Source organism: Anomalospiza imberbis, chromosome 3 (genome assembly GCF_031753505.1).
Source record: "Anomalospiza imberbis isolate Cuckoo-Finch-1a 21T00152 chromosome 3, ASM3175350v1, whole genome shotgun sequence".
NCBI lineage: Eukaryota > Metazoa > Chordata > Aves > Passeriformes > Viduidae > Anomalospiza > Anomalospiza imberbis.
The window spans coordinates 12,876,530-13,164,887 of NC_089683.1; the positions used below are offsets into that span (position 1 = coordinate 12,876,530).

A 288,358-nucleotide genomic window follows, 5' to 3' on the forward strand; every position below is an offset into this window, starting at 1 on the left:
AGGGAGGAGTGTTAGCAGAATCCAAATATTTATGTTTATTATTCTTTGCACGTGTATTTTCCATTAACATCAATGGAATTTAAATGTGTACATAGGGAAGGGAAAACAAACAGTTAATGATCTAAGTGAGAGAAAGGTAAACATAGGCCTCCCAGAAATCCAGTTAGCTGTGGGGGGAAGGGAGGAAATTATTTTCCTGACTTAATTATGTCAAATAGAAATGGAAAAGACCTGATGGGCTTGGATCATTTCCCTCAGTCCTCTGCAGAAAAGGGATTGTATCTATGTTTGCCTATCACTCTTTGCACATTATCTACTCTTGGAGACCTTCAGTGAAAGTGAATCAAATGCCTTCAAAGCCTTTTCATTGGCAACTAATTACCATGACTGTCAAGAAATGTTTTCCTGATGTGCAAATTTAGAAAGAGAACTGCTTCCTCAGCTTGCAAAATACATAGGGAGTTATTTGTGTATTTAACTGTGACAGAGAAAGGAAAGAGGTGGCACTATGTGATCATAGAATATGTCAAATAGGAAAGGACCCATAAGCATCATCAGGATGCTCCCAGAAGGAGGAGTACCTCCTTTCAGGACAGCCACCTGCAAGAGTCAGAGTGGTCAGAGTGGCCACAATGAGGATCTCTGAAGCGTTACAGAAACACAGCTTTAGTTTAATTTATGTCCCTGTGAAAGGAGAACAAAAATAAAGAAGTTCATCTCAGCGTGAAAGAATATATGTTGCAAAGTTCATGTCTCCAAAAATCCCAAATATGCAAAGAAATTATGAGTACTGAGTCATAGCAAGTTCAGTGTTGGTGTACGCAGTGGAACAGTCAAATCTGAGGTACTTAAAGGTGTTTGGATCACTTCTATAGACAGAAAATTGGATGACTGAACAGCACAGCAGTACTTTTCCTTCCTATTCCAGCCCTTCTAACATTCCATTTGGTGACTCCGATGTCTCATTTAAACCAGTGGCAGGACACTTGAGCAGCTGGAGCACTGCAGCTGCTGGTGCCTTCCTAGCACTGGATCAGTGATGTTATCAGTGCAACCAAGCAGCTAATGGGCATCAACACGGAGCATTGGGAATCTGGACACTGATGCAGATGACAGACCCTCAAGTGACCATGGAAAAGATACTCCTTACAGAACATCTGAAAATATTTGTTTGTCTATTAATTGTGAACACCTTTCAGAACAATGAACTAATCTACCTGGAGGCAGGCATTCTCAGAAAAGCAGAGGTGAAGGAGTTGCATATGTCACTACCTCCATCTTTGGGAGGGGAATGTACCTTTTAGACAGAATTCCCTCTGCTTCAGTAGTGGTTAGTCAGGAATTTATTTTGAGCTGTGGTAGAAGCCAAGACAAGTTTTCCCCTCTGTAAATTTAGCTAAACTCATAAATTCTTGGAATTGCACTATAGTGCCCAGCCAGTCTATTTTTCCTATTTCATTAAACTATCAGTAACAATGTTAGAGGGGAACTTACAGGAAAGAGGGAACCAGCTTATTTCTGGAACAGCAGCTGACCTATATACTCAGAGGAATAAGAAAGTTTGGTGTCAGGTTAGGAACAGAGAAGTACATTTGACTGTCTAAGCTCAGAAGGACAGACAAAGTTGAAGAAGAACCTTGGTGAATTAGTACCATTAGGGATAGTCATGATGTGATAGTGACACTTTTATTAAAGGATGAAAAGTAATGCTTTACTTTGGAAATATAATTTTCCCTGATACGTTAACTGCTATATCTCTGGGATGATCATTATCCTTTATTCACTTCTTACATTCATTATTACTTTTCCACAATGGAACCTATTGAGTTTTCCATGGTATATTTCTAAATTGTTCTTGAAGGAATTAAGCAGAATATAATCATTCAGAACAAATGAGAACTGATAATTAAGAAGAAATACCTTAGCAATTACAAGGTGGTTCAATTAAAGTAATAAAGAGAACCAGTTGTGATTGATCCATTCAAAGTCATGGTTTATTTTAACAAAATGGATTTGATTTCTGGCTAGCTGGGATCAGGCAAGTGATCTCAAGGCTGCAAGAACAAGATAAAGAATCTGAAGAATTAATTACTTGCATTCAACCTTGGCTTATTTGCAAGGGAGAGTTGTTGTTAATGTAAGAACTTTGCACCAGTGATTTCATAAGATTTCAACAGCTTTTTTTAAATGGGATCTGGAGTTTTTTTAATTTTTATTTCCACTGAGTAATTTTATTGCCATCAGTCAGACTCTATGCATAAATATATGCAGTGAAGCAAACAAAAAATCTCACAAAGATGGAAGCATGGGAAGGCAAAGGAAAAGAAGTCCCTGCTAGTTCTATGCTTAGAGAACAGTTACAAGACTGATGGACATGGGCAGGCTGCTGTCAGAATTGCAGAGCCTGGAGTACTACAAAGCCTGGAGTACTGATTATCTCATTAATGATCCAACAGCTTCAGAGAGTTTTTGTTCATAGATTTCATGCATTGGTTTCTAAACCTAAAGAACAATTTGAATAAGAAAAATTCAGAATGATACAAACTAGGCATTATACCATCTCATTTGCTGAATTAAGGCCACAGGTCTAGATTTTCTCCCTTCTTTATATGATGATTGAGAAGAGTCACAGAGCTCAGAAAGTCGGTGAGAAACCTTATACACTGAGTAAGAAGCTACTTAGAATCTCCAATTTCTGAAATTGCAGCCTGCTTTGAGATCCTTAGGCCAGCTCCAAGAGACCTCTTGGTGTATCTGAATCCAAAGATAAGGATTGCCTACAGAAAAACATCAAGCACCATCTAACATAACTGATCACAGATACAGCTTGTCTTTAAACATCACCAGAACAGCTGTTGGTACCCAGTTTTTCTGTAATGCAGATAATTGCATTATAATCTGATAATTGCAGTATTCAGACCAGAGGAAGTGCAAGAGCCAGAATTCGTTCTTCTCTGTCTGATAATTTTTAAATTTATAATTTCCACCTCACCAGGCAGTTTCCTTCTGAAAAGAAACAGTTCTAAACACCATTGCTATCATAGAGGTCAGAAAAAATGAAAATATGTAGAAAAAAAATCTCAGTTCTGAGCTATCACTTTCTCTTCTGCAAAGAATTTTCATTGTATTCTATTTATCGTGGTAATAAACCTCCTTCTATATACATGCAGAAGGATGAAGCTAAACATGTTTTCCTGCTTTCTCATATTTTTTAGGTCATTACTACTAGACTTGTAAAAATAATTACTGAAAATTAATTGTCCATAATGGGATTAAGGGACTGTAAAGGTATTAGGGGAAATTTAATTTTGTGTGACTTGTGGCATTTATGTTTGTCCAGTCAATAAAAGCTGATTTTTATACATCTTTACCTATTACTCTTTCTTTTTAACATCCATCTCTTCTTTCATTAGAGAAGGAACATGAGTAAAAGTGATCAAATACCATCTTCAGAAGCAGTTTTTGCAGGATGATTTGTCAAGCACAATGAATGGAACATTTCATTCCGTTAAGTGAAAGGAAACTTAATTGATACTTGAGAGCAATTCCTTTGACAAGAGGAGGATTTTACAAAGGTATCCTACCCTATCCAGAATATTGTTCAGTTCAGTAATGCTAAATACCAGAATGTAAATTGAATGTATTTTCTGATGGGTCTGAGAGAGTAATAATTTCTGTACCTTGGTAGATGTGTTTCAAAACAGAAACATAAAGGAAACAACAGCTCATAGAATATATAGGAAATATTACACTGCTGGTCCTGTCTGCTTTCAGCCTCCCACCATGCTTCAGAGTCCATACAAGTTACTTTAAATACACTATTATTTTGTCTATGCTATATACAACATGATATTGTCCTATATTTCATAGTATATTTATTTTTCAGATTTGTTTAACTCCTGTATTTCATAGTATATTTGTTTTTCTTTTCCTGTAATGGAATTGGGGTTTAGGTCTGTATCTATAGCAGGATGAAAGAAAATTGTCTTTATTTTAAAATTAATTTTCTTGTAATAAAAAAGCTGACATTGTCAAGTTAGTTTAAATCAGAGAAATTAAAAATGCACGACTTCAGAAGATGTCAAGAGACCACATAGTCCATCCTGTTTTCTTGGAAGCATAAGAAATTAAGCATAAGAGATGAAAAAGATTGAAAAACCTTGCTGATTATCCCAAAATCTTTCTCATAGCAGAAGTCAACTTTGTGGTCATGTTGCTCCTACTAATTTCTTCGCATGAGGAGTTGAGTTAGCCATCTGTCCCTTTCTCTGGGGTCACTGCCATCCTTGGCAAGATTTCAAAACTCTTGCCAAGGTTTTTCCTATTTCTTCCCTCATTGCTTCCTCTTCAGAATTAAGGATGTAATTTGTGCAGCTCTATCCACTCAAGCCAGCTATAATTGCCTTTCAATATTTTGCTGCCTCTGCCCTCAGGAAGTTTCCTGTGGTCCCCTTTAGAATACAGCCCGTCCTGCAGCAAGCCGACCTGCTGATCACAGCTCTCCTTCTCTGTCTTGCCCTCTGATCCTTCTCTCACACACACTTTTTGAGCAGACTCTGAGCAGAACTCTCTCTCTAGCCTTCCCCTTTACTCGTCTCCCTTTTTCATCTTTGTCATCCATAAAAAGTGTTTAAGGTCTTTAGTGGAATATATCTCTTGTTTGACAGGTTTTTTTGTCTCTTTTCACTGTGTCATGAAAATGTGATGCCAGAGGCAGATGGATGGTGGCAATTGAATTGTTCAGCTTGCTAATCATTGCTTTTGTTATGTTATTAGCACTCTTATCTACATTGGTTCTTGAATGGTAAAGAAAACAGAAAAGCAAACATTTTCAGAAGTATAAATATGTACTTGTATACCTAAATCCCACTTCCTATCATATTTTTACCCCAATATCTGTAGTGTCTTCTTAATATTAGATTGAACTAGATGGTACTGCTTTTAATCATATTAATTTTTTACACAAAAGGCAATTTAAGTTGTTATTTTTAAAAATTAAAGCAAGAAAATATGTCCAAACCTAGCTATTTTATATTATTAATGCTCTACATCAGGAGACATCTTAAAGATCATTGACATTAGATCCTCAAGCCTATAATATTACTTCCACTTCTCACTCACATCTGCAGTGTAGAAATGCCTGGTAAGTCAGTGAAAAAAGCCAGTGTGGTCTACCCTTTGCTATCTGTTTTTAGTTCAAGCACTCCTCACATACAAGATTCTTGACAAAATGCAGTCTTGAAACACCAAAAGCCTCAAGTCAACAAAAGCTCTGTTTCACCTGAGAATCCTCTTCAGCAGGGAAACATCTGTCTGCCACTGGAATATTGTCACCACTGTGCTGCTGCTACTCAAATTTGCATATTATTATAGAGCAGAGGAGGAAAAAAAGGCTTTCTGCACTTAGAGGGATTTTAAGATCTAAAACATATTTACCCCATTTAAACTTTACAAGTTTATTACAAATTAAATGCTCAGGGCTAATTAATGACAAGAGCTCAGAGTTTTCATTTTGTTGGTTGTACTAACAGCTGCCAAGTAGCCTTATAAAGATTACTTTTTTTACTCAGTAAATTCAAAGAACGTAATGCAAAGAATGTATCCAATTCTGATACTCTCTGCATACCTATACAATCCTTGACACCTTCAAATGTTCAAATACTTCATCAGATATTTACCTATCCCATCTTAACTGAGAAAGAGAAGACATTCCCAGAGATGATTAAGCTACACAGAAAATCAGTCAAAACCTAAAGCTTAACTAAGGTTTCTGACCTTTTAAATCTAGTTAAAGCTTAACTAAAGTTTCTGACCAGGGTAAAACCCCTGGGTGAAAAACCTTTTCCTGATATCAAACCTAAGCCTCCCCTCACTCAGCTTGAATCATACATGGACACAGAAAAAACTCCTGCTGAATTACCTCCCATATATGATAAAATGTTATTGGTTTTCTGTTGGGTATATGAAAACAGGTGATATCTGTCACAGCTGGAGTAAGGGATGTTTGTAACTGCATTGCTGTCACAGAATACACACACACACACAAACACACACACACACACACACACACACATGCACTCTCTCACAAATTGTTCAACACCTCTAAAGGTTTTTTTCAAGTATTTCACATTGTTACAGCAGTTGCATATTACATACTCCTTTTTCCTTCTCCTTTTTCTTTTCACCTTCTGTTCTGAATTATATCACATATTGGGGCCTTTGAGGTTTCGTAGTCTACGGAAACATTTAAGACATGTTTGGATATATCTGTTATCTTTTTATGCTCCATATGACTACCCATTGCAGTTGAAACTCCTTTACTTAAAATCATTAGAGTCCTCAGCAGACCCCATGGTACTCCCTGGTGCTCTGCTACTTGGAACTACTTCGATACTCGGGATTACTTGGGGCACTTCTTTCCTTAGTTTCAAGGCGTCCTGACAGTGTACACAACACTGGCATTTTGCTGCAGAAATGAGGACAAGGCACTTTGGAGACAAAGGAGTAGTGCCAGCCCAGAAAGCTGCAAAGAACCCAAGCAATTTAAGCTTCCTACTCCCACTGCTTATTTCTCGCTGCTGCACAAACTATCCCTTGCTCAGTGACAGCAGCGAAGGAGCAGAAGGCTGTGCAGGTAGGAGGCAGAGACTGGCTACTCAAGCAATGCACTCACTGCCTGTCCTCATCTGCCATCTCAGGCAGTCTGTCACTGTAGGCTACTGTTTACTTTGCCTGTGACTAAATAAGCCCGGTTGGTTGGGCTTAAATTACTATTCTTTCCTAATGGAAAGGCTTTGTGAAAAATGTCACCTTTCTCACTGCAGGTTTTCAATGCTTAGTGTTTTCTATAAGAACTTCTAAATCACTCATAAGTATTTTAAAGATCTGTGACATCGAGGACTGCTGATTCTAAAACAGGATGAGCTTTTTAATTCAAATAATGATAAAGTCTTATAAAATGCTTATGCAACCTGTCTTTATTTGACTTTTATTGTCTTTTTTACACAGATACTCCAGTCTGGGTGGTTAGTTACCGTTATAGTTCAGGAAAACTGTCACTTCAGGATAAAAAATATATTTGCAGCTCTCCTTTCTGAACACAGAGATGTTCCACAGCATCCTAATACATGTACAAGAATTACACTGATGATATAAGCCCTGTTGCCAGGATACTTTTGCAAGACATTTTTCTTTGCTTGTCAGTTGAAAATGGTGTGAAATAGCTGTTATTTAAAGTATTTCAAACTACTGTTCACCCATAATGCTTTAAGTAGCACAATAGCTAGAAAGCATGAAGTGGAACATCAAAATCTGTATGAACAATGCTTACTATTAATATTATACCTACAGGATGATTTCAATCCCCTCAGTGAGCTGACAGAGAGGTATGACCCCCTGAAGTACAATCTCTTTCAAAATTCCTATGCACTAATTCTGTCTCCCACCATCTGCTTTATGGGAATGCACTTTCATATAAAAATGGAGTTGAGTCTTGTAGATTACAAAGAAGAGGATTCAGCTACAAGACCCATTATGTACCCCCTGTGTACATCAGGAGTAGATGCTGCAAACAAGTTTCCCACAAAAAATACATATTTTAACAGAATTTCAAAATTTCTGAAGCATTCTTTACACTGAGCTCTTCAGTGAGCTGCCTGGAGTCACAGTGTTCAGCATCTCAGAAACTGTTTTATCATCATAAGTCTCCCAAGCTCTGCTGCTGTCTGATATTTTAAGCTAAAGTATTGAGACAGAAATTATACCTGTATCCCACAGGGCAAAAAGTACTCTGTACAAGGGACATCTATAAGGGAAAGGCAAGTGTGTACCCTAGACTGAGCATCACTTTCCAACGAATTGCAAAGTGATTGCAATTCAAGGAAACTTGGCTGACAACAAAGTCTGACACTTAGACAACAACAAAACCCAAAAGGGTATAATTTCTCTGCCTAATTTACCTTCAGCGCATAAGAGAGTAATGCCTGCTGCATTGATCTCTCCTCCTTTTTTACCCTGTTACTGCAAGAACCTGAAGACATTAGATTATGATGGGACAAACTGTGGGTTAAGGTGGGTAGTTGGCATTGTGTAACAGCTCAAGCTGCTTTACACAGCTTTAAAATATAGATACAAATATTTTGTGTGAGCTATTACTGTCATTACCTGAAATCTCACGTTTGAGCACTCTAACTGAAAAGGTGTGTCTTTTTCATCCTCCTTGGTGGCCTCAAAAGTAAAGAAAATCACCTTTACCTTTTGTCTGATAACTAAATTCCCATTCTGCTGGCCTGAGCCAAGTGATCACAACTCTGTAACATGGAGTAAAAGTGATTTGGAAAACTCTCTGTAAACAAGTTATCTTGTGTATACTAGAAAATCTGGGGAGCTTGTGTACACAACTGTGTGAAAGCTAATCCACAGAATGGTGATAAAAGGAAAGAACTAAGGCAAAAAGTAAACACAGGATTAAATGGAAATATTTTCATATTAAAACAGGATACAGTGTAAGGAGATGAATTATTGAAGTAATCCTGACACGGCAGACACTGCACTGATACAGTTTTTAATGTGAATTCTCATCTCAAGAGTTTTAAAGACTGGTGGATGTTTGAGGGCTCTCAGTAATTTCTCCTTAGTTGTAAAACACACTATGAAAGACAGGTTCTGCCTACCTTTGTGCTCTGTTCCAATTTGGAGCACAAAGACTGGACTTCATTTCCCTCTGAACCCTGGTAATTTTCTGTCAGCAGAGGATGATACTTATTTGTGACAAAACATAAATAATGTCAACTGAAGAAGGCAAAATCCAGTGAGATTATGCACAGTGTGTATGCAGGACTGGAAAAAGAACCCCATCCCTCTGTTCTCACCAGGGGTGGCCCTTGACAGTGCAAGCAATTAGCAAACTTACCAAGGACACTGAATAAAATTCCATTTCATGAACTCTTTTTTTACACAGCATTTCCTCCACTTCTGCCAGAATTCTTTATAATGTAATATAAAGAGAGGAGTGCAAATTGGCTTTGGAAGACACCAGATATCAATTGCTGCACTGAGTTTCTTATATTTCCTTTCTGCTAAACCTGTCCTGTAAATGTAACCACAATGAAATTGTGAAACAAAGGCACTTCTTGGTGAGAGGGATGTGTGTGCTTACAGTTCATTTAGCAAGGACAGAATTCTGTCTGTACAACACAGTGAGAGTGAATAATCCACTGCAGGAAGCATACAGTTCCCATTTTTGTCTAAGGCAAGATCATAATATTTAATGCTAGATTATAAATAGATCTTACAGATCTTTCCTAAATCCTTGAATATGACAGGAGCAATTAGCATTGTACTATTTGCATGTGAAAAACCCACAATTGCTTTATTGACAGTCATCCTCCCTCTATCTTTTTTTTTGTTTGTTTGTTTGTTTTTTTTGTTTTTTGCCAAGGAGAAAAAAAAATCTTCCTTGAATTCCTTGTAGTTCCAGGTGTACTGCCCTTTTCTGCTGTGACCCATGGCTTTGTTCACATCCTCCTGTCACAGGCAGTCATGCGCAACTCCACCAGTTCATGTCCAGGGCAATCAAGGATGTTTCCTCTGTCCTCTCTTGATTTTTTCTCAATCCCAACTTCCCTTACAGTCCAATGCATATTTAATTTTGCTATGATTTATTCCTACTTAGTGTGGTAAGCACACCCATTAACTCCAAAGATTTCTGTGATTGCCTATAGATCATGAACACACTTTCAGGATGCTGTCAAAATATTTCAGCATCAGGCTGTCATTGCAGATAGGAAGGCTGACATTTTTAGCTCATCTTTCTCCCTTGTTTGTCTGTGCCCCTTGTACAAGGATTCTTTCTTTCAAATTTGCTTTTTGCATGGCATGATTCCAGTGTTTAAAGTTGTGACCTGTGGTGCAATGTTGAGCTGGGGGCTAGTCACCAGTGGTGTGCTGTAGGGGAAAATACTGTGGTCAATATGGTTTAATATCCTCACTAATCATCTGGAAGGTGGGACAGAGCATTCAGATGATCCAGAACTGGGACAAATGCCTGACACTATTGTAAAATGCATGCTATCCCAATGGGAAGAAATGATGATGTCCAACATCAGTTCAGAAGGCTGAATGATTTCTTTATTATAACTATGCTAGGATGCATTAATATACTATATAAAGGAAGATACTAAAACTACATACCTACTTTTCTAACTACCATATCTAACCAACTAACAACTTGTGACCCCGTTTTTGAGAGTCCAGACACAGGTGGGTCTGATTGGCCATCAGGCTCAAAAAAATCCCCACCAGAATCCAATCAAGCAATCACCCCAGGTAAACAATTCTCCAAACACATTCCACATAGGAAAAACAAGGAGTAGAAATAGAAACTGTTTTCTCTTTCTTTCTCTCTGTGCACCTCTACGAAAAATTCTGAGAGAGAGAGAAATGTGCTTACCACATGACACACCCTGTGTGTCTCTGCAGGCTGGAGAAATGGCCAAACAGGAATGTGATAAAGGTCGAGAAAAAAGGAAGTGTGAGTCCTCCACCTGGAGCAAAATAATTGTGTTCACCAAAGTGGGGGTGGCTGGATGGAAAGCAGATTTGCAGAGAAGGATCTGTGAGTCCTGGTGAACAATAAGCTGGAAATGTGCCCTTGCACTAGAACAACTTGGACTGCATGAAGTGTTGCAGCAGGTTGAGGGGGATGATCCTTCCCCTCTGCTCCACACACCTGGAGAGCTCTGACCAGTTCTGAGCTCCCCAAAACAAGAGAATCATGAACATAGAGGAGACAGTCAGTGAAAGGCCACTGAAATGCTTAAGGAGTGACAGCATCTCTCCTATGAGTAAAGTCTGGGAGAGCTGAGACTGCTCAGCCTGGAGAACAGAGGGCTCTGGGGAAATCTCACTGAGGCCTATGGATACCTGATGAGGGGAGTAAGAAGGAGACAGACTCTTCTCAGTGGTGCTCAGTAGAAGGACAAACAACCACAGACATGCATTGTTTATATCTAAACATTACTAAAGACATTTTTATGATGAGGGTGGTCAAGCAGTGGAACAGATTGGTTATGAAATCTTGGTTCTTGGAGGTATACAGAAGCCAACAGGGCATGGCCCTCAGCAAACTGCTCCAGCTGACCCTGATTTGAACAGAGAGCTTGATCTCCAGATGTCCCTTCTCATTTCAATTCTTTTTAGTCTCCTCCTACATCACCCACCATGAGGCTTATACTGCCTACCAGGGGCTCCAGCTAATTTCCAGTTTTTCTCTTCACCCTCCCAACCACAGCTACCATTGAGCATAGCACCAGTGTACTCGGTAGTACAGCACTGCAGTCACAAAGAGATGCATGACAGGGCTAGCAGCCCATCAAACACCTTATGATCAAAGGTAGATCATAAAGTGGTGTCATCTTTTAATGTCTATTTTAATAGGATTATAGAGGAAGGAGTTTATAAGTAAGAAATTTGCAGTTTTAGAAATTTATAGTTTACAGAAAGGATTTAGTAAAATAACTTATTCGTTTTAGAAGCTGATGTCCTGAAAAATTTTTAATATCTAAGTTCCTCCTTACTTTTTCCCACTTTTTCAGCCTGATATTCCTTATAAAAGGACAGTGTCCTCTAAAAAAAAAAAAAAAAAAGAAATGTGGCTGGTTATTATTCACTAGTCTCCAGAGCTTCCATACTTTTAGCAAATACATGTTTTCCAAGCAAATTATTTCCTAAATTGTAGTTCTTCACTGAAACAACTTCAGCAAGTTCAGAGCAACACAGCCTCAAGATCCTAATAGGGAATTGAGAGCTGTAGAAAACCATGGATTTAGACACACTACTACAATCCCCAGCAGTATGGAGGACCTAGATTTTTTTCAAGTTCCTGTAGCCCATAAAATTACTTTCCTGGATGGCTGAAGGATAAGATCTATGTAAGCTATTGGATGGTAACTAAATACTATTTTTCTTTGCCCTCACAGAAATGGTAATTGGCTGACCACTGGATAGGATTCTCCTCATGCAGATCCAGACACTTATCCCTATGTGTCTGCAGCTCAAATAAACCGTCTGGTTGCGCTTCAGTGGAGGTTTCTGTTCCCTAAGGTGGAGAGAAGAACAGCAGATGTTTGTGGTATTTTTCCTTGAGAAGCAAGTTGGGCCTTGCAAAGCAAGATCAACAATATTATTTTTAACTCAAGTCCACAAATATCACAGGATTCTGGGAAACCCCAGAATTTCTCAACCAGTAAGAAAATATATTTATTTTAAGAATGTCATAGATTGAATGACATGAAGCTCTGTCTTGAAAAGATAACATGATTAATGGAAATGTCTAATCCTTTCTCCTTGAAGTTATTAAAAAAGCAAATCATGTTTGACTAATCTCTAATACATACCAGGATCTAAAGAGTTAATTAACAAGTATGGTGCAAGGAAGAATGGTACAGGGATTTAATACCACTCAGGGGCACTAGCAGAGAAAATAAAACAATTCTGCCTCTGTAAGGAGACTGTATAGAACGCAGACATAGCTCATATGGATTCCTATCCAAACCCCCATCACAAATCACATTCCATACACAGGCAGGTAATTTTTCAGGAAATTACAGTGCTGTGTTTATATATTTATGTATTTTTGTTTTGCAAGGTTTCTATTTTGTTTCAACATAAATCTTTTCTGTAATTATCCAAACTGTCCAGGTGTTTATAATAAGAAGTCTGATGGAGTGTGAGGACAAATTGGTCAGGTAATCTTCATTTTACACTTTTAAAGTCCTGCCTTATCTCAGTCTCAATCTTATAAGTTTTTACTTTACCCCTCCAGCTCTCTCTTCAACTTATATGTGCTTCTCTCCTGCCCCTACCATCACCTTAATTTTCACCTCATGACTACTGTGATTATCCACTGGTCAGAGAATATCCACTTTAAGTTTCAACATATCCATAGCAGGGTTTTTTGATGTTTCAAAGTTGATGGTTCTTTTTTCCTTTCAAAATATGAATTAAACCACACTATTTTTGAAAAATTACTATTTCTAAAAATGTGTGTATTTTTAAATATTTTTTAATTTTTTAAATGAAGCAAAACATGTGATTGACTGGGGAATAAAACCAGAACCACAGGGTTTTCATTAAAAAGACGTACCTTAAATTATTTTGAAAATATTTTATAAGTGCCTTCAAAACTTGATAGATGGTCAAATTAAAAAATAAAAAGCACTCAAATATATATTTAAAAAATCTTAATACATCTCAACCAATTATAATCAGTCTTCCATATGGTGAAATGGCCAAAATTCTTCATAACTACTAGCAATATTTTAAACAAAAAATTAAAATGACATGAGGAAAATTAAATTTTCCCTGTTAGAAGACTGTTCTAGAAAACTCTTCTAGAAAGGGACACAGACAACTGAATTGACAAAAGTGCAAGACAATCACAGTGAGTGGTTAATATGCAGTAATAGAAAGGGGGGGGAAAGATATACAAATGCCCTTTTGTAATCTCTTATTTTTCACTTTCTTTCAAATATTTTATTGCAGTCATGCCACCTGGTAAATTGTGTAATTGAACACCAGTTTTTCTCCCACTATGACAGAAGTTGACATGTAGAAAATGCTTTCCTTCCTGACTTTGAAGAGGATGGAATGGAAAGAAGCCTCATTCTAAATAACCTCTGCTTTTGAAAGATTTAATTAAATATTTACTTAAATTCATACTCACTTTCAGTTATTCTATCAGTTACACTGTCCTGATAAATTGAAAATTCATTGGCTACTTCTAGAGAATAGTGGATACACAGTTTGGGTTGTTTTGGGTTAGAATGGAAATTAAAGATCATCTAATTCCACCCTCTTCTGCCCTAGGCAGGGACACCTTCCGCTTAGCCAGGTTGCTTAAAGTCCCCTCCAGCCTGGCCTTAATCCTGCAAAGATGTTCATGTTTGCATACAGCAAAACTTATTTTTGTCCCTTGACTATTCATTTCCCCATGCTTTATGTCATCTATTTCACCCTTGAATGTACTCTTTGTGAATGACCTCCCATGTCTGGTTTCAAGAATATCTACCACTCTTCCTATTCACAAAATTCTCAAATTATGGAAACGTAAAACATCTAGATAACAGTTCTAATGTTTTGAGTAGGCAGTCTAGGAAATAAAAGACAACTAAGTCAATTATATTAAGCTCAACAAAATTAGCATTTCTATAAATAGTCTTCATGGAAAGTTTAAGATTAATTTTCAATATCATAATCTTTTTATTCAAGGAAAGAGTAATGTTACTTCAGAATATTACCTGTGTTATAAACATTATCATATAAATTAACTACATCTTTCTACAGAGAACACATCTGACCCTAACATGGAATTTAAACAGATTTCAGTAGTACTGCTACCAAAATAATTCAGTCCAGCAATGGGAGGAAATGAGTCATAATCAAAGAGGAAACTGCAAGTAAAAATTCTTCAGATCCTGTAACTGGTGCTGATATTCTGTATCATCTTCGGGAAATTCACTGAACTGGTTTTATTAATGATAAAGCAGAGATTATGAGACTTTCTTCACAGGGGAGTTGTGAGGATGCTTAGGAAGTGCTCTGTATCTCTAGGAAGAAAGTCACTGCACCAGTACAAAGTATCAACAATTTCTTATCATTTCTACTATAAACAACTGATCTACTTGCTTATTTCTATAGGGTAGATGATTACTCATTCCTCCTTTACAGGATATAAAATAGATGCTCTGTTAAACAACAGTAAAATTTAAATGCTAGAGATATTTTGAAGAGTATCAATATAGAAAAGAGTGGGGGAGGGGGCGGGGAGGGGACTGCCCCTGCCATCAAAGTATATCCTTTGCACATTCCTGGCACTACATCAAGGTTAAGTTAAAAGCAGCACTGGAAGGCAGTTGCATGTGGCAGATTGTACAACAAGGCTCATTAGCCAATGGTGAGTCTTATGTAAAGGTCTTTAATGTGGTACAATGGCATTTTTCAACCTCTTTTAAAAGGGAAAAAGTTAATAATGTGAAAGTTTTATTACTTTTATTCTTTTAAAGAAGTGCCTTTTTTGTAGGGAAACATTGAGGCTAGTTAGAGCAAGAGCTCAGGGAATTTCCTTCACTCTGGGAAGGACTGCAATTATATAAGGGGAAGGGACCACAGCAGTAAACTTGCAACATACCAAGGTCTTAACCCCTGAGACAGGAGGTGGAGAAATAGGTGTTAGCAGTCTTACACAAGTCCTTAAAGCATAAACATATGGTAAATCCATTACCTAAACTACAAAGAATGGAACCTTGCTAATAAACCTATTTACTAGGTTAAATAAATACAGAAAGTGTTTAAAAAAGGCGAGCTGTGTGACATTTTAAAATCAGACATTTTTCACTTGTCAGAATTTGTTGTTGGGAATCTGTGAAACATGATGGCCCTTCCAACCCCATGAACACACACAGTCATGTTCTGCCCACTCGGCCCCAGCTCAGCGCTCCCTGCCACCACATGAAACCAAGAGCATTTATTTCTGAGTTCCTGTGCCACTGCCTGCACAAACACAATTCATCACCCAACTGGCTGCTGGCACTCATGCTGAACAATAAAATGTAGGTAAGATTCAAATGTATTTACCACCTTGTTGTGCAGCCCTGTGCTCCATGGCATGTTTGATTTTATCCAGAAAAAACACTGGTCCAGATGTAATAATATTGAGCAGGCAAAAATTCAAACCCAGTGTCTTTAGAAGTGGCATGCTGCCAGTAGCTTTAGCAACAGCTCCACAAATCATTTTTGCATCACCCTTAGTACAAATATGTTATTAGATAGGTCATAATGTGTACTAAAGCTAAGGAGAACTGTGTTTCACAGTTACTTTACCAAATAATTGCTCTTCTTCGAGATGTGGGAATGGGATATCCAAGAACACATTGTAAAAGCTTCTCATAGTGGCTTCTTGGATTTGTAGCAAAGGGGTGGCATTAATCCAAAGCCAGCTGAAGTCAGTGGGCTGATTCCCTGTCCAATCCCCTCCCTTTGAAAGTGGGTGGTGGGGTCACACAGTGGGGTGGTGGCTTTACAATCAGGTGTCTCTGAGATGGGGTGGCTGCTCAGGGGCACTTCTCTTCTGCAGAATTCATGTGAATTTGCACTCTCATTTTCCAGCCTGTGAAAGGTGCTGGTAAAAGTCCTTTTCATTTGCTGGTAAGTGCCACGCCTGTGATGAAATTTGTGTTGCATCAGGTTAAACAAAGTTTTATTCAGGGAAGAAAAAAGGGGGCAGAAAAGGTTTGAAAATTTCATGTGCCTTTGGAAATTCAGTGATATTTGGTCATTAACTTGACTGAAATCCATCTAAGTGTATAGTCAAACACAAGCCACTTGTTCTCAAGCAGTGTTTATGGAGAAGGAAGCAAGATGGGAGATCTATTACTTTTGCTCATACTCCCCATCAAATCTCCCTCTGTAAATACACAGTCAAACATTAATGATGACCCTCATCTGCTTCAGGTTCATTAATGAAGATGCCTGTGTCTGCATGGAATGCCACTGATATCTAGCATGGAGCTGTAGTGCTAACAGAGTGGAGAGTAACAGATTTATAAGTACTGAATTATTATCATTTAAAAACATTTTATTATACAGGATAGGTAACAAGCTGCAATTTAAATAAAACGTTTAAAATTATGTATTTATATTTCTTGTTAGATTTGAAAAAAAAAAAGGTCAGTCGCAGTTATAACGATTAGTTATGTGATTTTAAAGAGTGGAAACATATAAATAGTTCCCTTGTGGTAACTTTATTTTAGGAGTATTCTATTGTTTAACAAATGCTGAGGGAAATTTATTTGGTTTTTCTATAAAAATATATCAAGGAAAAAAAAATCTATGTAAATTATAAGGGTCATTCTTTAACAGTGCTGTTATTGGTGATGAACTCTTATCCAGCTGCTGTTGTGACAGTCTGTATTAAATGACAACATCAATATTGCAGTGCACTCAAAAACCTCCAGGCAAATAGAGAAATCAAGTGTTTTAACTAATGCCATTCCAGAACCATGTACATATTTTATGCATATGAGTACACCAGGAACATTACATACGCCAGCTGGTATTGGATAAGATATTCTGCAGCATTTTAAAGTTATTTCAATACTGCAAAACAGAATAACATATTTAGATAAAACTTTGGAGCCATTTGGTACCTCAGAAAATTTTTATTTGATTTTCTCTCCAATTTTCTCATTTTTTTGGCAAAATTTGCCATATTTTTAGCCATCACAGATTTTTGATGAAAAAAAAGAATCCCAAAAGCAGCTCTGAAACTGGATACAGAATAAGGCAGATCTGTGAAGGGTGATCAGTGAACATCAGGACTTCTAAAAATGCAGATGGCATAAAAGCTTTTAAAATAAAAAGTAATTATGCTCGGTTTTCTTATGACAATAGTAGCTAAAGATATCAGCAAGATGTGGATCTTGCTGATAACTGTCTGGGATAGCAGCACAGCCTTTACTGTTTTCAGATGATCCTGAGCATACTTGTAGGAACTTAGGGTGTTGATGGAGAGGAAAGGGCACACAGCCCCTTCTTTTTATCACTTCTCCCTACAAATGTGCACTGGGTGATAGAGGCCATTTGCTCATTTAAAGCTGTCACTTTAATAGGCACAAAAGGATGGGAGCCCTCTGGCCAAACACAGACATTTGCACCTGAGTGACTCAGGTGATAAAATGGGGTGTGAATGACCCAAAGGTTAGGAAGGGATGAATTGCTTGCTGGAAATGCCTGTCTCGGTGGACTATAAAAAAAGCCAGTGTGGGTAGCCCAGAAGTACCCACCTACATCATGAACATTTAAAGGTGTTATGAATCTTTCTTGAAGCACAGAAGAACAGATTGGGTTTTCCTGAAGTCTTATGGAAGCCTGAGTGTTACGAGAAATGAATCTCCTCTCTCTCAAGACTTGATCTGTCCGCAGCAAACGGATACAGCAGAATCTCCTGCTTACCTCAAATCATTGAAGCAAGCAGCAGAAGTTACACAGGTCTGGTGCTCACAGCCCAGGAAAGCCCTGCTGGGGCAAACAGCCAAGCAAAAAACTGACCTACTCGTGCATTTAGTTTGGAGGTTGTTTGTTGGTTGTTACAACCATGCCTAAAATCAGTGGTAGTACCTCTATGAGGTAAATACCCCTTACAGAAGTGCTGTGAAGATTTTATTATTCTTATGCACAGTAAGCTGGAGCCAGATGCACACTACAAGAGGTCTCTTTCAGGCTGTGAAACCTGAAATCAGTTTAGATGAGTGATATGCAAAATCTCCCCCTAACCACCTGGTCACACAGGACTTGCAGTGTACATTAGGTGTTTTAATGTTGCACAATAAGCAAGTACTGGATAAAACCAGAAATACTGAGGGAATGACTAGAACCCCAAAACTTTCTCCCCTCAGCAAAGTAACCTTATCCTTTGCTTGCAGAGCTAGCCCACTTCTATCTTCCTTTCCATATATAAGATGTAAAAGCGGATGATCTCAGAGCCTCAGCAAGTTCTGCTGTCACTAAGCTCATGTGAAAGGCATGCAGCTTTGTTTCCTCTGGCTGTGCTTAAAATATCCATGAAACATCTAAGAGACCTCTTCTTGTAAAATTTAGTTTGTTTTGTTTTTTTTTTTTTTTTAATTTCGCCTTCAGAAATATTTAAGTCAGAGCTACAGGTAGAAAACTGAGCTCAAGATGAAATAGCAAACTTCACAGGCATCCCTCTTTCTTACAGTTCTTGGTGCCTTTTCAGTAATTCCACTGCCAGTAGAACAGCTGTTTCACAGTACACTGTCCAGTTTAATGTGCTGGATGTTCAAACCTATTTGTGTCCTCCTATTCAATGTACTTTGAACTATGGTGTCTGAGTCTGGGTGGACAATTATGCTCCTGAAGCCAGCACCCAGACATCAGGAGTGACAATAGGCAATGGCATGCCTGAAGGGATATTCTTAGGCTGATCTCTCACTAGCTCTTTTCTTTCTCAAAGGCAAAAGTTCCTCACAGGACCTCTGTGAGGCAAACTGGACAACAGCAATAAGCTTAAAGCCCACTCAGACAGAGCTTTGAGGAACTTAAATGGGGTGAGCAAATTCCTTCTCTTTGCACCCACCTGGCTGCAGTGTGTTCCAAGCCACCACTCCTCCCCGGGGGCTCCCAGCAGCACAGGGGGCTGCAGGAAAAACTTTCTTGTTAGGATTTTATACACAGCATAAGGTACTGAGCTACTCAGGTGTCCAAATGTAGATATGAACCTGTCTATTCCTGAAGTCTCAACACAAGAGTGGGTGAAGGCAAAAATCACATGCATCCAAACGTGTTTGAGGTTAACCTTAAACTGTGCACTGCAGAAGGTGTTTGTTTATTTTTTCTCAGACTGTTTTCATAAGCACTTTCTAGTTGACTACCACAGTCTCTTTTTATTCCAGTTTCTAAGGAAAAACTCAAAGCTCTCATCTCTTTCAATGCTGTTTACAAATCACTGGAACCATCAGCCCTTGCTGCATGTAATTTTCTGGGAAAGAAAATACAGTTTTCCAGAAAAAACACTTTCAAAAGGATTATTTGTTTAAACAGCCCACATTTTCCAGAAGGAATTATGATATTCATAAATTCAAATGTAGTTGTTAGTTGTTAGTATGTTCTGAACAGTATACTCTCATTTTCTCAAGGCACCTTGGTTGCTATACACATTTACAGTGGTACACAGCAGGTGCTAATGAAGCAGAAATGTTAATTTATTGTGAATTTAAGCAAAACAGCACAAGCACAAGATCAATTATATTGTTAGACATGTCTGGTAGATTTTAGGGGTTTAGGATTGCTTTTGTTTTCTGTAGTTACATCAGTCTAAAGTCGGATTACAAAGACAATCTATACTCAGTTTTCCTCCTTGTCTAACTCTGTTAGGGACAGTGAAATTTATGCACAAAATGTAATCATCCATTCTTTTTTTTTTCCCCAGTGAAAAAGAATATATATAAATCATAAAGACAGCTGATGTAAAGCTGATGGATTAGAACATATTTTAGATATTAAAAAAAAAAAAGAGCAACAACTACAAAGCCTTGGTTTCTGCATTTCTTACAAATACAAACTTGCTGTTTTCACTGAGCATTTTAGATGTGTGAGAAATGTATTATGGAATCTTTAAAGCCAAGATTACAATCATGCCTGTGGTGCCAGTTTAAAACAAGGAGACACACTCTATCAGTCACAGGCTGTCAGAGGCACAGTCAGTCTAAGGACACACAAGTTTTCCAGTGGAGGTGTTGGTTTCTAATGGACAGAATTTACTGCTCAATTACATTGTTATGCAACAGTGGCAAACCAGATTTAGCTGTTACTTTTTCAAAACAAATATAGCTCTACATTTTACACCTTAGTCTGTTCTGTGCTTGATTAAAGATTTATAAATAGTTCCCCCACCCATCCTACAAAAGCTTGGGGTTCAGAGACAGTATCTGGTTCACAGCACAGGCTATTGGAATGGAACCGAGAGACAAAGTTCAAGCAGATTCTGTAACATGGAAAATACAGAGGAACTGAGGTCATGAGTTTGACTTCTAGGTTCATTGTTTCATTTTACCACTCAAACATAGCACCAGACTGCTTTGTAATTCAGGCAGAAGAGACTCTTTAGATCAATTTTGAGTTTATAGCTTGTCTGAGAATTTGCTGAAAATCAAATCCTGCTCCTAGGAGGAGCTGGACAGGGGATGTAGCAGGAACAAGTCTTTAGCTTCTAACTGGTATGAAAGAGAAAGTAATAACATGTAGTACTCATAGTTTTCTAACAAGAAGAATTAAAGTCATTGCATCTTCATTACGTTTTTACAAATGATCATCAATCAAAATAGCAACGATCAGGCTTCCGGAGAAACTGCTGACTCCAAAAAGAGAAGTTTGTGTTGCAATTTTACCTGTTTCAGCTATTCATTGATGGTCATATCCACACAGCACAAATTATTTCCAAAGGCCTAGACTGACAGATTTGGCAATTTTTTGGTGCTTCCTTAGTAAAAATTTGGAAGAATCCATTCTTAGGGGTGCTGAACAGCTGCTGTACTGATATTAGTTTATGCAATAAAGTCTTTTTTGATTCAACTGAAGATGAGGCGTTTGCTCCCTTTCCTCAGGTAAAGCTCAGGAGAATGACCACCTTCTAAGTTGGACACAAGTGAATCATCCCTGCCACACAGCTTTGATTCTCCTTGAACTTTAGCATGAATCTTTCTCTTGCTGTTCCATTCTGCTAAAACTGAGTTCAAAAACTGAATGTAGTATGATTAAGACTGTATAACAAATCATACACCAGCGTTTTATGACACAAAACACTATTACAAATATCATTTACTCCAAGACATGGAATTTGATATTGAAAATAAATGTACAGTAAGTTCTTTGTGCATATTGGGACCTATGTGTATTCCTGATAAAAAGCCAACAAATAAAATGAAAAGACAACATGTATAGCAGCTTGACAGGGCTTTTTCCTAGTAAGTTGGATTTAAAGAAGTTGAATGTATTTGGCAAAGAAAAGCTAACCAGCTTTAGGAAGCTCTGTAATCCAATTGCTAATAGATGATCTGTAATTGTTTTCTTGGCATTTCAGAAAATACATGAACAGCTTCTTGTGTAGACTAAGAGTGAAAAGGGAAATGAATGTATATTACAGCAATATGTGGAAAATGACAAATTATTTTACAAAGTGGAAAACCTTGGAATTACTCTGTTATTACTGAGGGTAAACTTCCATCCACTCCAGAATAAAGCTTTGACTCAGTAATGATCACAGGAGATGACTCTAGAAAGATCTGATATGATTAGGGTTTGCTATTGCACTGCTGTTAATTAAGGGGAAGGATTTTTGCATCAGAAAGATGTTGTGCTGTAAAATTCACATTTCCAAGTCCTTTCCTGATAAATGCTCCATAGAACTTTTTCTGCCTGTGTAACAAGCAGTGATAAATTCACAAGTAAGAAAAACCTACCACCTACTGTTACAAAAGAAAAGTGGGACAGAGAGAATATGGGGTGACTGATGAAAAGAAGACAGGTGGACATGGCTGATGTTCAGTTTATCCTATTCCCACTGTCAGAAGCAGAGTATGAGGTCAAGTTGGTCATCAGTCTGAACAGCATGAGATTTCTTATATTCCTATGGAATATTTCAGATGTGATTGGTAGATAGCAAGAAGGTTTAACATACTTAGGGACCATGTCAAGGATGAATGTGCAAAGTTTAATAAGCTATTTGTGGTACTAAGATTATTTGCTCTTTCAGGTTTTGTATGGAGCAATCTGTGCCTACAAAAGCATGCAGACTGTGCATGAACAAGAAGCCTGTATTTGAGATAGGGAAGAGTACACTACTGGATCACCAGCAGTTTAAAACAGAGATTAATTTTCAGTGTTTCAGTCATCTGAATGGATTATTTTATTACTCTTCTAATAGTTCACGATCTCAGAAAATCTGAAGTATCTGGGAAAGAGCAATGGCAAGAGCTCCTTTAGACCTACATGGAGCAACTGCAAGGGAAACCTTTCTCATCACTTTCTTCTCCTGTCCTAGTTCTGTAACTAGACCCTCAACCTCTCTTAACAAACTCATAATTAAATCATAATCTCATTGTGATATATCAGGCTTAAGTGACAGTTTCTGGAAAGAACTGGCTGTTTGAAAAACTTTCTCCTGTGGAGTTATTCAGAGCCATTAGATGATGATTTCAGTGGTTCCCTCACAGAGTTTGAACCCACTGTTTGAACAGAAGTCATGGAAGCCTCGAAACACTCTGAAACACTCTTGAAACAGTCTGAACACTCTGAATCGGGCTTTCCAGTTCCTAATGTGTCCTCTAATGCATCATCTGTCATAGGAAGACACCTACATGTGGCAGCCAATAAACATCAGCAGTTACATTCTTGTTTCCACTTTCCCTGCTTTTTGGCATGTTCAGCATTCGAGTGCCATCTCTAATAAACAACCTTCTGCTGCTCAGGGTCATGAGAAGCAGTGAAGACCTTTGCTGCAAGCTCATTACTACATTTCAAGATCTTCATGTATTTTGTCCAGATGACATCCCACTGCACTTGATTCAATGTAACCCTCAGAAATCACGGAGTCCTGGGACAGCAGTGCTATTATTGTTCACTAACAGTGCTTGAGAGAATACAAAGTACTGGGGCAGAAGTACCCTGTACCTACACACAATACTGTCTTTTTGTTGGAAGCCTGTCTTAATTTTCTCATTGAAGATATCCCAAAACTTCAAATAAATAAATCAAAATCAGCAACTTACATTTTCTTTTTTTTTTGTCTTTGTTTGACCTTTCTTTTTGGGCTTGGGGAAAATACTAGGCAAAAGGAGGGTATTTTAGGAGCAGCATTGTGTACATAGGGTGAGCTGCTTTATATTTTATAGGTGATATGCATTCCCATTATTAGATTTACATTGGGGGATGGGAGAACATAAATGTATTTAATTTACAATAATCTGTGTAGAAGTCATCTTCTTACAGCCATAACCATACTTATAAATAAAGTGCATTTCCTAATTGTACATTTGTTCTTTCCATATCTATGATTTCCAAGAACTATATAGGGAATATATTTTATATATTTTATATATATATATAGTCTATATATATATATATATATATATATTTATATATATACATAGTCTACACTTCAAAAACCTTTTCTGCTAAAGTTAGCAACTACTACTCTGCAAAGGAATTGAAGAGTGGAACATTTCTAAATAAATATAAAAATTAATCAGTGAAAGAAGTTAATGTCATTTACACTCAGATAAGTTAACAGAATGAAATGTTCCTATCCCGGTATCTATACCAACCATGATTAATAGGCTTTAACCAGTCCTCACCAATTTTGTCTAGTGTTTAAAATTTTAGCTTGTCTTCCATAGTAAGTATCAAATATTTTTTCTGTGATTACTCAGTCATTATTAATTGTTTATGTTATAGCAATTGTAAATGGAATGCTTCACTGATTCAGTAATTAGGGAGTTTGATTTTGAAATAATTTATTAGGTCTTAATTTATGTGCTGTGAAATCTGTTAGATCATTTGCTAGTCAGTATGTTGTCTAGAATAAAGGCATTTCTACAAAGGGATTTTAGGGTGAGGGTCACCAGTATAATCAGAAACATACTCAGTCTGGCCTCCAGCTAAAGATTATATGCTTTTAAGTGTATTTCTGTTTTGCAAAATGGCCTTTTGAAGACTTAGCCATTTCAACAAAAATCCTTTTTTCTATATAAAAAGAGAAAAAGCAATTATTTTGCACTGTTGTTTGACTTCCCACCACAACCACTCTGTCCCCTAGATATAGATGACCCAGCTGATCAAGTGTGAGAAGTACATAGTTCTCTGCACTGACCTGCCTGAACCTCTGGAATGAAATCTTCAAAGTCAGAAACAAAAGCTGGCATGAAGACTAAGGAGGGATTTGATTAAAGATTTGGAGTTACTCACACAATAAATTGAACCAAACTGATTTTTGTCATGTACAAAGGCACACTTATGTTTTCCACAATGTATGGAAGGAAGTGACTGATATCAGTTGGCTTTCAGTATTAATTTATTGTATTCATCCATACTCTCATTATAATAGAGTATTTGTCAGTATGTTCACTATTAAAAAACCCAAGAAACCGTCCAGGACTGGGGCTGGGGCTTTTTTGTTGTCAAGCTCAGCTGTTACAAATATTTGACTGAAGCCTCAAAGCTTGTCTGCTTGTATATGATGCTCTGAAATGGAAACCTTACACTTTGAATGTCTTTAGAAATGTACATGCAGAGGGGTTTAAGGAAAAACATGGGGCTGCTGAATATATTACTTTGGGCAGGATTTATCTGACAAAATATATGTGTCTATATATCAATACAGACATATGCAGCTGTCTATATCATAGACTTATATAGATGTCCATAGGTAGATGTCAATATTTCAATTAATCACAGACTCTACATAATCAAAGAAGAGAGGTGTGATTCATTTTAATCCAAAGACAGCAGCTATAAAGTCAGATGTTATAGGCACACCCAAGAGTACCTGTAAGAAGAGAATTAACAGTGACTGAGTTGCAGCAATATAAAGTTAAGTGAAATGAATTTCAGAGGAATGACCTGTAGTTTAATGCTCTGAAGGGGCTTCTTTTATCCAAGATATTACCTGTTCAGATTTTTTTCTCCATTGTTACTAACTTTTCATGTTCAAGGATCATATTTTGGAGTAATGTCACACATAAATGTGACAAAGATGTAAACAACCATAGTTGGATCTATGACCAGGTCAAGAAATGTGCATATTCAGCTTCATTGTCATCAACGAAAATAAATTTAAAATACAAAATGAGTAAAAGTCTGAGCCTTTCACTCCTCTTTTATTTTTCTTTCCAAACCTAACTCTTCACATAGTTACAGTCATGACCTATTCAACCTTCCTTTACTCTATAGTGTGCATTCAGCAGAAACTCCTAATGAACAACTCTCCATGAATATCAATGGTTCAATAAACAGAAGTGATAAGCAGATTTTTTTTTTCTCTTAGAAGTTTTTTCCTGGAGCCTGGAGAAAGCTAAAAATAAGTGGATTGGGTTATTAGGAAAAGGAAAAAAATGCACATTGGAAATAGAGCAGGGTAAAACACAGAGGGAGAAACACAAGTAGTAAACATATGAAAAATAATTTTAAATGGGAAACAAAGGATATGGAAACACATTTAACTGAATTTTATTTGTGCAATCATTTAAAATTTCCTTAGATGCAATTCAGTTCTTGGATATATTAATAGGATCTGCTGAAACCAGTGGGATAATAATGAAAGGCAGATTTTCTCTCTTAAACTAAATGAGATGGTTGTAGTGTCAGCACAATCTGCAATCAGTGAATTTTTCTTGTCTAGGAGCTTTAAGATTCCTAAAAAGATTTCTGAGAAGGCAGGCACAGGAACGACATTAATAAGCAAAAAGACAACCATTCTTCATTTAATCAGATTCCAAAAACAAACTTTATCAGAATAACTGAAGCAAACCAGAAAATATGTGTATTGGGAAGCAGTTGTCAGAAATGTCCTTTAGGAGCTTGTGATTTACAGCTGAATTTTATTCCATAATTTTATATGTAATTCCTTAAAGATTCATCACTTGTTCTTCTGCCAATACATTGCATTTAATGTTACCTTCTTTAAGAACATCTAAGCAAAGTTACCTGCCCAATATCAAAAACCAAAGTAACAGTATGGACTTCCTCAGGACGAACAAAATGCTTATCAGGAAACAAAAATCATGATTATTTCTCTCACATGCTTGCTTTTATTCCCTACTTGGCTTGCTGCTTCCTGCATTGCTGCTACATTACCTGGATTCCCAGGGGTTTTCCAACTCTCAGCCAATAATCCTCTCCGAGGAGGAGGAGGAGGAGAAGGAGGGAGGGAGTGTTACATTTCTGTGATAATCTTTGCAGTTTGTTGCCACTGAGTGAATTGGAACAATTTGGCTTTGAGGAAGTGACTTATACACATACATCCATCACATAGAACCTGCTCTGCTCTGTTAACTCTCTGTTTGATCTCTGGAGGGTTCAGTAGATTAGGGAGGGTCTTCACACAGAGGTTTCATTAACAACCAATCCCTTAACCTGGCATGACTCCTGTTTGTGCATTTGGATGCTTTAAAGTGGGAAGAATAGGAGGAAAAAATTGTTAATGGGGATCATTATTTACCAGTCCAGGAAACACCAATCATGCTTTTAGAGAGAATATGCTTCCCATTTCCTTGATTTTATGTTCTAGACAGTGTAGAAAACAGAATTGAGGTTTACAATTTGAGTCATTCAGAAATGGTGATCACAGCATGTGAATTCTGGCAGCACAAAGTATATCAGTAACCAAAGAGCATGAATTTAATTAAATTCATTATTTAATTACATATCCAGCCATAAGCTGGAAACTTGAACATTACAATCCACTTTAATGAGATAGTAAATGCAGGCCAAGCAGTTGCACTTTTTAAATATTCCAGATTAATGGGTCTCTGGTTACTGTCACCTGTTTGTCTGTTCAGAGTGGGGGGAGGTATTTGATCAAGTCAAAGAGTTGATACGATTATAAAACAAAGTTAAAGAACAAAGAATCATAGAACAATATGACTGTTCTTGTTATTGGTGGGGAATTTTGAGATATTAGCAGCACACAGTTTTGGAAATCATCCAGAACTGCAGCAGGGAGTTCCCATGCAAGCAGTGCACTGTGTCTCTGCACTCTCTTACAGAAAAGCGATATTCTGCTATTGAAGGATTAAATTTAGTGTAGGAATATAAAAAGGTAAAAGACTTTAGGAAGTACAAAAAGGCCCCAGAAAGTAGACATAAAGCTGAGAAAGGCTGGGAAATTTCAAAACCTTCTCATGGGAAGCTAGGAAGTTAAGAACCAAGTGAATATATTTATATTTATCATAAGGAACAAGAATGAACAAGAACTAATTAATAGTTCAAGATGTAAAAAGTCCAAGATATATGCTTTGCAAAGATAGAAAAAGTTTCCATCTTAAAAATGAATGATTGTGTATTATTTGAGGTTCATAGAAATCATTTTGTTAATGTTAAACCCACATGGGTCCTTTTCTTATTAGTTAGAGTATAATGAATTTACACCTTTTCTTTTACACCATTAGTTCAAAGAATATGTAGTAAAAGACTTTGCATGGGCTGCCATCTTGTCTCTGATCTAGATTTGCATGGATGTTGTTATTTCCCTGTGTCTCTCGCTTTTTTTGCTTGTATGATACAGACAGATAATAAATCCTAAGTCTGCAACCAGTCAGGGTCCCGTCCTGTTTATGAGACACAAACTGATCCAGCAGAATTTAGTACTTTATGATATCTTTATAAACCAAATGACTGGTTTTAAACCAGCAAAGTGACCACCATACTTTTACAGTTAACAAAATAGTGAAAGCACATGAAAGTTGCTAATTTCTTGTTGAACTCAAGAACATGGAAGAAAATAGGTAAGTATCAGCAATTTTTCAGAAATATATGGAGAAAGTTGGCAGAGCAACTGTCAGGGTTTACTAGTGGCAACTATGGCAGCAAGACAAAAATTTGACAATGATTATTAATATTTATTTCAATAATCAAATATAAAGGACAATGTTACATTCTGTCATAATATTTGAATGCTTAAATATTATCTGTTATTAATGAATAACAGTGGTCCAATATATCCTAAACTCTGCTGCTATATCCCATGCTTTCTAATCCCTCCCCCTACAGATGTTCAGAAAAACAGATGTGCTCTGTAACATGCCCTGATATTTAAATGATAACAGACTCTTGAGTACAAAGCTTTGGAAATTTACTCTCTTTCATATTAAGGTTAGAATTCAAGCCTCTGTGGCATTTGCAAATGTGGTGATAACACACGAGAGAGAAAGAGAGACTGAAGGGAAAGACTGGATTTAGTACTTCATTGATAAAAAGCAGCAACCTTAAATGTATAAAGAGTTTTATTGGTAGTCTAATGCTTTTCCTGTAGAATTGTTTCCTGTGTTTCCTTTACCTTTCATTACCTTTCCTTTTAAGCCTTCTTAAGAAACAGTCCCACGGTCAGTTTCCCAAAATGAGCAGTATCTTTCCCAGGTTGGTGAGGGTATGATCACAGCTATAGTCTTCCATGATCAAAATAAGATTCTCCTAATCCAATAGAAAACTGAAAATTTTGTATCCATCACAATGTTTTTGTTAGCACTAATAATCACCTCCTGGGATATATGTTTATTATCCATATACAGATATCCATACCCAGATATAACACTATATATTCTTATCCTCTTTATATAATTTTGACATTTCCTCTTTTTTCTATAGCGATGAATTCCACAACTCCAGCAGCAACATTTAGAGCCCCCCTTCACTTTTAACACCACCACATTCCACCACTGTTCTTCTGATTTTTATCTGTCTCACATGTTATCTATTGTCCTGTATTATAGTTAAATCAAAGCTCAGGTATCTGTGGTTGACTCTACCAGCACGCTACCTGGGACAAGAAGCTTTAGCTGTTAGTGCAACACAGAATGACAAGGTGCAAGTTCATTTCATTTTTGGTGAAAATAATTTTATTCCTGTGTTAGAAGGTTGTGATCTATTATTTCTGTATTTAATTTATATGTTTTTACATATTTGTGGGAGATGGACTAGGATGTAAGCAGTAGGGGATTAAAATCTTAAAAAATAGCTTTAACAGTTTTGTAAAAGGACTATATATATTCCCATATAGGGTTCTTCCCTGGTAATATTCTTTGAGCTCATGAAAATCACTGAACACAGTATTTGTTTAACTATTTGTTTGTTTACTGTACTGAAACCAAGCTCTCCATGATGATTAACATGAATAGAAGCCATAAGAGATTTTAATGCCTGAATAAGGAATGTCTCCTCTGATCTCTCCTGTAACAGATTTTACATCTATCCCCTCAGGAAACCAAAAGTGCATAGTAATGGAATATTGGAGATTATTTTCATTATGAAGTTACCAAAGCCAGATATTGATTTCTGCATTTTCTGGTCATGCATTTCTGGTAAAACATGAACCTTTTATTACCAGTTTTATCCTGACATTTCATAGTGGTTTATACAAGGATTACCATCAGATGTTGAGCATTCGGATGCACTGGCTTCTTAAGTTTACCTTTAACTGAATGTGCCCCCAGTCTCAACAAAAAGGGACTGGGGTGAAATACTGAAAAGAAGCTGTTAATCCAGCTGGGCAGATGTACCCAACAGAGAGAGAAATGTACTGCCACAAAGAGATAAAGGATGCACATAATCTTCTCTCTGCAGCTAGGTACACTCATCATGGACTTTTGCTTTAGAAATTAAGATACAGACAGCATCCATTTTCTGTAAAAGATGGTATAAGATTTTCCTTTTGTTGTTTGTCAAATGGACACCCACCTTTACCCACAGCCAGCTCATGCTGTGTTGAATCAGGGATTGATGTAGAGATGGAAACAATCAAGGGGAGCTGCAAACACCGCAGCCCATTTCAAAAGCATTCCTTTTCCAGGCCATCAGCTGCAGCAGCAGCACAGGAAGCCTTCCCTGATTTTACCACTACTGAGCAGCAATTTGATGGTGTTCCAGGCCATCAGCTGCAGCAGCAGCACAGGAAGCCTTCCCTGATTTTACCACTACTGAGCAGCAATTTGATGGTGTTTATGCATGGCAGGACCCCACCAGCAAGGAGACCTGCAGCTTTGGAGCACCAGAAGTGACATTCAGAGAAAGAGTACAATTGACAATGGAGCTGTTCATGGCACCAGGGCTGCAAGCCCATCTAGCATCCCCTCTATCATGTTTAATGCTCTTTATTCAGCTTTAAAGAGGCTTTTTTATCCTGCACAATTTAACTGATATATATGCTTTTCTGCTATTTTTCTTTTCAGCAAATGAACATCGGGTTTGACAGACATCAGTGGGTCTAAGGGTCCATGGGTTACATATCTTAAAACAATGCTACAAGGCTTATCCCATGCTTCAGCACAGGCTGTCAAACATGTTTGTCCTCCCCATTACACTAACTAAAGCTGTTGTGTCACTGGGCTCTTCATGTCCCCTTTTCAGCTCTGCTAAGGGTCCCTTATCTTATACTTTCATGGCATAATATCTGATGCTGAAACCATACAGAGAGAGAAGTCTGATGTGTGGCCTCCAGGTGAGCCTGTAACACCATAAATATAATGTTTACCTCAAATCTCACCCTCTTTCACTTGTGTCCTCTGACAATGCAGCTCTAGTCCTGGATTTTGCAGTGATTGCCATGGCCAATAGACATCAAACACAGGACCAGGGTTTTGCTTGATCCTGTGAGAAAGCAAGGTGGGAAATTTGAAAACCATTATTAAAAGATTAAGATCTGCAAACAAAAAAGTCTCAATAGCAGTAGTGAAAATACGGAAGAATTTCCCAAGGACTTACAAAATGCATTAATGAATGAAGTTTCCCCTGCACGTTCAGTTGATGATGATGCTGTCAAAATATTTTCCATTTTAATAGTAACTCAGGTACTAAAAAGTAGCTCCTAACATAGAGTTTGGAGTGTCCAAATAACTTTCTTTAAAGGTTTCAGGGACAGCTTGTGAAGGAATCCTTTGGACCATTAATGCTTATTTTCAATACATCGTGAAACAATAGAGAAATTGAGGATATTTTAAAAGGGCAAATAAGACAACCTGGATAATTATAGGCCTGTCACACTGACATTGATCCTAAGCAAAAGAGCTGGCTGGTGCAGGACTTGATTAATAAATTAAAGGAGGAAATGTAATTAATGTCAATCAACATAGGTTTACATCAAGCTAAACTGGTAGGTTTTATGATGAAATTACAAGTTTTGTTAAAAATAGAATCACGGGGAAATCATATATTTAGATCTCTTTACAGTATTGATTTGGCACTGTCTTATTTATCTATTAATTTATTAAATAAGAAACTATGGTGACAAAAATGTAGCATAGCTCATATCAGTAAAATTATGTGACTGACAGGTCTCCAAACACACTGCAATACACCATTGAGAAGTAGGGGGTTTTTGGATCCCCACAAGATATTTGTATCAAAAACCAGAAAAAAAAAAAAAAAAACCCAGAGTGGTACAAGCCACCTCATAACCCAATCATAAACAAGTACTTTGATCCCAATATGCCACATATACAGTATTACCTCTGAGAATAATCACTGCTTCTAGGTTATAACCTCAAACAGTCTCTGGAAGAAAAAATAAAGGGGAAGAGTGAGAGACAGAAGTATCAAGTTTCCCCTACTTTAAAGGCCAAATATCTTTACTGGGCACAGAAGGAAGGGAGGTTAGGTTGCATTAACTCTGGGCTTAGAAATTCTGCTGGAGCACTCCTGATGCTGGTACACAGAGACAAAGAACAACACTGGAGACTTAGAGTTTGAGTAGAAGTCACAGGAATGATGTGAGGATTAGAAAACTTACTTCTTTGTGAGGTAGTTGAGCACTCAGTAAAATAACTTTTGTCAAAGAAACAAAGACATGACTGTACCATATTCCTTAGGTACTCATTTAAGGACAAAATTTCATTATAGACAGTTTTCAGTCCAGATGAAGTTTCCATTTCTGTGATCTTAGGCTAGAAGAGTTAGACCAGCAATTAGATAAAACTCAAAAAATAACTTAGAATAACTTAATCTTTATGGATTCTTTCCTCTCTGCCTATCTATCCCTTAGACCAATGAACCTTTAACTCTACTCTGCATCGTTGTGCTGGGAGGTGAACATGTTCTCACCCAAAACTAGTTTAAAGCTGATTAAGTGCTGTAATCTCTAGTGGCATGGGAGAAAAGGATTTTAAAGCTCATAGGCAGAGAGAGAACGTGCTTTTCATTCCTCTGTACCCTGGGTAATGCTCTAACCACCCATCTACAGGGCAAAAGCTATCACTGGTGATGAGACCACTTTTTTGATGAGAAAGGAAAGAATGTTGCTACATTTGGTGTGGAACACAGTTATCTGAGAATATCCCCATCAACCATGCTCTAAAAGTATTTGCAGGCAATTTAGACAGAGAAAGCAGAAATATTTACCTTGTGGTCCTTGAATATGCACTGAACAGACCCCAGCTTCTCCCCTGTCTTATTGATCCACTTTTGATTACTTTCTGAAGGAAGACTTAAGGCTCCTGAAAACTGGGCAGCTCAGTAAGGAAATTATTTGCAGAACCAAGACAACTTTGGACTTAGCATTTAAAAAATAATTTTTAGGACATCAGAAATTCAATTTCAAAATCAAGATGGACTTCACTGTTGTTCTAGGTCTTGTTCAGAATCCCTTATGTTCCATCATGGGTGCAATTTTTACCTTGTAATCAATTCAAAAATGCACATGTAAGAAAACAACTTAATAGAATAAACTCATGTGTCTTTTCATATAGATATGAACGTTGTCCTCTCTGATCATCATGATTTTCAAAAAACTGAGCATAAAATAAATGTGCATTAATACAATGATCTATAATTTTGCATAATTATATAAATATACTCATACCCAGTAGGTAACTTCCCATAAATCTGGAAATGAAAATTTAAAATCTATATTTTCGCTTTTCTCTTAAAAAAATTTTAAACTTCACAAACAGAACTTACATATACTTCTTCCTATATCAGTGCAAGTTTAGACAGAGCAGACAATTCCGTGGCAGTCAGCAGGGGTCTTGAAAATCCTGAAGAATATCATATAGACCAGAATTTCCTACCTGAGCTCCACAATTCTTTGCTTTTACATTTTAGTTAGACCCTTAGCTTTATTTAAATGAGTTTTTTTGATTGCATCTCTAAAATATTGAAGTTTAATATATACAGCATCATTATCCAACATTGTGAAAAGCATAAAAGCATATGATAGTAATAGCTTTCTTGACACACAGGAGGATTAATGTGTATGAATTGAATTTTTCTGTGGTCTATGAACTCACATTTCATGGAGACACCAAATTTATAGATGGATAAAATCTCTCATCCAGTTAGAACATAGAAGTTTAACATAGAAACATGAGAGATATGTGCTCCTAGAATCACCTTTGCAAATTAAATTTCCAGATGGAGCTCATTTGAGAGTATACTTGCAGAAGTGATTATTTTTTAAATAATGCTACGATTTTATTTAGTACATGAGAGTTTGATATTTTCTGTCTTGCTTCAGAAAGCTATTTTTAAAATTGTCTAGCAACATAGAAAGCAGTGTAAGCTAAAGGATGACCATTTTTGTCATTAGCAAATCATTATCTTCTAGACTTGTATGACTCAACACTTCCACAAAAAAAAAAGTGCTGCTAAAGGCAATAGCATTTAAAATCTGTTATCATTAGCACTTTTCAGTAAATCTCCTGTATTTGTAGAAAAAGCAACAGTACATAGCACCTTTATCCCACAGCCCTTTTGGGGTACCTCCATGATCCTGATGCCACCTATCTATAAGGCACAGTGGCACACAAAGGCTTCTTAAAACATGACCATCCAGACTGCTCCTCACTTTTTGAAGCAGATTTTTGAATAGTTATTTCTGAATTTTTCTCCAGTACTTATGCAGAAAGTCAGCTGGATTCCAAGTCATGGTGTTCCACTGCTGTCATTTAGCATGTCAGCAAGAGTAGGGTTTTATTTGTTTACAGATCCTTAGCTAAGTATTCCTTAGTTGATTTTGATCAACTAAGATGGCAGCAAACTAAACTATCCAAAGCCAATTAAAAAAAAAATTCCATTTAGAAACATTTGCAAATCTATATGGGTATAATTCAAACTCACATCCAGTACAACAGCAGAAAATGATGCCTCAAGAAGAGCGGGGGCTAGGATTCTCTGTGAGGGTCCCTCTCACAGACAGGCTGTAAGGTCATCCCCAGCTAACCACAGGAGCAGTCAAGCATGTGATCTGTCTGGGAGTCTTAGTGGCAATGAAACAGGCTGCATCCTCCCACTCTTCTTTAAGGGTGTATCAATGCACACTTGGTTAAAAAAAACCAGCATTCCGCATATTCACCCCACCCATCCAGGAGATTTGCCATGAAGCATGATTGGTCCTGGTCCCATCAGACCCATCCAGGCTGACCTCTTGTTCCTGATCTGTCAGTCTGGATACACAATAAAACACCACTTGCTCACTCTGCCCTCAACTGCTACTTCTGAACCAGAGAACAAAGGAAAAGGAAAAGCTAGAAAGGGACTTTTTACAGGGACGTGTACTGATAGAACAAAGGAAACTGGCATTACACAGAAAGAGGGAAATTTAGATTGCATATCAGAAGGAAATTCTTTGTGGTTATGGCGGCGGGGCATTGGCACAGGTTGCCCAGAGAAGTTGTGGATGCCCCATCCCAGACTGTTTTCAAGGCCAGGCTGGATGTAGCTCTGAGCAACCTGGTCTAGTGGAAGGTGTCCCTGCCCAAGTCAGGGCATTAGAACTAGATGATGTTTAAGGTCCCTTCCAACCCAAATCTTTCTATGAATATGTGAAAGTATGCAAAACAGAAAATAAAAAAAACAAATAAGTAAATCAACCTTTCAACCTTTTTCTAGACCTTTACAAAGTACAAACTGTGTCAATCTTTGCTATAAGAGAAAGCCAAAATGTAGTCCCCAGCCTAGTCCTTGGCTGAGTGACAGACCACTCCTTAGCACAAGAGGGAATTGAGTGACTCTTTCAAACAGCAAAACCACACACAGAGCCAGCCAACTAACCTGCAATTTAGTTATTCCCATAAGTTCTTGTCAGTGTGCACAAGTAGTGTTATCACCTATAATTGACTAGAGGACTTCAATTTTGCTGGTAAATTTAGCAATAATTTTGCATCTTTGCCACCATTCAGGAATTACCTCTCAGGGCACGGAATCTGTTTATACTCACTTCCAACACATTCAGCCTTGACGTGTTTGCTCAGCTACATGGGTTCAACCAACCATAACGATCTCATTCCTCACATGAAGTGCTGTGCTCCAGGAAACAGCATCTTGAACCACACCATGGTTTCTCAAATAAACCAAGGTAAAAAAAACTAAAGGACAATTTTTTTGGCACAGAAAGAAAAGTACCTTTCTCCTCCTGACACAGCAGAACTTATGAAAAAAATTTCCACTGGCATAGGAAATGGGTTTTGTGGTGGATAGAGCAGATGCTCAGAGAAATCCAGGATCATCTTAAACTTGCTCTTTTCTTCATTATGCTCATTATTCCTCAACCTCAACCTTCCTGTTTGCTCCTTCAAAAGAATGTTTTTGAGCCCAAGAGTTCATATCATTCCCTTCTGGGAGAGCAGTGAGGGAACTCTTTTCAGGTATCAGAAGGCATCACTTCAGGAAAGCTCTCATCTATCACAGTGGCAAAACAAGGGCTTTAGAAAAATAAAGCAGATGGTGCCATGTGATTCACCATTTTTCCCCAGTCAAATGCAGAATGATTTACAGTACCATTCCAATTGCTGCTCTTAATTTTGCCCCTTCTTAGGTCTCATGCTAGCAAGTGTTCTAGGAGGAATGTTGTCCTGTTGTGCCCTCCTGCCTTACTTGGCAGATGTCTTTGGTCTTCCCCTGTGCACATCCCCTAAACCACAGGTAAGGGAAAGCAATACCACAGCACCTGGCACAGGCAGGCAAACCACAAATGTGATGCATCATGCAAAGGGAAGTCTGAAATAGGGTCAGTTCATACAAAAAGACAGTGCTTACTCATGACACACAGGTGGGTGTAAGCAGAACTCCAGGTAAAAACTTTTCACATCACCGTATCAAACTAAGCCTTGGATGGGCTATCCTTGCCCACTGCTATCTTCCCCCTTCAGTTTTTTTCTTGGTAAAGGAACAGATTAAATTATTAAAACTAAGGCAAATTCCTGACATTGGTCCTATAAAATCATACATATATAATACTTTTTAATAAAAAAACTTTGCAAAATAAAATCTTATAAAGTCTGTATGGCTAACAAAACAAAGTACTTGTTGCAGACATAATAAAAAAAAAAACATTTAACAATATAAATAAGATAAGCGAAGAACACATGTAATACTGGAAATTGTTTCTCATAGCAGCAGCACCTCTGGAAATTAACTCCTTTAAAACTTACTTTCTCCACATCAAACACTTGTCAGGAGTGCTGTGGCTTCTCTCTTAGGAAACAACCACCTCTGCAAGACCTAATTTCTGTCTGAAGGTTAATTAGTTTAATGCAGGAAATAGTCTAGTGGAATTGGGGATTTCTTCTTCAAATACATGAGTTAGAGGATTGAGTATAGTAAGTATTGCCTGAGAAATCGTGGCTGTTGGATGTGACGCTTTGAACAACAGAGCATCACTATACAAAAGGAGAAACAATAGCATTCCACAAGTTCTACCTGAGTTGGCAATTTGTAAAGTTTTTTATTAAACACTTAAAAACACTGGAGTGGCCTAAATTGGGGGTGGAATTGCTTCCTGGTTACTTTTGTTACACTCTATTTTGGTCAGCACAAACCTAATGTGAACCAGAACATAGCTGAGGTTGGGATTTGTGAATGAGCTGCAGAGATTGACATCTTGTTGAAACACAGATGCTGCAGTGAGAGGATTTTCCATTATGGCATATCAAACCACATCGTTTTAATTTGCCTTCCACAATACTAGTATGTAAGAGAGTAAAGAGAATTTGTATTTGCTACATGTTGATTTGCACAGTCAAGATTATCACATAGATTTAAGATTGTAAGACACTGATCTCGGAAGATCATAACCTTAAAACCAGAGCATGTTTGGGCACCACAAACCTAATTACCCCAAATCATGTAACTTATGGAAACACTTATGTAGAAGATTATTTTTAAGCTGGTAATTTAGGTCTCAATCAAGATTTGATTTGCATTCCTTCTTTAATTTATGGAGTTTGTATTTCTTCCTTATCTCACCCTAATACATTTTCTCCTCAGCCCATGGCTGGTTTTCAAGAGCTGTAAACTAAAAGCCACCATGGAAACAAATCCTGTTGATATAGGAATAAAAGTTAACTCAGTTTTCATTAGTAGGGTAACAGGAGAGGCAACTGGATGCACACACAGGGTCTAACAAGTAGAAAGGTCACTTTATTGGATGCCTTACAAAAAGAGTCAACTTTAAGGGGTATTATATAGGCTTGATGAAAATATTTTGTGTACAAACCCATATTTCTGATTGTTTCAGTAGCCTGTGCAGTGTTTACTTGGACAGTTTCCCAGGGATTTCCTACTTTTTTAAGGAGACTGCATCCTGAAGCACAGCATTTACATAAGTTACCTACATGATAAATGAGATAAGTAAAACACATGGAGGAGGCCTCTGATACCATAAGCATTATTCAGGAGAAAACCCCAAGTTTAATATGGAAAGATTAACAACAAACTTTTTCCTCCTTTTGATATAAAGACTATTTTTAACCCATCAGGAAAAGCTGTTTGAACATACTATAGAAAAGTTAAATCTTAGCAAGAAAATACAGAAAAAATACATATATTTACCATATACTAAGCACTAAATAATTTTAGGACCTTGGACTAAATGCAGTTCATAGTGAAAAGCATCACCTGGCAACAATGGCTGTTGCCAAAACTCCTAACCAAAGTTTGGGCTGCTGACAGAAAACTACACATGACTTCAGACTATTTTACAATTTTTAAACTGAATTTAAATTCAGTTCTCACTTTTTAGACCATTAGAAATACCAAAAAAGATCAGTGCTTTGAGGTGAACAGACTGTCTTTTTGTGAAACCTATTTTTAACTATTTCAGCCAAACACAGCTTAAATTCTTGTTATAAGGAAGAGCAATGTAAGTTGTTTTTTAAAAAAAAGGTTAAGACTCAATAAAAATTGGAACTGCAATAATCAAAAAACAATAATGAAAGTTTTTTAGTAGACTAGAACAGAACAGAACACATTGCTTAAAACCTAAATAACAGAGTGGCTACTTGTCATACTGATATACTGCAAAGATTCAGAAATGCCACTGAAAGCAATTTGGATGTAATTTCTATTACTACTTTCTTATCCTACATGATATTCTTCGTTACTTATACAAGAACTTGAACTAATTCTAACACAACTACAGCTCTGGTTAAAAGGATGCTAGTTCCCAACAAGGCATCTGTAGAAGGATGGTTTTAATTGATACCATCCAAATCTTCTATGAATTTTGTGTATTGCAACAATCAACAAACAGTAGGAAGTTACCACTGGACAATCCACAACAGTTTAGTGCTCTCCAAAGACAGCAAAAAGAAGAGGCAACACAATTTAGGAAATGTAAGTACTATGATGTTTCCATATGTGTTAAGATTTTTTAAATTCAGCTCTATTTTACACAGAGGATGGTTAAGTTGTCTAAACACAAGCTCTTCATGCTGTTTAGACAGGGTACCTGAATTTTCTGTCCAGCACTGGCAGGTCCAACATAACACCTACAGAAAGGAGTCCTGTAATTTCTGGAGAAGCAAGATTATCCTGTCACCCACAGCAGTGTAAGCTCAATGTTAGCTAGAATCTGAATTCTAGCAATCTGTTCTCCATGTATTAAGTTAGCTGTTTATATTTTTAATTTTTCTGCTAAATATTAAATCAAGAACATCCCTTCAGGACAAGAGAAATTTTCTGCTACACACCCTAAGCACTCCAGTAAGCAGCAGTACTCAGCAGTCATGGGATACACTTCATGAATGTACTTTTATGTTCTCCCATAATAACAACCATTATGAAAAAGACTAATTCATTCACAAGCTGACTATCTTGAAACAGCATTTAACATATTACTGCTGCCTTTAAAGATATTATGACAATTCTTGCCAGTCTTGGCTGACATTCAGCAGATTGCTACATCTCTTTACCTCAGTTTTTCCATCTGTGGATCTGGACACATTTTTTAGAAACCAAGAGATATAGACAAAAATCACTGCAAGAAGCACAGTGAGTTTTAGACAAATTTTAATAAGAAATGATGAAGACCCTGCTCATCCTTGACTAAATGCATTAGCTACTGCAACAAGTAGCAACTTTTTGCTTTAAAACAAAATGTAGAACAAGTATTATTAGAGAGCTCCTTACACAAGACAGGGCTCGATCTCTCTCACCTCTTGCAATAACTTCATTTTGCCAACAGGCAAGGGGTGACAAATTACAGTGACAAAGGGTTTATTAAAGTGTCCCTAGCTGCTACACTTTTCCCTAGCTACAGAGGGACAAGGCAGCAGGCTACACACTTCTTGGTAAAGTTCATCCTTTGAATCTCTGCCCATTTTTTTCTTATATATACCTAATCTACTTGAGATGCAGCTATTTTGCTAACTGGCTTAAGCAGGAGCCCAGCTTAATACATTATATGGATATTCACATATGGTAGTGACCACAGGCCAATTACCTCTTCAAATAGACCAGGCACGTTTATTTGTATGTGTGATTCCATAAACATGAGAAGACTTTAAGTACAAGTCTGTGTTGCCAGCAGCAATTTTGTCTGCTCTCACAGTAGCAAAACAGAACCATACTTAAAATGTAAGAGACCAGCAAACTCCTTGTGCCTTTGGAGCTTGCTAAAAGGGGGCCCCAGCTCAGCAGTTTGGACACTGAGTGGCAAACACCATCTGTATCCTTTTCCCTTCCATAAAAGGAACCTTTATAGGAGTGTAAAGGAAAACAAAGCAAGATTACTACTAGTAGTTATAAATGAATAGTTAATCATCCAATAAGAATGTGAGTTGTCTCAAAGACATTGTGCTAAAGCAAATTAGACAAAAATATAAAGCTATTGAACAAGGGGGTTCCAGTAAGCAAGTGATAAACTCAAGAAACCAAACAAAAATATCTCCCTACACCAACTTTATAGTTGTTACTAAAATATAACTAGTAAAAAAAAAAATAAACTAGAATTCCTATTTTTTTCATTTTACTCAGGCTAATCATGAATTTCCCACTCCTTCCTTTTGGTCTGAAAGCTGAAGCACACCAAGAATGCCTACCTGGGATTTGCTTACACAATTTTAAAGCCAGTAAATTGCAACAAATATTGCCATGGGCACTGATGAAAGCCTGTTTTTTGTTTCTGTTTTCAGTTCGCAAGCCCTAGAAATCAGCACTGAGGAGAAAAATAAACACAGTTTTGACATGTACAGTAGCAAGAATTAGCTTTGTACCCAGACGAGGAACAAGCCCTTTAAAGCAGAAGTTAGTGGATTAACAATCCGAACGGCTCACTCTGCATGTTTATTCAAGCTGCGACAAGAAGTCAGGCAGTGAAGCAAGGGCCATTCATTGTGAGTTTGTCTTCCACACAAACAGCTCTAACAGCTTTAAGTTCTTTTTAGTTTAGGAGTTTGTTTGTTTCTAGAGAGGAAAAAAAAAGATAGGGAGAATGTAACTGACCCAGTTGGAAGCAGCAGGCTGGTGCAGGCTGGTGCATACGCGGGACATGAGCACCACCACGAGGCGGGCACGAGCGACTGGAGCGGAGCGCTCGGAACCGGCACCCCCGGGCCAGGCACGGCGCACCCGCGGGCCCCGCAGCCTACCCGGGCACGACGTTTAGCGATGCTGACAAAAATCAGGTTACTTGATTTCTACAAGACAAGTTTTTTCCCCCAATCACTTGCAGTATTCCCATGAGATGTACAACATCACCTGATGCTTAATTTTTTTTTTTCTTGGGTAGCTGTTGACTTTTAACATCCAGTACAAAAACATCTTCATAGCTTTGACTGGTGTGAAAGCACATCAGTGCTTGGTTCTAGAGAGGCAGTTAAAACTTTTAACTGGAATCATGTCAGTCTATCGAGATATGGCTTATCACCTCCTGTAACCAGCTGTAAAGGCATGTTCATTCCCAAATAAAAATAACAAGAGGCAGGCAATATCATATCAGGAAAAAATGTCTGAACTGAACTTGGTGTAATTTCATTCAACTTTTTATTTTGGTTTTTAAGATTTTTTTTAATAGCCATACTTGCTTTCTGAAAAAAATGTCAAGTTTTCCAGTAAGTCCATCTTAATGGTTTAAGACAGCAGTAACTGGAAGTAATATAAAAAACCCAGGCCAGATCCCTCAAACCAATTGCTAGCTTATATGTCATCTGATCTAAATAGTTTTCCTTAAGATTATTGATTACAGAGTGGGGATTTTCTGCCATTTAGTACAAGATACAGTTAAGTTCTTGACATCTCACACAACCTTTGAAGTCTCTCAACCAGAAACTTCCCTCTACCTCTTCCATGCTACTGCATTTGAAGGCATAGCAGCAACTGAAAGTAAGTATACACCAGGCCACTAAGTATTGGCATACCTAGGTTATATGACTAAATTTTCATTTTTAGCATAATTTTTTCATCCCTAATTAGTCATGATTTGTAATTATTCACTGAAGTTTGGATACCCAACAGCAAATCTTGAAAGACATCAGCACTTGGGGAACATGTAGCAAATTTGGAATGTCACATTTCAACAAAAAGATCAACATTCCTAAGACACTGATTCCATCTATCCACAATTACCCTGTGATTTAAAAATATTTCCCAAGATATATGTCTGAACTAGATGAAACTGATTTTAATCTCAGCTTCAGCTGGCAAACATGAATCATCTGATTCCTTCTGCATCTAAATGATTCTAGGCATTGCAATTAATTAATTCTGATTGATTTAGGATTGACAGATTTCATTACTTTTGTCTGACAAAACCAACTCAACACAATAGAAGTTTTCTTCCCAAGTTCTAATGATAAGCATGCCATGTAACCTCCCATCTCCTTGGGATCAAGTAATATCACAAACTGCTGTAAATGCAATACTTTGTTTAAATTAATGAGATATCTATGTTTTTTATTACAATCCCCGGGTCTCTCAGTCTGCCCTCTCCAGGTAACACTACAAATAATTATTTGCTCAACCTGAATTTAAATTGATTGTCACTGCTTTTTCAAGGGCATGGAATGCTCTGTGAAAAGACGACTTCACAAAGAAGGGAAAAGCTTACTTGGATTTGTGGTTGTCTGGCATTCCCAATGACCTGAGATATTTGGATGACAATTTGCAGGCAAAGTCACTGAAATTTCTAATTATCACTAGAAGAGTCACTAGAGAAAAAAAGCTAAAAAGAAATTCCAAACCAGACTGCAGTAACTTCAACTGAACAAACTCAACCTGTCTGAAAGCAGCACAAGAGGCATTAGATACTTCAGCCTATACTGTTGCGTGAAAAAGTTTTATGAAATGCTTTGATACTCGCATAGTATTCCCCTACGAATTCAAGATTATTGTACAAATCTTTGTAAAAAATATTGCTACAATATTGTACAATCCATTTCTGATATTTAAGAACCATTAACTGTGAGAAGTCTAGAACTAGAGAATCAAAATGCAGTTATCAGCCTAGATGTAGAGGTTCAGGGTAACAAAGAGCTTCAAATACATACTTGAGATCTGGGGTTATTTCTTATTTAGCATCTTAAATATAAACAGCTGTCTGAATGAATATGAATCTATCTTTAGTCAGCCCAGCATTAAAAATTTGCAGTACACAAATAATTAAATAATTTTAAACAAAAATAAATAGAAATACAAAACTCTCCTCCCGTATTTGCCTAACTACCCTTGTGCTTTCAATATATTAACAAACCATGCAAAGAATTATTCTGCAAATTAATCCTTTAAGGCAAAAAAAATCAAACAAAACCATTTTATCTTTCACTTGTTTTATTTTATTAGAACAGCTAACTCAGAGTTAACAATGCTGAACACTCTGTTCCTCATGCAAGAAGTATATTTAGTTTTAATCACTTTCTAACTACCTCTACTCAGAGACAGTGTGGGATTTTTGTATTTGCAGGGCAGAGCATTTATTAACTCAATCCTTCTCTCCAGTGTGGCACAATCAGAATGTTCTGAACAGCTGGTTAGGAAGATAGCCAAGATGCAAGAAAGATGTCTGAGCTTCCTTTTCAAGGGCAGCCAACTCTTGTACTGTAGGTGCCAGAATATCCACATGGCCTTTATACAGTCCACCTGCCAAAAGAGACACAATCTAAATTATGTGTTCAAAGCCATTTTTCAGCAGAACTAACAATGCCCAACCACAGTCATTCAGAAAGTTAATTACTTTGTTAAAAAAAAGCACAAACAAACCAAAACAGGTATACACATACTCTTGTGACTTACAACCCGTAGGCTGCAAGTAACAAATGCAGAAGATGGCAAAGAGCTTGCAGCTTTTTTAATCCATTTATTTATAATCTGTTATTTTTGTATTTATAGTCCATTATTGTAGTTACACAGGAGACAACCAGGAAACTGAGCACTGCATAGCGAGGGAACTTGAGAGTATTTCATTCTTACCACCCAGAGCTCTCTTCTGCCCATATGTAACTTTTCCATCAAAATCATCCACTGGTACTTTTATATCTGGTTCAACTTGGGCAATAGTGCAGTTTAAGTGCTCTTCAATCTCCCCCAGCAACTACGAGAAATAAAACCAAGAAATCTTTAAGTACTCTTATGGTCCAAGACCAGTCAAACTAGTGTTCTGAAGTGTCACATTTGAGTAGTTTGAACAGGAATGGTACACAAAACAATTTGGTCACAGATACAGAAGACTAACACATTTGCATTAGCTCAGACTATACAAGTTCATCTCCAATTTCAGCATCATTTTACCCTACCTAAAAGTCTTTATTTCATACACTACCCTACTTGTATGAATGAGGCTACTTTATAATAGAGCTCACAGTTCAAGCTTATTTTACCACAGATGAGGTGTATTTGCCCTTTTTTATTAGAGAAAGGAGGGAAGTATTGCTTTTTAACATGCATTCATAGCTGGTATACAAATCCCAATGAAAACCTACTTAAGTGACAAACTATTTCCAGGTTAGAGAAACAATAGTTTTAAGTGACAGTTTTGCAACAAACCATCTAAACACGAGTGTATAACTAACATGCTCTAAATCTTAACAGACTTTGATTAGGAAGACTCCAACAACATTGGCTGGGAATATTAAAATAAGGTTTTATAACTGAACAACTTACAGAACATATAACTTGAAAAGTTTTCTAATTTCTTCTTTAAATGGAATCAAAGGTTATAAACACCTTTGTTTATACACAAATCTAAGACTAGATTTGTACTACACAGGTGAAACATGAACTTCATTCCTGAGTCTTTTAGAGGAATTGGGGAACATTTAAGCAAAATGCTTACCTGCATCTCATTGTACCATATGGTACAACCTCCTTCTTCCTTCAGTCTAGTGTTATAACACCCTTTTCCACGACTACTGCATACATGATACCAAACCTAGAAATAACGCAAAACAACCTCTAAACTTTGTGAAATAGAGTTCAGTACATTAATTTTGACTAATTATAGCATGAAAAAGAATTCAGGAATCTGTTTAAGATCGCCTTCAATTAAGCAGGGTCAAAAAAAGCAGTTTTTCAATTCAGGATAAGAAGGTCAGATAGGAGCTGGGGACAGAACCTCAGTAAATAATGTCTGTTCATCTTTGCTTTGGAGTATAATTACCTTTTCTTTTTCTTTTGCCACAAGGGAGATTGCCAAACCCATCCTGAAATATTAGAAGACAAGGGAAGGAGAAATGTATTTCAGTAACTCTTTCCAACTTGTGAAACAACAACAATAAAAAATATCAAGAACACCTGGTGGCTGCTGTGAACACATACATACCGCTCAGCTCTGCCGACTCTCCCAATTCGATGAACATAGTTCTGTTTTTCATCAGGCAGCGTCACGTTGATAACTGAGAACATGAGATTTTTTTTTTAATGTATGAGCTAAGACACCTAAAATATTATTTTGATTGCTGCAATTCCTCTCCTTAATCTATGTACATACTTTATTACAACAGTTACAGGTGTAACCTGCAATACCCACAATAAAAGCTCTCACTCTCAAACTGCTTTCTCCCTGATTACTTTTTGGCAAGAATGGAAAACCAAATTAACAATTTTCAAAAATGCAGATCATCATCAAGTATTTGAGAACTTATGGTAAACAACCAAATTAAATATTGCCTAGCTTAAGCCTTTAACATCTACATCTCTTAAAATTATGCTATAGGTCATATATTTATTTTAACTACTGGACAGGACCGCCAATATATTGAAGCTCCAGTGCAATTCAACAGGTTAAGTTAAAAAAATATGTCTTACCATATGGAACACCATGAATATCGATCCCTCTAGCAGCAACATCTGTGCAGATCAAGAAACGGACATCTCCTCTCTGCAAAAACAGAGCTTTAATGAAGTGACGTGCTAAATTCAGCAAGCAAAATCCCAAGCAATGAAATCATAGTCCTTTGCACTTACTTCACCTTGAAGTGTCTCTGTACATTTAGGAACACTTCAAATAAAACACGAATATCCAAATAACTTGGTGAATTACATCCTTGTTTCTTTCCCCAGCACCATAAGGCAAGCAAAAGATCAACAAATGGCTTAATCAAAACTAAACTGTAATATTTTACCTTTTTTTTTAAGTAACCAGGTACTAAAGACTTGAAAAAACAGTGTAATTACTATAGAGTTTAAAGTTAGGTTTTTATTTCAAAGTAAGCCTACTATCTTCTGGATTCAAACTCACAAAGGTCATACTGATTACCAGTACAGACTTCCACCTACAGAAAATGTGCCTCACAATTTCACGAAGTACGACATAGAACATTTGAGTGCAATTTAATTTAAATGGAGAACTAGGAACATAAATTAATATATTAATTCAGATATTGGGAAGTGAGGAAAAAGCCTTCAAAAATCTGCTGCATCACCTTAAATCTTTCCAGGTTCTGCTTTCTTTCTTGAGGTTTTCTATCACCATGCAGACAGACACATGAGAATTGATGTCCCTTCCTATCAGGGCCTGAAAGAATTTATATGAATTAATAACATCACATACAAGCTATGACACAGAACCATACAGAACTGGAAAAAAATTTCAGGCATTGGGGTGGAAAAAATACACAAGACAAGTAGTTAAACACTTTTTCTCCCTCCTCCCAAGAGCACATCTGTGCAGGCATTTTTCCTTCCTTCTTTTTCCTTCCTGCTCTAAATTTCCACATTTCTACACATGTTCATCTTCACCTTTCTCCTCACACATCCCTTTCACTGTTCCTGTGTTTTCCTTCACATTTCTTCTATGTCTTCGTAGGTGCGAACATCTTTTCCTATGTCTCTTGCCCTTATCAACTATCAGTTTTACTAGTATGTTTCAGCAGATGCACCACGTATTTTCTCACTGATTCAAATTTTGATTCATGATGGTCCATCCATTCCAGAACTATCTGGAACAGGTACAAGACTATCCTGCACTGCACGGGTGCAGCTGCCTGCCACAAAACTCTGAATTTTATGCCCAGTCAGTACATAAACTGAAGCACAATTTTATATGTGCTGTGTCCCAGTACTGGTGACCTCTACCATACAAATTTGGTGTTGAAAAAAGACAGAAGTGAGAAGAGTGAACTGAGTAAGGCTGACATGAAAATATTACCTCCGCCCTGTTGAATGAAGTATTGCTCCATATTATCACAGTCTATTTTAGTCCTGCAGAAGATAATGGCTTGATCCATCTTGTGCTCTTTGATTGCCCGAACAGTGTATTCTCCTTTTAGAATTTTAATAGCCTCCGACCACATTTCTAAAGGAAAATAAAGAAGTTATTTCACTCAAATTGTTTAAAAACATGAAGAACCTTTGAACTGCATAATTTTGAAGTTCTCTAGCCTTCAAGTAGACAGTTAAATTTTTATTCTGCTCCCCTCCACACTCCTGTGCTCCAAGGTGATAAAATACAGGAAGAATAAAAGCACTCAGAAGTTTCAGGTTTCTTACACACACCAACAAACACTTGTCTACAAGTCTCCAAAATACATATTCAAGTCTCTTTTCCACTTCCCAATTACAGAAACACATTTCTCTTCAAGACTATGAAAATGCAGAAATAAGATTTTGGAGGAACATGACTCAAGGCCAGTATCTATTACAATTTACCTTTAATTCAAAACATGTACAAAAATTTCACTATCTCTTAGTGCTGCTCATTACCTGGAGTGTTAGCGCCAGGTCGTGTATTGTCTTTTGCATGTACTTCATCAGTCTAGGAAAAACAAAAAAGCCCCCCAAGTCAGTAGCCCACTCTCTACAGAGAAATACTTAGCTCTATTAACTTGTAACTAGCAATAAACAGAAGTTTAGAAGCAATCTTCGCATTCTGTTCTCCCATCAGCCATGTTCACCTATCTTTAGCTAAAGGAAAGTCTTGTATTTAAGCATACAAAACTCCTCCATAAAAAAGGGCAATTAAACTATTTATGTGGAAACTGGAAGAAAACACCTTTGAACAGTGAATAATTAAAACCACCCAAACAAACCTGAATTAAAAGATACTGTAAAATATGGTTAAATCACACAAATAGTAATTCCTTATATTTTCTCCAATGCTAGACTGAATCAGATATAAACTTAAAATCAAAAAGAAGTAAATTCACACTAAGACTTAATGAAAAGGTACTAACATGTGACAAACAGAGGTTCCAAAGACAGAGATTAAGAAAACCTATAGTTTTGTAACTACATCAGAGTTACCAAGAACAAAATATGGTTCCAGGTTATTCAGAACTTGAATACTAAAGGCCTGAACAACCAACACTTTTTCACATGAATAGGTGTCAGGTGAATGTAGAATCTGGAATCTCAAATGCAGTCTGATATGAAATCCATCCCTGTAAAAACTGCTCATGTTACATGAGCTGGAGACAGAACTACCTTATAGAATGATCTATCTTGGCAGGTTTATTCCCTCCTGCCAAGTCAGAAAAGAGATACTAAGTACAGTTAGACCACAGACCATTAGCTGTGAAGTGAGTGAAAAAGCACAATGCCATTGTTCTCTAGTGCAAATCAGACTGTTACTCTATCAAGCTCTTCCTCAGTCACGTTTGTAACACTGAGCTGTTCAGAAACAGTGTTATGCCATCACTGATATGACTGCCATGGAACAAATCATTTCAGATTAAGCTGTTTCAATAGCCAGCAAAGATCATTCAGTATTAGACCCCTTTCTGAAGGTTAAATAAGCAAACATGGACAAATAACCTCAATTTTCACTTACTCTGATATGATTCTTGCCAAGCCTTTCCCAGAGTTTATCAGCTTTTGGATTTACAGGCACAACTACATGGTGTACAGTTTCAGGGACAGAATCTTCTCCTTTCAAATCAACCCAGGTGGGAAAATGCATGATTTTTTCAGATAGTTTTTTCACATCAAAAGAATGCAGTGTTGCAGAGCACACAATCACCTGAGAAGAAGAGAGTCATATGGATACTACTGAAGATAAGATCGTCCCAGTCCAAAAAGGTGGGAGTAGAACTGGATGAATGTAATGTAGTTGAATAGCATAATGTAGCAAAACAGCAAGTGTCTGGATTTCCTCATCACAGGAACCACTCAGTTAGCAAGAGTCAAGACACAAACTAAAGTTGCTTAACTATTCTGTTACAGAGACCCAGAAAATTAGTAGGAAAAATACAAAATTATTGAAAGCTGATGAACCAAGATTATTAATATCTTAGAAATCATAAAGTATGTGTTCAGTCATGTTTGCTATATTTATATATAAATAATTCAATTAAATTGAAAACTGCTGAACACTGGACTTCAACATCTAGAATGCTAGAAATATTTTCACAGGCAATTACTGAACTCACTGAACACATGTTCATTTTGGACAAGAGCTTTTGAAAACTCCGAAGAAGCATGCTCTATGCCAAATAATAGTCAACAACTGAAAGCAGAGCACACCACACACCCCCAAAAATATTTAAGCAAACAAAACAAACAAAAAAACACCCACAACAAAAAAAAACTCAAACCACAAATATTTTATACCTGAAGTCTCTTTCCATCTGAGGTTATTTGAGGAATTTGACTGTGGATCCTGTTTATGAAATCTGAATAACCTTGGAGGAGAAGGCCATCCTGAGTAGGGATGAAATAAAAGAGATGAAGCTGCAAATCTTCTCTCTCATTTTTCAGTCTTTACACTTGAGTTAGGTAAGTAATACACTCCTAATCTCAAAAGTTCTTGCTTTTAATTAGCTGGACAGGTCAATGCATGGCAGAGATATTATTACTAAAGAGAAAAAAACCCACATTTTTTTGGGTGGATCACTTATATTATAGCTGCTGAGAAGCTCAGCAGCTACTCCTAGCTAACATCCCAAGGCATTTGATCTTTGTGAATATCCAGATGTACTACAACAGATCAGAGAGATGCCCTCATTCCACAGCATATTGAGTACAACATTCACTGGCTTCAAGACCTGCTGGGTTAGCTAACACTTATATTTTGTCTTTGTCCTTCGAGCTCCCTGCAGTGGCAGGGATAGACTTCAGTACCTTGTAAATATAATTTGAAACACATTTTTGTATCAGAAAAATTCTAAACAGATTTAACAGAGAGGCTATGAGGGTGGGGGGAAAAAAAAGTAGGTTACTATGGTTGCAAACGATGAGAGGATAAAGGTGGAACACTCTAACTGTTCCACTGAATTATCAAATATCATAGAACAATCATGTTTCACTTTTTTGCAAATATCATATTGCATTTAAGAACAGAATTTAAGTAGCACTTAGTTCTTTACATACAGCTTCATCCAGAACCAGGAATCTAACTTGAGATAAATTAATCTTCCCTGTTGAGACCAGGTCATCCAGCCTTCCAGGAGTTCCAACAACAATATCCACCTACGAAACACATAAAGAGTATTAATTGGTCCTGTAACTAACTAGAGGCATTAAAAGTTTTATCTAAGCTTAATATTATTAGACAATTATCAGTATAATGCTTTATCTTCTATTAATTGTAACTTCATAAAATCCTAGAGTAATTTGAGTCAGAGGGATCTCTTGAGATTATCTGGTCTCCACTCCCCACTTTCACATGCAAATCAAGGACAATTTTCAAGTTACTTTAGGTAGCTGCCTAATACCATTTTCAGTACTCTTCTGGAAAGGGATCCTACAATCTTCTCTCTGGGCAACCTGCATTTTGGTTCTGCAGTCATTTCATTAACAGAATCTACCTTGAGGAGGAAGCCTTCCCTTATTTGGGAAGTGCTGTGCCCCTTTTTTTCTTCCCTGAACTCCAAGCTCTGTAATTTTGTTATCAAAAGTCAACAAACAGATTTGTTTTTAAACAGGGATAAATTTTTCTCATGGTGGAAGGATACAAAGTCTGTCAACTACAGAAATAATTTCAAATTTTGCCAGACAGAAAAGTTCACAATTAAGAATTTAGCATTCACATGGAAGTCAAATAACCTTCCAGTTCAAGTAGGCTTAACAGAAAATTTTTATTTTGGCAACTAGAACCAGTAGAAAATTTTTCAATAGTGATGTGCTTTCACTTCCAAAAGTGAGTCTTCAATAAAAAACAAGGCCCTGTGACTCTGCTCTCCCTACAGTGTGAGTGAATCAATTGTACATTCCATGCTGCTGAAACCAGACCACTTCCTTCTCTGTAGGACTGGTTTGTAGTGTAGGTTCATCTTGATAACTGCAGACTATTTTTATTCACAAAAGGATGGGACAGAAGTTAAAAGGAAAACTGTCTTGTTGGTTAAGGACAAATGGCAAGCAATTACACCTTTTAAGATTTTCAGGAGTACTCAGGCTTCAGCAGAACTTGACTAAGTAGTATAGGTACTTGTATCGACATGGAAGTAAAGGAACGACTGCTAGACTGGTGCAACATGAGCTTGCTATCGACTACATTTTCTTTTTAACATGTTCATTATTCTTATTACATGAGTTACCACCATTAATAGCCTCTAGCAACATCATAAATTACTTGGAACCCAAACTAATAAATCATACGAAAAAAATACAACTTACACCTTGTTCCAGTACAGAGAGTTGATCTCTTGCAGCAACTCCACCAATAATAAGCAGTTCCCTAAAATTACATCAATATATTCGACACTTACCCATTTATATATTCAGAAGGTAAACTAAACATGTCTGGAAACTGATTCTTTTATTGACAACTGACAATTAACAGCACTGAACAGTAATATTAAGAGCAAAATAATAGAAAAAAATTAATTTTGAAACTCATCCTTTCATTTGTATTTCAATTCAAGTGAAAGCTTTGTTACCAAATTGTATTTGAATGTGATTACTTTATCACTGTTGTATTAAACAAATTAGCACCTTAACAAATTTATCTTACAAAAAAATGTTTCTTAAAAATCTCAAAAATAATGCAACTTAGTTCAATAAAGCTTCCTGTGTTTAGAAAGTTAGAGATGCAAATAACGGTAAACTAAATGAATCTTTCATTGTAGCTTACCCATTCCTATTGCTTAGTCACAACAATACTAGGAAATGCACTCTTATAAACAGATTGCAGTTTAGAATTAGGAAACGCTGAAGGTTTAGAAGCACAGTCAAAGCAAAGACAACTCTGCTAAAACCAAAAGCAACTTATAGACAATTCACTGTTCAGAACTGCAACTCCATGATAATTTGTCTTGTAAGCACATTAATTAAAGAGAGCAGACCATGTATGTATATAACTATCTGATGGAGATGGAAAACAAAGTGAGGGGGCAGAGGGAGATGGGGATATAGGAAAATGTTTAGGAAAGGAGGGCAGTAACCAGATAATATTTTTAGTCAAGAAAAGCATGTGAAGTATCATACCAGTTATCACTGATAATTAAAAAAAAACCCTACCCACCAAATTTGTAATACAACAAAAAGGCAGTCCACTGATAAAACATACCAAAACCCCCCTAAGTGGTCTAACTGTAGTTGCATAGTCAGAAGCTTGGTTGGTAGCAGGTTATTTCTGATATTATTATTATCAGCAGCACTGCAGATTATGGTTCACTTAGCTGCAAAGTGGAACCCACACCCTCATCTCTCCATGAAGTTACAACCATGGAAAATACCATATATGCAACTAACAAATTCACTATTACCTTAATTTGGGATTATCAACATATTTTTTGAACTGCTTCACATTGTTCAAAGTTTGTTCTGCCAGCTCTCTTGATGGTTCTACAATCAATGCTTTTGGAGCATTTGGAAGGTTCTGTGCTTGAACCACTTGTGCATTTCCTAAGTGGAAAAAAATCACCATTAAGACAAACTACATTCCTATTCTGGAATTTTTTACTGGAAACAGATCTGGATTTTCAATTAGTAATTAAAACCTAATAATTCTAAGTGCTCCATTGAAAGGTGATCTGATTGCTCTCTCAATTATGAGTAACTTCAGAATAATGATCAGAACTTACAAGTGGGTGTACTGGCTATGCAGGATAACCCATTCCATTGTGGACCACAAAAACCTGCACATATTTTTATGATAACACTGTTTTATGACAAAAACTTAGCTGGACTTCTTTTATCTGATGTACTTCTAAATTCAAAATATTAGACTATTAGTCGTTTAAGAGTAAGAAAATCTGGTATACTTTCAAAAAAGCAGCAATATTTCTTCATTACTGCTGTATTTAAGATCTTTCCGACTGAAATTAAAGGGATCCAAAGATGCTCTGTAACACAACCTGAATATAGAAACAAAAGAAGTTTGTAAAAATCTAACCTACCTGAGTGTTGTGATTTTACAACACTACCCTCAGGAGCCTTGCAAAGGCCAACATAGCCATCTTTTGGTGGAAACTTGAAATCTTCTTCACCAAAATTGAATTTCAATTCAGCATTCTAGGTTTCAACAAAGTTATGTTATACACACCAATTCAAGAGACCACATCAAATGAGAAACAACTCAATAATGAAAAAAACAGATCAACAAGGAAATAGGGAAGGTCTTTCCTTCTCCCATCTTATACATTCCTCTTCCCCACGTTGCTGGAATTCACAAAACCCCCAACCAAACACACAGAAAAAAGCCATCAAGAAAACCAAATGATTTTTTCTGAAGTTGTACATTTCTCTAACCACTGAAAGGTGCTAAAATCTTTACTGCTTGAGAGATAGACTCAAGACTAACGTAGAAAGATGTAGTAATACATTAGAGTTCAAAACAAATGAAACAGGCTATCTGACTTTCAAGCTATTTGCTTGTATTAGTCAAATGGCAGTATACCAAAGCTTAATACACGCAACATAGCACTGTTATTAGGAATTATTTATCCATACTATTCTACCTATAAATTCAAAATTAAAATTTGAATTTGAACATTTAGCTTAAATGGTACTCAAAGCTAACACACACATGTTATTTCTTCAGTAGTGAATACTGGCAAACCAAAGAAAACTGACTTTACATGCACAACTGCAGTAACTCTAAGTGGCTATGCAAATTTTATACTTAAGTAGCTCATTAACAAACCCAGAAAAATTATAATAATATTGAACATCTGTAATATTCCTGTTACCTTCAGTACACAAGCTGCAAAAAGCGCTTGGTTCCTTATATGTGGTGGGATTTCAAACGCAAGGCCAAGGTCCTTCCCTGAAAGTAGGGTTGGTTCAGTCAGACTCTGCAAGTGTGTGCACTCCTTTCCCTCCCTCCCCAATGGTGAAAGCATCCAAATAAAATTCCAAAGAAAGAGAATAAAACCTACCATTTTTGGAAAATTTTATTTGTCCTTTTTCTGTGTCTAGGTAACAGCCAATTGTATCATGCATAGTGAATTCCTGGAAAAAAAAAAGTTCATGAAGCTAAGACATTTTCAGTGCATTAAGACGACTTAGTGCTTATATTCTGTCAGCTTTTAGTTTTCTCACCTCTCCCTAATAAATGCTCATCCTTGAGAGAAGTCAAGCAAATTCAATTTATTTCAGTCAGACCGTTGTAAATAGAACTCATATTTCTATTTGATTACGAGTCTTCAGTAAACTGCCCAATTGATCTTAGATATTTAAACAGTTATTACCGCTTTAAATTTACTTCAAAAACCAAACACAATGACTATGATAGGTTTAAGTCATTTACCTGGAAATATTCTGCATTGCGGAAAAGCACATTAGTCATGTATTTATTAGCCAACGTAAATCTAAGCTTAGAACACCAAACATGGCATCAGAAAACTGTATTTAACTATAATAAAAGACTAACTCTTGAAGATGACGCTATATGCATGTTATGTATACTTAAGTGCTTTATTTAAGTATCTTGAGATCTGCTAATTTTAAAGGTATTCAATAACATTTATATATTATAAATTGCTTCTAATCAACAGCTCAAGAGTCACTATTAAACAAGCTACAGTAATCATAAAAGTTGCAGGTTTTATGACACTGAGTTATTATTAACACAATAAGACTTGAGTTTCTGCTTTAAGACTCATTTATCTATGTTTAAATATCTCAATTCCACTGCTACACTACACAAAAAACATTACAGACATTCCCAGCAGACATTTCAGAAGTGTACATTAAGGTAATGGCAAACCCAACTCAATAGCCAAAAGTAGTGCACTCTAACTATGTCTTAGTAGCAATTAATAATGCATTTTTGACAGATTACAGAGTTGTGACATTACTTCTATTTTAACTTCTAGTAAACAGAAACTGATGCCCTCACTTGAATGTTCCCAGTGTACACAGATGGGTTGATTTATTCAAGTTAAAAGTCAAGACAAATCTCAAGAGGTCAGTTAACTTTTAACCTGTAACACACAGCAAAATTTTAACTTCTAAATAAGAGTCGATATAATTGCAGTATAACCACTATCATGTCTCAAGCTTATAACTGCTTTTGTTGAATATTTTAATAAGCTTTTATGCAAAAATGCTTCAATGTTCCATTGGCCTTTTGCCCAGTGAGCCTCCCTTAACAGTGAGTACCATTTCAAAAGACAGTTGATTTTAACACGCAAAACATGCAAAACTTTTAATAATATTTCTACCAAATGCAATGAAAGCTTACCTCACCATAGCTGTCAAATTGCTTGTTGTGAGATTTCTTACCAGTCCCACCAAATCCAAAGCCAAATTTATCAGTGCCTGAAGAAAAGACAACAGACTTATCTTTTGGTTGACAGGTTATGCTTTTTCCTTTTGGTATTAGCAAGTGAAATTTCCAACACTATCACATAAACAAATAATACACAGTGCTAACTACGGATTTCTGACCTGGATGTACACCAAACTAATACTTTTGCAGCAGTACATTTATTGATTTTACTAGTCTCCAGTCGTCTTCATTTTAAAAAAATAAATAAATAAAAGGCAGAAAGTCAGTAGACAAGAAAACACTGCCACTACTAAAGACTTCCCCTTACAGGAAGTAAAATACCTACACAAAACATTTTCAACTCTCCAATACTGGGATCCTTCCTGAGGAGTCCATTCTCTGCAACACTAGAACAGAACTCCACCCATTCCATGTCAATATAAAAACTAGCTATAGGTTCTTCAGAAGGAAACTCACCCAGATCTAGTGAAGCCTGCATAGTTGACCAACCAACTCTGCACAAGCCTTGGTCATGACAGGAAACTTCATAGTAGTATTTCCCTTTAAAAGAAAAAGAAAGGATCTAATACAATACCCAAATTCATTAAGGTGGTTCAGTCTTGCTACTTCCAAGACCATACAAATCTAACATCCCAGTCCTGCTAAAAGTGTCATAAAATCCCCTACACTGTGTTTGTGTGAAAAGGTTGTGTGTATACCTGAGTATGGAATGAAGAAAGAGACAAAGTACACACAGAGGTAGTGTGTGAAAGGCTCCAAAGGAGTGACAAGCACGAGAGAAGTGGTCCTCCTGAATGCATGGGAACTGAAACTCAGGACACAAGGTTCTGCAGAATCAGTATCAGACCACCCGCATGCCCCAGCATCAACAACTGCTTGTGCCACTTCAAGGACGTCCAGCTGGCTGTTATGTACACACAGACTACAGAATTATCTGCACACCCCATAAAAGGAGACTGTTTAGGGTCTTTCTGAACACACATCCAGAAACACTGGAGTATCAGGATGACTCTGCTTCTGAGTCAAGTGTTATGGTTGGACTCTCAGCTATTGCTACAACCACAGAACCATGGAATTTTTGCACATCTGTGTGAAGTCTGTGAGGAAACAACTCAAAGTACTTTGTGCATAGCCATTTCCTAAAAAAAAAAAATAAATCATTCTGATGAATATTAGTTATAATTCTGCCTCCTACAACTCAAGTCTCCTATTGATGCCTGAAGATTTTTAGCTTTCTACGTATACTTCATGTATTTGTAGCTTAGGAGACTGTTAAATGCCTAGATATAACTTCTACCTTCTAGGTATAACTTCTTTTCCTGCTTTCTTTCCCACAGTGAACAAACTCTTTGATGCATTCTTAAAATTTTGTTTAGTTTTGCTTGTTAGTTTACCAAGGACATTTTATTTTGTACCACGTACCAAAAACATAATAAAGGTAGAGTCAGAGACCAGTGGGGAGAACTCCAGTGGGGCAGAACCACCTAACCAACTGCTCCTCTAACTGGACAATAATGGCTGGATATTCTAATCGCCCGATCTTATAAAATTGTAGGAATCTAATTTGGGGCAGGTTTTCACCATATTTTGTGCACCTGAAGGCTTTCCAGTAAAGGTTTGCTTTTCTATTATCATTTTAAGGCTGTTTGGGAAGGTTTTGTTCTACTTTCAGGCATCACTATCAGGGAAAAGGTAATTTACAACACAAGGAGAACAAAACAGAGGTATTTGTCATTTCTATGTCTTAAACTACTAAATTTGGTCAGATGAATACAAAATGCAACCATCTACATTAACAATGGCTGACAAGCAGGCATTTCAGCTGAAACTTTTCTGGAAGAGTATTCAAAACACATCACTTTATATGTACCTTTAGTTACTCCTCTAGTTGCTCTGCATCCATGCCATTCTTTTATCTCTCTGCTTTGACAACATAAACCATCCGATCCAATTGCTGAAAATTACAAGACAGTTTTAGTTCAAGAAATTGCCTAACTGCTTTTAAAACAAAACTTTATGCATTCTTTCCTCTAGTTTATTCTTTTTTACCAAGCAAAAGTTCTCAAGTGAACAGCAGGACAACTCACCAAAAGCTGATCCTCTGTCATAGGGGTTCATTTGCCATTTATTAAGCACTAAGTTTGAAAGACAATAACAGAAAAAGCATTTAATCAATAAAGCAAGCCTGAAAAACTCAAATTAGAAGTTCAAATTGTTTCTACAGTGTTTGGCTTAAGTTTCTGGGGAAATAGCTTTGTTCCAATGAAATTCATATAAGCTCAAATGAAGGCCTACAATCCGAAGGAGGGGCACAAATGCTTAATGCAAAGGTATTCTGTGGAAGTTTAGATTATGCCATTAAGAACACAGATGAAGTTACTTAAAAATGCAACTGCAAACAATGAAGACTTTTACAAAATAAGGCAGTTTCACACAATCACAATCAAATTCAGACAGAAAATATCCAACACTATATTAAGAACAACAAATTTGAAACGCTTGATTTACCATTTCTGTTCCAAGCTTACATTATGGTATTTTTCAGGCTGTAAGTTAAAATGTCATTACTAAGGAACTAAGACACATGCACATAGAATTTCTGACCTCATTTCTCACATGCCAAACAACATGCTGTAATAAAATCTATACATGATTAAAAAAAAAAAAGTGCCATTTCAGTTAGGTTTACAGAGCGTATTTGCATATTCATATTACATTCTCTCAAGGATTTTAACTTTTTTAAAGTTGACTTTACTGTCACCAATGTAGCAGTAGTTATAATGATGACAACTTCTATAACATCTTCGGAGTGTTGTTTGTGCAAATACTGCTCTCTTACACCAAACCCAATCTTATCAATACCACAGACTGGACATGGTTATTGGCTTTACAGTTCCAAGCTTAATTAAACAGATGCATAATAGACTCTCAAATACTGTGAGGATATTATCATAGTTACAATCCAATAGCCGAGTTCCAGCCCTGTGCATTTCCTGCTCAATTCAATGTCTACTAGAACAAACAACATATCAATTATTCAATTCCAAAGCTAGGCAGGTGCCAAAAGGAACACAACAGCTCTACTCAGCACAGCAGAACTGAAAGATCCTATACTGTTATCCCAGCCACACAAAAATACGTTTGAGCCTAAAAGAGCTCAAGCACACTTAAGAGGGCCAAACCAACTCCATGGTGTCATAGCTGGTCTCACTTAATCTTGCAACAGAAAGATATTTTTTAACTCCTTCTTTTAGTGGTGGGCACCACCACCACCACTTCACATTTTGCAAGGCATTAACCTAGTATGTATTTCAGAAGAATACTGGAAGCAAGGTGTGGATCAGCCAGCCTCAAGCTGAAAACAAGAGCATTACTAAGAGTCTGCAGTCAAATGCGCACCAGTTCTCCCCATGATTCCACCAGTAAATTTTTATTCTCTGTTTAATAAAACACTGAATGATGATATTCTGCTTACATTATCCCAAATTATGGAAAAAATACTTATCTAACAGCAGGTTAACTTTACTTTTAAAAGTGACAAAATCAACACAAAGTTTTGAATTTAAGGGGTGGGACATATAAAAACGTACCTGCCCCTCCAGTTTTAATAGTGGCTTTTCCTTTCTTGCCTTCCATTTGGTCTTTCAGTGTTTCATAAACAATCTGGATAACTGGAATGCTGAAAGCCTAAAATGAAAAGTCACTTTAATTCCACAATTTATACACTTATTTCCAGCCTTGTTTTCGGGTGCAATACCCACAGCCAGAAACACTGAAATACATTCCTACATATATGTTGGTAAAGACTATTACCAATAATGCTTAAACACATATAAGCATTCTCTCTGCATATATGAGACCACTTAAAAACTTTTACTTTCTGCTAATATAAATTTGATTACTTACACCAGTTTTTCCACTCCCGGTTTCAGCAGCCTATAGGAAGAAAAATGCAAGAGTTTAACCAAGACTGTAAACACTGTTCTGGAATTCTGTTTTGATAAACTAAGATTATTTTTTAGGAAGTATTATTTTGGTTTATGGAATGAAGAACACAGATCCATAAAATACATGATGAACAAGGCACACTAATCTGATCCTGTCAAGGTTATTGATACTGCAGGATTGGCTTGGGCAGTATCAGCCATGTTCCATACAGAGCTGTGTCAGGTATTTACAGCCAAAAGGAGAGCAGATGAGATCAGACAGCCCTCATTCATGCGGCAGTGCCTGTCAAGAAGTCAAAAAATAAAGCCTAATACTCCCACATTTCATACGCAAGAACACCTGGAAACACACTAGGAACTCAGAGGCTTTTACCTGGAGGCTTTTACTTTCTGTTGAAGTAGGACAGGAGAGGTAGTCTAACTATGGACCCGTTTGGAAAGAACAAAATTCACCACACAAACAGCAATTAAAAGACACAGATTTCTAAAAATAGAGCTATCCTGCCTACGTACCATAAGCACATCACCACCTCCTAAGATCAACGGGATGGATTCTGCTTGGATATCTGTAGGGAGACTACAGGAAAGAACACATTAACACAAGATAACATTCTACAACAGTAGAAAAAGAAATTTTTACTTATACAGAAATTCACAGAAACCATGGTCATCTGCAAGATAAAGCTGGTAACTGCTATTCCTCCTGGCTTGCAGTGAATTCAGCTGTACCTTGGTAAGAGTGCTACATCTCACATCATCATGCTAAACTATAAAAAAACCTTATTAACTATATATTCCTTGTCTTCCTTTATTCAAATGAGCTTCTCTTTAAAGCCACTTATGCTGACCTCATTTATATGATTCCTGTTCAAAACTGGGAAAAAAAGTAAAGATAACCAAACTCAAACAGCATTTTCAGACAATCACACCTAATTAATATTCATAGGAGAAGAACTACATACATTAAGTTTGTCCATACTGACAACTTTCTGAATGATAATTTAAAACAAATTCTGAAGTAAAAACATGTTGGCCAAGCAAGTAACCAAACACAAGAATAACAACTTTTTTTTGAAACTGACATAAACGTACTAAGTTAGGAAAACACAGTCATAGACCACAGTCTGGAAAACACGCACTAAACTAGCATCAATTATGTGACAGTATTTCATCCAATAACCCCATGATGCATATAAATAAACCAGGGGCACAGAGCCTTTTGTGAAACAAAAGAAGTGAAGCATAAGCAGTCATGCTCTGCCTGTCCAAGTTTAAATGTTACCACTGCAGTCACAGTTTGTATTCCTCAGTCTTTCACACTACAGAGAAGCACATGAGATGCAATGACAGAGGAAAACACACATCCACATTGCTTTAATGCGACAGCAGAGGTGCTTCAAGAAGCATGTCACACATTGCTGAAAGGCAAATTAGAGTTTGCCACACTCCTACTTACAGCCAGTCCATCTCCTCCACTGCTTGAGCTATCTCAGGCATAACACCCATTTCTGCAAGACAAGCAAAAAAGGATCAAGCAGTGTTATTAACCTCACATCGCCCAAAGATTGCCAAATACCAACACTTCCAGCTACAGACAGAACCACAGCATGTGCAGCCTTCACTCCAGCACCCACTGATGGAAATGTTCTCCCTTGCTCACAGGCAGCTTTGAGAGTTGTCCCCACTCAGAGCAGAGTAAGTCAGGCATACACAGGGCAGGGGCAGGTACAGATATAGCAGCAAAGCAAACGCACTGGGAACACAGCACCACTTCAAGGGCAAGGTACTTATCTTTGCACCTTTAAGGAAACTGCCTATGCAGACAACTGGACAGACTTGGTTAATCACAAATACCTAACTTTCTCTACAGCTGAGGTGTAAACAGTAGAAAAAACCTATATCCTGTAAAGACTCTAGTTCACCAAATCTTGCCTGACAATAAGAAGATAGGGCTTTGATTCTGATAAAGTTATTAATTACAGCCACAAGTTTTTTTTCCTTGGATACTCCTTCTGGCAAACTCATATGAAGGTCTGACGGTTGTACCTCAGACATAAGTTAAATATGGTTCAACATGCTTGTATGTTGAAAAACAAATCCTCTGTATTTAAAAAGGAAAATAAAAGAGACCTGCAGCTATTCAAGAGGAAAGAGTATCCTAACCAACCCAAATGCTGGTAGCACACCATCAAAATAACAATTTATCTGTTGGTCATCTCTTTGGGTACAAAAGGCTACTCTAAATCAATTCCTTCAACTATAAACATGCACCTTTCCAAGCAGAGGTTTCACACACTGGCCTCTGCACTGTCACATGCTGGGTTTCACACACAGCATGCACATGCAGACACACTCAGCTGGGCTGCTGCACAGCCAAAAATTATTCTTCCACTTGCTATAACACAAATGCTGTAAGAAACGTGTTTTATTTGTAATGTGATTGAAGCTTTAATATTTTCAAGTGCTGGCCTCTAATCCTACAAAAGTAGACAATCCACACAAGCAACAAAATCAATAGCAATCAAAATCAATTCTTACTAATTCCAAGTTGGAAACAAATCAGTTTCAACTGTGAGTTCCAACTCACACAGTTTAATTCAATATGAAGTACAAGAATTTAATCAAACAATGACACCATGACACTTTCCTCAACTACATCCAAATTAATCCTGCTGCATAGCATCCAAACTGATCTCTAGATCTCGGGAAGAAGCTTCAGCATTTTCCCCCCATGATAAGATGCAAAAAGTTCAGTTAAAAGGAACAAATTAAAACCCCCATATACATTAAAACTTTACAGAACTCTCATCTTGGCTGACTGTCCATTTGTACAAATATCTGCATGGGGAAGGGGACACAAAGAGTGACGCTTCCTCCTTTAATAGTAAGCTTTTGGATCACAGTTTACTATTGTATACACACATATAGTTTATATAAAACATATATAGATATATTTTGCTAAACCGTATCACCAAGCAGAGCTTCTCTTATAAAAAGCCAGTGCTATCCAGTTATGATAAACCTCCTGTTACTGAAACCAGTCAGCATGAGGAACGAGCCTAACTTTTAAGCTGCCCCCTTTCTAGATCCACAGATGCAATAAAACCCGCAAAACCGTTCTAACCAATTCTCACAGCCTAAAGAAGCCCGCGGACACGGGAGAGGCACCTACATCCCCCGCAGGCCTCGCAACCTTCAGCCTGATATATGGTCAGCCACACACTACCGCGGGCCCCGCCGGGAGGGCGGCCGAGGAGCTTCCCCCGGGGCCGCAGGGAGCCCGGGAGCCGGCGGGCAGAGGCGAGAGGGCCCCGCAGGGCCGAGAGGCCGCGGCCCCCGCGCCACGTACCCGAGAACGCCGCCATCTTCGCCCGGGAGCGCCGCCAACAGCGCAGGGCGCAGGCGCGCGGCCCGGCCGCCGCTTTATGGGGCCGGGTGGGCGCAGGAGCCGCGGCGCCGCGCGTTCCGGCCCGGCCCGTGCGCGCCCCCGGGAAGGGCCGGCCCCGGGCGCCTCAGAGACAAACAGCCTAGCAGGCACGCTTTGTTCTCCAGCTTTTACAGAAGCTTCCCCGAATTCTGCACCGTCTTGTTCTAGCATAACTTCTAGGGACAGTAAACGCCAGAATCTTTGGGGTTTTGTAAAAAACAAAATGAGATTGCAAGTGCAGAAATGCAGCTTCCACAGTTAGACCACGGGGCAATGGTACATTTGTCTGCCAAGTGGGAGGCACAGCATAAACTTTTGCCTACTGCTTTCCACTGTGAAACGCAGCTTCAGTCTTTCCGAAGGCAGCATGGGATAGAAACATATCTGGTTCAAAGCCAAAAAACCCCGCAAGAAGCATCTCTGACGATGTAGTTCTCTTGAGCTCTGTGTTGCAAATTGAATACGGGTTTTGTCCCGGTGATTTGTTTCAAGATTTTTTTTTAAACTTGCTGAGCCCTACTAGCTGTTAACTTATATTGTAGAAACTGGTGTCATGCAGAGCAAAATACAGCAGGGTATTTTATACCCTTCCTACCAGGCTGTTTGCATTGCAGTGGTTTCTCATGTATTAATAATTCCTCTGCGAGTATCTTCCTTTGATGTGCCTCTTTTCTTTCACTATTATTTGCTATATCTGTCAATCATTAGTTTGCTTGCTTTCAGGTAAATGACAAAATTAGTGATTTTTTAAAGGCACAGATATGAATAATGTACAGATTCAACCACGACTCTAAGAAAATCTGTTTGTAGGCAATATATAGTGCTGCTTGTTGGTGTGGAACGTGGAGTGTAATTTACTATACATCTCCCACAATTCTTTGAAACTTACAAACACGATGTTATACAGTTTACTATTGCTTTACAAGCTATATTGTCAAATATAGTTAAAAAACAGAGACACAGTAAAAAGGCATTTTTTTTTTTCTCAGTAGTTGTTTCTTGAACTCTTTCCCAAGTATCCAACAGAGCTTTCATATTGCCCTGAATCCCTAGTTCCAGATTTTGAATTTTTGTTTAACCTAATTCTAGGCTACACAGTTGCCAGCAAGAGTTTACAAAGGCAAGAGAAAATTAGACTGCAGGAGCAGAAGTGTCAGGGTGTGAATTAATTCTGTTGCTATTTTACAAATGCTTTATAAAGTTGCAGGTTAAGAGGCTGAAGCATCAGTTCTTTCTTAATAATTTCACAGAACCAGGTTGGGAAAGATATCTGAGATCACTGAGTGCAACCTGTGAGAACAGCACCTGGTCAACCAGACCACGGCACTGAGTGCCATGTCCCGTCTTCCCTTACACAGCTCCATGGACCGTGACTCCACCAACTCTGGGCAGCCCATTTCTGTATTTAACAACTCTTTTTGTGAAGAAATCCTACCTGGTGTCCAACCTGAATCTCCCCTAGGGCACCTAAAGACTGTGCTCTCATCCTGTGGCTTCTCGCCTGGGAGAAGAGACCACCCCCCGGCTCCAGCCCCCTTTCGGGCGGTCGTTCGGAGCGGGAAGGTCGCTCCCGAGCCTCCTTCGCTCCGGGCTAAACGCGCCCCGCTCCCTCAGCCGCTCCTCATCCCACTTGTGCCCCAGAGCCGTCCCCAGCTGCCTGTCCTTCTCCAGCCCCTCAATGTCCTTCCTGATGTGAGGGGCCCAGAACTTACAAACAAGCGCATTCTATCTGCTAGAGAGAGCTGGACGCTAGGAACTCTAACTTGTAGGACTGAAATATTTAGAAGTCCTCCGTGGCACCGTTGAAGTTGGAAGAACCACTTGCGAGAAATCCACTTTTTCCCCATTTTTTGCCCCATTCGCTAAGGGCTCAATCCACACCCCGAGGTCCCGCCTGCACCGGGCGCTCCCGGCCCCGACCGCCCGCTCCGGGCCGGCGCCGCACGAGTTAAAGGCGGAGCCGTTTGGCCCCCGCCGGGCGCCGTCGCCGAGGCGGCGCGGGGAGGGCGGGACAGACCGGCATGGCCGCCACCGGCGGGGCCAGCGGCGGCGCCCCCCGGGAGCGCGGCATGGCCGGCGCCGGCGAGCAGGCGGAGGACGGGGAGGAGAACATCCTGTACGACCTGCTGGTGAACACCGAGTGGCCTCCGGAGACGGAGGTGCAGGTGCGCGTGGCCGCGGCACGGCCGCGGGCGGGGGAGGGGACCGGCCACGTTGGCGCGGGCGGGGACGCGGCGGCGGCCCGGGGGCTGCGGGGATGCGCTGGTGCCTCCAGGGAGGCTCAGCGGGATGCCCGCGCTGTGTCCGTGCGGCCACCGTCCCCTTGGCCTTCGTGTCACTTAATTCCCACCGTGGCTTGTGCCGCCTGGGATGCCTTGAAGTGTTTCTTGCTTATTGAACAATGTATGTCGGGTTTTACTGTTGAGCTGACGCAAGCGAAGCTCTGGTGAATGAAGTCCGGGTATCATCGCTAGAAACTGCTGTACAAACAGCCGTGGAGTCTGTGCTGGTGAAAACAGGACCTTCGTTGAGTTTACCTCGTATGAGGAAAATGAGATCCTCTTTCTGGACTCCTGTATCAGTACAGTTCTGTCTGTATTTGCAAGGGAAAAGAGAAAAATATTTCACTTTACATCCACAATGCACACAAATATCCATTTCTGATTTCTTAAGCACTTAAGAAATCAGAAAACACTGTTCTTGTACTGCAGGTTTTTAGTTATTTCTAGCTGTTCTGCTCGGGTCATCAGAAAGGCTGAGAAGCTCTTTCATCTTTCCTTTTCTCGTTTTCCTTTGCAATGTGCTGAGCTTGCTGCCTCTGTGACTGCTCTTGACTGACTTGGATATAGAGGATGCAAGCAATGTGGTTTTCTTTCTTTCTTGTAGTGGCTTCCAAGTCCACTGAAGTTTTTAATGCATTTCCTATTGAAATTTGGTAATAGAAGTATTTTAACAAAGTTTTATGCTTAATGAGAACAACTGAACAGAAAAGATGTGAAAACATCACAAGTGGAAGACTGTAACTTAAAAATTACTAGAGCCATGCACAAAAAAAAATAGGTTTTCATTTATCAGATTTTTTTGTTGTTGTTGCTCTTGATCAGTAAATCCTCAGTTGCAGCAACAGGTATGGGTGTTTGGAAAACACGATTGCAGTATTGCCATTTATTAGCTTAAGAGGTTATTTGTATAGATGAATCAATAGTTGCGCCTATTTTAATTCAACTGTGTTTTGAGAAATGGTAAATAGTCTTTGTTTTTAGTAGCATATGGAAACAATTTTCCTGTTGCAAAACATGAGGAGGACTTAGGTATGATGACACAAAACTGTGGTTCTTCTACAGCTGTGTTAAGGGGGCGCATTTCTGACAAATGCCTTTTCTGTTGCCATTAGTGTTCTTGAGGTTGTATGGAAAGTTGATTAAAGAACTGATTAGTCTGAGAAACAACCATGTTGTTTCATCTCCTTTTGTTCAGTGGTCCCTCTAGGTAGGAACCACTTGGTACCCCTCCCCACCCCCCCCAGGTACCAAGGGGGCTGTGAATAGTATGTCAGTGAGGTGACACCTCCCTTCAGTGGCAGCATGTGGGGATGCCAGTTTAAAGTGACTGTGTAACCACAGTCTGAGGGTCCTCATCTGCCCTGGTAGTCAGAATTTCTAAGCATCGTTGAATTCTGCTTGTCAGCTCAAGCAGATGGGGCTGGTTATTTAAAACTTGGTATTTCTTGCCTTTTAATTTTTAAGATAATACCTGTTTTCAATAGCAGAAGTTGGAAGGTTTGAAAATATTATGCTGTATGATTTACAGCATAAGATTTACATTCTTCTTGGAAACTGTCAGTACTCGAGGACACTTCTGATAGTCTTTTTACCATTTTAGTGGGCAATTGATTGACATAGGCAAACAGATTATTTTGTCAGTATGAGTCACTTTTTGCCTTAAGGTGCCCAAACAGTGATACTACTTAGGTGATTGTCCTAAATGACTAAGTGTCATTAGGTGACATTCCCTTTGGAACATCTGTCTCTTTTAATCCTGCTTTTTTCACACTCTTCGGAAAAAAATCACACCCTACTTTCTTGTAGAACTGAATCTTTTGGAATAAGTGAGGTAAAGAATGGTAGAAAGGGAAAGGAAGTTGAATGCTGCACCGGGAAATGAAATTAGTTGTCTTCCTACGCAGTAATATAGGCTACAAAGCCAGACCTTAAACTTTTAGGGGTCTATATTGACTTTATTTTTTCTGATATCTCATTTGGGATGATTAATTTTTAATTGCAGAGTACTAGATCTTAGAGCTCTAATTATTGGAAGATAAGTCTTGTGATGAAGATGTAAAATCATGTTAAATTCAAGACATTGATGAAACTGGCATGGATCTCTTAGGTTGAATGGCCAAATTTGCTTTAATTTTAGTTCTTGTTGGTATTGCCATTCACCTGTACTGAGCTTTCCAGTAAGAATCTTTTGGTGGAAGGAGAGGAAGGGGGGTTATAGCAGTTATTTGTGAAGGAAACACACAAGGAATTGACTACAACAAAGAAGAGAGTGATGTGGAAATCAAGCAGTCTGTGTTCAGGATAGTGATGCCATTGTATATAATGCACTGTTTGAGAACACTGAAATATATAATGAGAATAAAAGGAGTTACTGAATAGTCGATCCATGTGTGAAAATAGTGAATGAGGCAGTGGCTGTGGACAAGGTTGCAAGAGAGGACTTGTGAAATGATTTATGGAGATATAGGCAGATGGAAATCTCTTCTTCAAATTATTTTCCAAAATGTATCACTGGGTCTTGTGTTTTTTTTTTCATTACAGGCTAATGTTGTGAGATTTCCCCAACACCCTCCAGCTGCTGTCACCCCAGTAAGCTTGCAAGCTGTGCAAAAAAATCCAAAACTAAGTGGGTGACTTGTCAGCAAGAAAGTTACTTAGATTTCATTTCTGTAAGGAAAATCTAGGAAAATCTAGGGAAGGAAAAGTTGAAGTTGTTTTCCCAAGAAGGAATGAATTAAAAAGAAATACAGCACATCTGGTAACTATTGCTATTCCCGAAATGATAAGAATGTATTATAGTAAGTAAAACTCAGGTCTTAAGGATATAACAGTAAATCAGTTTTGCCAAGTATTGAAGATGTGTGGAATAGCAGCTTGTAGTTTAGGCTCAGGAGCAGGCACTTAAAATATGAAAAACATTCTAAAGAGATATAAGCAGTTTTAGGAAATGTTTTTTTACTGGGAACTTTCTCATAATCCAAAAACTTTTAACAAGCTCTGCTTTTAAGGTCCCTAGGAAATGCAGCTCTCCCTGAGGTACTAGGGTAGCTGTAAGAAATAATTTATGCTTTCGCTTATTTTACTGTAATGCGTTGTTATTTCCTGCCTGATCAGCCTGAATGTGGAATGTTATCTATTAGTACAGCTGTGAGTGCTTCTCCATGCTGTGAGATGACAGCCTGGTTATTTGAAAGACTGTTCAAGGATTGCAAACTTTGCCTGGAAGACTAATCTTTACTTTAATAATTTAAAATTGGGAGCCCAAATACTATTTTTTAAGCATAGACATATTGCAAAATGTTGATAAATTTGTATGTATTTCAGTGTTTACTGCTTTGTAACTTGGTGAGATCTAAATATTTCAGTTAAGGGAAATTTGCTCTATATATTTTATATTTGTATCTTTTTTCTGCTTCTTACTGACAAATAATTTTAACTCCTCTTATAGATAAGAATATATATCCTGTGTTGTTCTGCATTCCTTTTTTCTGTGTTTGGAGAGTGCTTTCATTTATATAATGACTGCAGTTGCTGCCTCTGCCTAAAGTAGAACAGGGCAGGTGGAAAGGCTGCGTGAGATGGTGTGGAGTAGAGTTGGTTATCTGAGTTGCCGTATTACATAGTACAAATTGATGTAAAAAGAGGGTTTTTTTTCAGAACTAGTTTGTTTTTCTTGATGTTACTGAAACTTTCACGAGCAATCTTTAGGTAGCTTAGCACCTAGATATTAGCATAATATGTTGCACACCGAGTACTTTGACTGCTAGGCATTACAGATCATTGTGGCTTTTATTTGGCATAAAAAGAATGATCTATAATGTCTTACAGGAGAACATAATCAGAAGTCAATGTCTTTTGTTACTACCCAAAGATTGAGGCAAAGCTAAATCAATAGACAATCTGTAGCACATTTTGTTTATTGCATCCTGGCATTTAAATTATTTTGTGTTACAGCCTGTTTTAGCTTATGCAGTTAAAGTAGACATTATATGAAGTAGTGAGTAATAGAAAATACATAAAGCACTTGTAGGCTAGGAGCCAACTTAAACTTAATCAGTGAATGTATGTATGTGTTGTATTTAAGTTAAAATGTGTGACATGCTGTCTGATGACTGTTATTGTAATTGCAGCCAAGAGGCAGCAGAGCACATGGTGCATCATTTATCATCACTAGAGCAATTGCAGGTAAATATTACTTGTTCTTACATTCATGACTTCTAAGACTCTGTGGATTACTTGTAAATTTTACAATTTCTGCCCTTTAGGGTCTCTAATGATGGAAGCAGTAATGGAAATAGAGTACAGGATGTATTTTCAGGAAGATGTTTTCTGATTGTGAACATGGCTATGTTATTTTTATGTCAATTTTGTAAGCATTCTTGTCTCCATTAGTTTGTTGGGACAAACTAATAAACCATACATCTTAGAAGTTAACAAGCTCTGTGTTTTGCAAACTGTATTGGAGCCTTATTTTTACCCCCTCTCTTAACATCTCTTGCACTGGGCTGTCTGCTTGTTAGTTCTATGAGGAAGTTTTAAATTCTGGTAATACTACATTGCATAAACCAAGTGTTAAATGGCAGTGACTGAACTGTATTTTCATCCAGTAGGAATTTCTCGTAGAATTTAAAAAAATGTGCAGTGGATTGGTTTTTTTGTTTGTTTGTTTAGTTTGTTTTTTATTTGCCATTTGCATTTTTTCTAACATACGAATTCGTTGGCCAAATAGAAAGGATTTTTCTCTCAATACCTTTTTCTTTAATGAGAATTTGAGATTCCCTGTGCAGTAACCTGGAGGGTGTTTTAAGACTACTAGAGATGTAATTTTTACCTTTTTCCATTTTAGGTCCTGCATTGTTTTTGCTTCGGTACATCTGGTACAGGTAGGTTTTACAAGAATACTGCTTAATTTTCCTATTTAGTAATATTTTTATAGCTTTGTGATTTGATGGAAAGTAATTCCTCATGGGAGTAAAACTGAACACTTGTTTAGAATATTGTCCAAGCAATGCTTAGAATAGCCACTTTTCATAAATTGAGTTGCAGCTGAAGTCTAAATAGAAGAAGACAGGCACGTACTAGTCTGACTTAGTGCTTTTATCAGAAGCTGAAGTAACATTGCAGTTGAAACAGGTTTCTCCAAACACGTGTTTGTCCTTTCCACTCCCAGCTGAGATACTGCAAGGGAAGCTGTTGTGAGGCTTTTTTCTTAAGCCTCAATGACAGATATGATGGCCTGACAGAGTTTGCTTCCCTTGGAGTAATAATTTTGAATTTTTTTTCTTTGACAATTCAAACTCATACAAAAAGCTTGAGCAGCACTCATGCCATTTATAAATTTTAGTTTTGATTCAAAAAGTCATTAAATGGTTCCATAAATTTATTGTGGTAAGTACAATGTTTCTGGAAAATTTCATCTCTGTGGTTATTATGGCTTAGCAGGTTTGAAGATAACAGTTTCCCGTTTTAAAGGATAATCTGTTGGTTTTGAGTTACATGGAAAGGGACATTAATGTGACTTCATGTGAAACAGTACTGTACTTGAATTTGGCAGGGTATGCTGTTTTCCCCATTGCTGGTGTTCTACTTTATTTTTGTGCACCTACTTTCCTCCCCACCCTTTTCTTGTGAGGGGGTGATGTTTATGGGCAGCAAACTGCCGTGTGAATCTAGTTGTAGACAGAGTTCACTTACTTCTCTTCCCTCCCTCCAGCAGTCATACTTAAAAGCTAATTTTAAGCATTTATAGTTGATTCTAGTTGCTATTTTCATGTATTTGATAAAGGAGTTTTGGAGGGAGCTTGGGAGGCCTCTAGTTTAAAGTCTCACTAAAAGCAGGAGAACACCGAATTCCAGCTGGGTTCCTTTGTGCTCTGTCTAGCTAGGTGTTGGAAAGGTTGAAGGATGAAGAACCCAGAGAGTCTCTGGTCAGCCTGGTCAAGTGCCTGACTGTCTTCATGGTGAAAAAAATCTCTTCTTAATGTCAGCTTGGAACCTCCTTGGTTTTGGAATTACAGGGACATTTAGGTTGGAAACGACCTTTACAGTCCAACTGTTACCCCAGCACTTCCAAATCCTCCAAAGGGTTGATCATAGTTTCTTGTGTTCCAGCCATGCATCTCTGTTCCTCCCATCTTCCTGGTAGTCTCCTAGGTATCAATCAGAATGCTGCTGTTTTGTCATCTTGAAGCCTCCCCTTCTTCAGGCTAAACAAGTACAATTCCCACAGCATCTGATTTATTGTAGGGCAAGTACTCCAGTCCCCTGATCATCTTGGTGCCCCTCCTGTTTACTGGTGTTCTTTTAATGGGTGTACCAAAACTGATTGGTGACCAGAGTGTAAAGAATGATAAATAATTGATCAGTTCCGTTAATGTGCAGTTTTGTGCTATTAGTGAAAACAAGGCTGTTGTTAGCCTTTGTCGTTGGCAGGGTGCAGTGTTGATTCATGTTCAGTTGCAAATCCTCTCAGGTAATTGATGGTTGCCTTGAAGCTGAGTTGTCTGATGTGTATATCTGCATTGGTTTGCTGTGTGTTCTGATTGAGCCCGATGGTTTTGGTATTTCAGCCCTGCAAAGTTTTCTCTGCCTGCTGGACTGGTTCGTCTGGTTAGTAAGCAGATCAACTGGCACCTCGTACTTGCAAGGTAACCAGCTCCCATGCTTTGCTATTTCTGACAGGAGTGAATGTATTAATGCTCCCTCTGCTCCCCCACCATCCCCACTCAGCCATGCTGAGTTGATATTGTGCTAGAGATTTCTTTCTGGTCTAGAGAAATACTGGAGGCTCTCACAGGTGGCCTCAGTGGGCTACCTAGGGCTTCTACCTGCTTCCCTTCAGTTATTGCACGTCTCACTCAGGGCTGAATGTCTGTCTAGCTTTTGGGACAAAGTGGCTTGCAGTGCAGTCATTTTCAAATTCCAAGTCCTGAATTTGGTTGACTAAAGACTTATAACTTGGCAGGATATATAATGTTAAAATAAGCAATTTGTATTTGTGGAAAGTGAATACATACCCTCAAGACTTGTCTGCTATTGCATAAATAGAGAAGTGAGAGTTCCAAGGCTAGAACCAGCTGTTCTGCAGGACTTTCAGCAACATCAGTGAAGTCACTGGCTTTTAAAAGTAAGCACAGAAAAATAGTTCAGTGACATGATTACGTGAAGGTAGTAGGGAAGGTTTTAGTTTATGCTGTGCGCAGAGACATCACTTACTGAATTATGATATTTGTTTATACCAGATAAAGCAGTACATAGTTGTGTACATTGCTGTTGTAAAATTATCTGTAAGCAACATCTGACTCTGACCTCCCATGCAGTGGGATTTTTCACATTGTGCTGTTTTCTTAGTGCTGCTGGAAAGGAGTGGCAGGCAGATTTCTCTGAAATTGAAGGAACATCAGCATGGATATTTTATTTTTAATAAAAATTTATATTTCCCATTTTAATTTTTTTAGAGTTTTAAATGAGGCAATTTATATCTAACCATAGAGAAAAGCACCTAGGACACTGATGCACATTCTGTAAGGAGTGGACTTAAAGTGACCTTTCGCATTTTTTTTTCTTTCAGCAATGGTAAATTGTTGGCAGTTGTCCAAGACCAATGTGTAGAAATCAGGTAACTTAGCATTATCTGTTACTTCAGCTATGGAGTTCTGAGAAAATGTATTCTTTCAAATATTTCAAATTTTCTGAGAAAATTTGCTTGCAATACTTTTACAGATTCTCTTTTTTTTTTGGTTTTTTTTGTTTTTTTTGGTTTTTTTTTTGTTTTTTTTTTGTTTTGCAATGTTATATGTTGTGAAATTTATCCATGGAATGATCATAAAAGCAGGAGCCTTCTGTTTCTTTTTAGTTCTCAGCCATCCCCCATTTAAAAAAAACCCAAATCCAACATAAACCATCCTTGAACCCCCCAATTATAATAGATGTGTTGATATAAGTATATATCTGTATTTCTCTCTCTGTTTTCAAGATGTGAAAGAAAAACAATCAAGATCCTCAAAAACACTCAGCACAAATCATGGTCTTTCTAACCTTTGCCTTTCTGCCCCCTTTTGAAATTCTCCCCTAATAAATGGGCCAAGGAGCTAGTATCTAGTGTTCTTCTCTGTGGAGTAGCTGGCATGTGCAATACTTCACCTGGTTTTACAAGTGGTGTGGATTGCTGTAAAGACTGATGCTTTCCCTTTTCTTGTGCTCTTTTAACAACCAAGCTCTCCTTTGCCAGTTCAAGAGCACATTTAGCTGTAGAACAGATCTTGATTGAGTGTGTTTACTTGCTTCACAAAAATCCATTTGCTAGAAGGTCAGACCTTCAATTTATATGTAAAAGAAGCAAGTATATGAAAATTGTTCAATCAAAAGTGGTGTGAGCACCATAAACGTCAGTTTAAAGACTATAAAATAAATCTTGTGTTTCAACTGTATTAATGTAGCTATATTCTTGCATTGTTTCTAAAATTGTAACCTAGAGAATACTGACTGGGTTTTTTTTTTTGAATTTATATGAAGCACTGAAATGATTCTGTCCTATTTTATACAGCATTACAAATAAATGAGGGATGTTCGTCTTTATGCAGTTGCAGGGGCTCTAAAATACTATTGTTAGTTACTGTAGCTGCCTAAGGGTGAAAGTTACTATCTGCTTTTTTTGACCAAGTCGTTAGAGGCTTGCAGACTTTTGAATTGTGCATTTGGAATATTTTTCTAGTGTTCTGTTACAGAAAATGAAATAGTGGGTTTTTTTGTATCTAGATTCATATGAGTTTTTTCTTCAGGTCTGCAAAAGATGACTTTGTATCCATAGTTGGAAAATGTCAAGGTATGGCTAACTCTTCATTATTACTAAGTGTCATCATTGTTATTCATACGTTGATAAATGGTGGTGTTGGTTTACTTTAATGGTAGTGATATAACTTCTTAAAATCATTGGAAATGATCTCTTAATGGTTTTGCTTCTTGACTAGCTCCATTACCTTCTCTCTGCAACTTCTCTCTATGATGAATATATGAAACTTGAATCTGAAATGAAATGATAATTAGAATTAATGGCTCTGGGAGACATACGTGGTTTTTCTTTTTTTACCCTCCTCTGAAATAAGCTTGTAATGGTGGGCCCCCTGCATTTTTTTTCATGTAATTGACTTTTTGTTCTGCTGGAGGTATTAAATTTATTTTTTTTGCTTTTATTAATAATTTTCTTCATTTTTCGTAGTATCAAAGGATCCTAACCCTCAGTGGAGGAGAGTGGCATGGAGTCATGATTGTACATTACTTGCTTATGCTGAAAGCAGTGGAACAGTCAGAGTGTTTGACCTGATGGGTAGTGAGCTTTTGGTCATTTCACCGGTATGTGCTCTCTTGGCTTAAATACAAATATAGTAGAACGGTTTTTAAGGATCATGGATAATTTCCACTCTTTGACCTTTTTTAAATCATGGCTTAGTTTGCTATAAATGCTTACACTATGAATACCATGCAGAAATGGACCATAAAAAGTTCCACTATAATACATCCATTATACTATCAACAAGAGTCATGTGTAGCTCTTAAAACAGCATAAAAAGGGTATGTTTTACATCTGTCCTGAATTGTGGTAGATCTGTAGATGCATCAGATGCTGAAAGTATGGAATCACCGCAGTTTGTAGTAATAGATAATAAATCTGCACTTTGTATGCAGAGTCAAATTGTAAATCAAGAAATATTTCTGCCAGAGTACTTTGCTTGGTACAATATTAGATAATTGCTGTTGACAGGCCCCACACAATACATTTTCTATTTTGTATGTTCAGTGGGTGTATTGAACTGGTTTGTGAAGGTGGCTCAAGTGTATTTCCTCAGTATATTGTCTTTGCAAACTTTGTAATAGTACAATTTCTTTATAATCAAGATAAAAGAAAATGTTTTTAGTTTGTAACTGAAACTTTATTTTTTTTAATACAATAAAGTTAATTTTACTTTCTAATTGTTTCAGTAACAAAGACACTTTTTTTAAAATCCCCTTTCTCTCTCAATGTCTGCCCTCATTTCTGGGTGAAGACAGCAAATTTTCCAGGCGATCTGAGTTACGCTATTGCTGGATTGATCTTTCTAGAATACAAAGCAAGTGCCCAGTGGTCAGCTGAACTCCTTGTTGTTAACTACCGTGGAGATTTGAGAAGTTACCTTGTAAGGTATGCATAAATTTTGACTTGCTTTGAGGTGGCACAGTGAATTTCAAAGGAATTCTTTCTACTCTTTAAAGAAAATAAATCTGAACTAACGCATCTATTTTTTTTTCCTGGCATACTTAGTGTTGGAACAAATCAAAGCTTTCAAGAAAGTCATAGTTTCAGCTTTAGCAGCCACTACGCCCATGGGATAACAACTGTCATTTATCATCCTGGTCACAGGTAAGCGTTCTGTTTGCTACCTGACATTGGTATGCAAACAATGAACAAAAAGTGGCAAAAGAAGCATTGAAGTGTGTTGGATAGGGAGGGGGAGAAAAATCTATTTTAAAATTGCTAATTAGGGCATCAGTAATAACAAGTCATGTCTGTTTCTAATATGAAAGAGGAACCTTAGTTCATCTCACTTGACTTTCATTATTCCATTAGTAAAGTTACGTCCTTTTCTGTTTGAGTACCTTGTGTAAGCAACATGCTCTTTTTAGAATGCCAGGAATAGCTTCAAAAGAGGTTTCTGAATGTGGTGCAAGATAGGTAAAGGTTGGAGTATAAATTTAGCTGGGTTTTTTTCCTTCTTTTTTTTTTTTTTTGGTGTGTGTTTTTTTTGTTGGTTTGGTTTTGTTTTGTTTTGTTTTTCTATCTGGAATTTATTGCTGGACTTATTGGCAAGCCCATTTTCCCGAGTGTTCTCAGTGGAACTGCCAGGCTCTGGTATTTGGAGTTGGCTTGTGATGTGTTGTCTCTATTAGTAATCTTTGAGTACAGAAACTGGACTTGAAATGTGGACTGACTGCCTGCATGCTTTTGAACCCAGTGTAACTGGAATAGGTCCTGGTTAGCCTATTACCTTTACCCTATGCTAAAAATCAGTCTACTTTTTTAATATCAATTTGTTATGTACCAAGATAAATGCAGCAACTCTATTTCTCTTCAATTGTGGGAACTAAACTTTGTTTTATATATGTATTAGATCTGCTAGGATTGAATCTTTTAGTGTAATGTTATATCAGTGTATTGTTTTAAATGGAAATTAGGCTTGGCTATAAAATGCCAGAAGAAACCCTTCTTGAAAAAACTTCTCATTCTTCAGTATTAAGTGAGCTTGTCATATCTATCTTAGGAAAACAAATTATTATTAATGAGATGTAATATTCTTCTAGGTTATTATTTTGAGAGATTAATTTTGTAAATGGCTTTTTCTTTTCATCTAATTAATATTTAGTGATTTCACATAATTAATACTCAGTATACTAAACTTACAGTTTTGAGGTAATAGTTGTGGGTTATGGAGCTTTGGTAGCACTACAGGACCAGACAGCAGAACCAACCCATTTTTTCCTTTCATCAGAGGAGGGTTAATGGTTATAGAATTTCCTGCTATGTGCAGCCTGTTAAGTGGCTTGACACTTGGAAGAATGCACAATTGGATGGAAAACAAAAAAACAATGTTTTGCCCCTGATGGATGCAAGTCTTTTCTGTTTTGATATTAGTCTGTGGTAGAAAGCTTGTAAATTTGACATTGGAGAATTCTAAATTCGCAAGTAGGGTCTCTTGCTGAAATTTTATTGTTAGCCCAAAAACCCTAGAAGGGCTTGAACACAAGTACTTCAAAGTTGTGCATTAAAGAAAATTGTTGATACACCTCGAAGTTTTAATTTTCAATAATGTGTTTGATCACTTAAGACAAGTTCAACTTCGTCATTTTGTGCTTTCTTGCATTTCATTTAATCTCAGGTGGTGAAATTATACTGATCTTTCTTCATTGCTTGTCAGGCTTGACTTACTGCCGTAGTGTATTACTGTGTATTTGCTCATGACCCATTATAATGCAATAAAATAGCAGTTAAGAACTTAATTTACTTAATTTTTTCAACTAGTTGTATGATAATTGCTAAGAGAATATGTCAGTAGGGAATGTTTCTGAATCTGTAGGAAAACTTGAAGCTATAACTTTGGGAAAAAATCCAGTAATGACTTTCACTGTTTTTGAAAAGTATTATATACCTTAATTTAGATACCTAATGTTGGTGTTCTCATGTAATTCTGCTTTCATCTAGGATGGAATTTATGGTGCATTTTAGTTGGCAAAACTTAAATGTCTGCTTCAGTCTGCTTCAGTTTTCTAAGTGCTCTTTGTAAACTCAAATCCAAGGTTCAACAGCTGCTTGTTTTGGTATCTTAATCTGGAACTGAATGTGTCATTTCTGGGTTATCTGCAATTGCTGCAGAAAATGTTTGATATTAAAGTATAAAGTTTGCAATGAAGGGCTTGTGATGAAGGAGGTAGAAGATTTCAGATTTATTTAAAATATTTGTACCAAAATTGCTAAGTAAAGAAGGGCATAGCAAGTTTTTCTTGGATACCTCAACTGAGCTTGTTCTTGAGACTGTTGTTACACTGGTTATCTTCAGCCCAACTTTGTATAAACCTGGGGAGTAGAGTACAGTTGAGCTACTGCAAGAGCAGCCAGTTTTTGAGACTGGAGGAACCCTTGGAGATCATCTAATCCATTCCCCTTCACCTCAGGGTCAGCTAGAGGAGGTTGCTTGGAGCCATGTCACTGCAAGTCCAAGACCTGCACATCTGTGTCCTCCCTTAGGAGCACGGTCTGTGTCAAGGCCTCTAAGGTGCTAGGGAGCTGCTCCAGAGGGTGCTGGAGACTGAGCCTGGCAGCACATCACTGTGATCTTTTAGAACATACACAAAGACAGGTTCTGGCCATCTTTTCTGCAAAATGCTGCACTCTAGGCCTGGCATTTACATAGGGCTTTTTCCATGTTTTGTTGAAAGGGTTCCTGACCCCTGCTAATCAGGTGTCCATCCGAAACAAAAGCTCAAAGCACCCTTTGATTAGGAACAGCTGGCAAACCTTGCTAAAAGCTTCTAAAGCATGCTAGCTAGCTCCTCCTGTCAATGACAGGCATTGTGAACTTCCTCAAAGGCTTCCCAGGAATCCTCTGATGGTCTCAGGAGTCCTCAGATGGTCCTAGAAGTATGTAGATGTTTAAGGGCTCCTGCAGTTGTACCTTTTTTTGTAGATACTTTCTTTACCTTTTGATGAGTGATTCATTACAATGATGCTTCCAAGCAAACTTAGACACCTATTCTCAGAGTTTTCATCGAAGTAGTCATCAGTTAAATACAGAAGTGCTTGTTAATAAGGTGAAAGGGCTTCAAGGGCAAATACTGTGATAGGGTTTAGTGGTGATCAGCAATAATTATAAGACTTACATAAAAGTTTTTAAAATGCCACCTAAGGTGTGCAATGAAAGTATTACATGCACATGTCTAATTGATACAGTGGCTTTAGAAAACAGAATTGACAAACCTTAATGTGTTCAGTTCTTCAGTGAAAGAGAAGTAGCTTTTGTACCACATCTGAATAAATGGGAATCTGATGCTTAAACTGAATGTTCGGAACTTGTTATATGCTTAAGCAGTAATTTTTGTCATTTTTGAGGGTAAGAGGGAAACTCAGACTTGTGGCCAGACTTATTTTATTCTAGATGTTGGGAATTATGACTTACCTGGAAAGCTAGAGATGAGAATAAATAGGTATACATGCTACGAATAGCAAATGTTACTTGAATGATGTTGAAGTTTGTTTAGATTTCAGGGTATTTATTCAGAAAGTTTATTGGGGCTCTTAAGTGTCTTCATATATTTAGCCTTTTGTTACTCTAAGCAAACTGCTATAGACTTAAGAAAATTTAAAAATATGTGGCAGTATATGAAATCATAATGCGTCTTTATATATTTTACAGACTTCTCCTTGTAGGAGGCTGTGAAACAGATGAAGATGGAATATCTAAAGCTGCTGGTTGTGGAATATCTGCTTGGAGAATTCTGTCAGGCTCTCCCCATTATAAACAGGTCACTAGTTATGAAGATGATGTTAGAACAGTAAGTTTGTCTCCTCATTTTACTGGATGAATATTGTTGCTGGAAGCTCAATAAGTATCTCTTTATGAAAGATGAATTTAATGTGATGTTTTGCTATTTTCTAAGCTATGTTACATATGTCTAAACAGTTATCTTTTTTCCCCACAGCATCTGTCTGTTTTTGCTTTTTCTGTAATATGATTTGAACTTTAAATTCTTAATTATCACTTGTGGTTTTAAAACCAAAAACAAGAAGAAAGGAGTCTGTAGATTTCCAAGCTACAATATTTTTTGCTCTTAATTGTACATTGGGATATGTTACTTGTCTTTGTTGGAAAAAAGTTACAGTTTGTTATTCTATTACTTCAGAACAAAAGGCAGGACACCTGAAATAAATATTTCAGTTTAATTCTGACTCTTGATTTCTTTTGCTTCTAGTAAAAGTAAATGTTTGATTTGGTAACAGCTTGGTTATACTGAAATAAATTTACAGTATTCCAGGATAAATTCCAGCGTTTACTCTTTATATAGGTATTACTTAGCATTACAAGCGAGTTGTTAATTTAATTGCAAATGAGGAGTGCTTTTGTGTGACATGTGATATACCTACTGAAGTCAACAGAATTATACAAACTGGATTTTATTATACTTGCATTATTTTAGAGTAGGCAGTCTTAAGGAAGTCTAAAAATAGTAACATCATAGAATATGCTGAGTTGGAAGAGACCCACAAAGATCATCGAGTCCAGCTCCTGGCTCTGCACAGGACACTTTGAGTCACACCGTGTGCCCAAGAGCGTTGTCCAAACCCTTCTTTAGCTCTGTCAGGCTGGTGCTGTGACCAGTTCCCTGGGGAGCCTGTTCCAGTGTCCAGCCACCCTCTGGGTGGAGAAACTTTTCCTGATATCCAACCTAAACCTCCCCTGACACTTCAGGCCATTTCCTCTGGTCCTGTCACTGTCACCACACAGCAGAGATCAGTGTCTGCCCTTCCTTTGCCCCTCATAAGGAAGTTGTAATTGCAGTGAGGTCTCTCCTTAGTCTCCTCTTCTCCAGGCTGAACAGGCCAAGTGACCTCAGTCACTCCTCACACAGCTTCCCCTCAAGGCCCTTCACCTTCCTCATGGCCTTCTTTGGGCACTCTGATGGCTTAAGCTCTGTCATTGTAGCCCTGTTGACTCATTCAACTCGCCGTTGACCAGGACCCCCAGGTCCCTTTCTGCAGTGCTGCTCTCCAGGCTCTCATTCCCCAGACTGTGCATACAGCCAGAGTTGCCCCAGATACACAGTCTGGCACTTGGCCTTGTTAAACTTCATATGGTTGGTGATTGCCCATCTCTCTAATTTGTCAAGGTCTTTCTGTTGATCCCCTAAAGCATCTTGTGGAGTTGTTCTAGTATTTTAAATACGGCTTAATTTTTGGTGCATGAAGCAGCGTATGAGATTGTTTTTCATTGTATAATTTGTTTCTGTTCTTACAGGCACAGAGAAGAGGATTATTAAGGATTATGAATTTAAGATTTTACAGCAGGCGAGGAACAGAACAGGTATTAAGATCTAGGTTTACCTTAGAAATGTATTTTACTAACATAATTGTCCATTAATGACTACCTGAGAGACTGACTGCAAGTAGGTTTTAATTATTGCAACTTAGGAATTAACATTCTATTAAATTAAGCAAAAAGCTTTTGCATTAAATGGAGTAGCTTGCCAGTTATTTGGCTTTCTTAAAAATTCCATTAGTTCATTTGCTGAAGCTTGAATCACTGGGTTTCAGGAACAGGTCTAGAGATGTAGAGTTCAATATTAAATGTAAACCCTTATTCAAAAAAGAAGGTAAAAGGAGCCACCTAATTATTTGTTAATGAATGTGATAATCAGACCACATTAGATGTGTTATATATTCTACAAGAAGAAAGTAGATTGTGATGGTGTTTCTCAAGTATATGCCCAAGAGATAAAGAACAAAACTGCGCCTTCTGCACTACACCTATCCCACTAGAAAACCACAAAAAACCCTCAGCCCACAATTTTCACCCCATGTGGGGAAGAAAAAAAGGGTGGATACAAACGAATAATTTATGACTTAAATAGGGCAGACACAAGGACTTTATTTTTATAGTCTGAGATACTATGGAAACATTTTGCTAAGTAGCTTCAGAAGTTTATTATGGGTCAGACTTCTACTCCCAGAATACATATGAACCTAATGAAACTGCTGATCAGAACCAACTTATTCTTAGCAAACTCTGGGTATGGACCTTGTGTTCTCTGCCATGAATGAGTGTTAAGCCTTGAATATTGTGCTGACTTATAGGTGTGTGCTTTCTGTATTTCTAAGGTGTTGTACATGGTGCTCGTGGCTTTCTTCTACATGCCTTAGGAACTTCCCATGCAGTACTGCGCTTCCTTTTCTTACCTCTTGTCTACTCATCATGTGTAGCCTTGGTTTGATTCCTTTTTCTATCCCCTGTTCCCTTCTTGTAAAAAAATTTGTTTTCCCTTCTTTTGCTTTACAAGGAAGCAACAGTAAAGAATCTGTCTACCACCTTCGCTCTGTGTCCTTCTGAGAGGAAAAGTAGCTGATCTGAGTTGGAAATGACCTTAATAGATTTTTGGGAAGTTTTAGGTGGCTTGTTAAAAGAAGAAGTTGCCTGCTTAATTGGAAAGGGAAAACAAATCTTTCTGAATCTTTCTTGAAGGTGAAGAGGGAGAGATTTTATTCACTGAAAATGCTAGAGATAAAGCTGACTTAAGCTTTTTTAGCTGAAAAGCTTGTATTGCATGTAGTTGTACTAATCTTCAACTTCATTGCACTTGCCAGTACTAAATTATTGAAGAAATATGGAAACTTATTTATCCTTGAATGTTTTAATCCAATTTCAGAGTTTATGGCTTACATATATAAGGTATAGTTTTTATTCCTAGTGTGAGATTAACATCATGCTTAAAATATGATAGACACAGCAGCTAGAGGACTTGTATATTAGAACTGGCTACACTGGGATTTGATTCTTAGTGTTGTTAAATGACACTTAAAAAACGTGAAGTGCCAGCCTGCTGAGTTTCTCAACATCTTTTGCTGTTCCCTTAAGCTGATGAGCTGTTTACGGGGGCAGCATTGCCTGCTTTGGCAAAGGACTGATAAGTTTCTATAGATAACAGGGCTTGGGTGATAAATTTGAGTCTGTTAATGGTCACCCAATATTTAAATCTCACAGCCAGAGAATTATTACTGACTGCTGAGTAAACGTTTACCTCCTTTGAAGATCTGTGATGTATACCACTGATCAGTTATCTGAACAGGTTGTATATTTTACCTCTATGTTCTAGGTCCTTTAACAGTCTTTTGTTCTTTGTCTGTTGTGCATGCAAATTGACTTGTAAAGAGAGAAGTGCCATTAGAAGGCATGTACAGTTCCTGGGCAAATTAAAATTGAAAGTGCAGTACTGCAGCTGCCTAAGAATATAGTCAGAGAATATTAATTTTTTCTAATATAAATAATTCTTAATGTTTAAAAAAAAACCAAAACCCTTAATGCTCTTTTCAATTAAAGACACGTTCTAGGCATGGATTTAAGGAGTGCTCTCAACAGCTGCAAACCACTGTACAACAGTAAATAGATTCCTTGATTGTCATTGCTTCTATGGCATACCTAGAACTTAAAAATGCTAAGAAATAAAATAAAAATAATAATAAAAAAACCTCCCAAGTCCAAACAAACACACTGTCTTGCAAAGAATATTTTTTATCTTCAGATAATACTTACCAGTAACATTCTTTAGAAACGCCATTAAAACTTCTTAATTGATGTCAACTAACCTTCCTGTGCTTCATTTATGTTGGGGTATTTTCTAAGAGGGGAAGTGCTGGCCTAAAAATTGGTTAGCTGCAAACTTGGAAATTTTTAACTGTGAATCTTGATTAAAAGGTTTTTTAAAGTGAACTAACCAAATGGAATTTCATTAACAATATACTTTTTGGGAATCTATATCCTGCTGTCTTTCAGGGAAGATGAGACACTTTAAGAAATGAATGGTCTTTCTGAAAATGTAGAATTTTGTTGGGAGAGGGGTGAATAAATGTAAAATGTATTTTTAGAAGTTGTCATTCGTTGCCAGTGTCACTAAATTTGACTTTAAAATTTAAGTGCGTATTTAGAGTGTCTTGTGGAAATAGCGTACAGATCCAGTTGTAAATGTGCAGGATTTCATGAATCCTTAAAAAGGCATTTTGTTAGAAGTATATTTTGTCTCTTAAGGTATCCAGAGCTGAAGGAAATCTTAATCCAGGAGAATTTTTGTAGCGTTAATGATGTTAACATGCAAATGGTGAATTATTTTATCTGTATGGTCTTAATCTGATATTTGCTATGTTACTACTTGGTCTGTTGTCACTCAAGATGTTCTTGGGTTCTGATTCAGTACCCTGAAATGAACAACAGATCTCTTATGTCTCCAAGATCTCTTAATGTCTTTATTTTCTGTATCCCTTTTTTTTTGTTTTCCTTTAATTCAAGAATTTGATTTGTAGTAATGCCCACCTATAAGCTTCCTCCCAGGGAGGAAGAGCTGTACTAAGCTGTGTTTTGGTGATAGTCTTCCTTGGACGGACCAGAGAGCCAGGATAGTAGAAAACTGAGGCTGCTGAATGTTTTTGCTGTACAGAGAACAACCTGCAGTTTTCCCTCCAAGCAGCTCTGCATTGCTGTCAGGGTGTTTTCTTAGGAATGCTGCACTTCGAGGTTTTATTTGCCATATAACAACATGATACAGAAGTTTACATTCGTAAAGATTTGTTCATGCTAAGATTGTGTTCTTCCTTTATGCAGGTTGTTTTTATTCTTCCATGTCACAACTGATATCTTATCTTTTTCTTTTAGAATAAGGGGTTTTTTGTTTGTTTTTAATTTAAGGCATGTTAACTTTTCAGAGTGCAAGATTGTACAATTTTTTGTTTCCCTAAAATAGAAAAAAAATATGTATTTGAGGATTTTTTTGGCTGTTCCTTGGTGTATATCTTTACTATGTTTGTTTGTTTATTTGCTTGGATATCATGTTCGGCAGGATGGAGTTTTCAAGATGAATCTTTCTCCTGATGGATCCCTTTTGGCAGCTATTCATTTCTCAGGAAAACTGACAATCTGGTCTATTCCATCTCTCAGACAACAAGGAGAATGGGACCAAACTGCTCAGGTAAGAAGAATGTACATGTTTAGAGACTTGAATTATACATATTACTCCTCTGGAATTGTGTTTTTGAAGGAGATGAGAGGAGTTTGTGTAATGGTGTGTTAGCTACATACTAGCTTCCCATTCAGCTCCATGTTTTTCAAGAGCCCTATACTTACATTTATTATAATCTTTCTATGTTTTACCCATAAACTGTAAACTTGAAAAATTAAGAAAAAGAACCAATTATGTTGCAATTAATTTTTCATGAGGCATTTTGGTGCCAAATAGGTAAAACTGTTAGAATTAGACTACAAAGCCATTAGACTTAAATGCAGTTATAAAAGAGAAGTAGAGGCTAACATGTCTAAATTTGTTTCAATGGTTGAAACCAAATTTTGAATGTCTTAGTATAATCTGTTCCTCCCTCAAAATTTACCATACCCGTTTCCAGATGACACTGTAGAATATTTTCGTAATCATTTTGCCGTTAAGTCCAATGCTTTCTGCAGGAATTATTTGCAAAACTAAGTAGAGGAAATTACATTAGGAATTGCTCAGACACTGGCAAACTTATATGTGACTTGTGTCAATTTAAACACTAGGAATTTGAAGCTAATTAGTTTTCAAAGGAAAAAAAACAACTTTATTTTAATGACAAAATGCATTCTGAAAAGTGAAAAATCTGAAATGATGCACACTAGTATGTGAAGTGTTCTGATTTTCCTCCCAATAATTTCTTGACTAACAAATAAAGAAGGCTTTTCACTTGGATTACTGTGTGTTATGTTCTAAACGTGCAAGACATAAACCAATATCAGTTCCAATCAGGGTAAACAAATGGGATCGAAATGTAATTTCAAGCTTATTTAGAAAAGCATTTTTAAACAGCAACCAAAGCAAACAAAAAAACTCAAAAGAAATTCTGCTTTAGTGTTGGGATAAGTGTTGTGTGTCAATATATGCATATCTATTAATTTTTAATATACACTTTAGACAAAGTTTGCTCAAGGATGCTTACATCCTTGAGCAAGTGAGTTGTATTTTTTGTTTGTTTTTAGCAATAATGAATGTGTATTCTGAAGGAGCATTCGGAACTTCATAATTCAGTGGGGGTGATATAAAGGAGTATTTAGTGCTTGACTGTTGCCATAATTTTTTTTATAGGTGAAACTGGTGTCCAAGTTATAATGTGTATTTTCATAATATGTGTGAAATTAACTTAGAGTGGCCTCATGTTTACTTTTAATTAGTAGACTCTCCTCTTTCTACTGAAAAATCAAGTCTGAAAAACACCTTCTGTTTGATCCTAATGTGCTTCAATTATTTCAGCCTCCTGTACTTCCACTGCGTTGCACTTGGGGGCAGGATTTCTGCCACATAATTGCAACATAATTCTAAGCCTTGAAGTGCATCAATTAATAATGCTGCTGCTTTTCTTGCACTAGTCTTGAAAGGGTCTTTATAATTATTAAAATAGCTGGGGAAATTACTTACAGAACTGTGCTAGACTGTCACACAGGACCATTACACAGACTCTTTTGGAGATTACTTTATGTGCCTGCAGTTCTATGTATAGACATGAAAAGCAAACACTTGGCTTTTGATTGCTGGAGAACCTTTATTTCAGAAATCTTTAGGGAATGGTTACTGTTTAAAGCTGATCAGGCTGTGACTTGTGGTTTTATGGTTTGGTTTTTTTGTGTTTGGGTTTTTTTTTTTTTTTTTTTGTTTCTTTTTTTTTATCGTCTGTAGAAAAGTACAGTGGTACTGTGAGGTTGTATGTTTATGCTTGAGAAGAGTTTGAATTTATAGAGAGCATTTTAATTGAAAGATGAGTGGGTCAGCTACAGAGTAAATAAATGGATTCTGTTTTACAAAGATTTACTTGCATATATATTTTTTTTTTTAGCCTGGCTATGATGAGCTTAACCCAGACTGGAGACTCTCTAGTGAAAAAAGAAAGAAAATAAAAGGTATGCAGTAAAGTTGGATCATTATTTTATATCACTGTGCAGTTAAGAATAGTGATGCAAAAACATGAAGACTGAAATGGCTGAATTAAATCTCAGTCAGGGTGCCAAAATTGCATTTTTTGAAATTGTAGCATGGCAGAGCTAAATAAGTGTCACAATAGGTTTTTTTTCAGATTTTTTTTAGGAATGCTTTTATAGCCATAACAAAGTTGATATTTCAGTTAGCACAGGATTTCATTTTTTCTTCCTGTAAATGTCTAATAAATCTTGAAAGCTACTGTAATTTAAAGATACCGGTTTAAAATTCTAAAAACAATTCTAAAGCAGGTTCCTCTGACTGGATTTACCTCATCACACTCTATTGTTTTCTGAAAGCTCAGGCCAATCTGAGCAGCCATTTAGCACTTGATTATTGCATGGCTGTTCGCAGAGTGCAGAGATCAATAACTACTCCATGATCCATTTGCAGCTGCTTATACACATCTATATTATTAAAAGATTCCTGCTTCTTTGTAATATTTTCCTTGGTGATTCTGTCTTTGGGTTAATTCATCTGACCTTGATAAGCAGGCTGCTGGTTAAGCACTATTAAAAAAGGAATAATGTGACCTATTTCTTAGTGCCGTTTAGGGAAAGGTTGTTTTCATCAGAGGAGTGGGAAGTGACGTGTGGGGAGCAAAATGAGCCCATTTTAGTCCAGCACCCAGTTACCATAATTAAGGTGGTGACCGGAAATGCCACAGCTTCCATCCTCAGTCCTAGAGACTTTCTTGTTTATTTGTTTTTTAGTTTAATATTCCTAACAGCCTCTTCTTGGAATATGTTGGTATGTTTACTTGTCCTCAAAAGCAGTGTAGCCTTTTCTGATTTTCATTAGTATTAGGTTTGTTGTCGTGTTGAGGATGGCCTGATAGGTAATGAAGTGGATCTTTATCATAGATCAAAAATCTGTTACTTTTTGTGCAAGTAAATCAGTTTACTGTGTATTTTTTCCAAATAATTTATATATGTTATATTTGTAATTGTGACTTTTTTTGTTCTCAACAGCTTTATTTAATACAAAACCTGTCTAGTGAAAGATAACTGATATAAAATACAGACTTAGTGAACCAAGGTTGCAAATATAACAATAAAAATCTGTTAGATTAGACCATATTTCTTCATAATGGAGGTCTCTTCTGTTCTTACCTGAGGTTTAACATTATCTTTCTTTATATGGTTCATTCTTATTTTAGATAAAGAATCCTATTACCCATTGATAGATGTAAATTGGTGGGCAGATAATTCTGTCATCCTTGCTCGCTGCTCTGGTGCATTGACTGTGTCATCAGTCAAAACATTAAGAAACTTGCTGGGAAAGACGTGTGAATGGTTTGAGAGTTCTCCTCAGGTCACCTCGGCTCATGAGGGAGGATTTCTAAGTCTGGAGGTGAGGAATGTGCACAAGCAGGTATCCTTTTGGAATGCAGTATAACAGTTTGCTTTTTTTATGTGTCATCCTAAGGTAGGGTGATTAAAATAGAAGATGTTACTTCTAATAGGAAAAGTGATTCTTCTTCATTATCTGTAGATAGGCATTGCAGCGGGATTCTGAACTTGCTGCAGCTTAACTGTTCTAAGAAAAACTTGATAAAACAATAAATAACTTGTGGAGAGTAGAAGCAAAACTCCTAGAATGTTGAGTCTCAGTGAGAGGAATCTTGCAACAGAAAAGAATTTGTGTTGACAGTAACCTTGCCTTGTATGTTAGTGCATCTAAAGAACAATGCATCCATTCCTCTTCCACTTTGAAATACGTGGCTCATAAAGGAACAGCTTTCAATTAGACACAAGGAACACAGTGAAGGCAGAGCCACGTAAGAGATACATTTTTTGATTATTTTTAGTAGGATTCCAGAAGGGAGTAGAATATAATAAAGTTAACCGTTAATTTTCTTTAAAACAGAGAAAATTACTCTTTTCTAAAGCTTATATTGAAATAGTTCTTAAACATCTTAATCAAAAGTTTAACATTAGAATCAGAAAATCTCAGTACGCACCAAAGCTTGTGTATATGTTTTTGGAAAGTTGTATTATTCTGGAAATAATACATACAGCTCATGACTGGCCTAAGGATGTAGTCTGAGATTGCGTTGAACAGAAAACCTTGATTTGAATAGCCGAGAGTTGAAAACACTCCTGTATGCTGCAGTAAGCTCTAGAAAGCGTGGGAAGATGTCTCCACTGTTCTGCCCTGTCTTGGCTGGTGCAGGAGGTGTAGGGTAAAGGCAGGTTACTAAGAAGCCTTCACTTCTGTAGGTGAGAGATGAAACCTCAGGAGAAACCAGGAGACAGATGCAGTCAGCTTTTCTGGAACATGTTAAGCAAACTGAGTAATAAAGGGTTTAAAGGAGAGAGTGAGGAGGGATGTTGATTCTGAAATTTGAAGTCCTGGAAGTGGAGATGTACAAAATTCTTACTAAACTAGTTTAGGTGTACTAGATGGATGCTTCTTGTTCATATTTTCTGTGCAGTGTGAGATGAAACTTGTTCCAAAAAGACTGCGCTTGGAGAGCAGACCTGGTGATGAAGATGAGGGAGATGATGACTCAGACTCAGATGAGGAAACTTCTGCTAAGGACAGATACTTCAGCTACCTGAAGCAAGGCCTGTACTTTGTAACAGAAATGGAACGATTTGCTCCTCCACGGAAACGACCACGTACTATTACAAAGAATTTCCGCCTTGTCAGCTTAAGATCCACAACTCCAGAGGAACTGTATCAGAGAAAAGTAAGTCTGGAAGAAAAAGTCAAATTTCTTTTTATCAGCTTTATTTAGAAAGAGCTTTTTATTTTTCTGTTAATTCCTGCTGTTGAAAAAAGGTTTTAGGCACATATTTCTGAGAGTCTTTTAACTGACAATGTGCTGTGTCACCTGATCAATGGGATCCTTTTTTAAAACTAGCGTTATAATAACTGAAATGAGGTGATGTTTCCACTAGGAGACACTGTGTATCATTGATGTGGCTAGACTTGGACATGTACTCATGTGTTTGCATGTGGTGAAAGACTTGGCAAACATATTGAACAAAATCAGTTTAACTTGTTGTTGGCCCAGGAGTGGGTTAACTTACAGTCTTCTGTGAATGTTTTGCATGTTTTTTTCAGATATGTACAGATTTGGTCTCTGAGTCATTCTTAACAAACAGATACTGCTCTGTTTTCAGGGATCTTGGACAGATTTCTGTGTCTAGGCCCTTCCAGTTGTTCTGATAGAAAACCAGCCCACTCTGTAACTGTTACAGTTCCCAGAGTATGCTGATGTCAGACTAAATATGATGTATAACTAATATGATGTTACCTAAATAACATCTTCCTTTTATCTGAAGGGAAAAATCTTTGATTTTCCAGAGGTGTCCATCAGATCTGAGTCTTACTTATCTGTATCTTGAACCAGTCTCTTTCCTACCTGCTGATGCATACCCACAGTAATTATCCCTTTACCTCTTTCAACACACAAAATTAGCAATTCATTGTTCAGTATGGAAAATCAGATTACTTTCATTTTAATGTGTTTGCTTTTTAGATTGATAATGAAGAATATGGGGAAGCTTTATCTTTAGCTCAAACGTATGGCCTTGATTCTGATCTTGTATACCAAAGACAGTGGAGAAAGTCAGCTGTTAATGTCGCTTCTATTCAAGACTATTTGGTGCGTTTCTGTTTTGCGGATTTTTTTTTTCTTTCTTATCAAACTGACTGTGTTATCTTTATAGAAGTGGAATTCTCAACTGTGTTCGAAGTTATGCAATGTAAATTATGTAAATTGGTGGCAGTTGAAGACTTGTCCCGAAAATTCCATTTCATGTCATGTGTAAGAGAGCAGTTTAACTGAAGGCCTGATCTAGAAACCTTGGCAGTTAATAAAAGTCTTTTGGAATATCTTCTAACTTCTGTTGATAGCAGCACACTTCTTGTGTGTAATCTCTTCCCCCACATTCAGCAGTAGATTAGTGCCTGGCAAATGAAGAATAATAGTTGGAAATATCAACTGTTTAAACTTCCAGTTGTTACAGAAATAAATTGGGATGGTGAAGTTGGTATCAGTAGCTGTATTGCAAAGTTTGAATAACAAAATTTACAGTGAACTCTGAGTTTTTTAGGAGAATGCAACATGGGGTTTTTTTGGCTTGGAAGAAAGATTTCTAACTCAGCAGAAAAATGGTGTTTAAGTTGTACAGCCTCATGGTTGTGGTGAAGTATTAGTAACAGAAATGTACTATTACTATAGAATAGTAATATATAGATTAGTATTAGTATAGTATTACTAATATAGGTATACTGCTGTATGTATAGGAGTATAGATAGGTATGTTAGTCTAGGCTACAGTATTACAAGAGAAGTGTATTCTATTTTTTTTCAAGTCAGATATTGACTGAATGTCAAAATTTAGCCATTCTGTATTTGATCTGTAATGTCAACCAAAGATCAGCAGATCAGGCAAATATGTTTTGTAATTCTGATGCCTTTTCTGTCACAGAATTTTACTGGCATGTGAAGAGGATGGTATTGAAAATTACTCTAGTGCTATTGTGGAATTTATACACTTTTTTTATAAAACATGTATTTTACCCCCAAACCATCACATTTTATTTAGTGTAAAAAAGACTGACATTCATTAGAAAGTACAAATAATAACTTCTGTTCTAGTTGTTGTAGAAGTTCTGCTAAGTAATTTGGTATTTCTGTGCCCTTTTGTGCCACATATATATTCCCCTCTGAGGGAATTGTGTTTATTGTGTTCTTATCTCTTTTGTTGGTTTGCAGTGTTAGTCACCAGGGGAGCTTGACATTTTCTTAAGTGGAAGAAATACATGAGGGAACTTTAATGTAATCTCTGGTTCCATTGCTTTGGATTTGACCTTTGAATTGTGTCTTTGCTCTTGTTCTTGGACAGAGCAAAATCAAGAAACGTGCGTGGGTTCTTCATGAGTGCTTGGAAAGAGTTCCAGAAAATGCAGATGCTGCTAAGAAGCTGCTTCAGTATGGCTTGAAGGGCACAGACTTGGAGGCTCTTGTGGCCATAGGAAAAGGAGAAGATGGTGGCAGGTTTGGGAAGAGTATTTTTTTGGTTTGTTTTCTTTTTAAAGAATGATGTATAAACTATTTTATAGTAATTTGGTCAATTTTTTATCTTATCAACCACTAGTGAAAATATTGAGAAGTTTTTGCAGGACATAAAGAAAGGTTGTACTTTGACTCAGACTGTTCTATAGATGTCCATAAAGTGTCTGTAAATTTTATCTCTGTATGTATATGAAATACAGTGTTCATTGTAAATATATGCCTGTAATTTCTTCATCAGAGGGAATTTATGATGTAATACTTTACTATGAGAAACTGTTTCTCTTGCTGCTTCTGAAAGCTGCAGCCAACCCTATAAATGTGTTTGGTTATGTCTTCATTGTATTGATGAAGCAGAAGCAAGATACAGTAGAGACAATTCTCAGTGTTCAATTTCTGGTGGTAGAAATAGAAAGAGGCTGTTCTTTCTTTGTGCAGTCTTCTATTACCATTGTGTGCTATAGAGCTGCTGCCAATCCAGCTGCTGGCTGTGGAACTTAGAAAGTTTTATCAAGTTTGGTTTTGGTTTGTTTTAGGGAAGGAGTGGAAACAAGAGTTGATGTCTCTTGTTGGCTTGGGAAAAATCCCTGCTTGTTTACAACACAAAAATTCAGTATTTTTCTATAAATGTGCAGATTTTTAGTCAAAATATAGACAAAAAGCTGTTTTAATATTTCTCTTCAAAAATTACTTCACTTTTTTCTTTTCTCCCTTCATTACTTAGATTGTTGATTTTGTCTTCCAGATTTATCTTACCAGGGGAAGTGGACATTGAAATACCCTATGAGGACCTTTTGTCACCAGATGAAGAAATGGATGCTAGAAAGGAAAAAGAGGCCAAGAAGCATCAAGAACTGCTATTATCAGTAAACTTCTCAAAGTAAATGAAATGTTAGGCCATGTTTTATTCAGAATTATAGGTTTATAATAACTACACAGTTGCAAGAACATAATTACTCTTGTATATATTATTCCTACTAGAAAAGTGGTTTAAATTTTAATTGGCATTATATTGTGTCAAAGTTCTTGGTTTACTTAATTTCACGATATATCCCAGTGCACAAAGTCATTAAAATGTGTAACCTTTGTCTTCATATGCACATGACATAAAATATTAATGGCAAACATGAAAATTCCTGTTCTGAACACAGGCTGACCCTGGAACAGAAGGAGCTCTGCCGTAGCAGGCTGAAGCTGTTAACTTACCTTGATCGCCTTGAAACCTACGAGGTGAGTTCTTCTTAGTTCACACACCATAGGTACTCCTTCAACTCTTGCATCACATCATCTTACCCTTTTTTGTTATTTATTGTGATATTAATGTTTATGACCTTGTTGAAAAGCTACAGTCTATCACTGGAGAAAAGTAAGATGTTTTCTGTTCAAGTGACTGTTTCTTGTGCTTCACTGTTTCAAAAGGATGGCTTCTAGTCTTGAGAGGTGCAGTTGGGCAGAAGCCTGCTTTGAACATCCTGTGTCTGCAGGGAATTGAGTTATGCGACTACACGAGGTGTAGAGTTCAGGCAGGATTACTCTGATATCCCTGTCAGTCAAATTGACAAGTTCTCTGCAGGTTCTCTAACAAATCTCTTACTTCCACGAGCTTACGAAAGTGAAAGTTTTTGGAATGTCAAACTGTATTTTACTAAGTTTTTAAGTTTTGAGTTTGCAGTTGGCAATGCACACACTCCCTTTATGGCTTTTACCACATCCCTGTAATTAATGACGTCTAAACATTAATTAAAATAAGCTAAGACAATTGTCTGCCTTATCAACCAAAAATGCATCTGTATTTTTCATACTGAAACGAAAAACCCAGCATACTTTTCTGCATATATCTCGTACTTACTCATACTAGGATAAAAAGATGTATGGACTTTTTGATGCTTTTGTAAATCTTGTATAAAAAGCTTTTTTTTTTTTCTTTTTTTTTTTTTTAAGAAAATCCTTGGAGGGCCTCATGCAGCTGAGCATTATGATGGAGAATTCTTTAAGAAGTTCAGAAATCAGAATATTGTACTTTCAGCAAGAACTTATGCTCGGGTATTAATATTTATGTTGCTAGAATCCAATGTTGTTTTGATATTGCTCTTTGCACTAAAGTGCTTTTTCCTCCTCCCTTTGAACTTGGTTGAATCTCAATGGAAATTTAAGAGGTGGTGTCTTTGTTTGATTTTAAAGAAATAAATGACCCTTGTTTTTTTGTTGCTAAAGAAAATTTAAAAATGAACTGCTTGTTGTGTGACCTAAACTTTCTTGCTCATTTTCAGTCTAAATCAGTCTTAAGCTCTGCAACTTAACTGTTCTGTTCTTTAGGAAAGCAATGTCAGAGCCCTGGAAATTTTGTTCACTTTCCATGGATCAGCTTTACTTCCACACAGACAGGCAATTCTCTCCAATTTCCCAGAGACTACTTCACCATACGAGTATGCTTTGCTGTTACCTGAAGCTTGGTAAGGGTGCATCAATAGATACTAACTCAAAGAGAGAATATTTTTAGATTAATACATAAATTAGTTTCCATGTATGGCAGTCTGTTATTGGTTATTATCTGGAATCAAGAGAGCAGTTTTGTCTGTATGGGTCTTGACTTTACCAGTCATCATTTTCTGCTTTACTTTGTGCCATTTGTGGAATCCTTTTGGTCATTAACGGGAAAATAGGGATTTTAGAGGTTCTTTGCTCCATTACATATCTAAGAGGGAACATGGACTTTTCTGACCTGAAACTGCCCAGATTTTCCCCTGTGTAGTACAGGTCTTTAATGGGTTTGTGGTAGCAGCCAGTGTTAGGAAGTGAATAATACAAGTGTTTAGGTCCCTGGAAGCAAATAAATTTTTCTGGATTTGTTTTGTGAAGTAATTTAACACTCAAGCAGTCAGTAACTTCAGAATCATTAATCTTTTTGGTACTGATTCTTGCTCAACTTGGTAAGGTAGAATTATGAGAAGCTTTAAATACAGACTTTCCTACTGTTTCATTTCAGCATAAAATGTTATTTTACTGTAAATTTAATCTAAATTTTTCTAAGAGAGTCTTCCTTGAACATCATAATTAAGTTCTGTATATTAGACAAATTTTTTGCTTTTAGAGTGTTTCTTTTCGACACTTCAATTATGATATTAGTTTTGAAGCATATTGTTCAGTGCTCATAAAGAGATGGACAGATTTCATTATTTGGTATTTTACAATACGGCTTTGAAGCCTTACTTAAGAGGGAGAGTTTTTGGAGGAGCTAATAGAATTTTTTTTTGTAGTCTTCCATTAAGCTAGTTAAGCTTTTCACTTCAAGGTTTTGCCAGTCCCATTTGGGCAATTCTCCTTTTACAATAGGGTTTTTCAATTCATCAAGTTATTCCCCTGAAACTTTTCCTAACTCAACATACTTAGCAGTTTTGTTGTCCCTGAAGAGAAGGAACAGTCATTATTTCATGATAGCTAATGCATCCCATTTTATTTGTTGGTAGCATTAGGAAGACATTTAGTGACTTTTTTAAGATATGAAAACACTTGTTTTATCCTTTTCTTTAGGGTAAAAGTTAGGACAATGAAGAGAAATTATTGAAGTGTTTTTAAAATTGGTAAAACATATTCCAGTTTTTCTCTTTTTTTAAGGTTCAGAATGTGAGACATAGGGAAGAATCGTGATCTTAAATGTGATTATGATCCATTGTTGGTCATAAATAGGGTCCTTGTGTTTCTGAAGAGTTATTTCTTCTTGGTTTTTTCTTTTTTAAATTTTATTTAGTTTGTTGTTTGGTTTGTTTACAAAACTGACTTATGTGCCAAGAGACAAGATGACAGCTAAAATAAAACATTTCACTAGTGATCTAGTACTAAAGATGTAAAGTTATGGGGTAAGAACTTAGTTTTGTCTGCTATTGAAAAATGAAAGTATATATTTTGAATCTTTATTCTCATAGCAGACAGAACTTTCCAGTGCTAGTATCAGGTACGTGCAGATTCACACTTTTTATCCCCCAGATTGCAGAACAGACAATACTGTGTGTCTTCTGAAGTTTTTGTCTTTGTACAACTACAAAATGAGGATGAGATTAACACAAATCCCATATGCTTATAGAACCAAAAATTTTACTGTATATTTGATATAACCTTTTTCTAAAACAGTTTCTCTGTCACAAAACTGATTGCTCACATAATATTGTTAAATATGCTCCCTAAACCAATATTTTAGTAATGTAATTAAATATGTACTGATAACAATATTTGTTAATGAGACTAATATACTAATGAAATAGATTTAAGTTGTATAAAGTAAAATTTTCTTACTATTTTAAGGAGGCTCCTGGCTATGCTTGTTTCATGTGAATCAAAGAGAATTGAAGTTCTTAGTCATTTTTTGTGACTCTATTGTCCTTTTAGCTCTGGCTGTTGTTTTTTAGGGAGTTTATTAGTATGGTAAAATTACTGACCTTCTGTATATATGTTGTCATTGTTATGAAATGTCATTTAAATAAGTGTGCAATCTAGTTTTCTTTGTATTAGAAGACAGTATGTAGACATAATTTTCTGTAAATTAACTGAGCAAGATTATGATGCAATTTATGAGTTCCCACAGAGCATTAAAAAGTTGTAAGTAGTGACTGTAATTAATATGCTTCTGAAGAAAAGAAAAATATTGCGAAAATATAAACCCTATGTTTTAATTGGTAGAAAAAATGTTGCAGTATTACCCACACAATCTCTTTAGCTTCTGTAGCTTGTAATTTCAGGGGTCTCAGGACAAGCAGTGAATGAACTTGCTTCATCAACAAGCAGTGTTGATGAACTTTGACTTTGGGCAAATAGATTCTGAACCAGGACACGACTATCTGGTTTTCCTTTTGAAATTTCAACACTGTTTCAGTTTGGAAATATGGTGTATCCTTCAGGAGGTGAGTTTTTTCCTTTCAGTTGCAAAAAAAAAGGCTGCTCTCTAGTGACTTCTTTTAGATCCTTGCTTTTTCTGAAAATTTTTGATCACAGTATCTGTACCAGCAGATTTAAATAGAGTATTTGGTGCATGTGGTGAGACCACTGACACGGATCAGCTGATGGCATTGCCTCTTTAAGAGTGCAGCCTGATCCAGTGGCCTTGCGTAAAGGGCCTGAACCTTGTTCATGCCTTGTTGATGCCTTTGTTGCTCAGTTTCCTGCTGCTCAGACTCCCTGCTGATCAGAAACGATTTTGGTGGAGGTGTCTTCTCTGTCTTCATATATGTCTGTGTGTGTGTGTGTCTGTGTGTGTAGGATGAAGTACTGTTTTGAATTTACTCTTTAGAATTTTGAATTGAATATTGTGTCTATGTACATTGCACACTTTGAACAATAAGGGGGTTGATTCCCAGCTGGAGCTCTCTGAGGTGACACTCATCCCTATGGGAATTCACTACCTTGCTCTATGCTCACTTAGTTCTTCCATCTCTAGGGGAATCTGGCAGAGGCACCACATGAGATTGTGTAGCAGGTGCTGCCTTGTTAGTAGTGCATGGACCAGGTGAACTGGGTAAACAGGCACCTCCATCTACAGCCAGGGTAAGAGCACTGAAACAGTTGCTTGCTGTGCAGCCCCACCAACATGAATACATGCACAGTGCTATATATGAAGAATTTTCTAACTTGTAAGAAATGTTTTTTGTAAAGGTTGTGTTTTAACTGTTCCTCTGCATCCTCCAGTTCAACTGCCAATAGTAAATTCTAAGTACCTACTGAAAGAAAGGCTCCTTTGGTTAGTGCATTCTGTAGGCATAAGCAGGTGTTTTTCTTCTATTTGGACATGTCATCTACATTAGGATGGCATTTAAAGGGCAGTGTCACAAAAATTTGAGTTCTTGTCAGTCAAGGAAGAAGTGGCATAACAAATGGAGAAAAAGTAGATTTTTTTCCCCGTTTGTGACAGGTTATTAGGAAATACATTTATTTTTTCCTGTATCTGCTTGTAAAAAGTCTCAAATGGTAGATATCCTTTTGTTTCTCATTTTTGGCACATATTTTTTAGCTTAGCATCTTTTGAGGTTACTCAGAACAGTTTAGGAGTTCTGTGTCTAAGCAGGGAATTTATGTATTCATGAGACTCCTGCAAAAGTCTGTGATTTAAGTAAGCTCAACAGCTCCCTAGTTGAGAAGGAATCTGGAATACTAAGACACAACGGTGGCTGTGAATGGTATTGGCTTCAAATTGGTATTGTGATAGATGGACGTTACTAAGTAATGTGTTTTTGCAGAATTTGGATTGTAATGTTTTCCTACTTCTTTTCATATTATTTCTCAGCTTCTTTTATGTTGGTGGCTCCTGTGTCTCTGCTGTCTCTTACTGGGATTCATGCTCCTTCTCAAAGATCCATCAGATGCACAGACTACATCTGTTAGGACAACTAGAATAAAGTTGGTAAAAGTTTAGGTATTCAAAGGAGATGATAGCTCTTTTTAATCTCTGTTTTAATAGCTATAGCTAGTGTTCTTATCTATAGTTAAGACTGTTGCCCTGAGGTTTTTAAATGTGATGTAGGAAAACAGTGTTTTACTGCCATTATAAATACATAACCAGAGTATTTTTCCATTTTTTAAAGTTTCTTATCTTTTGTACTAGGCTTAACTGCTGTATTGTAACATTACTGCTCACAATTTCAACTCACAGAAGTCTGGAACTTCAAATGTATAGTTCCCTCAGCAGCCATAAGTCTGCTATATTGCACATTATGCTATTGTAAAAATCTTCCCCCTAAGATAGCAACTTTTTATATGTTGCTGTGTTTTTTCTTCTTAACTTTCTCAAATACTGGTGTTCGGTTGTGGCATAAAGTGAATTTTTACTAGAGAGTTGTGGATGAACTCCATTTGCCTGATGAACTGGGATGACAATGTGGAATTATCTCCTAAAATCTTAGTGAAGGTTTTAACACCTGAAAATTTCCATGTAGTTGACTTTCATCTATGAATGAGTAAGTACTGCTAAGGGTACATAAGCAGTTAACTTTGCCTTTCCATCATGATATCTTCTCCTAGGTTTTTAGTTATTGCCTGTGGCACTGCAGTTTCAATAAAGCTCTTTCTTAGAGCTTCATCTCTTCCCTTCCTTTTATGTGCATGTAAATAGGTTTGATAGTAGAACGTCAGCAGAACTGTCTAATATATAGTCCCCTCTTTTTCATATTATTTTTTTTCTTGTGAAGCTAAACGACCTTTGTTTTTAGTGTAATTCAGAGGTGTTCACATTAAAAGGTATCTCATGGTCAGTTCCCTTTTTGAATTTGCTTGAATTCATTTGTATTATGCTACAGTGAAAATAATAAGGACCTGTATTTTATATGCATGTCTTTTTTTCTTTGCACTAACAGGAAGAAAAAAACAATTCAGAGGAAGAAATGTAGTTAATATTATTTCAAGGATGTATTTGGTAGAAAAAAAAGAGCAGATCTTACCTTCTACTATGAAGTAGAAAAAATAATTTTTGAAAGAAAAATTAACTTGTCATGATGACACTCATATTCTTGTCTGGATTAACTTGTGGTAGGAGCAGGGAAGGTTCTTGTCCATGTAAAAAAATAAAGCAGTGATTTGGAGGAAGAGAGACTCTTCTGCAAGCTGCCTGTGTGTGAATCTGTGGTAACAACAGGAATAGCTCATTTATAGCCAGGAGGCTGCTGCAGACAGTGAGCTGGTGAGAGTACCAGAGATGTTGGTTTTGAGGAGTTTTTGAAGAAGAGAATGAGAACTTGAAGCCATGAGGGAGCTGTGGAGAACACTAACTGCCAGGGAGGAAGAAGGGAAATTTCACAGAACCTGCTGTGCTGGAGCTGAGTTGTCATTCAGCTGAGAGAGCTGAGTATGTTCAGCATGGAGAAGGTTTCAGACAGGACAGCAGCAGCCTTCACATAACTTCCTGTAGCATGTGAGTTGAACTGTGGCTGTGCTGTTTATCCACAGAACATCAACAGGATTTCCTTTGTATTTCTGGCTAGTTAATGCTGGACTTGTCCTGACTTCATCTACCAGGTGTGTCGTTTGCCTGCATAGTCCTGAACTGGAGTTTGGCTTTCCTTGTCCAGTCTTCTAATGAGGTGTACCACTGCCATTGTGTCCTCTGTTCGTTGTTCTTTTACAAGGTTTAGAATAAAATTTCTCCCAGGAACATTAGTTATGCTTTATAAATGTACACTTTTGAAATAGTATTTTCACGATTTGGTGGCAGATGGCTTTGATCTTACTTCGAGTTCAGCTTTGTCTTTAAAATAGCTTTCACAAAATCAAAATGGGCTATTGCCTCACAATTTCAATTGTATACACTAAGAAAAAGCCCCACAGTGAGCTTCTGAACTGTGCTTGTGTGGTGTTAGCTGACTTTTCTGATGTTTAGATTATTCATTCTAGGTTGTTTAGGAGAGAAAAAAAGTTTCCCTCTCCCAAATTTTATTAGTGGTTAACCACATTGTTAAAACATAGCTAGATTTGTTTATATGAAATCAGTTAGAACTTTCTCCTCTGGTGGCAAAGCTGCTTCAAAAGACCTGTCACTGCAGAGTGCACAGCAGGGATTCTGAAGGTTAGTTAACTGTGGCAGCCAAAAGCTGCGGCAAAACCTTTTCCTTTTAGGCAGGTCAGTTTTCCCAAAATACATGATGTTTTAGGCAGCAGCTGCACTTCAGTCTTGATAAATTTGTCACATGCTACAGATATTTATGGAAAATGAAGCACTTCTCTCTCTGCCCACCACTTCTGTATCCCATAGTATATTGAACAGTTGGAAACATAAAAATACATGTAATCAGTTCTGTAGTTGCATTTACTAATTTACTGTTCACTGTTTTCATTAGTAAATTTACTAATTTACTAATTCACTAATGAAAGAAAAGAATGTTTTCATGCAATATGAACAATGCAATACATATCACAGCTGTTTGAGACTGTATATCTGGGATGCATTTCTTAATTTCCTCCTCAGCTGTGAAGTAATTGTAACATAGCAAAACTGTTTTAGAGATGTAAAAATTGCAGAGCAACAGAAAGTGGTGTTGATTTCCCCATTGCTATCTGAGAAGATACAGACTTTGGACAAATGAATTCCTAAATTAAATTAAAGAAGAATATTTTAGCTATTTTATATACGTAACACACAGGCTTCCAAATGAGGAATAAATGAGTGTTTCTAACTATTTTTCAGACAGGGAGACATGATTAAAAAAGACAGCAAAGATTAATCTACTTCCAAAATGCCTCAAACCTACTTCTAAAAACATCAACGTCTTTCACCAAAAAGATACTGTTTCATAAATGTGTTGGGGCAAATTGCAATTTGCATTCAATGTGGATGAGTTTACAAGGGAAAAGATTTAAAGAAAAAATATTCTGAATTTTCAACTTGAAGCATCCTGGAGACAGGCCTGTTGTATGAAATGCTTAAAAGGGGAAAAAAAGCAAACCCACACAGCTGGTATTGGTAATGGAGTGAATTGGAATCTGACCTTAAAACTGAGTTAGACCTTCCTCTTTTGAAAGCCTGTCCTTGGAGAGAAAATAATCTGCAGGTTTCAATAAATGCAGTTGATATGATACAGAAACTACAATAGCATGGACTTCTTTTGTCAAAGAAAAGAATGGGAAGAATTGCCAAGCCAACGTAAACAATAGAGTGAAAAGAGCAATACAGGAAAAGTCAGCTCTTTTTGAAGAAACAGAGTTGAATACCTCCATAATCAGTCAATTTACTGGGTTCCAATTGTATTTATTTTACTGTTGAAAAGAGAGAAGGGTAAAGGGTGGGGGAGAAGCAGTGGCTCAGGAAAAATAAAAAATAACTCCCAGCCATGCTAATATTTGTGTACTGTTGTAGTATGGCACAGCCAATAGTTTTGTTAGTTGGGAAAGAAAGCCACCTGCCTTAGTGACTACGGTGACCTGTCACCAGCCATGTCTGGAGTTCCAAGTGCATAGGAATGCAAGCTTAACCTGCACGTGTCTCTGAGCTCTGTGGGGTTTCAGTTACAAGAACAAACCTGTGGAGTTGTGTAGCACAAGGAGAATGAGCTCTGGCTCCAGTGTACAGTGCATATACAGCAGGCTGGCTGTGCATCCTGAATTCACACCTCAGCCCGCTAGATCTCTCTCTGGTGTGCAGGGCGTGTGGATGTTCTGATGTGCCGCCATTCAGCTGGATTTGCTGTACGGGTTTTGTAAACAAAACATTGTAGAAAAATTTGAATTCTGCCTTTTTTCAGGTCCGTGTTCATGTCTGTATCTCTTTGTCTCATCTATATGCATGTTTTTGAATTTTCAGACTGCAATGGTATTTTGACACCTGAAGTCTTTCTCAACTGACTTGCTTCCATTTTAACAACTGCTTTTCCTGAGTTTTTGTTGCTCTCTGTTTCTCCATGAGTCACTAAAATTACTGAGAGTAGAAATCTGAGGTGAAAAAAAATAGTCTGTGCTAAAGCATAAATATCTGTTAAGAACAAACCTGGTGATAAATGTTGAGATAAATACACCATCCTAATCTTTGCCTTTATAAAGGGCTTAGGTACAGGGATGTCTCATCCTTTCTTTGTGTCAAGACTGGTTTATTCCAGTCCTTGTATGTAATTTCAAATACGAGAGTTTTTATTAACTCTTCAGAATGAGTAGAGACAGTAAGTACAGTTGGATACAGTCATGTAGGGGGCAAGAGAGAGTTACATATTTTATTAGTATTGTTGAGAAGGTGAATGGAGCTAGGAGTCAGCTCTGAGTGCTGTGGGTTCTGCTAGGGTTTTTTTGTGTGTGTGTTCTGAGCTCACCAAAAACTTACCTGTTAAGAGTGACTTTACATAAATGCTGAATTATACTAGGATGAAAAATCTAAAAATCTTGCAGCTATATCTTTATTGGTGGTGTTTTCTTTAAGCATTTAGAGAAGATGGTTTCTGAATGCTGCTTGGCTCTTCATGAGAATTAAAAATTCTAAAATTCCTCTCTCAACTTATTCCAGTGGTGAACCTGAATACTTTTAAAAAGGCAAATGGAGTCAGAGCAGAAAATACTTTAAAAAGTATTTTCCATGGCTTATCCACACACCTGACTTAAAATATTTAACTCTAACTTTTTCTGCTGTGAGAAGGGAAAAAAGATAGGGGTAGACATTTTGCAGTTAAGATTGCACTGCATGGCGATTCTTTCGCATGAAATGAAAAATCTTTTTCTCTTTAGTGTTTCATGGTAGGTCTGTTAATAAGCATTTATGAAAGACTTCTGGAGTATGCTTTTAGCACTTCTGGAATTGAGGTGTCTGGACAACTGTGGGTTTCAGTTCACAAGGTTCAGCACAACCTTGTGCTGAAACATGATATTTGTCTTGGTAGATTTGTCCAGAAGGCAAATGGCCAACAGTAGTTTTCAGGAGAGGAAAATAGGTACAGACAAGCACACTACAACATTTACTTGAAGTTTCTCAAGTGAGAAATAACATACATCTATAATATATGGCTCAAATATCCTCAACTAGATAGTTTCTAGATGTAGTAAACTTTAACACGACTTTATTCTGGGAATTCATTCTGGTTTTGAGCCCAAGTACATTGTGGTTTATCTTCTATGCTGTGCAGCAGGTAGTTAACATTTCAGCTACATATTGCCTAGAACAGCATCTGCTGTTTATTGTAAATGAGGCCCAGTCTCATCAGTATTTACAGTATTGTAGGAAGTAAGTACAGTGAAATATCATTTCCCATTTAAGTGAAATGATCACATGAACAACATGGTATCAGTCTTGGCATATTGTTTCTTTCTTCTAGGATTCTTCAATCTGCTCTGGCATTTAGAAAACAGACATCATACACTTCTTGCCTCTAGTCATTCATTTTGCTTGTCTCTGTACTTTTCACCTTTATTTTTATTGTACTCTTTTGAGAAAACAGCCAGAGAGAGTCAGAGTTGCACATTGCTTTGTCCCTTGATGGATTTTGGAGTTGCAGGGAAAGGGGGAAGGAAAGGAACTTTCACAGAGGGCAAAGCCTGGGAGCTTGAATTGAGTGAGATCTTTCTTAACCATTACTTTTTTAAGCAGTAAACTTTCAGCTTCAGTTGATGCTATGAACTGGGGATGTTAGGGAAGTTATTTTTAATTCTGTCTGTATGTAATTCATGACTTCTGGTATTTGGAAAGGATTCTATTTTAAAGTCTATTTAAAATTAATATTTGAAGCAGCTGGAATTTAAGGGCAAACCCAAGTGGCTTTTGTGTTATAGGGATTGGGAAGAAAGTATAAATTTTTAAATGGGAAAAGGGAAATGCAAATTATTTTCTGAAAATAGTTAGGGAAATGGGGTAATTGCATGTCTGCAAAAAGAAGCATTTGCTAAGAACTGTTGACTTAGGGTGAGTAACACTTGCATAAAAATTAAACTTTTTAGTCTCTAATAATTGTTTATCAGAGTGTGTGAAGTAACTTAACTATGTTACGAATAATTGGAGGTTAGAAACATGTAATTTGTGTTGCTACGTAAGCCAGTTAAAAATATGCAAGTTTTGCCAAATTTAATGGTAAGCCTTTTGTGCTACTGAATCTGTAAAGAAATGACTTCTTATTTGGAACTATATGTCCTGGATGTAACTTCGCCACATCTATGGCAAGTAAGGTGGATGTGACTGCAAAATTATGAAGAATGCGTTCAGTGTGGTATTTGGCAGTATAGGCTTGGGTCAGTAGATTTTTCTTTAACTTTTTTTTTTCTTTTTTCCTTTCCAATCCCATATGAAGGGATCATAGAATTAGGATTGTGTGTGTGCATTTTGAGATGTCTTGGTTCCTTGTCATTCAGATCTCATTCATGCAGGAGTGGTTTTAAATTTGCATTCTAAACATCTGTATCTGTTTATTTGTAGTAATTTTCTCTTTTAATAATTTGTTATTCTAAAGAGGAGAATGTTAAAGTTTAAATATCTGTTAAATGTGTGCGCCTCTTTCCTTACTATTTTGCATGGCTTCTTTCTCTCATTAACAACCAAAGCAACCACTGGAAGAACAGCCAAACCAAAGAAAATTTCCCCAAGTTTTCTTCTGGGCTTCTGAGATTAGATAGGAAGATTTATTCAGGTGGAAAGCTCTTACTTAAGACAGTCATGAAAGTGCAGGTAACTACTGGGAACAAGACTTCATTTTCAGAGTAAATACTATAAGTGATATGTGCTGCAATTTTCTTAAGGGGTCTTGCTGTAATTATTTACTTACTATGTGTGTCCCATCTTGCTCCTCTGTCAGGTAAAGGCATCAGATACTCTTGCAAAAGCCAGATTTTGAAAGAGAGTGGTAGGGGCACAGTTTGTATTCTCTTTAGTAGAATAATGGAATAGTTTATGTTGGAAAAGACCCTTAAGATCAAGTCTAGCTTCAAACCTAACACTGCCAAGTTATCTCTGAACCATGTCCCTAAGTGCCATACCTCCATGTCTTTTAAATACCTTCCAGCGATGGAGACTCAGCCAAGAGGTGAGTGAGAGAAACTGATAGAGAGGGTCAGACCTTGTTTTAAACAGGTTCCTTGGTACTTTTTGGGCTGTTCTTAGTGACCTGTGGGAAGGAATGGGACCAAGGGAAGGGCAGGATCTAGTGCACGTTCTTTGCTTTCTGATTCTTTAGCCTCTGAAACTGCTCAGGCCCTCAGGCTGCTTTTAGAGCTTCCATTGCCAGCTGGTCCTTGCCAACAGCTGAATATCTCCTTGCCCCTGTAGTTTATAAAAAAGCAATTGTTATTTTTTTTGCTTTACTAATAAGGAAATAATCTCACATGGGCCTGTAGGATTTGACTACATCAAATAATTTTAACAAAGTGTGTTACAAATTTTGGAAACAGAAGAAATAATTAAGACATTAGTATGTGAGCTAATGTTGGAGGAAAAAGATATCTGTAATATGAAATTGGAGTTGTTACCTGAAAATCTTCTCTTAATGTTATTCTGTCATAGTAGTTCTGCTACAGTTTTGCAGACATTTGAAACAGCTGCTGAAATGAAACCTTTGTCTGACCTTTGCTGTATAAGAGCACCTTTTTTTTCCCCATTAAGGTGTGTTAATATTAAAAAGCCCCCACCTAATTCCTCCCAAAAGAACAACATCAATAAAAAACCCCAAACCCAGTCAACCAACTGAAAAATCAAACAAGCTCCCTGTCACATGAAAACAGGAGGTCTCCTCAAACCCTTCATGTTTGATTAGTCTGAGACCCATTATGGGGACTCTTCATGGAGGGGTGCTAGGTTGGAGGGCAGTTCTGCACCAAGCAGAGACCCCTCCTGCATCTGCACACCTTTATTCAAGTGAGTTCCCTGCTGCCAGTGGCTGCCAGTCCCCTTGAAGGACTCAGGCTTACAGTTTATGGAATTCCACTCTTTATTAATGAAATTGTGAAATTAGTATAAAAGGATATACTTTTATACCTATTCAGTGCAGGTTGGAGGTATCTTGGAAGCAGGGAATGTTGGTATAGTATCTGATGTAATGTTGGGATGGGAATATGCACTAGTCCAGAGTGTTTTTGCCATGGTTGATTCAATAGCAAGACATCTTCCTTAATCTCCTTTGGGTTTTAGCTGCTCTGTGATTTACCAGCTAAAAAAGTACTGCTGAATTCTCTCCTCTGCAAGGATTTCAGCAAAGCCTGGCCATGGTGTCTTCACTCTGCTCCACCCTTCATTTAGGCCCCCTTGGCACATATTGTGTGGGGGAAATCTGGCACACTGACCTCATTCCATGCAGGGAGGAGCAGCTGCGTTTTCCTCTATAATTTCCATGCTGTTACAGCTTGTTATAGCTGTCTCTATAACTTTCCACTTTTCTTTACTTTTACCCCCACTCTTTTCCCTGCCTTCACACCCCCTGCTTCCCCAAACAAAATAACCAACCAAACAACATCCCCTTGAAATGCCTTCTTAAGCCTACTGTGAAATGAATGGGAAAAATTTGCTAAGAGATGAAATTGTCTTAGACAAATTTTGTTCCGCTTTCTTTTCTGTTAAATAGAACACAGAAAAAGGGAGTAATATCACTGAAATATCAAGTCCTGCTTGTACTGTCTTGATTTTATATTTTGGAAGACAGTATTAATCACAGTTTGGTTTTTCTGGTAGCTGACATTTCAGCTGATAAAGAGAATTTTTTCATTACAAACTGGGACTTCCATAATAACATTCTCATGCATGACATTTGAAATAAGACTATATTAATTTAGTTTATGAAGTCAGTTTTAAGCATTAAAATATTCATAAATTATGTTATTTAAGATTTAAACAACCACAGCACCCCAAAATGTGTGGGCTGATGATGAATCTTTCAAAAATAAGAAAGTGGCTTTATTCCTGTTTATACCACAAATGTTAGTTTGGAGATTTCTTTATTAATTATTTTTTAATGATGTTGCTACGTGGTGCATAATTATAAAGACAGCCATAGAGTGTCTTGTTCAGGTGAACTAGGATTGAAAGCAGGTGTTGCTAGAGCTCTGACATGGGAAGTAGCAGTTTTCCATCCTCATCCCTTCCTTTGTTTGACTTCTATATTCTGCAGACCTGTCTCTACCATTTCACTGTTGGATTATTACAGTATGTATAATTTGGAGGATTAGAATGACTGTGTTAAAACACAAAGTATTGCTTGCTAATGCACAGAGGAGGGAAAGAAAAGAGTGACTAGTTTTCTGGGTGATATATGTATGTGTATGGGGCAGGGCAGTTTATGGCCATACCTTGCTTTGTTCAGTGAGTTTAATGGCTGTTGCTAAATGACATGGAGTTACTTATTTTTAGCTTTTTGTTTCAATTCTTACTATATTGTGAAATTGATTTGTTGGTTGGAGTTCTGTTTTTTTTAAGCTACTGAGTTACAGTGCTGCTCTTCAAGGTATGTGAAGATGGTGTCATTTGTTAGTTTATAAATTGGGATTGTCTTTGTAGTATAGCTGTTGCTGTTTATTTTCAGGGTCAGGAGAAAATGAATTAAATTTAAAATAGCTTATTGTTTCGGTATGCTGCACCTCTAATGTCTCTACTTTGTACATGGTTTGTTTCTTATTTCTACAAGTGCCAGAACCTATGAAGTTCTTCTCTTCATAAACCCCACTGGTTTATGATCTGCATAGCTTGACATGGTTTTCTAGTGTTTTATGCTGCATAAGCAGCTAGCCTTCTACACCAAGCCATAACTAATCATTCTAGTAATAATCCATGATGTTCTTAACCTGCATCTTAAACAGGTTTTTTGTTTTCTTCCACCTCAGTATTTAGAGGATGTTTCACTGTAGAAGTTTGTAGTCAGAAACTCACATTAAACTTGAGAAGGTCAGCACAGCAGGGCATATGTAGTCTCAGTATGAGGATTTGTGGTAAAATTTGAGTATTTGTATTTTTTTTTCAAGTTGTGAATATCATAGGTTTTTACTCTTTTCAGTCTTTTGTGACAGCATATGAAGTCAGAATACTTAGTGTGAAATGGTAAAAATTCTGAAAATATATAATGAGTTTTTTCCTTTGTTTAAAGCATGGTCAGTAACAAAATTTATTAATCTTTTTTATTTGCTCTTTAATGGTATAGGTAGAATATGGGTTTGTATGGATAACATACAGGCAAAACCACACTTGCAAAGCTGCACTAAGAAATAATGAATCTTAAATAATTGATACTGTAATTGACTGACATGCTTATTATGAATTCACTGAATTATTTTTGTATGCTTTGCATTCCATTAATTCAGTTGCTATAATAAATTGAAAGTACATAAAATGATGTAAAGCTTCTCTTTTTTGTCATACCAGCTACAAGAAGGGGACATTGGAAATTCTTCCTTGGAATGAGCAGAAACATCGTGAAGAAGACTGGTGTGAAAAACAAGAATGCAGGTAAGTAGATATAAAAGCAAAAGTATAAAGAATTTATTTACTAATCCTTAAAATGTGGGAATTGACCCAGTAAGACTCAGTATTTTTGTACACACTAACTTGTGTTTTCAGCTTTCTAAGGGAGATTGACTGAGCCAAATGGAAAGCAGAGGTTGTGCAAACCCGGATCTTCAGTAGAGAGCGTTCTTTCTTTCATGATCTGTCACATGTTTGAAATCTCTTACTAGTTCAGTAGAGAGGATTCTTTCTTTCATGCTCTGTCTCCTCTTCAAAATCTCTTAGTAGTTCATTTGCTGACAAAACCTAACACTCACTATGGTAGGCTGATTGTATAATTTTCTTTCAGAAGTTTTAGGAAAAAGGCTGATGTTAAAAAAATATAGGTAAACAAATATATACTTAAACATATACTTTTTTTTTTTGAAAGGATGGTTATTGAACCCACTTTGCAAGATGAAGGCCAGTTTCTGTATGAAAAACAACCTGAGTTACTGAAGTACAGGACTACTGACCTTTCTGTAGATCTCGTCACTGATTGGTATTTGAGCAGAGCACAAGAAATTGAAGAATATGCAATGCAGGTGAGAATAGCAGTGAGGAAATGATGGTGGCTTAGCAGCCTTCTTCAACACAATCCTTAACAGTCTTAATTCATATTAATAGGACACTTTTCCCTCAGTAATGTACACTCTGTCTCAACTTCATTATGGCCTTTGAAGTACTTATTTTTTCTTCTGCAGTGTACTTAGGCTTGCTCTAAAGTTTACTCAGGCAAATAATTAATCCATAGAAATGAATAAGGAAGCCACTAGGTTCTGTTTCATTTGGTTTACCATAGCAGACAGTAGGTCTTTTGTAGTCCAAGAGAAGTGTTTACCATTGCATTTTAAGTTTGTAACTAAGGGAGGGAAAGTTGTGTGCAGCACGTTGGGAACGCGTTTTATGACCTGTCGCATGCTGCTGTGTTATGTATATTGATAGGTGTCACTGCCATGTCAGTAAATGGTCCTGTCATGACTTCTTCTTGGCAGTTTTATTGTGTGTCTGTGGGACTACCATGCAACTTATTTCTGCTTGATTTTCTTTATATATTAAAAGTGTTTGAAGCTCTATTGCACATAAGAACAGAGCTCATCACTCGTGTACTCTGGTATTTTATTGCTTCTCACGCCAATTTAGCTGCATGAAAAGGAGGGTGACTGGATGTATCGCTATGGTTAGTTCTGATGAGTGAGTTTCTGCAAGTCTGACTCCACCAGGGCTCTTTTTAAATATAGTTGCCAGTGATCTTAACAACCAATCAGTAGGTATGGAATTAAAAGCAACTTCCAATGATCAATTAAATTATATAACATAAAAATCAGTTGCATTCTCAGGCAGTGTTGTGTTCTTTGAAATCAAAACAGAACCTTTCATATAACAGTAGTTTCAGTGACTGGAGAAATCTGTCATTGGTTTTTGTGATGTAAAATGCAACAATTAAAATTACTAAATCATGGTCAGCTAGAAAAGTCATACTGCATGTCAGTTACCTGATTGTCTTAGTTTAAAGCAATCCTTCATATTCCATATACTGAGATGAGCTCTGTGTGATCTCCAGGAGGACTAATATTCTAATAATGATGCATCTTTATGATGCATCTTGGTTAAAAGCATATAACAATATCATTCCCTAAGATTAAGCATTTTATGTGGTCTTCATAAAGCTCAGAAGGGCAATCCATTTAGGAATATGAAGTCCACAAAGACTTTTAGGAACTTCAAATTGCCTATTAAGCAGCAGGGGAATAAAACAGGTGCTCAGACAGGACTAAGATTGAAGTTGATGTTTGGCAAACAGTTGTACAGCAGTGTTTTTTATATTATTTTTCAGGTTGACTGTGCTCTGTCCCTTGTTCGTCTTGGCATGGAGAGGAACATTCCTGGTCTGCAGGTGCTTTGTGACAATCTGATCACTCTTGAGACAGTGGTTTATGAGACTGATGGTGATCGGACTTTGACTTTGAAGGAACTTCTAGAGATGAAAGACATTGAGAAGCTGAGACTGTTGATGAAGAATGTAAGTATTTTGAATAAATCAGTAAATATACCTTGAAATCCAGAAACTCAGATGTCCCTGGATGCTATGTATAAAAAGACACTCATTTTTCTGGTGAACCTCCATTTTTAATTCAATAAAAATTCTACATTTTCACAGTTCCTTTTTTTTTTTTTGGTGGTAGGGTTTATTTCTTTTTTTTTCTAACAAAAGCTAAATTTGCTCAGTTTTCTCAAAGACCCACTTTATCCCTGGCTGAGGACTCAATGTTAATAAATCTTACTTTGAAAGCTGTGAATTCCCTTTCCATTGGCCTTTTTTTAAAGGATCTTCAGTGTAGCTCTTAATGATGCTGCAGATACAACATTCAGTGTTTTTCTTGGATGTTTTTTGGTGTCTTTAAATATTGTCAAGCAATTTTTATATTTGCCTCTGCACCAGATGTATGTTTTTGTCTCTGTATTGAGCTTGAGTATGGAATTTCAGTGTAGAAAAAGACCTCTTGGAAGGGTTGAAAAATAGCTAGAGATGGAACAGGAATCTGAAATTCAGTTGAAGAGCACATAAGCAGCAGAGGAAAATAGGAAAATACTCAGAAATTATATTTAATTGTTTGGTTGTTTTTTTATTTTGCGGGGGAGGTGGGTTTGGGTTGTCTTTTTTTGTTTGTTTGTTTTGGTTTTGGATTTATGTAGCCACTCATCACTTATTTTTCTATCTTGCATTCTTGCTGAATTACTGAAAGCAGTGCTACTCTGACATGCATGGTCTTTCACTCATTCTGAAGCTGCAGGAGGAAGACAGGCTTTCCTCACATAATGGGCTTTCCTCCTGTTCTGCTCAGTTTCCCCAAGCCATTGGGTAGCAGAAAGATTGTTTCAGTGCTTCATGATGTAGTGATCTCTTTGTGATAGGTGAAGATAACTGTTTCAGTTGCATTGATCAAAAAAGGTTCCCTTTGTTTTTTGCTTTTCCTACTTGTTTTGGACCTGTTCTTATATTTCCTCTCTGTAACTCTTCGTGCTTTCCAGTCCTCAGATGAAAAATATGTGAAGAATGTTTATCAGTGGATGATCCCTTTTCTCCACCGCTGTGAAAACCAGTCCCCTGGTCTAGCAAATGATCTTTTTAAAGAATACTTAGTAACATTGGCAAAGGAAAATTTGACTCTACCTCTGAAGATATTTCAGAATTCAAAACCTGATGTAAGTAAAGAGCTCTGTTGATTCTGCTGGTTTCTTTGGAAATTCTTGTCCTGAAGAGATGAATTCAGAAATAGTTTGTTTAAGTAGATCATCCTTCTAATCTTTCCAGTTTTCTTGGACCCAGGACTTGTTATGTTTTAGAAAACATGATTTTAAAAGTTTTTTACCATACATTATAATGCAGCTAAACTGTCCTTGATGAGACTGTCAAACTAATGTAATAATTATTCTAGCCTAGAAGAATAAAAATTATTGAATGGATTCTTCTTCTAAATAATTTCCTGGTGACCTGTTTAAAATAAATTCCTGGCATATTTCCTTTATAAAAAGTGGATATGAAAGAGTTTAATGATCTCACTTTTTTTCTTGAGGAATTTTAGTAGGAGTAGATTTCAAGTTACTTCCCCCTCTCCTGCCTTCCGCTGCACATGTAAAGAATAAAGTGAGGGCCATTAGAATTGAGGTGAGAGTTTAATGAGTAAGGGTTGAAGCTGCCTTCTGTGTGAGTGTTTCATGCTGCTTCTTTGGCTTAAATAATTATTCCAGAGCACATAAGCACATACTTGCATGCTATTAAATGTTCTGAGTATATGGACAGAAATCAACCAGCAAAGCACAACCACAGCTCTTTTATGTAAGTTGGTACTGTTGTACATATTAAGTGAGTCTGACAAATGTTTGCAGCAGTTGCCTTCCCCTGTCCTGCACCTTTTCCACTTCTCAAATTCAGAAAGGGTATAATTGCATACCCCTGTTCTTTCAAGTGTCTGCACTGCAGAAAACTAGCCAAGATAAGTTTCTGGTTGTGACTTTAACAGGTTGTTAGCAAGAGACATTCTAATTGCACCTGAAGATAATTTATTTACTTGGAGTACACATATTTTTATATTTAAAAGAAAATTAACTGTTGAATTAGAAGGAAGAAATAAAAACCAGTTTACTTTCTTTTCTTGTTAGTGTCAGCCAAAAATTATTCCTGATCAGGACCAGCTTATGATTACAGCGTTGGAGTGTATTTATAGCTGTGAGCGAGATGACCAGCTCTCTCTCTGTTATGATATTTTGGAATGCCTTCCACAAAGAGGATATGGGTAAACATTTTCAGCTAGTTATTTGTAAATATTTTAGAAATAGTAAATATAGTTGTGAATTAATGCTTTAAAAAGGTTTGTTAAGTTACTAAAGGGTGGACAGAGTTACTGGAATATTTTATTCACCTCTGAGCTGCCATGACTGTAATGTGTGTATCTCTATGCTTCTGCTGTGTACATACTCTACCAGTTAATGCAGCAAAACAAGAGTTAAAGTAGCAGCCTAGACCAAGGCTTCTCTATTGTTTCTTAGACTTTTACAGTCTGATGAATTGAGACCAAGTGTTAGGGCAGTCTTACTGGTTTTGTTACAATAGTGGCATCTTGCTCTTAACTTAAAAGCAGCAATATGTCCCTGTGAGAGAGGGAAAATAGAAAAGACTTTTGAGGGACAAGTAATGCTCAAGAAAGTGAAAGCTTGAAGAGGATCCTGTGATCTGTGAGGTGTAAACTATTCTTCCAGTATCTTTTACATGAAGGAAGGAGAGAGCCTAAGAAAAGTCTGAGGAAGAAGGAAGACCTTTGCTCTCAGGAGACTGAGGGACCCTCTAAATTTTAATTGTCTTTACAGCAAGAAGCCCAACAGTTTTAATATTTGCAAGTAAACATATTTGATTTTAATCAAGGAGTGTGTCAGACTGCTTATCTTCATATCTATGTAATATGAATTACAATAGGAAATTATAAGGAGTATGTATGTATCTATTTAATTGTGTGATATCATTGCAGGCCTGAAACAGATAAAACTAACACTCTTCATGATGAAGTAGATGAACTGGAACAAATTCTTAGGTATTTAATTTTTCTAAAATAAATAGTGTATTCTCCACAGAAATCACTAGGCATAGCCAAGAACTCTTTATGATAAGAAACCAGCAAAAATATTTATCTTTTTTTAATCTGTCAACAAGATTATCTGAATGTTTTTTATATTCAGAACATAGAAATTTTAAGTGTTTTTATCTATTTGAGTATTATAAATCTCTAGAGATATTTTTCTTGGAATAAAAGTTTAGGGGGTTGTGTTTTGTTTTTTCTGTTTTCTTTTTTTTTTGTGGGGGGCTTTCTTGGGGATTTTTTTATTTGTTTGGGGATTTTTTGTTTTGTTTGTTTTATTTTTGGTGGGTTTTTTTTTTTGAAATCTTTGTTAGGGAATTTAAATTTTGTTTGGTTGGGGATTTTTTATTTTACTTGTTTTATTTTTGGTGGGGTTTTTTGGCGAGGAGGAACAGGGTTAACCTGAGGAGTTTGTTTTGATCTTGATACTCTATAATGCTTTGAGTAATTAAAGACTGAAACTGTGAAGCTATGTCATCAAGTATTGGTGGTATGTGTTTACCCTACAGTATTATTAATATACATATATTTTAAAAAATGTAGGTCATGTTACTCTGGCTGATCAATACTGTAAGAGATTTTCTGGAGACTGTTTGCATTTGCAGTGCATGTTTTGAGAGAGCTTTCAGAGTCCTGCTGCTGCAGCAGTAGCTGCACAGCTGTGCAGGGCTCCGACAGGCTGGCTCTGTTGCAGTGTGGCGGAGCTGCTGGAGAAGCACGGCCTGCAGAAGCCAGTTTCCTTTGTGAAGGACACCAAGGACAGTGCAGAGGAGGCTCGGAAGCTGATGGTCAGGCTGACCAGGCACACAGGTCGCAAGTTAGTATTCCAAGGGGAGTGGGGAGAAGAGGGGAAGGGCAGTGAGGTAACAGAGCCTGCCTGCCTGCTTTGTGCCCGTAGGGAACTGAGGTTGTCACCCTGCAGACAATGTACATAAACACTTCTGCTGAACTGATGATTAACATGATTAGTGTTTTGGCTGCATTCTCCCCAGTCAAAAATCTCTGCCTGCCTTCAAACCTGCTGCAGTATGTTCGTCTTCAAGTAAACAAGCTTAAAATGCATACTGGCTGCAAAATACGGCAGGATGATGAACTGTGAAAGTTAACACATTGTAAAAAAGATCCTTTAAGACTTATTTAATTTTATTGCAAGTGCAGGATTTGTAAAATAATTCTTTGGTTTTTTCAGCATGTTTTCTTGGAATCCTTGTAATAGGGTAATTTATTGATTTTAGGTATTGATTCTACCAGTATAATATATTCCCAGTATAATTTTTCAATTTTTCTAGTTTAACTCATCTTTCATTTGACTCATCTTTCAACTGCATATGAATTATTAAATGGCTCTTGGTATAAGCAGATAAAAATTTTGAATCATGGGAAAACCAGCCATAACTGTGGGTGATTTGTCTTCCTTATTTAAAGCAAATATGCACAACAGTTTATCTGTGATGGTAGAGTGGTATTTATATTTTTAGCAGTCTTAAAGCTTTTTAAGACTTTTAGAAACCTCTCTTTAGAAAGATCAAGACAATGCCTCTGTAGGAAAAATGTTGATTTTTCCCACTTCTGTTGGAGACCTTTTGTTTTGCCAAAGTAAAAGCTAGTGCCACATGAAAAAATCACTATTAGCTGGAACTACTCCTGCAATTTAAAAAGGCTTTTTTTTAATCTGAAAGGCTCAAGATAATGTCAAAAAACATTCATAGTTTTTTTTACTAGTGAAAGTTTTGGTAGAGCACAAGAAGTTGATGCTTTGTGGATAAACAGAGATTCATAGATCCAGAGGGTCAAGAATCTGAATACCACCCAGTTTTAAGAAACAAAATCAAGTTGCAGCTTTATTCTCCTGTGATTGCATGCCATTGATTAGTCCTTTGAGATTGCCTATAATGAACAGCCAGTTTAATTATCCTCAGTTGCTGTTACAGACTTGGTTTTACCCTGCAGTTTGCAGATCAGCAGGAAGATAGCATTTCCAGCTTCCTGATGCATTGTGGAGCGTTATCAAAACCTACTTGGGGGATCTTGAGAAAGATTGCTTAAATCCCTGTTTTATCCCACAGAAAACAAAAAAAGAACTTTGGCTACTGCATTGTTTTCAAACAATTTTATCCCGTAGACAGTGTTCTAATTTTAATTAATATTAAAAACCTTCTGTCTTTAAATCACTTCTGGTTAAAACTCTAATTAAATATTGAAATAAAGTTTGAGAAAACTTATATTTTTGGTGATGGAAATCTACTGCTTTTCTTTAAAATTGTTGGGGAAGAGAGTATTTAATTTAAAAAAAATGTTTGTAGGCAACCGTCCGTTGGTGAGACGCAGTGGAAGGAATTGCTCCAGGATATGTTGGACATGCAGCAGAAAGTGTATAGGTGCTTACATTCAGATACTTGCTACGAGGTGAGTTTTCTGTCTCCTTACTGACTTATGTCCCAAGTAAGCTACACATTCTTATTTCATATTGTTGTTTACAGGTGCAAATACATTTTTCTCTGTTGTTACTTGTTTATCTACTGCCTTTTTATTTCAGAATATTTTATTTAAGTAAAACATTTCTGGTGCTTATTAATTTTATCTAAAGCTTCTCTAGTAAATACTGTGTATTTTATCTTTTACTAAAATTCAACTTTTTAGAAATTGAGTCAACTTTGTGAGATTTTCTTACATAGCCTGTAATTCTTTGTACAAATGTATTTAGCAATAAACACTCCAGACTCATGAAAATAAAATGTTATCATCACTCAAGCATTTCTTAAACATGGAGTTCTGGTTTGATGATATTATCCAAGATCATTATAGGATTATGGACTTTCTGCTTGTAATTGAAGTAAAATTATGTGAGATGAGAAATCTAATTTGAATGAAGGTTAAAAACCCTTGCATGTGCATAAAGTCCAAACCCCTGTCAAGAGAATTTGCAAAAGACAGCTGTTAACAGATGTGGAATTTGCTGTGACATACATTGTTTATTTACATTTTCACTTCAATGTACTGCAGTTTATTACGGATGCATTGGTATGTCACTTATAATTGGTGTTTATACAGAAGCAGGTTTTATTGCAGTTTACAGAATTAATTGCTTTTTCCTACCCCTCTGATTAGGTCTTAGGAGAAGTTTTAAAAGCAAATTACTAAAAAAAAAAGAAGGAGGAAGAAGACAATGCTATTCAACTTCTATATGAGAAAAGTCACTTTTTCTCTAGTTGTACAGCTAGAAAAACCGCAACATGTTTAATAGTCATGGTTTTGTGGTAGGCTACAACTTAGTGTACTTGAAATTTTTTTCAAGTGCATGTTAAGAAATTGTAATACTGGAGCACTCTGCAAATAAGGCATTTGCTTTATTCAGATCTTAATGTAAGTTTTCTGTTAACATTTTTTTTTAACTTTGAAACATGATTTAAAAACAAACACAAGAAAGGGTTTTGGAAAAAAATTACGTAGATGTGCTGAAAATGCTTTGAAATGTTGTTCTGTCATATGCAATTATACTTTGATAACTTCAAAAGTGATAAATTGATGAGACAGTAAGAATTTGCAATCCTGTGTATTTTTTAGCATGATGCTTACTCTCTTCTTGTTCCATGCATAGTGAATTTTGTCCTCTTGACTTCATAAATTTTGAGAGAGGTAAATGTTCTCTGTGTGATCTTTGAAGAGGAAGGATCAGCTGTGATATTTTGCATCTCTTGCTGTTCCCTTGAGGGTTGATATGTTGTGAAAGGGAAGATCACTTGTGTGATGTTCTTTAAGAAGCACTGCACTGTTTTCCTTTCCAGAGCATGACATGGTTTGGGGAGGTTCTTCCTAGAAATAAAGTATGAAATAAATAATCTCAATCTCATTTATGCTCTCTTTCCCATGAAAGGTTGGACCAGATGATGTTTTGAGATCCCTTCCAACCTTGGCTCTTCTATGATTCATTGATCCTCTTGAATTTGTTATGAACTTTTAAACCTTTGATAAATGCCGTATTGTTGCAGCTGTGATGTTTCTGTAATGATTAAATTTTTTAGGTTCCTTTTCATTAGCACAATGTAACTGTGCTCAAGAAAAAAGCAAAATATTTTTTAAGGAATTGAGATTAAGTGTCTTCAATTGGGCAAAATTTCTACCTTGAAATAAATCAGGTGTTTTGTGGCAGATGCAGCATTTTATGAGTTTGCATTCTTTGAAGAAAGTCTTGATTGGAATTTGAAGAACATCTTATGTACTCAGTTCTAAATATTTTTAGTTACTTTAGGAATACAGAATTTCTTCTTTTATGTTGCTGGTTTTAAGGTCTTAATACTGAACTGCCCTTTCAGATTCTCACATCGTACTAACACCTCAGAATGTAGGTATATTTTGGTGTCTTAAGTAATACTGTAAAAAGACAGTTGATATTCTTTTTTTAAACTTCCAGTAAGTAGAAACCAGCTGCTAATTAATTTAGCTTTTCTTAAGTGCATTGTAGAAATACATCCCTTGGTAGAAGTTAGATTTTCTGCTTGGACTGAATATATTCTTTTGACTTCAAACATCCTTGTATTCAAAGGGGTTAATGCCATACAATGCAGATAAGCTTATTTGACACTGCTGCTCCTGCAGGTTATTAAATTACTGTTCTGTCTTCTAGATATTCACCGAAAGTCTCTTATGCTCAAGCAGTATAGACAATATCCACCTGGCTGGGCAAATGATGCATTGCAGTGTTTGGTCAGTGGATTTACCAAGTTCATCAAAAGGGAAGCTGCAGTACCGAGTCAGCTATACCAGAAGCATTGAACTGGTTTTGGCTGCTGGTAGAGAATATTTCAATTCTTCAGCCAGTTTGACTGATAGCTGTATGGAATTGGCCAGGTAAATGTACAACTATCATATACATAAACACAACTGATTTAATGTTGTCATAGCATTAGGGTTTATTTGCTAGTATTGTGTCCCCCCCCCACCCAGTCTTCTGTTGAGAATCTTTTTCATAAGCAGGTTCTGGATGTACAGAGTAGTGTTGCTTTTAATGCAAAGAGTTTGAAGTCCCTTTCAATGCATAAGGGTTCTGTGACCAGCTTTTCTCTTAGGGTTTTATGGTGATAGTTTAAAAATACTTGGTTTATAGCTCAAATACTTGCCGTGAATGTGTGACCCTGTGTTTATTCTGTTTAGCAACATGTTTTTGTCCTCCTCTGATTGACCTTCAATCAGTTGGTAACTTAACTTGAGTTTCTGTGAGTGATTATCGTGTGTAGGTCTCTTAGTAGCCTTTGTGTATGAGTTGCTTTAGGTAGAATGTATTTACAGAATACTAGGGTGGAAGACACCTTTAAGATCATTGAGTCCAACCCATGCCCTAACGCATCACCTAAACCATGGCACTGAGTGCCACATCCAGTCTATTTTTAAACACATCCAGGGATGGTGACTCCACCACTTCCCTGGGCAGACAATTCCAGCTTCTCTTTAGCTCCTTTATTCCACTCCTATTTTGATCTTCACCTTGAAATATTTGTCAATATGCCAGAAAAATCTGATGGGTTCAGATGGGATGTTTAGCTAACATGCAATTTTGTTTTTGATTGAAAATGTTTATTTTTAATTAATGAGTGGAGAAAAAATATGACAGACTGGGCGAATCAGATACTTTCCTGATCTAATGTGCATGGTGATTTTAGCCATTTAAAACCGAGATGAGTTGCCATCTGGACAAGCTCAAGACATGAAGCTCGTAACATTCATGAAGTTCAACAAGACCAAGTGCTGGTGCTGCACCTGGGTTTGGGCAACCCCCTCTATCACTCCAGGCTAGGGGATGAACAGATCCAGACTAGTCCTACTGAGAAGGACTTGGGGGTGCTGTGGGTGAGAGGCTGGACATGACCCAGCCATGTGCCCCTTGCAGCCCAGAATGACGAATGTGTCCTGGGCTGCATCCAAAGCAGCGTGGGCAGCAGGTGAGGGAGGGGATTCTGCCCCTCTGCTCTGCTCTGCTCTGCTCTGCTCTGCTCTGGTGAGAGCCCACCTGCAGTGCTGCACCCAGCCCTGGGTCCCCAGCATGGGAAGGACATGGACCTGTTGGAGTGAGTTCAGAGGGATGAAGCACCTCTCCTGTGAGGAAATCTGAGGGATTTGGGGATGTTCAGCCTGGAAAAGAGAAGGCTCTGGGGTGACCTAAATGTGTCCTTCCAGTACCTGAAGGAAGCCTGCAAGAAAGATAAAGAATGACTTTTTACAAGGGCATATAGTGGGACAAAGGGTAATGGTTTCAAGCTGTAGGAGACTAGATTTAATTTATATGTTTAAAAAAAAAATCTTTATTTTGAGGGTGATGAGGCACTGGAACAGGTTGTCCCCAGAAGCTGTGGATGCCCCATCGCTGGAAGTGTTCAAGGCCAGATTGGATGGGGCTCTTGAGCAACCTGGTCTAGTGGGAGGTGTCCCTGCCCATGGCAGGGGATTTGGAACGAGATGATGTTTAATGTCCCTTCCAACATGTGGCCATTCTATGATTTTTCATGTTGATTTTCTTTATTCAATGTGTATTAGTAAAACTACATATGACTACACTGTACCAGAATGCAGCTTGTATTAAAAAAAAAAAACTATCTAAAAGCTTATTACAAGAATATACTATTAATATGATTAAAAAAATATTTTGAATAATATGGTCTTAATTATTTCATGCATTAATTAATCTTCAGAGGAATTTAGTGGGGTTTTTGTTGTTTTTTTAAATAAACTTTGTTTTATTTACTGTACCTAGTTGAGGAAACTGAATTTGTGACAATGACTCTTACTGTTTCGCTTCCAGTCAACTTTTTACAGTGCTTTGCTTTTATCTTCTACTATATAGCAATGCCAAAACATCGTAGTGGTAGGAGAAATATTTTCCAAAATAATTATGTATTTAAGTACTTATACCTTCAACATCCTCTGTAAATTCATTGCAGATCTAAATTCAGGAGGGTTTAATTGATGTGCTTATAACAACCAGTTGAAGGCAATGCACAAATAGAAATTTGTTAAAATATTCAGACAGCTATAAGAGATAGACTGTGTCAAACACCTCCCATGGGCATTACAAAAACACTGAGTATTCTGACATTTTATAAGCACAGTAAATTACTGCTTGTGGTGGTTTTGTTTTGTTTTGTTTTACTCACCAGTTAACTTCGCCCACAGGTTTAATTTTAAATGTTTTCATCAAACTTCAGAAAAATGTCTTTTGTTCTTGTTTAGGTGCTGTCTACAACTTATTGAAGACAGTCCAAGTGCTGTTCAGGAGGAGTTGGACCTCATTCGTGCTCTGGGCTACCTGGAAGAGTTTGGTGTGAAAATATTACCGCTGCAAGGTACTGCATAGTTTTATACTTTATATGATTACTTGAATCACAGGCATAAATATGCATGAGAAATAGTTACTATTACATAAGTGTGATATGATTAAACTAAAGAGTCCATATGCTGCCTCCAAGCAGTGTACAGACACATAGAAAAAACTGTATTTTTAATAGAATTTTTTAGCTTGTGAGGTAAGAACTATATTTGCATATGGTGTCTTTGATTTTTGACTTTTAGCAAGACTTTTAAGTATATGAAACTCCTGGTGACTTGAACAGAAATTGAGCTCATCTTTTATTTGCCAAATAATCTGCACTTGCCTGTGTGCTTTAAAATAACAGGTCGGAGAGAGGTACTTCATGCAGAGGCAATTTTCATGTCTCCACTGGGCTGTTTCATTGTGAGGTATATAAAACCCAGTGACAGTGGAAGTGAACTTTTACAAGGTATTTCTTCTGATGACATGCTTAAAACTATATCTTTTGTAGCTCTGACTCCAGAGGAGCAGAAGGTTGTTGGACAAAGGTTGGAAAGAAGTTATGATTATGTACATTGCCTGTACCTTACTCATGAACTGGCTGAGATGAGCACTAAGCCATGAGATGTGCTGATGATAATGTTTTACTTTTGGCATTGGGCAGAGAAATACTGGGGTTTATGAAAAGCACTTCTGATGCTTTCTTCTTTGTGGAAAATGAAGTAGATGTTCTCAGCAGCTGTTGTTACTTTACTTCAGTGTTCTCTTTTTGTTCTTTTTTTCCAGGTATTTATTCAATTGAATTAATGCTCCAGATGTTATATTCAGAAATCTTAAAATTTCTGGACTAAGACTGTCAAATTTCTAAATCTTGCAGTCAGAAATCAACTGTCCTGTTGATTTCTAGAGTAAAATTATTTTTCAGTCCATTTGTTCAGCCTGTGAAAAAGTGCATGTATTTTCTTTAATTTTTGATGTGGACATGGAGGTATCATTTTAAAAAAGTAGTGATATAATACTGCATTAACAGAATGTGTAATATGACTGATCTAGATTAATTAGAATATGTGAAATCATGCATGTAATTTCATTAACGATCCTGACTTATCTTGCTTCAGTATCTTTCATGTAAATCAAATTAATCTAATAAGATTAAAATGATGTTTTCAAGTTTTAATGAAAGCCTTTAAATGATCTGTTACTTTGATAGAACGTCATGAAAGTACACTAAGGATCAGCTGTTCCCACAGCAATAGTCTTTTAGCAATAGACTTTTATTTGCAGTTCTGTGTTTAGTTTTCTGTAGTTCTTCTCCCACTTCTATTTTTAGCAAACTTAACAGTTTAAGTTTATGAACTACCATGATGCTATATTGTAATAAAATCTGGTTTGAAGACTCCTTACCATCTTTAAGTGTTTGACCCATGGTGTTAGATTACTTTCAGTTATATTATGCATTAAAAATTCCTGCTTAAATAATCAGTGACTTAAAACATATTATTGTTGTATACTAATATATGCCTGTGATAGAATATTAAAAACTAAACTAAAAATATGACCTTTTCCTGCTCTTCTATTTGTATTCATTTTAGTCTAATTTCCAGAATTAATAGTGTTCATTATACTAATATGTCTTTGCTTACTGAGAGGCCTGATATCCTGTTTTAAGCCTAATATGCTAATGCAGCTTATCCCCATGCAGCCATTCACTGTTACTGAGTGTTAAGTGGGATATCTGCGTGCTGTTCCTCTGTGTTCTGAGAACTTGCATAGTATGAAAGCATTACCTTTTAGAGCAGCAGCCTGAGGTTAGCCACCCACTAATGAGCTAAATAGAGCACTGGAATCAGTTCATGATATTAAATTACACAGTTAAAATAATTGTTCAATTCTTGGTAAGGTTTTTTTTGAAATGCAGTACTAATTATAGGCTGCTCAGGATATGGTTGAAAGAGCCTGGTGATTTGCAGACTATCCTTCCTTCCACTTCTCAGGAAATATTTAAATAAAGTAAAATGAGCTGAAGCATTTGCTAATGACAGTTCTTTCAGTCTGTGTGATGTATCTTGTCCATGCTAAGTAAATGAAATCTTAGTTGCAACATTCTAAATAAAAGTTAATGCCTGTGTTAGCAGTCTTATGGGATGTTGCAAAAATTATAATTAAGAAAAATTGTATAAAGGTATGTCAGTTAATTGTACACATTTTAAAAGAGTGAATGTGAAAACATGAAACAAAAGAGTTTTCATTGAGGTCAGTTTTCCTCTTTTTGCTCCCTTCACAGCCTGATTTGCTAATGATGGGAGCGGCATACCCTGTAGTGTTATTTTAACTTTCTCTTTATAGGTATAATTGAGGATCTGCATGCATACAGCTGTGAGCTGGTTTTCACATTGTGTTTGCATTCTTATAATCCCCAGCACTCCTTCTGTCCTGTGCTGTTTGAGCAGGAACACAGCAGTCAAGTTCATTTGTGCAGTCTCTAAACCAGTTCTCCTTTCAACAGTGCGTTTGTGCTCCGATCGACTCAGTCTCATCAAGGACTGTCTGGCTCAGATGCCAACAAACTATAAACAGTCTGCTAAGCTCCTGGGACTGGCAAACCTGCTAAGGGTTGCAGGTAAGCTGTCTTAATAAAACACTGAACTGCAGTGCAATGAGCATTTATGTTATGCTTTAGGACATTTGACTTGATCATTAGAATATGCATTCAAAGATGCCACTAAAAAGTCACCTGGAAGAGCAGTCATTGGGGAGGTATTAAGCATTTCACACGAGTGGAATATTTCATTTCTAAAACAGTTGAAATGGTCAGCTGCTACATTCTGCTAATACCTGAAATAAAAAATGCCTTGTCCGATCTAGAGTTGGAGTAAAGGCTGATTTCAGATTGGAGGAGTTGTGGCTGAGAATATCTTGTTTTACAGTTAATTGGTAGTGAATTTACTGAAATTACTGTCGCTGTTATTACCTCTGCAAATAAGGTAGCCTGCTTTAATAACAGTTGAATTTAAATTCCATGGGAAAAATAATCTGTAAAGCATGAATTTCAGCTGTTAGACTTCAGTCTATATTGCATGTATCACCTTTGTGCACTAAAAATAATGCATTAAGTTGAGTATTCATTTGAGGAGCTGAACATCTTCAAATACTGAATCCTGGGGACATTAGGGGGATTTTTTTTTTTTTTTATAGCCTACCTAAAGTAGCCTTTTGATTTGTTTTTATTTTTGAAAAATACTTAATCAATGCAGTGTAAACACAATACTGCTGTATTTTTATGATGTAGAAATAGAACATAGAAATATAAAATACTTATATTTTATGCAGCATGGCATATAAAATCAGTGCATCCCACCTTTGTCACTAAAACATGCCTGGCTAATTATTTTCTCCATCTCTATTTGTTAAATCATTTAAGATTTTTTTCTTACGTTTTCAGGAGGCTTAGTACTGGCAATTTTTTGCATAGTATTATAAATAGAGAGGGAGATATTTGAGACAGTTGTGTGAGGTTGAGAACAGAGGTATGGAAATTATGCTGTTGACCTCCCAAGATACCTTGGTCCTAAGGAAAGGAGTCACAGGAAACGTCCTTACTCTGGTCAGCACAGTGCTGCTGCATGAAAGATGGAGGAGGGGACAGGATGGTACTGTGTTGGGTAGCTGGATCCAATCTACATATTTAATATGTAATTGTCATGGTTTGACACTGGCGCGATGCCAGCGCCCCCATGAAAATATACTTTTTAAAATAATTGCTGTGAGATGTGATCAGGAACAGAGCAGAGCAGGCCCAAACTTAGTGACTAAGGAAAGAACTTTATTAAACTACTACTACTATAAAAACTACAAACACTAAATCCTGGATGAAGACTTTCTAAAACACCCCTCCTCCTCCCACCTAATTCCTAAACAAACTAAACAGTGAGACACCACCCAGGATCCTGATCAAGTTGCCACCCTTCAGATATTCGAATACCCAGTCTTTCAAGGGAGACAGGAGTCTCTCCTGTGCCACAGACTCCCCAGGAAACACAATTGCCACCCTTGTGTTTCCATGTCACACATGGCAACTGCCCAGAGAAAATTTGCCATGGTGACACTCTCCTTTCCATGTCACAGTGCTCTCACCACTGTGCATGGACAGACTGCTCATAGGGCTCCTTTAAGGATGCTTTGCCGTGGACCAAAAGAGACAACAGTTCAGTTTCTCATTTTGGGACTACAGTCCCCCCCATTTTCCCCTGGGGCTGAGGGTCCAAGAACAGAGGTCTTCTTCTCCTCTTCTTCTTCCTTGAAGATAGAGGGCTTCTCCACACCTTCTCTCTACTCCTCTGCTGGTAATCACTGAAACAGGTCTCCTGGCACACCAACGCACCACCCTAAGTGCAGCTTCTGTTAGGAGAATTTGGTTCAGTCTATAGCTAACAAGAGAAGTCCAGCCACAAGCCACTCCATCATCTCCTTCTAACTCGAGAATTTCTTCTTCCATCATCTCGGATCCCAGACTGTCTCTCTTCTACTTCAAATCAAGGAGGAGCAATATTTTACAGAGCCTTCATTTCTCAGGAAAGGGTTAAAAGCTCAGACTCTCTGGACGGCTGATATCTCTGCCCAGCAGCCGATTCCCAAGGCCAAGGCTGGGCGCCTTCCCCCCCCCCCTTCTCCTCCGCGCCGGCAAAGTTACAGGTGCCGTCCGGACTCTCTATCTCTTCCCTCTGTGGGGGGGGGAATGACAAAGACATCTCCGCTTCTCTCCACCCTTCCGTCCACAGGAGCTGGCTCAGTTCCAGTCCTTCTACCCCTCGGCTCACCTTGACCAGGCCTCATGGCTTCCCCTCCCCCACCCAGCCCCATGGCTGGGCAGGGAGGTCTGCACAGCACCCTGACCGGAACCAAAGAGAGCGAGCTCTTGGGAGTTCTTGCTTTTAACCCCCTGTGTTCTCAGAGGCGTATCCCTATCTTCAGTGGTCACTTCAGGTGCCAATATCCAAACTTGACCACTGATTGGTTTGACCCAACTTCCTGAAAAAAAAATCACTTCCATGTCAAACCACGACAGTAATCCATAGAAAAATTTGACTGACAGTTGTGACTTCTTTTTCTTTGCTTGTAAGGCTTTTGGGTGAAAAAATAAGTCTCTCTTATTGGTTCATATGACAAGATTACTGTACAACTCTTTCTTTCTCCTTTCTGCTTTGCCCCACGCACATCAAGTTAAAATCTGTGAAATTTTCTTAATATTCTGGGTTCTTTGTGCTAATGCTGCTGATTTTTATTTTACCTTCTTTTTAAATCTAAGTGATTTTCTTTGTGTGAAAGAAGGAAAACCAATATCCAGAGAGATTCTATAAAGCTTCGGCCGGTGGTGTTATCCTAGTACCTTAGCTGTAGGATTTCCAGTGCCCTGGTATGTGCCTTTGAAAAGGGATCAAACTCACGGCTCCCTTCTCCAGAGACTGAAAAACGGCAGTCCCTGCATAGTATGTGGAGAACTTCAGGGAATTTGTATAGAGTTCATTGATACAATGATGTCTGTGTGCTAGTGTTATAATCAGAGTGACACCTACTGAGACACCACTGAAAAGAGAGATTTAAGAGATATTTAAAGCCAGATGATGATATGGCCCCCCAATTCTTCTCTTCCATGCCCTTACCAGGCTAGAGAAAAACAGAAGATGAATGTGTGAGATTGTTAATTTTTAAACAGGTGAATGATTTAAAAACTACTACTTACTTTACTGGTGACGTATTTATCTTGTGAGTGTTGGGCTCTCTGATTTTAGTGGTTAACCTTGGGAGTAATGCTGATGGTTGCTCCTATGGTAAGTAGGGAATTTTAGTAGTAAAATTATATTTCAAGAGTGAGTCTTGGTAAGGAATTCACTATTTAGATACTTTTATGCTAAATATACAAGTAACTTGGTCACTTTGAAAATAATCTTTTGCTTATATAATAACATTTATTTATCTGAAAGGAAAATAAAGCAAGACAACATTTTCAGTAGTGACTTTGTGTGGTGGGGAATGTGATGAGTTTTTTTTCAAATTTTGCTTTATATATGTAGTTTTAAGCTTTTGTGATTAAAAACCGTTTCACTGTCACTGAAGGATAAATGGTTGTATTGCTTATATTGGAAAGCTGTTATCTGTAGAGAACATTCATTTATGAGTAAGATATGGATTTGGTATGAGAATGCCATAGTTCAGAATTTTATCTAAACCTAATTGTTATAGGAGATGGTCTTTTGAAAACAGATTTATTTCATTTTAAGAAACTCAATATTTTTTTAATGTTCTTGTTTGTTTTTTTTTTCTGGATTTGGAAGCTGTAAACAGCATACCACTGTTACTACAAATTTTTTGTGCCTGACTCTCTAGCCATTGACAAGTATCCAGAAGATTACCCAGTAGCATACAAAGGAAACATGATTGTCATAGTTTCAAAGCATGCATGTAAATACAGTATTTTTCCAAATTATTTAAGAAATGCTGTAGAGCATTACTCTTTGGTCCTTTTTGTACCTCTGATGAGTGATAGAATAGGTAACCTTACCCTGAATTTAAAACATCTTAGAATTTGAATAGCTAGGTTATTAATACTTTTTAAAATAGACTCTAAGTGTAATGCTGGTATAGGCTTAATCATGGTCTGTAATGAGGAGTGCTGTATAATTCGATGGTAGTGATTAAAAACGTAAATTGAAACAAGACATGGAGAAATGGGATTTATGTATCTGTCAACTTGTAATTTAAGTTTCAGAGTAACAATGAATTATTAATATTAATTAATATTATTAATACTGTTTTTAATAAGATGAAGAGTTATGTTAGGACTTGGTAGCCCTGTTGTAAGTGTGATAACAAACACTAGTATTATTCCACAAATTACTTTACAGACAAAAGGGCAGATCCTGCATACAGATTCTAAGATTTTAGTGTATTTTATTTTATTAGAAATATTAGAATATTAGAAGGACTTAATATTAGGAAGGGTAAACCTTCCCTGCAGTTTTAGTTTGAATAGTCTTTGTTTGCAGGTGTAAAACTACTGGGAATGGGTATTGTGGTTTCTAACAGCTTCCAATGAAAGCAAATGGTTTTATTGAGGTATTTTGGGATGGGTCTGGATTTTGAAAAAGAGGATTGATCTTTATGGACTTAATGAAGAATTAGATAAAATGCTGCCAGGAGAAAGATTTGATTTTTGTCCTTAATTGGTTTTCACTGCTTACACAATTACCTTGATCTATGAGCCACCTTCTATTGCTGTGTAAGAAGTTCTGATTTTGATCTCTGGAACTTACTTACTGGTATTGGTTGTGCATGTTTGAAGTTGTGGTCCCTTCTGTTCCAAACCCACTTTGTAGAGTGTTGTCTTGTGTTTTGTCTGCTTAGTGGAGGAATTTGTTTCAGTATTTTCCTGTCTTTGCTTCCCCTGCCACTTCACCGTGTATAATTACTGATTGGAAAGACCTGCTTGCTGCATCCATATAAAGCATAAATCATATGCTGTGTTTTATTATATGTAATAGATAGCCTATAAAACCCTAAGAACATACATATTTTAATTTAAATTTTAAAAGAATGCATTTATTGTGGATGCAAGGGTACATTGCACTGAGTCATTATTAAGGAGCTTTGTGAATTATGTACTCTGAATTCAGTTTGCTTTGAAAGCAGCACTGAAAGTGAGTAATAGAATTTATATTCATACTTATCAAAGTTAAAATCTTGCTTATGTAATGATATATCAGCTAGCTTCCTAATTGCTTTAAATTAATTACAGTGAACTCTACTTAAGCCTCATGTCACTACCTCTGTAAAGTAAGCCCACAACTGTTATCTTAATTTCACAGATGGGTAAAATGTGTGAGGAAGAATGTGCTCAGCATGACAGCCAGAAAATCTACACATGCTCAGGGAGCTGGAGCTGCTCTGTGTCTTGCAATCCTCACTTAAGTTGTGTTCTTTGTTAAGAATGGCTGTGACGAATTCACTTTATGCAATTACTTGAGTAGATGTGTGCTAAAAAAAAAATTGGAAAAAAAGCTTCTGTATCTGAAATCAGGAGCATCTTCTCTACTCTTACTGTGTGTCAAAAAGATCTACTGAGTGTTGGTCATTATTTCCTTTGTCAGGCTCTCTAGAAATGTTTCCATTATTCCCTTATCACAACTTTCTGTGGTAAATTTATTTAATTTTAATATCCATAAGTGAATCTATTAGCTTTAAACTTTGCTCAGATTCCTTAGTTAAAGCTTATTTTTGAAATCCATCTTTCTTAACATTGACTTTCTTGCATTTGGAATTGTCAATGTAGATGGCTTCTGATCTCCTAAATTTCCTAAATCACCTAAATCTAGGCAACATGGAATTTCTGAAGTACAATATTTATATAATTTGACTTCTAAGTTTTAATGGCATGATTTCATTCAGGATAATGTTATTTTATCCACTCACAAATAGCTTGCATCTTACCCAAGGTATTTCAATAAGCTTTTTTCCTTATATAACCCAGATTGGATCCAAGCTTTTTAAAAGTATTTGAATATCCTTTATTTGTCAAGAAAAAAATCCTATAATTTCTGAGCTTTTGTGTTTTTTTCTCTTGTTATTTTTATTATAACCTCAGAATCATTTAGGTTATCCCCTTTCCACTTTCCAGTTTCTGAGTTTGATTTGAATCTGTATGTCAGGTATTATTATTAAGGCTTGAAGCAGAATTACTATGTAATATAATCAGGTCGCCATTTGAAAAATTTTGTCATTGCTATCTTGGTTTTAGTCATGGATTGCTGTCAAAATGGCAAGGGAGACAATTTAGAATTCAAAACCTTTCCTTTCATGAGACTTTATTATTAAAATGCCATCAAATATTGTGTTACAAAACTGAAGCAGTGAGTTTTTCTATGTCTGAATAGAAGACAAGGACTAAACTGCAGCAGTGAGCATTATCAGCCAATGCATGTGTGGAAATGGGCTTCACTCAGGCATTCACTGAGTAACACTGGAGCCAGTGGTTGTTCTCTGCCATAACAGTGGGTGCCAAGCTAATGGAAGTGTCAGTGAGTTACCCTTTTATTTTTACACTTGTGCTGTTGTAAAACATGCAGAGATATATCCTCCTGCACCAGAGGTCCTTGGCTGAAACATTGGGGATGGGGGACTTGATACCATACAGCTGCTCAAGCACAGAAGGAACCATTCCTTGGTCCAAATGTTCTTCCTTTCTTTGCTTCAGTCCCACTGATTTTTAAGTGGGCATAAATAGCAGTGATTATTTTGTCTGAAATCTGAGGGGTAATAGTTTGATTGTTTCTCTTGACTTTCCTTTGTGTCTGCTACTTAGTCAGATTTCTTTGTGGGAAGTCAAGCTGTCAGGGTGAAGTGGGCATCAGGAGGTGAGTGGCAAGTACATGTCCCTCACTTAGAGAAATGACAGTTCACATTTAACTTGTGAGGATAGAAGCACCTCTTTGTCATCTGTAATTGCTTTTGCCTGAATGAGAGGTTCCCAGGTTCCAGAGGGCATAATTTTGCAACAGGAGAGCCTTGAATGTGATTAATTTGCAGCACTGAGCAGTATATTGAGCAGGAGGCTGAAAGATAAAATACGGGAAGCTAACCTGTTCTCCCAGCTGAGTTAGTCATGATGTGCAGGGATTAGGGGAGCCTTGATTGAGTTCAGTAATTAGGGTAACTTCACTTGCCTGAATGTCATTGTAGTGCAACTGCTACAGCTTTCCTTTTGAGAAAGCTTTAAAAAGAAATTTGCTTTGTCCATGGTGATGGATCTGCAAAGTGGAGCTAAAAATAACAGCTATGCAATTTAAGAGCATGTACTCTTTAAATGGTTTTCGAAACGGGATCTGATTTAACCTTCTGAAATATTTGCATTTCACAAGTTGTAGTAATACAGTTTCATAAGCCAGTGCCCTTTTCAAATTATTGTAACAGCACTGACTGAGTAAAATTGCTTTTAATAATAGAAGAGAAGCATGAGCAAGAAGCATGCATTTAAAAAATCCACTTGTTTTTATTCTAAAAATTCTTTGCTAAATTAGTAGTTTATTTTTCCTGTGTATGTTTTGTCACCTTCTTATAGAGTGCGTGGACATACATAGTGTTTTGACCACAAGACTGGACAAACTAATGCCAGCAAATTGTTCACTCTCAATTGAAAAAAGCTTTAAAAAGTATAGATGACTAGTGAAGGGTGACAGGTATAAATGTTATTTGTATTGACTGTAAATGGCTTTGAGATGGAGAAGAGCTGTCTCATTAGATTTTCATCTGTGAATGCTGATGTATTAAAATTGAGGTCAGGATGTTTTTCTACAAAGATTCTTGATGAAACTTTAGTCAGAAGGCTTCAGTAGTATCTGAAGTGTAGCTTTTGATTCATGTCTAGTGGAAGAGGCATTGACCAGAAGGTCTGGTGACTGAGATGGATGTATCGTATGGAAATATTAGTTTCAGTTCTACTCACTCAATTTATGAGGTTACAGATTTTTAGATGCTTACATTTTCTGCATCTTGTGCATTATTTGGAGCCATGAAGTGGCAGTTTAAAATGGGCCTTTGTATATTATAAGAAAACACACATTTCAATTCTTTTCTTCTATTACAGTACATAGACTTTATTTTTTTCAGTGTCAGGATTTTGATTTATATGTCACTTAGCTTAAATATCAGTTTTGATCCTTTGGCCAACACATAAATACAGTTTTCAAAACCTTCTTTTTTTTAACCTTGACATAACATGCTAATTGATTTGGAATTTTTTGCAAGCTATGGTGCCAATGTTTTTTAAAAATACTAACTCCTTTTATTGTTTCCTTCAGGAAAATGCAGTTAATTTTATTTTTGTTTCAGTTTCAAGAGGGGCTTTTCATGTTGTGGTATATAGTTAATTCTTAAGAAATAAAGTGGCAAGCTTAAGTTGACCATTAATTCCAATTAACTAATAAAAAGTTTGATTTTTTTTCTTACAGGAGATGATCAGATGGAGAGAAAAGGTCAAGTTTTAATCCTTTTAGTGGAACAGGCTCTCAGTTTCCAGGACTACAAAGCAGCTAGTATGCATTGCCAGGAGCTCATGGCCACAGGTGAAGTGAATAAATAACGAATGCATGAGGTGATGGAGGTGGAAATCTATGTTCTGACTTTGGTCTTATTGTGAGGTGTGGTACTTCAGATTATTCCATTTCATTAAAATAGTACTTAGGTATTTTTAGTGGAAGTGCACTGGCATTGAATAGAGACACAAACAAAAAATACTGCATGGATTAAGTGTGTACTGAACTACTGGATAGTAACCTCAGGGAGCTTTTCTGTATGCCTCTGGGAACCACAATTTCTACTTATTTCCACACTGTAGCCCTCTCAGATAGGTAAAACCTTGTGACTGCAGCTAGCAGGAAAGTGCAAGTCTCTTAGAAGTCTACCTTTCTATCAAAACTCTTAAGATATTTATATATTTGTGCTGTGTATATGATTTATGTATGTGACAGTGTGAGTGGAGGTAAATGAAATACAGCCACTCCAGTAAGGTGTTCAGTATCACGCACTGAAATGAATGATGATTTTCTTATTGTAATATGCAAAAATATAGGATGTAAACTTTCAGATGCCTGTTTTATTTTTATCTACAATATGATAAAAATTAGTCTTTTATATATTTGGTCAGTCTAAAGTTGAGCTACATCTCAGTTTTATGGAGCCTTTTTGGTTCCTTTTTCAGGGCACGTTAAGCCTTGCCTGGAATACTACATGCCCTCCTTTATCTCATCCAATAAGAATTGGGCATCCTCCTTTCACCTGTGATAGGAAGTGTGTTTTGTGTTCCCTTGTAGGCTATTCTAAAAGCTGGGAAGTGTGCAGTCAGCTGGGGCAGTCAGAAGGCTACCAGGACCTGGGGATGCGCCAGGAGCTCATGGCCTTTGCTCTGACGCACTGTCCACCCTGCGCCATAGAGGCATTGCTGGCAGTGAGCAGCTCTTTGCAAACCCAGGTACCTGATTCTGGAGCTTCTTTCATCAAAGTTCGGTGCCTACCAAAGTACAGGGGACTTGGGCTCATTTTCAAGTTTGTTCCCTTAAGTTCTACCCTCCAGGATGTTCATATTTTTTCTGCTCTACTCTTCTACTTTGACTGTTCCATTTCAGCAAATGAGGTCTCTTTCTAAGCAGTTTTGTGTGATGAATTGGTTTCTGAAGTAGAAGTGTAGTTGTGTTTTCTATCTTCAGTACTTTTAATTTCTTTATTGATTGCCTGATTTAAACATTGTATTTAAAAATGCAGTTGATAAAATTTTAAAATATTTTCCAGGTATTTATACTTCGTAATGCAGCTTCATTAAATGCCCACATAAATGTCTATTAAGGATTTGTTCTATGATTTTTATGGTCTTTACCCAATATGCAATGAAATTATTTTCTCACAGATTTCAGTGATGTAATGGTTTTAACAACTACAAGAGGCTTTGTGTCTGAGCAATCTTTATTAACTCTGCAATGACTGACTTGATAGAATCCCATGTTAGGTGTTGAGCTGATTTCAGTATATATGTGAGAACACGTAATTGTGGCATTTAAATACAATTTATTTCATGGTGACATAGCAAAACTTGTATTTGAAATTGAAGGGCAGTAATTTAGATTGTCAAAATGTTAAATTTCTGTTCACTGCAATTGTGGCTTGGCCTACATACTATGACTTGTTTGAGTTCATAATTATCTTAGTTGTCTAAGAGTTCACAATGTTCTTAGATTTATAATTGTGCAGTAGAAACATCTTAGAGGTCTTTGGACACAGAATGTTAGAATGGGGAAGAAGGGAGTCATAGCTTCAACACATGTGCAGCCTGATTAAGGCAGTTGCAAGTGTGTAGCCTTTTCCTTAAAAAATCCCCTGAACAGAAGTGTCTGTGAGAATACAAGCAACGTGTCAAGGTGGAAGTTCTGTGCAGAACTTCTGCTCACAAAGCTGCTGTCCTGTGAAACATTTGCCTTTGTGGAGCTGTCCAATGCCTCAGAGTCTCAGTTCAGATAACAGATGTTTTCATGACATTTCTTTACATTGTACAGCACAGTACAGAAAGTTTAAAAAAATCTTAGATTGTGGGAAAAATGCTGCACAAAATTCATGGAGAAGGGAAGGTCATTTTGTCTAGCGACTCCAACAGTGAGAGGATGTCAGGGATGCTGTGTTTTCTTCTTTGCATCTTCTCCTGCCCTCTTTTCTATCATGGAAACCTTTACGTCAGTTTTTTGGATTTCTTCTGAAATCAGTCATAATTCTTTCAGTGGCTTATTTGACTGGCAAAAGATAATATTTATTTCATGTTTATAGATTCTTTATCAGGCTGTGAATTACCAGTTTCTTCCTTCTGAAGGAGGTGAGAATTCAAGTATCTCTGGGCCTTCTTTGTTGATCAGTAAGGATACAGAGGTGAGTTTTAATGTGAATTTTAAAGGTAATAATGACTTTGTTCTACATTACTCTGAAGAAGGGAATTTGAGTTTTTAGCAGCTTCTGTCTGCTTATTAGATCGAACAAGCAACATTAGATATGCAGTACTTTCTGTTGTTAGATTAACTTCAAGGTTTTGCTTGTGTATTTATACTTTGTTCTGATTTTTAGTTGCTTTTTCCTACTGTTTTAGCACTAGTGGAAGAAACATAAACCCAGAGACAGGAAAAGTGAAAAAAGCTTACATTAAAGTAGACATTTATATTGGTTCAGTTTTTTTTTTTTTTTAATCTGTCCCAGCTGCAAAACAATTTTAAATCTGAAATACATATTTAACAAAAAAAAAAGGTTTTTAATTAAACTTAGTTTTTCTCCTTAGTTCTGTGCATCATAAAGTTTATCACTTGTTACTTTATAATGTTCATACACTGCATTTGAAATTATTTTTATGTGTAAGATCAGAAGGAACACTGAATGTTCCACAGGCAGGACAACAGGAAACACATTGTCTATTATTCTTTCTGCTTTTATGTCTATTATTTTATGTCTGTATATGTACAATTGCAAGTACTTTTCTCTCTTTAAAGAAGATGTAATTATTTACCTAGTTATGAAAACAGGAATTTTTTTCACACTCTTTGAAGTGGAAAATTCTGTATTTAATTTATTCTTTTCTCTATGTTTTGTTTAATGAAATAGGTGAGTGATAAATAAATCTAGGGGATCAAAAGCCTTAAAGAAATACAAGAAAGAGGAGATTAAAAGGGGGTGGTGAAAGATGGAAGGAAAGAAAGAAAGAAAAGGTTCATGTTGCATAGGGTGGCTTTTTGAGAGATTATGAGAGTTCCAGCCTCCTTGGAGAATCTGTCCATATTTTGTGTATGGTTTTTATGTATGTATATGTGTGTATAAATACACATGTGCATATATATGTATGTATATGCATGCCTATGTAGACATACACATAGATGTATGTATTTGCATCTATATAAAATAAATGACAGGAAGGTAAACTAGCACTACAAACAGTATTCAGAGGAAGAGGGCCAAACATTTTGTGTCTGCCAGAATCATCAATATGAAGAACTGGTCTGTTTCACTGGCACAAATGCATTTTATTTTCTGAAAATCCATAGATGCATCTGAGTGGGAGGTGATTAAGTAGATGTTAATAAAATTGATATGGGTGTGGATGCATATGTTTACAATATTTTAATATCTATAAAAATTTGTCATGCATCACCTTTCATGTGCTGTTGTACTATATTGTGGCAGAACAATTAGACATGCATATAAATGATTCAGAAATTTATTCAAAGCTTTATCAGAGTTGAGTAAACTCACTAATTAACTTTGCTATCATTTCAGTTTGCATATTGGAAGCAATTTTCATTATGCTGGAAAATTGACATTTAAAAATTTCTCCGATATAGCTTTCATTTCCCCACCCCACTTAGCTGTGGTTGATTGTCTCTTTGGAATTCGAAGTAGGTAGACAATTGACCTGGCAAGTTTGTGTGTTGCTGCACTGAGGTGAATTTTCTTTTTCTTTAATAAGGCTCCTTGGCATGTCGTATTTCAGACTGTTACACTAGGAAATGAAGTTCTGTATATTTGCTAATTCTTTCCTTTTGTTATCTCCCAGTTGACTTAATAGGGATTTATAGTTTTCTTCATTTTTTGGAATGATACAGGAGGATACATAGCCAAGAATTTACTCACTGTATAACTTCTCCTTTGTTACAAACATCTGCAGTGTTAGAACAGCAATATATTCAATAATTCAGTTTTTCTGACTTCACTGAATCCCATAACTGCAATCCTTGTAGTCACACTTCATCTAATTCTCTGTGCTTCACCTTCATTGTCTTGCACAGAATTTTAGTTTCTTTAAAGAAAAAAAAAAAACAATCTGGAAGATTTTTTTCCCTTTTCTTGTATTCCTTTAATTTTCACTTACATTCTGATTAACTTACAGAATCCTTATTTCAGGGAATTGACAAATGTTTTTTCTCACTTACTGATACCTTTTCAAATTGGTGCTTTAAGTGTTTCTTGACTTGATTAAGGTCTGGCATACATGTGTTTGGGCATCCCTTTTTCTATTGCATTCAAAATACCTATCTGTAAGTATAACACTTCTGCTTTTTAAACCTTTTCTATCCCTCTTACTTTTGTCTAGCAATGAATTATTAGTCTCCACTACCATTTCTTCCTTTATGTCAACCAACATCACCAGCTGGTCATACTTTTTCATCAGCTTTCTCTTGGTGACCTCTTCTCTAGTAATTTCTGCAATAATTTCATTTTTATTCAAATTTTCCTCCAAATTATTTCCCCTAAAACTTGCAGAAATCTTTATAAGAGCTGGCTATATATATCATAGACTGCTTAGAAATGGTTCATTTATTATTCCTGTCATATTGACTAGAGCATAACTTTTCTCCAAGTTTTTGGTGGTCCTACTCTAAAGAAATTAATGAATGCTGTGATAAAACTGCACATCATTATTCTATAAGAGCTAATGCATTTGCACATGCTTTGTGTCAGCTTTTCACTGTTGTTTGAACTCATGGAATCCATTTGAGAAGTTATGCTGTGGAAGCTATCATGATTCCAATGTGCCAGATTGTTTTTAAGCAAAATGTTAAGTTTCAGCAATCCTCATCCTTCTTACTTTGTCATCCTTTTTACTTGTGTGTGCTACAAATGCCTAAAAAACTAATCTTGAGCTTCTCAATCAAAATATCTTGGTGAGAAGATTAAGCTCTTGATTAAAGAAAAGCCTTTCAGAATATTAATGGTAAAATTATTAAATTGAAATAAAATGCTTAGACATGAGATGCTGTGTTGTGTATAAGCACAAAACAGTATTAATCAGTTGCCTTGTAAGTGAGCTCTGACTTTATTAAATCTGCATAATACTTTAATTATGTTTACATCTGTTAGAAATCATTATTTTTTACTTATCTGAATATGGAAGCGTAATTACTGTTACATGGCACATAACCCAAGAGAAATTAAGTTTAAAGTTCTTTGAAAATGAACTCTTTGACTGAAAAGTAGATGTATTTTCTAGAGGAGAAATGAATATGTTCAAATTATAAGAATGATTTTCTTATAATTTTAACATATGTTCAGATTGTAAGGATGATTTTCTTAAAGGCTTCTTAAAGAAAAGAAAATTTCTGATTAACAGAGCGTTAGTGTCTTTGTTTTTCCAGTTTTCCCAAGCACTGTATCTGGGAAAAGACAGGATCTCTTAGGACATTTGTTTACATTACATTGGTAGGTCACACATTGTTATCACAGCTGGTTAGAAATATTAGAGAGTCATGATCAGTTATGCTCTTGTCCTTTAGCCGCTGCTCCGAAACGTCTCTGTCAGATCTGCAGGTGTTAAGCAGCTGTCTGCATTACTGCTGTGTATCTCAGGCAGTCATCAAAGCCTGTGTTTCAGCAGCTGAATCAAATGCATTGTGTCTGCTTAAGGCTGGGTTACTTCTTTTTTTCCAGTGATGGCCCTGGACATTCAGTGACTCTTGAATATTACTGTTGTCATCTTGAGCTGAATCTTTTCCATAATCTCTCATTTAGAATCTGGTTTCTCATTGCAGGACTGGAGTTTTCCAGTGGTTCATAGCTATAACAGACATTGAAAAAAAACCCCAGAAATCCCTGATATAAAACCCTCCAAGGCACAAAAAAATATATGAATGTTCTACATTAATACTTATTTAAAAGAGACTATTTTAAATTCCTGTTTGGCAATGGAAGTACCAAAAAGGGAAAAGGAAGACCTAATGTGTGATGCTCTGTTTTTGAACAGACTCTGTTCTACCTCATTTCATTTCCTTCATAGTCTTGACATAAAATGATTCTTGACATACAAAGTGTATGCAGTGTATGGCTTTTGCAAGTTTTAATCCTTGCACCTTGACTAATTGTCATTAAAGACCAAAACCAATCCTAAAACCCATGTTGCTGTTGTTCTAATTTATTACTGTTGCGTGTGGCTTGTCTCAAAACCAGTTGGCTTTGTTATTTGTCCTCCCATTAGGCTGTTTGGAATTATATGAGTGTATGTAGGAGCAAGGGTGTATATAAATATAAACATAAGCTGTATATATTTATATAAATATTTTAGCTGTTATTTTAGAGTAACTTGATAAATCAGAATTTATTGGTTGTCTTTTTTTATACCATTTAGATTCAAGCAGATTTTCAATCTGCTAATTTGGCTGCTATTTAATAAGATGTTACCATTATTATCTTGATTTTAATCATTAGTGCTTACTTTATAAAGGATGTCAGGAAGAATTAATAAAAGAAAATAATTTCTTACAAACACCTCTCAGAACCCCCAAAATATAACTTCTCCCTAAAGATACAATTAGATTATACAATTAAAGTTGGTTTTTGAGATGAGATCTCCACCCTTATTTAAGAAATAACTTCTGTGAGAGATTGATTTGAGATAGCAAAAAGTTGTAACCTGTAAGTGTTGCTGCTCCAGGTACAGAGTAAAATGGCTTCTCAAAAAACAGAATTTCTATTTTTACTGAAAAAACTGTAATTACTTGTAAGAGTGAAATTATTTTTAAACAAAAGTCAGTAGAGTTCATCTGATAGCAGTAGTGCCATAAGCATTAACACCTGCATACAAGTTAGCTCATTAGTTTTCATACTGCTGAAGGAGGCTGATTTAAAGAAAAGTGCTTTGCTCAAATGCAGTTGACAACTTGGGTGGGATGATTTTATTCTCGTTCTGTTTTAGTTTGGTTTAGTTGTGGTTTATTTTACCTCCATGAAAAATCAACTAGATGTGTCGCAGCATCTACTTGATAATAGTGGCAGAGAGGAAATAGTATTCTGTATGTAACATTTAAAATAAATTACAAGAAATTGTCTTACTAAGTACTTAAAATGGTTTATTTAAAAAGCACGTGAACAAGAAATTGTCCCCCCAGGCCACCAGACACAGGATTTTCAATTGGTTTTAATTTTTCTGAGCAGCAGAATTTCTGATAGGCTGTACTTGGCATGCACTTTCTTCATGTGGTGAAGCAAGAGCTGAAATTCCCAGTTTAGCCAGTTGATTTGTTAGTGGTGCATCTGTGAAATGCACAATGTGATTTCAGAAAAGATTAAAACAAATGCTGTAGGAGGACTTAAGATGAACCTGCTATTTCAATGGTCAGCTTGAGGCAGTAATTTACTGTACATTATAGTAAAAGGCACTAAAAATAAGGTGTTCTACATGAAATTCTTGAAGCTGATATGTTTTTCTTCTGAGGTTACAGTGGGATGTATTTCTCTTCAGCATAACTTGGCATCCTTTGTCTCTCATGTTTGTTTTGTCATGAAATAGTAAGTCATAAACCAATACTTCCCATGCAGTTATACAGGTAGAATTTTTCTGTTTCAATATAATTCAGTGTATGGGGAAATTAATAGTAGTGTTGTTAGAGATAAACATATGGCTGCTAAAGTTTGCTATATGGAGGAAAATATTTGTTTTTTGTTGTGAAAACAGTGTGTGTTAACCTCAGTGTGCTAATTATATGTTTATGAATAATGTGCACGCATTGTAAAGCATGCAAGTAACACAAACCTTTGAGAACTGGAATAGCACAGGTCATACAGGGTGTTCTGGGTATTATTTAAATGCTTTACATAGGAAGAGCTGGTCTAGAGAGCCCCATTTGTGGAACATGTCTCTACTTTCAAGAATGGAGTTATGTGTGAGTTCATACTAAGTGAAGGTGTATGTGCATGTATTGCAGAAGCAGTTTTTGATTGAGAAAAGGTTGGGATTCTTGTAGTCTTTTAGGCTGGCAGTTTTTAATGTATTTTGTGTGCCAGCTGCAGAATTTCAAAACTTGTTGATACTTTATCACTTGGTCTAGAGATGTATATTTACATCTCTACCATTTCCCCTGTTGGGAGTCCAACTTAATTAATGCTACCTCTGTAAAAACATAAGAGTGTCTCTAGTATCAGCTTTCTTGAATTACTGAAGATTAACTTTAGTATACTCGATCCTCATATTTGTAGAGAGGTGATTATTTTAGTGGAAACATTCAGCATTTATGTAGAACATCGTCATTATTTGGAATTAAAACCAGTGCTGTCTTTTACACTCTCATAACTGAGTAAGGGGCTAAATGTTCTGCTGATAACACCGCTTACTTCACAGTGAAACTCCTAAATCACTTTTAGTTTGTCTTTTGTTTATTTTTGGCAGCTGCTCCCTGAATTAATAGTCATTCAAATGTTTTATTAATATAGCGTGTCTGAACTCAGATGCATTTGTTTGGCTTTAGTTCACTAACCTAATTATAGCAGGAGTCTAACCCCTGCATTGTGTGTTGGATATGTCACAGGATGAAACCAGCATCTCCTCTGGCCAGTCTGCTGATTTGTTGTACTGGACGACATCCAAAACCATGAAGGTGTTGTCCAACACAACTCTGACTACCAAGGCCATGCTGCATGCTGTCAGCGATGGGCAGTGGTGGAAGAGATCCTTAACTTATCTGCGACCATTACATGTAAGGGATTGCTGATGTCTCCCCAGATGTTCACACATTTGTGATACATGAGTATAAAAACTCAGCTCCTCTGTAGGACCTGATAGCTGAACCCTCACATCAGTAAACAAACTACAGACATCGCGGGACTGTTTGCAAGGAAATTCCAATGAAAGAAGGGGTCTAAAGCTGTTTCCTAGTCTGTTTTCTCCTGTTTTCTTAGCATAGTGTAAGAAGGGCTAATTGTAATTTGGCAGAACTTTAAAACTTCAGGGAACAAAGCACAGTAAAGCCCACTCTTTAAATACTGTCATCTTGTATTCAAAGCTGTTCCTTTGCAGTTTCTTGTTTCTACTTTCTCTATTTCAGTGACTTTTCTATAATGCTTGTGCCATTATTTTCTGTGGTACTACTTTTGAACATGATTCTCTTTCCTTTTTTAAGAATACTGGACTTAATTCAGAACTGTATGTAAGATGACTCCTTTGTTGCTCCCCACTGAATTCAAGGATCTTTTCATGTACAGTTGTTTCCCTTCTGCATAGTGTTTACAGGATTTTTATGAGCTTTTTTACAACTAGGCTCAACTATACTTGTTTTTCCCAGGGCCAAGAATTTGGAGATGTATTAAAAAGTGGGTCTGGAGAAAATGCTACTGTGGAAAAACAAGGCTGTCATCCATTTTATGAGTCTCTAATTGATGATCCATATGTTGCAGAAGTAAGTTACGGTTACAGAAGTCTGCAGTTTTTTGTTGAGATCTTATAATCAATTGAAAATACAGAGTTTTTGATTATATGTGTGTCTTGAAATTCTGTGCCATAGTAGGAAAAAAAACAGAATTAAACAAAGGAAAGCAAATAGAGGAACTGAGGTAAGGAGCTGCATGTGATGCAAGTGATCCAATTAAAAATGCAGGTGTAGAGTGCATGTGTCAGTTGTCTTTTTACTTCCAGTCTGAAGTCAGCTATGGAACATACCAGAACAATTCTTTGGAAAGCTTTGCAGAAGTGTTGCTGAGAACAGGGAAACTCACAGAAACAAAAAGCGAAGGAAAAGACCTACTTCCAACTACAGAAGGTATGGTCATATTGTATATATGCATTCCATATATAGTAAATGCAGAAGTATCTGTGGGTGGGTTTAATTGTGGAGAATTGCACAGAACTGTCTGAAGTATTGTGTTTTGCATGAATTGTGATCTGGTTCAACGTCTCTTGTTGGTAAGAAGTCCTGTCAGAAGTAGCTGCAGAGTTTTCAAGGGAATTGGTGACTTTAGGAGGAGTTGCTCAGCAAAGACTAGAAAAATGAAAGTTCTCTTTAAATAACCAGAAAGTGTTATTTGGGGGTTGGTAACGATAGGAGGAATTGTTGAAAGTTTCCTGAATATTACCATGTACAGGTAATGGGAATTTGCAAGCCAGTGTGAGTTACTTCTCTGTATGCCTGCATATTCAGTTGCTCAGATTCTGTGGCACTGTTTATCCAGGTTTCAGTACTTCAGGTTCATTGTAGTATTTTATTTGCCCATTAATGCTTAACTACAGCTTCTGGAATCATCACAAGTTCTTTGTCTTCTTCTGAAATGTCTACATATCATAGGTTATATTTAATAATTTTTAACTGAAACAATTTCACTTTTTAAAAAAAAGATAACAAAAAAACACCTGTGGTTGTTTTTCTTTCCTTTTGGATGTCTTCTGCTGGTGTAAGAAATTAACTGTTTAAATATTACATGCTGTTAGTGTCTTTTGAAGGAAGATATATGTATTACACTTGGCTTGTGGTAAATTCTGTCATGAAAAATGAGTATATTAAATCACTTGCTATATGAGAAGTTTCAAGACAGGCTTTCTTCATAAGCTACACAATACTCAAACTGTTTAATGAAAACCAGCATATTTGTCTTACAAGTATATGATTCAGTAGTTTGAGATATGTGGTGTTTGTACAGATAACCTGTGTAGCTCTGTGTAACAACACTGTGAATCAGAAATGGTTAGCAACAGCTTGTATAAGTTGGGTGTGTGTGTGTTTTGTTCTTTACATACTCTCTTAATGCAAAAAACAATCCTTTAAAATCAGTACTTAAAATCTCATTTGTTGCATGCTGAATGCTCATAGGCCTTTAGCTTTGATTCCTGTGTCTTAAAGGCAGGAGGGTGGGCAGGGATTAAAAAGTATTTAATGCTTCCTAGGGAAAATGATTTACTTGGCAGATCTGTGGTAAAAGTTCCTGCTTGAACTTGAGTGATTGGAACTGTTTACAATTCAGTGGCTGCTTTTGACATGGAAATTTCAATCTTGGGGACTTTTTATTGAAGAAGAAAAAAAAATTAGATTCTAGCTTCAGTTTTTGAGCCTCTATCTCCTTCCTCTTAAGTGTGCATATTAAAATTTTTGCCATTTAATGCTTCTCTTCCACCGCTTTTATTCTATAGTCAGTTTCACTTAAGAGTCCCCCTCCAGCTGTGCTCTGAAAGAGAGTTCTCTATTTTCCTCTGGAAAAATGGGCTGTGTTGATTCTGGACTCATCAGTCCTTCTGTGTATTATACCTTTTGGTAGTCAGTAAACTGTTCTTAAGCATTAGTGTAACATAGATTTCTCTAAATAATTGGATTAATAATTTACTATTTGTGGTGTGTTTAGCCCCTGTCTTAATGGTATTGAATCCCAGCTCTTCCCCCTTAAAGCTTTGCTTTGTCAGTTCTCATGGAAGTCTTTATGATGAGTTAACATGTTCAGGATTGTGCAGATTGAAAATATATATATTGATAGCACACTGCTGAAATTTAAGGAATCACACAGATATGAATCCCACTTGTTATTCTGCATTTTTATCATTTTCAGGCTTCCTGTACATTTTTGGGAGGATTTTGCCATACAAAACTCGAATGCTGATATGAGGTGTCAGCTGCTGCACTGGTTTAGTAACTGCAAGCATAGCAGATTACAGTTGATTTTGCTGACAAGTTTGAATCCCAGCTGTTTGCTTCTAGCTGTCTTCTAGGACATCTATAGCAGCAGGTTTCAACTCCATCAAAAGAACTGAAGAACCTGGAGGGAGATGCAGTTTAGCAAAGAAGTCTTCATTGTACTTGGCACTTCGTCTTAGGAGAGGCTAGAGCATCCATCAGACTTTGTTTACTATAACAGTGCCATGTGCAGAGTGAGAGACTGGCTAAACACCTTCCCCACAGACAGCGGGCAACATCATAGAATAGTAGAATGGTTGGAGGGAATCTTAAAAATCATCTCGTTTCAACCCCTTGCCATGGGCAGGGATGCCTTCCACTAGACCAGGTTACTCAGAGCCCCATCCCTCTGGCCTTGTAAACCTCTGTAATAAACATCAAGATATTTTGCTGCTTTTATGGATTTGGGTAGTGTTACAAGCCTTGGACCTTGACTTTTCTTGTCCTTGCTATCTGGATGTCGGTGGTAAAACTGAGTATTTCCAAGGGAAATGGTGACTCTCATCTTCCTGGGTCCTGTAAAGCACTCCTTCCTTAGCTGTGGGCTGATAGTGCACCCAGACTAGGTGTGGGTAAGGCTGTGCTGTGCATCTCTGTTTGGGGTTTTCTTTCTCCATAGGCCTTAGAGATTGATCAGGAGGTTGAAGATGCAATTTGAGAGATGGCTGTATGTCCTTCTAACCAGATTAGGCACTAAACTCAGAGTAAACCCAAGACAATCAGTCATACCTATTACTCCTCAGGGGTTTTAGAGCATATAATACCTTAATGTTCCCCATAATTTTGTGGTTGCTTGTAGATATAGCTGTTTAACTGCAGTATGTGCTTCTAAGTTTATTGAGATTTTATCATGGTCTAAATGAACAATTGAAGACTTAAAGAAGTTTTTACATTTTTTTCAGGGGAAAATCCACTGAAAGTGAGTTGAAACTTTCTAGGTATAGAGAAATTCCAATTTTCACAAATAAACCATTTTTTCAATATTTAGCCTCTCAAACATGCTATGGCATAAAGACTTGCACAGGAAACAAAAATATTTATAAAATCAAAATATTTTTGTGTTTTTCTGAGAAAGTTGTACTTGTGGGACAGCAGGGGGACAGCAGCATTGGCATTTTGCTTGTCACTGCCCGCCTCCCTGATTTACCAACCCTGTAATGTCTAATCCCTTTGACAAATTCCAGATTTGGCAGTGGTCTGAAATGACATTAAGTTCCTGTAAATTTTGTGAAGATACATGACAGGATAGAATGGCATCCTGCTAATGTCTGGAGCCTGTGATTTGAACTCATCCCTGTTAGACTGCACAGGATTCTTGTGGGGCTTCACTGGGAGACAGAAAGCTGTATGAAATTATTTTTGCATACACCTATTTGTGTGTATGTAAAGTGCACATCTAAGTATGGGTACATGGAAACCTTTCATGAGCACACTAGCATGCAGAAAATTTATTGGATCAGTACAGAGGAATTTTTTTTCTTGGAAGTTATGACAGTAGAGACAGTTCTTACATACCTTCTGGCAGTTGGGATGCTATGTGTCACACTTCATGCAAAACAAAATCATATTGTTTTCTGACCCTGTATTGATCTGTGTTCTTTGTAATTATTGCTATCCTAATGGTGAAGAACAGTTTCTTTGCAAGTTTGTCAGTTCTCATGTTGGGGGATGTTAAGTTGGAAGAGAGTCCATCATTTATTGTGTATTCAAGAGGTATTACTATCATTAATTCTCCAAAGAAAGGGAAGAGAGAGCAGAACTGAAGCTCTCAGCAGAGCTGAAGAGCTGAAGCTCTTCCTTCCTCCTTCCTCTTTTTTTTATTTTAACTAGAGGTGGGTATAAGAACGTATAAAATAACAGCTTGTTATCAGAAGAGGAGCCAGCAATTTTCATCGAGATTCTGTTATTAGATATTTGTAGAGTTCTTACTATCTTTGCTTGGACAGCATACAGGTTATTTAGAGTGTAGCAGAAACAATCTTTCAGCAGCAAGAAGCTGTCTGAAGCATAGTAAAAGCCATTTGAAGCCTAAAGGATAGGTGCTGTTGGACAGGCTTATGTTGCAGCCTCTGTGGTAACTTGTCACATAGAAATTTAGTGCTTGTATCAGGCTGATGGCAAATTAATTATAATCTTAAAATTGTAATTGGTCATTCAAGCCTTTTATAAGTCATTCTTTGGAACAAAGAATTCACTGTGGGCATGTGTGTAAAGTAATCAGGTTTTTATCAGCATGCCCTGCAGAGGAGTTTATGTAATGTGGGAATTAACAGGTGTTTGAGACTTCCTTGAAATAAACAAAGTGCTAAGTTGCTGGAAGATGGCTTCTTCCTATTGAAATAATATTGTTATTAATAACATTAGTAATAATGTAATCTATAACAATGGAAAAACCCCTCCCCCCAAGTTTGGTATCTATAATGTAGGAAAAGCAGGTGATTTTTGTGTCAGTTTTACCAGAAGTATATGTGTTTATAATCAGAATACTTATCCTTTGATTAATTTATTTCAATTGCTGTAGTACTGATGCTTGCTTTCTAGATGTGGCAGAACCTTGTTGTGATGTTTCTTATGATACTTGTGGCATTTTGTTATTATTTTTAATTAGTGCAGAAGTTTTTAATATGATTAGTTTTGTTTAGTGATATGGGAGTTTGAGCTCAGGCCTGAAGACATTTTGTACCATTCCTCTTCTTGGTATCTTTGAACCCTTACAACATTACATTACTTCCTTGATTTTACAAGCAAAATATTTACTTCTTGGAAATCAGTACAGGTGGCTTTGTTTCGCATCTGTTGTTGCATAATCTCATTTTTCTTTGGTTAATGCATCAAACACTTTGCCTGGAAGTTAAGGTAAAGCTGTGCTGCAGTTTAATTATATATTATCTCTTTCTGTATTGCACTGATATAATTAAGTATGTCTGGAGTGCTTCAAGCTAGTGTCTAATAAAATATAGTTGCCCTGAAAACATTTCATTTGCTAGCTCTCAAGGCCAAGTGGGTCAGTAATCTAAACTTTGTGTCTGCTCCCTCTGTGTTGCAGTTCTTCTACAACTGGCAAGTGATGCTTTACCCAAGGATGCAGCCTTGTCTCTTGCCTATCTACTTGCACTGCCACAGGTACGTTGATAGGGACTTTGTATGCTTTTGCCAGGAAAGACTATTCATAGCAGAATTCCATTAGCAAATTTCATTTCCTTGAGATTTTAAAATCTTAAGTATTCAAATTCATTTTAATACAGATTTTTGCAGATTGGGCTGGTGCATATAAAGGAAAGTGAACAAATGCCTTTGGACGGTCCGTTGAGCATGGCACTGGTGAAAAGACACATTTTCTTACTTAAAATAGAAATTGGTCCACCAGACTGACAAGTCTAATGTAACTCAGAAATGTGGATAATAACCTTGTGGTATAGAAGCAGCAATAGTGTAGTTGGAAGAATGTTTGGCTAGGTATTTGTGCAAGGGGGAAAAAACAACCATAATGTAGAATTATCTTTATGTGTGGAGGTTACTGATTTACTTCTGTGCCAGAAAAACATAGGGCTATTTCTAAATGACAGCAAGTAGCTTTTTAGAAAGTTTGTACACTTAATGTTGTATGCTTGCTAATTCTTTCATGTAAATGAATTCTCTGTTTCTTCTAGGTGGTAGATGCCAACAAATGCTTTGAAAAGCAATTACATTCTGCGTTATCTCTCCAGCTGGCAAGTTATTACTATAGCCTGCAGATCTATGCTCGTTTGGCACCATGTTTCAAGGACAAATGCCACCCTCTCTACAGGGTTAGTACTCTTTTCTTTTTAAAGCCATGTTCATTAATGTTCAGCATAAAAGCTATTCTAAAAAGCCAGTACATGAGTTAAGCCTGTCAGGGAGCTGATCTGACTTACACTGTGAGCAGCCTGTTGTGTTATGCATAATTATTCTTCTACAGTGCTGTAAACAAACAAGTACTTCACAATTTGTGGAAGAGTTTTTGAAGTACAATATCAAGTGTCATTTTTAGGTAACAGCACTATCAGTCTTCAAAGTAGCTTATAAGCACTGAGCATTAATGAGTATAGCTTGTGCTGTTACCTTGCAATACTGTGTATAAGGCAATGTAGTACTTCCCAGGAGAAGTGAAGTCCATTTCAACAAGAACAGTGCTTTTCAGAAAGTTTCATAGCCTCCCGTAGGGTGTGTTGAATTGTATTTCAGTTTACATATGGTGTTCTGAAAATTCATCCTCATTCATTGAGAATTTTTTTAATTTCCTTTGACAAGTTTCTGGTTTTGGAATGGCACTACTTTGCCCATTCTCCATTGCCAGTGGTTAAAGCAGTTTCACGTAGAAGTCCATACTAAATGGAAGAGGTAACATACAAAAGTTTAATAAGGCATTGATTGCCATTCTTACTGAGGTACCTGCATAAAAACTCTAGTTTGCTCCAAGTGACCCTCTCTGAATTTACACCAGTTCTTTCCTCCTATGAAGAAACTCTCTGGACTGCTTGGGTTTCAGCCTGTCTCTCAACTGTAGCTAAAAGAACACTTCTGGTCACGAGTTTTCTGAAAAGGAAGCAATCACCTCTGTGGCATGAGAGAATTGTTTTTTTCCGTGTTAAGAATGACTCCCGATTTACAGCAGAAAGCCTGTTTTGATACTTGCCCAATTCTGCAATTAGGAAGCCTTTCATGTTCCTGCTGAGATGTTCATTTTACTCTCTTCTGGTTAGATGCTAAAGGAAAATGTAGCCCACAACTGTGGGGCCTGAAAAATATGTTGGTTGTGATGAATTAATTCGTATTTGTTAAAAGGCTTTCTTTAAGCCTGTAAATCTTCCTGCTGCAAAACAACTTTGATGAAAATGTTTCTGGGTTTTTTGTGTTTTTTTTTTTTTTTCTTACTTTAGCTTTTTTAAACAGTCCTATTTTACAGGAAGATCTAAGAAGCCTTTGGAAAGTACAAGTTATAAGAATGAGGACAGAGATATTAGATTGAACTATTTATACTCCCATTGCAACTTAATAAGTAAAGTCTTATCAATGGCATCATGCAGTTTGTCTCTTAACTGTGATGTGATCTTTGGCTATTCTTTTGTTCCATCTTGGTAAAACACTGTATGTGACTGTGATAAATATTGTATTCTAAGTTGTATGCTAGAAATTGTGTGTTCTATGTTTAAGCCACTCTCAAACAATAGCTTTTGAAAACAATTGTATAAGAAGGTTGAGTGAAGAGCATACCAAAAAAACAGGAAAAAGCCCCACCAAAACTGGCCTGGATGCCAGTAAAAAAACAACATAGGCAAATATTAATTTATAATTCATTGTTACTAATTCCAAGAGTATTGAGTGAAGGAATGTCATAGAAGTAGAAAACAAGAAATAGAAACAGATACTTTTGAGCAAAATAAACATACTTGTTTTTTTCCAAAAATCTAAACCAAAAATGTTAAACACCAGACTTAAATATCCAATTTATACTTAATTTTTATGTGAAACAGACATTTGCTTAAATTTACAAATTAGATACTGGTAATAAAGAATGGGTCCCCCTGCAAGTTGGTTTATCAATGCCATTCTAGTTTCTGTCCATGGGAATAGATCTAGCCATGAGTTTTGGGTGGTTTTTTTGTGTTTCCTAGGAGTTCCATGGGAGGAAAAGAAAATTGATCTCAAACTTACATGAACATATTACACTCAGCTGGAGATGTCATTCCGTAGTAGACTGTCTTCCAGCTCATGGCACTAGTGGCTTGCATTACCTTTATCTTGTGGCTGTTTGTGAAAGCAGCAGTTTATCCCTAGGTCCTTTGCCTGCCTCAAGCTGTACATTATTCTTAGAAGGTATCTGAGTCTGTTTCTGTGGGTGAGGGTGTACAGCCAATTCTTGTTTTCCCCCATTCTCACTCTTTACAGGGTCAGTAATGATGTAAACCTGGCACTTTAGCTACATGCTCAGAAGGTGAAACCTCAAGATCATAGAGCGTGTATTTCTGTCTACTAGCATCTGATTCACAGTAGCTGTGATTTTTCTAGTCCAGTGAATCAAGTGTACTGCTGGAAAACTGTCTGAATTAAGGGAAACTGTATGGAAGCATGGAAAAGTATACACAACCTGTGCTTCTCATTTTAAAATTGTTTCTCATTTCTTTCATTGTTTGAAAAGAGTTCATGAGTACTTCATCTTGATAATTTCAGTTTCTGGTAAAATTATTCTTTTGCTCCTAGGACAAACAAAGGGATTTGGCTGTAAAGTATTACTTTAATTTTGTGTCCCAGACTATTTCAAATTTTAGTTGTTATGACAACATAAACACAGCAGTCACAGTTTAAGGCATCTGAGCTATATTACTTTCTTGTCCTGAGCAATATGTTAAAGGAGCTCTCCAAGCTAAGAAAAATGCAGATAAAGGTCAGGAGAATAGAACAAAATTTCCAGGAATAGACTGTGTGTGGAACGTACTCGTATGAGAAGACTAACTACCCTTTGAGGACCTATATTTATTTTTGGTTTAGGTTTGTAACAGGATGGGATTGACTTTCCATTGGAACTCCTGTGGTGCTGTGCTTTTGCATTTGTGGCTAGAAGGGTTGGTAACATGCCTGTTTCAGCTGTTGCTGAACCTTGCTTGCACAGTATCCAGGCTCTTGCCCCATTGCCACTCTGATTCACCTCTCACTAATTCCCAGTCTTGATGAACAAAAAGAAAAGCTGTACAGCTGACCAAGAAATTTGCTGGGTAATTCTTGTTAGCATCTTATCTCCTCATTTGTCCTATCCTGGTGATCTGATAATTGACTGGAATAAATTGTTTACTCTAGAAGGGAGTGGAAATGCTTAATTATCCTGAGTTTAATGAATATGTTACATTCCTGTCCTCATGCTAATACTCGGTTGCTGAGGTGATTATATTATTTTGAAGAGGATTATTTTACTGACCTCATCTGAGGGGGCAAGCGTTTTCCTGGACATCAAACAACAGCTACAACAAATACTGCTAAGATGCAGAGGGGAGCAGGAATTTGCACTTAATAGCAGATGAGGAAATTTGCTGTTAGCAGAAAATTCTTAGTTTTTTATTTTCTTCCCTTATATGTTACTTTTCATTCAAAAAGGTGAGTTTGAATCCTGTCCTTTTGTGCATTGCATCTGACAATATGTTGAACTGGTAAGCTCAGAGATTCTCCTTAGTGATGCTTCTCTTGTTGTGGCCTAGAATTGGTGAAGAACCTGGGAGTTCAGTCCACAGAGTTAAATAGCCTGATATATATTTAGCCACTGTATGACAGGGTACATTATGCAGTGAAACTTGTGCTCTTGTGCACTTAATCTGCTTCCCTTTTCTGTTGTTTGCTGCTTTGGAAAGCCTCTATCAACATCTCTAAGAGGCAAAATTTGGTCAAAAGAGGAGAGCTATGAACTTGGGATGGAATATGTAGAAATTTCTGTTGGTCTGCTAGGATTTCATTCTGCCAGCTTCACCTGGCTCCCATGGTTTTGTTGTTTGCTTGTGTAAGTTTGGTATAAATTATAAATACGGTGATATTAATCCAGAGAAGTAAAACTCCCAGCCATGGTCCATATGCTACAGCTTTATGTAATATTCCAGATATAGGATGTTGAAAATAAAGACTTAATTTGAAATGGAAATAGATATTATATAAGAAGGCTGCATACAGGAAAAAGGGAGGGTGGCAGATCTGATGCATCTGATAGCAGATCTATTACCCATACTAGATGAGGTCTTAATGGGTTTAACCTGGCACTCAAGTGCAGCTAAAGGTTAAGTCTCTACACAAGGTAATCCCTAAATCTCTTATTGGAATACTAATTACATGGTTGCATATTGGTTTGCATATTCTGTCACATTCCTATATGATGACTTCAGTTTACTAGAGATAATATATACATTTATGGTTAGTTTTGAACATCTTCTGGTATGATCGCTGAAAAACTAATCCAGCAATTAGGGACACTGTAGCCAGATTGTGACAAGTAGATTCTTTTGGGTGTGATGTGTTTAGTATAGATAAGCCAGTGTTTCACAGATCCTCATCCTTCTTTGTTAAGAACACAACAGGACAAAGTATTGCCATTCTTAGTTGGGACCAAATACTATTTAGGTGACTCAGAAAATACCTATTGTTACATGGTTGTTAGGTGTTGCCCCCATTCCCCAGTTTCATTTCTTCAAGTTAAAGTGTACTTATGAAATGAGATGCTTACAGTCTTGCTTATTTCTGTTTCTCAAGGGTTATATGAGCTATACTGTCAAATCCTACTTCTGAAAGCAGAGCAAGTATTGTTCTTTAGACAGCTGTTTAGAAATTTTCTTTTAGAAAAGAGGATCTTCAAACTAGCCTTTCATTTCAGCAGAGGGTTGAGTTTTAGCTTGCCCATGTTGCTCTGGAGACATAGTAGTGATTTTTCATGTGAGGGAGATAGCTGAGATAAGTGCTAATGCTTTTCCTTCTTGTGAAGGGTTTTGTTCCTCTCTGGGAAACAGTACAGAGGTGACCAACAGCTTTTTGAAGCAGTCGTACCCTAGTCAAGCAGTTTTATCTTCTCTTTTACATTCCTTTTCCAAGCTTCTATAATTGTTTTTCTCCAGTCAGTGAGCATCATGGATTTTGCAGGCAACCCGCTTGAAATTTGCTAGTCATCTAATAATTAAGAACATTTTAGCAAAATTTCATTCATCTGAGTTGGCAATATAGGTTACTTTTCAACTGCTGAATTTCCATTGAGTGAGAGGGTAGGCTTCTCCGTCCCCTTTTTTTTTAGTTGTTTGAAACCTTGATGGAGGCTAAATGCTAGATTGGCCTCTGTATTTAGCTGAGGAGACTACTAATGAAAATGTGTATTCCAATAATTAAGGTGGTCACTGAGAAACACTTCTCAGAAATGCTAGTGGTGCTCTTGGATTAGGATGAAAAATATCTGACTTCTGATATTTTAATAGCTGTCAGGGAGGATGAAGTTAAGTGTTTTTGTAGCTCATGGGCTATCTAGTTTTCAGCCTTTAAATTAGTAAGATACAGAAATATTTGCATGTATCAAGTCAAGTAACTGTACAAATTATAAAGAAGCAGTATTGTAGTTAAACTGAAATTGCATAATACTGCAGTAGAGTTTTGCAGCAAGAGTATATGCTTGTCCCAAAGTCTGTGTATGACTACAGTTGCTACCATATAAGTCAAAATTAAAGACATATTCTGAAAGAATACCCAGTTACATAATTTATTCCAAAAGAATGCACAATGATTTTTTTTTTTAGACTAAAGGGAGATAGACAGAATGTTAGGGTTATTACTAAAAACATGGCACTTACTGGGAGTAATGCTGACTGCAAATGGGAAATTAAATATATGCTATGAATTTAGTAGGCACTTCATTCAAAACCATGTAGTAATTTTCTATTTTCAGAAATGTTCTTTCAGTTGACACTTTAACCTTTTATATATCATGTGTTATTTTCACTAAAAGAGCTGTCAGATGAAATGATGGGATTTTTCTACCTCAACCTGATTTATCAATCAGAAAATCTGTAAGAGAGCACATAGTAGGAAAAAACCTATGAAAACATTTACTCTTGGGAGAAATTATTCCTCATTCTTGTTGGAATAGCTGATAGAAATCAAAGCAAAAAAGTGTTTCTCTGAGGAGAAGCTTGACATCAGCCAGTGACATGCGCTCGCAGCCAAGAAAGCTGGAACACCTCTCTTAAAAGGAAAGTCTGAGAGGATTGAGGTTGTTCAGCCTGGAGAAGAATCTGGAGAGAGCTCATAGCACCTTCCAGTACCTGAAGGGGCTACAAGAGATCTGGAGAGGGACTTTTTACAAGGGCATGTAGTGACTAGACAAGGGAGAACAGGTTTAAACTGAAAGAGGGAAGGTTTAGATTGGGTTTAAACTGAAAGAGGGTAGGTTTAGATTAGGTATGAGGAAGAAATTCTTCAGTGTGAAGGTGGTGAGGCACTGGGACAGGTTGCCTAGAAAAGGTGTGGATGCCCCATCCCTGGAAGTCTTCAAAGCCAGTTTGGGTGGGTCTCTGAGCAGCCTGGTTTAGTTTCAGCTGTCCTTGCCCATGGCAGGGGTCTTGGAACAAGAGGATCTCTAATGTCCATTCTAACCCAAACCGTTCTGCGCTTCTATGAAAACAGCAATAGAACAATTTTTTCAACTCTTCAAACACAAGTCATTTAACATAACTATGGAAACAACTGCCTGTACAACATTTCCAGTAACTTTCATTTCATTATGGAACAGCAGCCTCTTGCTTTTTTTTTTTTTTTTTTTTTTTTATTTTTTTTTTTTTTTTATTTTTATTCCTGCAGCAGTGCTGTGATCCAGTAGTGGTTTTATTTGATACAGGCATACATCTGGAATGAAACTTTAAAACATTCAGGGAAAAAAGAGACATCTGCATGAAATCTATGGTAAAGGAAGGAAGGCAGGCTAGGGAATTTAAGTCCACAGCTGCCTTCCTGGATCTACATAATCCAGATACAAATTTTTCAGTACAGTAGGAAATACCTTGTTTGCAGTACTGTATACCATACTGTGGTCAGAAGCATTTTTAAGAGTAGGGACAAGCTTTAAAACCATTATACTTAATTATAGCTGAGACATTAGAATATGTTACAAAAACTTCTGATAGATGATTTAAGATTTTAAATCTGAATCAGAATATTGTTTTAATGTCTGAATGCGTAAGACTTACAGGTTTAACAGTAGAGATGAGATGAGCAATAGATTCTCTAGTTCATTTTTAAAATAAGTTTGTACAACTTGATCCTGATGTGTCTTGTAGCTTACAGAAGGTATTCTGGTAGGTATTCTTTTATATTGACCTCATGTGATTTCTCTGGTGAGTGATGAGATCTGCTGCTTCCTGTACCCTTTTAAAAAGTGGTCGTGAAAGGTGAGCCTGAACAAAACTGTTGTCACACAATACACATAGCTGCAGCAGTGGAAGGACGATAATGTTGAGGTATCCTCACAGTTGAATGATGTGACAGTAAAGGTTTATTTCTGAGATGTTCTGGTCTTCCATTTTAGCCATATGTTTTATCTTTTGCTTTGGGCAGATCAGCTGTGATATGGAAGGTTGGCTACCCCAAATTCATGTGGTGCTGTGTCTAAGTTAAAGTACTTTTGATTCGCGGCATGGCAAAAGTCTAAGTTGAAGACAAGTATCATTAATTTAATTAATGAAAAGTTGTCCTATGGAGAGATGGAGTGTATTTCTTGAGTGAACAGGCATGTTCAGGATTTTACATCCTGAGTTAACTATTTTGTTCCTGTAAATCTTTTTTCCTGCTTCAGTATGTGTTGAAAATTATTGTCTTATGTGCTTCACTTCATTCTTTTTTTCTTGCCTTCCCCTCAATCAAATTTGTAGCCCATTGAATCTCTTGCTGCAAGGACTGTGGCAATTGCTAAAAGGATTAGGGAGAGCTCTTCTTTCTGAAATATGAATGTGTTCTAGAGGTATGGTTTGGTTGCCAGCTGCACTGGTGATGGGCAGCAACTGCAGAGGCAGGGAAATGGGCCAAGTACAGCCATGTCTGCAGCAGGAATGTTAACACCCTGCTCCCTGGTTGCCCTTGCTCTTGTGCTGTCATCTCCTTGTTTTGCTAAACACGAGGATTTTGCTTGTTGTATGTGACTCCCACTGGAGCATGAGACCTTTCTTAGGAATGCTTAAAATGGTGTAAAAGCTGGTTTTACAGGGATCTGGGGACAAGGGAAGATGTCCTCTGCATTCCCCTTTGGATTTCTGTGGCTGGCTGCAGTGGCAGCTTGCCCATTGCCAAAAGATTGCAGTTCAAGAGGTGAGGGAAATGCTTTGCAACATCAATCCAGAGAGGTCCACAGTTTCAGTTTTGTCTTTGAGGTGATTATGAGCAGATTGGCCTCTGATTTAAGCAGATTGGCCTCTGATCTAAGCAGTTTTTCTGATGAGTTTTTTGATCATTTCTATACTGCAGTCTGTAGATTATTTATTTAAGAACAATTAGATGGATTCTTGGTCTTAAAAGAAGTAAGCAAGCCAAATAGCCTTACAGTGATCTATTATTGTATCAGTGATAAAGTGTTCACAGTAGAGCTTTTTTTATTATTATTTTATTAGTATTGCTATAGTTGTAAAATTACTGCCACTTACTGAGCAGGAGAGGAACAGCATAACAGCTCATACTTTTTTGTTTTGTTTTGTTTATATGTTTCTGATGTGTATGACTGAATTAATGTGTCATACATAGATTGGAAGAGGAAAAAAGGCATATCAGCTTGCCAGGAAAAAAAGCCCCAAAAATTGAAGATTAATTCAGGCATAAGAATGAAGACATTCCAAGATCAAAATCTCCAATTTCCTTATAAAAACAGTGTTGCTTTTATACTATCACAGTGGCACATATATTGAGGGGCTTCACTGATGTCACTTCCAGAGAGTGGTCAAAAAGGAGGAACTGCTTTAAAACATTTACTCAGGTGGACTCTGAATCCCTGCTGAGGCTTATTGGTAATGACCAGTGGGGCAATAGGGATAGAAACCTGACCTGTGCTGAGTAAATCACATCTAAGAGCATGAAATGAAAATAGCTTTATGCTGAAGTGATGTGTGCTTTTTCTTTTCTTTTTTTTTTTTTTTTTCTTAATTCCTAAGGCCTCTGTCAGCACAAATATAGTGTTGGCCCGAGAGATGAGTGAAATGCATTGGCAGGGGGTTCCTGAGGGATTTCCCCTGGCAGTGCTAGAGAGGCTTCTGAGTTAAGGGCATTAATACATGTGGGTCAGCTCTTCTGGCTTCTCTGGAAACTTACCCTGTGTTTACAATATATGCCTGTAAAATGCCCTTCCTGCATGATCACAGGAGAGAAGGCTTTTTTCAAGCATCTGTCTAGAAGTACTGGAGGAGATTATCTGGCAAACTGGGGAGTTGGACACCTAAGCACAATTTCTAACTTTGCCGAAGGACTCTGATAAACCAATAGAATTGTGTAGTAGCTCTTTGGGGTTGTTGGTGTGATTTTTGACAGGTGATGTTATAAAGGGAGCAAGTTGAATGTGGCATCTTATTGGTCTTACTTGTCAAAATTAATTTGTATTTACTCAAATTGCTGTCTGTTACAATTTGAAGAAAGTCCAAGAATTGCAAAACTCTGTGAATGCTGCAGTAAGATTCAGACTTGACTGATTTTGCTCATTTTCTTCATGGCCAAGTACTGTTACTAGCTAGTTGTTACGGTTTTTTCAATTAAAATTTATTAAAACATTTTTTGAAAATTCGTGATGCAGCTGTAGTGATTTTTCTCTCTTGTTGTTCATTGGAACAAGCATCATGTCTAATTGAATTAGGTATCTAATGGGTGTAGAAATAGTTTTGCTTTTCTTCTAAAAGATAATTATTATCAAAAATGTGAAGATGTTAAAAAATTAATACTTAAAATTAAGAAATACAAGTTCAATGCATCTTGATACCAAACAGAAGACTGTGGGATTTCTCTAATTTTGGATTCATGTGCTGTGATAGTTTGGGCCATAGGTTTTTTTAAGAGATAAGAGGATAACACTTGATTGAAAGATTTCTGGTAGTGAACAGAGTAAGACAATCTTTGGCAATTAATTGCAGTAAAAAAAACTTCAGTTGTGTTTTCTTAATCTAAATGTATAATTTTTGTCTTCTAAATTGAAGAGGTTGCACTTTATTTTGCCATATGTATGTGGGGTTTTATATACATGGGCATTCACATAGTGTATGATTCTTTAATTCTAAATTTGACATTAGTAAGACTAATAGACCCCAAGAAATTTTTTCCAAATAAGGTCCTTGGAACTATAAACGGGAAGCATGGAAGGTTACACACAGGTGCTTTTACAGAAATATAACAAATGGGGCCTTAATAGAGAGAGGGGAAAGCTAACAAAAGAGAGCAAATTTACCTGCTTTTCTCAGTGGACTGGAGGTTTTAGGCAGTTATATTAAACATATTTCCCTGTCTTGCTCTGACTTACCCTGTCTCCATACTCTGTTTTCTAGTGTATCACATACAATGAGATACCAGGTTACATGATAAGCTGTGGATGGGTTTCAAGCTGATATAATTGTGTTGTAGAGGCACTGCTCTGCTTGCCTGTCTCTTTTTGTGAAGTTTTATTATTCTAGTACCAATTTCCTAAGTAGCCTTGAAAGAAGTGCTGCTGTTGTTTATAAAACCATTGAGTTTGCAATGTTTGGAGGGCTTCAGAAGTGTAGAGTTGAGAGGAAAAAGGATGCCCTGTAGCATTTAATGTGACTCGGTGAGCAGCCTGTCAATTAAGATACTTGGGAAAAAATCGATTTAGAATGACCAGCAAGTCACGGAAAAAATAAAGCACACCTCAAGGCTTAAACTTCTGGTGCATGTTTTACCTAGCTGTGCACTCTAGTCAATGTTCACAAGTTTATCTTCTAATGTAGCAGAATAATTCTGTAGTAAAAAACCAAAGTATATTGCTTGGGTACACTCAACATTTTTGAGATCACAGCAGTTACATCAGCTGTTTCTCTTAGGAAATATTTCATCAACACTGGCATCCCAAGGTATTTTTTAGTGGCTCTTTTGGAGGTACTCCTTCCTCAGTGGATGCCACACAGAAGTCACAGTGCATTTTTTTGGCATTGAGCTGCTGGTGCCCTCATTTTTCAGGGAAGAGAGAAATCGAGGTATCGAATAAGCCAAGTGTTTGGATGTTACACAGAGCTCTGTTCAAGTGGAGGTGCCTTGACATAGCCACTGTCCAGATGTTGAGATAAATTGGAACACTCCACAGTACATGCATTCATTTTTCATGCTTTGTCTTCTAAATTTTTGCTTTGCTATGAGGATTTTTGACTACTGAAGTTAATGGTTTATAAGACATGCACTTGGTGTGTAATTTCTAACACAGAAAAGTAAGTTTTATTTGTGATTAAGGTATTTTGAAAACTGAGGTTGCTGTAGTCCATAGATGATCGGTATTTTATTTTGAAGATTCAGGGGGTAGGCAATGCCATGAGTAATTTGTGGATCCTGCAATACTTCTTTGAAAGCGTTAGTTCTCAACACTTAAAAGCTATTCCTCTCTTCAAAACTATATAATAGAAGTGTATCAGAAATTCAGTAACTTTTCTCTTACTTCAGTGTTTGTCCAATTAGTCGCCTAGTTCAATGTAAATAAAAATGAGGAATTTAAAAACAAAGAAATTCAGTCATAGTGAAACATTTACTACTATTAATTTGGTGAGGTAAGTTTATTTGGATTTTTAAAAAATATTTGTATCATATGGTATAGTCTAAAACATTGCAAATGAATAAATTATAATATCAGAGCAAATGGGTCTTACAGAAAATTTTAAATTCTGTTTACTTAAAATTTCTCAGAAATGGAAACAAATCTCCTAGTTCTGAACACAGGGATCAATTATATATTGATAATTTTTTGTTCAGAATTAACAGGGACTTTTTTTTTTTTAGTTTGTTGTCTATTATTTTTGCAGGCTGGTCCAGAAGAGTTGATTCAGATGGTCACAAAGCATGTTACTCAGTATGCCCAGGCAGACTGGCCTGAAGAAATCACCAATTTGATAAATCACCTGCATTACTACAATGAACGACTGCTGGACTTCACTCAGGCTCAGACTCTGCAAGGACTTGGCAAAGGAGTGGATGTGCAGAGATTTACAGCAGATGCACAGTACAAGAGAGAAACAATACTAGGATTGGCAGAGTAAGTAATGTGTATTAGGTTTGTTTTCTCTGTTTCAGAATAGAATAGCTTTAAGCTTTAAATTAGGAGAGTAAATTGAAAGTAGTGCTGACCTTTAGAAAGATAATTTACTTGCTTTGGAGATTTACACTGTAATGTTGCTACAATTGGAGCTTTTTCTGTGTTACTGCTCTACTTAAATGAAATGTTGCTCAAATACTGGATTATAATTGAATCTATAACTCTTTGTTTACTAACTGTTAATATTAAAGTTAATCATGGAGTAATGAAAGCAGAGCATAGGTGAAGGTTTGGTCTCCTCCTTTCATCTCTTGTAAACCTGCCCTAGCAATGTATTAGAGTATGGCCATGCATCAAAGTTTGGAATGAACTATTGTTAAAAAAAAATTGTTAAAAAAGTTGTATTTTATTCTTAATAATTTAGTTAGAACTGGTGTATATTGCTGTATTTTTTTCCTGTAGTGATTGGGAAGTACTTCACCACATATGTTCTGATATTTAGCATGCTTTTATGTCACCTTTCAGAAATCCAGAATAGAAAAAAATGGAAAGATATAGGATAGTACTTTTCATTTAAAAAATGCCTTTAATTAATATCTACATGCAGGTACTTCAAATTGTAAACAAGTAATAAATATGACTTACGTTTTAGGGACAGTCACAGCTGAATAGTTGACAGACGGTCAGAGGAAGAGTTCTCTGCAATAAGAAGCTTGAAATATAATCTCAGATTTTCAACTGATGTCTGCATAAAGCTTTTGAAGAGCATATTTAAATATTTTCAGTTTTCCACATGTGTAGCTACTCATAGCTACAATTCCAATAGAAATTTGCTACTAAATGGAATTGATATACCAAGTAAGAGTAGTTGTATAAGGTCAGGTTTTGGACACTAAGCTGATGCTTTACATCTGTGAAATCTGTACCTGCACAGATTTGGTCACTGCATTCATAAAAATAGCTTTCAATCATCTTTTAATATTTCCATTGGAATTGCCTGCTTTGTATATGTTGTTACTAAGCTCATGTCTAGTGTGTCACTAGGTTACATCCTGATGACTGCCTACGGCAACTTCAATACAAGTAGTCTTCTCCTATTACAGATGCTTACTTTGATTGCAGCAGAGTTACTTACATTGTCACCCAAGAGATCATAGATACTGTCTCTTGTAAAATAAAGTAAATATGAAGAGAAAGTTCCTTAAAGGAAGTAGAGGTAAAAGCATAATATGAAAGGGTTAGAAGTAAGGCTTCTTAGTAAGTGAATGAGAGTAACACTTCCATATTGGGCAGTTGCAAAGATCCAGTTAATTACTTGCTCTGCTTGCAACTTCCTTGCTTTAATCTTCTCAGTGGACTCTTAATCTGCCTTTTCTAATGAAAAAGATGCAAAAGTCATGTAATTTTGTAGCATATTTGTTCTTATTTTTTAATTAAGTGCCTCATGTTTTTTAATCTTTTATGAAGTGCTGTTTGAAGGAGCAACACCTGGAAAAGATTGCATCTTATTTACAAAACAGCTTTGTACTAGAAGGAGCAATTTGCTAAAACTAGCTAACCAGTAGTTGTCTGTTTTATCTTCTGTATTTTGTGTGTATTTTTGGAGGCTGTTGTCTATTGGGTTTGCACCAGTCTTGGTGAAACAACGCCAAAATACATCCAAAGTGTGCCTGTGCTGGAGCCTTCAGTGATGACTCCTTTGGCAGTCCTTGGGCTCACACTGACAGGCAGTCAGGGCTGGGCATGAAAAGGGGTGTGTAAAAGAAAGTTAAAAGATTCTTTGCAAGACAATGGACAATTTTTTCAGCTTTTCATTGTGCAACAGCTGCTTGTTTTTGTTGTTTCCTTGACATTGAATAAATTGCTTGTACTGTTCTTCATTTATACGGTGTAATTTCCCTAAACCACCAGTGCCTTAGGCTGCTGCTGCATGCCACTCTTACGAAGGGAGGATTTTGGTATAGCTTATAAAGTTCCAGGAGGAAAGAATTTCTCTAGTTCCAGGATCCACTCCTGATTTTTATGATTGACTGGATTATTTTGTAGCTAAAGCATTCATGCCATCTTCCTCCTTCACTGAATCACAGAATGGCTGAGTTTGGAAGGGACCTCTGCAGGTCATCTTGCCCAACCTCCCTACTCAGGCAGGAGGATTCGCAAGGATTCACATTAAGTACATTTTATCAAAGTCATTCATGACAGGCCTATGAGGAAGTAATTACACAGAGATAGTGTTTTTCTTGGAATTATCCTGAAAAGACCCAACTCAACCAAACTGAAACCAAAACCCAGAAATCCCAGCATCAGCCTTAACAGTATTGCTTCTATGCCAGCCTAGAAACAAGAACCATTCATCTCTATTTGAACCACAGTATACTGGATTAGTAAAGATTAGTGTTGTATTGTGTTTTTATATCTCTGTAACAGTTCTGTAATGGCCAGATTAGTATGAAGTTAACTTTAGGCTTTCACATTTTACCATTTTCTCCGTCTATTGTTTAGTCAAAGAGATTATGCACTAACAGAAAAGCAGTTTCTAATATTTCAGGACAGAGTGAGCTGGACATCTTCACACCTTTTAGTCTACAAATGCTAGGAGTGTTTCTGTCTGTGAGCTGCTAGGAAGAGCTTTGAGGATTTATACACCAGTTGTGCTAAAACACCATACGTGTTGCAACTAAATCAAATAAATGCTAACTGTGACAAGTTACGTCCTTCATCACCTTGTAATTGAAATGGAATGAAAACTGAGATTTTTGCTTTAGCAACAGTAGAAGTTGCCATTGAGAACCAGTGTTTGTGGAGTAGGTTCCTGTCTTTGGAATATCTCTGTAGTTTTTCTTCTTCTATTTTTTTTTCCCCAAATGGAGCACCAAGTATAAGTAAATGCAGAGGGACACACTTAATGTATTTTTATTTAAATTTTTTTCTACTTTCTTGTTTTATGAAAAAAAAAAAGAAAAAGAGTGAGTTTTTTTACTTAAGCATTTATTTTCATATTACGTCTCATAGGGCTTAACACAACTTTTCCTTATTTTCTCTCATGTCTCTCCTCTACCAGGACACTTGAAGAAAATGTCTATAAAATTGCTATTTCTTTGGCTCAGCGATACAATGTTCCACTTTGGGAAGTTTACATGACCCATCTGGAATTTTTATTCACTGACAGTGGGTAAGTTGTCTCCTCTGCAAATGCACATACAATTCTGTTACACAGAAATAAATGCTAATGTATGACAGAATTGAATTATATTGGGTGTGGAATTTGGGTTGCGTGTTCATTTATCTCGTGTTGGGATAGTATGGGAATTTTTGTCTTTTCCATGTAATGCTTCTGTAACCAGCTGTGAAAACTGCTGTTGCAGGCAAGGTTAAAAGTCCATATGTGTCTTACTGTTCTTCATAGTATTCCAGGACTTTGTTTCAGTGTTCAAGTGTCCACAACTTTTAATGTTTAGTTCTCTCTTGCAGGAGCAGCTTATCCTGTAGTTACTCTTACAGTCCCTGTAATATATCCTGAAACCTGATAGTTTCTCTATCTTTTAGCATTTTGCTCTTTATTGACCTCTATTCTACATAATATAGAATATTATGGGCACAATATATCACTCTACACATTCTGCATCTGTTCATATCAATTTCATTTTTTTGATAGAAGCAGGCTTTTTCTTTTAACAATGATTTACTGAAACTGTTCTAGCCTAAAAGATTATGGCAGACCAAAACCTGGCACTGGTGTGGTGTAAGGGGAGGGGTGCTTATAATCTCTACTACACAGTGGCTTCAGGGCCTTTATTTTAAAATTTATTTATTTATTTTAACCTCTTATATTATGCCAGGCAGTTTTTGCCTCCTGAAAGAGGAATAAAACCTTTTGATGGAAGACCGAGCTACTTGCCTGAATAGCACATGCAGATGACAGTGATGTAGAACTCCCTGTGTAATGCAGCAGCTCTTACCTACTGTTCTGACAGATATGATCAAATTAATTTGGTTTGTTTCAAGTGTTCAATTCTTAAAGCACCTTCAGCTTGCAGCAGTGTTGGTACATCTCTTAACATTAACTATTAATTAAAAAAAAGCATTGAAACATTTTATAAAATGTGAGGGATAAAAAACAAAGCCTGGTAAATTGTCTGGAGAAGATGAAATAATGTTCTGAGATTTTCTTCACTTTCTCCAGAAAACAGAGAAGTCATACCCTCTAAATTCTGATGCTGCTGAATTATTTACTGCTTTAAACAAAACAGACAGTCAGGATATAAACATGGCAACACTGGGCTGAGTGTGAAAGAGCCAGCTGTCTTCTCTGGGACTCAAATATTACCTAAGGTGTTTTGCAACAGTTTTCTATTCTTTTCTTTGTTCTTGTCCTCCTTGAGTTAGCATTTATAGAATTCTGAAATCACAGAAGTACAGAGTAACCATATTTTCTCTAGTGAAAAAGTATTAAAAGTTGATGTATAATAGCATAATATGCTGCTGAGCATATTTTTGTATCATAAGCTCATGTTAAAATTGATTGACAGCAAATGACCATTACAGTATATTTGAGTCTTGGGATTATGGCATTAATAATACATGTTTCATTATTCATTCATTCTGAACTGAAATTAAGTTTATTCTAAGACTTAATCTCTTTAACCAAATATGCAGTATTTCTATAAGCCACTTTACATAGAGAGAAGCTCAAAAGAGCTTCATAGTTTGTATTAACTATTTCTTTGATTATTTGATGACAAAGAATTATGACTTTTTTGTGGAATATGAGTCTGAAAATTGTTCAGAATGACATTTCGTAAAATTAAGTGGAAATCTAGTTATTTTTTTTGTCTAATATGATCACATTTGATTATCAAAGCTCTATAAAATGCAATTTATGATTTCAGCAACATGAAATTTTGTTTGTCTGTCACAGAAACTCTTGTTCCAGAATCTTTCTGAACAACATCATAAACTCTTCCTCTCTGCAATCAGCCCTACCCTAAAAACACTGCATACATCTGCCAATCCTGTTCATATAATTTAATGCTCTAGTGGCTTTTAGTTTGAACTTTGGGTATGAACACAAAAAAATAGTCATATCACAGTCCTGAAAGACATCAGGTCCAAGTGTCTGCTTTCCCCAATATGAAGAGTGAATGGTACTTTACTTCTCTTAATATCATACTTGCATTCATTAATATTGTAGAAAAATTAACAAATAAGAAGAATCTGTAGAATTAAAAGAATGCTTGGAATGTTAACCATCTTGGGATAGGTCACAGATGTAAAAATAACTAAAAAATATCTTATTCTCCCTAAGAAATCAGTTAATTTTTAAACTGAGCAGGTTGTGTTTGTGGTATTTGCTGTAACAAAATCATCTTTAAGAATGAAACAGAGACATTTTACTTGGATATTAAAGAGAAACACTAACTTACAGCATGTGTATTTGGGGAGGGAAATGATGAAATTCTAATTTAATCAGTTTTAAAGCAGAATAAAATCAAATGGTATAAGAAGACATCAGATTTCCAAATGAAATATGCCATATGATTGGACTCTGGGGAGACTCAAGGTAGGAATCATCTGTAGGTTACTTCTTTCCTCAGATTTAGGTAAAACTTTCAGCTGAGAAAGATAAACTTAAGATGATATGCACCCATTTTTCTCCCAGCTGAGGGAAAAAGGAGTGATTATCTTTTATGTAGTCAGCTGGAGGTATCTGAATTCATGCTGTGAAAGAGCTAATGTATTCTTTTCAAAAGATTCAGGAAAGAATTCCCTGAAGCAGTGAGACTGACTGAGGTCAACCCAAGGCTTACTGATACTTTCATAAGCTTTTGTGGATGACAGTTTGAGAAGCAACTTGTTAAACTGTCAAAGACTTGATAAACTGTCCTAAGCATGAATAGTAGTGCCAAATAGTTGGGCAAGACCAATTTTCTGTGATAATATCTCTCAAGGTGTGCCCAGGTTCTCATCAACTGCAGAAAACAGAATGTAATGGATTGGGAAAGTTTCTAACTGGGCAGTAGGATCTTTAAGCATCATTCATCCACAAGTGGTTGGTTTGTTTGTTTAATAAAGTCATCCTTTACACATATCCTGGATGTATTTTTTCCTTTTACATATAGCTTATACTCACAGACGTGAAATCCTGCTTTGAATTCCACTTCAGTATTCATAACCCTTAATCTGCATGTCTAAACTAACAGGTAACAGGATGGGGAAATAAAAGAATTGCTTAGCTCTTGTTTATAGAGTGTACAGTTATCAAAATGTTGTGAGCAAGACCCTAAAGAGAGGGAAGGATTGTCCTTCTCCCAGGTGTGCAGCTGTAAGAGTGTTTCATGGCTCACCCAGGCCTTTAAGCAAAACTCATTTCTAAACACAGGTTATCGACACTGGAAATAGAAGAAAGAGCACAAAGTCTAGGTCTGTTTGAGACTTTGAAAACCAGTCCTGAAACCTTTCATGAACACATGGCTAAATATGTTTACCCAAGTATTGAAGGCCAAGATCACCAGCGGTTGCTTTACTATTTTACACTCCTGGAAAATTGTGGCTGCTCAGAAGTGGTGAACCATGCTCTTAAACCTGAAACTCACATTCGACTCCTGAAAAAATTCAAAGCAGTTGCACCAGGTAGGAGAGTACCTGTTTGTTTTCTTCATAACTGTATTTATTATTTTGTTATGTAAGTATTGGCATGGTTATGCTTAGCTAGTTTATGTTTTCTAGGTAATTGTTTTTTTTTCTGTGAGCAAAGGAGATGAATACAATTAATATAGTCACAAGTTCCTTCTCTTTGTTTTACTGGAAATTTAATTGATCACAGCAAGAAAAAACTAGTTAAGAACAGGTTTCTATTGTGATGCAAGTTAAAATTATTGGTGATATTTCATAGTGAATTTTTAAATGAAAAATACCAAGTTCCTAGAGTATAATTTGTAACACTACAAGTTTAACATTAATATTCTCAACGGGCTTAAGAAAGTTTACCTTTCTAGAGTCTGAATTACAGAAAATATTAGGGACTTCTTGCATTTCGTGTTTGTTTGTCTGAAAGAGGATAATTTTTTGTTATGTTTTACCCTTGATGTTACCTTTTCCTTTCCCAGAATTACAGCATTGTTTGTAGCCCTACATTTTCAGACAATTACTGTAAAATACACTGCTGATAAGCACTCTGAAACTTGAAATAGTACTTTCAGTTTGCTTGTTAGTTGGATACTATCTTGAATTTTAGTTGTAAAACTCCAAATCCAGTTTCAGAATGAAAAATAAACACTGTATGGCATTACCTCCTGGGAGAATGAATTAATTGATCAATATTGGAACCTAATGTGTATTGGACACTAACTGTGCTGCAGAGTTTGAAGAGATGGTGCATATGAATTCATGTATTGCAGGAAGAAAAAAGTCAATAATTTTTTTGGAGAGGAGGAATAACCATCAATTCTTACTGATGTTATTCAACAGTCGAGTTCTGTGATGCTTGCCAAAGAAAATTCTGCCATGAAATTATTGTTTGCCTTCAAAGCTATTTATTTAAAAAAAAAGTCCTGGAAACATATATCAGACATAAATTAGTCAGTTTGTGTGGTAAAAAATTAAATCTTTGTACTACATGCCTAATCAAAATTCTCAGTGTTCAGCATAGTTTAGAGATAGGAGTGAAGGAGCAACAGCTAAGTGTTTACAGAGATTGCAGGCCCAAAGTACATTAACAAGAAGATGGCAATAGAAGTCAATTACTTTATAAATTATATGCAAAGAAAAATAAAATAGTATAATTTCTAGAAATACTTCTGTTGTTGGAAAGTTAATTGCAAGGGTGTTCTTCCTCTGGGAAGCAGAATAGTAACATGACTCTTGATTATATAAATATTGATATAAATGGATCTACATGTCCTATCTCTAGCTGACCTTATTTAGTTTACTTGTAGTTAGTGCCTTGCAATTTTTCCTAAGTGGTAAGTACCAGTTGTTACATGATCAGAACACATATTTTAAATTAATGAAGACTTACGCCTTGATTTGCATGAGGTTTTCTGGGGTTTACATTTAAGTTCTAGCCTGATTCTATATACTATATATATATGTTCTTGTTTCTTTGAGAATTTTCTTTTTTCGGGTTGTGTCGCAGAATCATAGAACAGTTGGAGTTGGGAGGGACCTCAGAGATGAGCCAATTCCAACACCCCTGCCATGGGCAGGGACACCTTCCACTAGACCAGGTAGCTCAGTGCCCCATCCATCCTGGCCTTGAACACTTCCAGGGGTGGAGCATCTACAGCTTCTCTGGGCAGCCTGTTCCAGTGACTCACCACCCTCACAGTGGAGGATTTCTTCCATGTATCTAATCTAAATCTACCGTCTTTCAGTTTGAACCCATTCCCTCTTGTTGGAGCAATGTATAATGTTAAAATATGTTCTATGGATTGAGAAATTTCGCATGCACCAGGACATCATAAAAATCTAAGTCTGTCAGTATTTATGTTTGTAAAAGGGGATGGGCTAGAGTCTTTTTAGTTCATCAGATGCTAGTGTATTCATTATTTCACATGTAATTGTGGAGTGTGAGTAGATTTAAGTATGAATAACTTTTACCTCTTTCTCTTTCTGTCACTAGGTCTTAATTACAAAAAACTAACAGATGAAAATGAAAACCCTCTGGAGACATTGGAGCCCATCCTTACAAGTCAAAATATCTTATCTATTTCCAAACTGGCTCCCAAAATTCCTAAAAAAGATGGCAGCATGCTGTCACCAAGTTCTGTTTATGCTGTGTGGTTACAAAAACTTTTTTGGAATGGTGATCACCATCTCATTAAAAAAATACCAGAAACCATGGATGAGTGGCTACATGCATATGATATGTGTTCAAAATACTTTGATAGACTTGATCCAGATGATATTGTTACTTTCATTGATGAAATTACTTTTTCTTCCAAAGCTGTCACAAAGGTAAGGAGATATTTTTTAAGAATTTCAGTCGTCAGGTGAAGCATATAGCATATGAGTTCAATATAGTATCAAGAAGAAAGTCCCAGGAGATGTTACAGTTTTCATTTTGCAGTATTTAAAGATAAATTTGTAAACCTTGCTCTGCCTACCTTTTCTTTTTATGACAGCTGTATGAAGATAAGGGATTTTTATTCAGTTAGGGGAGTTAGATCTGTGGATATGAGAGTTTTGATGGAACCCCAAAGTCCCTGTGTGCTCATTCAACTGAGAATAAGATATTGTGTATTTGAAAGAGCCATTGAGTGGTTTGGGTTGGAAGGGACCTTAAAGACCATCAAGTTCCAACTTCCTGCCATGGAGGATTTCTGCATTTCTTCCATATATCTAATCTAATATAAACCTGCCCTCTTTCACTAAAGCCATCCCCCTTGTCTATCACTACAGGCCCTTTGGAAAGCTCTCCTGCAGCCTCCTTTAGGTGTTGAGGGCTGCTCTAATGTCTTCCCAGAGCCTTCTCCTCTCCTTACTGAACAGCCCAACTTCTCAGCCTGTCTCCACTGGAGAGTTGTTTCATCCTCTGAGCATCTTTGTGGCCTCTGGGCTCAGTCAGTCCTACTATCCCTGTATTTGACATACTTGTTAAACAGTGCCAGTCCCATACCAACCCTTGAGGAGTGCCTCTTGTCAGTGCTCTCCATTTGGACATTGAGCCCTTAATGCAACTCCTTGTATGCAGCAAACCCAGCCAATTCTTTATCCACCAAGTGGTCCATCTCTCATATCCATCTCTCCAGTTTGTGTGTCACACTGAACAGTGTCAAATGCTTTGCACCAGTCCAGGTGAATGACACCAGTTGCAGTTCCTCTTTCTTCATCCACCAATTCTGTAACTCTGTCATAGAAGACCACCAGATTTGTCAGGCACAAAATGCCCTTAGCGAAGCCATGTTGGCTGTCACCAGCCACCTCCTGATTTTCTGTGTCTTACCATAGTTTCCAGGAGGATCTGTACCATGATCTTGCCAGTCACCAAGATGAAACTAACCAACCTTCAGTTCCCTAGGTTATCCTCTTTTAAAAATGGAGACTGTGTTTCCCCTTCCACAGTCAGTGGGAATTTCTCCTGACTGCCACAGCTTCTCAAGTGGATGGACAGTGGCCTAGCAAATTTGTGCACCAACTCCCTCAGAACCCACAGAAGCATCTCATGAGGACCCAGGACTTGTGCACCTTCAGGTTCCTTAAATGGTCTTGAGCATGAGCTTTTTATGCAGGGAGTTATTCTTCACTCTGCCAATCCCTTCATTTCTTTCTGCAACTTGGGTAGCATGGCTGGAACACCAGCAAGTGCAAAATTGTTATTGAGTGACTGTTTGCTCCTTGTCTCAAGTAACCATGCTTCTTCCTTCCTTCCAGAGAGGACCCACATTTTCCCTAGTCTTTCTTCTATCACCAGTATACCTACAGAAGCTTTTCTTGTAGCCCTTGATGCTCCTGTCAAGATTTAGTTTGAGCAATGCTTTTGTTTTCCTAACCTGATCCCTGGCTGCTGGGACAGTTTGTCTGTATGCCTCACAGGGTACCTGTCCTTGTTTCCACCCTCTGTAGGCTTTCTTTTGGTGTTTTAAGTTTTTCCAAGAGCTTCTTGTGCATCCCTGGAGGGCTCCTAGCGTTTTTGCCTGACTGCTTCTTCTTAGGAATACATTGTTCCTGCACTTCAAGGAGGCTATCCTTCAATATCAGCCAGCCTTTTTGTGTCCCTCTTTGCTTTATCGCATGGTACTCTACCAGGCAAATCCCTGAAGTCCAGAGCAGTGAACTTATTGTGCACCCTCCTCATTGCTCATTGCACTAAGTATCTTCATGGCTACTGCAGCTCAGGCTGATCTTGAATGTCACATTCCTCTCCAGTCCTTCTTTGTTGCTGAAAACAAGTTCCAGCACAGCACCTCTCCTAGTTGGTTCCTGTATGACTTGGAGAAGGACATTGTCATCAATGCATTCCAGGAACCTCCTGGATTGCCTGTGCCCTCTTGTGTTGTCACTCCACCAGATACTGGTGTGGTTGTATTTATTTACTTGTGCTTATCCTAAATTTCATTGTGCCACAGGCTTGGGCTTAGTTCCAGGCTTTTGCATTCAGAATAAGATGTTCCACAGAGAAAGTATTCTGGCCCAATGCATGTGGTTTCTAAGCATTGTAATAATGTAAATTATAAACTGTTGTAATCTCCATCTGGCTGAAAGCCTGATTTTGAAAGAACACACTTCTATGTGTTTAACATATATTACCAGATGTGGAGTTTCTTTTTGCCCAGTTAAACCTCTTTGCAAGGATATTTCTAGCGTAAAGTTTTACCCCTGCTTCGTTACATATCTTTACTGTGAAGCACAAAAGAGAAATGAGATTTCTTAGATTTTACCTTATTAAAAGATCTAGAGATGTCTTCACTAAATTTATCTGAAATGAAAAGGCGATAAAGTGTCCAGGGGTTTTTTGTGTGTATCTTCTTTATTTTGGTTTGTGACAGTTTTCTGAGGTATTTATACACCATGTTTAATGGAGTGAATTTCAATTTGTTCCATCTTTGAATACTGTTTTTATGTTCCCACAATATTAGTATACATTTATTAGAAACCGTTTAACCTCTGTCTATATCAGAATTTGGTGAAAAAATTGCTAGCTGGGATAATAAGAAACTTTGTAAGCACACAATTTGGGCTATGATCTCTCTGTCAGGGTAGACCAGCATGTTTTCTCTAGTTCCATCAGCTGTCTCTGAAGCCTTTTTAGCAGAATTATTGTCTTGGCTTTGCTGTTTTGATCCCTTTTATCTCATAAAGGTACTTTTTCATGCTTATGAGCAATGATTCAGACTCATCCTGAGATCTTAATTGCCAAACTTGACCCTGAACTGAGGTAGTAAGGGCATGGCTTGTTGAATGAGAAGGAAATACTGTCTTTACACATGGTCATTGCAACTGACTGCTTGAAACTCTTGCTGTTAATGTTTCTTGAGTATTTCAAGGTTATTTATCCTTTATTCCCAATGAATGGTGCAGAGAGAGAGTGGATATCCTCCACTGTGTGTCTGTTTTGAAACACCTTGATTATTTTCCTTTGCTTCTGCGCAGGATTCTAATACATTTTCTCTACCCTCTTGAGAGTAGAGGGAAGGAATAGCATGAAAGAAACACTAAAGATGATTGCAGTTTGTGGTCAGGCAGAATTTTCTAGTAGAGAGCTGTTAACTTTTTGGCCATGAAAGATGCTCAAGAAGTGCTTGAAACAGTTGGTCAGATCATCTACTGTGCCTTGCACTGGGTTTGGGATTGACAGCTTGCAACTAGTTTTGCCTCAAGATCCTGTTCAGTTCTCAAACAGGATTATACAAAGAGAAATTTTATCATTGTAGACCCTGGAAACTTACCTCTGAGGTCTCTTTCCTCTACCTTTCACCTGGAAAATGCTTCATACATAAAAGCAGCCTTTTGGCTTGCACCTGTTGCTTAAATTTTATGTGTTTTGTGGCTGCCCTGGTCATGTGGTCACTTTTTAAATCTCTAATTCAGCACTTTCTTCCCAGTCTAGTTTTGTGGCCAAATACTTTACTATATCAGTTTCCTGTTCCCACAACAGATGTATATTTAAGTATTTCATGGAAGTGCTGATACTTAGTCAAAATGCAAAAAACTATGGCCATTATCATGAAATAATCTGTCACTGAGACAACTGAGCTTTCTCTCATAAAGGAAATTTGAGAGGAAGCTTACAATGAGATAGTGAAATGGATTTTTTAGGAGTGCTGAGAGGTGAATTGGCAAAAAACGAATGTTGCATACCCTCTCAGGTCTCCCTCACTCCTTCAAAATGTCAGAAGGGAAAGGTGGGAAAGAAGAGAGAGAATATTCCAGGGAGGTGATGAGATGCACTCCATTCTTGTGGAACAGTATCTCCATCGAAAAACCCCTTTTGGTCAGAAACAATCGAGAAATGTCTCAAGTGCTAAGTGGTAATGGGACATTGGTTACATAGCACAGTAGGCTCCAAGAGCTCAACTTCAGAGGTAGCATTGCTGTTGTCACCATGTGGGAACTTAGGAAACAAACATGAGAATATCTCCTGCTGTTCCAGTATGTCAGTAGAAGTAAGGAGAGGCAGTGGTGGATCAGTAAAGCTTTCCACAAACTCTGTGTTTTAGCTTTCTTATGAATTGGGCCAGCAGTGACTGAATGAGCAGTGCTTGATTGGGCAAAAGGATTGAGAGAATGTCTAAATCTGGAGAAATGAATGAGGAGTTTGTATTTATGAAAAGGCAACTAACATTGTTATACTGACTGTAGTTCAGGATGTGACACAGTTTTAGGTACTTCTAGCTCTAAGAGGCCAGAGATTCTTTTCTCCCATGTTTCTTGCAATCAGTAGAAATGAGTTACCACCTGGAAGATGAGATTCAGTTCCCAGGCTTTAAGGAGAGTTCATGAAGTGGTCACATTGTGTGGTGGGAATATGTGTGAGCAGAGATGCATCATAGTGGGACTTCAGTAAACCATAGGCCTAAAGTAACATGGTTAATATAGTTGAAGAAGGTAAAGATTGATGCAGTATTTTTTTGTGTTTGTGGTAAATGAAACAGGCAAGGACCTTAATGCTTTGTCATCACCTTCCTCACACATTGAAGGACTGAAGAAGTATTGATCCCTTGACCACAGAAGCTCACTGCTGCAAGCAGTTGAGAAGCTTCCTGCTAGTGGAATTTTTACTCAGATAGGCTTTTAACTCTGTATAACTATTTAAGTCTCTCTGACTAAATAACAAATCATTCAGTCTCTGTAATGTTAAGAATAGGCTATTTGCATGTATGGAACAGATTTCTTCCTAAATGGGAGATATTCCAAATATTCATTGGAATGACTCCTTATATTTTTGCATGCATTTTGAATCTGTCATCTTTTTTCCCAGCAGCTCTGTTTGCTTTTAAATAATACTGATGTCATAGTTTCTTATTATAGCAATGATCATATCAACTTCTTATCATGATGATTTCCCATTTGTTCCTGTTTCTGTGATCTTTGTTGAGCATTTTAGATAGGGGATTTTTTAAAAATTCCTTCATTGCCAGCATTTTGTTCATTGTGCTAGAGTTGGTTATGTCTTCAGAGAACCATCAGTTGTAGAGCTCATAGGTCATTGCCCTGATGGTTTTTTGATTAACAGTACTCTGGAAAAAAAAGCCCAGCACAACAAAAACATGACTGAAAACAATATATTTTAATCACTGTGTTTTCATTATTGAACACACACTACAAATGGAGCTTAGCACAATATGTTGATTAGAAGAAGAAAAGGCTACAGCTTTAGATAGGAAAAGCAGAATAAAAAGCAGTGGTACCATCAGTCAGGTCTTCTGTAGGGAAAGAGAAGCTGAAATTTTTCTTACATGGGATCTCTCTTTCAGCCTTCCATAGATTAAGCCACATTCTTTCAGACTACAGCCGATGATGTTTTTTGTTTAACATTCCATCTTTCATAACTTCTTTCCCAAATTCAGATTTAAAAGAAATTTTCTTGCAACTTAGTGATTTTTAGTTGGAAGGTTGACTTATTTTCTCTGAGTCAGTAATACTAATTTGGCCATTTTCTTTTCCTTTTTGCTTCGTCAAGCAGGAATACAGTGTTCACATTTTGACCACATACCAAACAGGTGTGGAATGGGAACCTGTTATAACTGGACATTAACCTGCATCATTTTCTTGATTTTAAAGACACTAAATGCTGTTTAAAATAACTGTATAAAAAAAGCTAAGTTTAGGGGGGAAAAAAAGCCCAGAATATTGTTCACTATCTTTTGTCTGGCTGATTGACTTAATGGTGTATAAAACACTAAGGAAAAAGACAGGGCATGACATTGCCTGAAGGTGTACAAGAAACATTCTTACATAGCGTGACTGCATTCAGATGTTACTTTTTGAATTACTTGGCTTCATTTTATCACTGTGCTCCAGTTCAGTTGGTTTGCCTTTCCTGACCTTGTTTTGTTCATGGATATTGACAGTACTTTTTCTAGTATCAGTGCAAGGTACTTCTTGTGCCTTTCATTTATATAGTTATTTAAATTAAATCTGCTTCAAGAGTGTGTAATAGGAAACTTCACTAATATCTTTTCTTTAACTGGTTCCTTACATACATTTAAACATTTTCCAGATTAATTTTACAGGGTCTGGTAGAAATGAAGTTAACTTTCATCATAGCAGCCTCAATGGGGCTGTGCTTTGGATTTGTGACTGAAAGAGTGTTGATAGCATATTAGCATTTTGACTTGCTGAGCACTGCTGGTATGGTGTCAAGGCTTAATTTTTATCTCAACACCTCAGCCCCAGGTAGGCTGCAGGTAGGCAAAAAGTGGTTAACGGACACAGCCAGGACAGCTGACCTGGACTGGCAAAAGGTGTGTTCTGTGCCATCTCATGTCATGCTCAGTGGTAGCAAACAAAGAGTTGGGTGAGATTAGAGGGATGGAGCACCTCTCCTATGAGGAAAGACTGAGAGAATTTGGATTGTTCAGCCTGGAAAAGAGAAGGCTTTGGGATGACCTAATTGTGGCCTTCCAGTACCTGAAGGGAACCCATGGGAAAGATGGAGACAGGACAAGAGGGAATGGCTTCAAACTGGAGAGTAGGTTTAGATTAGACTTTAGGAAAAATGGTTGCCCAGAAAAGCTGTGGATGCCTCATCCCTGGAAGTGTTCAAGGCCAGGTTGGGTAGGGCTTTGAGCCATCTGGTCTAGTGGAAGGTGTCCCTGTCCAAGGCAAGGGGGTTGGAACTAGGTGATCTCTAAGGTCCCTTCCAACCCAGGCCATTCTATGATCTAGGTGGCTCTGTTTAAGCAGATGCCCTTTGGTGGCCCCTTCCAACCATTCCGTGTTTTGCTCTTCCTGGGATCTCAGGTTCCTGTGCCATTGAAAGGAGTGGAGCTGTTGCCATAATCTCACACTTGCATGTTAATCACTGGCAACAAGAGTAGCGGGGTCAACATCTTCACATACAAGTAAATGTTACTCATACTATACTTTAATTAGAAGTACTTATATACTTTCAGGAGAACAGGCTTATGAGATGAGTTTTTACCCTGAGGACTAAAATCTGTTGAGGTGAAATAGTATGTGATGTTCTTTGGTTTGAAAAGAGATTTTTAAGATTTTTTTTATTACACATTATAGCTTATAGATTTAAAAATCTTCTTAAACTGTAAAAGCTTTTTAAATATAAAACTTCACTTCACATGCAAACAAAGCTTGAACTAACCCCTAAGCGACATTTTTATCACTGGTTCTGATACCAAATCTCATTACTGAAGCTGACTAGAAGTACGGAGGAGAGCTATTCATGGGCTTGGAATAAAACAACCAGAGAAATTATATGTTCATAGTGCTGCATTTTGGCACTATGCAAATGTGAATGCAAAATTAAAACAGGCTTGCGAAAAAGCTGTATTTTCTTTCTTCACTCTTTTTTTTTTATCTGAATGCTTTATTCTGCATGTGCTTATGGCAACATGGCTTCTAAACTGGCAGTATATTGACACTGTTCTCTAGGATATAAGTTAGATGGAATACTTAAATTGTTTGCCTTTTGCATCTCTCTTAATTGCATTTTGAACATTAGAATGTACACTGGAAGAGGAAAAAATGAAATATGTAGCTGTTTTCTTCTTTTATCATGTTTATAAAATGGATATATAAATCCAGCTATGGTTATTAGATTTTAATGTGACAGGGAGGCTATGAATTTTTCCTTGCTTAGAGTAAAACCTGATATTGAGACCCTGTTCACAGTCAGTAACAAACTCAGTTACTTTGAGTGGGAATGGAACTGTTGCATTTGAAATTGTATGGTAAAATTCCCTTTGTATTGTGTTAAAACTGGCAAACTTTCTTAGCTCTAACAATAATGTCCACTCATTTTGCTTTCATCCTTAAAAATAGCCAGTAGACCATTAGTGTGGTTCACAGTAACAGCACAAAAAAAAAGGAGTAAATGATAGATCTTTTCACTTGTGACTTTTTATCTAGGGGAGGGAGGGGAAAGTATGTAAACTGTAAAACTTTCTGCTAAATAATCCTTATCAAGCTCTTTATGGCTTGAGAAGTAGCTCGTTTAATTCATGCTATAAATATCTCTTGGACTTTGTATGAATAATGCTGTAGCAGTTTATTTCCCCTCTTTTATGATCATTCATCTTATTTCCTATTCACTGTGTCATACAGATTCAAGTTTTTTTTTTTTTTTTCTATTCCTTATGTATTTCAACTTGAAAGTTAAAATTGTTTATGTCTTTGTTCAGTATTCAGTAACTAAAACACCTGATGTTAAAAGTACCTAATGCTTTGGCTAGAGTTCAGGCAGAGGACATTCCCACCCATTAAAAAGTATATTGCAAGCATTGTTAAAACTGTACATGAAGTTACAAATGAGCAAATCATACATGAATGTCTAAAATCATACTCCAGACTTTGTTTTGGACTTTCAGCCCAAGCTGTGTCTTCCTGAAACAGGAAGGTCAGACTTTGTTTCAGTTTAATTCTTAGATACAGCTGGTTGTACAGGTCTTTAAAAGTACTGTATACTTACTATTTTGTATAACTTGGGCTTTAAATAAATTGATTTAAAAATTCTCAGTCCTTCTGGGGTTTTTGCCTATGGTTATGGTCTTAGGGTCTTATATTTTAAACAGCGGTCTTATAGTTTAAACATGACAAAACTAATCTTAAGTGAGTTATCAGTCAGTCTTGTAAAGCAATTCTCAGACATCTCTCAATGAAGAATTAAAAATCAAAGATTATAAAGTGGCAGTCTACAAAAATAATTAGTATAATTAGGAAAAGAAGTTCATATGGTTTAAAATGAACGTGAGTCAGTAAAAAGATCAGTAAAAAGAGGGACAGCAGAAGAAAGTAATGGAATACTGATCATTTTAATAAATGACAAATCAGAAACAAAGGTGTTTCCCATTAAATACTTCATTTAGTTTTATGCTGTGTTGTGGAGCCACATGACCTCTTGGCACTGCTGTAATGCAAATAGTAGTGTACAGGTAATGAATGAATAAATAATTGAGCAATCTTTTTCAGCTGCCAGTTGAAGCCAGGATAGAAGTGACTAAGAAGGCTATTAAGGCAGTCAAACATCTTTCTGAGAAATCAAGAAAAAAAACTTCAGATAATGACATGAAAGATGCTGAAACCCCATCTGTTGCTTATGAAGGAACACTGAATCATTTGCAACAATCTCTTGCTCATCTGGAAACACTCACTCACAGTTTTATCACTTACTTGAAAAGCAGCAAACAGGTAATGATTACTGATCAAGTTCCTGCTTTGAGTGTTGCCATGACTAGCAGTGATAGACATCAATCTTCTGTCATATTTTATTAATGTTTTCTACCTTTGCTTTTGTTGACCTGGGTTTTGAAATTTTGGTTCCATCAATCTTTTCTTTTTCTCAGTATATGGTAATTCCTAGCAGAAAGGAAGACTGATACAGCCCTGTAAATAAGCAGTACAGTGATCAGTGTTCCAAAAACTATCTGTTCACAGGATACACTACAGAAGTATGGCTATTTATATGATCTGTCAAGGTCGGAGAAAGAAAAAATCCATGAGCAAGCAGTAGCCATGTGTATAGATGGTCAGCCCCTGGACATGGTGCAGCAGTTGTTACAAGTGGCTGTTGGAGATCTAGGCCTTTCTCCTCAGGATATTGTCCAATGTGCTATCAAAAAAATTGTAGGTATATTAAGGTAAGCGCACTTCCTTAATTAAGCACAAAAAGATTTCTTCTGGATTTTTGCAAGGTGTTTTTTGGATGGTTGTGTTGGTTTGTAGTGGTTTTTGGTTGGTTGGTTGGTTTTGTTTATTTGCAGTGAATACTTGTTTGCTTTTAATGTCTGGATTTTGCAGTAACAGGAAAGTTTTTTAATTATGTTTTTGTTTACCTGTAATTTCATATTATATTTGTAAAAGCTGGGGAAGCCTGAGCAATTTGAACAAAGTAAGATAGAGCTTATCCTGTTCACTGGTGCTTTTTAGTTAAAAGCATTGGCTTTACAGCATTGTTCCATTATGTGTATGTGCCCTTGTGAAATTTTGTAGTATTTACAACAGCACATAATTCTTCCTTTTTAAACAGAGTTAAAAGGTATGTTTGTTGGAAATGGTAACTCATGCAGGCATTTGGGCAGCAGAGGCCTAGTAACAGCTTCTGCCACAGCAGTGTGTCCTACCAGAAGTCATACAATTTCCATCTTTGGAAAAACTTGCTGAGCCATTTCTGGGAGCTGGGGTTTTTTTTGTGCTGGTTGGTTTGGTTCATTAGAAATATTTTATTCCCCCTCATTTTGTTAAGGGAGTGCAGGGAAGAAGGGAGGATAATTTTATATCATCCATTTTAAATTGAACAGATACTTCTCATGTAACTATTCATGCAAAACTCTCTTCTGAAGTATTTCTGTTTCAAAGAGATGTATACATGCAACAAGTATGAAAGAGTATTCTGCTCTTAGATGTGTGGTAAACACTGTTTAGCACTTCTAAGACCAGTTTAGAGAGCTAAAACTTTGAGAATTTATCCTGTTGTTCTGCATGCAGAAAATTATATGGGCAGGATGATCTGAATGCATACACCAGCAATTGGAAAAGAAGTCTAGCATGGAAAGTTTGCTATGGCTCTACTTTTTCTTCAGCATGTATGTATATATTACAGCAGATTGAAGTGCCACAGATGAAAAGAAGGCAGCCTGTCAAATTGTTTGCAGTCCTCTTTGGCAGAAAATTGATTTCTCCTGTCACTCATTTTAAGAGTGTTCACAGCATCCTCAATGATGATAGAGCTTTTGCACAGCAACATAAGTAATAGTCTTTCTTGTCAGGATTTGTCCATTTGAAGAAGAATAATTTAGGTTTAGATAATAACTGTCCTGCTGTTCCTAACTAGCAGTGTGATGTATCTGGATACAAAACTCACAAAGTCCAGTTATTTTGACTGTAATGAGTCTCATTAACATGCAGAGTATGAGAAACCTATCAAAATTCTCCTTTCTACTCTGCTTCTTATCAACACTTTTCTGTGAACTGAATTACTTGTTCTTTGTATGATTGCAAGGCTGGGATGGCTGCAAGTTGATTTAAAGTTCTGGGACAGTGACCATCTCCAGTAACTCCTATGCAGCACTTCACTGGAGAGAGGGGAATGACTGTCTCACAGAGAAAACTGTAGTGGCAAAGGTGGGCATATGAGTTGGAAGTTTCAATTAAAATGGTTTGGTGTGTGTTGTGACCTTATGTGGTTAGTAGCAATGTCCCACTCCCACTCGGTTGCATTTTTGGGAAAAGAAGAGAAAGATAATTTTATATCATTCTGAACGATGGAAGGTTTGTCTACTACTATGATAAAGAGCATGAAGTGAGAACTTAGCATCAACTAAAATAGAAAATACTTGAGATAATATCCTCCCTATGATGAAATTCAGAAAGGGTTAATATTATAAAGTAAAACATACAATCTAAATATAGGGTGGAATTAAAAGAAAGGCTGTTACTTGACATCTCTTAAGCCTGCTGGTATTCATGTTGTTTTTGTGAATAAAATTGGATTCATCTCTATCCTATGCTCAGATGTTCACTTTCAAGATACAATACAAATTACAACATTTTGTTTAATACTTGCATTTCTACAATTAAAGAAGTAGTCTTGCCTGTGTAGCTGGAAAAGCAGATTTTTACTCAATAAATGCAGCATTTCAAGGGAATTCCTTTTTTTCGGTTTATTTACTGGAGCTTTGATATGTTACACAGTGTGGTTATTTTATACAGTAGTTTTGAAAGAGATTTTGTTGGAAAATTCTTTCTTTGACCATTAACTTTTAGAGTAGCAGTTGTAAGGCTCTGACACTGAACTTGGATTTTCTGTAGCTATGGTGACAAGAAATGTAATTAAGGGATTGCAAACACAAGTGAAGGAAGCCTGTATGGATGTGAAAAATTATGGTATGTCAGTGATTTGTCTGAAAATTAAGCAACAGTCCACCATTTCTGTGACTGAAAATACACATTCTTTCTTTCAGTTGCATTAACTACAACCACCCTTCAAACACAGTAAAACATCTTTTGTTACTAGCATATATAGTCGTTCTAGCGGAAGAGCCTTCTAGAAAGTAATGTCTTCATGAAAGCTGGGATTACTTTTTGGCTTCATTTTACAGCAGTGTATGGTATGACACACTTAACAACTTTGATACCTTCTCAGAAACAGATTTTTTTAAATATAGTTACTTGCCTAATTCAGGATTTTTTAATTTGTAAATTTGTAAATAATTAAATTGCAATTTTAAGAGCAGTATTTTCCTCCAGTTCTTTTAACTGCTTTTGTCTCCCTAAACTCTCTGGTTCTGGCACACAAAATTCAAAATAGAAATTCTTGCATTGGTATGTGTAAAAGCTCTCTAGCAGAGCATATTTTCATATTTTACATTCTGGAGTATTCTGCACTTTCTTGTTTGCCTGTAGAAACAACTACTATAAATAAAAATCAGTTGCTTCTTCATTAGAAACCATGAACTTGTGGAAAACAAAACAAAATATTTTAGCAATTATGGTTGCCTGATTAGTCTTACCTAAGACTCAGTTTAATTCCTTGCCTAAGATCACTCGCCTGATGGCTAGGAAGCGTTCCATGGTCCATGACTGCAGGCATGTCCGTGGTTCGTCAGACAGGAAAGACAGTTTGTCTGTTGAAGACTTTATGGTCTCCTTCACCTGCTGCTCCTAGAGTTCTTCTCTTAGATGTCCACAAGGATATAGTGTTTTGTGAAATTTTGAAAGCACTCACCTGGCACAGAGAGGAAAGGTTTGGTGAAATTCTGAGTTCCTTGTATAATACCCACTGTTTTCTGAAGAAGGTAAATCCAACTTTGTTAGAAAGAGTAGCTGCATTAACAGGGGAAAAAAAAAACCCAGACTTTTTATTGCCTCATCTCATTTGAGCAGGGATAATACAGAGTAATTTTGTAACTTGTATATAATGATTTTGTGGTATTTTAGATGGAAATGATGGTTTACCATTAAGACATTTATCCCCAGCTTTGAATGATCACATCATTAGTATGTTACTTCCTTATTTTCCTCATATTTAAATATGACAAAGCACAATCAGAAAGAGGAAAATAAAGCTGGAGTATTTTCAATGAATACAGTAATTAGGTTAAAAAATTTAAATTAAGTTAATTTATTCTTCCAAGCATTCTTTATACTTTATTCTGTTTGAGGAATGTGATTAAATATGCGTCACTTTTTCTGACACTGAACTGAAATCAAAATAAGCCTTTATCAGTGTAATTACAGCAAGCTCATACCTAGGAGTTTTGAGGTGAACACTAAATCATGTTCTGTTATTTAAAACATGCATAAAATAGCATATAATCTGTGTGGAAGACTAATCCTTCATTAATTGTATTTGTTTCTGTTAGTAGCTGCTTATTTTTAATCATTAATTATTAAGAAAAGAACAAGGCAGTAATCTGTGGAAACTTGACAGGATTATTTGTCTCAAGAGCTGTCATCTCTTTTTAGTTCCTCTAACCATTAGGCAGTAAAGGCAGTATTAAGCTTAAAAAATCGCTAGCTTTCAGTCTTTCTGGATTTTTAAAATATTTCCTTATTCCAGATAACTGTAGCTTACTGCTTAGATTAACCTTTTTTTACCTTTCCTTGTGCTTAAGTAAAAGACATCTGTCTGTGTCTGACAAACTTGAAGCTTCCTGTAAATGTTCATACATCTGTTGTTCTAGAAAATCAGCTTCACAGATGTATAGTCAGAAACGGTGATTTTTTGTTTTCAGAAATGCCCATTGGCTTTTGCAGATACATTTCTTTTTACCCTTTTGGTTTAGGTTGGGTTTGCTTGTTTCTTTGGGTTTTTGTGTGTTTGGGGGATTTTTATTTTGTTCTAGGATTTTTTTTTAGGCCCTCAGAGCCTGCTTTGTGATGGGAGCTAACAATTTTCATTTCTGATTAGAGAGATTAAGGTTTTTGGAAGAGGAGGGGCTAGGACTGTTCATAACTGATCTTTAAATTGAGGATACCAAAATACAAGTTTTGCCAGTCGGTTTCCTTTGATATGGTTGTTGTTCTTGTACACTAAACATAAGTAAGTGCAAGTAGAGCAGTAAGAACTCACTTTCTGTACACTGTACAATCACCTAATAGTTTGGGGTGGAAGGAACCTTTAAAGGTTATCTTGTGCAACACCCCCTACAATGAGCAGGGACATCTTCACCTAGATCGGGTCACTCAGAGCCCATCCAATCTGGTCTTGAATGTTTCCAGCAAAGGGGCATCCACCACCTCTCTGAACAGCCTGTGCCAGTGTCTTCTCACCAGCCTCACTGGAGAAAATTCTTCCTTATATGTAATCTGAATTGACTGTCTTGTCTGTCACCATTTTTTCTTATAATCTCCCTTTAAGTATTGAAGGGCTCCAAATGTCCTGTTCGTTTCTGTCTCAATACTCATTCCGTTCTTAGTGTGCAAGCTTTACAAGTATTCCTTTTGATATGCCATGTTAATGCCCTTTAATGCCCTTTGTAGATGTGTTTTTATTACAAAATTAATTGAAAAAAGAGCACAAAACCAGGAAAATTTAAATCTGGCCTGTAAACAAATCACTAACAAAGTGGTTTATAAAAAGAGAATTAATGAAGTGTCTTCTGTCTTCACTCTAGGGATATAGAATAATTTTTTTTTAGCTTTATACATTTTAAAGGAAAATGAAACCATATCCTAATGCATGTAGCCAGTTGCATAAAGTGATTATTTGAATACTGGTCTGCTTTTTACCATTTCGACACTTCTGCCCTAAAGGGTTTATTTTTTTTTCTTTTTCCTAAACAGAGTGTTCAGTTCTGTTACATCTTCTTTCCATGAAAATACACTCTTTTGTTTTTTTTTTCTTTTTCCTTCTGAGAATGATTTTTTTTGTGTTTTTGTAACAATGGATTTTATCTTTTGGAGGCATATGTCTTTGAGAGTTTAAAACCCTGAATATTTCTGTATATTCTGTACTATAAATTATAATGTGATCTGATTGTTTCCAGATATTCTGAAGATGTTTAGAAAAATATCGAGATTTAAGCTTCACTCATAAAAAAGTTATTTAGCTACCATATGGTAATACTGCTACTAAGAACAGCATTTTTATCAGTCATATGTAAAGTGTCTTTTGAGAAAAAGACCAGTGTCAACAGCCTTCTACTCTTATTTCAAACTTTAGGAGTACAATATAATAATATAAAATGAGTATACTAAATTTTCATCATGCAACAAATCATCTTGTATCTGTTCTGAATAGGGTCATATTGATTTTTAATCCAGTGTTGTTCACTGGAGTGCTGGCCACTTACTAAAATAAAAATGGGAAAGATGAAAATTCTGAATGCAGGAAGACATTAAATAAAGGTTATAAAGATTTAGGTCTCTATGCCAGATGATATAATCACTGTCCGGGAGATATATTTATCTTTCTGATGTAATAAATTGCAAAACTCTAAATATTCTCTAACTCTTGACAAAAAATATTTTGGAATATCACGGTTATTTTTGCACATTACTATCAGCTGTGTAGTATTTTGGCATTGGATAAAACAGTCAAAGTAGTCTAGATAAGTTTGTTATTGGTAAGAGCAGATCTAGGAAGAGGCTGATATTTTTAGTATCAAAAGAAACTTGATGTGGTGATGAGCTATAGGGAAAATACACTTTTTCTCTAGGTTTTTCAAATCATCTCCAGTCAGATAACTTGGGAACTATTTACCTTTTTTTTTCTCTTTCTTTAATGCAGCTTTGACAAAGTAAGCCAGGCAAAGCTGTTGTTTTTCCAGTTCATCCAGGCATCACTGTCGCCACCGTGGTTTCTGTGGGGACACTGTGTGTTGTGTTAGAGTACCAGGGCAAAATCTCTCCCTCTTTCAGCACTGAGTCTGATTAATGGAAAATCTTAGCTGAAAATGTAATTTTCATTGAGTTAGGAGCAAAGCTTGCTTTCCTACCAGAATAGCTTTGGGTTGTTTGTTTCTTTCTTTCTTTTTTCACCCAATTTTTACAATCTTTTAACCTCCAAAAGAAAACTGTATTTTAACTAAAACATCTAATTAGAATCATGGACATTTTTCTATTCCACACGTGCACAGAGGCTGCTGTTCCATGGTGGCTTGACCCCAGATAAATCAGCAGTAGGATACTACTGACTCAGGCTACAGTTGAGCTAATTTAAGTCAACAGAGATTCTGCAAGAGGATTTGGACAGAAAAGATGGTGACATTTATGTATAACTTTAAGTCTGTTTAGTTCATATTGATCTTTAATGTGGTGAGATTACAAGTGAATATTCCACTGACCTAATAATATGTGTTAGAAGCACTAAACTTTATGCTTTTCCTTTCAAGTTTCATTTAAGAATTTTAGAATTTTTTCCCACTCTTTCTTGTTGTTTTTTTGCATTATTCTGACATAAAAATAAAGGTACTAGTTTAGATGTGAAAATGGAACATTCTTAAAATTACTGAACAATTAATATAAATCCTAGAACTAGTTTAGATGTGAAAATGGAACATTCTTAAAATTATTGAACAATTAATATAAATCCTAGAAGTGCAAAAAAGGAGATACAATATTAAGGACCATTTTAATTGTAAGTTTGTCTTCCCTTAATAGTGGAAATGGTGACTCATCTACAACAGAGAAAGATCCACTTGGAATCCTTGAAGGTATAATTTCTGCAGTGCATGCAAGCGTTGAAAAAGGGTAAGAGCTTCCTGTATGGATTCTTTGGGTAAGACTTTGAAAGATGCTTCTCATGAAAGCTTTGAAGGTACAGTGCTGAATATGGATGATTTTTCTTCATGGATATATATATATATAATGGGTTTGCACTTAATTTTCTAAGACTTTATTCTGGAACCAGCTATCATTTTTCATATTCGAAATCTAAACCCTGGCAGAAGCCTTTACTTGATCATTTGGAAGAAAGCACTGAACCTAAAATTAAGATAACTGTGTATTACAGTGAAATGAAAAAATGGTTTTTCAGCTGTGACTACTGCAGACTGTATATCTACCAGGAGCATGTCACTTCTTTTGTTTCAGTTTAGTTGATACATTGCAAATTAAAATGATTCACTTTCAGATGTCTGAATTTAGATATTTGAGTTTGTTCATATTTGTAACGTATAGTGCAGAAATAATTTCCCAAATGCTTTATGATGCTTCACCACATTTTTTTTCCTCTTTTGGGAATGTCCTTACTTCAGATCACATAATAGCCTGTATATTTTCTGACATTTTCCATTTCACTTCCTGTAAAGAAAAGGAAGCAAAAAAAAAAAAATAAAATCAGCTTTTTTTTCCCCCAGATGTACAAATGAACAATTCATGTATAATAATGATAATAAAATCCCATTCTTTCTGGTAGCCACACAAAAGCAGTTACACTATTTTTTGAGGCTTCTGGAATGAAATTAAATTAGTTGAATGTTGGATACTGAAGTAGACTGAACAGATGTAAAAAAATGCAGTAAATATAATTTGCAGTATTCTAAGGTATAAGGACAAGTAGGTACTATTTTATTCTGAGATACGCTTTCTGGACTCTTTCAGTTGTATACTTGATCAACATTTAACTGCTGAAACAGTAAGCTGGAGTGAAAGTAATTATAATTACAAGAGATTGTTTATATTCCTTTAAATACTTATTTATTACCTTAAAACTCAGCTACTGAATTTACAAAACAGAAGTACTTTCCTCAAGAAAACATATGTAAGCCTCAAGTGCAAGCTCTACAAACTCTTGAGATATTCCAGCAAGTCCCTTTAATTCCCAAATTTTTAATTTACAGTTTGAATGCCACCTGTTCAGCAAAGGCATGTCTAATTCAGCTGGAATTCTGAGCTAACAGCATCATTCAGACAATATAAAGCCTAAGTAAAATTGAAATCCTTGTAATATGAAAACCTCAGATGTCAATGTTTATTATTTCATAGCTGCAGGACAGGTTAACTTAGTATTTTCTGTCTCATATTACTTTCCTGTCTGTCTTGTTAAGACAAATAAGGGAACTTAAGTTGCAAATCACACTCCACCAGGAGCCCCTTTCTTGGCTTTTTTTTTTTTAAGAAACAAGTTTGCTTGAGTTTTAAATATTACTGAAAGTTAAAACAGCATTTACTGATTTTGTACCTGTTAATTTATAGCCTCCGAGGGACAGCACAGATTATTCTGTCTCCAGCTATGAGCTGCTTGGTCAGTTCATGGTGATCTGTGAATTGTGAATGCTTCCACACAGAATGTATTTGATATAATTCACTTTCTAAATCAAATTATATACTTAAGAGTTTTCATAATTAACAAAGTCTGACCCCGAAGTTTAGAGGTTTTTACATCTTCCTTTTTTTCCTTCTAAGGATTTTGGACATATTGCAGTCATTATCATGCTAAGAACTTAGAATGATCAAGCTGGGTAGAGATGATACAGAAAAAAAACATAAGGCTAGAGCTGCAAATGGGAGAAAATAATTTGTGTGTGTGGAATGGTAAGAAAGGGCTTTTAAAGGAAGAAAAAGAGTGCAGGGTGGCAGTACGAATAAGCGTTCAAAGATAGAAGTGTCATACTAAAAATGCAAGCATTCAAGCTGGTTTTCCATAAGGTCAGATGGTGTGGTAGTACAGGCATCAGTCAGGCCCAGATCCCTTGAAAAGACTTGGATTTCCAGATGCTGAATCCCAGCACCACTGTATGGTACCAGGGTAGTTTGTGGGAGAATATGTAAGTGTACAGATGGATTCCTGTGATATTACATAGTCATTTGAAGTCCACACAGCTTTGGGCTCCTGATTTACAAGCGCCAGTTTCCCTGCAGCCTCACAAAGGTCAGATCTTCCGTTTCCTGGTGTTAGGTATTTCTTACATACTGAATGTGCTTAAGTTTTAAAAATGCATGTAGTATTTTCATTAGGATTATTACCTGAGACTGTTTAACACAGTATTGTTTAATTACAGGGAGAAAATAGTTTCTTCAGATGACCTTCTGGAGTGGTTGAGACCTTTCTGTGGTGATGACTCCCTGGCAGTGAAGCCTCGCATTAGGGTATTGCAAATTCTGGAGCAAGCCTTCCATCTCAGTGATGAGGATAGCAAGCTACTTGTGTACTTCAGGACACAAGCTGTTCTCAGAGCTTGCTGGCCTGAAACAAAGGTATTAATACTGATTGCAGCAAATTACAGCATTGAACTGTTTTATGTGAGGATTACATAATGAAACACTGCTCTGCAGTATATGGTTGTGATACATCCTGTCTGGAAGTTAATCCTACTTTCCTTTTTAAATCAAAACATTCTGATTCTTTTAAAAACAAAGTTACATAAAAGTAAAGGACTTCTCTGATTTTTGTTTAGGGTCAGGAGTACATAATACTGAAATTGATGGAATGCTAGTGATTCTCCTCCGTGTTAAACATTGACTTTGATGTTTTTGTACCTTCTTTCTTTTGTGACCATTTTTTTCTGTCAGTTTTTCCTTCCCTCTTTATCTTCCACTTGGTGTCACATTTTACTCAGAATTAGCATGATAATTACTGGCCACTGACTCTTTTTTTCTGGAGCCTTTAAGTATTATTGTATGAATGTGTAACAGTTTTGAAATAATGTGAATAGCTCTTGCTCCATGTAGAATTGTTCAGAAGCAGAGTTACTTTTTGTTCATTTTCTAAGTGCCTCCCCCCATGCCAAGACCTTACAGAACAAAAATAGAATATTTCTAATAGTGCCAAAAAAATCTATGAAGAAACCCACTTTATATTCATATAAAACAAAAGCAATATCTCAGTTTTGACTTGCTGTGCTAAATTCATCCAAGGGAACAATCCTACTAAAAATCTTAAAAGGAAAAGAAAGTACTTATCTCTTGGTTTCTTTGGAAATTACTTTTTCTCTTGTATTAACAGTAATACCAGCATTTAACTCCTCGACTACTATTCAGGTGTCTGTGATTGGTTCTTCATCTTCAGTTCAGCCCTTTATCAGTATTTGTGTTGCTTGTGACATGCTTTCCAATTCAAAATCATTTCCAATTATAAAACATTCAACTGGAGTATGTCTTAGGAAAAAAGATACAGGCAGATAATAGCTCTCAGCCATGTTTGTAGAAGACAGAAAAAGAACCAATATTTGACAGAAGCTTTATGAGACTCATTACATTTGTGATATTACCTTAAATATTTATCAAACTTTTATTTTCTCCCATAATCTTGTAAGTCAGGATGTATAACTTTGCAAAAAGAAACACCCATCTATTTGGTTACAAATAATTTTGGTTACAAAACCAAATTTTAGGACCTAATTGAATGCATTTCATATGCTGCTGGCTCATGTGTAGCTCACTGCCCACCAGAAACCCCCGGGGCTCCCTCAGCAGAGCTGAGACAGCCACAGCTGTGCTGTCCCCACCTGTGCTGCTCCAGGTGCAGTACAGCTGTTAAACCTTGTGCAAATTTTGCTGGCTCCATCTTCCAGCCTGTTCAGGCCTCTCCATAAAATCAGTTACTTCCTGTTTCCTGAATGGATTTTTAGAATACTTCTAGTTTCAAGCAGGAAAGCCTGCTTTTCTTTTTGCGAGGGAAGAAGTTTGTACTGACTGAGCAGCAGTTCATCTGCTCATCACAGAGTTGCTGATCACTTCAGCACTGATGAGTAGGCAAGTAGCACAAGAAGACTTGTAATAAAGTTTGAATAATGTACTAGATAAGCTCAAACCTTTCAGAGATAACTGTATGAAAGTATGTACACAACACTGTAATACTAATTTCTCTGTATATATATTATTTAGCTAAGTATAGAAATAGCTTTCATGCTTAACAACAGTGAAAGCAGTGCTTAAATGTACATACATAAAAATAATTGTTTATGCACCCCAATTTCTGCTACAGTGTGCAATTATAATAGTCCTCTTGGAATATATTAAAAATTGTTATCATTTTCATGTCAGCTCAAGCTCAGTGTGGTTGATAAGAACCCTTTCTTTTCTGCAAATATTTTGTGCTATGTAACTAATGTGTTATTTAGACAGAAGAGTTATGTTGGTTTGTCCATTAGATATCTGTCACTGAAATTCAGAGTTCTTCACAAATGTCCAAGAAAATAAATAAGTGGTCTTAGATGTATTTATTTTGGACTTCTTACCTCTTTTAGTCAGCTGATGCCAAATCCAAACTGATACTAGAAAAGCAAGTGATGGCCTTGTTTGAGGTCTTACTAAGTTTGCATATTTTGTGAATTAACAAACAAGGAAAATATAATCATAAAATAGCAGATTGAAAACTCTACATTTCCCAGTCCTTCTGGCATGTTAGTGGAACAAGAACACTGCAGAAGTCAGCGCTTACATGGCTGCTGAAAAGCAAAGAGAGATTTCTATATGAGCTTTGGCAGAGCATTATGGATAAGACACAATTTTCTCATGCAAGTTCACACTTCAGGTACAAAGACCTTTAAAAGCAACCCCCCTGTTTTACAGGAGGGAGTATTGAAGGACAACTCAAAAGTTTAATCAGGTTGCTGAGCAATCTGGGATGAAGAAGTAGACAGGAGGAATCTCATCTTTCAAACTATGTCAGTCTGCCTGCCTTGTCTGTAGACATCACTTTCTCCAGCATCACTACACCTTTATTAATTTGGTCATCCTTTCTCATCCAACAAAATAATAATAAAAAAAAAAAATCACATTCAAAATAAGTGGGGAGGGAAGGGGCTGTGGATTGAATGCTGTTTTTAGATTTTACAGGAATGTGTTTAAAGGTTGTTGGTTTTCAGGGCTTTTTAATGAACTTTAGATTGAAAATAGGTCAAAAATGTATTCATTATCTTGCTTCCAGACTGTTTTATTATTACATGCGTGGCATTTCTTGCATGCTTTTAGGGGATCCCTATACCAATCCTTGGCACAAAAAGGGACAGCAGATATTATAAGGTATGAATGTGGATTTCTATTTAATAAAGATAATTTAAATGATATTGCAGTGTTCAATTACCAGAAAACGTGTGAAAGCCACCCTCAGTGTGTCTACTAATCCTCTTAGACAGGCTTTGCATACATCAAGGAGGGACTTAATATTTAATTATGCTCTAGGTGCTGTAAGTAGTGGTCCCACAAATCAATGTGCTGGGAAACAGGCCAGCTCTTACAAAATTAAAAATGTACTTTATGGAAGCAGCTACCTATCAAACACTCAGAAACACAGTGATTTCCAGTTCTCTAATGATTAGTTAACAAAATTAAAAATTCAGGGGTCCTCATTTTTCAAAGGCTTGAGAGTCTTTAATTCACATTCCAGTAGCATCCCATGCTATGGAGGAGGAGGAGGCATGCCTTGTTTTAATCCCCTTGATGAATTTTATCTGAGGTCTTCAGGTTCTGTAATTTTCTAGTTAACTGGTGCATGAAAAATATGGGTAAAAATACTGACTTTTTCTCTATTAAAAATGTTGGAGGGGGAAGAAAGACATAATTTAGAATGTTAGTATCAAAATTTATCTTTATTCATCTAAGATGGGAAATCGATTTCTTTTCAAATAATATAAAAATATAGTCTGTAATGACTCAGTAGTGTCTAAGAAGCCTGAAGTGTCAGCTAACAGGTTGTGTGTGTGTGTGGTTAACTGTTCAGTTCAGTGACCAGTTACAAGGCATAGGTTAAAGAAATTAATAGGGTTTGTCCCAGGAAGTTACAGTGGCACTAGTAAAGCTTCTGGAAGTAAACCAAGGCTTACTTTCATATACAAAGTTATTAATTGTGAAGCTTTTACAGGACACACCTTTTCTTAAAAGGATTGTTTCATTATTATGCAAATGCAAAATGTAATTACTACTTGCATGCCACTTAAATGCAAATAGCTTTGTCATTTACAGAAGGTAATCTCATTTAGCCTTCCCCCTCATACTGTTATATTATGGTTTTTTTGTGATCTTGGGTATAGAGAGCTGCTGAGGGCTAATGTTTTTGAAAATTGGAAGGAATGTCTATTAAGGATTTAAAATTGTGACTTTGGGCACTTCTCTTTTTTTTTTTTTTTTTTTTCCCTAAAGTTTAGCTTTGAAAATTTGACAGATTAATTGGTGTTGTGTGTGTGGGATGTGCACAAAACATTTTCCTTCCTGCCTATATGGCAGTTGATGTATGGCATATGCAAACTTGTGTCTCAGCAACCTTTGTAATGTCTGCATTGACTTTTTGAGAACTCGGGGAAACTGTCAAGACTCCATTGCTGCTTTGTTAGTCTTTTCCCTGTTAATGAAAAATGTGCAATGAAAAACGTGTTAATGAAAAATGTTGTTTCTTCATACTAGTTACTTGAGAATGGTCTCAATGGGAATGCCAATATCCAGTGATTTTCAGCTTTTTCCTATTTCCTCTTCTCATGTCAGAGATTTAAACATGAGAAGTGATTTTGCTGAAGCCATTTATCAGGTAGCAATGACCTGTATTTAACTTGATCTGGCAAAACACAAGTGAAACAGCTCTATCTGTTTTATCCTCGGCCATCTTTTATTTGTGAAAAATGCTTAAATAGAAGAAAGATTTATGTTCCTATCAAGTCTGAGTAAATTTGTTATGATGTTGTTTATAATTCTAGAGACATTGTTTCTCTTCTGGTAATACATAAAAATTAAGCTTAAGAAATTTAATTTAAGTTTTAATTAATATTTTAAAACACTAATTTCCATTCCTTGAAGATGCAATTTATCCATATGAAAACATGTGAATTTTTTTTTCCGGGGAACATAAATTGTAGCGTGTATGATTAATTAAATACTTTTAGATGCAAATGAAATATTTTCCTTTAACTACACAAGTATAGCAGATAAGACAAAGTGGAGAGAAAAGCAATATAGCATGACTGCACACAAGTTTTGAATTGAGCCCTGGGCACTGCAGTGTTCTGTGACCAGTAGCAGTTACTTCAGAGGACGATAAGAATGCTCTGGAGTGGATTGGTGGGGGATCATTCACTTTCTCTGATAGGTCTTTTGTAATGAAGGTTTAAGTGCAGAATGGTTGAAACAGTTTTGATCCCAGTTTCAGAAAAATTAAGAGCTTATTAGCAGTACAATCAGACTTCTGTTATTACGTTTCAAAGAAATTGGTGCACAAGCTGTGATTCCTCCTTGGATATCCCTTGCTAAATTTTCAGCATTAGTCCACACCATATGTCACTGAGCACAAAACACACTAAAACTTTGCCAAGGAGGGATGCCATCCAGAGGGACCTGGACAAGCTCAAAAAGTGGACCCATGGGAATCTCATGAGTTTCTACAAGACCAAGTGCTGGTGCTGCACCTGGACTGGGGAAACCCCTGATGTTACTCCAGGCTGGGGGATGAAGAGATCCAGAGCAGCCTGGCTGAGAAGGACTTGGGGGTGCTGTGGGTGAGAGGCTGGATATGACCCAGCCATGTGCCCCTTGTAGCCCAGAATGACAAATGTGTCCTGGGCTGCGTCCAAAGCAGCGTGGGCAGCAGGTGAGGGAGGGGATTCTGCCCATCTGCTCTGCTCTGGTGAGAGCCCACCTGGGTGCTGCACCCAGCCCTGGAGTCTCCATGAGCAAAAGGCTATTGATCTATTGGAGTGAGTGCAGAGGGGGCCACCAAGATGATTTGAGGGAGGGAGCACCTCTCTTGTGAGGAAAGGCTGAGAGAGTTGGGATTGTTCAGCCTGGAAAAGAGAATCTTCTGGGATGACCTAAATGTGGCCTTCCAGCACCTGGAAGGAGCCACCAAAATAGATGGAGAAGGACTTTTTACAAGAGCCTGAAGTGACAGGACAAAGGGGAATGGTTTCAAACTGGAAGAGAGTAAGTTTAAACTGGTGGTAGAAAAAAAAATCTTTACTGTGAAGGTGGTGAGACATTGGAACAGGTTGTCCATAGAAATTGTGAATGCCCCATCCCTGGGAGTGTTTGAAGGCCACATTGGATGGGGCTTTGAGCAGCCTGGTCTACTGGAAGATGTCCCTGGCCAATAGCAGGGGTGTTGGAACAGGATAATCTCTAAGGTCCCTTCTGAACCAAACCATTCTGTGTTTCTGTCACTTAACCTTTTTATGTGATTTGTTAAATTCTGTGTTTTTTTAGGATATTAAAATCCAGAAAATCAAATTCTCTATTCACTACACTTTTCTCCTTACTCTCTTGTTTACTCTCAGTAACCAATTCCAGTCACACAACCTCCTCCACAGCTTTTTCTCTCAGTAAGTATCCTCTCCCCTAGCTCAGAGCCCACTGTGATATGTAGTACACCTCCTGAGAAAGGTAATTGGAGAAGTGAATATGCTGTCCTTGTGGAAATTACCAGTCCATGGTTATGCATCCCAACACCTTGATTGCTCTCTTGACTTCATCTGTACATCAACCAGAGATCTCTGGATTTCATTCAGTGAGGCTCAGGTTACTGTTTTGACTTGATTAGACGAATGTAGCATATCTTAAAATGCAGTAGTGTTACCATTGTTACATTTTATTTGCCATCATATAGTCATTTACTTACCCTAGACTTCTTTTTTCTGAGTCTATTGGAGTTTTCTTTTGACATAAACTAGCCTTGAAAATAATTTGTCTGCATTTTTGTCTGTTCAATGCTTGCAGTCTCCCTAAAACATAGTTTATATAAACAAGGAAGCAGCCATAAACCCATGGGAAATTCTACTTTCTACCGTTACTATTTGGTCATAAACTGTTTTGGTTTTTTTGTTTTTTTGGGTTTACATTTTTTGAGTTTTTTCCTCTTAGTAGATTATGTTCTTCAGTGTTTCTAGTCAGGAATGTTGTTCTAAGCCCCTTGAAAATATAAGTAAATTGTAAAACTGGTTTTCTTTAGGCATTATTGTGTTACTATCTTAAATTAGTATTTTTTTATTAATAACTGTGACAGTGGATGCTGTCCTGTTTTCCAAACAGTTTTCTTATTCCATCAGCCATTTTGCTAATTGACAATTCTTATTTAGAGATCTGCAAACTTTGTATCATCTGATGGCCTCACTCAGGTATTCTTAAAATAGTTCTTTATAGGAATTTGTGATATTTCATGTTGATTGAGAGAGTCAGGGGTTCTTTTTCCACATTGCTGCTATTGTTACCCAGGGACCCAGCTGTCAAGTCTGTGACTGGTAGGACATCAGCTACACCAAATCAAGAGGAAAACCACCAACTGCCATTTGGTGCGACAGGTGCGGGATGCTGCCTGCCCTATTCGGATTATTTTTATCGCTGCAACAGAGCTACTCGCTTAATTCAGTTTTTACAGCTTAAATAATTTTGTGATAACCTTCCACCTGGTATTTTAATTGCTCTTGGCCTAGGTCATATATATGGATAAACAATGAAGGAATTTTTCATTAAAAATATACATTTCCTTTTTTTTATCTGGAAAGATTAATACTGAAATATTACTTAAAATTCGAGTTGACATCAACAACCTCTTGTTCCTGTAAGACAGTATCTTAGTTTAGTGGGAGTCTTTCTTTTTAGAAATTTATCTTTGACTTTTCTAGTCCTGCCTATCTACAGGAAGATATTTTGGAAGTACTTATTTTGAAAACATTTCACTTACATGTAAACAGCTTTTAAAAGAATTTTGCTCTATTAGCAAGAATTGCATACTTTGGTTTTCAAGACAGCAGTTATACATAGGGGTGAATACTGTGAGCTTGTGGATGCACTGCTGCTTGATAGTAGTGGTGATTAGAAGGGTAAATTAAAAACCACTTGTGTATGGTATGAAGGAAATTGCTGATGCTGAGTTAACAGCTTAAAAGAAATATTTAAAGATTAAAATCTTGTCAATTCTAGGCTGTAGCTTCTAATACTGTTGTCTGGTCTGTTAGAGTATTTATATAATACATAAATTCTGAATTACAAAACAGTGATTAGTAGTTGATGCATACACAAAAAGATTATTTAACATGTCTGTGTATACTTCATGTTGCTCAGGTGTTTGCATCCAAATTTTTACGTATTAACACACTCCTCGACAATGTGCAATTTAAATAACGTATGTTAGTCCTGTCTCTTTCAGTTCCAGCTAGCTAGTTACAGGAGTCTTTCAAATGCATCCTTTTTTTTTCATTATTTGCCCTTATTCTCCCTACCAATATCTGTGTACTGTCCTCAGAGGTTTTCTCTGTGCTGAAATGTACTTGCAGATTAGGACATAGTCTCCTGCAGAATACAAATGAATGGATTTTATTTTCTGCACAAGTTATCCATTTTTATGCATTAGGCAACACATTTGTGTTTATTGGATCTACATGCATTTCTTACTGAGCTGCATGTGAAGCAGATAAGGAATTAATATATAAATCACTTCAGAAGAAAAAAGTTCTTGGGTATTTCTATAATAACTCAACATGTGGCTGAGCCTTAGTTTGATTCATCACCAGTAGGCTTCTTGTTGATTTGTTTTTTTAACTTGAATCCCATAACTTGCTTATCTTGTGCACTGGCTTTAACTTGAGCAGGATTTTACCTGTGCTATTATGTGCATCTCTTTAGTTTCTGTATGCAGCAAGCTTGCATATGTGCTCAGAATTCAATAATAGTTTTAATATGTGAAGCCCAGCTCTTGGGAAAGTGCAAGAACGCCTGACTTCAGAGTTCTTCCTCCTCTGGGATATAAGGCACGGGTTGTGAGCACCGAGTTTGTTCATGCAAACCCCTTGACTTCAGTTTTAATTTGGAATTGATTGCTCTAAGATTGTAGTTTTGATAGCAAACACTTCTTTCTGATCTGTCAGACAGTGTTGGTGGCTTTCAGTGTAGGTCAGAGCAGCCCCTGATGAATGAGTCCAGCTCCTGGCCCTGCGCAGGACTCCCCAGGAGTCAAACCATGTGCCTGAGAGCACTGTCCCAACACTTCTGAGCTCTGTCAGGCTCATGCTGGGACCACTTCCCTGCGGTGCCTCTTCCTGAGCCCAGCTACCCTCCTGGTGGAGAGCCTTTTCCTAATGTCCAGCCTAAACCTCCCTGACACAGTCCTTGGAATGTGGTTGGGGATTTTTAAAATATTTTATCGGTTGGTGTTGTTGTTTTTAAGTAACTATTCCTTAATAAAACTGTTGCTTTGCATTGATTGGGATAACTCCATAAGCATAGCTTCAAAAAAGCTGCTTTCAAGCAAGGGAATTTAATCTGCAGTAAACTGGATCATATTTTAGCTGTTGTGTTTTTTCATTAAACTAGAGATAATCCTGTTACTATACAGGACCATTTTGTGGGGCCAATGGAACTGTTTTTTAAAAGTTGCCATTTCTCACCTGTGACTTCCTACCACATAAGTTTCCATTTACCAAAATGGGTTGAAAGTAGAATTGTCAAAAGGTGAACTAGGGTAGATGGAGAAAGTAAGATCAAAACAGCCTGTTTAAAGTTGACAGTTAAAGTCCTTTGCCCTTGACTTTCTCCATCCTGTATGCCCTTGCCCATATGCTGGTGGACCAGTGGCTAAATGATACAGTGTGTTTGTTTTTCCAAGCCTGTTACTATTCTCCCCAGCCTGACCCTGTTGTGTACTGGAGGATTTTCCCCTCAATCACAATTTACAGTTGTTTAATTTGGATTTTTTTAAAAGAAACCCTAGTTTAGAAATAGTGGGATGCTGGTAGTGTGTTGCAGAGTATAGCACTTGTGGTTTTGCCTTTAAAAGGGGTTTACTGTTGCTCTGTCATGTGAAAATCTTGAATAAGATGTTTAATACATGCTTGTGGTTTTGCATTGTTTCACAAGTATACGATGTCTTTAACATCAAAGCTGATAGGATTTCTAATATCTTGAAACAGTTTGAAGAGAATGAAATAAATAATAGCCTTTAAAAGCTGCTCATCTTACATGTGTAGAGTCAGTAGCTGTGCAATTTCAGGAATAGTTGTATAGTGTTATAGATTGTGTTTGTTTCTGTTTTTTTTTTTTTTTTTTTTGACTGATTTTTGATTTTTGTGTTCATATTGGGAATAATTGACTTTAAAATTTCTATTTAACTTGTCATTTTATATGTCCTTTGTAAAAAGCATTTCACTTGGCAGCCTTGTGCTGGAGGTAGGTTGCAGTAACTTATATTTGTGCAGACTTTCAGTAGCTTCCTAGATACCAGCAGAGCAGGGAATGACAGATTACAGGCTGATGTGCAAAGTGGAAGGACTACTTTCTTCAGTGACCAAACCCTACTGGCCTGTTGTATAGGAAGGACAGTATTTTCTTTGCAGATTTAGTTAATTAGATTGTGAACTCCTTGAGGCAAGGCTGTTGAATTTTTGAGCCATGAACAGCACATCAATATGGCAATTACAGGAATGCAGTCAAATTGCTACCAGTTCTTTTAGTTGTTTATAAACCACGTTAGGCCCTGTCTAATGAGTGGAAGGAAGTTTTAGCATCATTGTTCCCTATCTCAAATCTGAATAAAATCTTTGATGTCACATCTGCCTATTATTTTGAGATGCAGCTCAGATAAATTCTCTACCAATACAGCTTGGGCAGGGGTTGGGGGGATATATAAAATCAGCGTTTTACAAGGAAGTTCTGAGAAATTGCAGAAGAATTGTCTAATGTAGCAGTAAGGGACCAGTCAAATGCCTGCTTCGTGCTTCTCTTTTCAATGCCATTTTAATTCAAATTTATGCTGCAGTGTTGAACATGAACACATTTTGAAATACTTACATTTGCCATCTGGTAGATGTAATAAAATTAATTTTATAATCATGTAAAACAGTAAGTTTTTGGTTGCATTCCTTGGTAATGGCAAATTTTTCTGCTGTGAGGACAGGGAGTTGCTTTTAAGCATGGATATAGCTTTTCTCAATAAACAAGCAATTATAGTGAAAATATTTTTCTGGTTTCATTTATAAACATCCTTATCATTTATTTCCTTTGTAGTCAGCAAAATATGCTGATGAAAGCTGTGGCTCTGTCACACTAACACAGAGTAAAAATGGAATTTGCAGAATAGATACCAGGGGGTAGAGCGAGGTTGGAGTCTGTCTGCATTAGTTTTCCTGCTCACCATTGTCATACAAAAATAGCATTTTTCTGTTATCTCAGAGGAAGGAGAGAGTTAAATTGACTGGATCTTTTTATTGGCATTTCCGTTTTTTTTTCAAACAAAAGAAAAAAACTCATCATTAACCAAGTCAGCCAGCAGCAGATTGTCAAATTAAATAGCTTTAGCATTTCAATAGCTTTAGCAATAAAGTCTATCAGATGTGTCTATCAGACATGTCTGTCCTGTTGGATCAGGAGACCATTACATTAGTGGATATCTATAACTTAAGGACGCAGTTCAGATACAGCAACATTCCAAAGTTGCTGTAAATACTGATTTTAAACTAACTTTGATTTCAGGAATGAGATAATGTACTAAACTAAACCACTGATTCTGCCGTGGTTTAGTTTGGTACATTATCTCACTCCTCTGCCATGCCAAAGGCTTTTTTTTATCAGTGGAAGTGACATGCATCTAAACTGTCCTATAAAGAGTGAATTTTCATTTGTCTTCTTAAAAACCACGAATCATTAACACCGTAGAAAGTTCACTTATCAGTTATGTATGATTTCCACAATTTTATTTAACTTTATCATTCTTTGAGTGCATCCTCTTACAATTTTTGTAAAACTGTAGGTTTCCAGGAGCTATATAACTAACTTGTGAGGCAAGTTTTCATATTTGGACTCCTTCATCCATACCACAGGTGATGAGCATGAAGCAATAACAAATCTGTAGAACAACATGAGTCAAAGCTTTGTGCATTGAAAGTCAATAAACCAAATGCCTTCAATATTTTGGGCATCTAATAGGATCTAATCTGTGAGGAAAGAGTCTTATAAGATTTAAGGTAAGTCCAAAAGATTTGATCATAAGGCAGAAAAGTGGGATTTATTTGAGGAGAAATTTTAAGTGCACAGAGTTTTTTTAATTCAACGCTGAATCTCTCATAGGCTATGACAAGCTCATGCTGTTTGTGTAGCCAGTATATTGCTTTGTAAATTTCCTGTATGATTTTTTGAAGGAACATTAACATACGCAGATGTTTGTATATTCTCTATTCTGAACATATGTAGTCCCTCAATAATGAAATTGTGTGTTTTTACAGTTTAACATAAGGTTTGGCTTTACTTAATTTGTATTTTGTTTTATAATCTATCATGAGTATAATTTCTACAATTAATTCCCCTAATTGACTTTCCCATTGTGGTAAATATTTGTTCAGCCTTTTAATGAGAAACATGATGCCAGCTGTGTTCTACTGCCAAAGAGACTGCCTGAAACTGAGGACAATCAAGTCAAAATTGAGCAAATCTGTTGTTACAACTGAAAGCCCTTGCTTTCCTTTTCCTTGCTTTTGTTGTTTTGTGGTTTGTTTGATTTTATTTTCCACTTGTTTTTCATATTTCTTTGGGGTCATCTGAAGTTCATGCCTGGCTGTGGGCCTCATTATTCTGTTTATTGACAGGTTCTTTACAGGCACTTGTGTTAAGAGGGCTCCAAGCAGTTCATGATGAGTTATCTTTGCATGATCAGCCTCAGAGTGGTTTAGAAAGATGTTTCAGGGCTTTGTTAAAAAAAAAAAGAAAGGAAGTGGAAGCAGAGTGATATTGTCCCATTACCCCCTGTTACAATATTCAGAGTCATCTGAATAGATCATCCAAAATTGCTACAAAGAGAGTGTTCAATAAAAAGTGGATTTTTTAAAATCTCTAATTACAACAAAACAAGAGGCCTGACTGACCACAGCAACTCATCTCAGCTAGCTTTCACTTTGTCAAGGTGAAATTCCTACCTTCTTACACAGAGCATGCTTCCTCACTGTGCTCTCCCTCAGACTCAGAAAGCCAAGACAGTAATATAGAGCAAAACTTCAGTTCTCTCTGTGTTTTATATAGATCGATCTATCTAGATATATAGGTATATACATACACACACATAGTAAATATAAATTAAAATCTCATTGCTATGTGCTGTTTCAAGGTACTGCTTCCTTCTAGCAAGGAACTATTACTGAAATCTCTCTTGTTTCATGTTAAATGGAAGTGACATGCATCTAAAATGTCATATAAAGAGTGAATTTTCACTAGTCTTCTTAAAAACCACGAATCATTAACACCATAGAAAATTCACTTAATTTTTATTACTCTTACTGAGAAACATAGGTGACTTAAAAAAAGCCATTGTAGAGAGAAGTTCTGCAGAATTTTCTCTCCTTTGAGAATAGAAAGATGATTCTTCTGATTGACTTCAATTGAATTAGCATGTTCTGTCATGAGCAATCATGTTGCAAGGATCCAGCTGTCCAAAACACAAAATTATGGTACTAGATTAATTAAGTTCATAAAAAAATGTAAACCCAAGTCTGTAAAGATGCATTATTAGGCAGAATTTGTGGAATTCAGTTCACGTTGAGTAGGATGTCTGATCTACCCTCTGCTGCTAGTAGGGGACCTTCTCTGACAGCTTCTCTTATGTATTGGTATTGTCTTTGCCATTTATTGCCATTTTTATAGTTATTGTTAGAAAGATCTTAACATTTAGTCTGTGTTCTGAAGTAATGTGCTGATTGTGAAGATCAAGTAAAATGTACTCAGTGGACCATCCAGAATGGTATGTGCTTGGTTTCAGTATATAAAGAGCTAGTTTCCTGAGAAAGGGGTTTGGGGATGGGTAAGCAGTGTGAGAGCTTCTGTTGTCTAGCTAGTACTTAATTTGCTAAGATGGTACATTTTTTGGAACCTTAGAGGTTAACGTCTTCTATCCCTTTTTTCCTTTCTTGTTTATCTCCGTTCTCTTTTCAACCTTGTCATTTCAATATCTAGTATTATAATATTATGTATTATCAAGTATATATATTACAAGTGGGTAACTGATGTATGCTATGTGACATTTGCAGTAAAGAAAAATATTTCAAGTGGACAGATCTAGGGAACATTTTTCACTATCTGAAATGTATGGTGCTTTCAGATATACTCTGGAGACAGAAGCAAGCAGTTTTTCAACACTAAATATTTTAAAGTCACAGATTATGTAGGCAACTCAGTAAATGCATCAATAATGTTTGTTTCCCAGCTTCTTTTGAAAATTTGCCCTTGATGTATCAGAGCCACTTTGAAGAGATTGGGATGCGATCTTTAATCTTTCAGAGTAGCTGTAGAACTAAGGAAAACTTTGTCCATGTTTGATGTCTTAGAACTACTTGGGCTGAAACAGAAAAGTTAACATTTAATGCTGTGTATCTTCAGCAGAATTATAAGATGAAACTGAAGTGTTTGATATTCTGAAAGTTTCTGGACTCTGGAAGAAAAGTTCAGCGTTAGAATGTGTTAGTAATACAGAGGGAGCTACTTTGTTATTGTAACAAATTATTCTTAAACTCTAAAATCTTGTGTCTGTCAGGTAGGCAGCGAATTGCTATTCCATTTGTGAGAGCCCTCCTGGTGTGATATCCAAACTTTTAAACAGCAGTTACTTCTCATTTAGTAGCAAGTTGGTTCTCATTTACAGCAGTCTTCCTTCGACAGTTGGACCTTTTACCGTGCACATTTTTACCATGAAACTGCAGGCAGTAATTATTTTTAAAAGAACCTGTCATCAACTGGAGTGAATTCAAGTCCAGGCAAAAGCTGCAGATTTGCAACAGAGATAGGCACTTGTCCCAAGACAGAATTGTCTGGGAGCTAATAGGGCAGTGGGGTTTTGTTTTTCTTAGGTTCAAACACCTGTGCAGAGAAATACTGTATTACTTGTTAGCAAACGTTCTTTGCTGGAGAGATTAATTGAGAAGCATCTTTCAAGGCTCTTTTATAGTGAGAAAAGATGAGGTGCTGTAAATTCAGATCAAACTATTGAATTTTCATGGGTGAGGGAGAGTAGTACATATTAGGAAAGCACTAGACATAGCTATTCTTTGAAAATGTGTGTGTATATGTCTGTACATTGTGAAAAAGAAATTTAAGGAATTTTTCTTTGTTTGAAGAAGACAGAGATCTGATCCTCTGAACTAATCAAAGAATGTCCTTGTGTGAGACTACATTGTTCTAGGAATGCCCACCTAAGTCATTCCACATCTTCTATGTTCTCCCATTTTATTTGCATGTAGTTGAAAATGAGAGATAAGAAAATGGGTTTCCAGGAAAATTATGTTCACTATGTTTCCTGCATTATTTTGGAACAGTGATGTTCTTCACAGATAGTTTTTCAATTGCTATTAAATAATTGATTTCTGGTGGGGGAAAAATATCTGGTTTAGTTAGTTTGTTTGGTTGGTTTTTGTCTCCTTCAGGTAGAGATAACAGATATTGAAAATGAAGAAAAAAGATACCATCTCTTCCTGGGACTTCTGGAGTCCAGTCAGAGTCTGTCTGAGTTTCAGCACTTGGTCTTGCTGCTTCAGGCTTGGCCACCGATGGACAGGAGCAATGGGTGAGTGTTTCTTCAAACAGCCATGTAAGAAAAGAGTTCAAAGTCTTGCTTGATATCATGTTGTTTTCAGTCAAATAATTCAAACCTGGCTGGTAGGAGTGCATCCTTTGGAAGGGGTCATACTGGGAGGAATAAATGGTTTATTTAAAGCAGAGCTGAATCAATCAGTTTCTTATAAAACCTGTGTATACACATATGTAGTCTCTATCATGGAGGAAGGCAGAAAAACATTTTATTGCCTGAACTGTTGCACAGGAGAGTGTTCTATCTACCTAATTTTCAAGCTACGTGTTTTGCTCTTGTTTTTAGCAGTATAAACAGAGTCCATAAAAAAAGAACAGAAAGTTCTCGCTATTGTTGGATTCAAAGTTACACTTTGCAGAAAGGTCTCTGAAAGGTGATGATGTTCAGATGGATGTGGCAGACAGTCTGCAGGAGGCTTGGGAGGGTAATGGTACCATGAAATGGCACTTCTCTTGTCTAGACCACCGCCTATTATTTCTGTCTCTGAATAAAGCATCCAAACCAATTTAAGATTAAAATAATTATAAGATTTCAGAATTGCACCCATCAAAGTGGATATTAACTGGAAGTAGTAATTTGGAACATCCAGACTACATTATTTTTTATCAATTCTTTGGATTTTTTCTGTGATTTTCTGAACACATTTGAAAGTATAGAATACAGCAGCTAAATTTTTTAAGTGCTAATCACTTCTAAGATACAAGGATTCAAATAAACTTGTGTAGAGAGGCAAGGATCACATGTCCTTCAGAGAGCAGTAATATTAATAAATTTTTGGCTAGCCGTGTCTGACAATAGTTAGGTTAGAGTCATTAAGGGGTGTTTATTTTGGATTACTTAGGGGTATTGATTACAACCTATTTTAACTTGGGGACTACATTCACACACAAAGTGTTTATCTGCATTGATTTTTCATAAAAGTTAAGGCTTATCTTTTTCTGAAAAGTAACTCACTTATGTATGTGTAGAGAACTGGTGGGTTACAAGGTAATCTGTAACGGTTTTTCACATTCAGGCTTGCAGTTTGTTTGAATTTCTGGATAAGCATTAGCCTAAATTCTTTAGTGACAGTTTTACAAGCCAAAAATTGTTTTCAGTACATTAAGAATTACAAGGACTGCTGTGGGATCTGTCACAAATTCATATTTCAGCTTGCATTTTAAATTTTAGTTTTGATTGTAATTGAAAATTGGATGCCTCATTGTGTGCGAACTGTCAATTTTTTTAATCTACACAATACCTTTAACAAAAAACCAAAACTTAAAGAACAAAAGATCAACTGAAAAACTGCTGCAATTAGCTAAACCTGTTTTCTTTGTGTTGAAAAGAAAGACAAAAGAGATGTGAAAGGAGAGCCCTTCTTGTATATGGGCAGTTCTTGTCTACTGTTCTGTTACAGAGGACATGAAAAAAATTACGTAATTATATCTATGCCTTGGTATTATGTTCCTTCAGTCTGACTTCCTAAATTGAAGAATAGAAAGAAAAAAAAAAAAAAGTGTAGTCACAACTAACTGTGGATCAAATTTCAGAGGGGGGATACCTCTTCGACTTCAGCGATCTTGGAAGTGAAAATTTCTACAAATATTAGGTCACCTGTATCATAACTCTTTTAGAGTCTAAAGTAGGTATTATGGCTCCTAGGCAGCTGCACAGTCAAAATTCTTCCCTCTTCTCCCCCGTTCCATAATTCCACATTAACAGCATTGAGCTATGCTTAGCAACCTAGGGCTTTATGTATGTATGAGTATATGTGTTACTGAAAAGCGTATCTTTAGGATGATTGGGAGTAAAGAACAGGAACTCTTTTGTTTGTGGTATTTTCAACAATTTCATTTTAAAGCAAATTCTGTTAACAAATTTTTTTGAGCAAAGAAGAAAGCATCAAGAAGTTAAAACTATATCTATTAACGTGTTTGTTTACACTTTACTCTTTTTCTCCTCCTCTCCTTCAGAAGAAGGGTCATTATTGCTTATGGTCTCCAGCCAATATAACTATCCATACAGGAACTGGGAAGTTTAAGTGTGAGTCATGTCAATACTTAGAACTTAGGTTTTCAATCTAGCAGTAAATATCTAAAACTTAAATTTTAATATAGATCTGGAAAACACAATATACAATCTGTAAAGGTTTAAAATGGAGGAGAAATAAAAGAACTAATGTTTGAGGGGGTTTTTGGTAGGCTTTTAATTTTTGTAACCTCTGTGTTAGTAAGTCCATACTTCATGTTTTTTTGAGTTCTTGTTTTCTGAAACAGTCCAGTGAAAACAATACTTATTATCACAGGCAAGATTCTTTTCTTGTCATAATATTCCATGTTTACTGTGTGAAAACAGAGAGGTAGCTTGGTTGTTTCAGTCAGGATTCAAAGCTCTACACTTCTTAAAATTTTATTTTCATACCGTTGTTATGCATGCATGCTTCTCCACCCAGATGGCTCATAGTCAGATGTCATTTTAAACATTTCATAAAAGTGTTAAAAAAAATTATTGACAGTACCTGAAGCTCTGCAGTCCTTTGGAACTTGCTGCCTACATTCAAAAAGCATTCTTTATATTTATTATAAATATTGATAAGGTGTTTTGGAACTCAAATAATCCCAGTGTTAGAGACTCAGTATTTTAGTTCACTTTTTTAATTCTTAATCCTGGTTTTTCCTCTTTTGGCTTAGGGAAAAAAATTTAAGGTGTGGTTTTGAAGTAATTGCTTTTTTCATGATGAGAAATAAATTTTTATAACCACAGTTACTAAAGTAAAATTCAGGAGAGAAGAAAATTGAATTTTGCCTGTAGGTGTCAGATTTTGGTACCTTAATTTTGGTTTTAATTAGAGATAGCAGATAGTTTTAGAGATAGCAGATAGTTGTTAATAATGCACAGGAGTATTTGAAATACTTACAAGGAATTGTGATGAGTAAAGCTTTATATATGTAAATTGTATAATCTGATACGTTTCTTAAATAAATTTGCATATGGCAAGCCTTCATGGCCTTGCATCTTTCCATTTATTTTTGTGTTTTGTAGTGTGATTTTTATTTCCTTTTTCTAATGGAAAATTCTTAGAGATTTTCTTAATGTGCTCCAGGGGCAGCAGCAATAGAAATGGAAATTCATTTTGACTCTGTGCCTCTAAGCAAGAAATGGATCACAGAGCAGGAGTTATCCCTTTAACCACTGGCAGAGGTGGAAATGCTGTTAGAATTCACAGATTCAGTGCCTCATGTTCTGTTTGTTGAATAATCTGGCATCTTGGGGTTCAACCCATCACGTTGAAAGGAGCGGAGAGGAGGAGCTCTGCTGTTCTCAGCCAGACTTCTGACAGCTCTGTGCTCGGTGACTGTGACTGATGGAAAGGCTCAATTAAGTTGTCAGAAGGAAGAAAGACAATGACTTCTATTTAATTTGCATTCAAAGGTCCCCAGTCCTAGCTTCTCTGTCTGGTTTTTGTGTTGGGCTGTAATGACAGCTGCGTGTGGGGCTGCTTTTACTTGTTTACAGTGTGTACTTTTGATAGTGGACGATGAGCAGAGAGAACTTTTATGTATAAAACAGTAGATATTGGTGGTTGTCCTCTCTAGAGCTGTCAGACACTTGGTACGTCAATCCAACAGACTCTCTTAACAGACTCCATTTACAATTATATTAATGTGTTGCTGTAACAATTGCTGCAAAATAATAACTTTGAAAAGCAGCACTTTGACAGCATTTTACTGCTTCTTGTCACATGTACTAAATGAGTATCTTAATTTTCACTAAATTATAATACCAAACTGCCACTTTTGGTCCCTCTGTGAGTTGTTTTTTTGTTCTTGTTTTTCTTTTTTTTAAGCTGTAGTGGGAAGTTTACCATGTCTTTGGGATGCTGATTACTGACCAGAGAAATTGATGGGGTGATTTTTAAAATGCCTCTTGTGCTTTCTTAAATTTGTGCACAGATGAACACAGAGTTTGTGTTACTGTGGCTTAATACAATCATTATATAAGCTGTAGTTTTGCATGCTTTTAGCCCACTGTAGGTGGGAATTGAAATGCTTCAACTTAATTTACATTAGAAAAATGGCAGTGTAGGTGTGTTCCAGTGTTGTGCTTTGTGCTATCATTGAAAAGTAGTCTGTTACCCATTTCTGTCACTGCATCCACTTCTAGCCAGTACACCTATTCCTAACAAAAGTATCCAAAATATCTCCATGATCTACCAAATAATGGCTGTAGGTGAAAAAATATAAAAATGTTGCATCAACAGAAAAAAAGCTTTGCAGTAAACACTGCCTTTGCTATCTTGCATGATGAAATTTACTTGTATCTATGGTCTGCCATCTATTTATGTCTGATTCTGTAATAGTGACATAGCGTGAGGTTCTGTGTGGATTTAGAAGAACATTTTAAATATGTAAAACAAATGTAACTGTATCCATATCTACTAGCAGAGTTCAGATGCATGTAATTTCACTTCCTTACCCTATTTGGATAGGCTGTGGAGAAAAGTTTATTTTTGTTTATATTCATTGGACTTGTAAATTAAAATGTGAATCTGGCAATATATTTTCCTCTTGGAAGGAAGAGACAGATACTTGAGAAACAGAAGCTGTTAGAATGTGATCAAAGCAAACAAAATTAGGAATGCTGGATTCTTGTCACCCCCTCCCTCGATACCACTCTGCTTGGGAAATCATCTGGTGTAAAGCCAGGAGAAGATCCTGTGCTATTCCAATTTCATCAGTCTTTATCTGGTGTATAATTCCTCAGGGTTTGTAACAAGCATGTCATAATTCCATGTAATTTAAACTTCTTTGTTGTATTGAAAGAGTGATGGCATTATGGACAGTAACTTGTCTCAAAACTTTAATCTTCCTTTCATGAAGTTGTGCTTTTAAGACACACTTGAGAAACAACCTAAAGAAAAGGGTATATGTGTATTTATAGTCTATATATATATATCTCTTTTTTTACTGGGCAGATCATGCACAGATGGTAATCCCTGGGTAAAACTGGGGACTTTTATGCTGCAGAGGTGCCCTCCTGAAGAAAAGGAGAACACAGGAAATGAAATTTTGAAAATCTGCCGTTCTTTGTATGAGACAAAGCACATGCTCCCTGTCAAGGTAAGTTTTAACTTTGGGTATCATGTTAGAGTCCTGTTTCAAGGTCCCAGCTACAGGTAAGATGTTGCTGTATTGGATCAAGTCCAATGGAGAGCTAACAGAGAGGCTGAGAACTGGTTCAGTCTGTCTTGAGAAGAGATGACTACAAGAGATCATGTCTTTAAGTAGTCAAATGAGGAAATAAGGAGAGGAATTAGAGTCAGTCTCTTTTCAGACATGCTCAGTTAAAGGACAAGAGGCAATAGAGACATGTTACATCATCAAAAACTCTTATTGCACCCAAGGGAAACATTTTTCATCTTTAAAGTGGTGGGTGATAGTAGTGGGTGATATCCACCCACTAGAATGGGTGGATGCCTAGAAGAGACAGCGAGAATCTATCTTTACAGGTATTCAGGATTTGACTGGATGATGTCACAGGCAGTTTGGTATTGCTGGACTTGATTTGAGTTGGAGGGTGGTTGGATTAGCTGATCTTTGTAATTATGTTTCAGTATAATTTATTCTGTAATGTATTTGTAGAAAGACTTTAATAATCTATTATCATTTAAATCAGTGTTGCAAAAACTGTTACTTAAATTATCAGTAATTCTCTTACTAATAAATGCTTAAAGGTTTAGTCAGGAACCCCTGAAAAACATGGTGATTGAAAAAAACCTTAATGTACAAGTGATTACTAAGTAGTAATGATAATATTCTAACTTGTCTTCCCTAACTATGTATGCATACTTCAATACAAACATCTCTTAAGTATAAAATTATTGAATTGTTTTGTATGTAAACAGTGTGTATTAATGAAGACAGACTGGAGAAGTTCTTAATAAACTTCACACAATTTCAGAGTAGTGCATATTTTTAGTAAGCTGATTAATCTCTTATAATTCTCTTTATGCAGTCACTGTCTGTTATAGAAAACAGCTGATGGTAGGAAGAGAAACAGAACAAAAACAGCACATTCTGTTTAAAACACAACGGTGGGTGTGTGGGTTTTTGTTTGTTGTTTGTTTGTTTTTTTTTTTTTTTTTCTAGTCCAACACACTGATTTGTGTCAAGTTCAGAAATTTTTGTAAAACATGATTCCAGAAGGGGGCAGTAAGCTGAAATGATAAGTACATTTATTAATTTATTCATCCCAGCAAAACTCTTTGGTGGAAGGCAGGTCTCTGTATCTCTTGGACTGGCATAGTTATATGTAGCTTTTCTTTGTAAGGTGCTGAAATTATGCATTATAGCTTATAAACTCATAGTCTTAGAGTGCATAGGAGTAGCTGAACTTCGACAAAGTAGAATGGTCTGCATCACCTCGGTGACCTAGGGAGACAAATCCCTGTGAATGTCACTGTCATACAGCAGTCAGTTCACCAAGAGTTCTGCTCAAGAAGGGTCATGGTTTGCATTTCTCTTAGTTGGGTAAACTTCTCCATGATTTCCATGGCAAGTCACTGTTTAAACAGAGTTTTGGTATTGGTAGACAGCTTTGGTTGGAGGTGCCTTCCTTTGGTTTTTTTTTAATGGTACAGGATGTTGAAAGAGCTCACCATGTAGGTATGACTATACAGGTACAGATAAGAAGTTATTCTGATCTTCAAGGTTTGAACAGCCTTACTGAAGTAAAATATCTTTTTATGGCTAGAATGCTGTGCAGTAACAAGGAGTTGCACTAAAATGTGTAGCTGTACAGTTACTTACAAACACAGGCTGTATTCCTGTAAGTCACTGCTTGGGAAGAGGGGGAATGGCATGTATGAATTTAAATAATTTATTTGTATGTATGGCTGCAGTACTTAGGAGCTCAAATGACAGATTTGCATTTATGTGGCTGAATAAGATGAAAATGTGATCACTGATAATTAACCTGTTTAGATGATTTGACAGTAAGTACACTGATTAAGATGACAAATCTGGAATGATGGAATTCTAAAAACTGAAACCAGATAGTTATCATGAAAAACATTTGCCATTCAAGTTCTCTCCCATTACAACCTTGCCAAGTTCAAAGATTGTAATGGAAAACACATGTAACTTCAATTCTAGTGGTCTAGAAATTAGGAAAACCATCTTCGTATATAGTCGTGAAGGATTTAACTTTTTTTTTCATTCCATATCATACTGGTTTATCTAGTTTTTTAAGCCAAGTACTTTTTAAATGTATTTTAGATAGTTACATAGCTTTAATCTTTGTATCTTTGTCTGTGTTTGCTTTGGGGGGGGGTATTTTGTGGGGTTGTTTTTTTGTTTAGGGTTTTAATTTGCATTATTCAATGGATTGATACCTCCATTCCTTTTAGTGGAAGAAAGCATTGTTTTATTTGCCTGGAAGACACATGCTTGGACTGTCCAGCATCTTCACTGTCTGATAAATCTCTTTAGAATGGGATAAATCCTCCTTCCCCTGGTAATTGTTAAAAACATGAGTCCTCTGAATACCTCATGTCCTTCTCTCAGCCTATGGGTCATGTGTCAGTTAACATGGGAGAATGCATCTAGTACCTTATCTATAATTACCCTGGGGTCCTAGTGGCTATGAGATACTTCTCTCTTAGAATAATACAGCACACAGTTGCTCTCCTTTTTTTCTAATTTTTGTAGCTAGTTTTTCCTGGGCTTCATATATTATTTTAGATTGTGTGATTTTGTTGATACACAGTTGTGTCTGGTCATTTTCTTCAGATAATGTTGAATCTAAATGCTGGTTTTCAGTCTGTTTTTAGCCTCTCCAGACATAATGCTGTTTGTACTCATTATCCGGCCCTTCAAGCCATCCATGAAAATCCTGAATAATACTGGACCCAAAACAGACTCCTGTGACATACGGTTTATTTGCCTTGCTGATGTCACATTGAACCACTTATAGCTGCATAACTAGATAGAAAACAAAAGTTGACATACAAAATTTTCAACTAAATCATGGTAATTCAGATTTTGAATGGGGCCTTCCCTTGACCCTCTCACAGATAACGTCAAACCCCCTCTAAGCAGAGTCTCTCATGGCAGGCAGCAGACACTTGAATGCTTTCAAGTGCTCACTGCAGAACAGAAACCCACTTACATTGCTCTGAGAAGTGCTGTGGGTGATGACTTTCCTTCCTGGGCTTGGGTTTTCAATTCCTGTCCAGAGCAGCCCTGTAGTCATTAGTGGCAGTGATACAAGTTGATACCTGTACTATTTGGATAGTCTTTGGTGGATGGCAAGCTGTCCTGTCCCTTCCTGTGAAAAAAAGAAATGCAATTGTTGGAATGTGTATTTCTTCTTCAAAAGAGCTTATGGTTTCTTCTGTACTTGGGCATGGTAGTTAAGACCGAGTATGTCTGCTAGACATGCTACCATCAGGCAGAAAGTTATTCCGCTTGTCCAGCTGGTTCTGAGAGCGGAATGTTACCAAGCATGGTAAAATTGCTGTTTTGCTCAGATTATGTATTTTACAATTCTCAGAATTTATTTTTCTGAATATTGCTGTGAATACATATTTTCAAGAAAATAACTGTAGAGTGAATCCACAACTTTTCATTCAGTAAGTTTGCTGGAATGGCAAGTATGCAGCTCAGTCCAGTGGAATATGAAATTACTAGAAGTTTAATAATGCTCAGATAAAGCCCAATGTATTTATTTAGTCTTTTTATTCCTTGATCCACATCATATCATTCACAACAAGCATGCCCATTCCACTAAATTGGGATGAGCTGTTGACTCCCTCAAGGATAGAGAGGCCCTGCAGAGAGACCAGGACAAATCACAGGGATGGGCAATCACCAACTGTATGGAGTTTAACAAGGGAAAGTCCCTGGGATGGGACTTTCTGCACCTGGGATGGGACAAGCCTGGGTTTACAGACTGGGGAATGAGAGGTTGGAGAGCAGTGCTGCAGAAAGGGGCCTGAGAGTCCTGGTTGAACATGGAGGGGGCAGGTTGAACGTGAGCCAGCAGTGCCCTGGCAGCCAGGAGGCCATCCCTGTCCTGGGGGCATCAGGCCCAGCATGGCCAGCCGGGCAAGGGAGGGGATTGTCCTGCTCTGCTGTGCACTGGGGCAGTTTGGGGTGCCACAATCCAAGACATTAAAGTGTTAGAGAGAGTCCAAAGGAGGGCCACAAGGATGGTGAAGGGCCTGGAGGGGAAGCCGTGTGAGGAGTGTCTAAGGTCACTTGGTCTGCTCAACCTGGAGGAGACTGAGGGCAGACCTCACTGCAGGTGCAGCTTCCTTGTGAGGGGAAGAGGAGGGGCAGGCATTGATCTCTGCTCTGTGGTGACAGTGACAGGACTTGAGGGAATGGCCTGAAGTTGTGTCAGGGGATTTAGGTTGGATATTAGGAAAAGGTTCTTCCCCCAGGGGTGCTGGGCACTGGAACAGGCTCCCCAGGGAAGTGGTGACAGCACCAAGATGGACAGAGTTTACAAAGCGTTTGGACAGTGCTCTCAGGCACATGGTGTGACTCTGGGGGATGGTCCTGTGCCGGGCCAGGAGCTGGACTTTGATGATGCTTGTGGGTCCCTTCCAACTCAGTGTATTGTGTGATTCTAAGCATCGACAATCAGTAGCAGCACTGAATATGAGTTTAAAGGAACAAGTCTGAATAAGAGAACAAGGCTTACCTTAGTGACTCAGAGCTTAGTGTGGTGGAATATATCCTTCTAGGCTATTTTTCTTTAATTTATATAATAAATTTAGAAAAGACTGAGCAAGTACAGCCAGAGAGCTCCCTGTCCCAAGCAAAGCCACGTGTCTGTGCAGTACATTACACTTGGAGTATTTAATGTCTTCTCATCTTCAAATAATAGTTAGGCTTTTAGGCTCACAGCTGCTGAAACTATGCTACTAAATGTGTGGATTATCTTGGTCATTAAATTATTACAGTTATCATTAAAGTTCAAAAGACATAAAAAATACATGACTTGCATTCTCTTAGCTTAATATTTAGCTGATGAGCTCCTTTGACAATTGCTCTCAAATTGTTAGAGTGAAACAAAGAGCATCTCTTAAGAGATGGATACCATTTTCAATGTAACTACCATACAATATCCAGAGTCCCTGGTGTAAAGTGCCTTGGAAAATGGGACAACTGTGATGGGCCTCCTTGGGAAGTGGTTGTGACAAGCAACCTAAATTCTTGGAAATGACAAAAAGGGGAAGGGAATTTGGTTTATAATATAATTTGGTTTATAATATAATTTGTAGGTTGAAATACTTTTTGATGTATAGATGAACAAATCACTACAATATTGTGGAAAATAAAACAGCTGTCATGTAGGACATGTTGTTTGGTTGTTTAACTAAGAGACAAGGTAAAATTTTGGAAGAGCACAGTAGATTTGTGGAGGTATGTTTTTTTTTTTAATTTAGAAGGTATTTTCTGGCCAGTTTTGTCTTGAAGTTGTGTGATGCCAAATTTATGGTGTATTATCAAATATAGGAAACTAGATGAATAATGTAAACTTAATTTGCTAAACTTTAATTGTGCATAAAATATGGTATAAAATTTTGAGCTTTTTGCAACAGAAACATTATTCAACTGTGGTATGTGCTGTTATTTCCTCTTTATTTTGTTCTACTTTTCTGATTGCAAAATGTGTCCGTCAACATTTCTTCCTGTGTTTTGCAGTATTTCAGTAAGAACAAATATGTTAGTCTCACAGAGAGCTGTGGGACTGTTCGTTATTTTTCAGTATAACTCCTGGTTGTAATGGTGATTCAGTACCTGCCTTTTCTTAATCTAACAAATGTTGCACTTTAACCAGTATTTCACATTTTTAAAATTTGTTCTTTCTAGTTTCCAAGGATGTGTTTCCAACAGGGAGTTGATTTGTTGTGGAAGCTTGGTTTTCATTTTGCATTTGACATAAAATTTTCATAAATTTTATTGTGAATGATGATGTTAGTACCTTCAGAGATCACACTGAGAGAATCTACTTTTTGTTTCAGTGTATAAAAGAATTATGTTTGCTGCTGCTTAACCAGTCCCTCCTGCTGCCATCCCTGAAACTGCTGGTAGAAAGCAAAGACCAAGACCTTCATGCTGTGGCACTGGAGCAGATAACAGCTGTTGCTAAGGTATGAACAGTTGAATGAACCACCTTTCAGAGGCTGAGGTAGTAAGTCAGCTCTTTTATCTTGGTGTAGTAAGCAGACTGCTGTGACACTTACCACTGTTACGGTTTTCCACAGCTATTGTGTCCACAGTGAGCAATAACACAAGGCTGGTAAGAGCTTCTGTACATACTTGAGGTGATTAAGCCTCATAGCATTTCCTTTAAATTACTTGGTATGCTGCTTTATGCCAGTGTGGTGGGACAGAAGCTGTTCTGATACATGAAGTAGACTGTTACCTCTGGGTTCATATTCCCTCACTTTGGGGTGTTTTAAGTGATAATAGTATGTCAGATGACTCAGCTTGTTTCTGACAAATGTGGCATCTATTTATATACACTTGGAGAGCTGTTATGTCACTGTTTTTGATGTGTTGGTATGTTTGGGGACTTTCCTGCCATTCTAAATAGACTTGATGCCAAAGTTTCTGGAGAAGAAATCTGAATACTGTCTTTTTCTTTGGACAAGAACTGAAAGACTTTGAATATTTGTCAGTTGCTATATAACATTACATAACTGTTTTTTCCCTGTGTATTTGATTTTCAGCAAATAAGAAGGAACACTTAAAAAGATTAAATTTAGTCTCCTAACCACAAATTTTCTGAGTTTTTTTGCAAAACAATTGTATAAATATTAATCACCAAAACAATAGGTTATTGATTGTTTTCTTTTATCATCTGCATTTTTAGGTTTTATTTCTACAAAACAAGGCTTTTTGGTAACTTTTAAACAAGATGATCTCATTGAAAAGCAAGCACAAATCTGATAATCTGATATATGCATGCACTTTCTCATCTCTGTGTTCTTAATGGCCTTTTAAAATTGACTTCTTTGTTAACAGATGAAGGCTGCATATAAGTCACTAATTCTGAAGCTTGTCAGCAGGATAAGTGTCCAAATACATTATATTCAACTATTTTTAAAGCATAATGCTGTGCAGTAGCATTTTCTGAATGGTTACTAATTGTATTGCTCTTGAAGCTGGCCATTTCTTTCTAGTGTGCTCCAGCTTTCAGTTTCCTACACTCTAGGCTGATTATATTGGAGTTTTAGGGCCAGGAACCTTATTAGCTTCTTGCTAGTATAAAGCACTTTGTATACCTGTTAATGCTCAAAATAATTTTGGGTTTTTTTGGCTTTCTTACACAGGAGGCAGCTTGATAAGTTGTTTCTAGCTTTTCCTTCTAAATTCAGTATTAATTTGAGCATACCGTTCTATAAGAGTGCTGAATAACCTAGAATTTTTGAAGCAGTTAGCTTTGGTCTAATGCTTTACTATAAGTCAATGAAGATTTAACTGTTGACTTTATTACATCAGGCATAGAGCTTAGCCAGTACCTGGAATGTGACAGTGTTAGAAAAGCAGCTAGTACAGAAGAGTGCTGTGCTAAATGTAAAAGCTGTTCCTATATTGTATAAAAAGTACCTCTTACTCCTTGTTTTATATGCATCTCTTAAGATTACATTATTTGCTGTTGTACTGAAAGACCATATATTACTTAGCCATGCTGATGTTGTTTATTCAGTATAATTTTCTATTCATGCTTTTTGCTTTTAAAAAAACAGTATTCAGATAATTAATGCTTTTTGTCAAATTCAAGATTAATTTTTCATAGGAAGGCCATTTCTGCTTACATTAAACAGGAGACAGACAAATAACATCTGGCAGAGGGGAATCATGGCTATTGATTCCCCGATCCAGTGCTAGCACAGCTCCCAAACATGGCTGCGAGAAAAACACAGCACTTGCTTGCTGATAGGATGTATTAGTTAGCCATTTGTTGTATGTTGCTGACAGCTTTATGGATGTTTACAGTTAAGGATGATGCTGAAGTGCTGATACTAGAAATTGTACAGCTTTTGCCTGTAATAAACCAACCAAGTTTTTGCGTAAGCTTTTTTGAAATTGCAGACCCCTCTTTTTATTGTGTATCTTTAAATGAACTGCCACTTGTCTTTTCTGAGTAATAGAAATAACTGTTCTTCCCCTGTGTTGTGTACTATGTAAGTAATATAAAAACACCAGTTTACCTAAATAACCTTATTACTACCAGTAGAGCCCTTAAAAGTCAGATTGTTTTTTAGAGGGATTTCAATATTGTCTGTGCACTGTGCACTTTCAGAGATGAAAACTGATTTTTATACATCTGAGAGAGCAAGTAAATATTCTATTGTCTGTTGGTACCTATAATGTTAAAACAGCTAACAAGTGGGGGTTAAAAAAGCAATGCAAATACTTGTTCAACCAATATTTTAATAGAAAGTGGAACAAGAAAAATGTTGTAGTCTGAAAAAATACTTTTAGCTTCATTTGCATGTTATAATTTCAGTGATGAAGTACTGAACTTCATAACATGTTTTACTGAAAAATGTAATATGAAAAATCACAAATTTTGTGTGGAATAATGGAATTTCTAGTGTTCTCCAGTGTATGCCATTTATGGCTATTCACTAAATCTTTAAAAGAAATAGTTAAATTATAAGCTAATGGTGATTATGATAAAATATCTTTCTCCAGTTGATTTTTCCAGGTTTTTTTATGTCACTGGTTTCTTTTCCCCTTATTTATTTGTTCTGTAGATCTCTACTCCAGGAAGGAATAAAAAGCAAAGCATTTTCATCTCAAATAGTATTGGAGAAGGGAATACTCTGGGAAACAGTGGTTTCAGTTCTTTACTGCTCTTAGGTCATCAGCAGCCCTTACCTTTCATAACTTGTGTGTTTTCTGATGCAGAAGTTATGGGTGAAATTTTGCCTGTTGGTAATACCAGAGCCTCTGGATGCCTGCATAAACAATGCTGATGGGGAATTGGATCATCTAGTTCCAAACCCTGCATGGGCAGGGACACCTTCCACTGGACCAGGCTGCTCAAAGCCTGTCCTGGCCTTGAACACTTCCAGGGTTGGGGCATCCACAACTTTTCTGGACAACTGTTCCACCCTCACAGTGAAGAATTTCTTCCTAATATCCAATCTAAACCATTTAAAGTAAGAGGGTTGGTTTTCACTGGCTATTTCCTCTTGTCCTATCTCTCCATGCTCTTGTAAAACATCCCTCTTCGGCTCTGTTGTATCAAAAGGCTGTTGTATGGTCTCCCCAGAGCCTTTTCTTCTCCAGGCTGAAAATCCCAGCTCTATCAGCTAGTCTTCATAGGAGAGGTGCTCCTAAGATTGTCTTCATGACCTTCTCTGGACCCATTCCAACAAGTCGATGTCTTGTGCTGGAGGCCCCACATCTGCATGCAGTACTCCCAAGTGCCTCTCACAAGAGCAAAGGTAGCACTTGAATGCCTACACTTCAGTGCTTGAAAGCAGTATTAGCCAATACTTAAATAGGAAAGTCAAGGAAGAAAAGTTCTCCTTAATGCAATTATCCCCATTGGAGCTTTTACTCATAACCATGGACATTGTGTGTGGGCATCATGCTAAATCTACACTGACAAATTCTGCTGAAGGAGAGATGGATATGAAAAATGAAAGCTGCTCCCATTTAAACCTTCCAGATTTTATTCTAATGAAAAATTTATCACCCCTAGCATAGAGTTCTGATAGGCATAATGATGTTCCTCTTACATATACACTCTGATTCTGTCATTATTGTGGGTCATAGTTTATTTACACAATATGGAAAATGGTTGGGTGTTAATTTGTGCAGAAGATAACCTTCACCTCTGAGACCTGCTTAAACTGCAGTCAGCTGCATTCCATATCACTGCAACAGTGATTCTGGGATTAGCAATAGGCTTAGTTTTATGGCCTAGTTAGGGTCTTGGGATAGCAAGGGCTCTGCATCTGCAGGCAGATCAGAAGTGATTCATTAGTAAGATCTTGACTGAGCTGTCTGCCCGGAAAAAATAACTTTTTAAAGCTGGGATAGTAAGGTGGTTGTTTTTTATTTGCTGGGTTTTACTGTCTTACAGACTCAAAGGAGTGATTTTGAAAATGAAAATGTAGTGTGTTTAGGAGTCTGTATCTACTGTAGTCTGCTTTGGTATGTATGGCAAGCAAAAATTATTCTGGAGGTTGATTTCCATTAATATTTAAAAAAATATAACATTTTGAGGATCAAAATTCCATCTGGAACAGCATCCTGTCTTGAACAGATGGAAGAATTACAAGTCTAGTGAGGAGTAAGAATAGGGCAGATGTGCAGGCTCTTTCTCTGAAATATTACTTTCCAAACTTTCGGTTATTTTTGGCTGTATGTATCTGCTAAGTAATTGCCAGTGGTTTTCTTTCTTGCTTTTGTGCAATTTCTCTTTAGACTTGAATGTGCTTTTACATCTTGAAGTATCATTTGACTGAGAATTCAACAGTGAAAAAGGCTATTTTTTTATTTTCTTGTAATCTCATCCCACTAGATTAATTTGATGCTTCATATTATTTAATTTCTTAATGATATAATATTTTTAATTAATCACTTTATAATTTTAGTGATGTTGCTATGTGCCCTATATGCCCTCGAAGCCATCTCTTTTTTAGATTGGAGAGTCATAGTTTTGCTGAGCAATTTCCTGCATAAAAACTGACTATACTCTGTGGTGTATTTCTTTAAAAATACATGGTTTGTGTGTTTGCCTTCTATATTGTTTTAGGTGGATTTTTTTTTACTTTAATGCTTGTTGTTGTGATTTAAAATTAATTTTAAATAAATGTAGTCTTAAGCTACATTGATTTAATTTTAAAAAATCTTACAGTTCTGTTTAAACAGAGCTCTTCAGTGTATAAGCTGTCTCAATTAAGGTTTATAAACATGTATCAATTCACTGACAATCTCTGTAGGTTGTTATTTTTATTTAAACGATTGACTAGAAATGTCTCTATATGTGGAATTTATACCCCAAAAATCGACATGATCTGGAGCTGTAAAACTGGTAAATAATCAATTGAGCTTTCTTTGCTGCCTATTTTTAAATGCAATTCTCATTAAACCTTAGTGTCTCTGTGTTCTTCCCACACCTGCCAGACACTACATGACTGACCACAAATGGTGGAACAGACAGTGGCCTTAACTGCATGAAATGCATTCACAGGGTCTGGTTGCCATCATCTCCATCCAATTGCCTGGAGACAACTAAATTACAAAAGTTTCCTCTTCCTTACCATGTCTTCAGACAACTTGCAAGTCAGAAAATGGGAAATGTTAATCATTTTAAACCTACTGATCTCTTTGGGCCTAAGGATGAGCTGGGGCACAACCCAAGAGCCTTTTTGTGAGCTGTTTTGTTACATGTGAAACCATGCTGATCTCATTTCTTTGTGAGTGCAGACAGGTTTCTCTGCTTGTGGGTTGCATGAGCATCTTTATCCTTGCAGTATAGCTCAGATGTTTAATTGTTTATGCTAGGAACAGTCTTCTTTCAGATTTGTCTCTTTCAATTTTGTAGGTTTCTGGTATATAAAATCACACTAATCTATAGCAGTTTTTCCCAACTGAATAGTAGCCTAAAAAAAATTAAATTAAACCTTGCATCTGCTGTCAGTCTCACTACTGTAATAACTATTTGCATTTTATGTTAATAAAATCAAACAGTGAAACCCTGTGTAAAGTTTCATTCTACATACAAGTTAACAGTAGAAGACACAGAGCTTTGAGGTGGAAGAGAATATCCCTTCAGTCTCATTTCAGAAGAGATGGCAGCTGTTTGGATAATGGCTTACTATGCTGCATGGTGTGCTGCAAGATACCAAACACTAGAAATTTTTGAATCAGAATTGTTTAGGTTAGAAAATACCTGTGAAGTCTCCCCAAGTCTAGCTGTTAACTCAGCACTGCAAAGTCCACTCTAAACCAAATCTCAACCACTTCCCTGGGCAGCCTGTTCCAATGCTTGACAACTCTTTCCCTGGTAAACCTCCCCTGGCACAACCTGAGGATGCTGCCTCCTCTCCTATCACATCTTAATTAGGAGAACAGGCTGACTCCCATCTGACTGTAACTTCCTTTCAAGCAGTTGTAGAGAACTATAATTCCCCTGAATTCAGGGGAAATTCAGATTTCCCCTGAGCCTCCTTTTCTCCAAGATAAGCAGCTCCAGATCCCTCAGCAGCTTCTCATACGACTCAGTCTCCAGACCGTTCTCCAGCCCATTGCCCTTCTCTGGACATGCTCCAGCACCACAAGTGTCTTTTTTGCAAGTGTGAGGCCCAGAACTGGACACAGGATTTGAGCTGCAGCCTCACCAGTGCCGAGTGCAGGGGACAATCTCTGCCCTGCTCCTGCTGGCCATTCTATTGCTGATCCAGGCCAGGATGCCACTGGCCTTCATGGCCACTTGGGTACACTCTGGCTCATGTTCAGCTGTTTATTGACCCATTTTATTTAATGATCAGCCTGTCTTCAACAGGAAAACATTTCTGTAGTAAACTTTTGGCAGTTACTAAAAAGTTGAAGACTAAGATTGGATAGCCTAAAGGCTGAACATCCCTACAGTTCTTAGAACGGTTTTATAAACTGGACCTTCTGTGCTAATTAGATTAAAAATGGCTTGATTACAACTGTAAAGTGTCACTGCCAATTAACCTTTATGCAGTAGTTATGTCCTGTGTAGCAGTTGAATTGCTCTTCAAGGGTGCTAAAAAACTTACCATTGAGTGTTTATTACTTGCTGTTACCCTGGTACCAGTCATGTATGTTGGCTCATAATTTTGATAGAAAATTAAGCAGAAAGTAACCAGGCAATTTACTTTTTCCTTTTAAACTGAGAGATGGTTTTGTAAATGTATCATAATTTGATTTGTTTATTTGTAACTTGATAGAGTGCAGTAATTGAAAACTGATTGTTGTCTAGCCCTCTTCTGGTCCTGTTTTTCTCACAGAATTATTTGGGTTGGAAGGGACCTTAGCGATCATCTTATTCTAATCCCCTTTCCATGGACAGGTACACCTTTCACTAGACCAGGTAGCTCAAAGCCCCATCCAACCTGACCTTGAAACACTCCCAGGAATGGGACACCTGTAGCTTCTCTGGACAATCTGTGCTAGTACCTCCCACCCTCACAGTAAAGAATTTATTGCTAATACCTAATCCAAACCTGCCCTTCTACAGTTTCATCATACCTCCTTGTCCAGTCACCTCATGCTCTTGTAAAAAGTCCCTCTCCAGCTCTCTTGTAGCCCCTTTTAGGTACTGGAAATTGCTGTGAGTTGTCTCCAGGGCCTTCATGTCTCCAGACTTAGCATCTCCTTCTGTCTTCATAGAAGAGGTGTTCAGTCCTCCAATCATCCTGGTGGCTGTCTCTGCACTCTTTTCAAAATGTCCATGTCTTTATGTTGGGGATCTCAGAGATGAATGCAGGTTGGGAGAGCAAAGGGACAGAATCCCCTCCCATGCCCTGCTGCCCACACCACTTGGGATGCAGCATAGGATAGGATTGACTGGCTTTCTGGAATGTCAGAGCACATGGATGGGTCATGTTGCAATTCTTGTCCACCAACATCCTCAAGTGCTTCTCCTCAGGGCTGCACTCAGTCCATTCTCTGCTCAGCCTGTAGTTGTAGTTGTGCTTGGGATTGCACCAACCCAGATGCAGGTCCATGCACTAGGATTTGTTGAATTTCATGAAGATTGCTCAGGACCACCTCTCAAGCTTGTCAAAGTCCCTGTGGGTGGGGGTCCCTTTTTTGATTATATGCAGTTGTTCTATTGTGCCTCATTAAGTGGTAAGTTAACACAGCACTGTATTTCAAAGAACCCAGGAAGGACATACCAAAATTAACTGAAATAGAATTTAAAGTATTCTATAGTGTTATTTGTAAAGCTACAGACAAGATTCTCAAGAGAGTATTATGCTCACATATATCAAGTAAACACATTTTTTGTGGCATCCAAAATATCTCTCAGAGGTAGCAGCTCTGTTTCACATCTTTCAGTATGTTATACTCTTTTGAAAATCTCATCCTTGCTTTGGGTGCTGCTTGAGTCTGTGAATGTTGCCTGTCATATTAACATGTGAAATGCAATGTAATATATTAATAGAAAGTGACCAAAATGTAATATACTCTACTCTGACCTTCCTCAGAGTGTCATTCTTGATATGGAGCTAAATAGTGTGATCTGTGCTGCACTGGGACTGAAAACCTGTGAAAAGTCTATAAAGGTAGTTGTGTAATCCCAGGCTGTTAAGCATTCTTATTCCTTAACTTTGTGCAGGTCAGATATTTATATTAATGTGGTAGAGTGTTAAAGACATGCCTTTAAATATTCTGACATATGCAAAGCATGTATCCCTGTAGTTAATCCGTGGGGAATGCTCCTCTCACTTTGAAGGTCACACTGTGCAGTCAGAACTGTCGTGACATGTTCTGGCTGATGGCTGTATCTGGCAATTAATTTTTAATTACTTTGAATTTCTCTTTCTTTGTAGGTTGATGGTTCCACTTGTGATGCTGAAATACTCTCCTTGCTCCTCAACGCCAAGCTGGTGGTGAAGTGCATGTCCACTGCCTTCTGCCCTCACCTTATTGACCACCTCCTGGCTAACCAGGGGCAGGGAGGCTGGGATGTGGAGGAAATTGCACAGCAGCTTAAGGAAGCAGGGTTCAGTGCAGAGGCCGGGTCTCTCCTGATGGCTCATCGAGGGACCCATCCTGCACTCAGGACTTTTACTACTGCCCTCCAGGCTGTTCAGCACTGGATCTAAAAACGTTGGATTTATGCATTTGTCTGCATTTTTGCCAGAGATCTTACACAAAAGGGAGAAATTGTTGCTCTAGTAAAGTAACAAAGTGAGTTATTACCTACATTTTGTAGAAAACACACAGCACACAGAAAATTCCCATATACTTCTAATTGTTTAAAAAACTATTGCTGCAGACTGTATCATTCTGTTGTATGATTAGCAAAGCGTTGAATTTGATCATCCTTTCAGATCAAAGTTAAATGGTTACACTCAGTTACATATAAATGAAACATTAGTAAGGTGGCAGGCTATATACAATTTGTCTTAATTTCTGTAAGTAATTTACTCTTGTCATAATGTAAAACTAATGTAAAAATACAAAGATATATATGGAGCAAAAAAAGTCACAAGAGTGATTTTTTGAGAATTTCAAAACCTTAAAATTCAGTATTGTGCAATGTTGTTATCACAGCTTTTGTTTGCAATAAATTAAATATTTTGCATTTAATGTACTATCTCTTCTTTCAGCCTTTTAGATAGATAAATATTTTCTTTCAGCTCCTTTTCTGAAATTCCTGTCTCTCCTTAGCGATGTTTATTCATGAGGACAAGCTAAAGTCTAAGAGATATTTTTTTCCACCATTTCGGAAACCCCATCTTACATCCTGAACATTTGTTGATACCTTTGTGAATGTACTTTCAAAGTATTTATTTATTTTTCCTGAGTTATGAAAAATTGCATAAATATGTATATTTGCAGAATCACAGAATATACTGAGTTGGAAGGGACCCACGAGCATCCTTGAGTCTAGCTCCTGGCTCTGCACATGACCATGTGCCTGAGAGTAGTGTCAAAGTGCTCCTTGAGCTCCGTCAGGTTGGTGCTGTGACCACTTCCCTGGGGAGTCTGCTCCAGTGCCCAGCCACCCTCTGGGTGAAAAACCTTTTCCTAATATTTGACCTAAACCTCCCCTGACACAGCTTCAGGCCATTCCCTCAGGTCCTGTCACTGCCACCACAGAGCAGAGATCAGTGCCTGCCTCTTCTGTTCCCCTCACGAAGAAGCTGCAACTGCAGTGAGGTCTGCCCTCAGTCTCCTCCAGGCTGAACAGACCAAGTGACCTCAGCCACTCCTCACACAGCTTCCCCTCAAGGCCCTTCACCATCTTTGTGGTCTCCTTTGGACACTCTGCAATAGTTTAAAGCCTTTCTTATATTGTGGCACCCAAAACTGCCCCCAGCACTGGAGGTGAGGCTGTCCCAGTGCAGAGCAGAGCAGGACAGTCCCCTCCCTTGCCCAGCTGGCAATGCTGCCCTGATGCCCCCAGGACACACTTGGCCCTCCTGGCTGCCAGGGCACTGCTGACTCAGATTGAACTTGCCAAAGGGACCACCTGGTCCCTGTCTGTGGCACTGCTGTCTAGCCTCTCATTCCCCAGTCTGTCTGTCCATCCAGGCTTGTCCCGTGCCAGGTGCAGAACTCATCCATTTTTTTGTTGCCCAACCCTCTTGATTTGTCAAAGTATCTGCCTTCAAGAGAGTCAGGAGCTCCTCCCAGATTTGTATCATCTGTGAACTTGCTCAGTATCCCTTCCAGTCCTTCATCCAGGTCATTTATGAAGATGTTGAAGAGCACAGGCCTGAGAATGGAGCCCTGTGGAACCCTACTAGTGACAGATGACCAGTCTGATATCACCCCATTTACTGTCACCCTTTGTGACCAACACATGAGCCAGTTGCTCACCCATCCCATGATGTGTTTATTCAGCTGTGTGCTGGACTTTCTGTCCAGAAGGATCCTGTGGAGATCTGTCCTGCAGGAGAGAGAGTATCAAAAACTTCACTGAAATCCAGAAAGATTACAATGCTCATCCTTTCATCAGCTAGATGGGCTACCTTGTCATAAAAGGATATTGGGTTGGATAAACAGGACTTTGCTCTCATGAAGCCATGCTAGCTGTGAGCAGTGACTGCATTGTCTTTTAGTTGTTCTCAAATATGTCACAGAATAAGCTTCATAACTTTACCAGGCACTGATTCCAAATGCCTTTCTGTCTTATTAAGACAGAGCAATTTTTTTAATGTTTTCAGAGGTTTTTTAAGAAGGGCACTGTCTATTACACTGCATTACCCAAAGGGTTTGATGTTTCATGTTTACAGACGCTCTTAAAATTAGTCTGTAAATATTTTGCCTAATCTTGTGTTCTAATTTTATAGTATTATAATGTAATAATGTACAGAAACATTGTATGTTACAAGATCCAGAGGACATAAAAAACATTGGAAGCAATCTCTAGGGTAAAGTAATGTAACCTCCTGCTTAAGGCAGGATGCCTGTATGGCTGGAGTAGGTTGCTCCAATCTACATTCAGTTGGGTCTGGAAAACCTCCAAGGATGACTGTGTTGGCTGTTCCCATGTTGAAAAGCTTTTTGTTTATCCTCTTGGGATCTGCTTTGTTTTACCAGCTTTTACTGACTGTGAAAATGGCTCAGATGTCAGCCTTACTTCCCCATTGCATAGGATTTGTAATGAGACTTTTAACAATGCTTTAATTCTTCAGATTGTTAACTTACCTTTTGTGTTTGCTAGTCCCATCTGTCCTTCAGTGTTTATGGAAGATTATATCATCCATGTATTAGCATGCATTCCAAATTCCAATTTCTGTCATTCAGCTATATTGCCTTAATTCTGTTCTATTATGTTAGCAGTCCCAAGAGCACTAGACTAGTAAAGCAAGTGTATTGGAGTTGCAGAAATAAGAAAAGAAAAATTTTAAAAAGGTAATATAAGTGGCAATCAGTGGATGTGGATAAACAACATGTACACCTCCAGCAAGAAAACCTTGGGTTAATCTGTAGAAGATATTTCAATGCTTTACAGTGAAGCATTTTGGTCTGCAGGTTTTGTAGGTTGCTCTGCAGTTTTTCTCAGGTTGGTAAATCCAGTGCTAGATTTTCTGATCATTCTTGTTCAGGATCATGAGAAGGTTGTATTTAGTGTCACTCTAAAACAGAGCTGTAGATAAACTTCTAATGAGTGTTATTGATCTCCTGTCCATTTTCTGGATTACTGGTATTACAAATCCATGATCAATATGCTTTCCTTGCAGCCTGGGTTATTCCTGATTTATTGTGTATTCAGAACTTTCACCTGTAAGAAAAAGTATTACTATAATATATATATCCCAAATGATCAGCCTATATTAGTGTATGTTTCAAAGAAAATTTAAGAAAAAAAGAGAAGAGACACATAACAAGGACCTGTATCCCAGTGTCAGCCTTTTAGTATCTTTTGTATTGTAGAATAACATTTAATACTCTGTGATTGAGCAGGATACATTAGCAGGTGCTATTGAGTTGGGTTTGGATTTTGGTTTTTGTTTTCTTTTGTTCTTTTTAAAGGTTAAGAAACTTACCTTGGTAGCACTTTTAGCCAGATTATTGCTATAGTGAGCACTGAACAGTTCAGTTCTGTCAGTTTATTTGATTTGCAGTTGGGATTTGTTCATAATACATAAGCGGATTTTCTTTTTTTTTTTTTTTTTACCTCAAACAATTCCACGTTCTGGAGATATTTCTACTCCCAAATGGACGTGAATAAAGAGTTGAGTTGTGTCTCCAAGAGCAGTGCTTCCTAGGGCAATTAATCCTCTTTTGTCTGAAAGACACTGATAGTGTTTGGATCTTTAAGGAGCTTTTAGCTGCTTGGGAGACAGAGCAAAGCAGCAAAATATATCACCTTTCTTTTGAATTAGAACCAGAGATTAGGGAAGAAAGATTATAACTCAGAATTTCTTTTTCGGCTGGAAATACTAAGTATAGCCAGTGTGACATTGCCATACATGCAGAGTAGACACTTCTGTTTATAAACAAATGTTGCAATTTGTTAACAAAATAAAAGTGCAATTCAATGAGTAGTGTGGCTTTGTATGATTCAGATATTTTCCTTGTATAATGATAGTTGTTGTGATTTACTGTGTGTGACATTCTGCACAGTGAGAAGATGCTTTGAGAGTGGCCATCTGGTGCCAGAGTATGGCCATCCCCAGCACAGGCAAGACATGGACGTGTTGGAGAGAGTCCAGAGGAGGCTACAAAAATGATCAGGAGGCTGAAGCACCTCTCTGATGAAGACCGGCTGAGAGAGCTGGGGTTGTTCAGCCTGGAGAAGGCTCCAGGGACATCTCATAGCACTTTCCAGTACTTAAAGGGGCTTGTAAGAAATATGTGGATAGTTTTTAGTAGGGTCTGTTGTGGTAGGACAGAGGATGATAATATTGAAGAGGGTAAATTTGATTAGATATAGGAAAGATTTTTACAAAGAGGATGAAGAAACACTGGCTCAGGTTGCCCAGAGAGGTGGTAGCTGTCCCATCCCTGGAAACACTCAGGGTCAGGTTGGATGGGGCTCTGATATCCAATTGAAAATGTCCCTGCTCATTGATGATCTTCAAAGGTCCCATCCAACCCAAACTATTGTATGAATATGGATATCTGCATCATAGGGGTAAAAATTCCTACACTTGCAAAACCACAATAATTTCTTGTTTTTTTAGTGTATTTCTTGAGACATGGAAGGCAGGAGCAGAGCTGTGCCTTGTATCAAAGGTGCAGACACACCACAAGTTCTAGTGTCCTACAAATGTTTCTCAATTTGATTATTTAGCTATTTCTGAGCACTTGAGGTAGTATTTGCATAGGATTATTTAGTTTGACACTGAGCTCCCTTTCCACAGGGGTAGAAGTAATCTGAAAATGTTTTTTGTTACAGTTCATTTATGATTATATTTCTCTTGTACATCTGTGGTGGTAAAACTGTCCTCTCCTCCTTGGGCCACACTATAATCTCAGAAATGTTCATTAGGCCTCAGCCTTGATGAACAGCAGCTGGCTGAACTTCTCTTGAGCTTATCAGAAACACTCCCTGCTCCCAGGAACTTACACTGTCAGATGAGCTTTTGGATTTAATGAACAGCCTTAGAAACTTGTTTTTCCTGCCTGAATAACAACCTAAATGGAACAATGTTTTTGTAGCTGAATTTTCAAAAAAAGTAACTGACCCAAATTGTGGTCAGGATGGGAAATTACTATGACTAAAGCCCACCCTCTTGTGACCTATGAACAATGGTCCCAAGTGAGATCCACTGAGCTCTCCTGGACTGCAGTGGGCTGTGGCAGCATCCCCCTCTGAGTGAGACACCACTGTGAGCCAGAAAACTCTCAAGTTTACGTGGAGGACTGCTGCCAGAAGCTGACAGAGCCTGGGCTGATACCCCTGACTCCTCAGGGATCACCCTTCACCAGCTGAGAAGACCCAAAGGTGTCCAATGTGAGTACTTCCCTGAAATTATGGGGAGTTTTGACAGGGATATATATGCCTTGTACATACTTCTTTAAGTCTGTGTGTGTGAGTATGAACACGTTAAAGTCTTGTGAATGTTTCTTAAATTCTTAAGTACATTAGATTCATAAATAAATTAGGTCTATAAGTGAGTTGCCATTGTGCTATGGTAGATTTTACAAGAATCTTTCATTAAACTGTTTAAGATATTAAGTGCTGTTAAATTTAAGTGCTGTTAAAAACTTCAGACCTAAAGCCTTGGTGACATGTGGGGCTAAGTTTGGCAAGGGTGTCCACTCTGAACCTTGTGACTCAGTGGGAGTTTATCACCCAGACAATATGTTTCATGAAGACTTTCAACAGTTTTTCATAAAGCCGTAGTTCTCAAACACTTGTCTTCATTACCACTCCTCTGATCTCTGAGGACCTGCTGGAGTGCTCTGATAAATTTCTATACCCTTAAATGCAACAGCACTTTGATGCCTTTATAATCTTTGATGCCCCTTTTGTAGACACAAAAAAATAGTAAACCTGAATCTCTTTGGCAATTGCCTGTGCTTTAAAACAACCTGCTCATTTTGCTGAAGACATGGCACTTGATAGAAGCAGAAATAAAAAGGTCCTCTGGATGGTCAGAAATAGGGTATTTTAACTTGGCTAAAACATCTGCTGTTGTGGTTCTATTCTCCACAAGAGCTCAGTGCCCTTAGCTTTCATGTTTGTCCTCAGCAATGCTCTATTATACTGGGTGGAGATGGAGTATTGAGTTTGCAGAGTGAATGAGCATCCCATTACAGCTGAGGAAGATTTTAGCAATAAAAGGACAGAGCCTCATCTTTCCATAGTGCTTAGGAAAGTTGGGGTTTAACTGCAACTTTCAGTAGATAATTATGATAGCTAAAACTTTATAAAATATAAATTCCTCTCAAAGCCTTTCTGTCTACCATGACATTCAGAAACATGAAAATCTTACTTACTTTGATTTCTTCTAACAATGATAAATTTCATCTGTCATTTTTCTTCACTTGCTTTGAGATTGGCTAACAAAGGGGATGGCTTGGTGCTCATGTTAATGACTCTGCTGTTGAACAAAGCAGGGTATTTTATCATGTTGATTGAACCTCCATGGGATACACTAAGCTGTGCAAACAGAAGATAAAGTCTGACATTATGTCCAGCTCAATCATAGCTGGATCTGACAACCTGGTCAGCATTTCTACCTAAAAAATAGAGACTGCTTTCTGAAGCTGCCTGGGAGCAGAGGGAAGAGAACCTGACAGGTTCCCTGTTGCACAGCCATGTCATTTCCATATGCCAGCTTCCTGTACCACTTCTCAGTACCAGATACATGACAGTTAGTGGAAATTTTTGGTGTGTGTTTTGGGTGTACCTGGCTGGGTAGCAGGTGCCCACCAAAGCTGTTCTGTCATTGCCCTCCTCAGCTGTGCAAGGGAGAGAAAATATGAAAAGGCTCTTGGATCAAGATAAGGGCAGAGAGAGATCACCCTGCATTGACCATCACAAGCAAAACAGACTCCCCCTGGGGACATCAGATTAAGTTATTGCCAATCAGACCAGAACAGGGTAATGGGAAATAGATACCAAATATAAAAACATCTTCCACCCATCCTGTCTGTCTTCTCATGCTGAGTTTCACTCCTGATTTTCTCTCCCTCCTCATCCCTGATGGTGCAGAGGAATGAAGAAATAGAAAATTAATCATAAATAAAATTTAACATAAAGAATGTGATTACTACTGAAATGGAATTGTCTGCTCGACATGTGTTCCTCTCTCTCTGACATCAGCATCTTCTGCCATGCTGTGCTGGCACACTGAATGTCTCTGAATGTCCTTTTAAACTACCCTCCTAAGCTTCCCATGCTTTCAGGGCACAGTAACGGGAAAACCAGCACCACACAGAGCTCTGATTTATAGTCAGATGGCCTTTATAATCCAGGTACAAAAACATTCACAACAGCCTTTTTCCTTGACAATCCTTATCTGCCTAATGTACATGTAAAATAATTATTCTAATGAGCAAAATGGATACTGTTTAAAATAAAAAAAGTAATGTTTGAAAACAAACAAGCAGAAGGAGTTTAGTCTAAATGGAAGAACAATAAAGAACACAAGCTGTGAATGAAACAGAGGGGTGATTTTAATTATTCTGGTAGTACCATCTGCACTGGCTCTGGCTAGAGAGGAACAAGGACAGAAATGCAAATTTCAAGATTATGTGTGTATCTGAATGTAAATTTCAGTAATATGTATGTGAATACATGCAGTATCTAATATTATCTTGAAAATGAAATGGAAGTGCAATTTAAGGTCCAGTCCTGGGATGTTTCTTTTGTGACCTTTTCCATTCAATTAGACACTTAATGACTATTTTGTCAAAGTGATGATTTAAGCGTTGCACTGGTGAGCTCACATCACAAGTCCTGTGTCCAGTTCTGCACCCCTCCAGAAAGATGCTGAGGTGCTGGAGCATGTCCACAGAAGGACAATGAAGTTGTGACAGGTTTAGAGAGTGAGTCCTATGAGCAGTGGCTGCGGGATCTGGGGGTGTTTAACCTGGAGAAAAGGAGGCTTAGGGGAGAAAACTACTTGAACTCCCTACAACTGCCTGGAGGTTGTAGTAAGGTGGGGGTTGGTCTTCACTCCCAGTCAACAAGCAACAGGCAAGAGGGCATGGACTCAAGCTGCAGCAGTGGAGATTCAGGTTTGACATCAGGAAAAATCGCTTCACTGAAAGGGTAGTTAAGCTTTGGAATGGGCTGCCCAGGGAGGTGGTGGAGTTACCATCCTTGGAAGTATTCAAGAAATGACTGAATGTGGCACTTAGGGCTATGGTCTAGTTGCACTGGTTATGATCGGTCAGAGGTTGAACTTGATGATTTTGGAGGTCTTTTCCAACCCAAATGATTCTGTGCTTCTGTTATTTCTGATAAAGACATTGCAGAGAAAAGTAGAGTGAAAAAAATCCTTGGTGATTTTGGACTTGGGAGCTATAAAATGACACAGCTGTTCTGTAACAAAAATGTTCCTAAGATATGATATTTTTCAGTCTATGGCACTTTCTTAGACTGTTCAAAATTTCTGGACATAAGTGGATGAAAAAATAGAAGTGATTGTGCGATATTGCTTCCTAAGAAGCAAGTCCAGTCTGAGATGGTTCAAGATTCAAGATATTTAAAGTTATATGATTTGGGTTATTGTTACCATTATATCCTAGTATAATTGATATCTCTTCAATGATTTGATAGGTCTTTTTAGGAACAAAAGCACCTAGGTGAATGTTTAAGTGTTGTGGTTACTCTTTTATTGAGTATAATGATGGAGAAACACCTGGAATGACCGCAACAAGCAGCTCAGTTTAATTATGGGATTTTCTAAAACATCTACAACATTCAGGAGTCTGAGGGTCTTGGTCTGGAGAGGAATGACAGTATTGTATCTTGTTCATAGAAATGAGCAATGAGAAAAGGTAAATGAATGAAAAGGACTATAAGCTACCATGTGTAATTAGAGCTCTAGGTTTTTTAATTACTTGTTGATTCCTTCATGTTGTTTTGCTCTTAGATGGCAGTGTTAATTATGGTAGTATTCCCAGGACACCCCAGACTGTGAAAGCTCTGTACCTACATGCAACAGAATATTTACATTATGTGTTAGAAATGATGTGCTTGGAGAAAACAAACAGTGAAGGCATTGTGACAAAATTATCTTTGCACAGATTCTGTTCAGCATCTGCTTGGCTTTGCCAACATGAACCTTACCAGGCTGAAGATACCTTTTCGGTTTTGTTCACCAAATTAGATTTGTTTCTTTCACCACTTTTATCCAAGGATTCTTAGTTTAGACTGAAGTTTGGTCTTACATGCTGTCATGGTTTGACAGTCTCCTTTCCATGTCACAATGCTCTCACCACCCAGCATGGACAGACTGCTCATAGGGTTTCTTTTCAAGGATGCTTTGCCAAGGACCAAAGAAAAATAACAGTTCCATTTCTCATTTTGGGACCACAGTCCCCTCCCCCTCCCCATTTTCCCCTGGGGCTGAGGGTCCAACAGCTTCTCCTTTTTGGGACAACAGTCCCCCCCATTTCATCCTCCCCTGGGGCCGAGGGTCTCAAGAACAGAGATCTTCTTCTTGAACACAGAGGCATTACCACACCCTCTTCAGCTTTCCTCTGTTCTCTCCATTCCTCTGTTGGTAGTCACTGAAACAGGTCTCTTGGCCCACCACCACATCCCCCTAAATGCAGTCTCTGTTGCAGGAGAATTTGGTTCAGTCTATGGCTAACAAGAAAAGTCCAGCCACAAGCCACTCCATCATCTCCTCCCACCTAAAAAATTCTTCTTCTAACATCTCAGGTCTCGGACTGTCTCTCTTCCACTATAAATCAAGGAGGAGTAATATTTTAAAAAGCTTTCATTTCCCAGGAAAGGGTTAAAAGTTCAGACTCCCCCGACGTCTGAAATCCCTGCTCAGAAGCCAATTCCCAAGGCCAAGGCTGGGCACCTTCCCCCCACTTCTCCTTCTCCTCTGCCAGCAAAGTTACAGGTGCCGTCCGGTCTCTCTGTCTCTTCCCTCTGGTGGGGGGGGACAAAGACATCTCCGCTTCTCTCCACCCTTCCGTCCACAGGAGCTGGCTTGGTTCCAGTCCTTCAGCCTCCTCGGCTCACCTCAACCAGGCCACATGGCTTCCCCTCCCCCACCCAGCCCGTGGCTGGGCAGGGGAGATCTGCACTGCACCCTGACCGGAACCAAAGCGACAGCTCCCCTGGGAGTTCTTGCTTTTAACCCCCTGTGTTCTCAGAGGCGTGTCCATACCTTCAGTGGTCACTCCAGGTGCCAATATCCAAACCTGACCACTGATTGGTTTGACCCAACTTCCTGAAAAAAATTCACTTCCATGTCAAACCACGACATGTGACAATTATCTGGGAAAAATATACTGACTAGGAAGGATATGCTGCCTCTGGTTAAATGTCAGCGCTACATTTATGCCCTGGATCTGGGCAATCTGGCTCTCTATTTATTTCAGAGGAAATGAAGGCATATCAGTGACGGCTTTAAGAACATCTCTGTTTAGAAAAGAACAGGAAGTTATTTTGGAACTTTTCTCAGTAGTTTTCAGGAGGATGTGAAAACCAGGATATTTCTTCAGATTTCACTATGCATCAAACAGTATTTTAGGAGCAAAAACAGAGGAAGAGACTCGGTTTTGGCTCATAAGGTTAGTTTGCTGAAGTCTTAGTACCAGCCATCAGTCTTCTGAAGCCAGAGGACTCTTTTTCTTAACATTCCATAATCATATTTATGGATAAAACTGTCAGCATTGAAAAAACTAACAATTTCTTAATTGTTAAAAAAAGCAAAATAACTTTTTTAAAGCAAGTAACTTTTGCACTTAGCATTTTACTAGCTACAGCAGCACTTGAACACATTTATAACTAATTCCATGAAATACCACTAAAATACTTTCCAGTTGCCTACATGAGACATCTAAAAATAGTTGATATTTTGATAACTTCTCTGTATTCTGCTTTAAATATGGTGAATAATTATTGACTTTAAAAGCTGGGTTTTCCATCTTATAAGCTGAAAAATCAGAGAAGTAAGGGAAGAGAGTGCAGGTTGTGTTTATTTCAGTGTCTTAGTTGTAGCTTTATCAAAAAGCAATGCCTTAAACACAAAACAAAGTGTGAGCAGCAGCAGCTGCTTAAGCCTGAAATGCAGGGAGCACCTTTGAAGGTGTTTGCTCACTCTGGTTCTCACTGATCTCAGTGTATCTACCAACTATTGGAAAAGCCTCAAGGTCTTGTGGACTATTAACAGTGGAATAAAACAGGGACCAGAATTGTCCCTCTGTGTTAAATTCCCTGCTATTGCTGTGACTGAAGGCACCAACAATGTTCTGCATATTTCATATTTTTTTCACAGCATTTTGTAGCATTTGAGGTTTTCAGCAAGGATTTAATGCTGTTCTATGCTGTTGAGAATTTCCACTGACAGCACTGAGTAAATGTTCTTTCTGCTCTATCTATTGTCCCATGGATGTAATGTGTCCCGAGAGAAAACCAGTTGGTACCAACAACTAAAATTAGCTGGGAAGATCTATTTTCATTACAATATTACTTATTGCAGCTGCTAGTTTCAGCTTCTGGATTTGACCACAGCTCAAAAATTAAGAAGTGCATCTGCAGGTGAACAGAAATCAGCAAGCTGGACTTTGTTTCCCAAAACAGTCCTATGCTCCATCAGATCAAATTTCAAATCTACAAAGACTTAACCAGAGGAATATTGTAACTGTGGGGAAAAGAGTGGAATAATTCCTGGCATCCCTAGGATAAGCTTGAACAACACAACCTCTGGCGTTTACAGAGCTGCCACTGAAGATTACTGAGAAGTGTCGCACAGCCACACAGGGGAAGTGGTGGTTGACAGCCAACATCTCAAAGCCCTGCTTTACTGATGAGTTTGGCTTAACCCTAGACCTGAGAGCTCTCTCCTCTGTTAAGAACTAGCATTTAGCACTGCTGTGGAAAAGAGCTTTTTGGGGGTGTTTGATGTCACGAGTGTTAGCTTTCAGTGCTTGGAGCTGGCAGCTTTTCCAGCTCCGATGTGCGGATCACTTTGCATTGCTGTATACATTTGTAACTGTGAGACATTGACCTTACAGGATGAAATTGCCCTTCCCCGTTCTTTGCATGTGAACTATTAAAAGTGAACTGTGGGGCAGATGAAGGAGGAGATGTGTTTGCTTGTTCTCTTCAGTATTCCAAGATTTTTCCTTATTGGCCTGTAGAATTTTAGAAGTTGTTATGACTGCTGTGGCCCCAGTAATATACAGTCACAGCTTCTGGCATTACCAAAAAATTTGGGAACCTGAAGTAGGGCAACGTTTGTGTATCAAAACTGCAACAGTACTTTGTGTATCAAAACTGTAACAGTAATTTTATTAACATTTTTTGGTGATCACTTTTTGAAACACCCTCTGAGGAGCAATTTAAATGTAGAGACCAGCAAAGAGGATATGTAACTTAAAGACTGACTGAACCAACTGAAATTTGAATTGCCTTCTCTCTTTCCAATGACTCTCCAGGATACCTTACCAATGAAACTTTTATTAAGACTACTAAAATTACATTCATTACCAATGCCATTTTATAAATTTGAATAATGAATAATTATGTATTATTGGAATACTGAATACTTATGTATTCAGCTTCCTATTTGTAGAGTTTATGAGTGAGAAAAAGGTGGTTTTCCAGAGGTGTCCAGAAACTTTGCTGCTTGGCCAGCCTGTTCCTCTCTTTTAGAGCAGCCAGTAGGCTCAATCAGATCATGGATGCTTCTTCCAGAGACTCATCAGAAGAAAGAGGAGGTCCTTTGGCTCACCTTTCTATTGAAAAAATGGAAAAAAATTGCTCTTTTTAGACCTATTCAAGACATTTGTTATGGAAAATCAAATGAATGAATGTAGCCTTACTTTCCTGATAGAGTTTCTTGCAGACAAGCTTAGATTTTTCCTTTTAGAGTTTTCTAATATTCAAGTAGCTATTTTTATACAAGTTTTATTCTCCAGATTGTTTACCAAAACTTGTTACTTTTATGAGCTTCTAGGATTTTTAATTAATGCTCATTTGGCTAAGAGGATTTTAAAGCCCAATACATGCCATTGTTTCACTCCTGGAACACTTAAGCTCTTTTAATTTTTGCTGCTGAAAGTGCATTAGAATCTGTGTTATGTAAATTCCATAGACATCCCTGTGTCTAACAGCAAAAATCTCTTTTACAGATGTTTATAATAAAATGAGAGGATCTTCAGATCCCAGGGCTGTGAATTCATGGCTTGTATCCTAAAGCATGTTTGTGAGTAGTTTATGGCTTGGCCTGGGAGAGTACTGTGAAGTAATCTATCTGCCAATAACCAGGTGATGTTACACTGATGTGTTAGGTCTCTACTTTGATTTAGCAATGATTTTTCTGGCCTGGAACTAACTTCATATGGTGCTTCTTATTAACCTCTTGGAAGGAACAGAGCTCATCCAACCTTCTGTTTGTAGCCTGCCGGCAAAAAGATGCATGAAAACTCTTGCTCATAAAAGGATGGATGTCGTGTCAGCTGCTCCTGTGGCTGGGCTGAGTTTAACAAAACACTGGTGTGATGTGATTTTCCCTCCTAGACCTGGTGGTTCCTGTGAGTCTGAAGCTGCAGGCCTGAATGGTCCTAGGCAGGAATAGGTTGACTGAAAAAAGATTTCCCCTCTGGAATTTTCCAGCTGAACCAGTCTTGGATTTATTGGACAGAGGATCAGCCCATGCCTTAGGTTTAGTTTTTTCTTTAGGGCTTCTAATGTGGCTTTTTGTCCTTCCAAGTTTTGCCCCACAATATTTTGATTAGGCAGCTTCTAACCTGGTTGGTTTCCCAAAATGCAAACAGAAAGGATGTCCTGTGTCATATTGTACCCCGTTGTAAAGTATTATGAAGTCCTTTAAAATATTATTAAGCCAAGATAGCCTTTTTTTTTTCTTACCAATTCTTGTCTTATATGTACCCAATACAAAAGCTTATCCTTTACAGGAAATAAATTTATGTAGGAGATACTTCTTATTATTGAACATACAAATCCACATTGTCATCCTGTCACATTTCTGCACTACAGAATGTGAAGTCCCTTGTTCTGTGGGCAGGGGGTTCCCTTGGTTTTTGCAATGGGGGTTTTTTTGTTTGTTTGGGGTTTTTTGTTGTTGTTGTTTTTTCCAAATTTAATACCTTTAAAAAATTCTAGCTCAGCCTAAGTTTTGTCAAGTATCATTTTATCTTTGAGTATGATCTATATCCTGAACTGTAAGATGCATCTATCTTTTCTAATTGAGTCTTTTCCTTATCCTTGTCTTTGAGATATTATTTTCTCTGACTTCAAATTAATGTTTTCATGGATATTCTGGTATTTTATTTGATATAACAGTGCAAAATGTATAGTTAATGTAATGAAATCTGCTATTTAGACTGAAAAACCTTGAAAAAAACAATGCCCTTGGTAAGTCAGAAGGAAGTGGCATGCTAAATCTACTACCACTCTGCTGCTGTGCTATTTTCAGTGTTAACATCAGAGCTCAAAGCCTGATGCATTTAGCAAATAGCTAATTTGCCCTTAAAGTTTGTCATTTTAAAAATAGCACTCCCAGCCTCTTGTAAGCAAGCAATTGAAAATACATAGTACAAATAAATTCCCTGCAGATCCTTTTTCATCCCAGTCATTAACCAAAGAGAAATCAGGTTAAACATCTTCATCACTAAGAAAGTCAAACCAGGGTAAACAGACAGGAGCTGGGCTCTGCACTGGTGAGTATTTACCCTGCCACTCTGTTTTGAGCAGTGGTGTGACAATAATAGAGGCCAAATTAGAAGCTGTGCTAAGTACTTTCCATGTTTAATTACTCCTAGTACTTAACTGACATCATGTTGAAAAGGTTTGTTTCGTTTAATTGTCCTAAAATTGTAATGGAAAAAACATCCCTTTCTCAAATTAACTGTTTGCATATTGGGGATATGCAGGATAACATACCTCATTGTTGCCTCCTTCATGATTATGAAATTTATACTTTGAAAGCCTTATTAAAACATTGTCTTTAGTTTCAACAAATATAATTCTTTGATTTTTCTTCAATTTTTCTTAATGTTACTTTTAGAACACCTTCTTTGGTTTTTCCTTGAGTTGTCAAATTTTATTTGAATTGCTGTACCATAGCTATGGTCTTGTCAATATTTTGCAGAATGGAACAGCTACTTTTCATGACCTTCATGAAATACTTCTCTACCTTCATTAGAGAATTACTTTTGCTCTGTACTCATGCTCTCAACTCAATTTATTTGTGGTTTATTGTAGCCTCAGCTACATTTCTGCAGTGGTTCTGCTGTGTAAACAGTCTCATTTTTATATTTACTACTTTAATTCTTCTTTCTCAGGTGTACCATTTTTCGGTTAAATTTCATTGCATTTCTTTGATAAGGGGCTGTAACCATGTGCTTGACAATTTTTAAGGTGTTTTCAGCATCCAAAAATTAGTTTTGCTTTCAACTGTATCACTACAGAAAATTCAGAATATAACTCAAAACATATGACAGATCTCCTGTTTCATCTCCCACCATTCTAGGCTAAAAGTAACTATTAGTAACTATGCTATGAACATGTTGTTCTCTTATTACTGTCACTTGGTTGTGCAGGCAGTTAATATTAACTTCACCTAAACCATACATTCCTAATTTTCCTAGGTAAATATCAAATTCCAGAAGTTTTACTAAAGACAAGATGCCTAAGTTAAACTTTTTCCCCCTATCCTGATAGCCCTGTGTACTGGGTTTGTGTGGCAAGTTGTTGGTGGCTGGGAGGGGCCACAGGGGTGGCTTCTGTGAGAAGCAGCCTCATGTCCAGCAGAGCCAATGTCACCCAGCTCCAAGATTCACCCACCCCTGCCAAGGCTGAGCCCATCAGCGGTGGTAGTAACACCTCTGGGATAACAAGAGGGAGGGGAAATAAGCTATTGTGCAGAAGAAATTGTGGCCAGAGAAGAGAGAAGGGACAATATATGAGCAGAGCAAGCCCACAGACCCCAAGGTCAGTGCAGAAGGAGGGGCAGGAGATGTTCCAGGTGCCAGAGCGGAGATTCCCCTGCAGCCCCTCCTGCAACCCATGGTAAGGCAGCTGTGCCCCTGCAGCCCAGGGAGGTCCATGGGGAAGCAGAGATCCATCTGCAGCTCATGGTGGACCCACATGAGTACAGATAGATGTCTGAAAGAGGCTGTGACCTCATGGGACGTCTGCACTGGAGAAGACTCCTGGCTGGAGCAGCTTTAGTGGGTTCCTGGTCAAGCCAAAGTCAATTCACCTCACCCTGTCAGAGAAGTAAATTTCATTATTGTGGTGTCATGTGCTTTAGAAAATACATTTTTATATTTATTCTCATGTTAATATAGTGTCCTAGCTATAAAAGAATTGTTTCAATTTTTTTCCTCTTTTAGATCGTCAATTTTGATCTTCAGTTTCCTAGTGACTGATGTATTTTTATTTATTTTTCTGTAAAGGTAAGTACTTTTTTTCCTCTGGAATGTATCTTATCTTCTTTGAGCTCTTGCAGGAAATCATTAATGATTTGGAAGTTGTTTGGCATGTTCCTGACATTTATTCAGATACTTGAGATTTATCTGTATATCTTTTAACTGCATTATTTTTAGCAGTTTCAGTTATGCAGTCTGGGCAATACAAACGCTAACCTTACTGGTCTATTTCTCCTTAAAACCCATGTCTCCATTGATTTCTTGGCATGAAGCTGTGTCAAGGGAGGTTTAGGTTGGACATCAGGAAAAGGTTTTTTTACCCAGAGTGGTTGGGCAACTGGAACAGGCTCCTCAGGGAAGTGGTCACAGCACCAGCCTGACAGAGCTCAAGAAGCTCTTGGACAATGCTCTCAGGAACACTGTGTGACTCGTGCAGAGCCAGGAGCTGGACTTCAATGATCTTTGTTGGTCCCTCCAAACTCAGGATGTTCTATGATACTGTGATTCTTTCCTAATAAGCACAGTCATAAAACCTTGTTTAGATTTTCTGCTGAGGCTATATCTGTTCCGAACAATTTTTTTACACCTTGATTGTCTAGTGGCCCTAGAGACACTCTTGTCAGGCTTTCTACTTCTATGAAGGAGTAGTTTCTATTTGTTTTTATGCCCTTAGCAACGTTTTCCTCATATTTTTTTTGCTTACTTTAATTTTTCTTTGAGTTCTTTTATCCTTAATTTGAACATGACTCAAAGGACCATCTTATTTCTAGCAGCTTCTCTAGCTTCATGCTTCATCCCTGCAGACAATCTAGTCTTAGTTTGTGTTTCAGGAATGGCTGGTTATATTTTCAGCTGTTAGGATGATATATTTAAACCATTTCTGTCATAGCTCCAAATTTTGCATCTTTTGAATTTCATGTGTTATCTGAAAAACCCTTTTTTTTCTAATTTTATTTTTATGTGATGTCTCTTTTGAGAAACCACTTCATTAAGGCTTTGGGGGAAAGGACATTGCATTTTTTTAACCTGATGAGTAAGTGAATGCATGTATGAAAACCAAGTATGCTGCCTAATATAGCTGTGGATTGGTTTTGTTTGAGTTTTATTTGTTTTCATTTTGTTTCAATTCTAGAGTTTTACAGTTGTGGGTTTGAATGTTTTTTTGTTGTTGTTGCTGTTGGAGGGTTTTTTGAGGCTTTTTTGTTTTGTTTTGCTTTGTTTTGTTTTTTTTTTGTTTTGTTTTGTTTGGATTTTTTTGGTTTTTTACCTGCTCTTTTTGTTGAAGTCTAGCCAAAGTATTTTCCTGTTTGAGTTTTGACATCGTCTATTCTATTCTGTATTTGAGGGAACACAGGCCTTATGACTTAATTTGTCATTTTTGCACTATGATTTCACATTCTGTCTGCTTGTCCACTAAGTGGTAAATGCAGGGGGTGCTGTCAGGGAGTTCTTTAGTGTTCTCTGTAGTAACTTTTGCATCATGAGTATTGTGAGCCTTCAATGAAATCACTCCATGGCATCTCCAGACAGCATTCCTCCTTTTGCTCATAAACTCTACAAATAGGAAGCTGCATAGATTTAATAAAAATGCTATTGATAACGTGTCCTATAAAGTCACTTGAGAGAGAAAAAAATTAAAATCTTGGTTGGTTCAGTAAATCCTAGAGCTGCACATCACTGTAGAGGGACTTTAGGGTGCCAGTAGTCCTCAGACAGGCAAAGTGAGTATGAGGAACATCATGACGTGAATGTGAATTAAGTGCTCAGCCTGTTCAGGAGCTGAGCAATTCCCACCAGCTACAGTATTGGGACTCTAAATACCTTTGAAAATCAGATAATCAGATTTGCAATGTGCTGTACATAGATGAGTGAGCTGTTATTTTGGGAAAGGTTGCTGCATGAGTTATACAAGTGGGAGACTTGATGTACAAATGATGTTTGGCATAAGAGAACTAGAACTATGTTAAGCAATCCAAGAGGTTCTGATTCCCACATCAATTTCTGAACTGTTCTTTTCTTCTCTTGTTTTTTCTAAACACAGTGACCTGTAATAGATTTTATTTCTGTTTCAGTGCCCTCTGGTGTCTGTATTTTCTTTTGTTTAGTTCTGATTTCTTCTTCCTTTTTCTGGCATACTTATGCACTGAGATATCTCTCAGCTCAGTCCCTTTGTCCCCTGCACTGTTGTCTCTGACAGATCCCATTTAACAATACTAGTCTGTCCTTCTCTCAAAAGTGTTTGCAATGTCCTTGGTTTGTGTTATTTATTTATCTCTGTCTCCTTTTCATTTCTTCCTTATATTTTATAAACTCTAAAAATCTGAGTTTTACTATTCCTTGGACCACGCACCTGCAGTGGTTTCCATGGCAACATGATTCTGCAGCCCCCAGCTGTTTCATTCCTCATTCTTATTAGCAGTTTGCTGGATGCTGGTAAAAATGCTCTGGGTTGGGAGAGGCAGCCTTGCAGCTGAGAGCACGAGCATTTAATTACTTTCAAACTGCTTGTCTGGTTATAAGTCCAGTCACTTTACCCGGGTTGAGAACACAAGTCAGCTCTGACTATTTCACAATCTAATCTCATTAGTTGTACTTCCTCGTAATCTTTGCATATCTACCTTATGCTTAAATTGATAGCTCATACTCAATCCAATTATTTCTTATGATCTAAGCCCGTTCAGATTGCTCTCATATTCCCTACGTCTTTCAGGAAACCTGAAAAATAACTGCATTCCTTTAAATGAAATGTTTAAAAAGCTGACTGTAGACAAGCAGAAGCTGGGCTGTCAAACCTCCTAAGTGCTGTCACAAAAATACCTCCATCATGTCCCTGAAAGAAAAGTCCTCATTACTTTGTGATGGGGTCTTGAGCAGAGATTATATTGAAAGAATATAATGATCTTTCCATCTGCAAATCTGTCTTAGTTTTATGCCCCTCATCACAGTGGAACTTGAATGTCTAATGATGAGAAATGATCGGTGAGGATTCAAGGAGAAAATCAATCTTATTTTACTTAGGTCTTAGCTTCAACTAATAAAAGTGTAGTGAATTAACACCTGTTGTATTGTTGCCAATAGAAGTGGTGCTATCATAAGGAGATTGACTTCATATTTGTTTTATTATTCCCACAAAATAAAAAGCAAAATAAATACTATGAAAAAATATAAATAACTTATTCTGGGTTTTTTGTAACCGAACCTAATAAAATTATATATATAAAATAATGGGTTAAAAAAAGGCATCTTGAAGTACCAGTAACATGGAAGATATAGCTTAGCTAAAAGATTAATACTTTTGGCAAACAAAAAGGAAAAAACTTCTCACACATTAAACCCCTGGTGTCAGAATTTGAAGAATCAAGTTATAAGAGAAATCAACCGAGAGGAATTGTCTGTGAAAATAGGAATTTTAAGAAAGCCTAGTAGATGTTTTTTTTGAAATCCAGACAGATGCTGGATAAAATCAACTAGATGAGCCACATTTGTGTCTGGTCAATGAAATACAAATTTACTGAAATAAAAACATCACTGAAAGGTGTTATTTTGATAACTCTTTCAAACAAGCTTTCAACATAGTTTAAAGATGAACGTAATCTTTTTTTCTAAGCTACTTCATTGAAAGAATTATTTTGGCTGCTTTTATAGCAACATTAAATTGTAAGAATTATTCAAGTATGATATCATCAATAACACAGACAGTGTTATTGCATTTTGTTAGGGCTTTTTTTTTCCCTTTAGAATTTCTCTTATCCTTAGTTCCACATAATTATTTGAAATAGACCAGAAATTCAGTGTCCTGATTTTAGGTATATTTATGAATTTGTAGATTTTTAATTTTTTTTTCTTCAAAATTGTTAAATAGACCAATTTATTTTGTATTTCACATGAAGAAATTATATTTTATGTATTTTAAAAAAGAAAAACTGGAGGGAATCTGAAGGCTCAATTACTTGCATTCCTAATGTGAAGGGAAGAATTAGTAAAATTGTTGGTATTATCCAGTTTGCTTTTCTCTTCATGTTGAAATAAAATATGATTTTGAATGAAGGATTGTTCCCATCCTCTTTTTTTTTTTAGTTTTCATGAAGCAAATAGAAAAAAAGGCATTGCTCTCTTCTAACTGCAGCCTGGGATATGCAGGTGGAGCTGGATTCTCCTCTCATGCGGCCTGGTGATCTGTAAAAAGATTCAGCACTTCAAGCACAGAATGACTGAGGAATCTTATGAATTTGAGGGTGTATTTCCCACCCCATAGACTGTTCTGTAGTCATGCCTCTGCAAGTGAATTCTTGTATATGTCTATGTTCTGAACAAGTGTTAATGAAGATATCCTATGAACCTTTTAGTGGAAGGAAGAAAAAAAAACCCCTGAAAACTCTCTACAGAATATGGACAATACAGGAGTTGTATGGTTCTTGGGTATGCAGCAGAAATTTAATTGATTGGAAGTCTTTATTTTGTGTTTTGTATATGTATATATGTATGTCGCTGTTGAGCAGGATGGTAACGAGAATGACTCCAAATCAAAGGCTAGAGAATGAACTCTCATTTATTTCAAATGCACCACTCTATTTATAGAGAACATCGTGCGGACTAATTTCATTGGTCTTTGAGTAAAAACATCTCACACCATTGGTGTGCAGTGAATGACGCACGGTGGCAGAACATATCTATAAACAATGGGAACAACAAGAGAGATTAGAGAATTATTTACATTCTTTCCCAACTGTCTCCCAGGCTCTATCCTGGTTAGAAAACCTTCTCTTTTTCTCTCTTCCTGAACTGAGAATATCCACATATGTACACATTTACTATAGAAGCGGTGATCAAAAAGCACCATTCACAGTTTCTGTGGAGTGCTGAGAGACCTGCACTGCCCTCCTTAAACCTGCAGTGCCCCTGGGGGGGAGGTTCCTCTGCACAGCTGAGTGTCTCAGTAGGTTTAATGTTTGTCCTGAACATATGGGTCAGGTTGACAGGATCATTGAACAGTTTGGGTTGGAAGGAACTTTAGAAGGTCACCTAGACCAAGCCTTCTGCAGTAAGCAAGGACATCTTCAACTAGGCCAGGTCACTCAGAGCCCTGTCCAACCTGACCTTGAACACTTCCAGGGATGAGACATCCACCATCTCTCTGGACAGTCTGTGCCAATGTCTCACCCCCCTCATATTCCTTTTATCTGATCTATACCTACCCTCCTTCAGTTTAAAACCATTACCCCTTGTCCTGGCACTACAGACTCTATTAAAATAAAGTCTGTCTCCATCTTTCTTATCAGCCCCCTCTATTTGCTGAAGGGCTGCTGCAGTGGGGGCTAAGGACATGAGCACAAGGCCCAGAGCTCTGCAGCTAACAATAGGTGTCCAGGCCCCCAGGAAGAGGGATCACAGGCTAGAGCAGAAAAAGACTGAATTTTAAGACTGTATCTTGTGTTTCCCAGGCCTGCATTGCTATTCTGTGTACTTCAGTTCGAGTGAAAAACCAGAGCTGTGTGCTCTTCTAAATAAATGGAGCTATCTGCTTTTTGAGTCATTATTTAATCACTGAAATTAATTTTGTTTTCAGAAAGCTGCACTGTGTGATTCAGGCTAAAAAATATCTGCTTTCTTTCACTAAAACTTCCTCTGTTTCAACATCTTCTTTTTTTTAGGATTGTCCAGTAGAGTGGACACAAGACCTGGACAAGTAATTAATTAATTATTCTAAAATTAATATTAATTCTTGTTTTATAAAGGAGAAGTTCTGCAGTTTTTAATGTATTGCTCTATTTCAGCCCCAGTACACTCAGAATAGTATAGCTGGAATGTATTGAAAAAATTTAGTTAATGATTCGGAACATTTTTCAGGCCAAAATGAACTTGCTAATTGTGGACAGTGGTGATTTATGTATATATTCCTATGTGGAGTACAGTGTTTTATCTATCTGTGCAAGTCTGCACACTAGGATAAATACAGGATTCAAAAGTTGAATACTTGGAAGGAAAATAAATGGTACCCATAGTGAATATCCCTTTTCACAGCTACAAAATCCATAAACATTAGATTAGACTATGGAGGTAGTAGGGAGGGTGGCAACGCCATTTAATTTTTTTTTTCTTTTTTTTTTCCTTGTCTGCTAGGTTGGAAATAGTCACAGCAGACAGAGAAAACGAGTGTGGATTAGCCATCCACAAACACTACCTTGGCCCAGCTGCCCCCTGCAATTTCAGCATGGTGCTTGTGACTGAACTACCTCTTCCAGGTAGCAAATAAAATTTTTGTGTCAAAAAAGTCACAATTCAGCATTTGGCTTCTTACTACTGAATTTTTTTGTTGAATAAAAAAGGATCTATCTATGTCACTTGCAGAATTCTGACCATCTGATGGGAATGAGAGAAATAGTTTTAAGCTGACAAGGTAAGCTCTGAAATAGTCACACTGCTGCTTTATGCGAACATACTTCTACACTTTTTTTTTCTTAAATGTGTATAGTATAAAAAATATCACAAGAAAGATTAGGATTCTGACATGAGATGAGAACAGCTGTTGATAGAGAGCAGCTAAGAATGGCCACTGGCATCTTCTGTGATATTTATGATGATAACATCTGTGATATTATGCAACTATGTCTTGTGCCTGCACTTTGAATTTGCCTGGGCTACAAAAGTTTTCTGGTTTTTGTATTTTTTTAAATTATGGTGCTGTAAGTGACCCCTGCTGTGTGTACAGAGGATCACACTTACTTGCCAAGGGGAGAATGATGTTATGTATCCGATGTGCACTCTTCACATAATAAGGAGACATCATGTGGCCAGTGTGCTGATGGATCTTGTCACAGGCAGACCAAGACAGAAAGAGCAAATCACACTGAAACTAAAAAAGAAATCCCCAGGGAATTGCTGAGCACTATGGAATAGTTGCCATATGCATGCTGTGTGAGGAACAAAAGCAATTACCAGTTAAGTGGTTTCATTGGTTTGGTGAAATAGAAAGGTGATGCTGCGTTGCATGCTGAGAGGCTGTCAGCAATGCCTGCACAGCTGGGGGTGAGGAGGAAGTGACAGCTGTCTGTCACCTTGAGATGACACTCCATCTTTTGTCTTCCTTCTGCCTGACACCTCAGCACAATGGGTAGGTTGGCTTTGTGCTTCTTTGATTCTAAAGCACCTTCAAAAACTTCTAGTGGGGCAGCCAATATGAATGAAAAGGATTGCTGTGTAGTGAACATCTATGCTCATGGATGCTGTGCTGGCAGAAACAAGAGGCTTCCAACACTTAGCACTCTTTTAAACCTCTCCCCAGTCTTGGTTGAAACAAAAGTTTGTTTGCATTCATGAAATCTTTTCAGACTTACTGGGACAAATGTCCTGTCCCAGTAGGCAAGAGTGCTGCATTGAGCAGGAGACACTCAATTCCAGACTTGGATGAGGATTAGATTTATAAAAGTATGTGCTGTCTTGACAGGATTATGTTTAAAACCAGAGCTTTTACTATCTGAGACTAGAGCCTGCCTGTCCCCAAGCACAGGGCTATGCCCCATACAGGGAATAACCTGGCTCAGCTCTCTGAATACAGAGCTAGCAGCTATGTCTCTCATTAGATTGCTGGAGCTGTGATTTACATGAATTTGGACAGGTGGTTAGGGAAGTCAAGAATGGTCATGAGAAACGTGTTTGGTTTAACAGAATAGTTAGAAGTGCTGATGCTTCTGGAAAGAAAGTTCCTTTATATTGTCCATGGAACACCTAGTGAGATCCAGGGTAACAGCTACCCTTGTGAAAGAGAAAATGAAATAAAAGATCATTTTATTACCTGAGAAACAGCTTTACTTCAGTCTTACCTTTCCATAGTGGTATATAAACCTTCTGTGTGTCTTGGCACCAGAAACATATTAACAATGAATAGTTTTTGTTGTGATGGTTTTTTTGAGATACCATCTGTGCAATGTAATGCAGATCTGCTAGAATGCTTACATTGTGGAAAACAGAGCTGAAAATGGAGTTGAACTTCACAAACAGTTGGGGTTAATCTACATATAGCAATTACTTTTGTTGTCAATAGTTTAGAATTACCAGTTCAGAAAGGTTTAAGAGAATTGGACCTCTTTTAAAATGAAGTGTAAGCTACATGTAAATGAGCCTGTGCTGCCTCAAACTTCCTTTCAGTCCTACCACGTAAGACAGGCTTGCAGGGGCTTTTTATTAACGACCTTTGTGTGGCTGTGGCAGGAAGTCTCAGCAGAGCCTGAAGGTCCATTCCAATGGTTTATGCACAAATATGTTGTCTGCTGGTGTCTGTACCACAATGACAGAGAAGGGATGTCAGTCCCAAGGATTCTTTTGCAGGAGGAAAAAAGTTTCAGTCAGAGATTAGCACTAATCATGTACCATTTACTTCTTATTTGTATTTACTAGTGACAGCAGCAAGTGTGCTTGGCTGATAAACAAAGTCAGAAGGAGCAGAGTGGGACAACCCCTCAGTACAATCAGGGCAGGAAAGGGCCCATTAAAATGATAAGACACAGTGACTTTATCTGTGACTCAAGACTTAAAAGGATTTAATAGCCACTAAGCACACTGCTGTTTAGTAAAAGGTCAGCATGACTTTACTGCGAATGAGATAGCAAATTTTGCGCTGTTTATGTTTTGAATGCTCAATACATGCATAATAATAAAATCCCCCACACATCTGACACTATTCCAAACTACTGTTGAGTCTGCCTCAAAACTATCCTTGATATTTTTGTAAAGAGGACCAGGCCTAGACATATCTAAGTAACTATTCTCTTGAAAGAGCAAGAAGTGAAAAGTCTATTCCCTGTAAAGTGAACCCAATGGTAAAGTATGCAGCAAGAACCTGATTTACTCTTGTATTCAACATTTGTCTTAAGTGCAGTGCAAATTAAATGAGGCAAGGGACCTTTGTAAGCTCATGTTGCCATCTGTAGTAAGAAAAAGAATCTTATGCTAGAACTAATTACATGACTTTAGGGATCTTACAAAAGAAATATCCAGAGGATCCTCTTGGTGATCCATTCTTTCTCACAAATCAAAGTAGGTGAAGAAAAGAAAATCCTGGAGCTCAGCCAGCGGTTATGTGAATGATTTAAAACTAAAGGTCTTGTTTCTGAAAAATGGCAGTACCCTGGTCTGGTGCTTCCGTCAAAATCGTTGTAAAATTGAAATTGTTCATCTTCCCTTGAGGGCACTAGTTCTGTCAGCCAGCAACTATCTGGGACAGTCACAAGTGTCTTAAAACAGCAGCTTGAAAGGAGACAAAGTGGGTGTTAGACAAACTCAGTCTTCCATGAATAAGTTGAACAAAGAATCATTTGGCTGTAAGTTCTTGTTTCCAGGGCTAAGGTGTTTCATGCAATAAAGTCAAGCAAGGCAGCAGTGTTTTCTCCTACCTAGTTAGAATATAAATTCGCTATGGTTATAATAAATATAAAATAAATTTAGAATTCTTTAATTTTTTAAGTTTATAATAATGTTTTTTTTATATAAAATATCCTGGTTTTCACTAGATGATGTGTTCCTAGTTTTTTCTGTTGTGGTGGTAAAGGTAAGCTATATCCATGGGTGCAGGATAAGGATAGCAAAGGGTAGGATAAGAAGGTAATTTTCATCTAACATTGCTGAGTGAGTGGATTAGTAATTTAAGTCTTCACAAATACAATAAAATTACTGAGAATTTAGAACTGATTCATAGTTGTCTTATGGAAAGAAGCTTAGGCAGATGAAAGTTCTACAAAAGAAGACTATGAGGTGTTTTGATATTTTGGGATAAGACTCTTCTAAGCAGGCCCAAGCTTAGAAATAAAGGAGAAAGACTTTATTAAGCTACAACTATGATAAAAGACACACACTAAATACGGAATGAAAATCTTCCAAAACACTCCTCCTCCCCCCACCCAAACTCCAACAAACTACCGTGAGACACAACTTGGACCCTCAATCAAGTCATCACCCTTCAGATTCTCAGTCCATCAAGGGAGAGAGGAGTCTCTCTTGCACCATATACCCCCCACCAAGGAAACACAATTGCCACCTCTTGCGTTTCCATATTACACATGGCACCGCCCGGAGAAAATCTGCCAGTGTGACACTCTCCTTTCCATGTCACAGTGCTCTCACCACCCAGCATGGACAGACTGCTCATAGGGCTCCTTTAAGGATGCTTTGCCAAAGACCTAAAGAACAACAGTTCAGTTTCTCATTTTGGGACCACAGTCCCCCCCATTTTTTTCCTCCCCTGGGGCCAAGGGTCTCAAGAACAGAGATCATCTTCTTCCTGAAGACAGAGGGCACCACCTCACCCTCCTCAACTCTTCTCTGTTCACTCCATTCCTGTGCTGGTAGTTGCTGAAGCAGATCTCTTGGCTCACCATTGCATCCCCCTAAAAATGCAGTCTCTGTTGCAGGAGGAATTGGTTCAGTCTATGGCTAACAAGAAAAGTCCAGCCACAAGCCACTCCATCATCTCCTCCCACCTAAAAATTTCTTCTTCTAACATCTCAGGTCCCAGATTGTCTCTCTTCTCTTTCAAATCAAGGACAAGAAATAGTTTACAAAGCTTTAATTTCCCAGGAAAGGGTTAAAAGACTTGGACTCCCTGGACGGCTGAAATCTCTGCCCAGAACTCCAACTCCCACGGCTGGGCGCCTTCCCCCCCGCACCTTCTCCCTTCTCCTCTGCCGGCAAATTCCAGGTGCCATCAGGCTCTCTGTCTCTTTCCCTCTGGTCGGGGGGGGGAAACAAAGGCATCTCAATTTCTCTCCACCCTTTTGTCCGCAAGGGGCCGGCCCGGTTCCAGTCCTTCAGCTCCTGGCCTAACTCTCCCAGGCCACATGGCTTCCCCTCCCCCGCCCAGCCCTTGGCTGGGCAGGGGAGGTCTGCACTGCACTCTGACCAGAACCAAAGCGACAGCTCCCCTGGGAGTTCTTGCTTTTAACCCACTGTGTTCTCAGAGGCGTGTCCATGCCTTCAGTGGTCACTCCAGGTGCCAATATCCAAACCTGACCACTGATTGACCCAAACTTCCTGAGAAACTTCACTTTCGTGTCAAACCATGACAAAGGTATAAATCTTAAACTTCTAAAATTGTAATAAATTACTAAAATACCGGAATATTTACAGAAAAATGCAAAAGCATAAGAGGTGTTTTCTCAAAATATTAACTGAAATCTTAAATAACTGAATTCTTAAATATTTCATGGTGAACATTCAGTGAGTAAAAAATTTACATTGCAAATAATGGCGTCATTCTGTGACAGCTTGTGCAAACTGAAAATTGCATTGTACTTGGTAATCTGGCATTAAATTAGTTCTTTATTGTAGCTTACACATATACCATTAAAGATATAATTCTGAAGGAGTCCCTGTGATGGCAGAATAGTGGCTATCCTCTTGTCTCATGTGTCCATTGCAATGCTTTTTTATGTCTTTTTTCTTTGAAAAATATCAAAGAATAAAACTAAACTCACTGATAATGTGGGGATGTATTGATAAATATTGGGCCCTGGAAGCTATTCCATAGATTTACCTGTTTCAGAAGTAAATCTGATATGTTTAGTTCTGACTTTAATTTAAAAGGAAGGATACAAAACAAAATAGGAAAGATGATTACTAAACAAGAAGTCTGCAACTACTGTAAAAGCACATTCCAGAATAATGTTGTTGAATGTCCCCAGATGGTTGAATCTGTTCTGCCACCTGTTTATACATCACTATTTCTCTGACGGAGGAGGAGGGTGGCTGTGATCTTGGGGCTGGCAACAATCTATGACTGCCAGTTCATGCACCTTCCCAAGTATGTGGGTGGTTTGGGTTTTTTAGGGGTGGTGGGATTGTTTTAAAGTTTGGTTTGGGGTTTTTTTTTTTTTTTAATATAATGTCTGTTTAGGGCAAAATGAATGGCTTGTGGCTGCCAAAAGAGTTTGATAATGAAAGCTCCTTATTTTTGGTGGTCTCAGACTATATTTTTGTCTTTTACACAAAAATGTGAAATGTGTGTGTTGTTTGACCTGAACCTACCTGAAGATGACGTATGAAGGAGACACACTTTATTGTGTTCAGCAGACATGATGACAAATATGTACACTCCTGCAACTGCCACAGACTGCATTTTGCATGAAAAAATATATATTCTGGAAACTGTGAGCACCAAACAGTGCAAGCAAGCCCCATAGTTACAGAGAGATGCTGCAGAGCCCCAACAAGCTGCTCTTTCTCCTCTTTCCCAGGCCAAGAGTCAACTTTCTGCAGTGTCTCAGCTCTGGGTGCTTGTTTCTCAGGGCTCTGTATGTCATATTCTAGCTTCATTCAGGTGTTGCTGCTGCCTGGCTTTTATTGTGGTTTAAAGTGGACCCAGGTGCATTTTTGAAATGTATATTTAGAAGAGCATATTATTGGCATTGCAAAGTCCCAGAATGTGCAAAATTAGCTTTCTTCTGCTCTGTTCACTCTGGCACCTCTTCAGCTTCCCTTACAGAGTCCCTGAGGGAAGAAGTGCAACCTTACCTCTTGCCCTGGAAGTCGTAGTAGTGTTTTCATTAAGGTAGAGAGAGGTGGTGAGAATTCCAGAGGGTTTTTATAATTTAGCAACCTTCTAATAACCTCTGGCTGTGGGGAAATGCTGTGAAACTTGCATTTCTTGATAATAATGGCAGACAAATAACATGATTTTTGATCTGTATTACCTCTGAGATTGTTATTTCTCCTGTGAAATGCTATGATAATAGGAATGCTTTCTTCTTCTCATGGTTATTATCTTATAGTAATTTTTTAGCAGCTATTGTTATTACTTGCCTTTTTACTTAAGAAAAAAAAAATTACTATCTTAGTTTCTATGTGTTTGGGAAAGGTATGGGCTTCAGGGGCAAGCTATTTCCTTTGTCAGAGAATTGTATGCACACATATGCATAACATTCATCCTTGCTGTTGCCTTGAACAAAAAAAAATATTTCTAATGAAAAAAATCTGCTGATGACAAAGTCAGAATGCTGGAGAACAGTTATGGTTTATCCTGTCCTTGGCTAGAGACTTCCAGTTCGCCTCCAGCCCCAAACTGCCATAACCAAGTTGCAAGCATAACTTCAAAGGAGGTCACAAAGCCATTGGCAGCACCAGCACAAAATGTGGTTTTCAGTATGAACTCTTGTAGACATAGCTGAATATTTTTATATAGTGCAGACTTCTGTATTTATTCAATTTTCCTCATGAATCTCAGCTTGACTGCTCCTCAATTCCAGCAGCGTCAGGGCAAAGTGAACCAAACCAATAAATGTGTTTCAGCTCAGTGGAGGAAGGGTAAGGCTCCAAGTTTCCATGTAGCATGTTTTGTAATCATGGTGCCTCACTATGGCAATTTCAACCTCACTGCCATTTCTTAATTCTCTTCAAAGACCTAATTTTTCATCATAGTTATTTTATTGATATTATTATATATTTTGGAAAATCTCTTTTACTATTTAATACTATGTACCACCTTCACATGGCTGATGGAGGGGAATAGCTCTCTTCTTCCTGGGATGGAGGCACACTTACATATCCATGTTGATTTCACTTTTTTGTATTTGTGATGCTATTTGAGCTGAAATTTAAAAAAAAATCTGTTACTAAAGAAACCCCTTCAACAGTCAAAGTGTCTGGCTTAAGCAGAGTACCATTCAAATTCCCATGACTTTATGGGATTAAACCCAGTTTAGTGTTATTCCTCTATATTGGTGATAGTGAAATAGGAAAGCAGTTAAAAGTTTGATCTCATAGAATCACGGAATGGCTTGGTTAGGAAGGGACCTTAAACATAAAACATTCCAGCTTTCCTTAACATTCTTTCCTTAAACATTCCTTAAATATTCCAGCTCCCCTGCCATGGACAGGGACAGCTTCCACTAGACCAGGTTTCTTAGTGCCCCACCCAGCCTGGCCTTGAACACTTCTAGGGATGGGGCATCTACAAATTTTTTAGGCAACCTATTCTAGTGTCTTACCACCTTCACAGTAAAGACCTTCTTCCCAACATCTAATCTAAACCTACTCTATTTCAGTTTGAAGCCATTCCCCCTTGTCCTGTAACTACAGGCTCTTGTAAAGAGCCTCTCTACCAGCTTTCTTATAGGCTCCCTTCAAGTGCTGGAAGGTGGAACTAGGTCACTCTGGAGTCTTCTCTTCTCCAGGCTGAACAATCCTAACTCTCAGTGCTTCCTCATAGCAGAGGTGCTCCATCCCTTATATCATCTTGGTAGCCTCCTCTGGACTTCCTCTGACAGGTCCATGTCCTTGCTGTTCCTGATAACCCCAGAGGTGGATGCAGAATTCCAGACTGGGTGTCGTGAGAACAATATACTCTAATTTAATGTTCCTTCTAGGACATAAACTGCTGTTTCTAGCCAGCATCTGCATTATTTCTATTAGTGTATGTAGATCTCCTTCTGGTCACAGATCTGTTGATGGAGGTTGAATCTATTACTGCAGTTATGCCAAGGGCTGGGTATAATTTGCAAGTTAGTATATATGAAATATGTTCTTCTTCTTCCCATCACAGAGAATATAAATCTTCTGCATATTCTGCTTGTACAGTCTGATTTGTTAACTCTGAATGCTCATGTTCTCTCCTTTTAAAGACTCTTCTGTCAGTGAAGCAGGGGATCATCTCATAAACAATGTCATTTACTACTATTTAAGAGGATTTAATGTTTCTTTTCTGTGCAAGATTTTTGCCACTTGCTGAGAAATAATCCGCCAGACTGGCTTGTGCCATGAGGATTAATATTTCCCTAAATATCAATATTAAAGTGTAAAAAAATAATTCATGCCTATGTCATATGCATTGACCTTCGTTTAGCTTTTTTTTCCCTGCTGCTTAGGCAGTTGAAAATGAACGGAGCTTTCTAATCTAATTCCAGAGAATTTGTATGATAAATAAAGAATTATATGTACTGGATGATGAACAACAGTCTCAAACTCTCTATTTCTTGCTCTAAAGACTGATCTTAAAAACTAATTGTTTTTACTTTTTTTACTGTAAATTAAAAGCTGTTTCCTCACATTTGTTTTACATATTCTCCTAATAAGGGAAAATAAAATTCATTTCGGACCTGAAAAAAGCTATTTCTTTCCTGCAGTCTGCATTTATAAATTGAATTAGTTAATTTCAGTCAACTGCACCCTCCAATTTAAAACTGTCAGCATAAATCATAATCACAAAAGATATCTCAATAAGCAGGCTCTGATAATCTAATTCCTAAGGGGACATTTCAGAGTCAGCAGACTTTGTTTCACTATCTTTTTTCTGAAGGAATGATTGAATATAGGCTTCTACAAGTGAAACTTTACAAGTGGTAGTCTAAAACTCATTAGAAGAGAAGGCACTTTTCCCATGTATATTTGACCATCCTGTAGGTACTTGAAGTGAGCAGATCAAGCTGTGCTCTTACTGTGCTCCATATGTTGGTTTCAATAGCTAAATGTTCAGACTAGTACAGTTACAGCTCAGAAAGCTTCAGTTGTTAACACCATTGTTGAGTTGATCTTTATCTAGTATGAAACGAGGTCTTAATGAAATTAACTTCACAGTTTGATAAGAGGATTTGTGTGAGGAGCAGCCGAGAGAGCTGGGGGTGTTTAGCCTGGAGAAAAAGACACTCAGGAGAGACCTTTTTGCTCTCTACAACTTCCTGAAAGGAGGGTGTAGTATGGTGGAGGTAGGGCTCTTCTCCCAAGTAGCAAGAGTCAGGACAAGAGGAAGTGGTCTCAAGTTGTGACAAGGAAGGTTTAGATTAGGTATTAGCAAAAATTTCTTCACTGAAAGGGTTATAAAGCACTGAAATTTTCTGCCCAGAGAAGAAGTGGAGTCACCATCCCTGGAAGTGTTGGAAAAATGTATGGATACGACACTTGAAGACATGGTTCACAGAATCACAGAATGAAACAGATTAGAAAAGACCTTTGAGATCATCAAGTCCAGCCTATGACCTAACACCTCCTCATCAACTAAACCAGGGCACTGAGTGCTACATCCAGTCTTTATTTAAACATGTCCAGAGGTAGTGACTTGACCACGTCCATGGGCAGATTATTCCAGTGCCCAATCTCTCTTTCAGTGAAGAATTTTTTCCTGATGTCTAACATGGTGGTGGTGCTGTGTTGATGGTTGCACTTGATGATCTTAGAGGTCTTTTCCAACTTCACCATTTGTACCATTCTAGGTCTTAACTCGCTTTGAGCTCTTCAGATTTTGTGTGTTCCATCTCAGACAGAAAGGCTACAAATCCCTGCAGTCCTCAGAGGCTAAAACCATCTGTGATAAAAACAGTTGTTTGAGTGTTCTGGTTTGGGTTTGTTGCTGTTCCAGGAACACACTTCCATGCTCCAATGTCTCACTTTATGCATTGTCCTGCTTTTTGGCAGGTGAAGTAAATGTAGTCCTCCATCCATTTTAGAAGACGGATGTTTAGGATCCGCGTCCTTGCAGTATTCAGTCCTCCTTGCCCTGTCTCCAAGCAGAAGCAGGTAAGAATAAAGACATGCTTATGGTCACTTCCTTAACCGTCTCTCAGTTTTAAAGCATTATTATTTAGGTTGGAAGATGCCTTCAGGGATCATGTTGTTCAACCCACTGCTCAAAGTAGAGCTATTCCCAAAAATCAATCAGTTTATTTGGAGCCTTTTCCAGCTGAGATATGAATATTTCCAGAAACATTGATTCCATAAACTTCAGGGGAATCATATCCCAGCACTCAGCCACTCATTGTGAAAAACATTGCCTTAAGTTTAGGCTCCATGATAGAGGTGGCTTAAAAGATATTTTCCTATCTGATTTAGGGTTATTCAGAAATTTCAGACTCCAGACTAGGAGGTGCTGTAGCCTAGGATTAAGAGTTTTAAATATTGTGGGATTGTAAATTTACCTAAAAACTGTACTATGGCCTATTCTAATAACCATTTTGACTAAATTTGTTAAGGGCTATTTCTTCAATTCCAGTCCACTAATTTCTCCCGGCTCCTTTTTTTTATTTTTTTATTTTTTTGATAGTGTTCTCTGCTGAATTAAATCTTCTTGCTGAGTCTGATATCTTCTCTTCCAAAGAAAGGATTCAACAGAGGGGTGAGCAACAGAAACTCCCTGCTGAAGAAAGTGCTCAGGCTGCCTGTTGTTTTGGTGTGTGGGAGATCAGTTCCCAGATTTATGAACAAATTATGAGGTAAAAGGCAAAGAAGTGGACAACTGAGTAGCCATATAATACATGGACTTGAAAATAGAATTTATAGAAGCTGAAGTTGTGAGAATGCAAGGAGAAAGAAGAAATGAGCCAGAAGACAATGCTGGAAAGAAAAGTAAATGTAGAAAAGTAAGAGTGGTTTGTTCTGGTCATATGGAATATAAGATAGCCGTATACTTGTTTTCATAAGCAGATAGTTTCACTTCTTGTAGCATGTTGTACTGCAAACTGGAAGTACTTCCAAATACAGTCAGGTAATTTTAAACATAAATACAAAGAGTGTAGCATTGACACTCTTTAAATATATGACTTTGACTTTGGGATTCTGCCACATCTGAGAAATATAAATCTTTATGCAGCATGGCATATTATAATCCAAATAATTTGACTAAAATGGGTTATATGGTTCACTCCTTCTGCCTCAGTGTTAAGAAAATTTGATACCAAAGGAATAAGATAATGCTATTTGACTTTCTTCCTGGCCAGTTTGCTTACAGCTTTTCATTGCATCTGTAGCACTACACATTGACGTTCTTGTGTGGAATGTCCTTGAAATTTGTATAGCCGAGTACCTCTGTGCAGCTCAGAGTGGAAATAAAAGACAGACTTTGTTCATGCTAATTTGGATTTAACAGTCAGCCAGTAATGCCAAGACAGAAAATATTGAAAACTGAGTTGCAAAATGAGGTGTATGATAATCCTGTAAAAATATACAGATGTTAAAACTTTCCATATTCTGAATTAAAAGGCCCTATTTTTCAAAAACTCAGTTTCTTGTTGTATCTCTCAGTCATAACAAGGGGAAATGGAAAGTAAAGCAAGTGAGAAAATTAGGAAGTAAAGAGAAATAGAGATAGACTGGGATTTAAAATGGGAAAATTTCAATTTTAAAGGAAAGAGTAGGAAATGAGAAAACAATAGTGGTAATATTTTCTAGATGAGATATCATAACATTGATTTTCTATCTAAATAATTTAAAAAAATATATTACTGATCATTAATTGTTTTGTCACATGAAAGTTAAAAAGTGACAATATTAAAATAACTGTCTAAGCTGTTGAGAAATTTCATATTTTTCTATATGGATTTACTTTAAATTCTTATATTTTTTAATTCTAGCAGATATTTAGTGAATTTATCATTGGGCACTAAGTGATTTCTTAGCCAAATGTCTGCTGACTACAAACAAGATTTAAAGAAATTGAATTTTTATTGTTGTTTTTATCAGTGCTTGAAACATTAGAACACCTTTTCATTTATCTTTTTTGTATAGTGTAAGTGCATAAATGTGTGAAATAGAATGAATATATAAAATAAATATATAAAACAGAAGAACAGGTCTTCTGAAGAGGTCTTGTGTATTTCTATTATCTTTTTTATCATTTTAGACCTTTATTTTTTATCTTTTTTGACAAAAAATCTACTGTATGAACTAAGAAATTTAAGACACTAGGCTTTCCCTTCTGTTTAGGATATGGGTTTTTATTTCAGTCCAGAGCAATATATCTAGAGAGGAGAGATAATGAAGAGACAGACCTGAAATAAGAATGTCTGTAGCACATAGAACCACATTATATTCATTGATATGTGCAGACTCCAAGAGTTATTTATAGTAAAATGTGTAAATTGAGCTGAATGCTTAATTAAAAATTTATATTACTTTGAGAAAGATGATAGAGAATCAGCTTCACTTCTGGTATTTTTAAAAGTCTTCTTTTTTGCTGTCAGATAATTCAGCAGTGAATAGAGCGTCAGGTATTATTTCAATTACAAATGATATTAAATTATAAAATTATATTAACTAGAAAATTAAAACTATATATTTAAAAATATGAATAAATAGTATTATATTATATTATATTATATTATATTATATTATATTATATTATATTATATTATATTATTATTATATTATATTACATTATATTACATTACATTACATTATTTTATATATTATATTAACTAGAACTAACAAAGACTTGAATTGTTGTGGCTCTGAGTTTTGTGTCTATCTTCCAACTATCAGTAGTGCTGGTTCCATTGGCCATCTTTTCTAAAACTTCAACATAATAATGACATATATATGTGGATATTCTCAGTTTAGTCAGAGAGAAAAAGAGAAGGTTTTCTAACCAGGCAAGAGCCTGGGAGACAGTTGGGAAAGAATGTAAATAATTCTCTAATCTATCTTGTTGTTCACATTGATTATAGATATGTTCTGCCACCGTGCATCATTCACTGCACACCAATGGTGTGAGATGTTTTTACTCTAAGACCAATGAAATTAATCCGCACGATGTTCTCTATAAATAGAGTGGTGCATTTGAAATAAATGAGAGTTCATTCTCTTTGCCTTTGATTTGGAGTCTTCTCGTTATTGTCCTGCTCCACAGCGACATATACATTCTTAAAAGATCTTAATTTAAATTATGAATATATAGATATAATTATAAATTACTCCATTTTCCCATTCCAAATTTTTTTCCAATAATTTCTATTTATAATTTTTAGCCATATTTTAATTTGCTGTGCAAAAATACTGTTGTGTTACTTAAGCAGAGGGATATACCTTCTATTACTGTATGTACATAATTAAACAATATAGACAAGAAAACATCACCATGATTTTGGGTCAGTTTTCTTCTGTGACTTACTGCACCCTACTGGATTACTGTACATTGGTTTAGTTGCAGTTGCCTTCACTTTATCCACCCATAAGATTTGACTGAGCATTGCATATAGAGGCTAAAACATTTGGAGGAAAATTCCCAGACATTGTTAAATGTTTCAATATGCAGGTTAATAAAACAGCCTTTCTGCAGTCTAGGACAAATTTCACATGCAGCTTCAGTCTGTGTAGTTCTCATCTTCTGCAACAGTGCCCACAGCACCATGTTTGCATATCTATTTCCTTGTGGACTTCCATCACAGAGCTCTGCTATTGCAGGTTAAACAGCTTCCAAATTACTGATACCTGGGATGGGCTTTACATAAACTTGCACATATTTTGTTTCTAAGACAAATGGAATATATATATGATCTCCCAGCTGTGTAAAACAGTCTCCATTTATACACAAATGGGTGCATCGTGGTGTCATCCTTAAAGCTCAGGGGGTCTGTAAGAGGATGGCAAAGTGTGTCTCACTTTGAGAATATCAGTGTTAGGTATTTCTTCAGTAGTAACTGGGGAAGCCTCACCTTCAATGAGTGCCTACAAGAACTGCTGTAGATGGATGACCCACTATTGGCTGGATTTGAGCTGATGACCTTGACATAAAAGCCTTTATATCTGAAAATGAATCTCCAGGTTTAACTGGCTCTTGACACGTCTGCTTTTTATTGCCTGTTCTTTTACACTGCTGAGAAAATGCTGGGGTCATTCACAAGTCATTAAGTCCTGGGCTGGTGATACAGTTCCTACACATTTTTGCAGAGCTCTTACCTCTTTCAATAGTTGCAGACTTTGTCACACAGTCTGCACATCCACAAGTGGCAGCAGGACAACTCCATGTGCCTGGTGACTGCCGGACCAGAGACCACTCCTGTGGGACCAGGTGTGGTGTGGCAACCTTCCTCTTCAAATGCCAGTTGCGACCTTACTTTGCAGTTATGACCATTGCTTTCATACCTCACTCGTGGCTAGATGAGCTCTTCTACATTTATATGTGTTGTTTGTAGCTTTACAGGATTTCTGCTATCCTTTGTCTTGCCATCTTTATCGAATACAGCAAATTGCTTTTGTACCTCTGTTACTTCAGTGGCTCAGAAGAAAGACTTCATCCTCTCCATACCTTCACCAGAGGTATAAACAATTAATTTTTTTTTTTTCATTTGTCAGACTATTTGGGAAAAGAAACTTTCAAGGTAATGCTAAACTGATTAAAGATTAAGTACAATTTCAGAGCTATTTCCTGAGATTAAGTAAACAGAAAGACAAAGTGCTCTTGAGATAAAGCAGGTGGGATGTGACAATCTGAAAGGAAGAATTCGGTTGTAACCTGTGATTCATCATATAAAGCACATGGCTTGATGGTCCTGATTTCCCAAAGAGCTTTCTGTTAGGTCTGATTATGGGTTTGTTTACCTCTGTTAAGGACATCAAGACTTTTCTGTGTCCCAAGGAAGAAAAATGGAGGAATCCCATTATTTATCACATTTCCCCCTGTGCTTTCCTCTATAAACTAACAGCTACAACCAGGCTGATAACTGAAATGATAGAGGGGCTGCTTTCTGGACTGAGGCCAACTGGTCTGGCACAGATATATCCCTCCAGCTGGATTCTCTGACACCCCCAGAACAGGATGACTGCACAAAAATTGTCTGTTGGGGCTCAGCCAACCCCTGAGCTATATGCAGGCACTGGGGGGAAGCCTGTACTCATATTATGACACAGAACTCACTAACTGTCAAAAAGTAAAGACAATTGCATACCATTGCTTCAGCCTGTGCTCTCAGCCTTTTATTTCATCAAAAAGATATGGCTAATTTAGATGATTATTCCCATTTCATCCCAAATACTTCCTTTTCATTTTAAGATGTTACATAATAAGAATTATAATGATTCAGTCTTATTTCAAGGATTAAATACATTAAAAGAACATTTTTTTTCACCAGAATTTGTCTTCCTTCCTTGTATTTTATGAAAAACATGTAATTCTTCCCCCAAGAAAAGCTTGAACCTGTTACCAGCCAGTCTGCAGAAATAATGAATTCCTAACATAGTATGACAGTTATCTTTGCCAATTAGTCCACCTGAGTGAGTTCAGCTAACAGATGCATTTAAGCTCAGTGAGACTGCCTTCATCACTCTCTCAGGGAAGAGTACAGCTATGCTGGTTTCTGAATTAGACATTGGAAAAGAACCAAAATACCTAGCTCTCTTGCCTAACTGTCTTTGTGATTGAAAGCCAGTCCTGCAGAGGCTGGTGCAAAAAGAGTGCCTGTGATTGGGAGTTGTGTGTCTGTCTCAACAAAGAAATGGAAAGCAGTGAAAGAATCACTAATCAGCTCTTATGAATGTTTCTGATTTTAAATTACCTCTTGAGGAAAAAAAGAAAATCTTTCCCTAGATTATAATTAAACTAAAGAATAATTAAATCTCATTTCAAATGTTCAGGAATTTGTAGAATTTCTGTTGATTTTGCATACAGAGAAAGTTAATACGGATGTGGTAAGGAAATATCAGTCCTGTGTCTCTGCCTGCACAGGGATTTGAGCAGACACATTTTAAGAGTAACTAGCTAGGCACTGGTTTGTATGATATAGCATATAGAATATGTCACTTAGCTTTTCTCCAGTATGCCAGGCAGAATATAAATACAGAATGTAATACATCTCCACTGATATTTACAGATGTAAAACATGACTAAAGGGGAAATAAAGAAAAAAATACCCTGTGGTTTTAATGTCATTTTCTACATGCCTACCCATCTTTGAGCTTAAATATTAATAAAGCCATTTTACATGAGTAAATTATTAAAGCCTTCAGACCTAGTCAGAACAAAGACCTGTCAGATTTTGATTTGAAGCTTTGTCAGTTTTGAATGTAGCACTCAGGTTTTGTTCTGTGTCATTAGTCAATTTTCTCATAGCTTCTCTGTCAGAAAATTCAGCAGTGTTACTTATCTCCCGTAAAACAGATTTTGGTACCATTCCTTGGCTGAGGCTTCTTTGAAAGAGAAATTAGTTTCCAGAAAGGGAAGCCATGCAATCCAAGTATCCAGTTAGTCTGCAGTAGCTCCCCATCTGACTCTGCCTGACTCAATAGCAGCAAACCAAGCACAACCAGGAAACAGTGTGAGCATACTGTCCGATCATATCGATGAACTATTATCATGATCCCTAGTATGTTTTTGGCTTTGTTTTAAAGCAGAAATATTCCAAATAATGGGTGGCCATGATTTAGCTTTGCAGGGGTGAGGGGTGATTCCCAGTGCCCCCTCATTTGGGTGTAACAAATTCATGTCTGCCCTCTCATCCTCAGGGCTTAAGAATGGAGGCTTATTTTTTTTATTTCTTTGTGTGCATACACCTGCTCACATCATGTCTACTACCTTCCTTCACTTTTAGAGAAAAAATATATTTCATAAAAGCACCTAGAGGCATCAGGCGTATTTGCAGGAGGCAGTAGAGCGGTGTAGTGACTCCACTGTAAAGCTGACATTCTTAATTTCAGCAAAAGAACTGCTAGGTGAAGACAAGCCCTTATGAGGTAAAAGTCAGGAACAATTTTCTTAGTGTAAAAAGGCTATTTATTTAGACAGTTAAAAGGCATAAGATAATTTAGTTTTTAATTGAGATATTTTGATAAGAAGGTCCAATGATAAGGAATGAGGTCCAATGAGCAGTGATAATGCATAAGTACTTCATTTTGTAGGCAGCACAAGTCCTGCATTTCACTACTTAATTGTGGAGTTTTTTTTATTTTGTTGTTGTTTTTAAGCTTGAAAACTTGGTCTCTATTTTGATTATGCAGATATATTTCTGTTGAATTCCCATTTCTGGAATAATTAAGTAGAAATGCTATTTCCTGTAAACACAAATCTGATGTGCACACTTCTGCACATGATATCCTGAAAAAATTTGTGAGCTGTGGTCTGATTTTCTAACCCTCTGTCTTGCATTGCTGAATCTTGTACTCACCAAAAGAATCGGCTGAATGTCTTGTCTTGCTGTGCTAACTCACTGCTGTGTCATCCCGGGGTTACCTCTTGTCTGCAAAACCTTGTTCCTGGTATTTCCCACAGCTCATGTTATTAACTCACAGAAGGAGCAGATTGAATTTAGTTTGAAGATTTTGAGCTGACAAGTCCTCAGGTGTCCAAGCCTTTTCTTTCTCTCTTTGTGTTTCCTGATACTGAAGGTGAAATCTAGGGCAAGGAAAACTCACTGCCAGGATGTAATATTTCCCCTTTTTCAATGTCTTCAAGTTTTGTGCCAGGAAGACTTTTCCTATTAAATGACACTTAATGATGTAAGTAGAAAAGCTAAGAATGGTTCAGAAAAATATTAAACTATCCATGTCCATTATAACAATATTCTAAAGGTGGCATTGGTCATCTGACTTAAGGTATTTTATTGCAGGATTCACTCTCTCTGAGTTATCTTTTTAGTTATTGAGGGCAAGATGATCCGATTTAGACTTTCAGCAGTAAAAGAATTCATAAAGTCATAAAACCAATGTGAAAGCTGTGGACAGGAGAAAGAATAACTGCCAAAGAATCTTGTCTTCTGCCAAGGCTGCAGCATGCACTTCTGGATCATAGAATCATAGAATATACTGAGAGACCCACAAGGATCATCAGTTTAACTTCTGACTGTCACTTGAATGTTTCTTAAGCTCTTGTCAGGCTGGTGCTGTGACCACTTCCCTAGGGAGCCTGTTCCAATGCCCAACCACCCTTTGGGCGAAGAATCTTTTCCTGATATTTAAACTAAACCTTCTCTGACACAACTTCAGGCCATTCCCTCAGGTCCTGTCACTGTCACCACAGAGCAGAGATCAGTGCCTGCCCCTCCTCTTGCCCTCATAAGGACGTTGTACCTGCAGTGAGGTTTCCCCTCAGTCTCCTCCAGGCTGACCAGACCAAGTGACCTCAGCCATTTCTCACACAGCTTCCCCTCAGGGCCCTTCACCATCCTTGTGGCCCTCCTTTGGACACTCTGCAATAGTTTAATAGTTTTAATAGTCAATATTGTGGCACCCAAAACTGCCCCCAACACTGGAGGTGAGGCTGCCCCAAAGGAGAGCAGAGCAGGACCGCGGCTTCCCGTTACTTTTCTCGGCCCCGGTCAGCTCTCGAGCACCCGGCTTGGGCGTCTCAGCTTCTCGTTGGGGCTGGGGCTTGCCGCAATTCCCGGGTGCTTCTGCTGTCGCGCTCCAGGGTGGGCTGTTGGCCACACTTCGCTGTTGGCGCGAGGGAAGAAACAAAGAGGCAGGGAATTTGTCCAAGCCCGTCCGCGTGGCCACTGGATGCTTTATTGGCTGCGAGAGCTGAGGTGGAAAAGCTGCAGCCCGCTCCCAACCTCACACAAACGCAAATGGCCCTGAGTGTGGAGCAGAGTGGGATGAAATAGGGGTGAGACAGGGTGGACCAGGAGTCCTCCTGCCCAATGGATACAGACGTCGTGGTGATGATGTGTACTATAGCGACCAATGGGAACACAGCAGGGGCGGACATGGGGCTTTGGGGCGAGTGGGACCGTGGGAACGGGGAGACGGGCACGGAAACCTCAGGAGTAGGCAGGGAGTGGTTACAAGAGTGACAGGGGGAAAACTCCAATGGCAGGCAGCCTGGAGCTAACCATGGTGGGGTGAGAGGAAAACCCGGGAGGTGCACGAGGGTACACAGAACCAGAAAACTAACAAAGAAAAAACACATAATTTGAACCCATACCCAGGATGCAACATAGGACAATCGAGCTGGCGATGCTGTCCCTGATGCCCCCAGGACACACTTGGCCCTCCTGGCTTCTAGGGCACTGCTGACGCATGTTCAGATTCAACCAGGACCCGAGGTCCCTTTCTGTGGGGCTGCTCTTCAACACAGGCAATAGAGAATCCCCATGCAAGGCAACCCTTTTAGAACCAACCCAATTTTTACAAAAGATACAATCAGTCAACAACAGGCATGAATACAGATAAACCAGGTTTAATTGGCACTTCTGTGATCATGGAACTATTTGTTTTATTAAGGAAAGCCTGTGATTGAGATGAACTGAAAATGAGGTGTTGAAAATTAAACATCATGGTTTAAAAATGTGCTTACTCAGTACTACCAGCATGTTTGGAATAGAAAAATAAATTATTTTATGCATGTGACATTTTATTTAACACAATTTTTTCCCTGAGATTTTCCTGTATTCCATTTCATTCCTTGTGTAACCGAAATTACAAGTGGAGAGCTCTCTATGAGCCACCATGGTCCTGACATGCTGTTATGACCAGTGCCTGACTGTGGACATTAAGCCCATCTGTCCTGGGATGTAGATACGGAATGGGAGCTTATGCTGGGGTGGTTTTTTTTTTTTTTTTTTTTTTCTTAAAGTGTAATTTCTCATATTGACTCTAAGAAATAATTAATCCCTTGGAAAACTCTTTCATTTGAGTATTTGTAAAGCACTGTCTGAGGTAATTTCAGAAGAGTTCTCATTGATAATGTCTGAAAGATTTATGAAATGTCGGAAGACTGAAACCAGACAAATACAGTGTGCAGTCTGACGTAGGAAAGGGAAAAAAAAGGAAAGGAGGATTATAAACCTGACACTTGTCTTCAATTTCCTCAGTAATTCTGAATGGTAAGAGGCCTTTCTACAGAAATAAATTGTAGATATGGTACATCTTAGCTTCAGAAAAGCTTTTGGCACTGTTTCACCCATTTTACTTACAAAAAAGCTGTTGAGATATTCTTGAGGAATGTACTATAGCATGACTGAAAAATGGTTTGTACAAATATACAGAGAGAGAAATTTCATGGTGTTTTTTTTTTCTTTTTTTTTTTTTTGTTTCTGGGTTTTTTGTTTGTTTTTGCTTTTGCTTTGTGGTTTTTTTTTTTTTAATGGAAATGTAAGACATCTAGGTCTTGTACTGTTAAGTACTTCTATTAATCACTTCAATTATTCTTGTTTTAGACTACCTGAAACTGAGAGATAATTAAATTATTTTGAAGTACAGATTAGAATTCAACAGATTTTAGGAGATTGAAGATATGATATGAAAATAAGACAAAACTGTTCAAGACAACACAAGGTACTGTAAATTGATGAGAACAACTAACTACAGATATGGATCTGTAAAGTGATATAACTGTACTGTCTGTTACTCAAAAGCATTTCCCAGGAATGGTTCTCTTCTGGGTAGGAATGGACTTCAGGAAAGATGAACAGGATGTGGTTAAGGTAATATAATATGTACAGGAATGACTGAAGCTGTGAATGGGGACGCAGTTACTGCCCTCATTTACAGTTCTGTTGTAAAGAAGGGGAGCTTACCTTTTCTACAGATTCAGGGTAGATAAGAAGTAATCTGAGTTGCAGCAAGAAAAAAATCAGTTTACAAGTTTAGAAAAATATTTGTACTGGAACTGCAATGTAATGCTGGAATAAATCTCCTGGGAATTTTGGAGCTTTCCTGCCACTGAATAACTTTAACAAAAGAAAACATTTGAGAGTTGTCAGCTTAGATAAGTTTTTCAGGTCCATTTTTGCACCATTTTAACTAAAGTCTGTAAATTTGGTGGATTGTGTTTTTTGTGGGAAGCACAACTTGAAGATTTGCTGAATATGTATGAATTGCTTGGCTTCAATACTGACTGAACATGACTTTCAGCATTGGCCAATTTTCACTCCTTATTTCCATAGAAAAGACTAGGTAGCAATAGCTGTGGATATGTGTTTTCTTGAAAAATGCTTGATTATTATTTATAATCTATTGTTTTTATGAGTAATATTGAAAAAGAATTAAAGAGTGATTGTAAAATCCCATGTGACAGTTCCTCATTGGAATATATTTCTTCATCCAAGCCAATAATTTCCATTAGTTGAGTAATAAGCTGGGTTTTAAAAATGCTCATTTGTTGCTTACAAGGTAGCAGGTGGTTGACTTGTTACCAGACTTTTTTAGAACTTTAAATTTTAGGATCATTGCTCATATCCTGCTATCTTCCCTAATACAGTATTTTTTTATCAGCTTCTTGTAGGCTGGAAATAACCTATGGTTCAATATTATTTTCAGTGAGAGTGAAAGTTTTTCTCAGTATTTTTTCGACCTAAGAATATTTTTGCTGCTTCACTAGCACAGGGAGTAAATAAAATGAAATAGGGAGAATATAGGATGAAAGAAATACAGCTAAAAGTTTTTTAAAAATAAATTATATATGGCCCTTATTTTGTGGGATAAGCAGGATCTCTGTATTAAAAAGTTAACGCACATTTCTGTAAGATATTTCATAAGTGCTCATTTGCTCACTGATAAATCCTTATTAGCCCTTCATACTGATCCTCGGCAGTCCTACAGACCTCGGTTCCAACATAGGATCCTGCTCTTATCCATTGCATCTGAGATGATGAATAACAGCTATTTTTACATCTATTTGAATTAAAGATCAGTTACAAAAGGATGTTGGTGGGGCAGTGTTTGATTTTGTGTGTATGTGTTATAAAGAAAAAACTGGGATTTTTTAGTATGCTTTTATTTTTCCTATGGGTCTGTAATGAAGAAAGATGTTGATCCACCTTGGATGAAGACTTGCAGTCCTGATTGTGTTCTATGCCTTTACATATTCTTAAGATGTTGATAAATCTTTTCTAGATGGTGATTAGATGTTTTCTTGTCTATCTGTGAATGATACAGCTGCTCAGCACCTCATCATATGTAATGCAATCCATCATTATTTAAGGCAGACAACTTGAGTTTTATAATGAAATTAAATGTTTTGAAGCTTTAGAGCAGAAATGAAGAAAATTTATACTTTCATCTACTTATTTATAGTTTAATAATTTGCATTAGATTTCTGTGCATTTTTATTAGTATTTATTGTATATATACTGGTGCCTTTCTAGAACCTGACATCTGTTAAGAGATTTTTTGAATTTCTGACATTTTTAAGGGAGAAAGCTCTCAAGCTTTCTTCCATAATTTCTTTCATATGTATTACCTTGCCTTACATTTATTCAATTATGCATCTTTAGAAATTGGCCTTTCCATCCTCAGTTGCATTTTCCAGAAAAGGTTTAGCATTTTAATGGAACAATAGTGAAGGAAGAAAACATTTATATGCCTGAAACAGACCGCTTCAAAAGTAGTAGTAAAAAATTTATTGCACTGGAACTTTGTCAGAAAAGTTGTCATGGGACTGAGGTTTGAGTGGACATAGTGAAAAAAAGATTGAATCTGTTCCTGAAGTTCATGTACAGCTTCAGCTTCTCTTACAGGAATTCTCCATTGTCTCTGGGAATGATGTTCTTCATCACAACAGAAACTCCTTGAAACTGGGTTGGGTTCTCTTACTTATACTTGGATCCAGAACTACATCCTCTCTTCAAGTTAAGAATCTCATTGCCACAGATGGAAGACCTGTAAATCATAAAGACAAGTAGTCAAAAATTAGAAAATGAACATATCTATTTGTCCCTTTCCCAGTTTCAATTCAGAAGCTGTGTGGATATACAGTGTGTTATAAACTCTACATATACACTCACCAGTCTTTTTTGCCTAACAAAATACCTGCCTCACTCAGTGAAAAGAATAGAAATGTAAAGGGAGAGAACAACTGAGGTTGTGCAGGTTAACACAAATCTTACATTTCTTTTTAGTCACTGAGAACACAAAAAACTGTTTTTCATTAACATTAGTTTTAGCTATGTAAACAAGCATATAGTAGCTGTAGAGAAAGGAGTGACTGTATGCAAAAAGAAATCTGTGCAGAGAGCACAATAATTTACCAGGGATTTATGGGCTACTTCTAATAGTTGCTGTAGACTTCTATGGGACTTCCTGTGTTCCCCAAAGTGAAGCATAATTTTCTTTCCTGTTTCTTTGCCCTGTTCCTTAAAAAGAGAACTGCATATTGCACCTGGGATGTAGAAGGTCTCCACCCCACTTATGTTTTATAGTTCTTTGCCTTTAGCTTGGACAGCTTTGGGGCTTGATTTATTTTAATGTCTTATGTACAGTGTAAAAGAACAGCATACAGAAGAAATTGGGGAGTTTGTGTGAATCATGACATAAATATTTATATATGTAATAAACACTCTGGTTTTGGGTTCGACAGGTCTCAAATGAATAAAATCAAACACAGTAAGCTACTGATGGTAGAAGAGGAACTGTTTAAAGTTTAGAATAGTATAAGACGTGCTTTTGGATGAGAGAGAATTCCGCCTGATTTTTCACACAGTTTCTACATGTTGTGAATAACAAGTCCACTAGGGAATGAACTGAGACTCCAATTCTCTTCACATTAGTTATCTGATGTTTTTAATAAAGATTTTTAGTTGTTTTTTAGATAGTCCAGTGTCATGACAACCAGCTCTGAGTTGGATTTCATAGAGAAAGAGTTTATGTCTCAACAATCTCATGATAGTATATCCATCTTAGTACAACGGGAGTTTTGTTTCATTTTTATAATAAATAATTTTTATGAAAGTAGTTGGTTAGTCTTATCCCCTCTCTATTTTCTTGGGGGCTTTTTGTTGATTTTTGTTTGTTTGCTTTTGCTTGTGCTTGTTTGTTGTTGTTTTTATTTCTTTGTGTTTTTCTGTTTGTATTTCCCTTATGCATAGTTTGAAATATATAATCGGGTACAGAAGGGACAGTTATTAATTTATTTAGAAAGAAATTAACTTGAAATGAAGTTCCTTTGTTTAGAAAAGCATGATTGTATTGCCTTGCATGCCGTGGGGTTTATGCTTTGAAAATTTATTCCTTTGACAAGATTTAATTAAAGTTAATTCTACATATAGTAGAATGTTTTGCATTTTACAAAGAATATAAATACCAGTGGCTGCAAATTTTTTCATGTAATTGCCTATATGGTCTTATAAACGAGAGGCTATGACTTCCCATTATAAGCTGGAAGGAGGAGGAGAAGATGTGATTATATGACAGGAAGTTTTATGTCTTGAAAACATCATCTTAGTACCTAAGAAACTTTGGAAAGTAAGTGCAAGAAAACCTATTTGTTGCTGCAACAAAGAAAGTCAACAGGATGCATCAACAGGGACATCACCAGCAGAGATGAAGGCATTATCCCACTCTACTCAGTGCTTGTCAGGCCACACCTGGAACACTATCTTCAGTTCTGGTCCCCCCTATACAAAAATGATGTGAGCAGAATGCAGAGGGTCCAGAGAAGGTGTCCAGAGATGATCCAAGGACTGGGAAGCCTGACATATTAGGAAAGGCTGAGAGATCTGGGTGTGCTCATCCGTGAACAACGAAGACTTAGAAAAGGCCTTGGCACCATGTTCCAGTATTTCAAAGGTGGCTACAAAGAAGATGGAGACATCCTTTTTAGAAGGAGTCACGTGGAAGAGATTAGGGGTGATGAGTACCGGTTAATTCTGGGGAGATTTTCACTGGACACAAGGGGAAAAGTTTTCTCAATGAGAATAATCAGCCCTTGTAATAATCTCTCCAGGGAAGTGGTGGATTCCCCCAGATTGGACACTTTAAGATTTAGCTGGACAGAGTGCTGGACCATCTTGTCTAGACCAAGATTTTACCATGCTGTTACCAAGAAAGGTTGGACCAGATGATTCTTGGAAGTTCCATTTCAACCTGGTATTCTGTGATTCTGTTAACAAATAATTTGAATGAACATTAAATCAATACCTTGTTTGATGCTTTTATCTTTTTTGAAATGGAAATATACAGATATATATTTTTAATGAGTGTCAGCTGTCAAATCATGTATCTTGAAATATCTGTGAATATTTACCCAGTGATATTCCTAAATATCCACTCTGCTTAGGATCACACCAGAATATGACTTCATAACAGGATTTAAACATTATTATTCCTATATTATGGTGTTGTAAAAGGTTACTGATTAAATTCAGGGCTAAGTGAATTATTTGTGATGAAGGTTAATGAATCTTTCCAACAGGGCAGCTTCAGCCATAACTTAACATCTCTCAGAGCCACTGTTCTCAAATGTAATTTTTGCGCACCTTTCATGTTTTTACCTGGGTCATCCTCCCACCTGCTGCTGCTCCTCCGTGCATTGCTGTGGACTAACATCCAGCCTCCTCTGGAGTGATGACCACTGCTCCCTGTTCCCTCACAGAACAGACCTCTGGCACAGCTGGCTGTGGCCTCAGTGTGGTACAGTACCCTGAGAATTCTCACAGTTCAACTCCCAGTATTTCCTCACTTTCCCATTGATTAGGTTACCTTCCATTCTCCCACTCAAACTTCATCCATAGCACATCCAGTCTATGTTTGGGGAGGATGAACACTTTTCTTTAAGGACTCTATATGCACACCAACTCCTCTGCAGCCCTGTTTCCTGCAATTTACCTGACACCTGCAGCTTCTTGCAGACTTGCACCAAAACTGTTTTCTCCTAGACAGGAAATTTGAATCTGGTTACAACATTAAAAGAGAGATAACATTTTTGATGTCCTCTCATCTCATGGCAGCTGAGATGGTGGAGATGATGATCAATTGGAGCTGCTTTAGTCCCTACTCACATCCTTGTCCCAGTGTCTGTTGTCTTTAGTTAAATAATGGGCTCTTCCTATGGAAGTCACAGTAGAAAGTCACAAGTAGAAAACTTCCAGTGAACAGAGTGATCCAGTGAGAGAGATTTGAAATAGAAAAGAGCATAGATGAATGTTGGATGGAGCATTCTTGGGATTTCTTACAATTTGGAGAAGAATCATGTCCCATATCATGGACTTAGACCATCTTTTCATAAGAAATGAAAGGCCAGATGTTATACCTGAGGACAATCAGGACTCTTTGAGATACACAGAGTCTAGGCTGGGGAATAATTTTTTAGGCATACTACATGCCCTTTCCTTTCTTTTGAAAAATAAGAAGTCTAGAGTTTGACATGAAAATTTGAAATACTTATCTGTGTAATGAGCATATAAAACTGAACAAAGTAACAGGATGTTTATAAGCCTGCAGTATACACAGAAAAATAAAAGGATCCCAGCAAAGTAAACTATAGAATTTTTTTTTTTTAAATTCCATTAATGACTAAGCAAATTCATACCTTCTGGTTAGTGGAAGAATCCCAAATTAAAGATAACTCCATTTTTTAAAATGTCTTCAATATTTATCAGCATGAAACATTACTCGCTTTGTTAAGTTATATGCACATAGCAGGTGTTTCTGATCTGTTGATATTCATTCATATCAAACTACATCTTAAGTGTATCTATAGAGATTACAGAAATATCAAGAATATTTTTGTAGATGTCACAGTCTAACATTCCATTTCACATTTCTAAATCCCAAAAGCACTTGAGAAAATAATAGGGGTTATTTTTCTTCCCTTTATACCTTCAGAAAATAAACTTCAGTGAATCCTACACAGATTTCACAAACTGTCAAGGCAAAGCTAAGATGAAAATCCAGCTTTCCCCTTCAGTGATCTATACCTTGACCATGGCTCCTTGTTTTCAAAGGCATGTAGACTGGACAAATAGGATGAAATCTTTTATTTCTTGTAAAGTCAATATCTGTACTGAAACAACTAAGGCAGAGGTAGAAGGAGAAATGGAGTCTTGAAGTTGAAAAGAAATTGTAGGATAGACACTATTAATTTTAATTTGAGGTTCTTTCCTTGTTTAAAGGTTAAAAGCTGTAAAGTGTTAACAGGTAGTTGTTAAAAAGAAAAAAATCTGACTACCCTGTATATTTTGAGAGACTAATTCATGCTCATGCAGATGCCAAACCACAACTCCTCTGCTCAACATCAACTTATATAAATTAAACAGGATATAATGAAAGAAATAACAATGAAATTATACTTAATCTATAGCTGAAGTGAAGGTGACCTTTCCTGTTATCATGATTGTCGTTTTGAAGGACAATTTGCTACATCTGAGAAATGGTTCACATCCATTAGTTCTTAGAAAAATAGGCTCTTCAAAGACTGATGCATCAGTTTTTCTATGACACTGTCTGAACTGAAAGTACAATATAAGTATTTTTGAATTATCTTAAGCTTTGTATCTTACATTGTCCATATTCAAAACCAATAACTGTATATATGAAATTATATTTTAAGAAGTTGTAATTATTCATGTATTTGAGTATTTAAAAAAAATTACTATTGCTTGACACAGAGAAACAAGACACTTAATTTGTCAAAACTATGACTAATTTTAGAAAGAACATGTATCTTTACATTTGATATCAGTGCAGCCAGAAGGAAAGCAAAGAATTGTAATACATTTTCAGACTAAAAATTAAGTGGAAATAACTATTTTCCTTTGGCAAATGTGAAAGTTACAAATCTCTGCCTTAAAATAAATAAAGCCTTCTATCTCTGTTTTTCACCCAGCATTTCTGATATTGGTCATACCTAATTATAACATGTATTTCCTTTAATCAGTGGTACATAATTTATTTTGTCATGCTTATAAATGTAATTTTAGACATGCTTATTGAAATACATACAAAACATCTTACAATAAAAAAAATTTGATGATAAAAATATATAGAGATTTCAGGCAAAAATAGTTGTAGCTTTCTAAACAGTATTTTCATTTTTAATAGTAGACTTCAGAAGCAGAAATCAGCCTTTTATTCCTTAAATTTAAGGTATTAAAAAATACATGAAAATAAAATAAATTTCTAGAGATTTCTGCCCTATGTGCATTTATAGATGCAAATCTGATAACAAGAGTGAAAAACAATATATTTTAAATTTTTTTTCTTGATTTTCTTGGAGGCATCTCACACCAAAAACTGAGTAGGAAGACCATAATCTCATTACCAAGGGAAGTACTGGTTAGATATAAAACCAAGGGCATCATTATAAGATTTAGCACTGGATAAGGTGTTGCTAAGGAAATTGATGCTAATTATTAATACAGTGAAATTAGAGCTCTATTTTATGTCCTTTATTTTGTTATAAATATTATATCTATACCATTAAGCTGAACAAGCCCAGGACATTGTCCCAGGATTAGCGTGGGACATTAGCATTCATAGTCTTTAATCATTAGCACATTCCATGGCTCATTTTTTGGTTTTGCTGCTTAGCACTAGCCCAAATAATGCTAGTTTTTGACTCAATAAAAGTCATGGATCTATAAGGTAGAAGAGATGAAACAACCATATTTTAGGAAGAACAGAGCTGATCTGTATAGAATGAAGTAAACTGCACTGCTTGGTCTCAGGATGAACAGACAGATCACTACACATTTTATTTCCTAGTTCCAGATGAGGTCACTGCTCAGACTTCCAGGCAGACACCAGCTCTTTACCACACAAACCACACAGGAGGGAGAATCACCACATCACCACATCACCATGAGAATGGTTGACATTGGAAGGGGCCTCTGGACATCATCTCACTCAACCTCCCTGCTCAAGCAGGGCCACCTAGAGCCACTTGCTCCATTGACCTAGGGCCACATGCTCAGGACCATGTCCGGATGGCTCTTGAATATCTACAAGGAGGAAGAACTCACCACCTCCCTGGGCAGCCTGTGGCAGTGCCCTGTCACTCTCATAGAGCAAAGACATTTCTCATGTTAAGACAGAACCTCCTCTATTTAATTTTGTGCCTATTGCCTCTGGTCTTGTCTCTGGGCACACTGGAAAGACCCAGGCTCTGCCTCCTTTGCATCCCCCTCCAAGAATTTACATACATTGATGAGATCTCCCCTGACCCTTTGAACAAACAGTCCAAGCTCTCTCACCCTTTTTTTAGGGGAGATGCTCCAGTACAATCACTTTAGCATCTCTTCACTGGACTCTCTCCAGTGTGTCCATTTCTCTCTTGTACTGGGGAGCCCGTTACCAAACACAGGATTCCAGGTCTGACAACATCAGTGCTGAGTAGAGGGAAGACTGTTCTTTCTCACTGTGAGCTCCAGTCTCTACATAAATGCTCTCAAAAAATCTAATTTTATAATCTTAAAATGTATTTATTTGCCCCTCTGTTGTGAAGAAGTGCTTGGTACATTTGGACATTTATCTAATTCAGGATTCAGCCAAAAGATAGAAAGTTAGTACTTTCTGTTAGACAGTCTGCTGGTTCTGGGCTCTGCCACTGTCACAACTGTTTCATTGGTGCAACACTGACATCTCACTCAGACTGGGGATAACTTCTAGGTTGCTTTCTCTCTGCACTGTAACCCACACCTGGATTAAACAGTTTGGTTTCCTGAACAGCGGATAGGAGGAAAATCTACTTTTCAGACTGGGTTCTACGAAAAGTGACAGACTGAACAGGCAGCCTGCTGAGGATGAAGATGACTCCCAAGTCTTACTCCTTTTTGCATTGAAATGCTTCCATAATTTCTAATTCCCAGCTTCTTTCTAGTCATGAAGTGCTGCCTGCTGTCCTCTTTTTCAAAATATTTCAGAGAATCAACCTGTACTAAAAAAACCAATTCAGAGTATGTATTTTTGGGAGGGGCAATGATATTGCACAGCTTGGTTTTCATGTATGCAAGCAGACAGAAGACGTTCTGGGTCTTGCTGAAGGAGCAGGAGCAGTGTGAGTGACACGACAGGCAGAGACGTTGTCCATGTTGGTACTGGCAGTCTCCTGCTGGACCCTGAGGCAGCATGTTTAATTCAGACCTGGCTCTGCACTGTCTTCATGGGAGCCATCTCAAAATTACGTCTGTCTAAACTTGTCCAGATGGAAGGGCTCTGCGCCGAGGAAAAAAATCACCTATGGAGGGCAATCATGTCTCCAGTGACAAGGAAACATAGATGACTAGTTTAATTTAGACCTTAATTAACAGTCTTGCCGGGTTCTGTTTCCCACTGGGAAAAGCACCAGATACATTTACAGTCCAGTTTAGTCAAACACAGCACATATTTAAAGTGATTTTTATTCAGACTCTTAAGCACATGTGTGAGTCACACAATATAATGAATTCAATAAAAGTATTTGAAGCCAAGAAAATGTTTAAAGATGCTTTTGAAGAGAAGCTCATGCAGGAACCATATGAGATTCAGCTCAAAGCTTCCCTAGCCTTGTATAAAAAAATGGGTTGAATACACATAACATTTTGTCAGGGGTCTTGATATATTTAATCTATCATTACACAGTGTGCTGGGTTTCAGGTTTTCAAGGACAAATTTTATTTTTATTTTATTTTTTATGCTTATTTTTTGCATACAATTTAATCAATAACAGCTGTTAACTACCTATTCAAATGCCTCTTCATATATGTATTCAGTCTTTAACAGTTTACTACTTCATGTTCTCTTTTAAAGGTGAAGTCACTTCAAAAAGTTTCAAATAAGGAACTCTTGGTTTTTTGACTGTTTTTTCATTGACCTATAGTTAATCTGAAAATACAGTCATCTTCATATTAGATGCTGGCATAATAAGGTAACCTTGTTCCTCCTAATTCTGTCCTTTCTTCACATTAGATGTTGACAGGAATTATTTTCCATGTAGTTATATATAGTTATATATATTTATATACTGTTGTCCTCACAACTCATATTCTTCCTTGCTACTCAAGTGAATCAGCTTACTAATGTATTTCTATAAATGACAATTCAGAATTACTTAGCTGAAGACTCTGCTCATGAGCCAAACTTAATCAATAATTTAATTTTCATTTTATTATAATAATTTGGTTTATTTTTGAGTAGGAGAGAATAAAGGAAAAAGTAATTTTTTTGGCTGCCAGGAATATTTTTCCTGTCACTATAGAAGCCTAATCAAAACTAACAAAGTTTTATACTTATTTGGCTTAGATCTGAGCCAAAAAAATGCTTTCCTGATTCCTCATCTCAGTCTGCCCTTTCACAGAAAATGTCAAAAGTTCCAGAAGATATGCTATGAGTTGTTGATAATTTTGAAAAAAAATGTTTGGTCACACTTAGCAATGCTTCCAGTTTTATCAGTCTGAAACAGACATCTTAAATTAGAGCAACAGATAAAAAACTGTGCAAAATGTTATTTTGTTTTGTTTTTTAAAGGAAATGCATGCATCACTTGAAGCGTGTAAAACTTCAACACTTGGAAACACTTTGTTTTCACAATTTACAAAAACCTAAATGCAAAGATGATGTTATCACAGTAAGTAATTTAATTTTCCAGTTGTTTTACAGGCAACAGTGGTGTGGTACCCTGAAATAAAATAGGGTGGTGGTAGTGGTAAGGATTGTTAATCTGTGCCTGTGGTAAATGCAGCAAGCTTAGCCCATGAAGGAGGCATGACTCCATCCTCTGGCAGACGTTCCCTTAAAGCAACTTCTTGCAGGCAGCGGGAAGCGAAAGAGAGTTTGCCTCTAATTTACCTTTCTGTGGCATCAGACTTGGCCAATATGTAGATGCTTACAGAAAAGGCATTCCTGTAAGGATAGAGTACTCATTAAACTGAAAGTAGCTCTCGAAATGAACTTTTACTTTTGCATCTTTAGTAGGCTATAGGTAAGCCAGGAATGGAAATGGTAAATGTAAAAAATAGTTTCTTAAAGATGAGAAGACTTCCTGGGTTGTGCCTTGCAGTCTGTGTTTTGCATTATCATGCACATGCTGAGGGGATGAGAAAATAAGCTTTTATGAGGGGAAAATTAAAAAAAAATTAGATCTTACTGTTTACAAGCACATAAAGAGTGTGGTCTTGTATCCACTGGAGAAAGGGTAAAGGACAACATAGTAATCAATGTAATCAATCTGCCATGATTAGGAAAAAAGTTTATTTTGAACTGAGAAAGAGCATGCAAGGAGAAGGAGAGGAAAACGATTATTAAGATATGAAGATGGAAACCAGAGTTTTTACAGTTTTATAGCTTTGTTAAATCACAACAGCTCACTTCCAGAAAAGGCAGGTCGGCACCTGATAGCTGGAGAGGTTTTACTGAAGGCATCAGGGGAAGGTAAGTCCTATCATGATAAAAACCAAATGCAGTTACCCCTCTGAACTAGCACCTGAAGGTTAGGCCCTGTAAAATCTGTGTCTTAAAATGAAATCAGATGACCCTTCTGAGGCAACTCAGTTTTACTCAGGGACTGACATGCACAGAATATTTAAGTTCCTCTTATAGTTGTTGAGCTGGTAACCCTCCCTCACTGCGTTACTGGTCTTTGGGTGCCTTTCACCATGACTGAAATTACTTTTGAAGCAGAACACAGACAGGAATACAGAGCAGTTGTTTATGTGTGTCATGTGAAAAAGGGAGGTTTCCTCAACCCTTAATGTGGGGAGATGGACTTGACCATTAGTGTTTGATTTGTCTGTCAGCATCCCAGGAAAACTGAGACCCTTGTGCCTGACCAGTCTGTCAGTGTCCCCTTAGGGGGACCCTTCACTGAACAGTCCTGCTGGATCAAGGGGTGGTTTGACTGACTTGTTTTGGGAAATATGGCAACAACATCAGGGAGACTCCTCAGCAGATGTTCCTTTTCATTTTGGTCTGCCAGTGACTGCCAGCACCTGTGAAATACTCACACCAACAGTTTTTGGAATAACACTCTTTATTAATATAAAATTGTGGCAGGTCAAGGTTTGAGGACTGTTGTTGATAGTAGCTGACTGTAAAAATGTATTCAAAGCAAAACATAGAGAAGCTGTAATCCACAGTAAAAGCATTCAGCATACACAGAGTGTGGTTCTTACCCAATGGGTGTCCCTGTTGGGGAGAAAACAGCTTCAGACCCTTGACTGATCCTGGCAGCTATGATGGACTCTTCCGTATGTTTTCTCCATTCTCATCTTAATATTTTTTTGTCTTTAGGTGGAGCTTGTGTGACTCCAGCCATGCATACCTTTGTTACTGATTGATGTAGAATTCTCTTGCTTTGCTTTTAAAGATACAGTAAATACATGACCAGTGAGGAGCAGATGTGCCTTGGAGGTGGTCCTTTTGGGTTGGAGGTGTGTGTTAATGTTACACTTAGGTTGTAATGATCTAAGTCCATTTGAGGAGAGGGATTTCAGCACAGCTGTTGGCTCAGCAGCAGGCTCCTCCTCTCTCCCCTGGCTGACAGGTGCTGTGTGGTTTTCCAGCTGCAAAGCAGCATTGAATTCCCCTCCCTGCGAGGATTTCAGCCCAGCCTGGCCATGGTGCCTCCAGTCTGTTCCACCCCCTTTAGCAGGTGCTGTGGCTGCAGATTGTGAGTGTGGGGAATCACCATGGAATGAATTACAAGCGTGGCAACTGCGTTCCATCCAGGGAGCAGCAACTCTAATTTACCCTAATTTCTGTGCTATTGTAACTTCTGTTAGGATGTAAATATAAATTCACAGTTTCTTCTAATTTTATCCCCATCCATCTTTCCACTGTGCGCTAACATGGGCAGCATATCTGGGACTTGTGGTGTACCAGACTGAGCAAGAATATGCTGGTGACCCACAGCACCCAGAAGGTGATTTCTGGTCAGCCAGTCACCAGCCTTGTGGGGAGAGGTGAGTCTGCTTTGCTCCTTCGAACAGACTGATTGGTACTACTTTGTTGTCTTACTTTTCTCCACCTTTTTTATTCCTCACAGAATTCCTTCTCCACATCAGTATTTTTTTCTACTTGGGTTCTAAAACAGCTTTTACTACCTCAGCAATTCCCTTCCATGTTTCCATTTAGCCTGTCTTGCAGAGTTGCAGTTCACACACTTTCTCACACGTTTGCAACAAATTTTTCTTGGTAAGGTTGAGCCTGTGCCACACAGCTGTACTACAGCAGTGCCACCTCATGACACCTCCTCCAGTGGGCTGAGGGCCACCAACCCATCCTCCAGGACATATCCAGCTGCTGATCAGCTAAGGGCTCTTCAGGCACCACTGACTGTGTTGAGAAGGTATTAATTGACTATGATGGTGCTTAGACACTTTGGCCATATCTAAATCCCCCAGGTAGATATCCTGACCTTGAACTGAATGTTTGTCTATTTGATTTCTTTCTATCCTGTTTTTTACCTGCAGCCCTGTCCCAGAGGTCTGATTGCACTCTCATATATGCTGTTACTTTCTGGAAGTCTTTTTTTGAAAAAGTATAATTTTTTTTTGCTAGAATAAGGCAATTTTCCTTATCAATTTGGATACTTTCTTGTATCTCTTAAGTTTCTCTCCAGATTTTCCAGCTCTTTCCACTAAGGTTTTCTGAATATAGTATTTATACCTCCTCAAATATTAATTTGCACTTTCTATACCTTTCTAAAAGAACCAGTTGATACATTTTATCATTTTAATATGTTTAATTTTTTTTAACTTAATTGTATCATGATCAGAGGAGGTCTCTGATGATCCAAGAAGATGTCTGGGAATGACCAGCAATTCTTCACCATGAGGAAATTTGCCTGGCTAAAGCAATTGATTTCCGATTAAATGCTTTTGATGTAGTCTTCTATGGCATCCTTACACCCAAAATTATGAGATATATTTTGAGTGTAAGGTGGGCAGGAGACTGGCTGGTGAGTACAGGAGAGGACCCAGAGAATGAAACTTCAGTCCCCCACCTTGGGGACTTTGGTTGTGCTGAGCTCTCATCTGACCCAGAGACTGTATGCCTTAATGACAGATCAGAGTCTGAGTTCACATTCCTGAAATGCACCTTCCAGTTTTGTTTCATCTGAGAAGGCTGAAATTTGCCTGAATAACCTGTTAGGAGAATTTGGATATTAGCTTGGCAAAATTCACTTCTGGTCTGAGCTAAAAGGGTATGTGGAGTTGTGTCACAGAAACTAGAGAATTTTTCTCCCAGGAATGATTTTTTACTGAAGACAAGTCTTCAGTAGTTGCATGTGTCATCAATCTGGTTCAAAAAACCCCTCAGAATTTCTAGATTTCTTTGTCATTCACCGATTCTTTCTCTCCAGAGTTTTGGTATCTTTTACTCAGAAGTTTTTCTGACTGTAAAGTTTTGGGTTTGTTTTCCAAAGATAGCACAAAACTGTTTAGTTACTATGAGTCACATCACTAGAAACAGCTTACACTGATTGAATGCAACTTCTCCAGGAAAGTATCATGGGACTGATACAACAAAAAAACAGTAAGAATTGCTTCACGTTGTAGCTCAGGACACAGGCATCATTAGATATCAGTGGTTTCACATGAGACTTCTGTGAAAAAAAACAGCCTCGAGAGCCACTGAGAAGAAGGCAGACAGAACTTTAATAGAACAGCACAGGTTGCATTTGGTCACTTAGAGAAGTGCTGCATGCAGCACTTGACTTTAAAGCACTTTGAAATAGAGTGACATGCTGATAGATAGCATTTCAGTTCCTGTGTAGAAAGATACCTAATAGTGGAAAAAAAGAGCTAGGGACATTATCCTTGTAATTTTTGTTTTGTGAAATACTTGTGTCTTTCTTTACACCAAATAGTATATTTCTCACAGAAACATGCGAATGTTTTATTTTATAATTTGCTGATCTGCTGTTCCTACAAAAGTAGGTCCTTCAGTCTTTTAAATGTCTTCTTTTGGGGGGTGTGGGTGAGAAGGGGAAAATAAGGGAGGGGACATAGTCTTTCCTGGAAAAAAAACTGCTGAAGAAAATTATCTCTACTTCAAATATTACTGGTGAAGAAAGTGTAGATATTATCTATAAATCTTTTCTCTGTATTTGAAGAAAAATAACATCTGCTTGTACACATCTTTGGGAAGAGAAATAATATCCTGTATAGACAATCTAAGATATCATTAAATATGCAGAGATTCCATAATTGTGGCTTTTCCTAAAATTAGTTAATTTATGTGCAAAAGTGCTTCCTCAAAAAAAGGACAAGCAGCCAACCTGCAGGTGAATATAATGAGTGTTAAAAATTGAGAGAAAGACAGAGGAGAAGTTACAGTTTTCTGGTAAGTATTAGATCTGGGATTGGTGCTAAACAGACCCTTGTTTTCTCCTCTTATCACTCAGTATTTGATGAGGTTTTCCTGGTTTTGCTTTCAACCCTCAAAACTACTTGCTACACCCAAAATTTCTTAACCTACTCATTTTCTTTAACATTGAGGAATATTGCCAATAATTATATGAAAGTTCAAAGAAGTAATAAATGAAAGTTCAAACAATTCCCCTGTAGCTTTTTTGATACCTATAAAAATCATGATTTAACAAAGAAGCAGGAGGTTTAATTTAAAAAGACCGACTGGTTCTTCTTGTTACACAGGGTCCATTTAGAAATCTTTCTACTTTAAATGATTATTTTAATCAATGCTTCTGAAATTCACTAACATATATGTCTTGGTTTGGAAAGACAGGTGTCTGCTAAGGAGGGTAGGAGCCTTCCCTGAAATGGAAAAATATAAACCCTTTCCCTCCAAGTTGTTATAAATTTGAAATTAAGAGGGGCTTTTAGGCAAAAATATGGGAGCAGGAATTACAGTTCTTTGTTAGGGAAGAAAATAAAAAAAAGAAATGAAATAAACAATGCAGTGAACAAAAACAACACTGACAGAGTCAGAATACAACCTGACACCCTGTTAGTCAGGGGGTTGGCAGCAGTCCAATTGGGAATTGTGGCTACAGTCCTCCTGGAGTGGCAGGTGTGGTTCTGTTGGAGCAGTGATCCTGTAAAAAAGAAGTGTAGTCTTCCTGCAGTGGAAGAGGCAGCTGTTCCTCTGGGAAATCCAGTGCAGAAAAAGCCATGCTGGTGTTCCAGAAATCCAAGATTATATCCAGGTAGGAATGCTTGGCTCCTCCCTCTGGGCAGAACATCTGGCAATGGGATGTTATAGTTCTTATCAGTCATGCAGTGACATTCAATAGCCCATTATCAGCAGATGACTCCCCTGAGAGAGGACTGGTTGTGGAAGAGATAAGGAAAACTGCTCACTTAACAGAAGATAACTGCTATACAGATGGCAAATGAATACATCTTTCTTCTCAGTCTGGGACATTATAATGCATGGATCAGCTACATTCCTTCAATTTTAAACCTGGTTTTCTTTAAGTTAAAATACTGGCTCTAGTTTTGATAGCTGTAAGCTATCACAAAATTCACAAGCACATTTGGGGGTTATAGCTCTACTCTTGCTAAACTTTGAAAATTAGAGGGCTTTTAGGTCTTTACTGAGTTTTGGTTAACACAAAAGCTACAATGGTGAATTCCTGCTTGGATCTAAAACTCCTATTTGATGGATAAGAATTCTATTTCATGAAAATGAGGTACTTTGAGAAAATATTATTAGGTTTAGTGTTGTAATCAGCACTGATCATAGTGATGATATGACATATTAATTAGTATTTATTTTATTTATGTGCTCTGGTGGGATCTTCAAAAGATTAAAACATGGAATGATTTAGATATTTCTTATTTTTATTGGCCAGGTTACTGCTCAGAAAACTGAGAGATGTTTCACCAAAATGTGAAGGGAAGAGTTATTTTTGTTACAGATATTAGATAGCACTGTATAGGAAAAATTTAATATGGAAATAAAAGAAATATAGGAATTTCTTTCTTCCAAAGGAAATGCAAAAGCATAAACCATTGCTCAGTATCACAGAAAATGCTTTCTGGATATCTGAGAACAGACTGAGAATCTTTCAGTCTGCTTCCCTGCTTAGAAAACTATCAGTGACTGCACTTCTGAGCCTGTATGTTTCTTTGATAATCATTATAAGACTATAATAATGTCTTCTTGGGAAATAAGTGTTGTCTTTTCTCACAAATAAATGAAGCAATTAATTGAAATTAATGGGATGAAATCTTTAGATTTATACTTTTCTTAGAGTGTGCAGTACTGTACCTTGAAATTTATAGAATTAAGAGAATTTCTAGTTATGGAAAAAGTATTTTTTAAATTTTATGACGATTTTATTCCCAATTGAAAACATGTAAGGCAGGATTATTTTTCATAAAAATGTAGTATGAAAACACCCCAGCACTGAAGAAGACTAAGCAGCTTAATTGTCTAAGAATTCTATGAACAGTGATATAAGGTTTTTTTTTTTTTTTTTTTTTTTTGAGCAACTAATTGTAAATGATGAGCAGTTAATTCAGCTACAACCTACAGTTGTGGGAAGCAGGAGTTTGATAATGCCATAACAAGGAGAAAAGAAACATCAGGACATACCAATTAAATAATCTTCCTCAAATGTCCTCTTGAGAAGTTATTTAAAATACAGATAAATTGTTTCCTGCATGATAAAACAATAGATTTAGGAAAAAATAGGACAAAAAATAATGGATATGTGAAATAAAAACCCATGGCCCTATTATGTAAAATATCTTCATACTCACTGGAGAGTGTGGGGAGCTAGGTATGCTGCCTTAGCAAGTGTTTGGAGCTCAGCTCAGCACTTTCTGAAAGTGGTGATCCCTTGTTGCCCAATACCATCAGATACAGGCATTCTCTAAGTTATTGGAAACCTGGTCACGGTTGGAATTCTGTGTAGGAATTCTGGCTTTGAGTTACTATGAGCAGCACAAGCTCCTAAACAGAAATGAAACCCTCAGTGCGGAAGGGTCAGGTTTCTAGTCCACTGATCTGTTACTGGAGAAAGATAAAAACCCTCAACCACTTTATTTCCTATTTAATTTATTTCATTTTCCCCCCTGGTTGCCCCACCATTCATGCTCCTCAGCTGCTGTTTTTGTGCTTTCTCAGCACAGTGGAGGTGAGACATATTCAGATGACTGATTCCATCTATTCTGTATCACAGGGATATTTTCACATTATGCAGGTAGGCCATTACTGTTTCATTATAATATGTCATTTTTTCCTTCATATATTCTGCGTCATTAACTGAACCACTGCTCTGTAAAAGTCTTTGGAATAGGTCTTCTGTGAGGTTTAGATATACATTCTCTCAGCAGTCTCCACCATGCTCAATTCATTAAAAAATATTAATTCTCTTTTCCCTCATCCTAATGTAATTAATTCATACAAATCTCTGACAAATCTCTGTAACTGCAGCAATACTTCTGGTGAATCATTGGCCACCTCGTCATCTTCGTGTATGGTGTCACCCTCTACCTCCTGGGTTACAAGGGGTGCTGCACACCTGGCTCCACAGGGTGGCCTAGACACTGTCCCACTGATGGCAGTCAAGTTGGAAGGAAGTTCACTTCACTGCATCTATTTGGTGCTACATTGGCTAGCCTAACAGAAATAAGAGCAAACTAATACTTGCTTTTCTCTATCAAAATCAGGACATTTGATTCCAAAATAAATAAAGTATATGTAGTGTTGTTCACATTTTACTACATATTGAATTTAACCCCACAATACTCAGGGGTAATGCTCTGTTCAAAAATAAATGTATCCAGAAACATTCTTGGACTTGGGTTCAAGTCTTTGATCTTGTCAATATATTCCTGTGGAGATAAATGGATTTTGATTGTGGTAGAGAAATAGGAAGTATATAAAGTCTCTATAAACAAAAACAAACTAAAATGGACACAGTTCATTACTGCAGACCAACCACTATTTCTGTGTTTTATCCAAGCAATGTCTCATATTAAAAGCATAACAAGATGTGGTAGCTGGAACTGTAATCCAGATATTTTGCCCTGGTCTGTAGTTTAATAACCTGATCACTAAATTTAAAAGATTATACTGTTTGTGTGTTACTGGTGTCTTTACACCACTTATATGGGATGAGGACAGGCACTTCTGTTTAGAGTCTTTAGGTCAATGGTACAAACTCCCTTTTCCCTGGGAACAGAGACATAGATTTGAATTTCCCCATGCTGATTAATGGATTACCCACAAAAATAGATGTTTCTCTATTTTGGTTCTGAATGGTAGCAAGGTGCTGTGCTAATTGATGGCTGTAGTGCTGTTTGTGTGACTTTCCATGCTCCTAGAATGCTTTCAGAGGCTCAGGTTCTCTGCACTTTCTCTGGATTACAATGAAGTTTAGAAGACCAGGGGTATGTGTGAAATGTTAGCCTGGGAATTGTTAGAACACTGGAGAGAATAGCAATTTTAAAGTCTCCCTCCTGTATTTTAATAGGCACAGGAAATACAGTTTTTTCCTATCTTGTTCTTATGTTTCTGTTTCTTATCTATTTCTTTTTCATCTTGACTGAAACCACAGTCAAGGTTGTAGTTCTAGCAGTGAACCATAGCTTCCAAGCTCAGTGATCTGAAAAATAACTGAAAAAAAAAGGAACTTATTAAAATGAACTGAAAGATATTTTTATGTTGAAAAGATGAGGGTTAGAGGGGTGAAGGAAGAGGAAAGCAAAGTGTTATATATGGGGCTGAAGAGAACCTGCAACAAATACAGGAGACTTGGCAATTTTGGATTGACTGTTACTGCCAAGCATTGTGACTGTGAAGCTATTTTAAGAATTTCTGCATTTTCTACAGTAAGCAGTACAACAAATAAATGTTTAAATGAATTCTTTCTGAGTGCTCCAACATTCTCTCAATGATGGTAAATAAAGAACCACACTGCATAAGACAGAAAATCTTATACATTTATTGAGAACTGATTTAATGGTCTATAATTAAGTGTAAAATTGAAAAGGAGAAAAATGTAATGATGAGCAAAATTTCATAGCTAGGTTTTTCAGTTGCCAAGTGCTTCAGAAGGCTGCAATTTCACAGCAGGGTTGGTTCCAGGAGTGGAAATTGGACATAAATAATTCCAGACAATGTAAATGTAAATTAAAAAAAAAAAAAAAAAGATGCTTATTTTGTCCCAATACATTCTCCACTGATGATTATAAACTAATCGCAGAGCTATGGTTTAGAAATTAACTTATTAAAAAAATCTTTAACTAATTGACTTCAATTTTAAATCTTGACTAAGAATATTTCAAACAGTTGGTCAGTTCTGGTGTATTATTTCATGATGATTGCACATAAAATGGTTGGGGTGTGTTGGCTGCAGAACAAGAAACATTAAGACTATTACAAATCAGTTATTTTCAGGTCTGCTATAAATAATCCTGCACCCTAACACATCTGTTGTCACTGATTAATAGTGCATTTACATATTTACTCTTTTTTCTTATTGTTTTTGATCAGTGGTCTTTGTTTTTCAACAGGGATGTTGTTATCATTACATCCTAATTATTAAAAAAAGTTATAGGAAATAATGACTCTTCCTTTGTTCCCAAACTAGCTTTACTTAGGGTATATATTGCATACTAAGGCAGTAAAAGGGAATTGCTGCTCTACACTCACACAATTGACTTGGAGACATATTTAAGTCTTTGTGCTGGCTTTGAGGTAGGTTTATTACAGTGCCAAATCAACAAGATGAGTGTTTCATTGATGTGTTTTATCACGAGATGGGAGCATTGTGGGGCCTTTAGGACAGGTAGCACAATGAACAGAGATTGTGAAAATAATCTCTATTCAAATAAGGCAATCCACCAGAGCCAGTTATGAACTCAATATGAAAACAAGCCCTCTTAAAACAATTTGTGTCAATACCATGTGTGTGATGTATTCAAATCTCCTGTCAAACAAAAGGGCTCTGGCACAGAAAGTGCTAATTATGGGACATAGCAATTGACATAACTCTGTACGATTTCTGTTACTGATGGGACAGAATCATGGGCTGGCTTCACTGCTGGGCTGAATAACAGCTAGTATAGGAGCCAGCCTTATTAACTGGTAATTAAGTGCCATCAGTGTGTCTGAGATTGGAAACATGCAAGAATGGAAACAGTACATTTGAGCATACCAATACATCATGAAAAAAGAGTCCCAAAAGATAAAGAGTAGCTAAAGGTGAGCAAATGTATGAATTTAACTGTTCCACTTAATAAGCTTCTACAATGTTTTTTTTTTTTTTTAAGTTGTATTTTAATTAGAGTATTCCATACTTTCTTATGGAGTGCCTTAGATTTTTTTAAAAATAACTAAATTGATCAAAATTATTTTTGAATGGAATGAAGAGCTAAAACCAAGAGACAGTGAATCAGAAGCAAATAATGCTTTATGGACACCTTTATGTAAAATCTGGATAAATACTGGCAAAATTTTTCAGTGGATAAGCAATTTTGGTAAATCCAAATAACAACAAAAATGGCTTTACAAAATAAATGAACTTTCAAATACTTTATTGCAACGGCCTTGGCAAAGGACTTAGTACTTCAGTGACAGACTATATTTTCTGTATATTCCTTCTGCTTATTTATCCTGGATTTTGATGATGAGTTATTTTTGTTTAATTATAGTGTTTCCATTGTTTTAGTATATAAAGGATATAAC

At 37.2% G+C, this 288,358-nt stretch overlaps 2 protein-coding genes across 3 annotated transcripts; one reads left to right on the top strand and one right to left on the bottom strand.

Annotated features, from left to right (window-relative positions):
* Positions 1 to 43,299: 43,299 nt before the first annotated feature.
* Positions 43,300 to 62,990, bottom strand: DDX1 (DEAD-box helicase 1). 2 transcript variants are annotated; one of them, XM_068183433.1, is made up of 26 exons: positions 62,894 to 62,990; positions 61,001 to 61,052; positions 60,058 to 60,121; positions 59,504 to 59,533; positions 59,188 to 59,284; positions 57,685 to 57,732; positions 57,468 to 57,551; positions 56,054 to 56,137; positions 55,550 to 55,626; positions 54,243 to 54,315; positions 54,054 to 54,130; positions 53,262 to 53,376; positions 52,629 to 52,767; positions 51,538 to 51,598; positions 50,290 to 50,388; positions 49,531 to 49,620; positions 48,752 to 48,940; positions 47,686 to 47,737; positions 47,132 to 47,278; positions 46,407 to 46,498; positions 45,790 to 45,862; positions 45,305 to 45,377; positions 45,143 to 45,185; positions 44,819 to 44,914; positions 43,957 to 44,077; positions 43,300 to 43,626 (listed from the first exon to the last, which is right to left on the bottom strand). In XM_068183433.1, the coding sequence occupies exons 1-26, from the start codon at positions 62,907 to 62,909 to the stop codon at positions 43,496 to 43,498; spliced, it is 2,223 nt and encodes a 740-aa protein (XP_068039534.1). In that variant the 5' UTR covers positions 62,910 to 62,990; the 3' UTR covers positions 43,300 to 43,495. The 2 variants fall into 2 exon arrangements, with proteins under 2 accessions (XP_068039534.1, XP_068039535.1); XM_068183434.1 differs by lacking the exon at positions 60,058 to 60,121 and having other exon boundaries at positions 62,894 to 62,947.
* A 1,965-nt stretch (positions 62,991 to 64,955) lies between these two features.
* NBAS (NBAS subunit of NRZ tethering complex) lies at positions 64,956 to 223,480 on the top strand. Its single transcript, XM_068183435.1, has 52 exons — positions 64,956 to 65,136; positions 69,384 to 69,438; positions 70,100 to 70,136; positions 71,823 to 71,900; positions 72,824 to 72,871; positions 74,034 to 74,077; positions 74,471 to 74,604; positions 75,297 to 75,430; positions 75,551 to 75,649; positions 79,194 to 79,332; positions 80,793 to 80,858; positions 84,379 to 84,507; positions 86,396 to 86,459; positions 87,695 to 87,888; positions 88,973 to 89,230; positions 90,026 to 90,151; positions 91,397 to 91,548; positions 92,309 to 92,443; positions 92,715 to 92,793; positions 93,505 to 93,606; positions 93,880 to 94,016; positions 108,341 to 108,424; positions 108,852 to 109,005; positions 110,298 to 110,483; positions 111,494 to 111,667; positions 112,625 to 112,758; positions 113,488 to 113,550; positions 114,290 to 114,412; positions 115,899 to 116,001; positions 118,220 to 118,443; positions 120,817 to 120,929; positions 123,402 to 123,515; positions 131,896 to 132,009; positions 132,757 to 132,914; positions 134,255 to 134,353; positions 140,761 to 140,928; positions 141,514 to 141,627; positions 141,864 to 141,987; positions 146,930 to 147,006; positions 147,534 to 147,671; positions 159,402 to 159,631; positions 162,693 to 162,803; positions 166,011 to 166,261; positions 168,252 to 168,586; positions 177,719 to 177,937; positions 178,184 to 178,386; positions 185,351 to 185,440; positions 187,693 to 187,888; positions 203,005 to 203,144; positions 208,126 to 208,270; positions 214,186 to 214,314; positions 222,718 to 223,480. Exons 1-52 carry the CDS (start codon positions 64,993 to 64,995, stop codon positions 222,991 to 222,993), a joined length of 7,143 nt encoding a protein of 2,380 aa, XP_068039536.1. The 5' UTR covers positions 64,956 to 64,992; the 3' UTR covers positions 222,994 to 223,480.
* Positions 223,481 to 288,358: the final 64,878 nt, after the last annotated feature.

Bases quoted from the DNA above. Each gene is read 5' to 3' on its own strand.
- DDX1 (XM_068183433.1), bottom strand. The intron at 60,122-61,000 runs GTAAGTAGGAGT...TCTTTCCTGTAG, and splicing joins GTGGAGGAGATGGACTGGCT to TCTCCCTACAGATATCCAAG. The intron at 45,186-45,304 runs GTATGTATGTGT...CTAATATTTCAG, and splicing joins AGAGTCGGCAGAGCTGAGCG to GATGGGTTTGGCAATCTCCC.
- NBAS (XM_068183435.1), top strand. From the start codon at position 64,993: ATGGCCGCCACCGGCGGGGCCAGCGGCGGCGCCCCCCGGGAGCGCGGC. The intron at 91,549-92,308 runs GTTTGGGAAGAG...TTTGTCTTCCAG, and splicing joins AAAGGAGAAGATGGTGGCAG to ATTTATCTTACCAGGGGAAG. The intron at 140,929-141,513 runs GTAAGGGATTGC...TGTTTTTCCCAG, and splicing joins CTTATCTGCGACCATTACAT to GGCCAAGAATTTGGAGATGT.